Source organism: Pseudophryne corroboree, chromosome 8 (genome assembly GCF_028390025.1).
Source record: "Pseudophryne corroboree isolate aPseCor3 chromosome 8, aPseCor3.hap2, whole genome shotgun sequence".
NCBI lineage: Eukaryota > Metazoa > Chordata > Amphibia > Anura > Myobatrachidae > Pseudophryne > Pseudophryne corroboree.
Genome location: NC_086451.1, coordinates 451,104,546 through 451,392,903, shown reverse-complemented (window position 1 = coordinate 451,392,903; position 288,358 = coordinate 451,104,546). Strand labels below are relative to the sequence as shown.

Sequence of the window (288,358 nt, the reverse complement as noted above, 5' to 3'; positions counted from 1 at the left end):
GGTTAGGAAGTCTTTGTTATATTGTAGTGTATCATTTGTACTGTTATCCCCTTTTACAAGTATATTAGATATAATACAGTTAATAGGCCTTGGAACCTAAACCAGCATCTGTGTATTTTCTATAGTGATAAGTGTTCATTTGAGCGTCGGTGACGCTCAAGCAGCTTTGTAGATAGTCAGGTTACACAAGGTTGCACTTACACCCTGTACTCACATTAAGGTATTCAGTGTATTTCATTGGTATAAGGTTTTAACATAAAGGTATAGCGTTGTGAGCGTCTGCGCCGCTGGTGACCTCCTCGTGGTCTCGAGCGTATGCTACGCCATAGCGAATCATTCCCCTAGACATAGCCAATAACGTGTCCTGTGATCACTGGGCCGTGAGCGAACGTGACGCTTGAGCGTCTCGCCTACGGCTGAGCGATCGCTACGCCAATAGCGTACCATTACGGTACTTCTTGAGCAAACAGCGTACAGTGTTCTTAGCTTCATAAAGGGTTGTTTATACGACAAAGGAATTTAGCATTGTCAGAAGTGCAGGAATCGACCCCCCTGGAATTCCTCTGTAGGGCCTTCCCGGCCACACACCAAGCAACCTATTTTCGCCATATACAGTGAAAAAGTCTTGCTGTCACGTCTTTCCTAGCCTTTATTAGCGTAGGAATAACTGCATCCGGAACGCCCTTTTCCTCTAGGATCCGGCGTTCAACCGCCATGCCGTCCAACGCAGCCGCGGTAAGTCTTGGATCAGACAGGGTCCCTGTTGCAACATGTCCTGACTGAGAAGGCAGAGGCCATGGGTCCTCTGAGAGCATTTCTTGCAGTTCCGGGTACCGAGTCCTTCTTGGCCAATCCGGAGCAAAGAATATTGTTCACACTCCTCCGTTTATTACAATTCTCAGCCCTTGGGTCTGAGAGGAAGAGGAGGGAATATATAGACCGACTGGAACACCCACGGTGTTACTAGTGCGACCACAGCTATCGCCTGAGAGTCCCTTGACCCAGCGTAAAACCTTTTTTTTTTTTTTTAAACATTAAATTTTTATTAAAGGGTTTACACACAAAAATGGGGAACAGAAAAAAGAGAGGTAGGGGGAACACAGGGGAAGTCCAGAATGGTTACCATATACAGATTATAAACAGTTCACAGTCGGATGAATATACAATTGGCTACATTAGGCTTTCAAATACATGAGGAGGAGAAAGCATTGAGAAAAAACAAGGACTAAAATATATTAAACTTAGAAAATACCTGCTAGTACAACCTTCTTGTAGAGGTCAATCTAGGATGGGTGAAGCACAGACACATCAATTGGAGAGCTATAAACTGTCAGTCTACCCTCTCTACTCCTATAGTCGGACCATCCTATCCATTTCAGGTGGATAGAGTTAGCCGAGGAAGAGTATTTAGCCTCTGCTGTTTCGAAAATTAAATGTTTGTGGATTTTATTTTGAATAAACGCTAGGGTAGGAATATTCTCAGACTTCCACAATTGTGCTATAGCGGCTTTAGTGGCTATCAAGATATGTCCCAAGACGTAGCGATCACCTACAGAGAGGTGGTCAACGTATAAATGGAATAGCGCCAGAGCTGGGTCCATGGGGATGTTGAGCCCTAACACTATGCTAGCCATGTGTAAAACTTCTCTCCAAAGTGGTTGTATATGAGGGCATGCCCAGAAGATGTGATAGATATCCCCCGTAGATCCGCATTTTCTCCAACATAATTTGGATTGTGAAGGCCAGATCCTGTGTTGTTTTGCAGGGGTAAAGTAGGCCCTCTGTATAAGCTTGTAGAACATTTCAGAGTGGTTAACACATTTGGAGACTTTAAAACAAGATCTAAAAATACTGTCCCAATCTGCATCGACTAAGGACCTATTCAAATCTCTTTCCCATAAAGTCTGAGCTTTTAATTTTGGCTGTGGGCCATTAGTCAATTGAAATTGGTACCACCACGTAATCCCATATTTATGTGAAGACGATTCCAATCGGCTTATAATATAAGCCGCAAGAGAAGGTTTGTGGAGATGTGAGGGAGTAAATGAGTGTAACCAACTTCTCACCTGCAGGTATTTGAAGAAGTCTTGAGTCCGAATCCCAAATCTCTCTTGCAGTTGAGAAAAGGACATCAAGACGTCGCCTACAAATAAATCGCCCACAGTGGAGAGCCCCCTACGAATCCACTCCTCTAGGGAGACATTAGGAATCGTTGACATAAGAGCAGATAACGACAGGCAGGGGGCAGGTAAATTAATCTCTTCCGAAGAGAGCACTAGTTTATGCCATGAATCTAGGGTCGTTTTAATAGACTTGCAGGATCCGGCCCTACTCCGAGCAGCAGGCGGTGGTAACCAAAACAGGTCAGGAAGAGAAACAGCGTCTAAGCGTGAAGCTTCCAGGATAACCCAAGGTTTCGGATTCGTGGTGTCGAACCAGTCACTAGATTGACTCATCAGGCATGCAGCATGGTATTTTTCTATATCTGGGAAAGCTACCCCTCCAGATAATTTGGGCAAAATGAGAGTTTTTTTGGCAATTTTTGGTCTAGAGCCTCCCCACACATATCTGATCAGGACCTGGTTAAATTTATTATAAAAGAGTCTGGGGAGGGGCCTAGGTATGGCGCGAAACAGGTACATTAATTTCGGCAGTAGGACCATTTTGGCAGCAGCAATCCTACCCAACCAAGACACCTCTTGTAGCATCCACTCCCCAGTCAGCTCCGTAAACGCTTTTAATAACGGCGCGTAGTTACACTCAATCAAATTATCTTCTCTGGTTAAATTAATTCCTAGATATCTCAAAGAGTAGGACTTCCAGGCATATTTGTACGAATCCTTCAACCTAGAGACCACGGTCGGAGTTATATTGAGTGGGAGGGCTTCAGTCTTATTTGTATTTAATTTATAAAAGGAAACATCCGAATAACTTTGTAGGACGTCATGAAGAACTGGCAAGGAAGCCTCGGGGTCAGAAAGACATAGCAGAATATCATCCGCAAACAAGCAAATTTTGTGGGAAATGCCCCCTATGACCGGGCCTCTAATCGAGTCCCGGGATCTAATGCAGGTAGCCAAGGGTTCTATCGCCAATGCAAAAATAAGAGGAGATAGCGGACAACCCTGCCGCGTGCCATTAGAAATATTGAAGGGTGAAGAAAGGCATCCGTTAACAAAGACCCGCGCACTGGGTGTAGAGTAGAGAGCCAGGATAGAGTCTAAGATCCTTCCCGAGAAGCCAAATTTGTCCAGCGTTAATCTCATAAAGTCCCAGTTCAATCTATCGAACGCCTTTTCGGCATCCAGAGACAAAACTAGGAGGGGCTCTCCTCTACAGGCAGAGTGCTCAATAACATTAATCACCCTATGCGTATTATCCGGGGCTTGTCTGTTTAAAACGAAGCCCACTTGATCAGGGTTGATAAGGGATGGGAGAAGGGGACTGATACGGTTAGCAATTAATTTGGCATAGATTTTTAGATCCGTGTTTAATAAAGCAATTGGTCTAAAATTTTGGACTGAGGTAGGGCTTTTTCCCGGTTTGGGAATGGTGATGATTTGAGCTTCCAGCATCTCTTTGGGGAAGTGGCCAGACTCTGAGGCTTCATTAAACACTGTCAAGAGAACCGGGGCCAAGTTCTCCTTAAAGGATTTATAAAAACCAGAAGGGTAACCATCGGGTCCCGGGGCCTTGTCCGCTGGAAGGGAGTCAATAGCCTTTTCGACTTCGGCTAAAGTCCAAGGCTCACTGAGTGAGCTACATGACTCCAGCGACAGCGAGGGGAGAGGAAAGCTACTCAGAAAATTCTGAACATCTATGCCTGTAGGTTGGAAAGTAGAAGAATCCCCCCTTAAGTTGTATAATTTAGAGTAATAAGATGCAAAGACATTTGCAATTTCGTCGGGATCGTAGACTCTCTTACCCCTATCTATATGGACAATATGGATTTTTTCTTTTGCTCTCTTCCCCTTCAGCTTCCCCGCCAGTAATCTACCAGCTCTGTTGCCATAAACATAAATGTTTTGGTTCAGTCTATGTAGGTTGCGTTGGACCTCCGCTAGGTAGAAGACATTAACCGCCTCCCTTGCTTCTTTCAATGACTTGAGGAGGGCTTTATCGTGCAGATGTGCCTTGTGGGCACTCTCCAGGGAAGCGACTGTGAGCTCAGCTTGTTCAAATTTCTTACGATATGCCCTTTTAAGCTTGGCCGCAGTTTGAATCGCCGTCCCTCGTGTTACTGCTTTGAGGGCGCACCAGAATGTGAAGATAGATGTCTCCTGGGGAGAGTTCTCAGAGAGGTAATGATCCAAGGTGGTTTGGATCGCCTGCGTGGTCTCAGGCTGAAGAAGACTGAGTTTACCTAAGCGCCAGGGGGCCGGGGTAACCCTTCTACTATTTATGTCCCATTCGATGTATAGTGGGGAGTGATCCGACCAGGACATGGGAAGAATGGAGATTTTACGGATGGACTGTAGAGTCCACTTGTCTGCTAATGCTAAATCTATTCTAGAATAGGATTCGTGCACCGGGGAGAAAAATGTGTAATCTCTGTTTATTGGATGTTTAACGCGCCAGAGGTCTAGGAGATCATATTCCGCCAGTAGCTGGCTAAAGCCCTTTGCATTCCTATGGAGCTGACTGGAGAGCGAGGGCCGCTTGCTAGAGTTATCAACTAAGGGGTCCAGAGTCAAGTTAAAGTCCCCCATTAGGAGTAAAGCGCCTTTAGCCAATTGTTGCACCTTAGCGCAAAGTTTCCTGCAAAAAGCTAGTTGCTTGTTGTTGGGAGCGTAGCAAGAAACCAATGTCACCTCTTTATTTTCAAGAGTGCCAACCAATATTAGAATTCTCCCCTCAGGGTCGCAGTATTGCGAAGTGAGGGAAAAATTGCAGTGTTGAGATATCAAGATTGCCACCCCCGCCTTCTTTGCTGGCCTGTTGGCTAGATAGCAATGGGGAAATCTCCCGTTAGTAAACCTTGGTGGGGCTGATTTAATAAAGTGAGTCTCTTGGACGGCTATGATTTGAGCTTTAAGTTTATGGAAATAATTAAGTGCTAATCTCCTCTTGTGTGGGGAATTAAGACCCTTTGCATTTATAGAAACAATGTTAACCATACTGTAAATCTGTCGGGATTGCATAACTATCGACAACCAACTGGCGAGTGAAAAGTGTATGTAACGTTTCCGGACAAATAGAGAGGGAAAGGGAAAGAAAGGACAATAGAAATGAAGGTTAACAGTAAGAAGAAACAGAACAATAACCCCTCTCAGGGGCACATGTGGACGCCTAACCATGGCGACTCAGAGTTAAACTGTGGGGGGTAGTGGTCAATCTGCCCGCACCCGAACCAAAATTATACAAAGTGTAGTTCCTCGGCCCTCCATCTCTGCTCCCCAAACAGCCCCCGGGACCCAAGGAAACTCGAGTAGAGTTTCCAGCCGACAGATAAATGCGGGAGGCAGTCGGGGCAGCAGAGACAGGCAGCAAACAGTAAGGCGGCAGAGAGAAGGCGTCACCGATAATCATGCTAATAACACACCGCTATCACATAAACACCCTTAACGAGCAATTGCCAAGGAACTAGTGCAGCGTAGGAAATATGACATTACAAACTAATCAGAAAACATGGAATCTATGCAAGTGTAGTAAATCAAACAATACTCATAGTTCTGCAACCGAAGAGGCCCAGTCCCGCTGGAGGCCCCGCTGGGGTGAGGTGTGTGTAGAAGAACTTGCAGAGTTCCATGATGCTAGGATCTTTTTACCCTCCTCGACATTCGTTATAACAATAGAACCTTCTCGAGAAATAAGCAACTTGGTGGGATATCCCCATCTGTACAGAATGTTCTCTTTACGTAGCACTGATGTGATGGGGTAAAGAGAGCGCCGTTTCGCCAAAGTAGCAGGGGACAGGTCTCCGAATATCTGAAGTGAGCCCAAAGCCTCCGATGCAGTATCCGAGGGTCTAGCAGCTTTCAAGATTGCCTCCTTCACGTGGAAATAGTGTAGCCTCATGATCACATCGCGGGGGACACCGTCAGGAACGTTCCTGGCTTTAGGAAGCCTATGGATACGGTCAAGTAGAAAGTCCACTGAGCGGAATGAAGGAAGGAGTTTGCTGAAGAGGTCAACTGCAAAGTCTTTTAAGGCGCTATTAGCGACAGCTTCCGGCACACCGCGTAGCTTAATGTTGTTGCGTCTCGCTCTGTCCTCCATATCCGAGAGTTTGTCCCTGAGCGCCGTAACCTCATTTTGGAGCAGATCATGAGAAGATATCAGGTCGTTGTGTGACGTCACCATCTCATCCATTTTCGTTTCTAGGTGATCGGTACGGCCACCTATCTCGTCAATAGAACTCTGACATTCCTTCATAGTAGCTCTGAATTCTGCCGCGACTTCATCCTTAAATTGTGTTAGGAGATGTTTCATAGCACCCACTGTAAGCGAGTCACCATCATTGATGGGGCTGGGGTGTGCTGTGGCAGGGGCGGGCATATCTCTAGATGGCGAGGGCACCGGGACAGCATGTTTAAGGGCACCACTTCGTGCCTACTTTGCCTTAGCGGCCTGAGAAGGTTTAAAGAACGCAACCTGGGAGACAGTTTTAGCGGCCTTATATTTCTTGGAAGGCATGGCTGCGCTGAATGATAAAAGTAGAGGAACGGGAGGCACAGGGCTTCTGGGGTATCAATCGAGGAGGGATCCACGCAAAAATCAAGTTGTCATATCATGCCATAGGAGCCTTCGGGTGTAGGCAGAGTTATCTCAGAGTGATCACTTCATGATATCTTAGTTATTCAACCATGAGGGCATCACGGCCGATCGGCTCAGAGGGTGCCGGGATATCTGCGGTCCTATGTTTCTGCAGTGAAATATGTATTTTATATCCAGCACACTGTATGGGAGATGCATGCTATTACATCCAGAGGCCACTAGATGGGGTAATTGCTGTAGAAAATATTAGTGCCAGGTATAAGGCTATTTCTCCCCACACAGGAGTGTACACAGATCCCTCAACAGGGGCCCCAGGGCAAGAGCAGGAGGAGAACTATGCTAGAGGGCCACCAATCCTGGTGTAGCCCTAATCCAGAGACCCCAGCAGGTACACAGGCACACTGATACCTCGTTTTCTGCTCCTCCAGTGTAATCAAAGATGGCCGCCGCTTCTCCCTGGGCCTCAGAGCCGCCGCTCTCTCCCGCTGCCTGGCGTCTCCCCGACCCGCTGCCTCAGGGGGTATCCACCCTGGGGGTCAGGGGAGGCTTCTAGATGGTCCGGCGCTCCTGTGCGGGGTCCGCGCCGCTTCCCGGCGCCGCGTCTCCGCCGTGGAGCTCGAATCGCGGGCGCCGGGAGTACGCGAGTCCCCGGCTTCCAGCAGCGTATAGGCCGCAACCTGCGAGAGCAGTGAAAACTGCTCCCCGGCTCTGCGGCTGTCACTGTAGGGCTTAGGAGACTTGTAGGGAGGGAAGGGGAGCCCCCGGAGAGGGTACACAGAGGAAAGGCTTACTAAATAGGGGGATATAAAGCACTGGAGAGAGGAGGCCAGCAGCTGCACGTCTGCTCTCTTCTCCAGTCAAGCCACGCCCCCCCGTAAAACCTTTTTTATCTTTTTATTGAGGTGGGATGCCATGTAGTCCACCTGAGGCAGTTTCCATCAATTTGCAAAACTGCGTGAAGACTTCCTGATGAAGTCACCACTTTCCCGGGTAGAGGTCGTGTCCACTCCCGGAACGAACACTGCTGACAGTGCGCTTACTTGATTCTCCGCCCAGCGAAGAATTCTGGTGGCTTCTACCCTTGCCACCCTGCTCCTTGTGCCGCCCTGGCGGTTTACATGAGCCCCTGCGGTCTGACTGGATCAGAACCGGTTGGTCGCGAAGCAGGAACTCCGCTTGACTTAGGGCGTTGTATATGGCCCTTAGTTCCAGGATATTGATGTGAAGGCAAGTCTGTTGGCTTGACCACAAACCTTGGAATTTTCTTCCCTGTGTAACTGCCCCCCACCCTCGGAGGCTTGCATCCGTGGTCACCAGGACCCAGTCCTGAATGCCGAATCTGCGGCCCTCGAGAAGGTGAGCACTCCGCAGCCAAAACAGGAGAGACACCCTGGCCCTGGGGGATAGGGTGATTAACCGATGCATCTGAAGATGTGATCCGGGCCACTTGTCCAGTAAGTTCCATTGTCCTTGCATGGAACCAGCCGAAGGGGATGGCCTCGTATGACGCCATCATCCTTCCCAGGACTCGAGTGCAGTGATGCACTGACACCTGTTTTGGTTTTCAATGGATTCCTGACCAGTGTCATGAGCTCCTGAGCTCTCTCTATCGGGAGATAAACCCTCTTCTGGTCTGTGTCTAGGATCATGCCTAGGCGAGGCAGATGAGCTGTAGGAACCAACTGCGACTTCGGAATATATAGAATCCAGTCGTGTTGCCGTTTCACTTCCAGAGAAGGTGATACGCTGTCCAGCAACTGCTCTCTTGATCTCGATTTTATGAGGAGATCATCCAAGTATGTGATAATAGTGACACCTTGCTTCCGCAGGAGCACCATCATATCCGCCATTACCTTGGTGAAATTGGTAATGACAATCCCGTACCGCAATTCTGAGGTACGCCTGATGAGGTGGATAAATGGGGACACGAAGGTATGCATCCCTTATGTCCCGATTCATTTCAGGCTTGCAATGACCGCTCTTAGTGATTCCATCTTGAACCTGAACCTTTTCAGGTATATGTTCAGGGATTTTAATACAATATGGGTCTAACCGAACCGTCTGGTTTCGGGATTATAACATGGTCGAATAATAACACCCTCTTGTTGAAGGAGGGGACCCTTGACCACCACCTGTTGAAGATACAATTTACAAATTGCAGTTAACACTGGCTCCCTCTCTTGGGGGGAAGCCCGCCGGGTCCTCGGTGAGGGGGCATCTTCTCACAGTCCCGCCTGTATCCCTGCGATACAATTTCTGTTGCCCAGGGATCTAACAGGGAGTGAACCCACTTGTGGCTGAACTTACGAAGGCGTGTCCCCACCGGGCCTAGCTCCGCCTGTGGAGCCCCAGCGACATGCGGTGGATTTTTGTAGAGGCCGGGGAGGATTCTGTTCCTGGGGACTAGCTGTGTTGTACAGCTTCTTTCCTCTGCCCCCGACTCTGACAAGAAACGACGCACCTCAGACTTTCTTGTTTCTTTATTCGAAAAGCTGCATTTAATAATGTCGTGCTTTCCTAGGCTGTGCAGGAATATAAGGCAAAATATCAGAATCACCAGCTATAGCTGTGGAGACCAGGCCCGAGAACCTTTCTCCACACAATCCTCAGCCTTCCATATGCCTCTTAAGTCGGCATCATCTGTCCAATGTATATTCTACAGGACACGTCAAGCAGAAATCAACATAGCTTTTGTCTCTAGGACCCAGTATACTCATGTCCCTTTGGGCATGCTTTATAATTATATATCTATCACTTAAGACAGCATCTTAAAATATTTATATGCATACTAGGGTCTCAATCTCTGCTGATAAGGTACCTGTCCATGCTGCCACAGCGCTATAAACCTATGCCGACACAATCGCCGGTCTGGGTAGTATACTAGAATGTGCACACTATCTGCAGGATCCCTGAGAATAGCTAGTGCAAACAGGACACCCAAGGGGAAGATTCTCAACACATCCAGGCCCTAGTGGGGAAAGGATACAGCCTGAGAATTCTCTTGTGGGAAGCTGCCGTCTCTTGTCTGGAGATTCACGCTCTTTTTCCTCATGAGAGGAGGGAAATTTACCTCAGCATTCTTCCCCTTAACATGTGTACTCTCGTGTCAGGGACAGATGAGTCATCAGTGATATGCAAATCATCTTTTATTCCAATAATCATATATTGAATATCTTTTAGCCCTCTTGGCTGTAACTTTGCATTACCGTAGTCGACAGTGGAGTTAAACTCCGTGTCGATACTTTGTTATTTTGGATAGTGAACATAGAGAGACTCTGAAGGACTCTGTGACATAGGGACAGACCAGGGTAGATTTCCTTTCTGTTCCCTAACCTTTTGTGCAATAATTTTACCTCAGCACTTACACATATCCAAACAGGTGTCGGCGTTGTCGACTGAGACACCCTCCCACACACATATCCGCTCTATCACCTCCTTAGAGGAGCCTTTTACCTCAGACATGTCGACACATGCGTACCGACACACCACACACACAGGGGATGCTCTATTTGAAGACAGTTCCCCCACCAGGCCCTTTGGAGAGACAGAGAGAGAGTATGCCAGCACACACCACAGCGCTATATAATACAGGGATGTACACTATACTGAGTGATTTTTTCCCCTATAGCAGCTTATATACACAGTTTTGCGCCTAAATTTATGTGCCCCCCCTCTCTTTTTTACCCTTTGTGTACCAGGATACTGCAGGGGAGAGCCTGGGGAGCTTCCTTCCAGCTGAGCTGTGAAGAGAAAATGGCGCCGGTGTGCTGAGGAAGAAGGCCCGGCCCCCTCAGCGGTGGGCTTCTGTCCTTTTATGTACTGTAATGGCGGGGGTTAATGCACATATACAGTTTATCAGACTGTATTATGTGCTTTTCGCCAAGTAAGGTAATCTAATTGCTGCCCAGGGCGCCCCCCCCCCAGCGCCCTGCACCCATCAGTGACCGGAGTGTGTGGTGTGCTAAGGGAGCAATGGCGCACAGCTGCGGTGCTGTGCGCTACCTTAATGAAGACCGGAGTCTTCAGCCGCCGATTTTCAACTTCTCTTCGTTCTTCTGGCTCTGCAAGGGGGACGGCGGCGCGGCTCCGGGACCGGACGACCGAGGACTGGGCCTGTGTTCGATCCCTCTGGAGCTAATGGTGTCCAGTAGCCTTAGAAGCCCAAGCTAGCTGCAAGCAGGTAGGTTCGCTTCTCTCCCCTCAGTCCCACGTAGCAGTGAGTCTGTTGCCAGCAGATCTCACTGAAAATAAAAAACCTAACAAATACTTTCTTTTCTAGGAAGCTCAGGAGAGCCCCTAGGGTGCATCCAGCTCTGGCCGGGCACAGATACTAACTGAGGTCTGGAGGAGGGGCATAGAGGGAGGAGCCAGTGCACACCAGATATAGTACCTAATCTTTCTTTTAAGAGTGCCCAGTCTCCTGCGGAGCCCGTCTATACCCCATGGTCCTTACGGAGTACCCAGCATCCACTAGGACGTCAGAGAAATAGTAAATTAAGAAAAGAAAAATGACAGGTTTGGCATTCACCAACAGGCTGACACACCATCATGCATATCCGTGTCTGTGCACAGTCTCCCTTCACCAGTATTCTCATTCTTCACCCTTTGTGCATGACCAGGCACACTGCATAAATACTGGTGTCCTTATGCTGGTGAGATATACTGGATTTGGGCAGAGCTCTGAAAGACTGAGAAGGCATGTGGCGTCTGAACTGTAATCCTGTCGGTGAACGCAAGAGATGAAGAGGAAACTTTGAAGACAAATCACATAGAGTTTAGTAACAGATAAGTTTGTAGAGGCAAAGAAGATTTTACAAAATGTGACATCTGGATTGGGCACTACGGGGGAATGATTCTCTACTCGGTCTGCTCCCCTAAAAAAAATTCTGTGTGTGTGTGGCCGGAGAGACCCCCAGCCCACGTGGACAATAGCCGCCGCGGCACTGAAGGGGTTAACCCCTAGTGCCCGGCGCCATTATAAGGACAATGGGCGCTTGGCGCCAGGTTTAAAATATTGTGGGCGCTAGGCGCCGTGTGTAGAGAGTGATTTAAAAATGTATTTTTAAATTGTGTGCCGCGGTCCCGGACCTCTCCGGCGACCGCGGCAGTGAGGGAGCTCCCCGGCGCGCTGTTCTGTGTGTGCGCGCCGGGGGAGAGGAGAGGCACTGTGTGTGCCCTGAGGTCCGGGAGCTACGCTCCCGTCACCTCAGCGATACGAAGGGAGAGCCGCTGCAGGCGGGAGAGCCGCTCCCGCTGCAGTGCTCGCTGTGGGTGCCGCCGCTGGGGGCCGGGAGCTCTGCCTCAGCCCATCGGAGGTGGCCAGCCGCGGCAGCTGGGACGAACGTCCCGGGCTGCTGGGCGGCAAGGGGGGTGCGCCGCAGCCCGGCTCCCCGCCAGACGCTGCGGCGAGGGCACCGGATTCAGCACCGCACACAGGGGACCAGGCTAGCCGGCTCCCTGCGCGGCGAGGCCACCAGAGTGCGCCGCTCATGGGGGACCGGGCTAGCCGGCTCTCTAGCGGCGGGGGGATGATTAGGCTAGTGAGTGCTGGGGTCCGGGAGCTACGCTCCCGGCACCTAAGCGCTGCAAAGGACACAGAGCCACGGCGGCCGGGACAAGTGTCCCGGGCCGCCGGGCTTCAGATCAGGGGGGTGCGCCGCACTGAGCGGCGAGGCCACCAAGTTAGTGCCGCACTGGGGGGACCGGGACAGCCAGCTCCCTGGACCCCAGTGGCAGGCATTATAGGCAGGCTGGAGGATGGGGGAGCCAAATCCAGGCTGCAGGCAGTGGGCTAGGTCCCGGGCAGGTTTCTGGAAGTCAGTTTAGGCGGGAAAACTTCCCCCAGCCTAGACTGAACGGCACCGGGGCGTATCCTGATCCTCCAGGATGGGACAGGCAAAGGAGAACGACCACTCCCCACTGTCCATAGGGAACAATGTTAGCTGTGCATGTGACCAAGGCATGCACAGCCCATGGGTAAACATTGATTGGTTGTACACCACAGGGCGGGCTCACCCCCTGTGGTAATGTGTATTGGAGTAGGATAAAAGGAGGGCTGCTGCCCCATAGTATTGTATTGTACCATCGTTATTCTGCTGGAACATCTTGTTGTATGCTGTTGCCCCTAGCAATAGGGATGAGTCTTTTTTAAGGCTATATTTGAGCAAATAAACATCTGCCTCAAGAAGATTGCTTCATCTTGTGACCTACAGGGTTATGCCAACCATAGCCCCGTCCTCCGGCTGTCCAGGAAAGCACCTAGCGTCTCCAAGTTCCGCCTTCCGCCAGCTACCGGTAGAGGCCTAGCAAGTGGCTAGTGGGGATTCGTCAACACCACACAGGTGTGGTAAGACAAGGCGTCGGCACATACAGAGCAGAACCGTGGTTCCAAACACCACGGCAGGTTAGGAGTTTGGTGGTGGCAGCATAAACCCGCCCACAACGCAGTGGGTGGAGTCAGTAACAGGCAGTTACTGACGGTAAGCGGGAATCCCCTATGTGGTCAGGCCTCGTGTGACCTAACCCTCCATTCTGTGCGCAGGAGACGGGACGCGAAAGCGGCGAGTGCTTTCGTACGGGACCGTCCTGTCACAGTGTGTTATATCTCTACTGGGACTATCCCAGCCATCAATCCAGTGTCCTGTCCATTCTAAGTTCATAGGGAACCCGGTATCTTTGAGATAATTTCCTCTACCTGTGATGGACATGCATCTAAAACAGTGAAATGCAACATTAGTCTTCGTGGGTATCCAACATACTTCGGACTTTCTGGACGGGCGCACGCTATATGTATACCATCTCTAACAAAACTTCTGTTAAGTTAATTAGAGGTCACTTCTGCTAGAGAAAGATGCAAAAGTTTAGAGACCTCTTCTCAACCCCAGTAAATTTTGTTCAAAGGGTAAAGTTGCATTTATTCCGTTCTTCCCATTAACCGAATCTGTGTTTTCTATATGGCTTGTGATTCCTTACTATATGTCCCTTGATCCCGTCTATGTGTTTAATAACGTGGCTTGTTTTCTCTGTCTAGGGGTCTATATTGGCTATGTGCTCTACTACTCTTACAATGTCTAGCAAAATGTCCTTTATTTTTACAAGTGTAACATATTATTGGCCTTTTCTTACCACCAGGGTTTTGCGGTTTAGGCTGATGAGACTTTGGTGTAAGAGCCTGTATACTTTCAATCCTCAGCCTCTCCCCCTGTTGTTTTATACGCCTAACAATATTCTTGTGGTGTTCAATTGCGCACTCTCTAAGACAAGCTACTGTGACCCCTCTCCAATTAAGCAAAGATGTTTGTACCCTGTCCCTTACTGTCTTATTGAGTCCGTCCATTAGCACAGAGACAGCCACCTCCCTGTAATTCGCATCGTTCCCTGTATCTGATACCCCAATGTATTTATCCATTATTTGCAGGGCCCGATGGAAATATTCAGATGTCATTTCATTTTCCCTTTGTTTTATGGAGAAAATTCTTCTCCACTTAACAGTTGTGGGGAAATAGAACTCTAGTTGCATGTTAATTTGCTCTAAGTTCTCCTGATTGTGTGTGTCAGTCATACGACTATCCGACTCTAATTTACAATCAGTGATACATTTTTGGGTGTCAATATTAGGGGGTAGGCACGCTTTCAAAAAATAAGAATTTACTTACCGATAATTCTATTTCTCGGAGTCCGTAGTGGATGCTGGGGTTCCTGAAAGGACCATGGGGAATAGCGGCTCCGCAGGAGACAGGGCACAAAAGGTAAAGCTTTAGGATCAGGTGGTGTGCACTGGCTCCTCCCCCTATGACCCTCCTCCAAGCCTCAGTTAGGATACTGTGCCCGGACGAGCGTACACAATAAGGAAGGATTTTGAATCCCGGGTAAGACTCATACCAGCCACACCAATCACACTGTACAACCTGTGATCTGAACCCAGTTAACAGTATGATAACAGCGGAGCCTCTGAAAAGATGGCTCACAACAATAATAACCCGATTTTTGTAACTATGTACAAGTATTGCAGATAATCCGCACTTGGGATGGGCGCCCAGCATCCACTACGGACTACGAGAAATAGAATTATCGGTAAGTAAATTCTTATTTTCTCTATCGTCCTAGTGGATGCTGGGGTTCCTGAAAGGACCATGGGGATAATACCAAAGCTCCCAAACGGGCGGGAGAGTGCGGATGACTCTGCAGCACCGAATGAGAGAACTCCAGGTCCTCCTTAGCCAGGGTATCAAATTTGTAGGATTTTACCAACGTGTTTGCCCCTGACTAAATAGCCGCTCGGCAAAGTTGTAAAGCCGAGACCCCTCGGGCAGCCGCCCAAGATAAGCCCACCTTCCTTGTGGAATGGGCATTTACATATTTTGGCTGTGGCAGGCCTGCCACAGAATGTGCAAGCTGAATTGTATTACACATCCAACTAGCAATAGTCTGCTTAGAAGCAAGAGCACCCAGTTTGTTGGGTGCATACAGGATAACAGCAAGTCAGTTTTCCTGACTCCAGCCGTCCTGGAACCTATATTTACAGGGCCCTGACAACATCTAGCAACCTGGAGTCCTCCAAGTCCCTAGTAGGCGCAAGGCACCAAAATAAGCTGGTTCAGGTGAAACACTGACACCACCTTAGGGAGAGAACTGGGGACGAGTCCGCAGCTCTGCCCTGTCCAAATGGACAACCAGATATGGGCTTTTTTGAGAAAAAAACCACCAATTTGACACTCGCCTGGTCCAGGCCAGGGCCAAGAGCATGGTCACTTTTCATGTGAGATGCTTCAAATCCACAGATTTGACTGGTTTTAAACCAATGTGATTTGAGGAATCCCAGAACTACGTTGAGATCCCACAGTGCCACTGGAGGCACAAAAGGGGGTTGTATATGCAATACTCCCTTGACAAACTTCTGGACTTCAGGAACTGAAGCCACTTCTTTCTGGAAGAAAATCGACAGGGCCGAAATTTGAACCTTAATGGACCCCAATTTGAGGCCCATAGACACTCCTGTTTGCAGGAAATGCAGGAATCGACCGAGTTGAAATTTCTTCGTGGGGCCTTTCTGGCCTCACACCACGCAACATATTTTTGCCACATGTGGTGATAATGTTGTGCGGTCACCTCCTTTCTGGCTTTGACCAGGGTAGGAATGACCTCTTCCGGAATGCCTTTTTCCCTTAGGATCCGGCGTTCCACCGCCATGCCGTCAAACGCAGCTGCGGTAAGTCTTGGAACAGACATGGTACTTGCTGAAACAAGTCCCTTCTTGGCGGCAGAGGCCATAAGTCCTCTGTGAGCATCTCTTGAAGTTCCGGGTACCAAGTCCTTCTTGGCCAATCCGGAGCCATGAGTATAGTTCTTACTCCTCTACTTCTTATAAGTCTCAGTACCTTAGGTATGAGAAGCAGAGGATGGAACACATACACCGACTGGTACATCCATGGTGTTACCAGAACGTCCACAGCTATTGCCTGAGGGTCTCTTAACCTGGCGCAATACCTGTCCCGTTTTTTGTTCAGACGGGACGCCATCATGTCCACCTTTGGTATTTCCCAACGGTTTACAATCATGTGGAAAACTTCCCGATGAAGTTTCCACTCTGCCGGGTGGAGGTCGTGCCTGCTGAGGAAGTCTGCTTCCCAGTTTCCATTCCCGGAATGAAACACTGCTGACAGTGCTATCACATGATTTTCCGCCCAGCGAAAAGTCCTTGCAGTTTTTGCCATTGCCCTCCTGCTTCTTGTGCCGCCCTGTCTATTTACGTGGGCGACTGCCGTGATGTTTTTCCCACTGGATCAATACCGGCTGACCTTGAAGCAGAGGTCTTGCTAAGCTTAGAGTATTATAAATTTACCCTTAGCTCCAGTATATTTATGTGGAGAAAAGTCTCCAGACTTGATCACACTCCCTGGAAATTTTTTCCTTGTGTGACTGCTCCCCAGCCTCTCGGGCTGGCCTCCGTGGTCACCAGCATCCAATCCTGAATGCCGAATCTGCGGCCCTCTAGAAGATGAGCACTCTGTAACCACCACAGGAGAGACACCCTTGTCCTTGGATATAGGGTTATCCGCTGATGCATCTGAAGATGCGATCCGGACCATTTGTCCAGCAGATCCCACTGAAAAATTCTTGCGTGAAATCTGCCGAATGGAATTGCTTCGTAGGAAGTCACCATCTTTACCAGGACCCTTGTGCAATGATGCACTGATTTTAGGAGGTTCCTGACTAGCTCGGATAACTCCCTGGCTTTCTCTTCCGGGAGAAACACCTTTTTCTGGACTGTGTCCAGAATCATCCCTAGGCACAGCAGACTTGTCGTCGGGATCAGCTGCGATTTTGGAATATTTAGAATCCACCCGTGCTGTTGTAGCAGTATCCGAGATAGTGCTACTCCGACCTCCAACTGTTCCCTGGACTTTGCCCTTATCAGGAGATCGTCCAAGTAAGGGATAATTAAGACGCCTTTTCTTCGAAGAAGAATCATCATTTCGGCCATTACCTTGGTAAAGACCCGGGGTGCCGTGGACAATCCAAACGGCAGCGTCTGAAACTGATAGTGACAGTTCTGTACCACGAACCTGAGGTACCCTTAGTGAGAAGGGCAAATTTTGGACATGGAGGTAAGCATCCCTGATGTCTCGGGACACTATATAGTCCCCTTCTTCCTGGTTCGTTATCACTGCTCTGAGTGACTCCATCTTGATTTGAACCTTTGTAAGTGTTCAAATTTTTTTAGATTTAGAATAGGTCTCACCTAGCCTTCTGGCTTCAGTACCACAATATAATGTGGAATAATACCCCTTTTCTTGTTGTAGGAGGGGTAATTTGATTATCACCTGCTGGGAATACAGCTTGTGAATTGTTTCCCATACTGCCTCCTTGTCGGAGGGAGACCTTGGTAAACCAGACTTCAGGAGCCTGCGAAGGGGAAACGTCTCGACATTCCAATCTGTACCCCTGGGATACTACATGTAGGATCCAGGGGTCCTGTACGGTCCCAGCGTCATGCTGAGAGCTTGGCAGAAGCGGTGGAACGCTTCTGTTCCTGGGAATGGGCTGCCTGCTGCAGTCTTCTTCCCTTTCCTCTATCCCTGGGCAGATATGACTCTTATAGGGACGAAAGGACTGAGGCTGAAAAGACGGTGTCTTTTTCTGCAGAGATGTGACTTAGGGTAAAAACGGTGGATTTTCCAGCAGTTGCCGTGGCCACCAGGTCCGATGGACCGACCCCAAATAACTCCTCTTCCTTTATACGGCAATACACCTTTGTGCCGTTTGGAATCTGCATCACCTGACCACTGTCGTGTCCATAAACATCTTCTGGCAGATATGGACATCGCACTTACTCTTGATGCCAGAGTGCAAATATCCCTCTGTGCATCTCGCATATATAGAAAATGCATCCTTTAAATGCTCTATAGTCAATAAAATACTGTCCCTGTCAAGGGTATCAATATTTTTAGTCAGGGAATCCAACCAAGCCACCCCAGCTCTGCACATCCAGGCTGAGGCGATCGCTGGTCGCAGTGTAACACCAGTATGTGTGTATATACTTTTTATGATATTTTCCAGCCTCCTGTCAGCTGGCTCCTTGAGGACGGCCCTATCTATAGACGGTACCGCCACTTGTTTTGATAAGCGTGTGAGCGCCTTATCCACCCTAAGGGGTGTTTCCCAACGCGCCCTAACTTCTGGCGGGAAAGGGTATACCGCCCATAATTTTCTATCGGGGGGAACCCACGCATCATCACACACTTCATTTAATTTATCTGATTCAGGAAAAACTACGGTAGTTTTTTCACATCCCACATAATACCCTCTTTTGTGGTACTTGTAGTATCAGAAATATGTAACACCTCCTTCATTGCCCTTAACGTGTGGCCCTAATAAGGAATACGTTTGTTTATTCACCGTCGACACTGGATTCAGTGTCCGTGTCTGTGTCGACCGACTAAAGTAAACGGGCGTTTTAAAACCCCTGACGGTGTTTCTGAGACGTCTGGACCGGTACTAATTGTTTGTCGGCCGTCTCATGTCGTCAACCGACCTTGCAGCGTGTTGACATTATCACGTAATTCCCTAAATAAGCCATCCATTCCGGTGTCGACTCCCTAGAGAGTGACATCACCATTACAGGCAATTGCTCCGCCTCCTCACCAACATCGTCCTCATACATGTCGACACACACGTACCGACACACAGCACACACACAGGGAATGCTCCGATAGAGGACAGGACCCACTAGCCCTTTGGAGAGACAGAGGGAGAGTTTGCCAGCACACACCAAAAACGCTATAATTATATAGGGACAACCTTATATAAGTGTTTTCCCTTATAGCATCTTTTATATATTTCTAACGCCAAATTAGTGCCCCCCCTCTCTGTTTTAACCCTGTTTCTGTAGTGCAGTGCAGGGGAGAGCCTGGGAGCCTTCCCTCCAGCCTTTCTGTGAGGGAAAATGGCGCTGTGTGCTGAGGAGATAGGCCCCGCCCCTTTTTCGGCGGGCTCGTCTCCCGCTCTTTAATGGATTCTGGCAGGGGTTAAATATCTCCATATAGCCCCCGGAGGCTATATGTGAGGTATTTTTAGCCAAAAAAGGTTTTCATTTGCCTCCCAGGGCGCCCCCCTCCCAGCGCCCTGCACCCTCAGTGACTGCCGTGTGAAGTGTGCTGAGAGGAAATGGCGCACAGCTGCAGTGCTGTGCGCTACCTTAAGAAGACTGAGGAGTCTTCTGCCGCCGATTCTGGACCTCTTCTCGTTTCAGCATCTGCAAGGGGGCCGGCGGCGAGGCTCCGGTGACCATCCAGGCTGTACCTGTGATCGTCCCTCTGGAGCTAATGTCCAGTAGCCAAAGAAGCCAATCCATCCTGCACGCAGGTGAGTTCACTTCTTCTCCCCTAAGTCCCTCGTTGCAGTGATCCTGTTGCCAGCAGGACTCACTGTAAAATAAAAAACCTAAGCTAAACTTTTCTAAGCAGCTCTTTAGGAGAGCCACCTAGATTGCACCCTTCTCGGCCGGGCACAAAAATCTAACTGAGGCTTGGAGGAGGGTCATAGGGGGAGGAGCCAGTGCACACCACCTGATCCTAAAGCTTTACTTTTTGTGCCCTGTCTCCTGCGGAGCCGCTATTCCCCATGGTCCTTTCAGGAACCCCAGCATCCACTAGGACGATAGAGAAATATCCGCCAGTGTTTGTTTGTCGGTTCATACGCATTACCCAGATCTCTGATAAACTTCTGACATCTGGCTAAATGCTTCCGAGGGTCGGGGAATTCTGAAATGATTGACCGCAGCTCATCTCTGGGCCACGGGCAATACATTGCATTATTCCTGGTGAGGATTACTCCCTGACTATCAGTTCCCCCATTGGGAGTTACTATTTCCAAGACAGGGTGTAATTCTACCATTCCGTTCCTAATCTGTTTACTGTGAGGTGTTGTTGTCTCTGTGCAATGAACTGTCTCACACTTACCGGTAGCTGTGACCTCACTAGTTCTTTCATTGGGGAATATTGTTACTGCTCTACCTGGTTGGACAGGCCCCACCTGAGTTTCCTGCAAGGTGACTGCTTGGAGGAGAGCTGTGATTTGGCTGGATCCTTCATCTTCCTGTGACCTATAACCTTGAAAAGACTTCAAAACAGGATACATCTTGCAAAAATTAGGGTTAATACATTGTTTTTGCACACTATCATTTACAGATGTACCATTGATTGCAGCCATCTTTTTTTCTTCGACCGGTGTCGGTAATGGTGTGTTTGTGTCTCCATTCCTGCTAAGTTTGGAACCTGCTTTACGAGTTTGTTCCCTTTGCATCTCCCCCTCTTGCTGCCATAAATTTAAACAATAATTATGTCTAATCCTTTGTTTTCTGGATTTAAGAAGACATATTTTACTGCTTACATTCTGCAGTACCTCTGGTTCAAAGCTGCCCACCCTAGGGAATGGTTCCCTATCTTTGTCAGTCATACGTTCCCATTCAGACAAAAAGTCTTCAGCGTGTGGACCATATTTCCCACACATAATACTTTTTCCTTTAAACTTCGCTGACCCCCTGGGCCGCGGCTCTTCAACCTGAACCCTGGTTAAACGTCCCTTACTTGAGCAACTGGCTCCCATAATTGTGGGCCTTTTCCCACAAACACCAAAATACTCAATATAAGGTGACGGTGAAAGTTCTCAGAGCGCTCTTCACCCGCTCACGCCCACGTTGGCCGGTACTACCATACACTGTCGATAGCGAAGGCAATGTATACAACTTAGGGACCCTATTGACCTATATTTACTGGAAGTTTTTAGGAATAACTTACCCTTTCCAGTAAAGTATCTGTCGTTGGAGACTTTCCTGAGAGAGACCAGCGAAAACTCCCTATGTGCTTTATTATACACAAATCACGCTTGCGTATGCTCTATACAGCGCTAATGATACCGCGATTTTACGCAAAAGCTCGTAAAAAGGATATCACGTTGCGCTATATATCGCACCCACAAACGCGCGGTCCAATCCCACAGCATATAGGTACTTGTTACTTATCTGCCGTACGACCACTGAAATCGAATCACAAGTTGCGAAACCTCAGCCGAAGCGTATCAAAAACTATATGGATCACAACACAATTCACAATTCCCTACCATGCTCCTGTGTAAGTCTCCTCACGACTTACGTATTAAACCTTATACTAACGTGAGTCATCCGCCTCATGCCACCAAGCCTCCACTCACTCGGTATACCACACGACGGGATCCCGAATTCCCTGTGTTCGAATATCCACTCACTCCTATGTTCGCTCACTCAAATACACTTTGTTTTTCTGTACAGAAAATTTTAATTCATTAAGATAGGCAGCTTTACCCACAGAGGCAATACAGTTAAAAATGTTTTTTATACTAATCTGCTTTAGAAACTGGGCAGTTTTGTGCTATTGTAGCATGGCTACTGTCCCACCTTTTAGCTAAACGACACTATTGTGTAATTTGTACTTAGCGCCCGTATTCTTACATGCGACCGTGCGTGTCTCTTACGCTGCTTGCGCAGTCCTGTACTTTGTCCGAGACACGTGTACAAAACCGTACGTCCGTAATAAAACAAATCCCACAACTTCTATAAATGTGAGCAATACTAACTATAATCGCTCACTTAACACAACACACAGTTTTTTTCTGTATAAACCTTTACAACCAGGCCAGACTGCGTTTGTGCTTTACACTTACTTCCTTAAACATTTATTTTAGTTTTAACTATATAGCAACAAATGTATCCGGTTTCATACAGATCTAAATTAATCTAGCAATCTGAGTCTTATGGCAACAATGTGAGAGGGTATACAAAGTATGGGTGCCTTTTGTTGTGTACGCTTTTGGCGCCAAAAAAAATATCACAGGTTTTTAAATAGCTTTTTTCCTGTTTGTTTTACGGGTACTACCAGCATCTCTACAAGCCATACAGAGCAGACGTCATCTAATCAGCACACAAGTAGGGTTTTCAGTGTATCCATCGACCAAGAAAAGGTTACGTAGGATACTTTCTGTCCGCCCTTTTGCTGATAGATTAAGTCTGCTGTGACCTGTTAGGCTGTGAGTATGTGGAAAACCGGACGATGCCCCCAATTGAGAATGCTGATTTTCATACAGGACTAAAAGCAACACTTTAAAAAGACATTTCATACACTTTAAATGAAGCCGCTGCGGCCGCTATACTTAATACACAACCTACGTACTTATTACACCATTAGCGTACAGAGTACCGTGTACGGACTTTGCGTACAAACGCTGCGCTGGCTGTACAAAGTACACACAGCGCGTACACACCCAAAGTTACACAGCGAACCCTTAACAGCTATGCATGAGATAGTAATACACTTTAAACCTTAGCAGGGAAAGAATACACGACACCAGATTGTATTTAAACGGCTGGGTTCCGACACCACAGCCTATTATGACTGAAAGGGGGTTACAATCACAAAGCAATACAATACAATAGAATAATGGCTACAGTCAATGTTACATACTTTTGGTTTTGCCTGCGCTTCCCGGTCCGGTCCTCAGTCATCACTGGTGATGACCTTCAGAGTCTGTGATAGTGACCTGGCATGCAGCTGGCTCTTTATACAGTAGATCAAAACATAATACAATAGACACTGTGTGCTCTTCTTCCATTGGTTCGGGGGTGGGACATATCCTGTGCACCGGGGATCATTGGTGAGCTGAAGAAGTGGGCGATGTCTAAGACTTGAGATGTGCTTTCTGTTGTTTGCATCTGAGTTCCCACCCCATGACCAGTTAAACCCATCACATTAATCATACATAAATCCGTAATTATTAATAACTTAATGTGGTAATATATAATAATGTTCTTATTACCACCAGATTAATGTTTATGTGACTCTGGACAATGGGGGTAATTCTGAGTTGATCGCAGCAGCAAGTTTTTTTAGCAATTGGGCAAAACCATGTGCACTGCAGGGGGGCAGATGTAACATGTGCAGAGATAGATAGATTTGGGTGGGTTATTTTGTTTCTGTGCAGGGTAAATACTGGCTGCTTTATTTTTACACTGCAATTTAGATTGCAGATTGAACACACCACACCCAAATCTAACTCTCTCTGCACGTTATATGTGCCTCCCCTGCAGTGCACATGGTTTTGCCCAACTGCTAAAAAAATTCCTGCTGCGATCAACTTGGAATTACCCCCAATATGATCCCACACGATATGATTATCTATTTCCATCCTCAAGATATCCATGTATCCATATACTCATATATATATATATATATATATATATATATATATATATATATATATATACACATACATACATACATACACACACATACTCCTGCTATTACAATTTGTTAGGAATTTGTATATATATATATATATATATATATATATATATATATATATATATATATATATATATATATATATATACACAAGCACATACATCTCCAAGAGTTTAGACTATGAATGTTAATATCTTAGATTTCTAAATGTGTGGTTTGTGTTTTGGTTAGCTATTGTTAATTGAGTTTCTTGCAGCTTAGGTTCCTGGGTATTGTCTTTTAGTTTGTTTTGTCTTCAGGTGAGACAATGACAATCCAGTACTTATTGTTTCAATAGAAACTCGGCTACCCTAGTAAACAAAGGTGTTTGCCTTCTTCATAGAATTTCAAAGCTTAGTGTAAATAAGGCCATTGTATTTTAGTCTCTGGGAGTTTTAATTTATGTGTGACCGATCTTCATGCTATTTAGAAGAAGAAGCAGACAGTGTGGGATTTATGTAATATATAGATTAGATTTATGATATGTCTTTGTGGCTTTTCCATGCGAGTACAAACTCCACTGTAATTACTCATGCTACGCTCTAATGCGCAGGACCGCGGGAGCGACCATACGCAATTTGCGAATATGTGCACGCACAGCCGAATACGTACGCACACGGAGGCCATCTATGTGGTGTTTGTACGTAATGTGTGTGTTGTAATATTTTCTGACTTCGACAATGTATATATATATATATATATATATATATATATATATACTGCACAAAAAAATAAAGGGAACACTAAAATAACACAGCCTTGATTTGAATGAATTAAATATTCTTATTAATACTTTGTTCTTTACATAGTTGAATGTGCTGACAACAAAATCACACAAAAATTATCAATGGAAATCAAATTTATTAACCCATGGAGGTCTGGATTTGGAGTCACACTCAAAATGAAAGTGGAAAGACACACTACAGGCTGATCCAACTTTGATGTAATGTCCTTAAAACAAGTCAAAATGAGGCTCAGTAGTGTGTGTGGCCTCCACGTGCCTGTATGACCTCCCTACAACGCCTGGGCATGCTCCTGATGAGGTGGCGGATGGTCTCCTGAGGGATCTCCTCCCAGACCTGGACTAAAGCGTCCGCCAACTCCTGGACAGTCTGTGGTGCAACGTGGCGTTGGTGGATGGAGCGAGACATGATGTCCCAGATGTGCTCAATTGGATTCAGGTCTGGGGAACAGGCGGACCAGTCCATAGCATCAATGCCTTCGTCTTACAGGAACTGCAGACACACTCCAGCCACATGAGGTCTAGCACTGTCTTGCATTAGGAGGAATCCAGGGCCAACCGCACCAGCATATGGTCTCACAAGGGGTCTGATTATCTCATCTCGGTACCCCTTTCGTCAGGATATATATATAGTCATCTGGCACTCTGGATGAAGTATCCAATGCCGAGGTGCCCTCCTTGCTGGTATATACAGTAGAATGTAATCCTTGTCCTCCTCTCCCACGGTCCTCAACTAGCACGGCCTGGCAGCTGGCACCAGGCTCAAAGGCAGTGGCACAGACGTTATATGATGACGATCAGTTGCAGAACCTGGAGCAGTAGAGCTCAAAAGCACAGGGGGGGGGGCGTCCAGTGTCCCTTAAGGGACACTGGACGTAGTGGATGCTGGGAACTCCGTAAGGACCATGGGGAATAGACGGGCTCCGCAGGAGACTGGGCACTCTAAAAGAAAGATTAGGTACTATCTGGTGTGCACTGGCTCCTCCCACTATGACCCGCCTCCAGACCTCAGTTAGGATACTGTGCCCGGAAGAGCTGACACAATAAGGAAAGATTTTGAATCCCGGGTAAGACTCATACCAGCCACACCAATCACACCGTATAACTCGTGATACTACACCCAGTTAACAGTATGAAATATAACTGAGCCTCTCAACAGATGGCTCAACAATAACCCTTAGTTAGGCAATAACTACATACAAGTATTGCAGACAATCCGCACTTGGGATGGGCGCCCAGCATCCACTACGGACTACGAGAAATAGATTTACCGGTGAGTAAAATCTTATTTTCTCTGACGTCCTAGTGGATGCTGGGAACTCCGTAAGGACCATGGGGATTATACCAAAGCTCCCAAACGGGCGGGAGAGTGCGGATGACTCTGCAGCACCGAATGAGAGAACTCAAGGTCCTCCTCAGCCAGGGTATCAATTTTGTAGAATTTAGCAAACGTGTTTGCCCCTGACCAAGTTGCAGCTCGGCAAAATTGTAAAGCCGAGACCCCTCGGGCAGCCGCCCAAGATGAGCCCACTTTCCTCGTGGAATGGGCTTTTACTGATTTAGGATGCGGCAATCCAGCCGCAGAATGCTCCAGCTGAATTGTGCTACAAATTCAGCGAGCAATAGTCTGCTTAGAAGCAGGAGCACCTATTTTGTTGGGTGCCTACAGGATAAAAAGCGAGTCAGTTTTCCTGACTCCAGCCGTCCTGAAAATATAAATTTTTAAGGCCCTGACTATGTCCAGTAACTTGGAATCTTCCAAGTCCCTAGTAGCCGCAGGCACTACAATAGGTTGGTTCAAGTGAAAAGCTGATATCACCTTAGGGAGAAACTGGGGACGAGTCCTCAATTCTGCCCTATCCATATGGAAAATCAGATAAGGGCTTTTACATGACAAAGCCGCCAATTCGGACACACGCCTGGCCGAAGCCAAGGCCAATAACATGACCACTTTCCACGTGAGATATTTCAAATCCAGTTTTAAGTGGCTCAAACTAATGTGATTTTAAGAAACTCAACACCACGTTGAGATCCCAAGGTGCCACAGGAGGCACAAAAGGGGGCTGAATATGTAGCACTCCCTTTACAAATGTCTGAACTCCAGGCAGTGAAGCCAGTTCTTTCTGGAAGAAAATCGACAGAGCCGAAATCTGGACCTTCATGGAACCCAATTTTAGGCCCATAGTCACCCCTGACTGTAGGAAGTGCAGAAAACGACCCAGCTGAAATTCCTCTGTTGGGGCCTTCCTGGCCTCACACCACGCAACATATTTTCGCCAAATACAGTGAAAATGGTTTGCGGTTACTTCTTTCCTGGCTTTTATCAGCGTAGGAATGACTTCTTCCGGAATGCCCTTTACCTTTAGGATCCGGAATTCAACCGCCATGCCGTCAAACGCAGCCACGGTAAGTCTTGGAACAGACAGGGCCCCTGCTGTAGCAGATCCTGTCTGAGCGGTAGAGGCCATGGGTCCTCTGATATCATTTCTTGAAGTTCTGGGTACCAAGCTCTTCTTGGCCCATCCGGAACCACGAGTATCGTTCTTACTCCTTGTTTTCTTATTATTCTCAGTACCTTTGGTATGAGAGGCAGAGGAGGGAATAAATAAACCGACTGGTACACCCACGGTGTCACTAGAGCGTCCACAGCTATTGCCTGAGGGTCCCTTGACCTGGCGCAATATCTAGTTTTTTGTTTAGGCGGGACGCCATCATGTCCACCTGTGGCCTTTCCCAACGGTTTACCAACAGTTGGAAGACTTCTGGATGAAGTCCCCACTCTCCCGGGTGTAGGTCGTGTCTGCTGAGGAAGTCTGCTTCCCAGTTGTCCACTCCCGGAATGAACACTGCTGACAGTGCTAAGACGTGATTTTCCGCCCATCGGAGAATCCTTGTGGCTTCTGCCATCGCCATCTTGCTTCTTGTGCCGCCCTGTCGGTTTACATGGGCGACTGCCGTGATGTTGTCTGATTGGATCAGTACCGGCTGGTTTTGAAGCAGAGGCCTTGCCAGACTTAGGGCATTGTAAATGGCCCTCAGTTCCAGAATATTTATGTGTAGGGACGACTCCTGACTTGACCAAAGTCCTTGGAAATTTCTTCCCTGTGTGACTGCCCCCCAGCCTCGAAGGCTGGCATCCGTGGTTACCAGGACCCAGTCCTGTATGCCGAATCTGCGGCCCTCTTGAAGATGAGCACTCTGCAGCCACCACAGTAGAGATACCCTGGTCCTTGGAGACAGGGTTATCAGCCGATGCATCTGAAGATGCGATCCCGACCACTTGTCCAAGAGGTCCCACTGAAAGGTTCTTGCATGGAACCTGCCGAATGGAATTTTGCTTCGTAAGAAGCTACCATTTTTCCCAGGACTCGTGTGCAGTGATGCACCGATACCTGTTTTGGTTTCAGGAGGTCTCTGACTAGAGATGACAGCTCCTTGGCTTTCTCCTGCGGGAGAAACACTTTTTCTCTGTTCTGTGTCCAGAACCATCCCCAGGAACAGTAGGCGTGTGGTAGGAACCAGCTGTGACTTTGGAATGTATAGAATCCATCCGTGCTGTTGTAGCACTTCCCGAGATAGTGCTACTCCGACCAACAACTGCTCCTTGGATCTCGCCTTTATAAGGAGATCGTCCAAGTACGGGATAATTAAAACCCCCTTTTTTCGAAGGAGTATCATCATTTCTGCCATTACCTTGGTAAAGACCCTCGGTGCCGTGGACAGTCCAAACGGCAGTGTTTGGAATTGGTAATGGCAATCCTGTACCACAAATCTGAGGTACTCCTGGTGAGGATGGTAAATGGGGACATGTAGGTAAGCATCCTTGATGTCCAGGGATACCATGTAATCCCCCTCCTCCAGGCTTGCAATAACCGCCCTGAGCGATTCCATCTTGAACTTGAATTTTTTTATGTATGTGTTCAAGGATTTCAAATTTAAAATGGGTCTCACCGAACCGTCCGGTTTCGGTACCACAAACAGTGTGGAATAGTAACCCCGTCCTTGTTGAAGTAGGGGCACCTTGACTATCACCTGCTGGGAATACAGCTTGTGAATTGCCTCTAGCACAGCCTCCCTGCCTGAGGGAGTTGTCGGCAAGGCAGATTTGAGGAAACGGCGGGGGGGAGACGCCTCGAATTCCAGCTTGTACCCCTGAGATACTACTTGCAGGATCCAGGGATCCACCTGTGAGCGAGCCCACTGATTGCTGAAATTTTTGAGGCGGCCCCCCACCGTACCTGGCTACGCCTGTGGAGCCCCCGCGTCATGCGGTGGACTCAGAGGAAGCGGGGGAAGAATTTTGATTCTGGGAACTGGCTGACTGGTGCAGCTTTTTCCCTCTTCCCTCGTCTCTGTGCAGAAAGGAAGCGCCTTTGACCCGCTTGCTTTTCTGAAGCCGAAAGGACTGTACCTGATAATACAGTGCTTTCTTAGGCTGTGAGGAAACCTGAGGTAAAAAAATTTCTTCCCAGCTGTTGCTGTGGATACGAGGTCCCAGAGACCATCTCCAAACAATTCCTCACCCTTATAAGGCTCTATGTGCCTTTTAAAGTCAGCATCACCTGTCCAGTGTCGGGTCTCTAATACCCTCCTGACAGAATGGACATTGCATTAATTCTGGATGCCAGCCGGCAAAATATCCCTCTGTGCATCCCTCATATATAAGACGACGTCTTATGTTCGCAAAATAGTATCCCTGTTTGACAGGGTTACAGACCACGCTGCAGCAGCACTATCTGCAGGTCTCAGTCTAGTACCTGAGTGTGTAAATACAGACTTCAGGATAGCCTCCTGCTTTTTATCAGCAGGTACCTTCAAAGTGGCCGTATCCTAAGACGGCAGTGCCACCTTTTTTGACAAACGTGTGAGCGCCTTATCCACCCTAGGGGATATCTCCCAGCGTAACTTATCCTCTGACGGGAAAGGGTACGCCATCAGTAACTTTTTAGAAATTACCAGTTTCTTATCGGGGGAACCCACGCTTTTTCACACTTCATTCACTCATTTGATGGGGGAACAAAACACTGCCTGCTTTTTCTCCCCAAACATAAAACCCTTTTTTAGTGGTACTTGGGTTAATGTCAGAAATGTGTAACACATTTTTTATTGCCGGGATCATGTAACGGATGTTCCTAGTGGATTGTGTATATGTCTCAACCTCATCGACACTGGAGTCAGACTCCGTGTCGACATCTGTGTCTGCCATCTGAGGGAGCGGGCGTTTTTGAGCCCCTGATGGCCTTTGAGACGCCTGGGCAGGCGCGGGCTGAGAAGCCGGCTGTCCCATAGCTGTTACGTCATCCAGCCTTTTATGTAAGGAGTTGACACTGTCGGTTTATACCTTCCACCTATCCATCCACTCTGGTGTCGGCCCCACAGGGGGCGACATCACATTTATCGGCATCTGCTCTGCCATCACATAAGCCTCCTCATCAAACGTGTCGACACAGCCGTACCGACACACCGCACACACACACAGGGAATGCTCTGACTGAGGACAGGACCCCACACAGCCCTTTGGGGAGACAGAGAGAGAGTATGCCAGCACACACCAGAGCGCTATATAATTTTGGGATTAACACTATATTGAGTGAATTTTTCCCAATAGCTGCTTGTATATACAATATTGCGCCTAAATTTTGTGGGTCCCCCCCCCCTCTCTTTTTAACCCTTTGAGCCTGAAAACTACAGGGGAGAGCCTGGGGAGCTGTCTTCCAGCTGCACTGTGAAGAGAAAATGGCGCCAGTGTGCTGAGGGAGAAGCCCCGCCCCTTTTTCAACTGACTTTCTCCTGCTTTTTCTGGAATACTGGCAGGGGTAATTTTACATCTATATAGCCTCTAGGACTATATATGATGTAGATTTGCCAGCCAAGGTGTCATATATTGCCCTCAGGGCGCCCCCCCCCAGCGCCCTGCACCCTCAGTGACCGGAGTGTGAAGTGTGCATGAGGAGCAATGGCGCACAGCTGCAGTGCTGTGCGCTACCTTGGTGAAGACCGAAGTCTTCTGCCGCCGATTTTCCGGACCTCTTCTTGCTTCTGGCTCTGTAAGGGGGACGGCGGCGTGGCTCCGGGAACGAACACCAAGGCCAGTTCCATGCGGTCGATCCCTCTGGAGCTAATGGTGTCCAGTAGCCTAAGAAGCCCAAGCTAGCTGCAAGCAGGTAGGTTCACTTCTTCTCCCCTTAGTCCCTCGATGCAGTGAGCCTGTTGCCAGCAGGTCTCACTGTAAAATAAAAAACCTAAAATAAACTTTCTTTCTAGGAGCTCAGGAGAGCCCCTAGTGTGCATCCAGCTCGGCCGGGCACAGAAATCTAACTGAGGTCTGGAGGAGGGTCATAGTGGGAGGAGCCAGTGCACACCAGATAGTACCTAATCTTTCTTTTAGAGTGCCCAGTCTCCTGCGGAGCCCGTCTATTCCCCATGGTCCTTACGGAGTTCCCAGCATCCACTAGGACGTCAGAGAAATGGATTTTCCTGGTAAGTATAAAATAATAAGATTTTACTTACCGATAAATCTATTTCTCGTAGTCCGTAGTGGATGCTGGGGACTCCATCAGGACCATGGGGATTAGCGGCTCCGCAGGAGACAGGGCACAAAAATAAAGCTTTAGGATCAGGTGGTGTGCACTGGCTCCTCCCCCCATGACCCTCCTCCAAGCCTCAGTTAGGATACTGTGCCCGGACGAGCGTACACAATAAGGAAGGATTTTGAATCCCGGGTAAGACTCATACCAGCCACACCAATCACACCGTACAACTTGTGATCTGAACCCAGTTAACAGTATGACAACGTAGGAGCCTCTGAACAGACGGCTCACAACAAGAACAACCCGATTTTTTTGTAACAATAACTATGTACAAGTATTGCAGACAATCCGCACTTGGGATGGGCGCCCAGCATCCACTACGGACTACGAGAAATAGATTTATCGGTAAGTAAAATCTTATTTTCTCTAACGTCCTAGTGGATGCTGGGGACTCCGTCAGGACCATGGGGATTATACCAAAGCTCCCAAACGGGCGGGAGAGTGCGGATGACTCTGCAGCACCGAATGAGAGAACTCCAGGTCCTCTTTAGCCAGGGTATCAAATGTGTAGAATTTTACAAACGTGTTCTCCCCCGACCACGTAGCTGCTCGGCAGAGTTGTAATGCCGAGACCCCTCGGGCAGCCGCCCAGGATGAGCCCACCTTCCTTGTGGAATGGGCCTTGACAGATTTAGGCTGTGGCAGGCCTGCCACAGAATGTGCAAGTTGAATTGTGCTACAAATCCAACGAGCAATCGTCTGCTTAGAAGCAGGAGCACCCAGCTTGTTGGGTGCATACAGTATAAACAGCGAGTCAGATTTTCTGACTCCAGCCGTCCTTGAAATATATATTTTCAATGCCCTGACAACGTCCAGCAACTTGGAATCCTCCAAATCGCTAGTAGCCGCAGGCACCACAATAGGCTGGTTCAGGTGAAACGCTGACACCACCTTAGGCAGAAAATGAGGACGCGTCCGCAGTTCTGCCCTGTCCGAATGGAAAATCAGATATGGGCTTTTATACGATAAAGCCGCCAATTCTGACACTCTCCTGGCTGAAGCCAGGGCCAGTAGCATGGTTACTTTCCATGTAAGATATTTCAAATCCGCCGATTTGAGTGGCTCAAACCAATGGGATTTGAGAAAATCCAAAACTACATTAAGGTCCCACGGAGCCACTGGGGGCACAACCGGGGGCTGTATATGTAGTACTCCTTTTACAAAAGTCTGGACTTCAGGAACTGAAGCCAATTCTTTCTGGAAGAAAATCGACAGGGCCGAAATTTGAACCTTAATGGACCCCAACTTGAGGCCCATAGACAATCCTGTTTGCAGGAAATGTAGGAATCGACCCAATTGAAATTCCTCCGTGGGGGCCTTACTGGCCTCACACCACGCAACATATTTTCTCCAAATGCGGTGATAATGTTGTGCAGTCACCTCCTTCCTGGCTTTAACCAGTGTAGGAATGACCTCTTCTGGAATGCCTTTTTCCCTTAGAATTCGGCGTTCAACCGCCACGCCGTCAAACGTAGCCGCGGTAAGTCTTGGAATAGACACGGTCCCTGCTGAATCAGGTCCCGTCTTAGAGGTAGAGGCCACGGATTTTCCGTGAGCATCTCCTGAAGTTCCGGGTACCAAGTTCTTCTTGGCCAATCCGGAGCCACGAGTATCGTTCTTACTCCCCTTTGCCGTATAATTCTCAGTACTTTGGGTATGAGAGGCAGAGGAGGAAAACACATACACTGACTGGAACACCCACGGTGTTACCAGAGCGTCCACAGCTATTGCCTGAGGGTCTCTTGACCTGGCGCAATACCTGTCCAGTTTTTTGTTGAGGCGAGACGCCATCATATCCACCTTTGGTTTTTCCCAACGGTTCACAATCATGTGGAAGACTTCTGGATGAAGTCCCCACTCTCCCGGGTGTAGATCGTGTCTGCTGAGGAAGTCTGCTTCCCAGTTGTCCACTCCCGGAATGAACACTGCTGACAGTGCTATCACATGATCTTCCGCCCAGCGAAGAATCCTTGCAGCTTCTGCCATTGCTCTCCTGCTTCTTGTGCCGCCCTGTCTGTTTACGTGGGCGACTGCCGTGATGTTGTCCGACTGGATCAACACCGGCTGACCCTGAAGCAGGGGTTTTGCCAGGCTTAGAGCATTGTAAATCGCTCTTAGCTCCAGTATATTTATGTGAAGAGACATCTCCAGGCTTGACCATACTCCCTGGAAGTTTCTTCCCTGTGTGACCGCTCCCCAGCCTCTCAGACTGGCATCCGTGGTCACCAGGACCCAGTCCTGTATGCCGAATCTGCGGCCTTCTAACAGATGAGCACTCTGCAACCACCACAGAAGAGACACCCTTGTCCGTGGCAATAAGGTTATCCGCTGATGCATCTGCAGATGCGATCCGGACCATTTGTCCAGCAGATCCCACTGAAAAGTTCGTGCGTGGAATCTGCCGAATGGGATTGCTTCGTAAGAAGCCACCATCTTTCCCAGGACTCTTGTGCATTGATGCACAGACACTTTCCCTGGTTTTAGGAGGTTCCTGACAAGTTCGGATAACTCCTTGGCTTTCTCCTCCGGAAGAAACACCTTTTTCTGAACCGTGTCCAGAATCATTCCCAGGAACAGCAGACGTGTTGTCGGGGTCAACTGAGATTTTGGAAAATTCAAAATTCACCCGTGTTGTTGCAGCACTACTTGGGTTAGTGCTACTCCGTCCTCCAGCTGTTCTCTGGACCTTGCCCTTATCAGGAGATCGTCCAAGTAAGGGATAATTAATACGCCTCTTCTTCGCAGAAGAATCATCATTTCGGCCATTACCTTGGTAAAGACCCGAGGTGCCGTGGACAATCCAAACGGCAGCGTCTGAAACTGATAATGACAGTTTTGCACCACGAACCTGAGGTACCCTTGATGTGAAGGGCAAATTGGGACATGCAGGTAAGCATCTTTTATGTCCAGGGACACCATAAATTCCCCTTCTTCCAGATTCGCTAACACTGCTCTGAGTGATTCCATCTTGAACTTGAATTTTTGTATGTACAGGTTCAAAGATTTCAGATTTAGAATAGGTCTTACCGAGCCGTCCGGCTTCGGTACCACAAATAGCGTGGAGTAATAACCCTTTTCCTGTTGTAGGAGGGGTACCTTGACTATCACCTGCTGAGAAAACAGCTTGTGAATGGCTTCCAATACCGTCGCCCTGTCTGAGGGAGACGTTGGCAAAGCAGACTTTAGGAACCGGCGAGGGGGAGACTTCTCGAATTCCAACCTGTAACCCTGAGATACTACCTGCAGGATCCAGGGGTCCACCTGTGAGCAAGCCCACTGCGCGCTGAAATTCTTGAGTCGACCCCCCACCGTTCCTGAGTCCGCTTGTAAAGCCCCAGCGTCATGCTTAGGGCTTTGCAGAACCCGCGGAGGGCTTCTGTTCCTGGGAAGGAGCTGCTTGCTGCCCTCTCTTACCCTTTCCTCTGCCTCGGGGCAGATATGACTGTCCTTTTGCCCGCTTCTTATAGGACCGAAAGGACTGCGGCTGAAAAGACGGTGTCTTTTTCTGTTGGGAGGGGGTCTGAGGTAAAAAGGTGGATTTCCCGGCAGTTGCCGTGGCCACCAAATCCGATAGACCGACGCCAAATAATTCCTCCCCTTTATACGGCAATACTTCCATATGCCGTTTGGAATCCGCATCACCTGACCACTGTCGTGTCCATAAACTTCTTCTGGCAGATATGGACATCGCACTTACTCTCGATGCCAGAGTGCAAATATCCCTCTGAGCATCTCGCATATAAAGAAAAGCATCCTTTAATTGCTCTAAAGTCTGTAAAATACTGTCCCTATCCAGGGTATCAATATTTTCAGTCAGGGAATCCGACCAGACCACCCCAGCACTGCACATCCAGGCTGAGGCGATGGCTGGTCGCAGTATGACACCAGTATGTGTGTATATACTTTTTAGGGTAGTTTCCAGCCTCCTATCAGCTGGATCCTTGAGGGCGGCCGTATCAGGAGACGGTAACGCCACTTGTTTTGATAAGCGTGTGAGCGCCTTATCCACCTTAGGGGGTGTTTCCCAGCGCGCCCTAACCTCTGGCGGGAAAGGGTATAATGCCAATAACTTTTTTGAAATTAGCACTTTTCTATCTGGGTTAACCCACGCTTCATCACATACATCATTCAATTCCTCTGATTCAGGAAAAACTACAGGTAGTTTTTTCACCCCCCACATAATACCCCTTTTTGTGGTACTTGTAGTATCAGAGATATGCAAAGCCTCCTTCATTGCCGTGATCATATAACGTGTGGCCCTACTGGAAAATACGTTTGTTTCTTCACCGTCGACACTAGATTCAGTGTCCGTGTCTGGGTCTGTGTCGACCGACTGAGGTAAAGGGCGTTTTACAGCCCCTGACGGTGTCTGAGACGCCTGGGCAGGTACTAACTGGTTTTCCGGCCGTCTCATGTCGTCAACTGATTTTTGTAATGTGCTGACATTATCACGTAATTCCATAAACAAAACCATCCATTCCGGTGTCGACTCCCTGGGGGGTGACATCACCATTACCGGCAATTGCTCTGCCTCCACACCAACATCGTCCTCATACATGTCGACACACACGTACCGACACACAGCAGACACACAGGGAATGCTCTATTGAAGACAGGACCCCACTAGCCCTTTGGGGAGACAGAGGGAGAGTTTGCCAGCACACACCCAAGCGCTATAATATATATGGGAACAACCCTATATAAGTGTTGTATCCTTTATAGCAGCTTAAATATAGTAATATCGCCAAAAAAAGTGCCCCCCCCTCTCTGTTTTACCCTGTTTCTGTAGTGCAGTGCAGGGGAGAGTCCTGGGAGCCTTCCTCACAGCGGAGCTGAGCAGGAAAATGGCGCTGTGTGCTGAGGAGAATAAGCCCCGCCCCCTATTTCGGCGGGCTCTTCTCCGGAGTTTGTGAGATCTGGCAGGGGTTAAATACATCCATATAGCCTCAAGGGCTATATGTGATGTATTTTTTAGCCATAAAAAGGTATTATACATTGCTGCCCAGGGCGCCCCCCCAGCGCCCTGCACCCTCCGTGACCGCTGTGTGAAGTGTGCTGACAACAATGGCGCACAGCTGCAGTGCTGTGCGCTACCTCAGGAAGACTGAAAAGTCTTCTGCCGCCTGCTTCTGGACCTCTTCCATCTTCGGCATCTGCAAGGGGGGTCGGCGGCGCGGCTCCGGGACCGGACTCCATGGCTGGGCCTGTGTTCGATCCCTCTGGAGCTAATGGTGTCCAGTAGCCTAAGAAGCCAATCCATCCTGCACGCAGGTGAGTTGACTTCTCTCCCCTAAGTCCCTCGATGCAGTGAGCCTGTTGCCAGCAGGACTCACTGAAAATAAAAAACCTAAAAACTTTTTCTAAGCAGCTCTTTAGGAGAGCCACCTAGATTGCACCCTGCTCGGACGGGCACAAAAACCTAACTGAGGCTTGGAGGAGGGTCATGGGGGGAGGAGCCAGTGCACACCACCTGATCCTAGCTTTATTTTTGTGCCCTGTCTCCTGCGGAGCCGCTAATCCCCATGGTCCTGACGGAGTCCCCAGCATCCACTAGGACGTTAGAGAAATCCTGTTTTCTCTTTCATCCTGGGGGACACCGGAGTTAAACTGGGGATGTCCTAAAGCAGTCCTCACAGTAGGGAACACGCTGTGGTGGCATGAGGTGCCCTGCATCCAAATCTTGCCTCCTTGAATGCTGATGTGTCAAAACAGTAGAATTTGACAAAAGTATGTACACTAGACCTGGATGCAGCCCAACAGAGCTGAGCAGTGAGGCCCCATAATGCTCAGCCCTAGTAGCACCCACCGAACAAGCTAAATGAGCCAAAACTGTGTAAGCCTGTCAGATAACTGCTCAGATCCATTAAGATATTGTTTGCTTTGAAGCCGGCCAATCCCGCTTGTGGGAATCATAGATGACAAGTCACCAGTCTTATATAAGGCCAAAGCAGGGGAAACACAACCAGAGAATATGGACTACATCTAAAGAGTGCACACTAGAATCACTGCTGGGCAGAACCGGAACCACAATTAGCTGACTGATGTGGAATTTGCAGACAATCTTTAGCAAGAAGAAGGGTTTAGTATGGATCTCTGCTTGGTCATCATGAAATACCAGATAACAAGATAGCTCAGAAACTGTTCTAGCAGAGGCAATCGCGAGGCAGAGGAACATTTTCCTATCTATGCTAGCAAGCCTTTTGCTTTACCTATAGTGGCTTTGGAGATTACTGGACCTGCTACACACGTCCATACGGCTGTGCTCAGCGGCTCACTGCATTACAACAGCTGCCTCCATAACGTTATGAGAGCTTGGTAATACCGCTGGACTCTTCATCAGTTACAGTCTATGCTTCCAATGGCTTTCTGCAAAACTGTACTCGCAGTTCCTATACTAACGGACACCTACAGCGGCTGGATCCACTGCATGATACCAGCGATCGCCATTGGCGGCTTTCCACACAATCGTGTCCGCTGCATGCTCACCAAGCGGCTGGTTCCAGCGGCTGCCTTGCCACATCAGGACTATTACCCACCACCTATACATACTGTACATCTTTGGCGTTGAGACTGACTGAAGCAATACTGAGAGTCTCCGCCTGCTACAGGGACTGGTGGTAACTAAATGTATCTATTTTATACGCTTTGAATAAACATTTTTAACTCCAGGGACTCTCAACACTACATATGGATGTGATATATTGAATCATTATATAGATCAAAAGTATCAACTGATCATTATTACTTTTTTAACTGTGTGTTGTTTAAATGTTTTGTAAATGTGGAATAAAATGGTTTGTTTTTAATTGATTGTTCCTGTTGTCAAGCGCCTACCAGGTATATAGTCTACAATTTATAGTTTTTTGCTATTTAGAGGAGGCTGGCTACCTCCTCACCTAGTGGCAGCTGATATATGGGTTTTTATACATATATATTTATATATACCCGCCTGCACAGCGCCAACAAACCTTATATTGCTACCTTGCTACTAGATCCTGGAAGATCTCTGGATGAAAAGACCACTCGTTGGGGTGAAGATCCTGATGGCTGAGGTAATCTGCCTCCCAATTTTTGACCACTGGAATGAATACAGCTGCTATTGGCTGTTATATGACTTTTCGCCCACTTGAGAATGCGTACAGTCTCCTTCATGGATACGGGACTATTTGTACCCCCTTTGACAATTGCCTCAGAGGAGTAATTGTATCAAAGGTGTAATCAAAGTGACCATGTGTAACGAGAATGCAATTGGGAAGAACCTTTAAATGCCAGTACTCTGAGGCCGGGAGACGAGCCCTCAGGGGTGAGCAAATGGAATAAGTCAATTTTTGGAACACCAGCTCGGAGATGTAGATCGGATCCATATCCTGTTTTCAGAAGCAGATTCAAGAGATCGCCACCCCAAGTTTAATACACTGATGCCAATGTCAGCACAACTAAAGTTTTGGGCACAGTCATATGGTTCAACGTGCGCCATGAATTTGGATTCATAAACCGAAATGACACCAAGGAAGATGTTGTACATTATACTGCCATTAAGAACAACCCCAGAACGCACCTCCGCAGTGTAGCAGATGGAGACAGACCAGAGTATGTTGCAAACGGAGAGAAGGGTGCGCAGGTAGCAATGTTACAGCCTCAAATGTAAGTTCATCAATTCAGATGCTGAATAAGATGGCAGAGATGAATACAGTTATTTGCAAATCATTTTATTAAATAAAAATATTTTTTTGCATTTTTATGTAAATAAAATGGAAGTCAAATTTAATTTATTTGTAAATGAGGGTTATTTTCAACACCTGAAACTCGTTGTAGTGACATTATAGAGGGTTGTGTGTATATTAAAGTAAATGCATGATTATAAAGGAAGATATATAAATTATAATGTTAACAATTGGTTTGGAAGTGTGACTGACATTATAATAAGATTTTACTTACCGATAAATCTATTTCTCGTAGTCCGTAGTGGATGCTGGGACTCCGTCAGGACCATGGGGAATAGCGGCTCCGCAGGAGACAGGGCACAAAATTTAAAAGTTTGACCACTAGGTGGTGTGTACTGGCTCCTCCCCCTATGACCCTCCTCCAAGCCTCAGTTAGGATACTGTGCCCGGACGAGCGTACACAATAAGGAAGGATTTTGAATCCCGGGTAAGACTCATACCAGCCACACCAATCACACCGTACAACTTGTGATCTGAACCCAGTTAACAGTATGACAAACGTAGGAGCCTCTGAACAGACGGCTCACAACAATAACAACCCGATTTTTTTGTAACAATAACTATGTACAAGTATTGCAGACAATCCGCACTTGGGATGGGCGCCCAGCATCCACTACGGACTACGAGAAATAGATTTATCGGTAAGTAAAATCTTATTTTCTCTGACGTCCTAGTGGATGCTGGGACTCCGTCAGGACCATGGGGATTATACCAAAGCTCCCAAACGGGCGGGAGAGTGCGGATGACTCTGCAGCACCGAATGAGAGAACTCCAGGTCCTCCTTAGCCAGGGTATCAAATTTGTAGAATTTTACAAACGTGTTCTCCCCTGACCACGTAGCTGCTCGGCAGAGTTGTAATGCCGAGACCCCTCGGGCAGCCGCCCAAGATGAGCCCACCTTCCTTGTGGAATGGGCCTTGACAGATTTAGGCTGTGGCAGGCCTGCCACAGAATGTGCAAGTTGAATTGTGCTACAAATCCAACGAGCAATCGTCTGCTTAGAAGCAGGAGCACCCAGCTTGTTGGGTGCATACAGTATAAACAGCGAGTCAGATTTTCTGACTCCAGCCGTCCTTGAAATATATATTTTCAATGCTCTGACAACGTCCAGCAACTTGGAATCCTCCAAATCGCTAGTAGCCGCAGGCACCACAATAGGCTGGTTCAGGTGAAACGCTGAAACCACCTTAGGCAGAAAGTGAGGACGCGTCCGCAGTTCTGCCCTGTCCGAATGGAAAATCAGATATGGGCTTTTATACGATAAAGCCGCCAATTCTGACACTCTCCTGGCTGAAGCCAGGGCCAGTAGCATGGTTACTTTCCATGTAAGATATTTCAAATCCACCGATTTGAGTGGCTCAAACCAATGGGATTTGAGAAAATCCAAAACTACATTAAGATCCCACGGTGCCACTGGGGGCACAACCGGGGGCTGTATATGTAGTACTCCTTTTACAAAAGTCTGGACTTCAGGAACTGAAGCCAATTCTTTCTGGAAGAAAATCGACAGGGCCGAAATTTGAACCTTAATGGACCCTAATTTGAGGCCCATAGACAATCCTGTTTGCAGGAAATGTAGGAATCGACCCAGTTGAAATTCCTCCGTCGGGGCCTTCCTGGCCTCACACCACGCAACATATTTTCTCCAAATGCGGTGATAATGTTGTGCAGTCACCTCCTTCCTGGCTTTTACCAGGGTAGGGATGACCTCTTCCGGAATGCCTTTTTCCCTTAGGATTCGGCGTTCAACCGCCATGCCGTCAAACGCAGCCGCGGTAAGTCTTGGAATAGACACGGTCCCTGCTGAAGCAGGTCCCGTCTTAGAGGTAGAGGCCACGGATCTTCCGTGAGCATCTCCTGAAGTTCCGGGTACCAAGTTCTTCTTGGCCAATCCGGAGCCACGAGTATCGTTCTTACTCCCCTTTGCCGTATAATTCTCAGTACTTTTGGTATGAGAGGCAGAGGAGGAAACACATACACTGACTGGTACACCCATGGTGTTACCAGAGCGTCTACAGCTATTGCCTGAGGGTCTCTTGACCTGGCGCAATACCTGTCCAGTTTTTTGTTGAGGCGGGACGCCATCATGTCCACCATTGGTCTTTCCCAATGGACCACAATCATGTGGAAGACTTCTGGATGAAGTCCCCACTCTCCCGGGTGCAGATCGTGTCTGCTGAGGAAGTCTGCTTCCCAGTTGTCCACTTCCGGGATGAACACAGCTGACAGTGCTAACACATGATTTTCTGCCCAGCGGAGAATCCTTGCAGCTTCTGCCATTGCCCTCCTGCTTCTTGTGCCGCCCTGTCTGTTTACGTGGGCGACTGCCGTGATGTTGTCCGACTGAATCAACACCGGCTGACCCTGAAGCAGAGGTTTTGCCAGGCTTAGAGCATTGTAGATTGCTCTTAGCTCCAGTATATTTATGTGAAGAGACGTCTCCAGGCTTGACTTCTTGTGGACAATTTTATCCGCTGATGCATCTGCAGATGCGATCCGGACCATTTGTCCAGCAGATTCCACTGAAAAGTTCGTGCATGGAATCTGCCGAATGGAATCGCTTCGTAAGAAGCTACCATTTTTCCCAGGACTCTTGTGCATTGATGCACAGATACTTTTCCTGGTTTTAGGAGGTTCCTGACTAGATCGGATAACTCCCTGGCTTTCTCCTCCGGAAGAAATACCTTTTTCTGAACAGTGTCCAGAATCATCCCTAGGAACAACAGACGTGTCGTCGGGATCAGTTGGGATTTTGGAAAATTCAGAATCCACCCGTGTTGTTGGAGCACTACTTGGGTTAGTGCTACTCCGACCTCCAGCTGTTCTCTGGATCTTGCCCTTATCAGGAGATCGTCCAAGTAAGGGATAATTAAGACGCCTTCTCTTCGAAGAAGGATCATCATTTCGGCCATTACCTTGGTAAAGACCCGGGGTGCCGTGGACAATCCAAACGGCAGCGTCTGAAACTGATAATGACAGTTTTGGACCACGAACCTGAGGTACCCTTGGTGTGAAGGACAAATTGGAACATGAAGGTAAGCATCCTTGATGTCCAAGGACACCATAAAATCCCCTTCTTCCAGATTCGCTATCACTGCTCTGAGTGACTCCATCTTGAACTTGAATTTTTGTATGTACAGGTTCAGAGATTTTAGATTTAGAATCGGTCTTACCGAGCCGTCCGGCTTCGGTACCACAAATAGCGTGGAGTAATACCCCTGTCCCTGTTGTAGGAGGGGTACCTTGACTATCACCTGCTGAGAATACAGCTTGTGAATGGCATCCAATACCGTCGCCCTGTCGGAGGGAGACGTTGGCAAAGCAGACTTTAGGAAACGGCGAGGAGGGGACTTCTCGAATTCCAACCTGTAACCCTGAGATACTACCTGCAGGATCCAGGGGTCCACCTGCGAGTGAGCCCACTGTGCGCTGAAATGTTTGAGGCGACCCCCCACCGCCCCTGAGTCTGCTTGTAAGGTCCCAGCGTCATGCTGACGCCTTTGTAGAAGCCGGGGAGGGCTTCTGCTCCTGGGAAGGAGCTGCTTGTTGCAGTCTCTTACCCTTTCCTTTGCCTCGGGGCAAATAGGAATGTCCTTTTGCTCGTTTGTTCTTATAGGAACGAAAGGACTGCGGCTGAAAAGCCTGCGGCTTTTTCTGCTGGGAGGTGACCTGGGGTAAAAAGGTGGATTTTCCGGCCGTTGCCGTGGCCACCAGATCCGATAGACCGACCCCAAATAATTCGTCCCCCTTATACGGCAATACTTCCATATGTCGTTTGGAATCCGCATCACCTGACCACTGGCGCGTCCATAAACTTCTTCTGGCAGATATGGACATCGCACTTACTCTTGATGCCAGAGTGCAAATATCTCTCTGTGCATCTCGCATATAAAGAAATGCATCCTTTAACTGCTCTATAGTCAGTAAAATACTGTCCCTATCCAGGGTATCAATATTTTCAGACAGTGACTCCGACCAAGCCACGCCAGCACTGCACATCCAGGCTGAGGCGATTGCTGGTCTCAGTATAACACCCGTATGTGTGTATATACTTTTTAATGTATTCTCCAGCCTCCTATCAGCTGGATCCTTGAGGGCGGCCGTATCAGGAGACGGTAACGCCACTTGCTTTGATAAGCGTGTGAGCGCCTTATCCACCCTAGGAGGTGTTTCCCAGCGCGCCCTAACCTCTGGCGGGAAAGGGTATAATGCCAATAACTTCTTTGAAATTAGCAGTTTTCTATCTGGGGTAACCCACGCTTCATCACACACTTCATTCAGTTCCTCTGATTCAGGAAAAACTATCGGTAGTTTTTTCACACCCCACATAATACCCCTTTTTGTGGTACTTGCAGTATCAGAGATATGCAAAGCCTCCTTCATTGCCGTGATCATATAACGTGTGGCCCTACTGGAAAATACGTTTGTTTCTTCACCGTCGACACTGGATTCAGTGTCAGTGTCTGGGTCTGTGTCGACCGACTGAGGTAAAGGGCGTTTTACAGCCCCTGACGGTGTCTGAGACGCCTGGACAGGTACTAACTGGTTTGCCGGCTGTCTCATGTCGTCAACCGACTTTTGTAGCGTGCTGACACTATCCCGTAATTCCATAAACAAAGCCATCCATTCTGGTGTCGACTCCCTAGGGGGTGACATCACCATTACAGGCAATTGCTCCGCCTCCACGCCAACATCGTCCTCATACATGTCGACACACACGTACCGACACAGCAGACACACAGGGAATGCTCTGATAGAAGACAGGACCCCACTAGCCCTTTGGGGAGACAGAGGGAGAGTTTGCCAGCACACACCCAAGCGCTATAAATATATATATAGGGACAACCTTAATAAGTGTGTTCCCTTTATAGCAGCTCAAATATTATAAATATCGCCAATAAGTGCCCCCCCCTCTCTGTTTTTACCCTGTTTCTGTAGTGCAGTGCAGGGGAGAGTCCTGGGAGCCTTCCTCGCAGCGGAGCTGGGCAGGAAAATGGCGCTGTGTGCTGAGGAGAATAGGCCCCGCCCCCTTTTCGTCGGGCTTCTTCTCCCGGTTTTTTTGGAACCTGGCAGGGGTTAAATACATCCATATAGCCCCAGGGGCTATATGTGATATATTTTAGCCAGAATAGGTATATTACATTGCTGCCCAGGGCGCCCCCCCCAGCGCCCTGCACCCTCAGTGACCGCTGGTGTGAAGTGTGCGGAGAGCAATGGCGCACAGCTGCAGTGCTGTGCGCTACCTCATGAAGACTGAGACGTCTTCTGCCGCCGGTTTCTGGACCTCTTCTCTATTCGGCATCTGCAAGGGGGTCGGCGGCGCGGCTCCGGTGACCCATCCAGGCTGTACCTGTGATCGTCCCTCTGGAGCTAGTGTCCAGTAGCCTAAGAAGCAAATCCATCCTGCACGCAGGTGAGTTCACTTCTTCTCCCCTTAGTCCCTCGATGCAGTGAGCCTGTTGCCAGCAGGACTCACTGAAAATAAAAAACCTAACAAACTTTTTCTAAGCAGCTCTTTAGGAGAGCCACCTAGATTGCACCCTGCTCGGACGGGCACAAAAACCTAACTGAGGCTTGGAGGAGGGTCATAGGGGGAGGAGCCAGTACACACCACCTAGTGGTCAAACTTTTAAATTTTGTGCCCTGTCTCCTGCGGAGCCGCTATTCCCCATGGTCCTGACGGAGTCCCAGCATCCACTAGGACGTCAGAGAAAATATGTTATATAACAGTGCACTGCTTATAATGTAAGCTATGTCTCAACAGCAGCTGTAAACTGTGCTAGAAGAGATGGATTACCATATATCTTATTGGAATAATGTGGCTTGCAGCCAGAGCTGGCACTACCCGCTCAGCAGCTCCTGCAAAGCAGGGAGGTGCCAGGCTGAAGTAACGGTCTCCCCACTCCTGCTGTTGCTGCCACTGCATCTGTCACACTGTATGACAGGCAGCAGCGTCGACAGCATGAAGTATAGCTACAGTGCAGGTCTCTCCGTCTCCCTCCTAGCTGCACCTTTGGCAGCGGCGCCGGTAGCACTCTCTCGCTGATCTGTGTGCAGTAAAGGGCCGTGTTCACGGCCCGATTTGGGGAGAGATGTGCTGAGCACTCATTTCACCCAGCGCCCCCCCCCCCCCAGCAGGTGAAATGAGCGACCTGCTAGATTGAGCCAGCATGCAGGCCAATCTAGCATCAGCGATAACGATGCACGGGGCCATGCATCGCTATCGCTGTGGGGGTACACACGGAGCGATCGCTGCTTAAAATCTAAGCAATCTAGTCAGATTGCTTAGATTTTAAGCAGCGATCGCTCCGTGAGTGCCCCCCTTAAGTACTGCACTCCCCCCTCCTATTGTGGGTGTTTTGTGTGGCACTACTACTGTGTGCATTATGTGTGGCACTACTACTACTGTGGGCACTATGTGTAAGGGGCACTACTACAGTACGCGTTATGTGTATAAGAGATACTACTGTGGGTATTGTGTATAAGGGGCACTACTGTGTGTCGTTAAGTGAATACGGTACACTATTATGTGGTGCAATATGAATCAGGGGCACTATGCCAGTGTAATGTGAATAAGATTGCGATACTGTGCAGCATAATTTGAATTGGGGGTACTATTGTGCAGCCACACCCCCTTCCTTGTGAGACCACACCCCTTTTGTGGCACACACGCTGTCCCTTTATTACGAATGGGAGGGAGGGTGCAAATCTATATTTTGCAAGGGGGCGCTGGACATCCTAGCAACAACCCAGCCCGCAGCTGACCTGGGGTAACATAATAAGGTAATATCACTACACAACGAAGCCACTATCACCGGCCCAGTATTAAAAAAAATAAAATAAGATTTTACTTACCGATAAATCTATTTCTCGTAGTCCGTAGTGGATGCTGGGGACTCCGTCAGGACCATGGGGATCAGCGGCTCCGCAGGAGACAGGGCACAAAAATAAAGCTTTAGGATCAGGTGGTGTGCACTGGCTCCTCCCCCTATGACCCTCCTCCAAGCCTCAGTTAGGATACTGTGCCCGGACGAGCGTACACAATAAGGAAGGATTTTGAATCCCGGGTAAGACTCATACCAGCCACACCAATCACACCGTACAACTTGTGATCTGAACCCAGTTAACAGTATGATAAACGTAGGAGCCTCTGAACAGACGGCTCACAACAATAACAACCCGATTTCTTTGTAACAATAACTATGTACAAGTATTGCAGACAATCCGCACTTGGGATGGGCGCCCAGCATCCACTACGGACTACGAGAAATAGATTTATCGGTAAGTAAAATCTTATTTTCTCTAACGTCCTAGTGGATGCTGGGGACTCCGTCAGGACCATGGGGATTATACCAAAGCTCCCAAACGGGCGGGAGAGTGCGGATGACTCTGCAGCACCGAATGAGAGAACTCCAGGTCCTCTTTAGCCAGGGTATCAAATTTGTAGAATTTTACAAACGTGTTCTCCCCCGACCACGTAGCTGCTCGGCAGAGTTGTAATGCCGAGACCCCTCGGGCAGCCGCCCAGGATGAGCCCACCTTCCTTGTGGAATGGGCCTTGACAGATTTAGGCTGTGGCAGGCCTGCCACAGAATGTGCAAGTTGAATTGTGCTACAAATCCAACGAGCAATCGTCTGCTTAGAAGCAGGAGCACCCAGCTTGTTGGGTGCATACAGTATAAACAGCGAGTCAGATTTTCTGACTCCAGCCGTCCTTGAAATATATATTTTCAATGCCCTGACAACGTCCAGCAACTTGGAATCCTCCAAATCGCTAGTAGCCGCAGGCACCACAATAGGCTGGTTCAGGTGAAACGCTGACACCACCTTAGGCAGAAAATGAGGACGCGTCCGCAGTTCTGCCCTGTCCGAATGGAAAATCAGATATGGGCTTTTATACGATAAAGCCGCCAATTCTGACACTCTCCTGGCTGAAGCCAGGGCCAGTAGCATGGTTACTTTCCATGTAAGATATTTCAAATCCGCCGATTTGAGTGGCTCAAACCAATGGGATTTGAGAAAATCCAAAACTACATTAAGGTCCCACGGAGCCACTGGGGGCACAACCGGGGGCTGTATATGTAGTACTCCTTTTACAAAAGTCTGGACTTCAGGAACTGAAGCCAATTCTTTCTGGAAGAAAATCGACAGGGCCGAAATTTGAACCTTAATGGACCCCAACTTGAGGCCCATAGGACAATCCTGTTTGCAGGAAATGTAGGAATCGACCCAATTGAAATTCCTCCGTGGGGGCCTTCCTGGCCTCACACCACGCAACATATTTTCTCCAAATGCGGTGATAATGTTGTGCAGTCACCTCCTTCCTGGCTTTTACCAGTGTAGGAATGACCTCTTCCGGAATGCCTTTTTCCCTTAGAATTCGGCGTTCAACCGCCATGCCGTCAAACGCAGCCGCGGTAAGTCTTGGAATAGACACGGTCCCTGCTGAAGCAGGTCCCGTCTTAGAGGTAGAGGCCACGGATCTTCCGTGAGCATCTCCTGAAGTTCCGGGTACCAAGTTCTTCTTGGCCAATCCGGAGCCACGAGTATCGTTCTTACTCCCCTTTGCCGTATAATTCTCAGTACTTTTGGTATGAGAGGCAGAGGAGGAAACACATACACTGACTGGAACACCCACGGCGTTACCAGAGCGTCCACAGCTATTGCCTGAGGGTCTCTTGACCTGGCGCAATACCTGTCCAGTTTTTTGTTGAGGCGAGACGCCATCATGTCCACCTTTGGTTTTTCCCAACGGTTCACAATCATGTGGAAGACTTCTGGATGAAGTCCCCACTCTCCCGGGTGTAGATCGTGTCTGCTGAGGAAGTCTGCTTCCCAGTTGTCCACTCCCGGAATGAACACTGCTGACAGTGCTATCACATGATCTTCCGCCCAGCGAAGAATCCTTGCAGCTTCTGCCATTGCTCTCCTGCTTCTTGTGCCGCCCTGTCTGTTTACGTGGGCGACTGCCGTGATGTTGTCCGACTGGATCAACACCGGCTGACCCTGAAGCAGGGGTTTTGCCAGGCTTAGAGCATTGTAAATCGCTCTTAGCTCCAGTATATTTATGTGAAGAGACATCTCCAGGTTTGACCATACTCCCTGGAAGTTTCTTCCCTGTGTGACCGCTCCCCAGCCTCTCAGACTGGCATCCGTGGTCACCAGGACCCAGTCCTGTATGCCGAATCTGCGGCCCTCTAACAGATGAGCACTCTGCAACCACCACAGAAGAGACACCCTTGTCCGTGGCGACAAGGTTATCCGCTGATGCATCTGCAGATGCAATCCGGACCATTTATCCAGCAGATCCCACTGAAAAGTTCGTGCGTGGAATCTGCCGAATGGAATCGCTTCGAAGAAGCCACCATCTTTCCCAGGACTCTTGTGCATTGATGCACAGACACTTTCCCTGGTTTTAGGAGGTTCCTGACAAGTTCGGATAACTCCTTGGCTTTCTCCTCCGGAAGAAACACCTTTTTCTGAACCGTGTCCAGAATCATTCCCAGGAACAGCAGACGTGTCGTCGGGGTCAATTGAGATTTTGGAAAATTCAGAATCCACCCGTGCTGTTGCAGCACTATTTGGGTTAGTGCTACTACGTCCCCCAGCTGTTCCCTGGACCTTGCCCTTATCAGGAGATCGTCCAAGTAAGGGATAATTAATACGCCTTTTCTTCGTAGAATAAACATCATTTCGGCCATTACCTTGGTAAAGACCCGAGGTGCCGTGGACAATCCAAACGGCAGCGTCTGAAACTGATAATGACAGTTTTGCACCACGAACCTGAGGTACCCTTGATGTGAAGGGCAAATTGGGACATGCAGGTAAGCATCCTTGATGTCCAGGGACACCATAAAGTCCCCTTCTTCCAGATTCGCTATCACTGCTCTGAGTGACTCCATCTTGAACTTGAATTTTTGTATGTACAGGTTCAAAGATTTCAGATTTAAAATAGGTCTTACCGAGCCGTCCGGCTTCGGTACCACAAATAGTGTGGAATAATACCCCTTTCCCTGTTGTAGGAGGGGTACCTTGACTATCACCTGCTGAGAATACAGCTTGTGAATGGCTTCCAATACCGTCGCCCTGTCTGAGGGAGACGTTGGCAGAGCAGACTTTAGGAACCGGCGAGGGGGAGACTTCTCGAATTCCAACCTGTAACCCTGAGATATTATCTGCAGGATCCAGGGGTCCACCTGGGAGTGAGCCCACTGTGCGCTGAAATTCTTGAGTCGACCCCCCACCGCCCCTGAGTCCGCTTGTAAAGCCCCAACGTCATGCTGAGGGCTTTGCAGAAGCCGGGGGGGGGGCTTCTGCTCCTGGGAAGAAGCTGCTTGGTGCACTCTCTTACCCTTTCCTTTGCCTCGGGGCAAATATGACTGTCCTTTCGCCCGCTTGTTCCTATAGGAACGAAAGGACTGCAGCTGAAAAGACGGTGTCTTTTTCTGTTGGGAGGGGACCTGAGGTAAAAAGGTGGATTTCCCGGCTGTTGCCGTGGCCACCAAATCCGATAGACCGACCCCAAACAATTCCTCCCCCTTATACGGCAATACTTCCATATGCCGTTTGGAATCCGCATCACCTGACCATTGTCGCGTCCATAAACTTCTTCTGGCAGATATGGACATCGCACTTACTCTCGATGCCAGAGTGCAAATATCCCTCTGTGCATCTCGCATATATAGAAATGCATCCTTTAAATGCTCTATAGTCAGTAAAATACTGTCCCTATCCAGGGTATCAATATTTTCAGTCAGGGAATCCGACCAAACCACCCCAGCACTGCACATCCATGCAGAGGCGATGGCTGGTCGCAGTATAACACCAGTATGAGTGTATATACTTTTCAGGGTAGTTTCCAGCCTCCTATCTGCTGGATCCTTGAGGGCGGCCGTTTCAGGAGACGGTAACGCCACTTGTTTTGATAAGCGTGTGAGCGCCTTATCCACCCTAGGGGGTGTTTCCCAGCGCGCCCTAACCTCTGGCGGGAAAGGATATAATGCCAATAACTTCTTTGAAATTAGCAGTTTTCTATCGGGGTTAACCCACGCTTCATCACACACTTCATTCAATTCGTCTGATTCAGGAAAAACTACAGGTAGTTTTTTCAGACCCCACATAATAACCCCTTTTTGTGGTACATGCAGTATCAGAGATATGTAAAGCCTCCTTCATTGCCGTGATCATATAACGTGTGGCCCTACTGGAAAATACGTTTGTTTCTTCACCGTCGACACTAGATTCGGTGTCCGTGTCTGGGTCGACCGACTGAGGTAAAGGGCGTTTTACAGCCCCTGACGGTGTCTGAGACGCCTGTACAGGTACTAACTGGTTTTCCGGCCGTCTCATGTCGTCAACTGATTTTTGTAATGTGCGGACATTATCACGTAATTCCATAAATAAAGCCATCCATTCCGGTGTCGACTCCCTAGGGGGTGACATCACCATTACCGGCAATTGCTCCGCCTCCACACCAACATCGTCCTCATACATGTCGACACACACGTACCGACACACAGGGAATGCTCTTATCGAAGACAGGACCCCACTAGCCCTTTGGGGAGACAGAGGGAGAGTTTGCCAGCACACACCCAAGCGCTATAAATATATAGGAACAACCCTATAGAAGTGTTGTCTCCCTTATAGCAGCTTAATATATATCAAAAACGCCAAAAAAAGTGCTCCCCCCTCTCTTTTTTACCCTGTTTCTGTAGTGCAGTGCAGGGGAGAGTCCTGGGAGCCTTCCTCGCAGCGGAGCTGAGCAGGAAAATGGCGCTGTGTGCTGAGGAGATAGGCCCCGCCCCCTATTTCGGCGGGCTCTTCTCCGGAGTTTGTGAGACCTGGCAGGGGTTAAATACATCCATATAGCCCCAAGGGCTATATGTGATGTATTTTTTAGCCAGAACAAGGTATTCTCATTGCTGCCCAGGGCGCCCCCTGCAGCGCCCTGCACCCTCCGTGACCGCTGGTGTGAAGTGTGTGACAACAATGGCGCACAGCTGCAGTGCTGTGCGCTACCTCATGAAGACTGAAAAGTCTTCTGCCGCCGGTTTCTGGACCTCTTCGCTTTTCGGCATCTGTAAGGGGGTCGGCGGCGCGGCTCCGGGACCGGACTCCATGGCTGGGCCTGTGTTCGATCCCTCTGGAGCTAATGGTGTCCAGTAGCCTAAGAAGCCAATCCATCCTGCACGCAGGTGAGTTCACTTCTTCTCCCCTAAGTCCCTCGTTGCAGTGAGCCTGTTGCCAGCAGGACTCACTGAAAATAAAAAACCTAAAAACTTTTTCTAAGCAGCTCTTTAGGAGAGCCACCTAGATTGCACCCTGCTCGGACGGGCACAAAAACCTAACTGAGGCTTGGAGGAGGGTCATAGGGGGAGGAGCCAGTGCACACCACCTGATCCTAAAGCTTTATTTTTGTGCCCTGTCTCCTGCGGAGCCGCTGATCCCCATGGTCCTGACGGAGTCCCCAGCATCCACTAGGACGTTAGAGAAAAAAAAAAAAATAAGAATTTACTTACCGATAATTCTATTTCTCGGAGTCCGTAGTGGATGCTGGGGTTCCTGAAAGGACCATGGGGAATAGCGGCTCCGCAGGAGACAGGGCACAAAAGTAAAGCTTTTACAGGTCAGGTGGTGTGTACTGGCTCCTCCCCCCATGACCCTCCTCCAGACTCCAGTTAGGTACTGTGCCCGGACGAGCGTACACAATAAGGGAGGATTTTGAATCCCGGGTAAGACTCATACCAGCCACACCAATCACACCGTACAACTTGTGATCTAAACCCAGTTAACAGTATGATAACAGAGGAGCCTCTGAAAGATGGCTTCCTAAACAATAACCCGAATTAGTTAACAATAACTATGTACAAGTATTGCAGATAATCCGCACTTGGGATGGGCGCCCAGCATCCACTACGGACTCCGAGAAATAGAATTATCGGTAAGTAAATTCTTATTTTCTCTATCGTCCTAAGTGGATGCTGGGGTTCCTGAAAGGACCATGGGGATTATACCAAAGCTCCCAAACGGGCGGGAGAGTGCGGATGACTCTGCAGCACCGAATGAGAGAACTCCAGGTCCTCCTTTGCCAGGGTATCAAATTTGTAAAAATTTACAAACGTGTTCTCCCCTGACCACGTAGCTGCTCGGCAGAGTTGTAATGCCGAGACCCCTCGGGCAGCCGCCCAAGATGAGCCCACCTTCCTTGCGGAATGGGCCTTAACAGATTTAGGCTGTGGCAGGCCTGCCACAGAATGTACAAGTTGAATTTTGTTACAAAACCAACGAGCAATCGACTGCTTAGAAGCAGGTGCACCCAACTTGTTGGGTGCATACAGTATAAACAGCGAGTCAGATTTTCTGACTCCAGCCGTCCTTTAAATGTATATTTTTAAGGCTCTGACAACGTTCAACAACTTGGAGTCCTTCAAGTCGTCTGTAGCCGCAGGCACTACAATAGGCTGGTTCAGGTGAAACGCTGATACCACCTTAGGGAGAAAATGCGGACGCGTCCGCAGCTCTGCCCTATGTCGAATGGAAAATTATATAAGGGCTTTTATAAGACAAAGCCGCCAGTTCAGATACTCTCCCGGCCGAAGCCAGGGCCAGTAACATAGTCACTTTCCATGTGAGATATTTCAAATCCACATTCTTTAGTGGTTCAAACCAATTGGATTTGAGGAAATCTAAAACTACATTTAGATCCCACGGTGCCACCTTAGGCACCACAGGAGGCTGTATATGCAGTACTCCTTTGATAAAAATCTGGACCTCAGGGACTGAGGCCAATTCTTTGTGGAAGAATATTGATAGGGCCGAAATTTGAACCTTAATAGATCCCAATTTGAGACCCATAGACAATCCTGATTGCAGGAAATGTAGGAAAACGACCCAGTTGAAATTCCTCCATCGGAGCACTCCGCTGCTCGCACCACGCAACATATTTTCGCCAAATACGGCGATAATGCTTCGCGGTGACTTCCTTCCTTGCCTTTATCAAGGTAGGAATGACTTCTTCTGGAATGCCTTTTCCTTTTAGGATCTGGCATTCAACGCCATGCCGTCAAATGCAGCCGCGGTAAGTCTTGAAAAAGACAAGGACCCTGCTGAAGCAGGTCCCTTCTCAGAAGTAGAGGCCACGGATCGTCCGTGACCATCTCTTGAAGTTCCGGGTACCAAGTCCTTCTTGGCCAATCCGGAGCCACTAGTCTTACTCCTCTTTGCCGTATAATCCTCAATACCTTTGGTATGAGAGGCAGAGGAGGAAACACATATACCGACTGGTACACCCAAGGTGTTACCAGCGCGTCCACAGCTATTGCCTGCGGATCTCTTGACCTGGCGCAATACCTGTCCAGTGTTTTGTTGAGGCGAGACGCCATCATGTCCACCATTGGTTTTACCCAACGGTTTAATAGCATGTGGAAAACTTCTGGATGAAGTCCCCACTCTCCCGGGTGAAGGTCGTGTCTGCTGAGGAAGTCTGCTTCCCAGTTGTCCACGCCCGGGATGAATACTGCTGACAGTGCTATCACGTGATTCTCCGCCCAGCGAAGGATCCTGGCAGCTTCTGCCATTGCCCTCCTGCTTCTTGTGCCGCCCTGTCTGTTTACATGGGCGACTGCCGTGATGTTGTCCGACTGGATCAACACCGGTCTTCCTTGAAGCAGAGGTTCCGCCTGGCTTAGAGCATTGTAGATTGCTCTTAGTTCCAGAATGCTTATGTGAAGAGACTTTTTCAGGCTCGACCACACTCCCTGGAAATTTCTTCCCTGTGTGACTGCTCCCCAGCCTCTCAGGCTGGCATCCGTGGTCACCAGGATCCAATCCTGCATGCCGAATCTGCGGCCCTCCAATAGATGAGCCTCGTGCAACCACCACAGAAGGGATACCCTTGTCCTCGGCGACAGGGTTATCCGCAGGTGCATCTGAAGATGCGACCCTGACCATTTGTCCAACAGATCCCTTTGCATGGAATCTGCCGAAAGGGATTGCTTCGTAAGAAGCTACCATTTTTTCCCAGGACTCTTGTGCATTGATGTACAGACACCTTTCCTGGTTTTAGGAGGTTCCTGACCAGGTCAGATAACTCCTTGGCTTTTTCTTCGGGAAGAAAAACCTTTTTCTGAACTGTGTCCAGAATCATCCCCAGGAACAGCAGACGAGTTGTCGGCATTAATTGGGATTTTGGAATATTCAGAATCCATCCGTGCTGCTTTAGCACCTCTTGAGATAGTGCTAAACCCATCTCTAGCTGTTCTCTGGACCTTGCCCTTATTAGGAGATCGTCCAAGTATGGGATAATTAATACGCCTTTTCTTCGAAGAAGAAATATTATCTCGGCCATTACCTTTGTAAAGACCCGAGGTGCCGTGGACAAACCAAACGGCAGCGTCTGAAACTGATAGTGACAGTTTTGTACAACGAACCTGAGGTACCCCTGGTGTGAGGGGTAATTGGAACGTGGAGATACGCATCCTTGATGTCCAAGGATACCATAAAGTCCCCTTCTTCCAGGTTCGCTATCACTGCTCTGAGTGACTCCATCTTGAACTTGAACTTCTTTATGTATAGGTTCAAGGACTTCAGATTTAGAATAGGCCTTACCGAGCCATCCGGCTTCGGTACCACAAATAGAGTGGAATAATACCCCTTCCCTTGTTGTAGAAGAGGTACCTTGACTATCACCTGCTGAGAATACAGCTTGTGAATGGCTTCCAAAACCGTCTCCCTTTCTGAGGGGGATGTTGGTAAAGCAGACTTCAGGAAACGGCGAGGTGGCTCTGTCTCTAATTTCAACCTGTACCCCTGAGATATTATCTGCAGGATCCAGGGATTTACCTGCGAGTGAGCCCACTGCGCGCTGTAATTTTTGAGACGACCGCCTACCGCCCCCGAGTCCGCTTGCGAAGCCCCAGCGTCATGCTGAGGCTTTTGTAGAAGCCGGGGAGGGCTTCTGTTCCTGGGAAGGAGCTGCCTGTTGCTGTCTCTTCCCTCGTCCTCTGCCTCGTGGCAGATATGAATAGCCCTTTGCTCTCTTATTTTTAAAGGAACGAAAGGGCTGCGGTTGAAAGGTCGGTGCCTTTTTCTGTTGGGGAGTGACTTGAGGTAGAAAGGTGGATTTCCCGGCCGTAGCCGTGGCCACCAAATCCGATAGACCGACCTCAAATAACTCCTCTACGCATCGCCTGTCCACTGTCGTGTCCATAAAGCTCTTCTGGCCGAAATGGACATAGCACTTACCCGTGATGCCAGTGTGCAGATATCTCTCTGTGCATCACGCATATAAAGAAATGCATCCTTTATTTGTTCTAACGACAGTAAAATATTGTCCCTGTCCAGGGTATCAATATTTTCGATCAGGGACTCTGACCAAACTACCCCAGCACTGCACATCCAGGCAGTCGCAATAGCTGGTCGTAGTATAACACCTGCATGTGTGTATATACCTTTTTGGATATTTTCCATCCTCCTATCTGATGGATCTTTAAGTGCGTCCGTCTCAGGAGAGGGTAACGCCACTTGTTTTGATAAGCGTGTTAGCGCTTTGTCCACCCTAGGAGGTGTTTCCCAGCGCTCCCTAACCTCTGGCGGGAAAGGGTATAAAGCCAATAACTTCTTTGAAATTAGCAGTTTTTTATCGGGGCACCCCACGCTTCATCACACACGTCATTTAATTCTTCTGATTCGGTAAAAACTACTGGTAGTTTTTTCACACCCCACATAATACCCTGTTTAGTGGTACCTGTAGTATCAGCTAAATGTAACATCTCCTTTATTGCCAAAATCATATAACGTGTGGCCCTACTGGAAAATACGGTTGATTCGTCACCTTCACCACCGGAATCAGTGCCTGTGTCTGGGTCTGTGTCGACCGACTGAGGCAAGGGACGTTTTACAGCCCCTGACGGTGTTTGAGGCGCCTGGACAGACACTAATTGAGTGTCCGGCCGCCTCATGTCGGCAAACGACTGCTTAAGCGAGTTGACGCTATCCCGTAATTCCACAAATAAAGGCATCCATTCTGGTGTCGACCCCCTAGGAGGTGACATCCTCATATTTGGCAATTGCTCCGCCTCCACACCAATAACGTCCTCATACATGTCGACACACACGTACCGACACACAGCAGACACACAGGGAATGCTCTATACGAAGACAGGACCCACTAGCCCTTTGGGGAGACAGAGGGAGAGTCTGCCAGCACACACCAAAAAGCGCTATATATGACAGGGATAGCCTTATGATTAAGTGCTCCCTTATAGCTGCTTTTATATTAATATATTGCCATTTATTCTGCCCCCCCTCTCTGTTATACCCTGTTTCTGTAGTGCAGTGCAGGGGAGAGACCTGGGAGCCTTCCTGACCAGCGGAGCTGTGACAGAAAATGGCGCCGTGTGCTGAGGAGATAGGCCCCGCCCCTTTTCCGGCGGGCTCGTCTCCCGCTATTTAGTACATTTAGGCAGGGGTAAATATCTCCATATAGCCTCTGGGGCTATATGTGAGGTATTTTTAGCCTTTTTAAAGGTTTTCATTTGCCTCCCAGGGCGCCCCCCCCCAGCGCCCTGCACCCTCAGTGACTGCCGTGTGAAGTGTGCTGAGAGGAAAATGGCGCACAGCTGCAGTGCTGTGCGCTACCTTAAGAAGACTGCAGGAGTCTTCAGCCGCCGATTCTGGACCTCTTCTTGCTTCAGCATCTGTGAGGGGGCCGGCGGCGTGGCTCCGGTGACCATCCAGGCTGTACCTGTGATCGTCCCTCTGGAGCTTCATGTCCAGTAGCCAAGAAGCCAATCCATCCTGCACGCAGGTGAGTTCACTTCTTCTCCCCTCTGTCCCTCGTTGCAGTGATCCTGTTGCCAGCAGGAATCACTGTAAAATAAAAAACCTAAGCTAAACTCTCTAAGCAGCTCTTTATGAGAGCCACCTAGAATTGCACCCTTCTCGGCCGGGCACAAAAATCTAACTGGAGTCTGGAGGAGGGTCATGGGGGGAGGAGCCAGTACACACCACCTGACCTGTAAAAGCTTTACTTTTGTGCCCTGTCTCCTGCGGAGCCGCTATTCCCCATGGTCCTTTCAGGAACCCCAGCATCCACTTAGGACGATAGAGAAATATATATATATATATATCATACTTGCCTACCTTACCCTCTCCATGAGGGAGAAAATGCTCTGTTCCTGGACTCTCCTGGATTGTATTTGACTTTCCTGGTAATGTATGATTGCCATCACCTGTGGTGAGCTAGTTAATTGATAAGAAAGGTGTTTCACCACGGGTGATGGCAATCATACATTACCAGGAGAGTCCAGGAACAGAGCATTTTCTCCCTCATGCCATGGAGAGGGTCAGGTAGGCAAGTATGATATATATATATATATATATATATATATATATATATATATATATATATATATAGAAAGCTGAGCGGGGATCATTATATATATATAATGGTAGGCAAGTATGATTGATATATATATATATATATATATCTATCATACTTGCCTACCATTATATATATATATATAATGATCCCCGCTCAGCTTTCTCCGCCTCCTGTCACTCACTAAGTTGTTTCCCGCCTGATTGGTGTGGGCGGGGCCTGGCTGTACCCGCGCGGTTGCCAGCGCGCGGTAGGGAGAGCTGATTGGATGGTTATGAGCAGCATCTGTTGGTGGGCGGGGGCGCCCGGCTCAGCGAGCGCCGATTGGCCGCTTCCAGGCAGTGGGCGCGGCTCTGCCGGCCGCCTGTAGCTCTCACGGCTCCGTACTAGTCTGCGCCGAGTCGCGCTCTCGCCGCTTTGTCCGGAAGTGACGTGTGACCGGAAGAAGGCACGTTTCCTGTTTTTCTCGCTGTTCTTCACCGAGCAGTACCGGGGGGTTCACGTGACCGGGAACGGGGGTGGGTAGCGCCTTGTGCACGCGCGGGTGACGCAGGTGAGAACGGTCTCCATGGTAACCGGACAGGCTGTTCTGTTGTTTCCCTCTGCTTGTGTGTGTGTTGGCTGTACATAAGGCTGATGTGTGCTGGTGTGGGACTACAAGTCACAGCTAGCGCAGGAGGGTGTGCTCGGACTTGTAGTTCCACATGTGGAAGCCCCTGAGGCTGGCAAGGAGTGCTGGGACCTGTAGTTGAACGTGGAGAATAATAGTATGCCCTAATGTTGGCTTGGATTGCTGGGACTTGTAGTTCTACAAGTGTAGAATAACAGGGTTGCGTAGTGCTGGGCCATGTAGTTCAGCATGTTGAGAAGCACAGGGCTCCCTAATGGTAGTCTCAGGATGCAGGGAATGTTGGTACTTGTAGTTCTACATGGAGAGACTCATGTGGTTCTAGTGCTTGTCTAATGTTATCGGTGAATCAGCTGGGATTTGTAGTTCCACATATGGAGAATCACTTGGGGCCTGCCGCCCTAAAGCTTGTATCGGGGAATGCTGGGACTTGTAGTTCCAAGTGTGGAGAAGCGCTGAGTGCCCTAATGCTGGTCTCAGGCTGGCAGGGAATGCTGAGAGTTGTAGTTGTACATGCAGAGAATTACAGGGTGCCCTGATGGCTGCAGGAATTGCTGGGATTTATAGTTCCACGTGTGGAGAAGCGCAGGGTGCCCCAATGCGGGTCTCATGCTGTCAGGCAATGCTGGGACTTGTAGTACTGAATGTGGAGGATCACAGGATGCCCAAATGCTGACACACAGTTTGCCCTATTTTCTATGCTCAAGAACGTGCCTGAGTACTAGCGAGAGAGGTGTTTTTGATGGCATAGTGCAGCACAACGGACATTGGGGTCTATTTACTAAGCCTTGGCTGGAGATAAAGTACCAGCCAACCAGCTCCTAACTGTCATTTTTCAAACACAGCCTGTGACATGGCAGTTAGGAGCTGATTGGCTGGTACTTTATCTCCATCTGCTTTATCTCTCTCCAAGGCTTAGTAAATAGACGCCATTGTCTGTTGCAATGGCTGCACTGACTCTCATGTGGTAATCTTGTAACTTTACAGGTAGCAAAAAGTGGAGATAAATACACATTGTATTCTCTAAAGATACCTCCGCTCTTTATAATCAGAGGACCGGTCTCTAGTGAAAGCCACTCTACCTTCAAACCTTTTGTATTTTACTCTAAACACTTATTTTTTTTCTGCTGGCTATTAAGGTATTGTTCTGTATGGGTACCCTGTGACCCTTATTGACTTCTACCCGCCCCTCCCCATGCTGTTTTATGGTTTATTAAGTCCGTGCTGATATCATTCCCATATAACAAGCAGCTTGTTCTGTTATTGTCACTGACTCCACAGCCTGTTCTGTCATTGACATAATGCTTGCAGTGAATTGCCAAGGGCTGGAATACTGGGCCTAATTCTGAGTTGATCGCAGCAGCGAAATTGTTAGTAGTTGGGCAAAACCATGTGCACTGCAGGGTGGGGGGGGGATATAACATGTGCAGAGAGAGTTAGATTTGGGTGGGGTGTATTCAAACTGAAATCTAAATTGCAGTGTAAAAATAAAGCAGCCGGTATTTACCCTGCACAGAAACGAAATAACCCACCCAAATCTAACTCTCTCTGCACATGTTATATCTGCCCCCCCCCTGCAGTGCACATGGTTTTGCCCAATTGCTAACAAACTTGCTGCTGCGATCAACTCAGAATTACCCCCACTGTTCTTTGTGCCTGCATAAATGCTGATGGTGACATTGACGTCATCACCTTTGTGTATCTACCAGCACTGTGTGTGTGCGCGCAGAGAAAATATCTTCTTTCCAACAATTTACTGTGTAATACAGTATGAAGATGCATTGGATTCCACAGAGGTCCACATTTTACCGCCATGGTGGTTATCTAAAAATGAAGGGGTCCTTCAAGTAAAAGCAACATTTGCTCTTCATTCAGACCAGTCGGCTTTTTTTCATATGTATCTAAACTCAAGACAATTGCAGTAAAAATTGGTTGAATATTCAGTGGTTCCGTTCAGACCGTTGCATTCCAAACAAGTTTTATAATGCAGCATTGTCACTTTGTAATTTATTAACCTTCACTAACAGAATAACATGCTGACTGGTAGAAACGCAGTGTATAAAGGTATTGTAATTGTAAAGCGCAACGGAATATGCTGCGCTATATAAGAAACTGCTAATAATAATAAAGGGAGTCATTCCGAGTTGATCGCTCGCTAGCAACTTTTTGCAGCTCTGCAATCAGGTTAAAATTCGGCAAAACAGCGCATGCACCGCAATGCGCAGGCGCGTTGTACGGGTACAAAGAGGATCGGTGCTGGGCGATGGATTTAACAAAGAATCCATTTACACAGCCGATCGCAAGGTAATTGACAGAGTACGTTTGTGGATGTCAACTGACCGTTTTCTGGGAGTGTTTGGAAAAACGCAGGCGTGTCCAAGCGCTTGCAGGGCGGGTGTCTGACGTCAATTCCAGGACCAAAAAGACTGAAGTGATCGCAGCGGCTGAGTAAGTTCAGAGCTGCTCAGAAACTGCACAAACTGTTTTTGTACCGCTCGCTTGCAAAGGCATTTGCACACTTGCAAAGCAAAAATACACTCCCCCATAGGCGGCGACTATCTGATCGCAGCGCTGCAAAAAGTTGCTAGTGAGCAATCAACTCGGAATGACCCCCAAAGAGTATTCATACGGAGACACACTTCGTTGCCAAGTTAAAAAGAAAAATAAATGCTGAATCTGAATAACTATGTCCTTGTACATGTTCAGATTTGTAACGACATAAGTGTTGAAACATTTAATAAGTGGCTTGTGAATTGTGTGTGGAAATGGTTTAATATGAGGGTCTTCCTATAAGATATTCTCTTTCCTCCCTTCATAGACCTGCAACAGTATGGCAACTCCAGTGAGCGCGCAGTGCTCCAGTAAGACGTGGGAGCTCAGTCTCTACGAGCTACACCGCACCCCGCAGGTACCTCCGTTGTGGATAAAGGTGGCACGTCTCTGTTTGGGAATCTGCTCTGTGTAATCTCTTCTGTTGTCTCCGTAGGAAGCGATCATGGATGGCACTGAGATAGCCGTGTCCCCACGCAGTCTGCACAGTGAGCTCATGTGTCCCATCTGTCTGGACATGCTGAAGAACACAATGACCACCAAAGAGTGTCTACACCGCTTCTGCTCAGACTGCATTGTCACAGCGCTGCGCAGCGGGTCAGTATCGCTGTACACATTCCCCAGGCGCTGTCGCGCAGTAACGCTATAAAGCTGCTTATGTATTGCATTTAATATCACAACGCATATCCTGGAAATTATGGTAGTTATTTTTGTGCTGTTTTGACAGGAGGTTACCACATGGGCACGGGATCCGGTCTCTAGGTCAACCACTATTGGTCGACGTGGTTTCTAGGTCAACAGGGACTCTAGGTCGACATGAGTTTTTCACATTTTATTAAAATTTTTTGACCTTTTTCATACTTTACGATCCATGTGGGCTACAGCTGGGAATGGTAACCGCGAGGCACTTTGCCCGAAACATGGCGAGCGGACACGGTGCATTAATTGGGGTGGCCGGCTACTCTACGAAGAAACAATGCCATTAAAAAACAAAAAAAACACCTTATGTCGACATGTTTTTCATGTCGACTAAGAAACCACGTCGAACTACTTACTGTCGACCAATAGTGGTCGACCTAGACACTGTCGACCTAAGTCTAACATACCACACCCTGCTGCACAGCCCCTGGATTTGCTGTATACAGTTGTCCTATGTGGCAGATAAATGGAGTGTTTCCATTTGGTATTGAAATGTGTCGAGTTCAGGGTTTGAGAACAAACAATAGTTTAAAAACAAAACAAAAAAAAACTGTTGTTTGAACCAGTTTTTGGGGTTTTATTGCATTAATGTTTTAATGAAAAACTAAATTAAATCCTGCTTATGCTGTGAAACATTGCTATGTAATAGAAACCTTGATCAGCCATGTTTTAATGCTTTCTAACTTTAATAGTACAACATTATTAGGCTTTGATATGATTTATTTGACATCTTTCAGTAAAACTATTTTTTTACTGCTCATTACATCTAAGTATGTGTAGACGGACTAAACATTAAAACATACAAAATACGCTCAGAGACATCTCAATAGCTCTGAAGGTTTTGAATTGAAATAAACATGAAGGAGATTAAACCATGAGATGTTTCTCTGCTATATAAGAAACTGCAAATAAATAAATAATTTTTATATGTTAGAGTTGTTTACCCTTTAAGATTGAGACTGTTAGTTATGGTTTTCTCCTGTCCTATAGGATTGTTAGGGGAGGAGTTTGTGAAGGCTTAGCTGATGCTAGTCAGATTTGGTAACTGTCTGATCTGGTTCACCCACCATATTTCTCTGTTATGTGTGTGCACTTACTGCATTGGTTCAGTGCACTCATATGAAGACCACAAGCAACAAGAATGTGGAATAATAGCAGAGGCATTCCCTTATAATAGGCTTTTTAAAAGAAGTCACAACATAATAAAAACAAAAAAAATTGTGGTTTTAACAAAACAAAAATCTTTTAGTTTTAACCATGGTTTAAGCTAGCCAGACCCGTTTGGTGTTCAAGATATCAAAGACCCCTTTACTTCCAGTACAGTATGATCTTGTACAAATAGCGACTCTCCTGTTTTGGGCAACTCCCAGGATGATTTTTCAGCTGCTGCTGGATGCACACTGTAACATATTATACTGGTATTATGTTACATTATATAATGGAGACAATTTTTTTTAGGGCTATAAATGCAAATGGTACATAAATTAGAAGCAGTCGTCTGAATCAAAGGTACTAAAAGCAGATACCAACAGATTGGATATACACGGACATATTTCGACTTCCAGAGACATTTGTCCCCTCCCCCTTTTTCAACGATACGCCTACCACTATTGCAGCATCTGCGGCCAGTTTTAATATTACAAAACAACAGTTTTTACATTCTGTGTACTTGGCAACTATAATTTATGATGCTACCAGACTTGTTGGGCCAACAGAATTGAGATTTTGGAACATTTTGCAGCTATTTACAAAGTGTCCCTTTCCTTTAGGAACAAGGAGTGTCCCACATGCAGGAAGAAACTGGTCTCTAAACGGTCTCTCCGGCCAGACCCAAATTTCGATGCTCTAATTTCCAAGATCTACCCCAGCAGAGATGAGTACGAGGCACATCAGGATCGGGTTTTGGCAAAGCTGAGCCGGCTCCATAACCAGCAGGCTCTGAGCAGCAGCATCGAGGAGGGGCTTAAAATGCAGGCCATGAACAGGTACAGAATAACGGCAAGAATTCATATGAGGGGAGATGGATCAAGTCTCCTCCCTTTACAGCGTAGATCATGGTACATCATTGTGACTCTTGTTTATCTGTTCCGTTCCTCCGCAAAGGGCTCAGCGGGTACGGAAACACCAGCACGAGTCCGACAATACCACATTCAGCGGCGGAGAGGACAATTGTGACAGCCGCTCGCACGTTAGCAATCCGTCTGTGCACAGCAACCAGGAGGCAGGGCCGAGCCGCAAGATGTCCCGGGTCTCGGAAGACTCTGGGGCAGAACCAGATCTGTCACACGAGGGTGGGGTGAGAAGTCCGGATCTGCAAGGAACAGGAGAGGCCGGCAGTGAGATTGAGCTGGTGTTTAGGGCCCATCCACTGCTGGTGGAGAAAGATGGTTACAGTCAAACTAGGTGAGAGGTTTCAGCTTGGATGCATGCTAAAGTTGAAAAAGAGGGGTATGGGTCCTTGGGTCGACCCAACTTAGGTCGACACTCATTAGGTCGACCACTGAAGGTTGACATTGCTGTTAGGTCGCAATGCCCGTTTTGTTGACATGTACTAAGTTAAAAGGTCGACATGAGGTTTTTGACTGTTTTTGGTTTCGTTGTCTCCGTAAAGTAACGTGGAACCCAAATTAGTGCTCCGTGTCCTCTCGCATGGCTCGCGGCAAGGTGCCTCACTCTGCTGCCGCTGCGCTCGGCACAGATTACCGTTCCAATCGTAGTCCACGTGGATCGTTAAGTATGAAAAAAAATCCAAAAAATTAAGAAGAAAAAAAAGTGAAAAGCTCATGTCGACCTCTAGGGGACCTAATGAGTGTCGACCGAAGTTGGGTCCCATATAAGAGGCACGTTCTTTAGAGATGTCATTCATACTGTTAACCTGGTTCTGCTGAGTTGTCACGCCATGATATCTGGAAAACGAGTAAAATCAGATGGACAGTCTGAAAGTTACGTATACCCCTTTCACACAGAAGATGAAATTAGCGGGTGAAGCAGTTACACCCGGTAATTTCATGAAACACGCGGGTCCTTTTTCTGTGTGAAAGGGTCAACCCGTGTTGAAATTCCCGGGACTTCGACCCAGGAATTTACCAGGGTCGGAAGCATCAGGAATTATGACACGGGTTGACCCTTTCACACAGACCTAATACCCGTGTTGATGTGCAAATGTGTGAAAGGGGTGTCAGGCAGGTCCCGTCAAAACGACCCGGCACTGAAATGCTGGGTAATTGCCGGGACTTTCAGACTTTTTTGTCTGAAAAGGGTATAACATAAAAGACACGCCTGCAGTAACTCCGGTAATGACTGGAGGACAAACATGAACTGTAGTTGCCAAAGTGTTCGTAGCAGGTCCAAACTTATCCATTTCTTATTCTAGGTTTGTAAAGACCACAGCAAATGCTACAGTTGATCATCTCTCCAAATATCTGGCTCTCCGCATTGCCCTGGAAGAGGAGGCCCAGAGGGGAGGGGCAGAGGGTGTGACGCTGGGGGAAGTCAGCGAGAAGCAGTACACCATTTATATCTGTGCTGGGGCTGCAGGCGGACAGTATACTGTGAGTACCTCCACTAATCCAATTGTAATGCGCAACAGAATATGCTGCGCTATATACGAAACTGTTAATAATTACTGTGTAATACAGCTCTTTGTAAATCTCTTGTGACTTTATTTTACCTGCTTACCCATTTAAAAAAATTTTTTATTCATTACTTAATACATTGATTGTACATAACGTAGGATCTCTTATACCCCTTTTCCACTGAAAAGTTAAATCCTGGATTATTGCACGTGAACGCGCATCAACCTGGGACTTTGCTCAGTGGAAAAGGGTTAACCCGAGAGCTGTGAGCAGGGTATGCATTTTTGGTAGCTAGCAGGACCTGGTAAGGACCTGGGTGAGCTGCAGTGGAAAAAAACTGGTAACCTGGGTTGTCCGATGCAGGACCCGTTCACAACATGGAGAGAACCGCTTTCCAGACGCAAGGAAATGTCCTCTCCAAGCACCAGTACTGCACCCTCATGCAGTGTGATGGTGCCGATCCAGGTATAAACCACATCGGTGCCGCGGTGTGAAAATGAATCTTGGGAAAGGCATGTGAAAATGAATCTTGGCATAGACCCTTTGTTCTGCTGTAGATGTGACAAGTTCTTATTGACCTGTAAAAATCCATTTCTCTATCGTCCTAGTGGATGCTGGGGTTCCTGAAAGGACCATGGGGAATAGCGGCTCCGCAGGAGACAGGGCACAAAAAGTAAAGCTTTCCGATCAGGTGGTGTGCACTGGCTCCTCCCCCTATGACCCTCCTCCAAGCCTCAGTTAGATTTTTGTGCCCGGCCGAGAAGGGTGCAATCTAGGTGGCTCTCCTAAAGAGCTGCTTAGAGAAAGTTTAGCTTAGGTTTTTTATTTTACAGTGAGTCCTGCTGGCAACAGGATCACTGCAACGAGGGACTTAGGGGAGAAGAAGTGAACTCACCTGCGTGCAGGATGGATTGGCTTCTTGGCTACTGGACATCAGCTCCAGAGGGACGATCACAGGTACAGCCTGGATGGTCACCGGAGCCTCGCCGCCGGCCCCCTTGCAGATGCTGAAACATGAAGAGGTCCAGAATCGGCGGCAGAAGACTCCTCAGTCTTCTAAAGGTAGCGCACAGCACTGCAGCTGTGCGCCATTTTCCTCTCAGCACACTTCACACGGCAGTCACTGAGGGTGCAGGGCGCTGGGAGGGGAGCGCCCTGGGAGGCAAATGAAAACCTATTTGGCAAAAAAATACCTCACATATAGCCTCCGGGGGCTATATGGAGATATTTAACCCCTGCCAGAATACACTAAAGAGCGGGAGACGAGCCCGCCGGAAAAGGGGCGGGGCCTATCTCCTCAGCACACAGCGCCATTTTCCTTACACAGCTCCGCTGGTCAGGACGGCTCCCAGGTCTCTCCCCTGCACTGCACTGCACTACAGAAACAGGGTAAAACAAGAGAGGGGGGGCAAAATAGTGGCAAAAATTATATTATAAAAGCAGCTATACAGGGAGCACTTATTATAAGGCTATCCCTGTCATATATAGTGCTTTTGGTGTGTGCTGGCAAACTCTCCCTCTGTCTCCCCAAAGGGCTAGTGGGGTCCTGTCTTCGTTAAGAGCATTCCCTGTGTGTCTGCTGTGTGTCGGTACGTGTGTGTCGACATGTATGAGGACGATATTGGTGTGGAGGCGGAGCAATTGCCAAATATGGGGATGTCACCTAGGGCGTTGACACCAGAATGGATGCCTTTATTTATGGAATTACGGGATAGTGTCAACACGCTAAAGCAGTCGTTTGACGACATGAGACGGCCGGACAATCAGTTAGTGCCTGTCCAGGCGCCTCAAACACCGTCAGGGGCTGTAAAACGCCCTTTGCCTCAGTCGGTCGACACAGACCCAGACACAGGCACTGATTCCAGTGGCGACGGTGACGAATCAACCGTATTTTCCAGTAGGGCCACACGTTATATGATTTTGGCAATGAAGGAGGCGTTACATTTAGCTGATACTACAGGTACCACTAAACAGGGTATTATGTGGGGTGTGAAAAAACTACCTATAGTTTTTCCTGAATCAGAAGAACTAAATGATGTATGTGATGAAGCGTGGGTTGCCCCCGATAAAAAGATGCTAATTTCAAAGAAGTTATTAGCTTTATACCCTTTCCCGTCAGAGGTTAGGGCGCGCTGGGAAACACCTCCTAGGGTGGACAAGGCGCTCACACGCTTATCTAAACAAGTGGCGTTACCCTCTCCTGAGACGGCCGCACTTAAAGATCCAGCAGATAGGAGGATGGAAAATATCCAAAAAAGTATATACACACATACAGGTGTTATACTACGACCAGCTATAGCGACAGCCTGGATGTGCAGTGCTGGAGTAGCTTGGTCAGAGTCCCTGATTGAAAATATTGATACCCTGGATAGGGACAATATTTTACTGTCTTTAGAGCAAATAAAGGATGCATTTCTTTATATGCGTGATGCACAGAGGGATATCTGCACACTGGCATCACGGGTAAGTGCTATGTCCATTTCGGCCAGAAGAAGTTTATGGACGCGACAGTGGTCAGGCGATGCGGACTCAAAACGGCATATGGAAGTTTTGCCGTATAAAGGGGAGGAGTTATTTGGAGTCGGTCTATCAGATTTGGTGGCCACGGCTACAGCCGGGAAATCCACCTTTTTACCTCAAGCTACTCCCCAACAGAAAAAGACACCGACTTTTCAACCGCAGCCCTTTCGTTCCTTTAAAAACAAGAGAGCAAAGGGATATTCATATCTGCCAAGAGGCAGAGGAAGGGGGAAGAGACACCAACAGGCAGCTCCTTCCCAGGAACAGAAGCCCTCCCCCGCTTCTACAAAAGCCTCAGCATGACGCTGGGGCTTCTCAAGCGGACTCGGGGGCGGTGGGCGGTCGTCTCAAGAATTTCAGCGCGCAGTGGGCTCACTCGCAGGTAGATCCCTGGATCCTGCAGATAATATCTCAGGGGTACAGGTTGGAACTAGAGACAGATCCGCCTCGCCGTTTCCTGAAGTCTGCTTTACCAACGTCCCCCTCCGAAAGGGAGACGGTTTTGGAAGCCATTCACAAGCTGTACTCTCAGCAGGTGATAGTCAAGGTACCTCTTCTACAACAGGGAAAGGGGTATTATTCCACTCTATTTGTGGTACCGAAGCCGGACGGCTCGGTAAGACCTATTCTAAATCTGAAGTCCTTGAACCTGTACATAAAGAAGTTCAAGTTCAAAATGGAGTTACTCAGAGCAGTGATAGCGAACCTGGAAGAAGGGGACTTTATGGTGTCCTTGGACATCAAGGATGCGTACCTCCACGTTCCAATTTACCCCTCACACCAGGGGTACCTCAGGTTCGTTGTACAAAACTGTCACTATCAGTTTCAGACGCTGCCGTTCGGATTGTCCACGGCACCTCGGGTCTTTACAAAGGTAATGGCCGAGATGATGATTCTTCTTCGAAGAAAAGGCGTATTAATTATCCCATACTTGGACGATCTCCTAATAAGGGCAAGGTCCAGAGAACAGCTAGAGAGGGGATTAGCACTGTCTCAAGAAGTGCTAAAACAGCACGGCTGGATTCTGAATATTCCAAAATCCCAGTTAATGCCGACAACTCGTCTGCTGTTCCTAGGGATGATTCTGGACACGGTTCAGAAAAAGGTTTTTCTCCCGGAGGAAAAAGCCAAGGAGTTATCCGAGCTTGTCAGGAACCTCCTAAAACCAGGAAAGGTGTCTGTACATCAATGCACAAGAGTCCTGGGAAAAATGGTGGCTTCTTACGAAGCAATTCCATTCGGCAGATTCCATGCACGAATTTTCCAGAGGGATCTGTTGGACAAATGGTCAGGGTCGCATCTTCAGATGCACCAGCGGATAACCCTGTCTCCAAGGACAAGGGTATCTCTTCTGTGGTGGTTGCAGAGTGCTCATCTATTGGAGGGCCGCAGATTCGGCATACAGGATTGGATCCTGGTGACCACGGACGCCAGCCTGAGAGGCTGGGGAGCAGTCGCACAAGGAAGAAACTTCCAGGGAGTGTGGACGAGCCTGGAAACGTCTCTTCACATAAACATTCTGGAACTAAGAGCAATCTACAATGCTCTAGGCCAGGCAGAACCTCTGCTTCAAGGAAAACCGGTGTTGATCCAGTCGGACAACATCACGGCAGTCGCCCATGTAAACAGACAGGGCGGCACAAGAAGCAGGAGTGCAATGGCAGAAGCTGCAAGGATTCTTCGCTGGGCAGAGAATCATGTGATAGCACTGTCAGCAGTGTTCATCCCGGGAGTGGACAACTGGGAAGCAGACTTCCTCAGCAGACACGACCTTCACCCGGGAGAGTGGGGACTTCATCCGGAAGTCTTCCACATGCTGGTAACCCGTTGGGAAAGACCAATGGTGGACATGATGGCGTCTTGCCTCAACAAAAAACTGGACAGGTATTGCGCCAGGACAAGAGATCCGCAGGCAATAGCTGTGGACGCGCTGGTAACGCCTTGGGTGTACCAGTCGGTGTATGTGTTTCCTCCTCTGCCTCTCATACCAAAAGTATTGAGCATTATACGGCAAAGAGGCGTAAGAACGATACTAGTGGTTCCGGATTGGCCAAGAAGGACTTGGTACCCGGAACTTCAAGAGATGATCACGGAAGATCCGTGGCCTCTACCTCTAAGGAGGGACTTGCTTCAGCAGGGTCCCTGTCTGTTTCAAGACTTACCGCGGCTGCGTTTGACGGCATGGCGGTTGAACGCCGGATCCTAAAGGAAAAAGGCATGCCGGAAGAAGTCATTCCTACTTTGATTAAAGCAAGGAAGGAAGTAACCGTGCAACACTATCACCGCATTTGGCGAAGATATGTTGCGTGGTGCGAGGATCGGAGTGCTCCAACGGAGGAATTTCAACTGGGTCGATTCCTACATTTCCTGCAATCAGGATTGTCTATGGGTCTCAAATTGGGATCTATTAAGGTTCAAATTTCGGCCCTGTCGATTTTCTTTCAAAAAGAATTGGCTTCAGTTCCTGAAGTCCAGACTTTTGTTAAGGGAGTGCTGCATATACAGCCTCCTGTGGTGCCTCCAGTGGCACCGTGGGATCTCAATGTGGTTTTGGAATTTCTAAAATCTCATTGGTTTGAACCACTAAAAAAGGTGGATTTAAAATATCTCACATGGTAAGTGACCATGTTACTAGCCCTGGCTTCGGCCAGGAGAGTGTCAGAACTGGCAGCTTTATCTTACAAAAGCCCATATCTGATTTTCCATTCGGACAGGGCAGAACTGCGGACTCGTCCGCATTTTCTCCCTAAGGTGGTGTCAGCATTTCATCTGAACCAGCCTATTGTAGTGCCTGCGGCTACAAGTGACTTGGAGGACTCCAAGTTACTGGACGTTGTCAGAGCATTAAAAATATATATTGCAAGGACAGCTGGAGTCAGAAAATCTGACTCGTTGTTTATATTGTATGCACCCAACAAGATGGGTGCTCCTGCGTCTAAGCAGACGATTGCTCGTTGGATCTGTAGCACAATCCAACTTGCACATTCTGTGGCAGGCCTGCCACAGCCTAAATCTGTAAAGGCCCACTCCACAAGGAAGGTGGGCTCATCTTGGGCGGCTGCCCGAGGGGTCTCGGCATTACAACTTTGCCGAGCAGCTACGTGGTCAGGGGAGAACACGTTTGTAAAATTTTACAAATTTGATACTCTGGCTAAGGAGGACCTGGAGTTCTCTCATTCGGTGCTGCAGAGTCATCCGCACTCTCCCGCCCGTTTGGGAGCTTTGGTATAATCCCCATGGTCCTTTCAGGAACCCCAGCATCCACTAGGACGATAGAGAAAATAAGAATTTACTTACCGATAATTCTATTTCTCGGAGTCCGTAGTGGATGCTGGGCGCCCATCCCAAGTGCGGATTATCTGCAATAATTGTACATAGTTAATAACTAATTCGGGTTATTGTTTAGGAAGCCATCTTTCAGAGGCTCCTCTGTTATCATACTGTTAACTGGGTTTGATCACAAGTTGTACGGTGTGATTGGTGTGGCTGGTATGAGTCTTACCCGGGATTCAAAATTCCTCCCTTATTGTGTACGCTCGTCCGGGCACAGTACCTAACTGAGGCTTGGAGGAGGGTCATAGGGGGAGGAGCCAGTGCACACCACCTGATCGGAAAGCTTTACTTTTTGTGCCCTGTCTCCTGCGGAGCCGCTATTCCCCATGGTCCTTTCAGGAACCCCAGCATCCACTACGGACTCCGAGAAATAGAATTATCGGTAAGTAAATTCTTATTTTAACATAATCTGCACTTAAAATGTAAATGTTACTCTGATTTTACTGTTACGGCAAACCAGTGATTCCTGCATCTTGGCTACTTTTTCATTTTTTTTTTTTTTTTTTTCATTATGTCTACGTTTAGTTATTAACCTTCTTTTTTTTTTTTTTGTTTGTTTCTCTCTTGCCTCCCATGCTCAGACTCTGAACGGTTCGTTAACGCTTGAGCTTGTTAACGAGAAGTATTGGAAGGTGAGCAAACCCCTGGAGCTGTATTACGCTCCCACGAAGGAGCAGAAATAGGAGGCGAACTCTCCGGCCGTTTCAGGAGACGGACTCGAAATTTAGAGATCTCTTGTAAAGTTATGGAGTGAAGAAAAATTTCTGCCAAGTGGGAGAACACCCCCGAAGACTTGTGGGGGCTCTGCTAGACCTGTGCAACAAACGCTAGTCACCAGAATAGACCTGCGGCAAAGTCGAGGCCTATGTATTTTCCCCAGCACAATGCCTTCGTATGGACTGTTACAGCCAGTGAGGCTGTGTGTCGCTGAAACTGTACGTCATTGCACCTGACCCACATTAAGGAGCACAATTCGGTGGAAGCACAGCAATACGATGGTCCCACTCATTCTTCATTACACCATCAAGTATCTGAGTCTACCGTACACATCAGCTCTGCTCTTTGTCTCTGCGTCATATTTAAACAGCATACCCATGCTGAAGGCCTTTGCAGTATGTTCAGTTAGAGCAGCGTTACATCTGTCATAAACTTGTATCCCCTCCTCCCCCCCCCCCCCCCTCTCTGCGTCATCCAGCTGGTTCCTTCGCTTTGTGTGGGATTCATTTAATTTATACAACATATGCTGTGTTCAGCTGGTATTTTCCTAAGATTGTAAAAGGTTTTTATACTAGAATATTTAATTTTATGGTTTTTATTTTTCCTCTTTTTATGTGTTTAGGAAAAAAAAAAAATTATCGTAGCAGCAATATATAATTTCGCAATATAATCTGGATATTTGTTTATCTCGTTCTGGCCAGAATTTGAATCCTTACTTAATCGGAAAGTGGATTTCTGCTTCTGTGGACTCTGCTGGGTTCATCGTACTCCAGCAAAGCTCCGTTTACTTTTTACTTTTCTCTATCGTCCTAGTGGATGCTGGGGTTCCTGAAAGGACCATGGGGAATAGCGGCTCCGCAGGAGACAGGGCACAAAAAGTAAAGCTTTCCGATCAGGTGGTGTGCACTGGCTCCTCCCCCTATGACCCTCCTCCAGACTCCAGTTAGATTTTTGTGCCCGGCCGAGAAGGGTGCAATCTAGGTGGCTCTCCTAAAGAGCTGCTTAGAGAAAGTTTAGCTAGGTTTTTTATGTTACAGTGATTCCTGCTGGCAACAGGATCACTGCAGCGAGGGACTGAGGGGAGAAGGAGTCAACTCACCTGCGTGCAGGATGGATTGGCTTCTTGGCTACTGGACATCAAGCTCCAGAGGGACGATCACAGGTACAGCCTGGATGGTCACCGGAGCCGCGCCGCCGGCCCCCTTGCAGATGCTGAAGACAGAAGAGGTCCAGAATCGGCGGCTGAAGACTCCTGCAGTCTTCTAAAGGTAGCGCACAGCACTGCAGCTGTGCGCCATTTTCCTCTCAGCACACTTCACACGGCAGTCACTGAGGGTGCAGGGCGCTGGGAGGGGGGCGCCCTGGGAGGCAAAATGAGTACCTATAAAGGCTAAAAATACCTCACATATAGCCCTAGAGGCTATATGGAGATATTTAACCCCTGCCTGATTTCTCAAAATAGCGGGAGACGAGCCCGCCGGAAAAGGGGCGGGGCCTATCTCCTCAGCACACGGCGCCATTTCCTCTCACAGCTCCGCTGGTCAGGACGGCTCCCAGGTCTCTCCCCTGCACTGCACTACAGAAACAGGGTAAAACAGAGAGGGGGGGCAAATTTATGGCGATATTTTTATATAACAAAGCAGCTATAGGGGAGCACTTATTATAAGGCTATCCCTGATATATATATATAGCGCTTTTGGTGTGTGCTGGCAAACTCTCCCTCTGTCTCCCCAAAGGGCTAGTGGGTCCTGTCTTCATTAGGAGCATTCCCTGTGTGTCTGCTGTGTGTCGGTACGTGTGTGTCGACATGTATGAGGACGATATTGGTGTGGAGGCGGAGCAATTGCCAAATATGGGGATGTCACCTCCTAGGGGGTCGACACCAGAATGGATGCCTTTATTTATGGAACTACGGGATAGTGTCAACACGCTAAAGCAGTCGTTTGACGACATGAGACGGCCGGACAATCAATTAGTGCCTGTCCAGGCGACTCAAACACCGTCAGGGGCTGTGAAACGCCCTTTGCCTCAGTCATGACGGTGACGAATCAACCGTATTTTCCAGTAGGGCCACACGTTATATGATTTTGGCAATGAAGGAGGCGTTACATTTAGCTGATACTACAGGTACCACTAAACAGGGTATTATGTGGGGTATGAAAAAACTACCTATAGTTTTTCCTGAATCAGAAGAACTAAATGACGTGTGTAATGAAGCGTGGGTTGCCCCTGATAAAAAGCTGATAATTTCAAAGAAATTATTGGCATTATACCCTTTCCCGCCAGAGGTTAGGGAGCGCTGGGAAACACCTCCTAGGGTGGACAAGGCGCTAACACGCTTATCTAAACAAGTGGCGTTACCCTCTCCTGAGACGGCCGCACTTAAAGATCCATCAGATAGGAGGATGGAAAATATCCAAAAAAGTATATACACACATGCAGGTGTTATACTACGACCAGCTGTAGCAACTGCCTGGATGGGCAGTGCGGGGGTAGTTTGGTCAGAATCCCTGATTGAAAATATTGATACCCTGGACAGGGACAATATTCTACTGTCGTTAGAACAAATAAAGGATGCATTTCTTTATATGCGTGATGCACAGAGGGATATATGCACACTGGCATCACGGGTAAGTGCTATGTCCATTTCGGCCAGAAGAGCTTTATGGACGCGACAGTGGACAGGCGATGCGGATTCAAAACGGCATATGGAAATTTTGCCGTATAAGGGGGAGGAGTTATTTGGAGTCGGTCTATCAGATTTGGTGGCCACGGCTACAGCCGGGAAATCCACCTTTCTACCTCAAGTCACTCCCCAACAGAAAAAGGCACCGACTTTTCAACCGCAGCCCTTTCGTTCCTTTAAAAATAAGAGAGCAAAGGGCTATTCATATTTGCCACGAGGCAAAGGTCGAGGGAAGAGACAGCAACACGCAGCTCCTTCCCAGGATCAGAAGCCCTCCCCGGCTTCTACAAAAGCCTCAGCATGACGCTGGGGCTTCTCAAGCGGACTCGGGGACGGTGGGCGGTCGTCTCAAAAATTACAGCGCGCAGTGGGCTCACTCGCAAGTAGATCCCTGGATCCTGCAGATAATATCTCAGGGATACAGGTTGGAATTAGAGACAGATCCACCTCGCCTTTTCCTGAGGTCTGCTTTACCAACGTCCCCCTCCGAAAGGGAGACGGTGTTGGAAGCCGTTCACAAGCTGTACTCTCAGCAGGTGATAGTCAAGGTACCTCTTCTGCAACAAGGGAAGGGGTATTATTCCACTCTTTTTGTGGTACCGAAGCCGGATGGCTCGGTAAGGCCTATTCTAAATCTGAAGTCCTTGAACCTGTACATAAAGAAGTTCAAGTTCAAAATGGAGTCACTCAGAGCAGTGATAGCGAACCTGGAAGAGGGGAACTTTATGGTATCCTTGGACATCAAGGATGCGTATCTCCACGTTCCAATTTACCCCTCACACCAGGGGTACCTCAGGTTCGTTGTACAAAACTGTCACTATCAGTTTCAGACGCTGCCGTTCGGATTGTCCACGGCACCTCGGATCTTTACAAGGGTAATGGCCGAGATGATGATTCTTCTTCGAAGAAAAGGCGTATTAATTATCCCATACTTGGACGATCTCCTAATAAGGGCGAGGTCCAGAGAACAGCTAGAGATGGGATTAGCACTGTCTCAAGAAGTGCTAAAACAGCACGGGTGGATTCTGAATATTCCAAAATCCCAGTTAATGCCGACAACTCGTCTGCTGTTCCTAGGGATGATTCTGGACACGGTTCAGAAAAAGGTTTTTCTCCCGGAGGAAAAAGCCAAGGAGTTATCCGAGCTTGTCAGGAACCTCCTAAAACCAGGAAAGGTGTCTGTACATCAATGCACAAGAGTCCTGGGAAAAATGGTGGCTTCTTACGAAGCGATTCCATTCGGCAGATTCCACGCAAGAATTTTCCAAAGGGATCTGTTGGACAAATGGTCAGGGTCGCATCTTCAGATGCACCTACGGATAACCCTGTCTCCAAGGACAAGGGTGTCTCTTCTGTGGTGGTTGCAGAGTGCTCATCTATTGGAGGGCCGCAGATTCGGCATACAGGATTGGATCCTGGTGACCACGGACGCCAGCCTGAGAGGCTGGGGAGCAGTCACACAAGGAAGAAACTTCCAGGGAGTATGGACGAGCCTGGAAACGTCTCTTCACATAAACATTCTGGAACTAAGAGCAATATACAATGCTCTAAACCAGGCAGAACCTCTGCTTCAGGGAAAACCGGTATTGATCCAGTCGGACAACATCACGGCAGTCGCCCATGTGAACAGACAGGGCGGCACAAGAAGCAGGAGGGCAATGGCAGAAGCTGCAAGGATTCTTCGCTGGGCAGAGAATCATGTGATAGCACTGTCAGCAGTGTTCATCCCGGGAGTGGACAACTGGGAAGCAGACTTCCTCAGCAGACACGATCTTCACCCGGGAGAGTGGGGACTTCATCCAGAAGTCTTCCACATGCTGGTAACCCGTTGGGAAAGACCAATGGTGGACATGATGGCGTCTCGCCTCAACAAAAAACTGGACAGGTATTGCGCCAGGTCAAGAGATCCGCAGGCAATAGCTGTGGACGCGCTGGTAACGCCTTGGGTGTACCAGTCGGTGTATGTGTTTCCTCCTCTGCCTCTCATACCAAAAGTATTGAAAATTATACGGCAAAGAGGCGTAAGAACGATACTAGTGGTTCCGGATTGGCCAAGGAGGACTTGGTACCCGGAACTTCAAGAGATGATCACGGAAGATCCGTGGCCTCTACCTCTAAGGAGGGACTTGCTTCAGCAGGGTCCCTGTCTGTTTCAAGACTTACCGCGGCTGCGTTTGACGGCATGGCGGTTGAACGCCGGATCCTAAAGGAAAGAGGCATGCCGGAAGAAGTCATTCCTACTTTGATTAAAGCAAGGAAGGAAGTAACCGTGCAACATTATCACCGAATTTGGCGAAAATATGTTGCGTGGTGCGAAGATCGGAGTGCTCCGACGGAGGAATTTCAACTGGGTCGATTCCTACATTTCCTGCAATCAGGATTGTCAATGGGTCTCAAATTGGGATCTATTAAGGTTCAAATTTCGGCCCTGTCGATTTTCTTTCAAAAAGAATTGGCTTCAGTCCCTGAAGTCCAGACCTTTGTTAAGGGAGTGCTGCATATACAGCCTCCTGTGGTGCCTCCAGTGGCACCGTGGGATCTAAATGTGGTTTTGGACTTCCTAAAATCTCATTGGTTTGAACCACTAAAAAAGGTGGATTTGAAATATCTCACATGGAAAGTGACCATGCTTCTAGCCCTGGCTTCTGCCAGGAGAGTGTCAGAATTGGCAGCTTTATCTTACAAAAGCCCATATCTGATTTTCCATTTGGACAGGGCAGAACTGCGAACTCGTCCGCATTTTCTCCCTAAGGTGGTGTCAGCATTTCATCTGAACCAGCCTATTGTAGTGCCTGCGGCTACAAGTGACTTGGAGGACTCCAAGTTACTGGACGTTGTCAGAGCATTAAAAATATATATTGCAAGGACAGCTGGAGTCAGAAAATCTGACTCGTTGTTTATATTGTATGCACCCAACAAGATGGGTGCTCCTGCGTCTAAGCAGACGATTGCTCGTTGGATCTGTAGCACAATCCAACTTGCACATTCTGTGGCAGGCTTGCCACAGCCTAAATCTGTAAAGGCCCACTCCACAAGGAAGGTGGGCTCATCTTGGGCGGCTGCCCGAGGGGTCTCGGCATTACAACTTTGCCGAGCAGCTACGTGGTCAGGGGAGAACACGTTTGTAAAATTTTACAAATTTGATACTCTGGCTAAGGAGGACCTGGAGTTCTCTCATTCGGTGCTGCAGAGTCATCCGCACTCTCCCGCCCGTTTGGGAGCTTTGGTATAATCCCCATGGTCCTTTCAGGAACCCCAGCATCCACTAGGACGATAGAGAAAATAAGATTTTACTTACCGATAAATCTATTTCTCGGAGTCCGTAGTGGATGCTGGGCGCCCATCCCAAGTGCGGATTATCTGCATAAGTTGTACATAGTTTTTGTTAACTAATTCGGGTTATTGTTAAAGGAAGCCATCTTTCAGAGGCTCCGCTGTTATCATACTGTTAACTGGGTTTAGATCACAAGTTGTACGGTGTGATTGGTGTGGCTGGTATGAGTCTTACCCGGGATTCAAAATCCTCCCTTATTGTGTACGCTCGTCCGGGCACAGTACCTAACTGGAGTCTGGAGGAGGGTCATAGGGGGAGGAGCCAGTGCACACCACCTGATCGGAAAGCTTTACTTTTTGTGCCCTGTCTCCTGCGGAGCCGCTATTCCCCATGGTCCTTTCAGGAACCCCAGCATCCACTACGGACTCCGAGAAATAGATTTATCGGTAAGTAAAATCTTATTTTTCCACCTTGTCTAACTATAGCTCTATGATCAGAAGAATAAGTGGACGCACCAGTGGTGGGGGATCCTGAAACGTGGACCTTGGTCCTTATTCATCCTGCCTGGAAGAGTGGGGTCGATGATGACTTCAGGGGATAAGCTGCCTATACCCCCGTCAGGCGTAAAAGTGGCAGTATTCTAAGCTATGTTCTGGCAGTGGAGAATTCCAGCTGTTGCTCGATCAGTGACAGGGAGCCGGTAGGCAGTATGGCGCTGGCTTCATGCCTCTTGCACTTAAAGTTTAGGGGGTTAGTGATAGAGGGGTATGTGAGTCTTTGTACCTATTTGCTCCCTGTATGGAGCAATTTTTTTTATTTTGTAACATTTTAGTAAAGGTGGCTTTTAATTGTGGTGTCATTGGTATTTATCTAAAAGACATGTCTGGTTTATTGGGGATGGTGTCGTGAGTCTGATCACTTGAAAACCTGTGGGTATATTTTGAGGATCATTTTCACAACGAGGACTTTGCAGCAAGTACATGAGCTGGAACTAGTGGGGCGTATAATTGTTTCACACACAAAAGATTGTTTGAAAAACCACTTCAATTTATAGATGTAATTTTTTTTTTGTTATTTTTGATCAAAAGCCTTATACTTCAATTAGTTATTTACCATTTTATAGGACAGTATTAATAAAAGGGTGTACTATGGTATGCTGGTGGCCGGGCTCCTGGCGACCAGCATACTGGCGTCTGAATCCTGACCGCCGGCATACCGACAGCGTGGCGAGCACAAATGAGCTCCTGGCGGGCACGGTTATTCTTCCTCCGGGGGGTTGTGGACCCCCAAGAGGGAGATAAAGTGTCGGTATACTGTGCTCCGGGATCCCGGCAGCCGGTATACTGTGCTCCGGGATCCCGACAGCCGGTATACTGTGCTCCGGGATCCCGGCAGCCGGTATACTGTGCTCCGGGATCCCGACAGCCGGCAAACTGAAGACCACCCTTAATAAAACCTTAGCTGCAAAATGTTAAATCTGCACTACCCGCTCCTTGCTACCCTGCGCTAATTATGTGGTGTCTCCGGCTGGACCGCCTCTGGTAGCGTTTGCAATTCAGCAGTGTGGATTCTCAAAGTCCCATGGGATCCTGCATCTGCGGAACTGAGGGATCTCGTTCCACAGTAAGCTGAGCTTTATTGTTAACCGTTTGTCTGTGATCTGAGGGAGGAAAACAGAGACCGTTTACCTGAGTCCTCCAGTCCTGATTCCTGCCTGGGTGTAGTACTAGTTGCACCCCTGCAATGAACATTGGGCACCACCTTGTAAGCAGGTCTGTGTACGATTGCTAGATTCTTCTGGAGGAGGAAAGCAGAGAAGTGCACCTGCCTGCTTCTTCCATTCCTGTGACATGCCCTCTTGTGTTTAGTGCCATGCCTGCTTGCATTGGACGTTGGGTTCGGCAGCTGTCAGCAGCAATAGCCAGACCAGACCCAGCGAATACACGAGAGAGTTTTCTTTAACTAAAAGTTTGAAGGGGGAGGAACCAGCTGTGCATAATTTTTTTTATAACAACATTGTGTCACCTCCGGTCTGCAATCTTCGCACCCCAGCTGTCTAACTCCAGTGTCCCCTAGTGGATGATTGAGAAACAAAAATAATCCTCAAGATGGCGCTACTACACTGTTAGCCAGCAGCTGCGAGAAGAGGTGTTAAGACCTCCTATTGGTCTCAAAGATACATGTTTAAAAATGCTGTATCCATACCGATTCTGGGGAAATGATACTTTACAAGGGCAGTCTGTGCTGTTCTATTAGGATGAACTGCCAGGTGCACAGTAATATCATTATCCTCTGTCTGTCTTGCATATGGATTCAGTATGATATAGCATGATATGTGATATAGCAGCTGTGTAAATCCCAATGGCGTAGGTAAGACTGCCAACTCCTCTCCCCTAACCCTTCCCTTTCTGCAGCCTAACCCTAACCTTCCCCCCGTAGTGCCTATCCCCCATCCCACACACACACACACACACACACACACTTTAAAATTATTATTATCCATTATATGGCACCACAAGGGATCCGCAGCGCCCATTACACAGTGCATAATAAAATGAGCACACAAGAAAACAGCACTTACAGTACAAGACAATATAGGACAGGTATAGAAATCCCGGGGTTAGGTGCCACCAAGGGAGTATGGAGTATAAGATAGTGTAAGTAAGAAAAGGAAAGGCACATGAGGAAAGAAGTCCCTGCTCTTGCGAGCTTACAATCTAAAAGGTGAGGGGCTAACAGACCAGAGTGACACAGAAGGGGTAGACAGTGAGCATAGACAAAAGGGTTAGGAGGAGAGTTGACTGGGTTTGGTGAAGAAGTGGGTCTAGAGAGCCCGTTTGAAGTTTTGTAGAGAGGTGGAGAGTCGGATGGGGAGAGGTAGAGCATTCCAAAGATAGGGAGCAGCACGTGCAAAATCTTGTAGGTAGGAGTGGGAGGAGGTAATCAGTTGGCAGGAGAGACGGCGTGCATTAGCAGAGCGAAGAGGATGGGTGGGAATGTAAAGAGAGATAAGGTCAGAGATGTAAGAGGGAGAAGAGTGGGTGAGGGCTTTGTAGGGGAGTGGGAGAAGCTTGAATTGGATTCTGAATGGGAAGGTTAGCCAGTGAAGGTCCTGCAAGAGAGGGGATGTGGATGTAGTACGTTTGGTGAGGAAGATGAGACCGGCAGCAGCATTGAGGATAGATTGAAGTGGAGAGAGGCATTTTTGAGGGAGGCCAGATAGGAGGAGATTGCAGTAGTCTAATCTGGAGATGACCAGTGAGTGGATGAGGGTCTTAGTAGCATCCTGGGTGAGAAAGGGTCTGATCCTGGAGATGTTTTTGAGATGGAAATGGCAGGTTTTTGAGAGGTACTGAATGTGTGGTTTGAAGGAGAGGGCGGAGTCAAGGATTACTCCAAGATATCGCACTTGGGGGCTAGAGGAGATAGTTGTGCCGTCAATGGATAATGAAATTGTAGGAGGTGAAGTTATGAGGGAGGGAGGGAAGATGATCAGCTCAGTCTTAGACATGTTAAGTTTAAGAAAGCGCTGGGACATCCAGGAGGAGATAGCAGAGCGACAGTTGGAGATACGAGTGAGGAGAGCAGGGGAGAGGTCAGAGGAGGAAAAGTAGATTTGAGTATCATCAGCGTAGAGATATTTTAAGTCAAAAGAGCTAATGAGCTCACCTAATGAGGATGTGTAGAGAGAGAAAAGGAGAGGCCCAAGAACAGAACCTTGGGGGACACCTACTGGTAGAGGAAGTGGGGGGGAGGTTGAGTCATGAGAGGAGACAGAAAAGGAACGGTCAGAAAGGTAGGAGGACAGCCAGGAGAGAGCAGTATCACGCAAACCAAGGGAGTAAAGGATTTGCAGGAGGAGAGGGTGGTCTACAATGTCAAAAGCAGCAGAGAGGTCAAGGAGAATAAGCAGAGAGTAGTAGTGCCTGGATTTCGCAGCAAGGAGGTCATTGCAGACTTTTGTGAGGGCAGTTTCAGTGGAGTGCTGAGGACGGAAACCAGACTGGAAAGGGTCAAGCAGTGAGTGGGAAGAAAGAAAGAAAGACAGTGAGCCGGTTGTAGACAATACACTCAAGGAGTTTGGAGGCAAAAGGGAGAAGAGAGATGGGTCGGTAGTTGGAGATATTGGTTGGATCAAGGGTAGGTTTTTTTTTTTTCAACATTAAGTTTTTATTTAAGGTATAGAGTCAAAACAAGAATACAGAAAAGACAAAAGAAAACAGGGTAACAGTGGGATAAAAACAATATCATAGGGCAGGCCTTGGCAACATGTGGCTCTCCAGCTGTTGTAAAACTACAAGTCCCATCATGATTTGCCACAGTTTTTCTATTAGGGAATGCTAAAACTCTGGCAGGGCATGCTGGGATGTGTAGTTTCACAACATCTGGAGAGCCACCGGTTGGCCAGGCCTGTCATAGGGGGAGAGACAGGACATCCAGAAGCGTTACATAAAACACAACATTCAGGAACATGGGTTTCCTTCAGATAGAGGGCTGCCTAAGTCACAGGGAGGACTCTGTATGGGGAGGGACGGTGGAGAGATCACCTTATTCTTGGAGATATATGTATACCATGGGAGCCACTTCATGATGGGGGAAGAGGGGGATGTAGAGTATGCAGCTTCCCTAGTTTCCAACTCAAAATGGAAGTGGGTCTTAGAGATAACCTTAGCAAAGGGAGGGGGGAAGGGAGACTTCCAGTCTTGGGCAATTGTAGCTCTGGCCGCAATTACGACGTGACCAAGGACGTAACGAGTCGATTTGGGGACAGTGGGTACCAATGCAGCAACGCTAATGAAGGGTCTTGAGTCACGTCAAGGTCAGTGATCGAATGAATGAGGTCATATACTTTATCCCAAAAGGAGCGCAGGGCATTCCCAGAAGACATGTATTAGTGTACCTTCGTGGTGGCAAAGGCGACAACAGAAATTAGAATTGGTTGGCCAGATCCTGTGTAGTATAGATGGGGTGAGGTATAGTCTATGTAACAGCTTAATGTGCATTTCTCTAACGTCCTAGTGGATGCTGGGAACTCCGTAAGGACCATGGGGAATAGCGGGCTCCGAAGGAGGCTGGGCACTCTAGAAAGATCTTAGACTACCTGGTGTGCACTGGCTCCTCCCACTATGACCCTCCTCCAAGCCTCAGTTAGGTACTGTGCCCGGACGAGCGTACACAATAAGGAAGGATTTTGAATCCCGGGTAAGACTCATACCAGCCACACCAATCACACCGTACAACTCGTGATATGAAACACAGTTAACAGTATGAAACAATAGAGCCTCTCAACAGATGGCTCAACAATAACCCGATTTAGTTAACAATAACTATGTACAAGTATTGCAGATAAACCGCACTTGGGATGGGCGCCCAGCATCCACTACGGACTACGAGAAATAGAATTACCGGTGAGTAAATTCTTATTTTCTCTAACGTCCTAGTGGATGCTGGGAACTCCGTAAGGACCATGGGGATTATACCAAAGCTCCCAAACGGGCGGGAGAGTGCGGATGACTCTGCAGCACTGAATGAGAGAACTCCAGGTCCTCCTCAGCCAGGGTATCAAATTTGTAGAATTTTGCAAACGTGTTTGCCCCTGACCAAGTAGCTGCTCGGCAAAGTTGTAAAGCCGAGACCCCTCGGGCAGCCGCCCAAGATGAGCCCACCTTCCTTGTGGAATGGGCATTGACAGATTTTGGCTGTGGCAGGCCTGCCACAGTATGTGCAAGCTGAATTGTACTACAAATCCAACGAGCAATGGTCTGCTTAGAAGCAGGAGCACCCAGCTTGTTAGGTGCATATAGGATAAACAGCGAGTCAGATTTTCTGACTCTAGCCGTTCTGGAAACATATATTTTCAGTGCCCTGACAACGTCTAGCAACTTGGAGTCCTCCAAGTCCCTAGTAGCCTAGGCACCACAATAGGCTGGTTCAGGTGAAACGCTGACACCACCTTTGGGAGAAACTGGGGACGAGTCCTCAATTCTGCCCTATCCATATGGAAAATCAAATAAGGGCTTTTACAAGACAAAGCCGCCAACTTTGATACTCGCCTGGCAGAAGCCAAGGCCAATAACATAACCACCTTCCACGTGAGATATTTCAGATCCACGGTTTTTAGTGGTTCAAACCAATGTGATTTTAAGAAACTCAACACCACGTTGAGATCCCAAGGTGCCACAGGAGGCACAAACGGGGGCTGACTCTGCAGCACTCCTTTTATAAATGTCTGAACTTCAGGTACTGAAGCTAGTTCTTTTTGAAAGAAAATCGACAGAGCCGAGATCTGTACCTTAATGGAACCCAATTTAAGGCCCATAGTCACTCCTGCTTGCAGGAAATGCAGAAATCGACCTAGTTGAAATTCCTCTGTTGGGGCCCTTTCGGCCTCACACCATGCAACATATGACCCTCCTCCAAGCCTCAGTTAGATTTCGTGCCCGGCCGAGGTTGGATGCACACTAGGGGCTCTCCTGAGCTCTTAGAAAGTTATAGTCTTAGAATTTGTTATTTTCAGTGAGACCTGCTGGCAACAGGCTCACTGCAGCGAGGGACTAAGGGGAGAAGAAGCGAACTCGCCTGCTTGCAGCCGGATTGGGCTTCTTAGGCTACTGGACACCATTAGCTCCAGAGGGATCGAGCGCAGGCCCAGCCTTGATGTTCGGTCCCGGAGCCGCGCCGCCGTCCCCCTTACAGAGCCAGAAGCAAGAAGATGGTCCGGAAAATCGGCGGCATGAAGACTCTGTCTTCACCAAGGTAGCGCACAGCACTGCAGCTGTGCGCCATTGCTCCTCTCACACACTTCACACTCCGGTCACTGAGGGTGCAGGGCGCTGGGGGGGGCGCCCTGAGGCAGCAATAAAAACACCTTGGCTGGCTAAAATACCTCAATATATGGCCCCAGGGGCTATATATGAGGTAAATACCCCTGCCAGAATTCCATAAAAAACGGGAGAATAGGCCGCGAAAAAGGGGCGGAGCCTATCTCCTCAGCACACTGGCGCCATTTTTCCCTCACAGCTCGGCTGGAAGGAAGCTCCCTGGCTCTTCCCTGCAATTCTACAGTACAGTAAGAGGGAAAAGAGAGGGGGGGCATTAAAATTGGCACTGTATACAGTATATTATATAAAAAGCAGCTATTAGGGACATAACTCAGTTAGTCCCTGTATATATATAGCGCTCTGGTGTGTGCTGGCATACTCTTACTCTGTCCCCCCAAAGGGCTTTTGTGGGTCCTGTCCTCGTTTAGAGCATTCCCTGTGTGTCTGCGGTGTGTCGGTACGGCTGTGTCGACATGTTGAATGAGGAGGCTTATATGGTGACAGAACAGAGGCCGATATATGTGATGTCGCCCCCTGTGGGGCCGACACCAGAGTGGATGGATAGGTGAAAGGTATTAACCGACAGTGTCAACTCCTTACATAAAAGGGTGGATGACGTAACAGCTGTGGGACAGCCGGCTTCGCAGCCCGCGCCTGCCCAGGCGTCTCAAAGGCCATCAGGGGCTCAAAAACGCCCGCTCTCTCAGATGGCAGACACAGATGTCGACGCGGAGTCTGACTCCAGTGTCGACAAGGTGGAGACATATACACAATCCACTAGGAACATCCGTGACGTGATCCCGGCAATAAAAAATGTGTTATACATTTCTGACTTTAACCCAAGCACCTCTAAAAATGGGTTTTAGGTTTGGGGAGAAAAAACAGGCAGTGTTTTGTTCCCCCATCAGATGAATAAATGAAGTGTGTGAAAGCGTGGGTTCCCCCGTCAAGAAACTGGTAATTTATAAAAAGTTACTGATGGCGTACCCTTTCCCGCCAGGTGGATAAGTTACGCTGGGAGATATCCCCTAGGGTGGATAAGGCGCTCACACGTTTGTCAAAAAAGGTGGCACTGCCGTCTTAGGATACGGCCACTTTAATAGGTACCTGTTGATAAAAAACAGGAGGCTATCCTGAAGTCTGTATTTACACACTCAGGTACTAGACTGAGACCTGCAGATAGTGCTGCTGCAGCGTGGTCGGTGACCCTGTCAAACAGGGATACTAGTTGGCAAACATAAAAACATATTAAAGACGTCGTCTTATATATGGGGGATGCACAGAGGGATATTTTGCCGGCTGGCATCCAAAATAAATGTAATGTCCATTCTGTCAGGAGGGTATTAGAGACCTGTCACTGGACAGGTGATGCTGACTTAAAAAGCGCATAGAGAGCCTTATAAGGGTGAGGAATTATTTGGGGATGGTCTCTGGGACCTCGTATCCACAGCAACTGCTGGGAAGAAATCATTTTACCTCAGGTTTCCTCACAGACAAAGGTACAGTCCTTTCGGCTTCAGAAACAAATGGCGCTTCCTTTCTGTACAGAGACAAGGGTAGAGGGAAAAAAGCTGCACCAGTCAGCCTGTTCCCAGAATCAAGATTCTTCCCCCGCCTCCTGTGAGGCCACACCATGACGCGGGTGCTCCACAGGTGTAGCCAGGTACGGTGGGGGGGCGTCTCAAAAATTTCAGCAATTAGTGGGCTCGCTCACAGGTGGATCCCTGTTTCTTTCAAGTAGTATTTCAGGGGTACAAGCTGGAATTCGAGATGTCTCCCCCCAGCCGTTTCCTAAAATATGCCTTGCTGACAACTCCCTCAGGCAGGGAGGCTGTGCTAGAGGCAATTAATAAGCGGTATTCCCAGCAGGTAATACTCAAGGTGCCCCTACTTCAACAAGGACGGGGTTACTATTCCACACGGGTTGGGGTACCGAAACCGCATGGTTCGGTGTGACCCATTTTATATTTAAAATCCTTGAACACAAAAATTCAAGTTCAAGATGGAATCGCTCAGGGCGGTTATTCCAAGCCTGGACGAGGGGGATTACATGGTATCCTGGGACATCAAGGATGCTTACCTGCATGTCCCCATTTACCATCCTCGCCAGGAGTACCTCAGATTTGTGGTACAGGATTACCATTACCAAGTCCAGACACTGCCGTTTGGACTGTACATGGCACCGAGGGTGTTTTATCAAGGTAATGGCCGAAATGTTGATACTCCTTCAAAAAAAGGGAGTTGTAATTATCCCGTACTTGGACAATCTCGTTATAAGGGCGAGGTCCAAGGAGCAGTTGGTAGTCGGGGTAGCACTATTTTGGAAAGTGCTACAACAGCATGGTTGGATTCTAAACAGTCCAAAGTCACAGCTGGTTCCTATGACACGTCTACTGTTCCTGGGGATGGTTCTGGACATAAACCAGAAATAGTGTTTCTCCCGGAGGAGAAAGCCAAGGAGTTGTCATCTCTAGTCAGAGACCTCCTGAAGCCAAAATAGGTAGCGGTGCATCATTGCACGCGAGTCCTGGGAAAAATGGTAGCTTCCTACGAAGCAATCCCATTAGGCAGGTTCCATACAAGAACTTTTCAGAGGGACCTGTTGGACAAGTGGTCCGGATCGCATCTTCCGATGCATAGGCTGATAACCCTGTCTCCAAGGACCAGGGTATCTCTACTGTGGTGGCTGCAGAGTGCCCATCTTCAAGAGGGCCGCAGGTTCGGCATACAGGACTAGGTCCTAGTGACCATGGATTCCAGCCTTTGAGGCTGGGAGGCAGTCACACAGGGAAGAAATTTCCAGGGACTTTGGTCAAGTCAGGTTATTTCCCTACACATAAATATTCTGGACCTGAGGGCCATTTACAATGCCCTGAGGCCGGCAAGGCCTCTGCTTCAAAACCAGCCGGTACTGATCCAATCAGACAACATCACGGCAGTCGCCCATGTAAACCAACAGGGCGGCACAAGAAGCAGGATGGCGATGGCAGAAGCCACAAGGATTCTCCGATAGGCGGAAAATCATGTGTTAGCACTGTCAGCAGTGTTCATTCCCGGAGTGGACAACTGGGAAGCAGATCTTCTCAACAGACACGACCTCCACCCGGGAGAATGGGGACTTCCTCCAGAAGTCTTCCAATAGGATTGTACACCATTGGGAAAGGCCACAGGTGGACATGATGGCGTCCCGCCTCAACAAAAAGCTATAAAAGATATTGCACCGGGTCAAGGGACCCTCAGGCGATAGCTATGGACGCTCTGGTAACACCGTGGGTGTACCAGTCGGTTTATGTGTTCTCCCCTCTGCCTCTCATACCAAAGGTACTGAGAATAATAAGAAGGCGAGGAGTAAGAACGATACTCGTGGATGGCCAAGAAGAGCTTGGTACCCAGAACTTCAAGAATTTATATCAGAGGACCCATGGCCTCTGCCACTCAGACAGGACCTGCGGCAGCAGGGGCCCTGTCTGTTCCAAGACTTACCGCGGCTGCGTTTGTCGGCATGGCGGTTGAACGCCGGATCCTGAAGGAAAAGGGCATTCCGGAGGAAGTCATTCCTACGCTTACTAAAGCCAGGAAAGAGGTTACAGCAACTCATTATCACCGCATATGGCGAAAATATGTTGCATGGTGTGAGGCCGAAAGGGCCCCAACAGAGGAATTTCAACTAGGTCGATTTCTGCATTTCCTGCAAGCAGGAGTGACTATGGGCCTTAAATTGGGTTCCATTAAGGTACAGATCTCGGCTCTGTCGATTTTCTTTCAAAAAGAACTAGCTTCAGTACCTGAAGTTCAGACATTTATAAAAGGAGTGCTGCAGAGTCAGCCCCCGTTTGTGCCTCCTGTGGCACCTTGGGATCTCAACGTGGTGTTGAGTTTCTTAAAATCACATTGGTTTGAACCACTAAAAACCGTGGATCTGAAATATCTCACGTGGAAGGTGGTTATGTTATTGGCCTTGGCTTCTGCCAGGCGAGTATCAAAGTTGGCGGCTTTGTCTTGTAAAAGCCCTTATTTGATTTTCCATATGGATAGGGCAGAATTGAGGACTCGTCCCCAGTTTCTCCCAAAGGTGGTGTCAGCGTTTCACCTGAACCAGCCTATTGTGGTGCCTAGGCTACTAGGGACTTGGAGGACTCCAAGTTGCTAGACGTTGTCAGGGCACTGAAAATATATGTTTCCAGAACGGCTAGAGTCAGAAAATCTGACTCGCTGTTTATCCTATATGCACCTAACAAGCTGGGTGCTCCTGCTTCTAAGCAGACCATTGCTCGTTGGATTTGTAGTACAATTCAGCTTGCACATACTGTGGCAGGCCTGCCACAGCCAAAATCTGTCAATGCCCATTCCACAAGGAAGGTGGGCTCATCTTGGGCGGCTGCCCGAGGGGTCTCGGCTTTACAACTTTGCCGAGCAGCTACTTGGTCAGGGGCAAACACGTTTGCAAAATTCTACAAATTTGATACCCTGGCTGAGGAGGACCTGGAGTTCTCTCATTCAGTGCTGCAGAGTCATCCGCACTCTCCCGCCCGTTTGGGAGCTTTGGTATAATCCCCATGGTCCTTACGGAGTTCCCAGCATCCACTAGGACGTTAGAGAAAATAAGAATTTACTCACCGGTAATTCTATTTCTCGTAGTCCGTAGTGGATGCTGGGCGCCCATCCCAAGTGCGGTTTATCTGCAATACTTGTACATAGTTATTGTTAACTAAATCGGGTTATTGTTGAGCCATCTGTTGAGAGGCTCTATTGTTTCATACTGTTAACTGTGTTTCATATCACGAGTTGTACGGTGTGATTGGTGTGGCTGGTATGAGTCTTACCCGGGATTCAAAATCCTTCCTTATTGTGTACGCTCGTCCGGGCACAGTACCTAACTGAGGCTTGGAGGAGGGTCATAGTGGGAGGAGCCAGTGCACACCAGGTAGTCTAAGATCTTTCTAGAGTGCCCAGCCTCCTTCGGAGCCCGCTATTCCCCATGGTCCTTACGGAGTTCCCAGCATCCACTACGGACTACGAGAAATAGAATTACCGGTGAGTAAATTCTTATTTTCAGTGTGGTTAGTACATTTGGAAAGGGAGAAGGAAGAAAGGTGAATAGATTCCCACTGCTTAAGAGTGAAAGTACGATGGAGATCAGTTTCCCACTTAAGTTGTGCGGCAGATAAAGTCGTGGCGATCGGAGGTGACAACAGATCATACCAGTCAGAAATGGCTCCACGGGACAAAAGTTTAGTCAGTTTAGTCAGGACACTGTTGGCGGGGAGTTGGAAGACGTTAGGGCTAATGGTCATACCGTCTATCCAATGCTTAAGTTGGTCAAGGGTAGGTTTTTTTTAAGAATAGGGGAGACAAGTGCATACTTGAAGGCAGAAGGGACAGTGCCTTATGAGAGTGAGAGATTGAGTAGATGGGCAAGATGGGAACAGGCAGAAGACGAGAGGAAGCGGAGAAGGCGGGAGGGAATAGGGTCAAGTGGAGAGGTGAAGAGGGGATGAGGACCATGACTTCTCCAGATACAGGGAAGAAAGATGTCAGAGATGGTAGGAGGGAAGGAGACGGGGGACTTTGTGCCTAACCCTAACAACCCCCTCCCTGCAGCCTAACCCTAACTAGCAACCCTCCCCGATGCCTGACCCCAACCAGCCCGCTATACTTCTGGTCGGATGCTGGGATTACAGTGTGTGTCTCCTGTCCCTGTCGGGATCCCGGGGTCATCTGAGCTTAAGTATGGGTATCCTAAAAACCTGGCCTATTTGGGTGCCTTGAGGACTGTATTTAGGAAACACTGGTGTAGTGGATATATAAGAATACCTAACAGTGATTGTTCCTGGCCATGGGTGCAGAGGCTTACACTGACCAGGTACCAAGCTCATCCATACCTATGTGCTGGAAGATACCTGGCTAAATAGTGTTGCTGCAGCTGACGAGACGTCTAGGAGGAAGGTGGTCAAGCCGCAGCCTCCTCACGCCATCAATGCCGTCCTGTGGAAATTTTGCTATGGAGCTCCCCTAGGTTTAGCTACGGCCCTGGCATGAGGTTCTCGTCTTTGAGGCACCTGGCAGGCTGATGCTGTATTTTTATGCTACATGTGACATGATAGATATATTTCTGCTGCGGGGTACACTGGGCTCCACAAGGATAGATATAGGGGTGTAGAGTAGGATCTTGATCCGAGGCACCAACAGGCTGAAAAGCTTTGACTGTTCCCAGAATGCATAGCTCCGCCTCCTCTATAACCCCACCTCCCTGCACAGGAGCTCAGTTTTGTAGTTGGTGCCGCAGATAGCAGGCACAAAACAGAAGGGCTGCTCCAGGCAGCCCTAAGAAGAGCTTTTTTTGAAGAAAAAGTGAAGACTACAAGGGCAGCAGCGGTGTGTAAATGTCAGGAGACATTCCCTGCTGCAGCTCCATCTCTCCCCAGCGGCGCTATACACTCCCGAGCCCTGGTTGCCGGGTAACTACAGCAGGAGGCTCCGGTTTTCTTCATGGTCAGGCACACACGACGGGGGCTCTCCGGGATCGCGTGGCCGCGCTTCGGGAGGTGGTGAGTGGGTCCCGCATGCGGGACCCGTGCTTTATCGCGATCCAGCGCGGTCAGTGGGAGGGGCCGCGCGTGCTGGCGGTGGACACTGTGGCAGTACAGGCGATCCCACTAGATCACTAGGGCATGGGTGCAGGTCAAGTTTTCTCTCTAAACCATTTTAAAGTAGCCCACAGTACCCGGTGGTTTTGCCAGCAGGGGGATAAGGCTTAGACCTGAAGCCCCTCCCCCAGCCCCAGGGTGCCATTTTCCGCAAATGTTCTCGCCCTGGAGCTGCATATCTGTCTCTCCCTCACTCCCTGTCAGTGTCTGGGCGCCATTTCTCTCAGCTTCACTGTTCCTGGGACTGCTTGGGCAAATCCTCCTGTGTAAAGCCACCTGGTTGTCAGTGCTGTGACTTTACATGACACTTAAGTATTCTACCTGCCTTTTAGACAGTGTTAGTTAAGTCAGGGTTTTCTAGTACAATTACCCTGTGATATACATCCAGTTCTTACTGTGCAGTGTTATATCTATTGACTACATAGCTATGTATAAGCTAGTCCAGTGCAGTATTATTGTTAGTAATAACCTCTGCATTGTACAAACTGTGACTATCTGTGTGTGCATTAGCTAGCTGAGTGGTGTCCATTTCGTGTCTTTCACTCAGCTTGCTATCCCTATATTCTATAACCTGAGGGGGCTTGGTGCGTCAGGTTTTATATTTATATAGGATTTTCACAAAGATATACTTTAATACGTATTTCTCTTATGTCCTAGTGGATGCTGGGTACTCCGTAAGGACCATGGGGAATAGACGGGCTCCGCAGGAGACTGGGCACTCTAAAAGAAAGATTAGGTACTATCTGGTGTGCACTGGCTCCTCCCTCTATGCCCCTCCTCCAGACCTCAGTTAGAATCTGTGCCCGGCCCAAGCTGGTTGCACACTAGGGGCTCTCCTGAGCTTCTAGAAAAGAAAGTATTTGTTAGGTTTTTTATTTTCAGTGAGATCTGCTGGCAACAGACTCACTGCTACGAGGGACTAAGGGGAGAGAAGCGAACCTACCTGCTTGCAGCTAGCTTGGGCTTCTTAGGCTACTGGACACCATTAGCTCCAGAGGGATCGAACACAGGCCCAGGCTCGGTCGTCTGGTCCCGGAGCCGCGCCGCCGTCCCCCTTGCAGAGCCAGAAGCAAGAAGAACATCCTGAAAATCGGCGGCTGAAGATTCCGGTCTTCATTAAGGTAGCGCACAGCACTGCAGCTGTGCGCCATTGCTCCCTATGCACACCACATACTCCGGTCACTGATGGGTGCAGGGCGCTGGGGGGGGGGGCGCCCTGGGCTGCAATTAGAGTACCCTACATTGGCAAACAGCACATAATATAGTCTAAAAAACTATATATGTGCAAAAATCCCCTGCCATAATATAAATATAAGAGCGGGAGAAGTCCGCCGAGAAAGGGGCGGGGCTATCTCCCTCAGCACACTGGCGCCATTTCCTCTTCACAGCTCTGCTGGAAGACAGCTCCCCAGGCTCTCCCCTGCAGTTTCCAGGCTCAAAGGGTAACAAAGAGAGGGGGGGCACTAAATTTAGGCGCAAAACTGTATATGTAAAGCAGCTATAGGAAAAAATCACATTGTGTTAGTGAAAATCCCTGATTAAATAGCGCTGTGGTGTGTGCTGGCATACTCTCTCTCTGTCTCCCCAAAGGACTTTGTGGGGTCCTGTCCTCAGTCAGAGCATTCCCTGTGTGTGTGCGGTGTGTCGGCACGGCTGTGTCGACATGTTTGATGAGGAGGCTTATGTGGAGGCGGAGCAGGTGCCGATAAGTGTGATGTCACCCCCTGCGGGGCCGACACCGTAGTGGGTGGATATGTGGAAGGTATTAACCGACAGTGTCAACTCCTTACATAAAAGGCTGGATGACGTAACAGCCGTGGGACAGCCGGCTTCTCAGCCCGTGCCTGCCCAGGCGTCTCAAAGACCATCAGGGGCTCACAAACGCCCGCTACCTCAGATGGCAGACACAGATGTCGACACAGAGTCTGACTCCAGTGTCGACGAGGATGAGACATATACACAATCCACAAGGGGCATCCGTTGCATGATTACGGCAATGAAAAATGTGTTACACATTTCTGACATTAACCCAGGTACCACTAAAAAGGGTATTGCTGTTTGGGGAGAAAAAGCAGCCAGTGTTTTTTCCCCCATCAGATGAGTTGAATGAAGTGTGTGAAGAAGCGTGGGGTTCCCCCGATAAGAAACTGGTAATTTCTAAAAAGTTACTGATGGCGTACCCTTTCCCGCCAGAGGATAGGTCACGTTGGGAGATATCTCCTAGGGTGGATAAGGCGCTCACACGCTTGTCAAAAAAGGTGGCACTGCCGTCTCAGGATACGGCCGCCTTGAAGGAGCCTGCTGATAGAAAGCAGGAGGCTATCCTGAAATCTGTATATACACACTCAGGTACTATACTGAGACCTGCAATTGCTTCAGCATGGATGTGTAGTGCTGCTGCAGCGTGGTCTGATACCCTGTCAGATAATATTGATACCCTCGACAGGGATACTATTTTGCTAACCATAGAGCATATTAAAGACGTCGTCTTATATATGAGGGATGCACAGAGGGATATTTGCCGGCTGGCATCTAGAATTAATGCAATGTCCATTTCTGCCAGGAGGGTATTATGGACCCGGCAGTGGACAGGTGATGCTGATTCTAAAAGGCACATGGAGGTTTTGCCTTATACGGGTGAGGAATTGTTTGGGGATGGTCTCTCGGACCTCGTATCCACAGCAACAGCTGGGAAATCGACATTTTTACCTCAGGCTCCCTCACAACCTAAGAAAGCACCGTACTATCAGGTACAGTCCTTTCGGCCTCAGAAAGGCAAGCGGATCAAAGGTGCTTCCTTTCTGCTCAGAGGCAGGGGGGAGAGGGAAAAAGCTGCACCAGACAGCCAGTTCCCAGGAACAAAAATCCTCCCCTGCTTCTACTAAGTCCACCGCATGACGCTGGGGCTCCACAGACGGAGCCAGGTGCGGTGGGGGCGCGTCTCCGGAACTTCAGCGACCAGTGGGTTTGCTCACAGGTGGATCTCTGGGTTCTACAAGTGGTATCTCAGGGATACAAGCTGGAATTCGAGGCGTCTCCCCCTCGCCGTTACCTCAAATCAGCCTTGCCAGCTACTCCCCAGGACAGGGAGGTAGTACTGGGGCAATTCACAAGCTGTACCTCCAGCAGGTGATAATAAAAGTTCCCCTCCTTCAACAGGGACGGGGTTACTATTCCACAATGTTTGTGGTACCGAAACCAGACGGTTCGGTGAGACCCATTCTAAATTTGAAATCCTTGAACACTTATATAAGGAAGTTCAAGTTCAAAATGGAATCGCTCAGGGCGGTTATTGCAAGCCTGGAAGAGGGGGATTACATGGTATCACTGGACATCATGGATGCTTACCTACATGTCCCCATTTACCCACCTCACCAGGAGTACCTCAAGGTTGTGGTACAGAACTGCCATTACCAATTCCAGACGTTGCCGTTTGGTCTGTCCACGGCACCGAGGGTGTGTTCCAAGGTAATGGCCAAAATGATGATACTCCTTCAAAAGAAGGGAGTTATAATTATCCCGTACTTGGACGATCTCCTTATAAAGGCGAGGTCCAAGGAGCAGTCGTTGATCGGAATAGCACTATCTCAGGAAGTGCTACAACAGCACGGCTGGATTCTGAATATCCCAAAGTCGCAGCTGGTTCCTACGACGCGTCTGCTGATATTGGGCATGTTTCTGGACACAGAACAGAAGAAGGTGTTTTCTCCCAGAGGAGAAGGCCAAGGAGTTGTCATCTCTGGTCAGAGACCTCCTGAAACCAAAACAGGTGTCGGTGCATCATTGCACGCGAGTCCTGGAAAAGATGGTAGCTTCTTACGAAGCAATTCCCTTCGGCAGGTTCCATGCAAGGAACTTTCAGTGGGACCTGTTAGACAAGTGAGGATCGCATCTTCAGATGCATCGGCTTATCACCCTGTCCCCGAGGGCCAGGGTGTCTCTGCTGTGGTGGCTGCAGAGTGCTCATCTTCTCGAGGGCCGTAGATTCGGCATTCAGGACTGGGTCCTGGTGACCACGGATGTAAGCTTCCGAGGTTGGGGAGCAGTCACTCAGGGAAGAAATTTCCAAGGACAATGGTCGAGTCAGGAGACTTCCCTACACATAAATATTCTGGACCTAAGGGCCATTTACAATGCCCTAAGGCAAGCAGAACCCCTGCTTCAAAACCAGCCGGTGCTGATTCAGTCAGACAACATCACAGCTGTCGCCCATGTAAACCGACAAGGCGGCACAAGAAGCAGGATGGCGTTGGCAGAAGCCACAAGGATTCTCCGATGGGCGGAGTATCACGTGCTAACACTGTCAGCAGTGTTCATTCCGGGTGTGGAAAACTAGGAAGCAGACTTCCTCAGCAGGCACGACCTCCACCCGGGAGAGTGGGGACTTCATCCAGAAGTCTTCACGCAGATTGTGAACCGTTGGGAACGGCCACAGGTGGACATGATGGCGTCCCGCCTCAACAAAAAGCTAAAAAAGTATTGCGCCAGGTCAAGAGACCCTCTGGCGATAGCTGTGGACGCACTAGTGACACCGTGGGTGTACCAGTCGGTTGATGTGTTCCCTCCTCTTCCTCTCATACCCAAGGTACTGAGGATAGTAAGTAAAAGAGGAGCAAGAACTATACTCGTAGTTCCGTATTGGCCAAGAAGAACTTGGTACCCAGAACTACAAGAAATGATCTTGGAGGACCCATGGCCTCTGTCAATCAGACAGGACCTGTTACTACAGGGGCCCTGTTTGTTCCAAGACTTACCGCGGCTGCGTTTGAAGGCTTGGCGGTTGAACGCCGGATCCTATCGGAAAAGGGCGTTCCAGATGAAGTGATTCCTACGCTGTTAAAGGCTAGGAAAGACGCTGCCTGAAGTTTAGACGTTGTTAAGGGAGTGCTGCATATTCAGCCCCCTTTTGTGCCTCCAGTGGCACCTTGGGATCTCAACGTAGTGTTGGATTTCCTAAAATCACATTGTTTTGAGCCACTTCAGAACGTGGAGTTGAAGTATCTCACGTGGAAAGTGGTCATATATATATATATTTGGCCTTGGCTTCGGCTAGGTGTGTGTCAGAATTGGCGGCTTTGTCATGTGAAAGCCCTTATCTGATCTTCCATAGGGACAGGGCAGAATTGAGGATTCGTCCCCAATTTCTCCCTAAGGTGGTATCAGCGTTTCATTTGAACCAACCTATTGTGGTGCCTGCGGCTACTCGGGACTTGGAGGCCTCCAAGTTGCTGGATGTAGTCCGGGCCCTGAAAATCTATGTTTCCAGGACGGCTAGAGTCAGAAATACTGACTCGCTGTTATCCTGCATGCACCCAACAAGCTGGGTGCTCCTGCTTCTAAGCAGACTATTGCTCGCTGGATCTGTAGCACGATTCAACTTGCACATTCTGCGGCTGGACTGCCGCATCCTAAATCAGTAAAAGCCCATTCCACGAGGAAGGGGGCTCTTCTTGGGCGGCTGCCCAAGGGGTCTCGGCATTACAACTTTGCCGAGCTGCTACCTGGTCGGGGTCAAACACGTTTGCAAAATTCTACAAGTTTGATACCCTGGCTGGGGAGGACCTTGAGTTTGCTCATGCGGTGCTGCAGAGTCATCCGCACTCTCCCGCCCGTTTGGGAGCTTTGGTATAATCCCCATGGTCCTTACGGAGTATCCAGCATCCACTAGGACGTCAGAGAAAATAAGAATTTACTCACCGGTAATTCTATTTCTCGTAGTCCGTAGTGGATGCTGGGAGCCCATCCCAAGTGCGGACTCTCTGCAATACGTGTATATAGTTATTGCTTAACTAAAGGGTTTTGTTATGAGCCATCTGTTAATGAGGCTCATTTGTTGTTCATACTGTTAACTGGGTATAGTTATCACAAGTTGTACGGTGTAATTGGTGTGGCTGGTATGAGTCTTACCCTGGATTCCAAATCCTTTCCTTGTAGTGTCAGCTCTTCCGGGCACAGTTTCCCTAACTGAGGTCTGGAGGAGGGGCATAGAGGGAGGAGCCAGTGCACACCAGATATAGTACCTAATCTTTCTTTTAGAGTGCCCAGTCTCCTGCGGAGCCCGTCTATACCCCATGGTCCTTACGGAGTACCCAGCATCCACTACAGACTACGAGAAATAGAATTACCGGTGAGTAAATTCTTATTTTTTTTCTTTTTTTTGATTTTTTTCATACTTAACGATCCACGTGGACTACGATTGGAACGGTAAAGTGTGCCGAGCGAAGCGGTAGCGGAGCGAAGGCACCATACCCGAAGCATGGCGAGCGAAGCGAGTGCACTAATTTGGGATCCCGGTCACTCTACGAAGAAAACGACACAAAAAAAAAATCCTCATGTCGACCTTTAGACCTAGCACATGTCGACCTAGAAACCCTGTCGACCTTCCATCCATGTCGACCTAGTGACTGTCGACCTATAGTGGTCGACCTAAACATTGTCGACCTAGACACTGTCGATCTTCAGACCGGATCCCGTGACACCCTATGCCGGTACAACCGTATGTGGTCCCTGCAGCTAACCTGCCGTGGGCGGATGATTTATCTGCTCAATTGAAGAGGTTGAACCAGTCCCTGACTACTAAAAAGTCTGACCCTCTCTGACGATAGGCCTTGCAGGTCTGAGAACCAGTGCCGTCTGGGCCACGCTGGAGCTATGAGAAGCAGATTTCCTTTTTCTTGCTTGAACTTCCGAATTACCCTGGGCAGGAGTGACACCAGAGGGAACACGTACGGCAGCCGAAACCTCCACGGCACCGCCAGCGCATCCACGAATGCTGCTTGAGGATCCCTTGTCCTTGCTCTGAAGACCGGAACCTTGTGATTGTGTCGAGACGCCATCAGATCTACGTCTGGAAGGCCCCATTTTTCCACTAGGAGTTGAAACACTTCTGGATGGAGGCCCCACTCGCTGGCATGTACGTTTTGACGACTGAGAAAGTCCGCTTCCCAATTCAGGACTCCCGGAATGAATATTGCCGATATGGCCGGTAGATGGCGTTCCGCCCAATGTAGAATCCGTGAGACTTCCTTCATTGCCAAACGGCTTCGAGTGCCGCCTTGATGATTTATGTAAGCCACTGTGGTGGCGTCCGACTGTACTTGAACAGGACGGTTCTGAATTAAATGCTGGGCTTAGAATGGTGATTGCACATGCTTATGTGAGAGCTGGCCTCTCGGCTCCTGCTCACATTACGGCCCATTCTACTCGGTCTGTGGGACCTTCTTGGGCGGCCCGCCGTGGTGCGACCCTTGAACAATTGTGCAAGGCGGCTACGTGGTCATCTGTGAACACGTTCATAAGGTTCTATGCCTTCAATACTGCCGCTTCCCAGGATGCTTCCTTTGGACGCAGGGTTCTTGTGCCCGCTACAGTGCGTCCCCTCCCATAAGGAACTGCTTTAGGACATCCCCATTGTCCATTCCTTGTGGAGCCCAGTGTACCCCGCAGCAGAAAACGAGTTTTATGGTAAGAACTCACCTTTGTTAAAACTCTTTCTGCAAGGTACACTGGGCTCCACAAGGCGCCCACCATGACGCACTTAGCTTCTTTGGGTTGGTATGCATTAGCCGCTGACACTTCTCCTGTCGTGAGATTGTGGTGTATGTGGCTACTAACTGTTGTCGTCTCTTTTCCTGCTACTGCATTGGGCTGGTTAACTAAAAACTGAGCTCCTGTGCAGGGAGGCGGGGTTATAGAGGAGGCGGCGCTATGCATTCTGGGAACAGTCAAAGCTTTTCAGCCTGTCGGTGCCTCGGATCAAGATCCTACTCTACACCCCTATGTCTATCCTTGTGGAGCCCAGTGTACCTCGCAGAAAGAGTTTTAACAAAGGTAAGTTCTTACCATAAAACTTGTTATTATACACTTATGGGCTAATGAACTCTGTTCTACATTGTCAAAAATGAACTTAGAGATACGCCTGTCTGGAAAACACAACGGGCAGATTGTGAGATGTTTGCTGCTAAAACCGCTTTAGCGTCTTTTGCCGTAGTCACGACTGACGCTTCATACTAATGCTAGGAAAAGCCCTTTCCCTGGTGGACAAGTGTGACTGATTGTGCAAGCATGGGGACGCTGCTTTGTGTGTCTTTAGATGCAGGCTAGGTGCAGAAACTCCATCAGAGTACGGCCGTGAATGAGTGACTGTGTCTGAGTGAGCAGGCAGTTCTGCTACATGCATGTGATACTCCAACTATAACACAGACAGTGCATCTCCGTGAGAGTCCATAGCCACCGGATGGGGTGTATTTATGAACAGCCGCCATTCCCCGGTGAGCTGGTGAAAATTCCAAATTGTATTAACATTCAGTAAAAGCTCAGCGCGCTTTACGCTGCGAGTGTGGTTTTACAGTTTTCACCGCCAGCAAGCGGAGGCTTTTTCATAAATAAAGCCTCATGCGTCTATATCGCTATAATGCATGCACATTTTCTCTAACGTCCTAAGTGGATGCTGGGACTCCGTAAGGACCATGGGGATTAGCGGCTCCGCAGGAGACTGGGCACAAAAGTAAAAGCTTGAACTAGCTGGTGTGCACTGGCTCCTCCCCCTATGACCCTCCTCCAAGCCTCAGTTAGATTTTTGTGCCCGAACGAGAAGGGTGCATGCTAGGTGGCTCTCCTGAGCTGCTTAGAGTAAAAGTTTATTTTAGGTTTTTTATTTTCAGTGAGTCCTGCTGGCAACAGGCTCACTGCATCGTGGGACTAAGGGGAGAAGAAACGAACTCACCTGCGTGCAGAGTGGATTGGGTTTCTTAGGCTACTGGACATTAGCTCCAGAGGGACGATCACAGGTTCAGCCTGGATGGGTCCCGGAGCCGCGCCGCCGGCCCCCTTACAGAGCCAGAAGAACGAAGAGGTCCGGTGAAATCGGCGGCAGGAGACGTTCCTGTCTTCAACTAAGGTAGCGCACAGCACTGCAGCTGTGCGCCATTGCTCTCAGCACACTTCACACTCCGGTCACTGAGGGTGCAGGGCGCTGGGGGGGAGCGCCCTGAGACGCAATAAAAACAAAAATACCTTAGGATGGCAAAAGAAATACATCACATATAGCTCCTGGGCTATATGGATGTATTTAACCCCTGCCAGTTTTCCAGAAAAAAAGCGGAAGATAAGGCCGTCGTGAAGGGGCGGAGCCTATCTCCTCAGCACACAAGCGCCATTTTCCCTCACAGTTCCGCTGGAAGGACGGCTCCCTGACTCTCCCCTGCAGTCCCTACAGAATCAGGGTAAAAACGAGAGAGGGGGGGCACTATTGGCAGCTAAATTATAAACAGCAGCTATAAAAGGGAGTAACACTTATATAAGGTTATCCCTATATATATATATATATATATATATATATATATATATATATATATATATATATAGCGCTCTGGTGTGTGCTGGCAAACTCTCCCTCTGTCTCCCCAAAGGGCTAGTGGGGTCCTGTCCTCTATCAGAGCATTCCCTGTGTGTGTGCTGGGTGTCGGTACGATTGTGTCGACATGTATGAGGAGGAAAATGATGTGGAAGCAGAGCAATTGCCTGTATTAGTGATGTCACCCCCTAGGGAGTCGACACCTGACTGGATGGTTGTATTTAAAGAACTACGTGACAATGTCAGCACTTTACAAAAAACTGTTGACGACATGAGACAGCCGACAAATCAATTAGTGCCTGTCCAGGCGTCTCAGACACCGTCAGGGGCGATAAAACGCCCGTTACCTCAGTGGGTCGACACAGACCCAGACACGGATACGGAGTCCAGTGTCGACGGTGAGGAGACAAACGTAATGTCCAGTAGGGCCACACGTTACATGATCACGGCAATGAAGGAGGCATTGAACATTTCTGACACTACAAGTACCACAAAGAAGGGTATTATGTGGGGAGTGAAAAAACTACCAGTAGCTTTTCCTGAGTCAGATGAATTAAATGAGGTGTGTGATAAAGCGTGGGTTTCCCCCGATAAAAAAGTGCTAATTTCTAATAAATTATTGGCACTATACCCTTTCCCGCCAGAGGTTAGGGCGCGTTGGGAAACACCCCCTAAAGTAGATAAAGCGCTCACACGTTTATCTAAACAAGTAGCGTTACCGTCTCCTGATACGGCCGCCCTCAAAGAACCAGCGAATAGAAGACTGGAAAATATCCTGAAGGGTATATACACACATACTGGTGTTATACTGCGACCAGCAATCGCATCAGCCTGGATGTGCAGTGCTGGAGTGGCGTGGTCGGATTCCCTGACTGAAAATATTGATACCCTGGATAGGGACAGTATATTACTGACTATAGAGCATTTGAAGGATGCATTACTATATATGCGTGATGCACAGAGGGATATTTGCACCCTGGCATCAAGAGTGAGTGCTATGTTCATTTCGGCCAGAAGAGCGTTATGGACGCGACAGTGGTCAGGGGATGCGGATTCCAAACGACATATGGAAGTATTGCCGTTTAAAGGAGAGGAGTTATTTGGGGCCGGTCTATCGGACCTGGTGGCCACGGCAACGGCCGGAAAGTCCACCTTTTTACCCCAGGTCACCTCTCAGCAGAAAAAGACACCGTCTTTTCAAACTCAGTCCTTTTGTTCCCATAAGTACAGGCGGGCAAAAGGCCACTCATTTCTGCCCCGGGGCAGAGGAAGAGGAAAAAGACTGCACCAGGCAGCCTCTTCCCAGGAGCAGAAGCCCTCCTCTGCTTCTGCCAAGTCTTCAGCATGACGCTGGGGCTTTACAAGCGGACTCGGACACGGTGGGGGCCCGTCTCAAAAATTTCAACGCGCAGTGGGCTTACTCGCAAGTGGACCCCTGGATTCTGCAGGTAGTATCACAGGGGTACAAACTGGAATTCGAGACGTCTCCCCCTCGCCGGTTCCTGAAGTCTGCTCTACCAAAGTCTCCCTCCGACAGGGAGGCAGTTTTGGAAGCCATTCACAAGCTGTATTCCCAGCAGGTGATAATCAAGGTACCTCTCCTACAACAGGGATAGGGGTATTATTCCACGCTGTTTGTGATACCGAAGCCGGACGGCTCGGTGAGACCAATTTTAAATCTAAAATCCTTGAACACTTACATAAAGAGGTTCAAATTCAAGATGGAGTCACTCAGAGCAGTGATAGCAAACCTGGAAGAAGGGGACTATATGGTGTCTCTGGACATCAAAGATGCTTATCTCCACGTCCCAATTTACCCTTCTCACCAAGGGTACCTCAGGTTTGTAGTACAAAACTGTCATTATCAGTTTCAGACGCTGCCGTTTGGGTTGTCCACGGCACCTCGGGTCTTTACCAAGGTAATGGCCGAAATGATGATTCTTCTTCGAAGAAAAGGCGTTTTAATTATCCCTTACTTGGACGATCTCCTGATAAGGGCTAGGTCCAGGGAACAGTTAGAAGTCGGAGTAGCACTATCTCAGTTAGTGTTACGTCAGCACGGGTGGATCCTAAATATTCCAAAATCGCAGCTGATTCCAACGACACGTCTCCTGTTCCTAGGAATGATTCTGGACACAGTCCAGAAAAAGGTGTTTCTCCCAGAGGAGAAGGCCAGGGAGTTATCCGAGCTAGTCAGGAATCTCCTAAAACCAGGCCAGGTGTCAGTGCATCAGTGCACGAGGGTCCTGGGAAAAATGGTGGCTTCTTACGAAGCGATTCCATTTGGAAGATTCCATGCAAGAACGTTTCAGTGGGATCTTCTGGACAAATGGTCCGGATCGCATCTTCAGATGCATCAGCGGATAACCCTGTCGCCAAGGACAAGGGTGTCTCTTCTGTGGTGGCTGCAGAGTGCTCATCTACTAGAGGGCCGCAGATTCGGCATTCAGGATTGGATCCTGGTGACCACAGATGCCAGCCTGAGAGGCTGGGGAGCAGTCACACAGGGAAAAAATTTCCAAGGCTTGTGGTCAAGCATGGAAACATCTCTTCATATAAACATTCTGGAACTAAGGGCCATTTACAATGCCCTAAGTCAAGCAAAACCCCTGCTTCAGGGTCAGGCGGTATTGATCCAATCGGACAACATCACGTCAGTCGCCCACGTAAACAGACAGGGCGGCACGAGAAGCAGGAGGGCGATGGCAGAAGCTGCAAGGATTCTTCGCTGGGCGGAGAACCATGTGATAGCACTGTCAGCAGTGTTCATTCCGGGAGTGGACAACTGGGAAGCGGACTTCCTCAGCAGACACGACCTTCACCCGGGGGAGTGGGGACTTCATCCAGAAGTCTTCCAAGAGATGGTAAACCGTTGGGAAAAACCAAAGGTGGACATGATGGCGTCCCGTCTCAACAAAAAACTAGACAGATATTGCGCCAGGTCAAGGGACCCTCAGGCAATAGCGGTGGACGCTCTGGTAACACCATGGGTGTACCAGTCAGTGTATGTGTTCCCTCCTCTGCCTCTCATACCAAAAGTACTGAGAATCATAAAAAGGAGAGGAGTAAGAACTATACTCGTGGTTCCGGATTGGCCAAGAAGGACTTGGTACCCGGAACTTCAAGAGATGCTCACGGAGGAACCGTGGCCTCTACCTCTAAGAAAGGACCTGCTCCAGCAGGGACCTTGTCTGTTCCAAGACTTACCGCGGCTGCGTTTGACGGCATGGCGGTTGAACGCCGGATCCTGAAGGAAAAAGGCATTCCAGAAGAAGTCATCCCTACCCTGATAAAGGCCAGGAAAGATGTAACCGCAAAACATTATCACCGCATTTGGCGAAAATATGTTGCGTGGTGTGAGGCCAAAGAGGCCCCTACAGAGGAATTTCAACTGGGTCGCTTCCTACATTTCCTGCAAACAGGACTGTCTATGGGCCTAAAATTAGGGTCCATTAAGGTTCAAATTTCGGCCCTGTCGATTTTCTTCCAAAAAGAACTGGCTTCAGTGCCTGAAGTCCAGACGTTTGTCAAAGGGGTACTGCATATACAGCCTCCTTTTGTGCCCCCGGTGGCACCTTGGGATCTCAATGTGGTTTTGGGGTTCCTAAAATCACATTGGTTTGAACCACTCACCACTGTGGAATTAAAATATCTCACATGGAAGGTGGTAATGCTGTTAGCCCTGGCTTCAGCCAGGCGTGTCTCAGAATTGGCGGCTTTATCTTATAAAAGCCCTTACCTGATTTTTCACACGGATAGGGCAGAATTGAGGACTCGTCCTCAATTTCTCCCAAAGGTGGTTTCAGCGTTTCACGTGAACCAGCCTATTGTGGTGCCTGCGGCTACTAGGGACTTGGAGGACTCCAAGTTACTGGACGTAGTCAGGGCCCTCAAAATATATATTTCCAGGACGGCTGGAGTCAGGAAATCTGACTCGCTGTTTATCCTGTATGCACCCAACAAGCTGGGTGCTCCTGCTTCTAAGCAGACGATTGCTCATTGGATTTGTAGTACAATTCAGCTTGCGCATTCTGTGGCAGGCCTGCCACAGCCAAAATCTGTAAAAGCCCATTCCACAAGGAAGGTGGGCTCATCTTGGGCGGCTGCCCGAGGGGTCTCGGCTTTACAACTTTGCCGAGCAGCTACTTGGTCAGGGGCAAACACGTTTGCTAAATTCTACAAATTTGATACCCTGGCTGAGGAGGACCTGGAGTTCTCTCATTCGGTGCTGCAGAGTCATCCGCACTCTCCCGCCCGTTTGGGAGCTTTGGTATAATCCCCATGGTCCTTACGGAGTCCCAGCATCCACTTAGGACGTTAGAGAAAATAAGAATTTACTTACCGATAATTCTATTTCTCATAGTCCGTAGTGGATGCTGGGCGCCCATCCCAAGTGCGGATTGTCTGCAATACTTGTATATAGTTATTGTTACAAAATTCGGGTTATTATTGTTGTGAGCCATCTTTTCAGAGGCTCCTTCGTTTATCATACTGTTAACTGGGTTCAGATCACAGGTTGTACGGTGTGATTGGTGTGGCTGGTATGAGTCTTACCCGGGATTCAATATCCTTTCTTATTATGTACGCTCGTCCGGGCACAGTATCCTAACTGAGGCTTGGAGGAGGGTCATAGGGGGAGGAGCCAGTGCACACCAGCTAGTTCAAGCTTTTACTTTTGTGCCCAGTCTCCTGCGGAGCCGCTAATCCCCATGGTCCTTACGGAGTCCCAGCATCCACTACGGACTAATTAGTAAATTCTTATTTTTTTTTAATGGATTTTCACACAGTAGCAAAACTGTATTGATGAACTCCTTGAACGTCGGCATTATGTGTAACTGAATCGTGCCATAAGTGTGTCCCATTATTAGTGTAAGTCCCTCTTTATAGCGAGGAATGTCGCTAATATTAGATCCCTTCCAGCTGAAATTACATTAATCTCATTCCACATAGTGATTTTTCTTCCTCTATTAGAGGGCACAGGGATAACTCTGGGTATAGCCTGGAGAAGAGAGTCTGGGCACCACATAGTTAATGATTTTTCCCAGCAGTCCAGGACTCCCTCCCCTCTGTACTCCAGCCCCAGGCAGGCCAGTTTAAGTTTGGCGCCGGCAGGGGCGTGCACCATTTTTAAGTGGTCCCCCTTGCTTTTTCTTTCATTTAATATCTTTTGTTATCACTTTTGTTTTACTGAGCGGCAGTAAAAGGTGTCCTATGGGATGCCCACACTTCTGCTCCAACGGCCCCAGTGTCAGTAGCACCGGCAACTGGGTTGGTGACTGCACACACATTTCCCAGAGCAGCCAGCAGCTTTGGGAACAGATATGTGCAGCTCCCTGCTGCTTTAGTGTTTGGGGACACCTTTGGATTGCATTTACAATGTTTTCCAAGAACAAAGCTCCCAATGAGTGCTCTTGTACCGCGCACTTGTAGAGCCTGCGTTTGTGTCCGTTGCTTCACGGTTACACTGCAGGGGACTCCTTCAGCCGTGGCATCCAGTCATTAACTGGCTTGGGCTTCAACATTGACACAATTAGTTAACCAGCTTGCAGCTTCCCCTGCTAGTTTATCTGCAGGTACACTCCCAGTTACCAACATTTTGCCTGCTCAATCTGCCCAGCTGTCTACCGTAGAGCCACCATGGATGCAGTCGTTTACACCGTCCGGGCAGGGGTTGGCGCAGGGACAGTACATCCAAGCACAGGCCTTCCAGAAGAGAGAGCTCTACATTCCCTGGTGGCGATTCAGACTGAGTTTTCCTCGGAGCACATGGCTAGCGTCTCAGTCACCTCTGCAGTGGAGACTTCCTCAGTGCCAGAAGATTCTGTGTCACAGATTGCTGTTGAGGCGCTGATCAGGGCATTTAGATCAGTATTCCAGGTTGAGGTTTCCAAACAGACTCCTAAGTCAAGTGTCAGAAGAAGGTGATGACTTCCCTTCTTCGTGGCAGTTGGAGGACCTCCTTGTGGAGGCATGGGCTCACCCCAATAAGCGCTTCCAGTTGTCTACGTGCATTGCGTCATTCTACCCGCTACCAGCTGCAGAAAAAGGCCAAGGGGGGAGTCCCCTCCTCCAGTTGATGCCCACATCGCTCGACTTGTTAGATCTTCTATCCTTAATATTCTGAATGCATCTTCTCTTAGGGATCCCACGGATAGGAAGCTAGAGAACTTCCTTAAGACAGCCTTTATCAATGTAGGTGCTATTTCACGCCTAGCCTTGGCTAAGGCCATCGGCTGCTTCGTAGAGGAACCAGAGGGCGGTCTCTGCTCCGGTATTAGCAGAAAGGAGTTATTGTCTCTAGTTGGGAACATTAAGGAGGCGTGCTCCTACCTGGGTGAGGTGTCCATGGAGACAGGGGTCTTAACCTCTAAGGTGATGGGGGCCAGGAGAGACATCTGGCTCCGTTCCTGGCGCGCTGACAGATTCTAAGAAAGCGTTAGAGGCGCTCCCATATTCAGAGGACGGGGCAGGCCTCCACCTGGGGAACCCCAGTGTGGAAAGCCAGCTTCTGTTTATCTAATCTATTTGAATGAGGCCCACGACTGACACCTGGGTCAGAGACGTAGTCTCTCAGGGATACGCAACGTTTCAGCAGCGTCCTCCGGCGCAGTTCTTTTCCACCGGATTTCCAGCACATCTAAGAAAAGATGACCATTTACACATCCCCATCTGAGTCAGCCACCAGCGCTTCCTCAGATTTGCGGTTCAGTCCGATCACTACCAATTTCAGGCATTACCATTTGCACTGTCCACGTCTCCTTGTGTTTTCACGAAAGTCATGGCGGGCATGGATGTGCACCTATGTCGCAGGGACGTCCGTATCTTGCCATATCGGGACAACCTCCTCCTAGCCCAGTCTCTGGCTGTCCTGAGGAACCGTATTCGTCTGACAGTCGATCTTCTACAATCGCACGGGTGGTTGGTCAATTGGCGAAAATCTATGTTGGAGGTGTCAATGGCATTGAACCGGATGAAAGTATGGGCAGAGGACCACGTGGCAGCCTTACAAAGCTGCTTTGCAGAGGTGCCACGTCGAGCTGCCTCAGCTGTACCCTCTGACTGGGTGGAATGAACACACTCACCGCTGCTGCAGGAGTTTGGATCCCGACGCCTGAGAAGACAGCGCTTTGGAAGGTAATTACTGACTAAGCAATTGGAAGTTTCCAATTAGTTTAATTAATCGGTCCTCAGGTAGGATGGGGTGCCACAAGGGTAGCTGTTTAAGTCCCAGTGATTTTTCCTAAAACTCTGTGCTGCAATGTTTTTGTTTTTTTTTTATGTCCTGCCCTCAACTGAATTACCCATAAGTAAGAATTACGGTTGCAAAGCTTCAGTCACTAACAGTATTGTATAACCTAGATCCAAAGAATAACCATGATAGTGTGTGTTATCTTACTTTAATAGAGAATAAGGGGCTACTTTGCTTTATTAAATTAATTTACAAACAAGACAAAACATTTAGCACAAGCCCTGATCTCCGGCGTGACAGTAGGACAGGGCGACATGTGACAACGTCGGTGGTGGCGACACATTTGGGTCACACCACAGATTCTGTGATACAGTATTTATGTAACGTGGATGTTTTAGAAAAACACATCTAGCGCAGGTGAAACTGCTGTCTCCCCTCAGAAGTTGGGTTTGTGCTTCTTCAGCTCTACCATCAAGTGATGAAGATTAATTAACTCTGAACAAACCGGCAGATTCCGGAGAGGCGGCTGGGACAGAATCTTATGGAAACGGTGATAGTACTGGATTAGCTGTGTAAGCGCCCCCTGTGGTAAAAGCAGAATTAGTACAACCGTTAATGGATAGATTTGTGACGGCGCTGCTAATTTGTGTCCGATTATGATCAATCACTGGTGACTTCACTAAGGAACGAGGTACACCACGATTCAGTGGTGAGTACACTTTAATTAAACAGTTGTCTGACACAGATCAATAGTTTAACTATTTAGTGCCCACTCCTCCAGCCTTCACTAATCCCACAGTTTTGGCAGCGTGCTCCAGGTAGGACGAAAGAGGAATAATAATTTCTCTATCGTCCTAGTGGATGCTGGGGTTCCTGAAAGGACCATGGGGAATAGCGGCTCCGCAGGAGACAGGGCACAAAAAGTAAAGCTTTTCCAGATCAGGTGGTGTGCACTGGCTCCTCCCCCTATGACCCTCCTCCAGACTCCAGTTAGAGTTAGATTTTTGTGCCCGGCCGAGAAGGGTGCAATCTAGGTGGCTCTCCTAAAGAGCTGCTTAGAAAAAGTTTAGCTTAGGTTTTTTATTTTACAGTGAGTCCTGCTGGCAACAGGATCACTGCAACGAGGGACTGAGGGGAGAAGAAGTGAACTCACCTGCGTGCAGGATGGATTGGCTTCTTGGCTACTGGACATCAGCTCCAGAGGGACGATCACAGGTACAGCCTGGATGGTCACCGGAGCCGCGCCGCCGGCCCCCTTGCAGATGCTGAAGTCAGAAGAGGTCCAGAATCGGCGGCTGAAGACTCCTGCAGTCTTCTAAAGGTAGCGCACAGCACTGCAGCTGTGCGCCATTTTCCTCTCAGCACACTTCACACGCAGTCACTGAGGGTGCAGGGCGCTGGGGGGGGGCGCCCTGGGAGGCAAAATGTAACCTATATAAAGGCTAAAAATACCTCACATATAGCCCCCAGAGGCTATATGGAGATATTTAACCCCTGCCTGGATTCACTAAATAGCGGGAGACGAGCCCGCCGGAAAAGGGGCGGGGCCTATCTCCTCAGCACACGGCGCCATTTCCTCTCACAGCTCCGCTGGTCAGGACGGCTCCCAGGTCTCTCCCCTGCACTGCACTACAGAAACAGGGTAAAACAGAGAGGGGGGGCAAATTTATGGCGATATTTTGATATATATAAAGCAGCTATAAGGGAGCACTTATTATAAGGCTATCCCTGTTATATATAGCGCTTTTGGTGTGTGCTGGCAAACTCTCCCTCTGTCTCCCCAAAGGGCTAGTGGGTCCTGTCTTCGTTAGGAGCATTCCCTGTGTGTCTGCTGTGTGTCGGTACGTGTGTGTCGACATGTATGAGGACGATATTGGTGTGGAGGCGGAGCAATTGCCAAATATGAGGATGTCACCCCCTAGGGAGTCGACACCAGAATGGATGCCTTTATTTATGGAACTACGGGATAGTGTCAACACGCTAAAGCAGTCGTTTGACGACATGAGACGGCCGGACAATCAATTAGTGCCTGTCCAGGCGACTCAAACACCGTCAGGGGCTGTGAAACGCCCTTTGCCTCAGTCGGTCGACACAGACCCAGACACAGGCACTGACTCCAGTGGTGACGGTGACGAATCAACCGTATTTTCCAGTAGGGCCACACGTTATATGATTTTGGCAATGAAGGAGGCGTTACATTTAGCTGATACTACAGGTACCACTAAACAGGGTATTATGTGGGGTGTGAAAAAACTACCTATAGTTTTTCCTGAATCAGAAGAATTAAATGACGTGTGTAATGAAGCGTGGGTTGCCCCTGATAAAAAGCTGATAATTTCAAAGAAATTATTGGCATTATACCCTTTCCCGCCAGAGGTTAGGGAGCGCTGGGAAACACCTCCTAGGGTGGACAAGGCGCTAACACGCTTATCTAAACAAGTGGCGTTACCCTCTCCTGAGACGGCCGCACTTAAAGATCCATCAGATAGGAGGATGGAAAATATCCAAAAAAGTATATACACACATGCAGGTGTTATACTACGACCAGCTATAGCGACTGCCTGGATGTGCAGTGCTGGGGTAGTTTGGTCAGAGTCCCTGATTGAAAATATTGATACCCTGGACAGGGACAATATTTTACTGTCGTTAGAACAAATAAAGGATGCATTTCTTTATATGCGTGATGCACAGAGGGATATCTGCACACTGGCATCACGGGTAAGTGCTATGTCCATTTCGGCCAGAAGAGCTTTATGGACGCGACAGTGGACAGGCGATGCGGATTCAAAACGACATATGGAAGTTTTGCCGTATAAAGGGGAGGAGTTATTTGGAGTCGGTCTATCAGATTTGGTGGCCACGGCTACAGCCGGGAAATCCACCTTTCTACCTCAAGTCACTCCCCAACAGAAAAAGGCACCGACTTTTCAACCGCAGCCCTTTCGTTCCTTTAAAAATAAGAGAGCAAAGGGCTATTCATATCTGCCACGAGGCAGAGGTCGAGGGAAGAGACAGCAACAGGCAGCTCCTTCCCAGGAACAGAAGCCTTCCCCGGCTTCTACAAAAGCCTCAGCATGACGCTGGGGCTTCTCAAGCGGACTCGGGGACGGTGGGTGGTCGTCTCAAAAATTACAGCGCGCAGTGGGCTCACTCGCAGGTAGATCCCTGGATCCTGCAGATAATATCTCAGGGGTACAGGTTGGAATTAGAGACAGATCCACCTCGCCGTTTCCTGAAGTCTGCTTTACCAACGTCCCCCTCCGAAAGGGAGACGGTTTTGGAAGCCATTCACAAGCTGTACTCTCAGCAGGTGATAGTCAAGGTACCTCTTCTACAACAAGGGAAGGGGTATTATTCCACTCTTTTTGTGGTACCGAAGCCGGATGGCTCGGTAAGGCCTATTCTAAATCTGAAGTCCTTGAACCTGTACATAAAGAAGTTCAAGTTCAAGATGGAGTCACTCAGAGCAGTGATAGCGAACCTGGAAGAGGGGGACTTTATGGTATCCTTGGACATCAAGGATGCGCATCTCCACGTTCCAATTTACCCCTCACACCAGGGGTACCTCAGGTTCGTTGTACAAAACTGTCACTATCAGTTTCAGACGCTGCCGTTCGGATTGTCCACGGCACCTCGGGTCTTTACAAAGGTAATGGCCGAGATGATGATTCTTCTTCGAAGAAAAGGCATATTAATTATCCCATACTTGGACGATCTCCTAATAAGGGCAAGGTCCAGAGAACAGCTAGAGATGGGATTAGCACTGTCTCAAGAAGTGCTAAAACAGCACGGGTGGATTCTGAATATTCCAAAATCCCAGTTAATGCCGACAACTCGTCTGCTGTTCCTAGGGATGATTCTGGACACGGTTCAGAAAAAGGTTTTTCTCCCGGAGGAAAAAGCCAAGGAGTTATCCGAGCTTGTCAGGAACCTCCTAAAACCAGGAAAGGTGTCTGTACATCAATGCACAAGAGTCCTGGGAAAAATGGTGGCTTCTTACGAAGCAATTCCATTCGGCAGATTCCACGCAAGAATTTTCCAAAGGGATCTGTTGGACAAATGGTCAGGGTCGCATCTTCAGATGCACCTGCGGATAACCCTGTCTCCAAGGACAAGGGTGTCTCTTCTGTGGTGGTTGCAGAGTGCTCATCTATTGGAGGGCCGCAGATTCGGCATACAGGATTGGATCCTGGTGACCACGGACGCCAGCCTGAGAGGCTGGGGAGCAGTCACACAAGGAAGAAACTTCCAGGGAGTATGGACGAGCCTGGAAACGTCTCTTCACATAAACATTCTGGAACTAAGAGCAATATACAATGCTCTAAGCCAGGCAGAACCTCTGCTTCAGGGAAAACCGGTGTTGATCCAGTCGGACAACATCACGGCAGTCGCCCATGTGAACAGACAGGGCGGCACAAGAAGCAGGAGTGCAATGGCAGAAGCTGCAAGGATTCTTCGCTGGGCAGAGAATCATGTGATAGCACTGTCAGCAGTGTTCATCCCGGGAGTGGACAACTGGGAAGCAGACTTCCTCAGCAGACACGATCTTCACCCGGGAGAGTGGGGACTTCATCCAGAAGTCTTCCACTTGCTGGTAACCCGTTGGGAAAGACCAATGGTGGACATGATGGCGTCTCGCCTCAACAAAAAACTGGACAGGTATTGCGCCAGGTCAAGAGATCCGCAGGCAATAGCTGTGGACGCGCTGGTAACGCCTTGGGTGTACCAGTCGGTGTATGTGTTTCCTCCTCTGCCTCTCATACCAAAAGTATTGAGAATTATACGGCAAAGAGGCGTAAGGACGATACTAGTGGTTCCGGATTGGCCAAGAAGGACTTGGTACCCGGAACTTCAAGAGATGATCACGGAAGATCCGTGGCCTCTACCTCTAAGGAGGGACTTGCTTCAGCAGGGTCCCTGTCTGTTTCAAGACTTACCGCGGCTGCGTTTGACGGCATGGCGGTTGAACGCCGGATCCTAAAGGAAAAAGGCATGCCGGAAGAAGTCATTCCTACTTTGATTAAAGCAAGGAAGGAAGTAACCGTGCAACATTATCACCGAATTTGGCGAAAATATGTTGCGTGGTGCGAAGATCGGAGTGCCCCGACGGAGGAATTTCAACTGGGTCGATTCCTACATTTCCTGCAATCAGGATTGTCTATGGGTCTCAAATTGGGATCTATTAAGGTTCAAATTTCGGCCCTGTCGATTTTCTTTCAAAAAGAATTGGCTTCAGTCCCTGAAGTCCAGACCTTTGTTAAGGGAGTGCTACATATACAGCCTCCTGTGGTGCCTCCAGTGGCACCGTGGGATCTCAATGTGGTTTTGGACTTTCTAAAATCTCATTGGTTTGAACCACTAAAGAAGGTGGATTTGAAATATCTCACATGGAAAGTGACCATGCTTCTAGCCCTGGCTTCGGCCAGGAGAGTGTCAGAACTGGCAGCTTTATCTTACAAAAGCCCATATCTGATTTTCCATTCGGACAGGGCAGAACTGCGGACTCGTCCGCATTTTCTCCCTAAGGTGGTGTCAGCATTTCATCTGAACCAGCCTATTGTAGTGCCTGCGGCTACAAGTGACTTGGAGGACTCCAAGTTACTGGACGTTGTCAGAGCATTAAAAATATATATTGCAAGGACAGCTGGAGTCAGAAAATCTGACTCGTTTATATTGTATGCACCCAACAAGATGGGTGCTCCTGCGTCTAAGCAGACGATTGCTCGTTGGATCTGTAGCACAATCCAACTTGCACATTCTGTGGCAGGCCTGCCACAGCCTAAATCTGTAAAGGCCCACTCCACAAGGAAGGTGGGCTCATCTTGGGCGGCTGCCCGAGGGGTCTCGGCATTACAACTTTGCCGAGCAGCTACGTGGTCAGGGGAGAACACGTTTGTAAAATTTTACAAATTTGATACTCTGGCTAAGGAGGACCTGGAGTTCTCTCATTCGGTGCTGCAGAGTCATCCGCACTCTCCCGCCCGTTTGGGAGCTTTGGTATAATCCCCATGGTCCTTTCAGGAACCCCAGCATCCACTAGGACGATAGAGAAAATAAGATTTTACTTACCGATAAATCTATTTCTCGGAGTCCGTAGTGGATGCTGGGCGCCCATCCCAAGTGCGGATTATCTGCAATAATTGTACATAGTTATTGTTAACTAATTCGGGTTATTGTTGAAGGAAGCCATCTTTCAGAGGCTCCGCTGTTATCATACTGTTAACTGGGTTTAGATCACAAGTTGTACGGTGTGATTGGTGTGGCTGGTATGAGTCTTACCCGGGATTCAAAATCCTCCCTTATTGTGTACGCTCGTCCGGGCACAGTACCTAACTGGAGTCTGGAGGAGGGTCATAGGGGGAGGAGCCAGTGCACACCACCTGATCTGGAAAAGCTTTACTTTTTGTGCCCTGTCTCCTGCGGAGCCGCTATTCCCCATGGTCCTTTCAGGAACCCCAGCATCCACTACGGACTCCGAGAAATAGATTTATCGGTAAGTAAAATCTTATTTTTACTGGCTTACATATTGTTTCTATGGAACAATGAAATGTAACAAAGCCATTAGGACATGCGGCTCAGCTCCAGGTTACACGTGTGTACTGGAAGGGTATAACATGGGTGGGTTATGGTATCTAGACCCTGCAATTTCTCGTCATATAGTAACAGATCCAAACACTTTCAAACATATTTACTGGAAGTTCTGCATTTGTGAACTTGTACGAACTTCACAGCAGACTGAATTCATTTTTAGTCTTAAATGTTACATCCACCTTAGCAATGAGGAGCAGTTCCCAAATCTACCTCTGAAGAGCAGCGTTCATGGTCACACTTCAGAAGGGATGCTGAATAACAGTACAGCAAATGATTGGACGCTGGCTGGACCAATCCAGTGTGGGTTCCAACAATCCAAAAACAGAGAGTCCTTCCCCCACTCAAACAGTTTATTAGTCTGCTATTTGGGAACATACCTGTATTATACTGGTGCCGTTCTTGAAGTTTGTGAACGACCTCATGACATCCTGGCTCAGCGTCTCTACTGCCTGTTTCCAGGTGGAAGAGAAGCCTCGCACCAGCTGAGACACGCGTGCTGGATGGAAGGAAACGAGTCAGTCAGTCATACAGCCGCACAGGGAGGCACAGACAGAGGCGGGAGGGGCGGCGCTCACCTTCCTCACTCCGGAGCCGATCCTGCTGACCTTTCTCAATAAGAGACTCGGATTCTTTCACAAAGGAGATCATACCTCCGAAGGACGGGGACAGAATCTCTTCTATAAACTCCTAAGTGACAAAGGTTAGAGACGGATGATGCAGGAGGAAGTCTACACAAGATATGAGAGATGATCACTTAATTTAAACAGAGGGAAAATTGACTGAAATTATCGTAAAGGACACAAGGTTGATGTTATAGCACCTACGTACGTTGGTATCATTGGTATTTTCCACCCGCACCTCCCAGAACAGTTACCATTGGATGTGAAATTTAGTTCAAGGGTTTATTCCCTGTACAATGTAATGGCACAGAGTAATACCGGGAAGGCGCTGTAGTCACTGACCTGTGTCCGCGCGTTCAGCAGCTGCTGGAAACTCTCCACCTCCTTACTGTCCGAAGACGCCCGTTCCTTAAGATGAACAATGATCACAGCATTGAGGATGGAGACACGCTACATAGAAACATTTAATACTGGCCAGGCTGGTACTCACCATGAGGACCCCAAGCAACATATCATAGTTATTAATCAAGAAAATTAGTTGCTCCTTCCTGGAGGAGAACTCGGCGGCCATTCTCAGGACAAAATTCTCCACTTCCACCTGCGAAAGAAGCAGAACAGACGTCTTAGTGTACTGGTTTATAATGGAAGGGATAGGCGTAGTTTCTGATTAGTTACATTCCCTGGGTGTATCCCTTAGTCCTCATAAGAACTGTTGTGTCCTCACTTATTGGCGTTTGTCTGTGGTGGGATCACCCCACCTTCCAGATTACCTAATACTGGGACATCACTCCTGGCTGTGGTGGGATCACGCTACCTACTACACCGCCTAATACTGGGACATCACTGCTGGCTGTGGTGGGATCATCCTACCTACCAGACCACCTAATACTGGGACATCACTACTGGCTGTGGTGGGATCACACCACCTACCAGACCACCTAATATTGGGACATCACTACTGGCTGTGGTGGGATCACACCACCTACTAGACCACCTAATATTGGGACATCACTCATGGCTGTGGTGGGATCACCCCACCTACCAGATCACCTAATACTGGGACATCACTCCTGGCTGTGGTGGGATAACCGCACCTACCAGACCACCTATTCTTGGGACATCATTCCTGGCTGTGGTGGGATCACTCCACCTACCAGATCACCTAATACTGGGACATCACTCCTGGTAGTGTTGGGATCACTCCACCTACCAGTCCACCTAATACTGGGACATCTCTCCTTGCTTTCTCATATTCGGGAAGCACTGTCAGACAACTGATCCCTATTAAGCAGCTATATAAAAAGATTCATGATTCCACTCTGAAGTGGTCCACGGCTTTTTTGTGGCCCCTAGTCTTTCTTAAAACCATTATAATAATAATAATAATAATAATTTTATTTATATAGCGCTCTTTCTCCAATAGGACCCAAGGCGCTTAACAGATACATAGCATAATATAGTACAGAAAATAATGAAGTACATTTTCATAAAATACAGAAGCATGAAGATACTAAAAGGGACATTATGGAAATGCTGAGTAAACAGAAAAGTCTTGAGTCTACTTTTGAAGGATTCTATAGTTGGGGCCTCTCGCACTGTGCGGGGAAGTGAGTTCCATATAGTCGGAGCCGCATGACTAAAAGCTCGACCCCCAGATGAATTACGGTAGATTCTAGGTACTGCTAAAAGTCCTTCATCTACAGATCGCAGTAATCGAGTGGGGTAGTATGGGGTCAGAAGCTGTTTCAGGTACCTTGGGCCTTGGTCATGTAATGCTTTGAAACTCAGTAAGCCAATCTTGAAGATGATTCGCCATCGTACAGGCAGCCAGTGAAGGGAGTAGAGGATGGGTGTTATGTGGCTAGAACGGGGCTGGTTGGTTAACAGCCTGGCAGCTGTGTTTTGCACCAGCTGTAAGCGGTGAAATTCTTTTGCTGGGAGACCAAGGTAGAGGGCATTACAGTAGTTTAATTGAGATTATACAAATGCATGGATGACTTTTGGCATATCATCTGAGGGAATTAAGTGCTTGATTCTGGCTATGTTCCTCAGGTGAAAGAATGAGGATTTGATTGTGGCTGATATCTGATGTTTAAGTGTCAAGCCACCATCCAGGATAACGCCAAGATTCCGCACACGATCACTGGTCTGTACTTCTGAATCCCCGAGTGTAAGTCCAGTTGGTTGGCTATGCTGCAGTCTTGTCCTTTGATGTTGCGGTCGTATCATAAGGACCTCATTATGGGCTCTATTATGTTACAACGTTAAAAAGATGATACAATTGCGGGCAATATCTGCAATGTACCATTACAATGACGTGGAAATGCCAGCAAAGGCACATCATATCACCCCTTTTACACCCCGATTCCACCCCCCACCCGAAATCACAGCTTATTGTGTGCAGCCTTATCGGGCGATCTCAGGGCTACCGCAATTGTGGCATATGCATACATTTACAGATTGCGTCTTCGCTCCAAACAGAACTGGCCCCTGAGCTTGTAGCCACATCTCACATAACATCACATCATACATTAAGCCCACTTCGAGGAACGCATGGCCAGCACTGCCCTATCTGCCCTTACCTGCAGCTGTCCCAGGAGGACATTGGTCTTCTCGTTCGGAAACGTCTGGTTTATACTAACGATGGCCGATGAAAACTCTGCGTAGCGTCGGGTTATCTAGGAAAGTACACACAGAGAATGTATGTGATGGATGTAGATGCATGTAGTTATAGCTAGACACGAGTGGAATAAGTCATTACGTAGTGTGGTCTGGTGTCCAGCGTTCCCAGCCTCTGAGGGTCCGTGTTGCGGATGCTCTGAATGTTCAGCTCCAAGATATACTGGAAGCGGGGCCACAACATGTCAAGTAGAGTGTCCCAGTATCTGTTATACACAGGACAGATAACAGACATCCGCTCAGTCTCAGCACTTACAGTACAGCATCATAATACAGGGCTGGTCAATATCACAACGTCAGTCCGCTGTCAGCAACCTGCAGTAGTCCAGTGATAGGCAGCTGGCTGCCCAGTGAGACCTGCCTGTGTCTCGCAGTTCAGATCTAAGGGGGTCATTCTGACCTGATCGTTGCCTCAGGCAGAGGCGGTCGCTGGGCGGGAGGGGGCGACACGGCAGCATTTAGCCGCCGTTTTAGAGGCGCGGTCCGGCCAACGCAGGCATGGCCGGACCGTGCGCGTGGCGGGCCGCAGCGGCTGCGTGACTTGACACGCAGTCGCTACGAACCGGGCAGCGACGAGTAGCTCCTGGCCAGCACACAAAAGCTGCGCTGGCCAGGAGCTACTCCTGAGGTGCAAAAGCATCGCCGCTGGGCGATGCTTTTGCACTTCAGCGACGGGGCAGGGACTGAGATGCGGGGCGGACTAGCCCTGTGCTGGGCGTCCCCCCGCATGTCTGTGTTCCTGATCGTAGCTGTGCTAAATTTAGCACAGCTACGATCAAGTCGGAATCACCCCCTAAATTGTTTGCTACTTTCTTACAGAGCAGAGAATAAGACTGAAGCCTGAATCACCGTACACTGTATGTCACGCAGCTCATCTAATAAGGACTAAAGTGTATTATGCACTTTACATAGACCTAATTCAAAGTTGGATGCAATTTGCATGCAAGTGTAAACTCAACAAGTGCCTGGGAAAGAAGTTGCATTTTGCTTCCTATGCAGAGTTGGCTGCAAACGTTCTATGTATCTAACCCTGTATAGGTACCAGATGTGATTCCCTCCCAATGCTAATATACGCCAGGAATCCATTAGGAGGTGAGGCTTCACCAAGCACAAAATAATGGTCCATAACACAGTACACAACCCTACACATTACAGTAATGGCCAGAGAGTGGAGACAATAAGCACCCAAGTCGCACGGAGCATGTAAAACGCAAACCGAACAAGACGCAAATGTATTTTATTTTAGTTTGTAAAATCCATATTTCAGCAGCCTTCCCCATCCTGTGCACAGTAGGAAACTTGGTTGATTGTTGAAAAATTAGTGCGCTGCAATAAAGAGCTAGCTGTGGGGGGGAAAAGAATTGCAACTTGGCTTTATAAAACAGAAAATAATTATGCCCTTGCTCGGTTTTACCCATATTGTACATGGTACTAGCTGCCTGCCAATATTAATGTCATATATGTATACAAAACAGAAAGACTTTTGCTACCGGCGCTAACAATAATACACAGCAAATCTGTGTGTATGTAGCAAATACAATAGAGGGGTTTTGTAATATTGTGATCAAAACATTTAAGCTTGCAGCCCATGTCAAGGGACCCCAAGTGTCTGCATGTCCTTACACTGGCCTATACGCTCAGCACACCAACACATTGCAGGTAAATGTACATTTTGTATACATATATGGCATCAATATTGCCACACAGCTGGTTCCACTTACAATAAGGGTAAAACCGAGCGTGGGCATATTTCTTTTCAATTTAAACATATTTTGCCTGGTGCTATCATGGCGCTTACAATTAAGGCTTTATAAGGCCTAGTTGGGTGTGGCTCATAAGTCAGCCTTGTACAGATGTTCCCCTCTGGGACGTGAGTACATTTACCTGCAATGCAATGCTGTGCGGGCATACAGGCTAGTGTAGGGACTTGCAGAAAATTGGGGTCCCTTGACGTGGTCTGCAAGCTTAAATGTGTTGGTCAAAATATGACAAAACACCCTTTGTTTTATTTGCTACACACAGACTTGAAATATATTATTGTTAGCGCCGATAGCAAACGTCTTTCTGTGTTGCAATTTGGGTTTATGTCAAACTATGAATGTGCTTTTCCTGGCATAAGGTATTAGTGTTTGTGGGGGGGGGGGGGGGCATTTTGTGGCCTATTGAGTCATTTTGGAACATGTAAGTGGAACGTGGGGGCATTTTGGTATGAGACTGTTTTTCTTTTTCTATTTAAAAAGTATAACGTGGATCCCTTTAGCTAGAAGGTTGGAGGGCCACATCCGTAGCCCTTATAGCATGACAGGTTGCCCATTACTGCACTAAACACAGAGTATACATTACTGCTGAACACACAGCAGACAGACACCAAACTAAGCATCTGCCGGCAGGCCATGACACCTCCTCAGATATATGTAACCATCTCCAATAACGATGTCTCACTTGTCTATAGCAGGAATGTCTCTCCGCTGAGCGATGCCTTTAAACCGCAGCACGATGTGTATGCACAGGAAAATGGCGATGCTGTCATAACAATCCGACACATAGGAGTCAATGTGTTTCTGTTAGGGGGAAGAGGATTGCTTTATTATGCGGTAGAATTACCCTTATGGTAAGGGGCATGCATGCACATACACCGTCATATTCACAGGCACACAACACAGGTTATCTAGGGATAGATCAGGCTGTCGCCACTCACTCTGGGACATGGTACTGTGAACGCACACTCACCAGGAACATGGATAGGCTCCGGCCCATCACCGAGTTAAACAGATCCTGAGCCGCCATTCCGCTCACCAGGAAGAAGTCAGACAAGAAGAGGAATTCCCGGCAGCTGTTATCAAGGAGGGCATAGTGCTGGCTGCGGAACAGGGACTCAAACGGGTACTGCGGGGAAAACAGGGAAATGGGAAGAAAAAGGAAACATTAACCACAGCCACCACTTTATAACGAGACCTATCCCCCCCCTCCCCCCTCCAGCCTCTCACTTACAGGCAAAGCCCTCCCTCCCGGGATCACATGCTGTACCACCATTTTGCACCTCAACTACACCAAATTTACACGGTACAGACCACTTCAAAGCTTGCTGCACCCCATCTACCTGAAAGCTGAACTTATTGTGCCTGGGTCATTTTTATTTTTTAACTTTATTAACGCTGAAACTTTTATTCCTCTTGGACTTTCTCTAACGTCCTAGTGGATGCTGGGGACTCCGTCAGGACCATGGGGAATAGCGGCTCCGCAGGAGACAGGGCACAAAAAGTAAGCTTTTAGGATCACATGGTGTGTACTGGCTCCTCCCCCTATGACCCTCCTCCAAGCCTCAGTTAGGTTTTTGTGCCCGTCCGAGCAGGGTGCAATCTAGGTGGCTCTCTTAAAGAGTTGCTTGGAAAAAGTTTTTAGGTTCTTTATTTTCAGTGAGTCCTGCTGGCAACAGGCTCACTGCTACGAGGGACTTAGGGGAGAGAAGTGAACTCACCTGCGTGCAGGATGGATTGGCTTCTTAGGCTACTGGACACCATTAGCTCCAGAGGGAGTCGGAACACAGGTCTCGCCCTGGGGTTCGTCCCGGAGCCGCGCCGCCGACCCCCCTTGCAGATGCTGAAAATTGAAGAGGTCCGGAACCAGGCACTGCAGCTGTGCGCCATTGTTGTCAGCACACTTCACACAGCGGTCACGGAGGGTGCAGGGCGCGGGGGGGGGGGCGCCCTGGGCAGCAATGTATAATACCTGTATGGCGAAAAATACATCACATATAGCCCTTGAGGCTATATGGATGTATTTAACCCCTGCCAGACATCACAAACTCCGGAGAAGAAGCCCGCCGAAAAGGGGGCGGGGCCTATTCTCCTCAGCACACAGCGCCATTTTCCCTCACAGAAATGCTGGTGGGAAGGCTCCCATGCTCTCCCCTGCACTGCACTACAGAAACAGGGTTAAAAACAGAGAGGGGGGGCACTGATTTGGCGATATGAATATATATTAAATGCTATAAGGGAGGAACACTTATATAAAGGTTGTCCCTGTATAATTATAGCGTTTTGGTGTGTGCTGGCAAACTCTCCCTCTGTCTCCCCAAAGGGCTAGTGGGTCCTGTCCTCTATCAGAGCATTCCCTATGTGTGTGCTGTATGTCGGTACGTGTGTGTCGACATGTATGAGGAAAATGTTGGTGAGGAGGCGGAGCAAATTGCCTGTAATGGTGATGTCACTCTCTAGGGTGTCGACACCGGAATGGATGGCTTATTTATGGAATTACGTGATAATGTCAACACGCTGCAAGCCGGTTGACGACATGAGACGGCCGGCGATCAAATTAGTACCTGTCCAGGCGTCTCAAACACCGTCAGGGGCTGTAAAACGCCCATTTACCTCAGTCGGTCGACACAGACCCAGACACGGACACTGATTTCAGTGTCGACGGTGAAAAAACAAACGTATTTTCCTTTAGGGCCACACGTTAAGGGCAATGAAGGAGGTGTTACATATTTCTGATACTACAAGTACCACAAAAAAGGGTATTATGTGGGATGTGAAAAAACTACCTGTAGTTTTTCCTGAATCAGATAAATTAAATGAAGTGTGTGATGATGCGTGGGTTTCCCCCGATAGAAAATTATTGGCGGTATACCCTTTCCCGCCAGAAGTTAGGGCGCGTTGGGAAACACCCCTTAGGGTGGATAAGGCGCTCACATGCTTATCAGAACAAGTGGCGGTACCATCTACAGATAGGGCCGTACTTAAGGAGCCAGCTGATAGGAGGCTGGAAAATATCCTAAAAAGTATACACACACATGCTGGTGTTATACTGCGACCAGCGATCGCCTCAGCCTGGATGTGCAGAGCTGAGGTGGCTTGGTCGGATTCCCTGACTAAAAATATTGATACCCTTGACAGGGACAGTATTTTATTGACTATAGAGCATTTAAAGGATGCATTTCTATATATGCGAGATGCGCAGAGGGATATTTGCACTCTGGCATCAAGAGTAAATGCGATGTCCATATCTGCAAGAAGATGTTTATGGACACGACAGTGGTCAGGTGATGCAGATTCCAAACGGCACAAAGATGTATTGCCGTATAAAGGGGAGGAGTTATTTGGGGTCGGTCCATGGGACCTGGTAGCCACGGCAACTGCTGGAAAATCCACCGTTTTTTACCCTAAGTCACATCTCTGCAGAAAAAGACACAGTCTTTTCAGCCTCAGTCCTTTCGTCCCTATAAGAGTCATATCTGCCCAGGGATAGAGGAAAGGGAAGAAGACTGCAGCAGGCAGCCCATTCCCAGGAACAGAAGCCCTCCACCGCTTCTACCAAGTTCTCAGCATGACGCTAGGACCGTACAGGACCCCTGGATCCTACAAGTAGTATCCAAGGGGTACAGATTGGAATGTCGAGACGTTTCCCCCTCGCAGGTTCCTGTAGTCTGCTGTACCAATGTCTCCCTCCGACAGGGAGGCAGTATTGAAAACAATTCACAAGCTGTATTCCCAGCAGGTGATAATAAAATTACCCCTCCTACAACAGGGAAAGGGGTATTATTCCACACTATATTGTGGTACTGAAGCCAGAAGGCTAGGTGAGACCTATTCTAAATCTGAAATATTTGAACACTTACAAAGGTTCAAATCCAGATGGAGTCACTCAGAGCAGTGATAGCGAACCGGGAAGAAGGGGACTATATGGTGTCCCGGGACATCAGGGATGCTTACCTCCATGTCCCAAAATTTGCCTTTCTCACCAAGGGTATCTCAGGTTCGTGGTACAGAACTGTCACTATCAGTTTCAGACGATGCCGTTGGATTGTCCAAGGCACCCCGGGTCCTTACCAAGGTAATGACCGAAATGAGGATTCGTCTTCAAAGAAAATGGACGACCTCCTGATAAGAACAAGGTCCAGAGAACAGTTAGAGGTCGGAGTAGCACTATCTCAAGTAGTTCTACGACAACACGGGTGGATTCTAAATATTCCAAAACCGCAGTTGTTCCGACGACACGTCTGCTGGTCCTAGGGATGATTCTGGACACAGTCCAGAAAAAGGTGTTTCTCCCAGAGGAGAAAGCCAGGGAGTTATCCGAGCTAATCGGGATTCTCCTAAAACCAGGAAAAGTGTCAGTGCATCATTGCACAAGAGTCCTGGTAAAAATGGTGGCTTATTACGAAGCGATTCCATTCGGCAGATTTCACGCAAGAACTCTTCAGTGGGATCTGCTGGACAAATGGTCCGGATCGCATCTTCAGATGCATCAGCGGATAACCCTATATCCAAGGACAAGGGTGTCTCTCCTGTGGTGATTACAGAGTGCTCATCTTCTAGAGGGCCGTAGATTCGGCATTCAGGATTGGATGCTGGTGACCACGGAGGCCAGCCTGAGAGGCTGGGGAGCAGTCACACAGGGAAAAAATTTCCAGGGAGTGGGATCAAGTCTGGAGAATTCTCTCCACATAAATATACTGGAGCTAAGAGCAAATTTATAATGCTCTAAACTTAGCAAGACCTCTGCTTCAAGGTCAGCCGGTATTGATCCAGTGGGATAACATCACGGCAGTCGCCCACGTAAACAGAAAGGGCGGCACAAGAAGCAGGAGGGCAGTGGCAAAACTGCAAGGATTTTTCGCTAGGCGGAAAATCATGTGATAGCACTGTCAGCAGTGTTCATTCCGGGAGTGGACGACTGGGAAGCAGACTTCCTCAGCAGGCACGACCTCCACCCGGGAGAGTGGGAACTTCATAGGGAAGTTTTCCGCATGATTGTGAACCGTTGGGAAAGACCAAAGGTGGACATGATGGCGTCCCGCCCGAACAAAAAACGGGACAGGTATTGCGCCAGGTCACGAGACCTTCAGGCGATAGCTGTGGATGTCCTGGTAACACCGTGGGTGTAACAGTCGGTGTATGTGTTCCCTCCTCTGCTTCTCATAACCAAGGTATTGAAAATTATAAGACGTAGAGGAGTAAGAACTATACTCGTGGCTCCGGATTGGCCAAGAGGGACTTGGTACCCGGAACTTCAAGAGATGCTCATAGAGGACTAATGGCCTCAGGAGCTAAGAAGGGACTTGCTTCAGCAAGTACCATGTCTGTTCCAAGACTTACCGCGGCTGCGTTTGACGGCATGGCGGTTGAACGCCGGATTCTAAGGGAAAAGGCATTCCGGAAGAGGTCATACCTACCCTGGTCAAAGCCAGGAAGGAGGTGACCGCACAACGTTATCACCACATGTGGTGAAAATATGTTGCGTGGGTGAGGCCAGGAAGGCCCCACGAAGAAATTTCAACTAGGTCGATTTCTGCACTTCCTGAAAACAGGAGTGTCTATGAGCCTCAAATTGGGGTCCATTAAGGTTCAAGTTTCGGCCCTGTAGATTTTCTTCCAGAAAGAATTGGCTTCAGTTCCTGAAGTCCAGACATTTGTCAAGGGAGTATTGCATATACAGCCCCTTTTGTGCCTCCAGTGGCACCGTGGGATCTCAAAGTAGTGTTGGGATTCCTCAAATCATATTGGTTTGAACCGCTCAAATCTGTGGATTTGAAATATCTCACATGGAAAGTGACCATGCTGTTGGCCCTGGCCTCGGCCAGGCGATTGTCAGAATTGGCGGCTTTGTCTTACAAAAGCCCATATTTGATTTTCCATTCGGACGGGGCAGAACTGGGACTCGTCCCCAGTTTCTTCCTAAGGTGGTGTCAGCGTTTCACCTGAAACAACCTATTGTGGTGCCTGCGGCTACTAGGGACTTGGAGGACTCCAAGTTGCTAGACGTTGTCAGGGCCCTGAAAATATATATATATATATATATATATATATATATATATATATATATAATTCCAGGACGGCTGGAGTCAGAAAGTCTGACTTGCTGTTTATATTGTATGCACCCAAAAAGCTGGGTGCTCCTGCTTCTAAGCAGACTATTGCTCGTTGGATTTGTAGTACAATTCAACTTGCACATTCTGTGGCAGGCCTGCCACAGCCAAAATCTGTAAATGCCCATTCCACAAGGAAGGTGGGCTCATCTTGGGCGGCTGCCCGAGGGGTCTCGGCTTTACAACTTTGCCGAGCAGCTACGTGGTCAGGCGGGAACACGTTTGTAAAATTCTACAAATTTGATACCCTGGCTGAGGAGGACCTGGAGTTCTCTCATTCGGTGCTGCAGAGTCATCCGCACTCTCCCGCCCGTTTGGGAGCTTTGGTATAATCCCCATGGTCCTGACGGAGTCCCCAGCATCCACTAGGACGTTAGAGAAAATAAGATTTTACTTACCGATAAATCTATTTCTCATAGTCCGTAGTGGATGCTGGGCGCCCATCCCAAGTGCGGATTGTCTGCATTACTTGTACATAATTATTGTTACAAAAATCGGGTTATTATTGTTGTGGGCCATCTTTTCAGAGGCTCCTTCGTTGTTATCATACTGTTAACTGGGTTCAAATCACAGGTTGTACGGTGTGATTGGTGTGGCTGGTATGAGTCTTACCCGGGATTCAAGATCCTTCCTTATTGTGTACGCTCGTCCGGGCACAGTACCTAACTGAGGCTTGGAGGAGGGTCATAGGGGGAGGAGCCAGTACACACCATGTGATCCTAAAAGCTTACTTTTTGTGCCCTGTCTCCTGCGGAGCCGCTATTCCCCATGGTCCTGACGGAGTCCCCAGCATCCACTACGGACTATGAGAAATAGATTTATCGGTAAGTAAAATCTTATTTTTAAGCTCCTAAGGAAATGCCCTGGCTTTATCACCTAACTCTAGCGACGGCACTCACCCTGACGTCGCTCCTCTGGGCTGTGTGCGGCACTATGATCGGACCCTCCAGCTCAGTCGGACTGATGATGGCGGCTCTGTTACCCACTGTAAACACCGTGTTCTTGCTCCGTAATGCCGGCTTTGAGAAGAAGCGTGATGGGGTTAAGGAGAAGTAGTCCGACTCTCTGACTTACGCCAGCAATGCAGGTCTACTCATGGAAATTTCACAACCCGCCAGTGCATGGAGGAGAGGTTATAAAGGAGTGAAGCTATGCATCCTGGGACAGCTAAAGCTTTAACTGTTTGGTGCCCGGATGCCTCATCCACCACTACATCCCGATGTTTCCCTGTGGAAACCCTATGTACCCTGCTGCAGAAAGGTACGTTACCTTCCAATACTGCCGGGGTATTCAGCCACTCTGATACATATAGATGTGTCCTCATACATCTAGCCTTGAGATGCCTGGCGGGACTGAACAAAACACACATAGGGCCCGATTTAGAAATGAACGCTTTTGCAGCAGCGACTGCATCTTATTGTGCAGTGCGACTGCATCTTTATGCCGATGCTGCAGCCAATGGGCTTCCTGATGCGATTTCCACCGGCTGCAGTGCTAATACACCGTTGTGCATACAAAGATACACCATCGTATATTGCGCCAACCCCTATGGAGGCGCAGAATGTCTGTCGGAACATTGTCGCCGTCACCAGCGCATCTGGCTAACCACCCCTGACACTTCCAAGGAATGCCCACTAAAATTGCCTCTCTCTACAACCAAATTCCTTCTTCGTCCCACGATGGTAACCATTGGGACGCATGTGCAGTGTGACATATGTGCAGACTTAAAACATTGTCCGGTTGCGTCCGACATCAACACTACATGCACCTCTGAAGCAGGCCCCTACTGAGCTATACCCACCCCTTGGTGAACCTATCTAACTGCATACAGTTAAAATCTATATGTATTTCCCTGCATAATGCGTCCGGTCTTTGCTTTCCATATGCAGTCTGTGGAACACCTGCATTACTTGCACCCATATAAGAGATGAGCATTAAAAACTTCTATACCCAAACAGGTCACATTAGACCAGTGATCTCCAACCCGTAGCTCGCCTTAGTATTTTTGGTAGCTCACAGAGCGCAAGTGCTTGGGCAGTCACTGGCACTCCTCCTCTCTTCATTTTTAATATGGTGCCTGCCATCAGCCAACCAGAGCTCGTGGACCGGCAGTGGCGGCACCTGATTGGCTGCCAGCCCGCGAGTTTTGATTGGCTCACTTACCGGCACCATATTTTAAATGCCCGCCGCTGCCGGAGACTCTGTCACCCTCACCGCAGCCGCTCTGTGGACTTCACAGGAGAGGCGTGCGCTGCGCTCTCCTCCCCTTCCGTCCCTCATACAGGAGGAGCAATACCGGCGGCAGTAGAAGCCAGCAAGGGTTAGCACTGTGTGGGGCACTGTATTGGACACTGCGGGGTGCATTTTATCTGGCGCTACGGGGGGGGGGGGGGGGCATTTTAAATGGCACTGGTGGGGGGCATTATTTGTATATCTGGCACTGCTGAGGGGCATTATTTGTGTATCTGGCACTACGCGGGGGGCATTACTTGTAGTTGTGAGGCCACACCCACTTTTGCAGGAACGCACGAGCATTGGGGGGAGGGGGGGAGCTCCTTCAAAGGTTTTATTTTCCGAAAGTAGCTCACACCCCAATTAAGGTTGGAGACCACTGCATTAGACAATCATTCCTTAATAAATAAAGTTGCACAAGGCACGGAGATGACCGATAACTGGATGTAACATCACATAAGGATATCTTTCTTCGCTGTGTCTTCAATCCCCATCAGGTCGTCTTTCTCTGCGACTTCCTCGTACTGAAATAAGGTCAGAGAGAAGATAAGGGGGAAGAATAGAGAGAGATGGGCACAGAAGCAGCCGTCTGGGTCAGATGGAAGCAGATAAATAGCTTTATAGTGCTTTACTTTGTATAATGGAAGAAAACAAATTGTCAAAAGTAAATAGGGGGGAGAATTATAAAGGAGGGATCAGGCCACCCCCAGTTACCAATGTTACATATAGGAGACTGCAGCCATATGGAGAAGGCAGCAGGTTATATAATCTCCTTCATTCCACAGACTCCCTTATCACATTCTACTTACCTACCCCCCTCCCCACCATGTCTCACCTGAACCTTCATGAGTCGGTTGGTATACGACTTAAAGTAGGACAGGTACACCTTGCTCATGGTCTCCACATACTCGTCCTGGATTTCCTGAGCTACTGACCTCTCATTCCCCAGGAGGAACTGATAGAAGAACCTGCAGAACCGCACATTTCCTAGTAGATCAGGTGCAATCTTTAACCACATCAGACGTACAATAACAGTTAGTTGGACGGATGTCTATCTGAGCAGTTAGCTCTTTAGAAAAAAGCGTAAGAGCAGTGCATGCTGGGGTATGTGATGGAGTGATCTGTACAGAGCAGTGCACGCTGGGGTATGTGATGGAGTGATCTGTACAGAGCAGTGCATGCTGGGGTATGTGATGGTGTGAGTGGCACGGAGCAGTGCATGCTGGGGTATGTGATGGTGTGAGTGGTACGGAGCAGTGCATGCTGGGGTATGTGATGAAGTGAGCAGTACGGAGCAATGCATGCTGGGGTATGTGATGGAGTGAGTTGTACGGAGCAGTGCATGCTGGGGTATGTGATGGTGTGAGTGGTACGGAGCAGTGCATGCTGGGGTATGTGATGGAGTGATCTGTACAGAGCAGTGCATGCTGGGGTATGTGATGGAATGAGTGTTAAGGAGCAGTGCATGCAGGGGTATGCGATGGTGTGAGTGGTACGGAGCAGTGCATGCTGGGGTATGTGATGGTGTGAGTGGTACGGAGCAGTGCATGCTGGGGTATGTGATGGTGTGAGTGGTACGGAGCAGTGCATGCTGGGGTATGTGATGGCGTGAGTGGTACGGAGCAGTGCATGCTGGGGTATGTGATGGTGTGAGTGGTACGGAGCAGTGCATGCTGGGGTATGTGATGGTGTGAGTGATACGGAGCAGTGCATGCTGCAGTATGTGATGGTGTGAGTTGTACGGAGCAGTGCATGCTGGGGTGTGTTGATGGTGTGAGTGGCATGGAGCAGTGCATGCAGGGGTATGCGATGGTGTGAGTGGTACGGAGCAGTGCATGCTGGGGTATGTGATGGAATGAGTGTTAAGGAGCAGTGCATGCTGGGGTATGTGATGGAGTGACCTGTACAGAGGGTATGTGATGGAGTGATCTGTACAGAGCAGTGCATGCTGTGGTATGTGATGGAATAAGCGTTAAGGAGCAGTGCATGCTGGGGTATGTGATGGAATGAGTGTTAAGGAGCAGTGCAAGCAGGGGTATGCGATGGTGTGAGTGGTACGGAGCAGTGCATGCTGGGGTATGTGATGGTGTGAGTGCTACGGAGCAGTGCATGCTGGGGTATGTGATGGAGTGAGCTGTACGGAGCAGTGCATGCTGGGGTTTGTGATGGAGTGAGCAGCACGGAGCAGTGCATGCTGGGGTATGTGATGGAGTGACCTGTACAGAGGGTATGTGATGGAGTAATCTGTACAGAGCAGTGCATGCTGGGGTATGTGATGGAATGAGTGTTAAGGAGCAGTGCATGCAGGGGTATGCGATGGTGTGAGTGGTACGGAGCAGTGCATGCTGAGGTATGTGATGGTGTGAGTGGTACGGAGCAGTGCATGCTGGGGTATGTGATGGTGTGAGTGGTACGGAGCAGTGCATGCTGGGGTATGTGATGGAGTGAGCAGTACGGAGCAATGCATGCTGGGGTATGTAATGGAGTGAGCTGTACGGAGCAGTGCATGCTGGGGTTTGTGATGGAGTGAGCAGCACGGAGCAGTGCATGCTGGGATATGGGATGGAGTGAGCAGCACAGAGCAGTGCATGCTGGGGTAATGAGTATTGCATTCTGACAGAGAGAGACATTTATGAACACAGCATTGTGTGAGCTGGGTATACCGACCTGTACTTAAGCAGTGCATTCTGGGGGATCTGATAATTAGTCATGGGTTTACGGAAGGAGTAGATCTTCTGCAGAACAAACTCGCGCACTTTAGCAACAGCCTAAAATCAAGAACGGCAGCGTTAGAAACGTGACTGGAAAAGTTATAAACACCAATCAGCCGATTAATTACCCAGGCCTACATAATGTTACGGCTGCTGCTCTGTGGGATGAACCATGAATAAGGAATATACAATGCATCAATAGAAAAGGACCTGGTGACGGGACATACGCTTTAATGAACCATACATAATATACTAAATAATGAAGTTTCAGTCTCCATGACATCACTAATTCTCATGAATTCCAGATCACCCACAAGATGGCTGCTGCCGCAGGCTGTAGGGACTTTAACAATATGGCTGCAATAACACTACCTAACAGTTACCCAACAGCAACTACTCGGTGTTAATTAATCTAATGCAAGTCAGGTTAGCATAAAACCAAAAGTCTGCCTGATTCCCTATTACATTTAGAATAAATACGTCTGCCTGGTGCACAGACAGCCTGGGATTGTTACACACCTTGATCTTGAGTTTGTGTAGCGTATCTTGTACATCTGCGCAGGCCTGCGTGTCCCTGAAGGCCTGCTCCTTTACATAGTTTATCTTATTGTTCAGTTCCTGCAGCTGCTCCACAAACTGCTGTTCGGTGACGGGGACTTCCAGGATCGCACTACGGAGAGATGGAAAGTCTGAGGTAGTCCCGAGCAGGTAGGAAGGTCGCAGGGCTGTAATACACGTCTTGGCGGTGCCATTACCTGATCATCGTGTTGGGAATGATCAATTCATCGACCAGCTCGCTCAGCTCACTTCTGACCGTCTGTCGGTTCTTCAGCTTTATGTTCATGGCGAGAGACATCTCCTGCAACGTGTGAATCTCCGAGCTGATGGAGCTGAGGTCTGACTGGAACCCTCCCAGCATTAGGCCCATCCTCTGTGAAATCAACAGCGGCGATCATTTACCAGCGCGGGAAGGAGCCGCATCGCAAAAAACGTCCGGTACAGTAAAAGTGCCTGAGCTCCTGTCACCGTCCTCCATACCCCAGGGTATCCAGTGTCCCCCAAGGGATTTTGTTACATTAAGCACCTAAGTGTGTGCATAGGCCCCAATTTTCATGCACAGGTTAACATCAATTGAGTTGGGAAATATTTCTTACTGGTGCCCTTATTTATCAATGAGTGATACATTTCACTGTGAGTGATAAAATGCACCAGCCAATCAGCTACTAGATTCCATGTTACAGACTGTTTGAAAAATGACAGTTTGGAGCGGATTGGCTGGTGCAATTTATCACTCACAGTGAAATGTATCACTCATTGATAAATAAGGGCATAAATATGATGGGAGAAACTGGCCAGACACAGGCAGATCGGAGCATTTTATGGAGGATGAAGGCCAGCAGCAATAATGCTCCTGATTCTACGCACAAATACATAAATAACATTTAACTTTTTGGGAGAAGCTACGATCATGAAGTTCATGGGGTATGGAAGCTTGACAGGGCTATCAGGAGTCCACAGAGCACCTTTACTCTCACAGATCACCCCTGTGGAGAATGCAGCAACAGGACCTTGGTCAACCCTGTCAATGAGAGTACCAGGTAGATGCATCTCAAAGTGGCATTTCTGCACATAAAAAAGGAAGAAGAAAAAAATGGGACATGCAACAAGGGAGCATTATGGTAGAGATGTAGCAGTAACCACAGGGAAAACGTTATGGGACGGGAGCCAGAGACACAAAAGCAGATGGACAACTGTAGAAGTATGGACAGAAGAGATAATTTCACCTCCAGGATGGCGTCACAGGCAATGATCTGGTTATGAAGAGAGGCGATGTTCTGACTCTGCTCAATATCTGGTAGATGCTGAGGAAAACAGATATCTCTAAGAGGCAAGAACAACAAAATGCATGGAATAGGCATACAATCAACACTTTGGTTTAGTCCTGAAGACCCCTGAGAGGAAGGATCCCTGCCGTGTGACACAAGTAGGGACTTCTGTAGGAGAGTGACTCTGGGTCAGGTCACCATATGGTTTTGGAAGGATACAGTCTTTGATGGACACATGTTCTATCTGCTGTAGTTCCATCTCCACTTGTTTGGAGTATTGTCGGAGGTCAACGCCCTGAGAGCAAAAACAAAGTTGGATCAAGATGGATTTGGAGATGTAGGGGCATGGTTGCTGTCTCTCATCCTAAGGTCTTCGCTACGTTATACATTTCAACCTCAAATGTTACTAGCTATGTACTATTCCCCATGTTCCTCTATGTGTATTGCTACCACACTCACCGTCTTCAAGGCTTCCTGCACAAGAGCATCCTCCAGGTTCTCCTGAATGTGGACTGAGCAGAGAGAGTGAGAGAGAGGTGGTGAGTGAGGGGGCTGGGGAGCGGTCACATGGGGGTAAGAAGCGGGACACATGGACAGGATGGCCAAAGAAACAGGGTTAGAATTTAGAGAGGAGAAATAAAGTGAAGGAGTAATGGGATGAGATGGTCGGACCATCAGAGGCCAGACACTCACTGCTCACTGTGTCCAACGTGAGATCATCCGAGGTCAGATCAAGATCCCCAAGGTTCAGGGTTATATCATCCATCTAGAAAGTAAATGAGACATATGACGTACACCACACAACTTACACAGGGGGCGAGTATCCGTTACTGATGAGGCTGGTCATGCTGAGGTTCTAGTAAACGTACCACTTCTGTCATGACTAGAAGATGCTGAGTGACACTAGGCTGAGCGCGGCCACTTACAGGCTTTCCCAGGTTCCTGATACACTCCCTTCGCTCAGTCCTGAATAAGCCCATTGGCTACAGATGGATACCCCTGTTTCCTGCCTCAGTGTGTACTGCAAGGCTTCCATTGCGGCTACACAAAGCTTATGTGAGCGATCTGACAGAGAACCCTCTGAGGCAGGTAGTGGCCCAGACCCCATGCACCCAGCCTGACACAAACATATGTACCACCTCTACACAACTATGGAGGTCATTCCGAGTTGTTCGCTCGCAAGCGGATTTTAGCAGATTTGCTCATGCTAAGCCGCCGCCTACTGGGAGTGAATCTTAGCATCTTAAAATTGCGAACGATGTATTCGCAATATTGCGATTACACACCTCGTAGCAGTTTCTGAGTAGCTCCAGACTTACTCGGCATCTGCGATCAGTTCAGTGCTTGTCGTTCCTGGTTTGACGTCACAAACACACCCAGCGTTCGCCCAGACACTCCTCCGTTTCTCCGGCCACTCCTGCGTTTTTTCCGGAAACGGTAGCGTTTTTTCCCACACGCCCATAAAACGGCCTGTTTCCGCCCAGTAACACCCATTTCCTGTCAATCACATTACGATCGCCAGACCGATGAAAAAGCCGTGAGTAAAATTACTAAGTGCATAGCAAATTTACTTGGCGCAGTCGCAGTGCGAACATTGCGCATGCGCATTAAGCGGAAAATCGCTGCGATGCGAAGATTTTTACCGAGCGAACAACTCGGAATGAGGGCCTATATACAATAGAATGCTATGTGCAGCATACTGTATACTTGAGGGATTGTATAAAATAAAGCCACAATAGACTATATATATATATATATATATATATACACACACACACACGTACACACGTTTCATGTTGTGACTGCAGAGCAATGGCTGCAGCAGCACATACAGCAGGCCACCATGCATGCAGAGCAGGCTACATCTGGAGGGTAGAACACCCCGGAATTCCTCACCTCAGCCATCTCTCTGCACTGTCTCCAGCACAGGTCTATTGCCCAGGGGGTCCGGCTCTACTTCCGGGTTCCCCGAACTACAGTTCCCAGCGCCCCTCGGGGCAAGCCTACTACACTGCCGGAAGTGATGTCATGGGGGCTGGCTCTGTATAAGAGCGAGGTGCGTCACTTCCTTTCTCTCTCTCTTTCCCTGACGCCGGCGCCATGGTGAGTGTTGCTGTGGGAAAGAGAGCGCTGGTGCCGGCAATCCGATGCCATCCGGGCTGGGGGCGGCTCCGGGAGGCGTAGTGGGTGCGGTGCTGGTTTTATGGGGTATCCATGAGTGGCTGGGCCGGGATATTGCCGGGGACCCCCCTTCTCCTGGCAGGAGGACATGTTCCCTCTCTGCGCACAGGGATGTGTACATACATGTACTGTAGGGTGTGCTGTAGTGTCTAGCATGTGGTTGCTGTGTGACAGACTACATGTATGTGTAATGTGTTGTCTGACATAGCTGCTGTGTGATAGGCCTGTATATACATGTAGGGTGCAGTGTAGTGACTCCCATAGCTGCTGTGTGATAGGTTGGTATATACATGTAGGGTGCACTGTAGTGACTCCCATAGCTGCTGTGAGATAGGCCAGTATATACATGTAGGGTGCACTGTAGTGACTCCCATAGCTGCTGTGAGATAGGCCAGTATATACATGTAGGGTGCACTGTGGTGACTTCCATAGCTGCTGTGTGATAGGTTGGTATATACATGTAGGGTTCACTGTAGTGACTCCCATAGCTGCTGTGAGATAGGCCAGTATATACATGTAGGGTTCACTGTAGTGACTCCCATAGCTGCTGTGTGATAGGTTGGTATATACATGTAGGGTGCACTGTAGTGACTCCCATAGCTGCTGTGAGATAGGCCAGTATATACATGTAGGGTTCACTGTAGTGACTCCCATAGCTGCTGTGTGATAGGTTGGTATATACATGTAGGGTGCACTGTAGTGACTCCCATAGCTGCTGTGTAATAGGACATAATATACATGAAGGGTGCACTGTAGTGTCATAATTGCTGTAATAGCCCAGTATATACTGTACATGTAGGGTGCACTGTAGTTATTCCCATAGATGCTGTGTTGTAGCTACTATATACATGTAGGGTGCACTGTAGTGTCTTGCATATACTGGTAGTTGGTGTGTTAGTTTACTACATGTACAGTTGTCACATAAGTGGTGTATGTACATTTATAGCATCACTGAACGCAGTGTAGTTCTCTCATATCTGATATGTAACAGGCCAGTATAGGCACATTTCTCTATCGTCCTAAGTGGATGCTGGGGTTCCTGAAAGGACCATGGGGAATAGCGGCTCCGCAGGAGACAGGGCACAAAAGTAAAGCTTTTACAGGTCAGGTGGTGTGTACTGGCTCCTCCCCCCATGACCCTCCTCCAGACTCCAGTTAGATTTTTGTGCCCGGCCGAGAAGGGTGCAATTCTAGGTGGCTCTCATAAAGAGCTGCTTAGAGAGTTTAGCTTAGGTTTTTTATTTTACAGTGATTCCTGCTGGCAACAGGATCACTGCAACGAGGGACAGAGGGGAGAAGAAGTGAACTCACCTGCGTGCAGGATGGATTGGCTTCTTGGCTACTGGACATGAAGCTCCAGAGGGACGATCACAGGTACAGCCTGGATGGTCACCGGAGCCACGCCGCCGGCCCCCTCACAGATGCTGAAGCAAGAAGAGGTCCAGAATCGGCGGCTGAAGACTCCTGCAGTCTTCTTAAGGTAGCGCACAGCACTGCAGCTGTGCGCCATTTTCCTCTCAGCACACTTCACACGGCAGTCACTGAGGGTGCAGGGCGCTGGGGGGGGGCGCCCTGGGAGGCAAATGAAAACCTTTAAAAAGGCTAAAAATACCTCACATATAGCCCCAGAGGCTATATGGAGATATTTACCCCTGCCTAAATGTACTAAATAGCGGGAGACGAGCCCGCCGGAAAAGGGGCGGGGCCTATCTCCTCAGCACACGGCGCCATTTTCTGTCACAGCTCCGCTGGTCAGGAAGGCTCCCAGGTCTCTCCCCTGCACTGCACTACAGAAACAGGGTATAACAGAGAGGGGGGGCAGAATAAATGGCAATATATTAATATAAAAGCAGCTATAAGGGAGCACTTAATCATAAGGCTATCCCTGTCATATATAGCGCTTTTTGGTGTGTGCTGGCAGACTCTCCCTCTGTCTCCCCAAAGGGCTAGTGGGTCCTGTCTTCGTATAGAGCATTCCCTGTGTGTCTGCTGTGTGTCGGTACGTGTGTGTCGACATGTATGAGGACGTTATTGGTGTGGAGGCGGAGCAATTGCCAAATATGAGGATGTCACCTCCTAGGGGGTCGACACCAGAATGGATGCCTTTATTTGTGGAATTACGGGATAGCGTCAACTCGCTTAAGCAGTCGTTTGCCGACATGAGGCGGCCGGACACTCAATTAGTGCCTGTCCAGGCGCCTCAAACACCGTCAGGGGCTGTAAAACGCCCCTTGCCTCAGTCGGTCGACACAGACCCAGACACAGGCACTGATTCCGGTGGTGAAGGTGACGAATCAACCGTATTTTCCAGTAGGGCCACACGTTATATGATTTTGGCAATAAAGGAGATGTTACATTTAGCTGATACTACAGGTACCACTAAACAGGGTATTATGTGGGGTGTGAAAAAACTACCAGTAGTTTTTACCGAATCAGAAGAATTAAATGACGTGTGTGATGAAGCGTGGGGTGCCCCGATAAAAAACTGCTAATTTCAAAGAAGTTATTGGCTTTATACCCTTTCCCGCCAGAGGTTAGGGAGCGCTGGGAAACACCTCCTAGGGTGGACAAAGCGCTAACACGCTTATCAAAACAAGTGGCGTTACCCTCTCCTGAGACGGCCGCACTTAAAGATCCATCAGATAGGAGGATGGAAAATATCCAAAAAGGTATATACACACATGCAGGTGTTATACTACGACCAGCTATTGCGACTGCCTGGATGTGCAGTGCTGGGGTAGTTTGGTCAGAGTCCCTGATCGAAAATATTGATACCCTGGACAGGGACAATATTTTACTGTCGTTAGAACAAATAAAGGATGCATTTCTTTATATGCGTGATGCACAGAGAGATATCTGCACACTGGCATCACGGGTAAGTGCTATGTCCATTTCGGCCAGAAGAGCTTTATGGACACGACAGTGGACAGGCGATGCGTAGAGGAGTTATTTGGGGTCGGTCTATCGGATTTGGTGGCCACGGCTACGGCCGGGAAATCCACCTTTCTACCTCAAGTCACTCCCCAACAGAAAAAGGCACCGACCTTTCAACCGCAGCCCTTTCGTTCCTTTAAAAATAAGAGAGCAAAGGGCTATTCATATCTGCCACGAGGCAGAGGACGAGGGAAGAGACAGCAACAGGCAGCTCCTTCCCAGGAACAGAAGCCCTCCCCGGCTTCTACAAAAGCCTCAGCATGACGCTGGGGCTTCGCAAGCGGACTCGGGGGCGATAGGCGGTCGTCTCAAGAATTACAGCGCGCAGTGGGCTCACTCGCAGGTAAATCCCTGGATCCTGCAGATAATATCTCAGGGGTACAGGTTGAAATTAGAGACAGAGCCACCTCGCCGTTTCCTGAAGTCTGCTTTACCAACGTCCCCCTCAGAAAGGGAGACGGTTTTGGAAGACATTCACAAGCTGTATTCTCAGCAGGTGATAGTCAAGGTACCTCTTCTACAACAAGGGAAGGGGTATTATTCCACTCTTTTTGTGGTACCGAAGCCGGATGGCTCGGTAAGGCCTATTCTAAATCTGAAGTCCTTGAACCTGTACATAAAGAAGTTCAAGTTCAAGATGGAGTCACTCAGAGCAGTGATAGCGAACCTGGAAGAAGGGGACTTTATGGTATCCTTGGACATCAAGGATGCGTATCTCCACGTTCCAATTACCCCTCACACCAGGGGTACCTCAGGTTCGTTGTACAAAACTGTCACTATCAGTTTCAGACGCTGCCGTTTGGTTTGTCCACGGCACCTCGGGTCTTTACAAAGGTAATGGCCGAGATAATATTTCTTCTTCGAAGAAAAGGCGTATTAATTATCCCATACTTGGACGATCTCCTAATAAGGGCAAGGTCCAGAGAACAGCTAGAGATGGGTTTAGCACTATCTCAAGAGGTGCTAAAGCAGCACGGATGGATTCTGAATATTCCAAAATCCCAATTAATGCCGACAACTCGTCTGCTGTTCCTGGGGATGATTCTGGACACAGTTCAGAAAAAGGTTTTTCTTCCCGAAGAAAAAGCCAAGGAGTTATCTGACCTGGTCAGGAACCTCCTAAAACCAGGAAAGGTGTCTGTACATCAATGCACAAGAGTCCTGGGAAAAAATGGTAGCTTCTTACGAAGCAATCCCTTTCGGCAGATTCCATGCAAAGGGATCTGTTGGACAAATGGTCAGGGTCGCATCTTCAGATGCACCTGCGGATAACCCTGTCGCCGAGGACAAGGGTATCCCGTCTGTGGTGGTTGCAGGAGGCTCATCTATTGGAGGGCCGCAGATTCGGCATTGGTGACCACGGATGCCAGCCTGAGAGGCTGGGGAGCAGTCACACAGGGAAGAAATTTCCAGGGAGTGTGGTCGAGCCTGAAAAAGTCTCTTCACATAAGCATTCTGGAACTAAGAGCAATCTACAATGCTCTAAGCCAGGCGGAACCTCTGCTTCAAGGAAGACCGGTGTTGATCCAGTCGGACAACATCACGGCAATCGCCCATGTAAACAGACAGGGCGGCACAAGAAGCAGGAGGGCAATGGCAGAAGCTGCCAGGATCCTTCGCTGGGCGGCGAATCACGTGATAGCACTGTCAGCAGTATTCATCCCGGGCGTGGACAACTGGGAAGCAGAATTCCTCAGCAGACACGACCTTCGCCCGGGAGAGTGGGGACCTCATCCAGAAGTTTTCCACATGCTATTAAACCGTTGGGTAAAACCAATGGTGGACATGATGGCGTCTCGCCTCAACAAAACACTGGACAGGTATTGCGCCAGGTCAAGAGATCCGCAGGCAATAGCTGTGGACGCGCTGGTAACACCTTGGGTGTACCAGTCGGTATATGTTTTTCCTCCTCTGCCTCTCATACCAAAGGTATTGAGGATTATACGGCAAAGAGGAGTAAGACTAGTGGCTCCGGATTGGCCAAGAAGGACTTGGTACCCGGAACTTCAAGAGATGGTCACGGACGATCCGTGGCCTCTACTTCTGAGAAGGGACCTGCTTCAGCAGGGTCCTTGTCTTTTTCAAGACTTACCGCGGCTGCGTTTGACGGCATGGCGTTTGAATGCCAGATCCTAAAAGGAAAAGGCATTCCAGAAGAAGTCATTCCTACCTTGATAAAGGCAAGGAAGGAAGTCACCGCGAAGCATTATCGCCGTATTTGGCGAAAATATGTTGCGTGGTGCGAGCAGCGGAGTGCTCCGATGGAGGAATTTCAACTGGGTCGTTTTCCTACATTTCCTGCAATCAGGATTGTCTGTGGGTCTCAAATTGGGATCTATTAAGGTTCAAATTTCGGCCCTATCAATATTCTTCCAAAAAGAATTGGCCTCAGTCCCTGAGGTCCAGATTTTTATCAAAGGAGTACTGCATATACAGCCTCCTGTGGTGCCTAAGGTGGCACCGTGGGATCTAAATGTAGTTTTAGATTTCCTCAAATCCAATTGGTTTGAACCACTAAAGAATGTGGATTTGAAATATCTCACATGGAAAGTGACTATGTTACTGGCCCTGGCTTCGGCCGGGAGAGTATCTGAACTGGCGGCTTTGTTTTATAAAAGCCCTTATTTAATTTTCCATTCGACATAGGGCAGAGCTGCGGACGCGTCCGCATTTTCTCCCTAAGGTGGTATCAGCGTTTCACCTGAACCAGCCTATTGTAGTGCCTGCGGCTACAGACGACTTGAAGGACTCCAAGTTGTTGGACGTTGTCAGAGCCTTAAAAATATACATTTAAAGGACGGCTGGAGTCAGAAAATCTGACTCGCTGTTTATACTGTATGCACCCAACAAGTTGGGTGCACCTGCTTCTAAGCAGTAGATTGCTCGTTGGATTTGTAACAAAATTCAACTTGTACATTCTGTGGCAGGCCTGCCACAGCCTAAATCTGTTAAGGCCCATTCCGCAAGGAAGGTGGGCTCATCTTGGGCGGCTGCCCGAGGGGTCTCGGCATTACAACTCTGCCGAGCAGCTACGTGGTCAGGGGAGAACACGTTTGTAAATTTTTACAAATTTGATACCCTGGCAAAGGAGGACCTGGAGTTCTCTCATTCGGTGCTGCAGAGTCATCCGCACTCTCCCGCCCGTTTGGGAGCTTTGGTATAATCCCCATGGTCCTTTCAGGAACCCCAGCATCCACTTAGGACGATAGAGAAAATAAGAATTTACTTACCGATAATTCTATTTCTCGGAGTCCGTAGTGGATGCTGGGCGCCCATCCCAAGTGCGGATTATCTGCAATACTTGTACATAGTTATTGTTAACTAATTCGGGTTATTGTTTAGGAAGCCATCTTTCAGAGGCTCCTCTGTTATCATACTGTTAACTGGGTTTAGATCACAAGTTGTACGGTGTGATTGGTGTGGCTGGTATGAGTCTTACCCGGGATTCAAAATCCTCCCTTATTGTGTACGCTCGTCCGGGCACAGTACCTAACTGGAGTCTGGAGGAGGGTCATGGGGGGAGGAGCCAGTACACACCACCTGACCTGTAAAAGCTTTACTTTTGTGCCCTGTCTCCTGCGGAGCCGCTATTCCCCATGGTCCTTTCAGGAACCCCAGCATCCACTACGGACTCCGAGAAATAGAATTATCGGTAAGTAAATTCTTATTATAGAATCATAAACTATGTAATGTTATGTTCCTCCTATTTATTCTTTGTTAGTCGCTCGTGATCCCTGAGAAGTTCCAGCACATCTTGCGTGTTCTGAACACGAACATTGATGGGCGCAGGAAGATCGCCTTTGCCATCACCGCAATTAAGGTCAGTATCTCATTTGGTGCTAAACGTATGTCACAATGGTTTGATAAGTGCTGGTGTGTCAGGTCCGGTACCTGCAGTCCTTCCTGTAGTTACATATCATTGCCCTGTACAGGGGTTGTCATGCCGTCTCTGCCCCACTGGATGGAACGTTATCATACAAGCGCACACTTGCATATTAGAATCCAATTAACCTATCAGCATGTTCTTGTAGTTCTGTGAGGAAACATGTAAACTTAAAACACGCAAACCACACACAACTGGGAATTTAACTTGTCGCCTCATTGCTGTGAGCTAGTAATGCTAACCACTATGCCACCCATGTCTTCAGTTGCTCGTTGTACAAGCTGTTATGGAGTCTTTATTACACTACTGCGTAAGGTCTATTAATGAAATGTTCTGTTCATTATGGTTAATGTTCCATAATAGAAGAAATAAAATATCCTGGTGTTGTAGACTGAGTGTGGCTGGGTGTTCTATACCTTGTGCAGAGACGTTGCTTCTAAGATCTGTAACATTGTTTTATATTTTAAAGGGTGTTGGACGCCGTTACGCTCATGTTGTCCTGCGCAAAGCTGATATTGACCTAACCAAGCGAGCGGGGGAGCTGACTGAGGATGAGGTGAGCCTAGCTCTGTGTATTACTCCTCCATGCATTTAGCTAGGCCTTTAGTAATGGGTTCGTATTTCCCCATGGCTCTCCTGACAGGTGGAACGTGTGGTCACCATTATGCAGAATCCTCGTCAGTACAAGATCCCAGATTGGTTCCTGAACAGACAAAAAGACATTAAGGATGGAAAATACAGCCAGGTACGTCCTCTGTCGGGAAAGTGGGGATGCTGGTATGGGGGGAAATCCTGGGTGGTTCTCTGATCATCTGACTGTCCTGCCTTCCGATCAGGTTCTGGCTAACGGTCTAGACAACAAACTCCGTGAAGATCTGGAGAGGCTGAAGAAGATTAAGGCTCACAGAGGACTGCGTCACTTCTGGGGGTGAGTTTCAGAGTATTCCCAGGCTGAAGGGGTTCCTGGTTAATAGACTGGGAGGGTAAATTGTGTGCGTTGAGACTGGATGTGTTTCGGGTGTAGGAGTCCTTGACTTACTGGAAAGAAATTCTGGTGAACAGTGTTTTGACTTGCTGTCCTTTTAATGGAACTAAAGTTCTCCTTTGGGTCTTTATACCTTGCAGAAGTGTGGCACTGCCTTGCTTGGTGTATGTTTGTTTACGGATGGTAATTGGTTGCTTCTGTCTTAATGAAGTCCTCACCATTGCACTGTATACTGCAAGAGGTTGCTTGGCCTTGATGGCAGGGAGTGTGTAATCTTGGTAACACTACGGTTCTACCAGGTGTTTTGCAATGCAGTCATGTTAGATCAGATCATTATTGTAAATGTGGCGCTAGATCTCAGCCTTATGCGCCTCTTGTATTTCAATATCTGCTCCGCTCGTGTCTTTCCTGTGTGTTCAGCTGTGGGTGTTGAGTGATGGAAAGATTCTTTAAGCAGTGTAAAATTGTTCATGTACTTCTAAACCAGTGGCTCCCAAACTGAGGTCAAAGAGCACTAACGGTTCATGTTCTGTCACAGGTTCTCCAACTTGGTCCTCGGGACCTCGCACAGTGCATGTTTTGCAGGTCTCACAGAATCACAAGTGACCTAATTATATTCACCTGTGGGACATTTAAATTGTCAGTGAGTAATAAACCTGCAGGGTTCCTTGCAAAGCATGTGCTGTGTGGTCCTGAGGACAGTCTGAGAACCTCTGCTCTAGGTTGCCTGGCAGGTGCACTGTATCAGTGTTGCATTTAAAAAATCCACAGGTGACCTGGAAAACGTGTACTATCCGTGCTCCTTGAGGACTAGGTTTTGAAAGCACTGATCTGGATGAATGTATTGAAGAGAATTATTCTGTTTCCTAAGTACTAAATATATCTAGCGTGGTATGTTTGTGTACTGTGGTCTCTTGGTCGCACACTCATACAGAACATTTTAATTGCGCTGCACAGTTTATGGATTCCATAGTTAATAAGGGAGCTGTAGCACCAGAAGGAATGGAGACTGCCTCCTGTGTTCTGACAGCTGAGAATCCTTCCAATGGCTGAGCACTGGCTGTAGACCCCTGGCCAGGATTGATGGCTATTGAGAACATCCATGTTTCATGTATTCGAGTGTCTGGTTACAGTCTATTAGACGTGGAGTGATTAGACTTGCTGTTATAATATTGTGGCCCCCATTCAAAATTTCTAGATACAGTAGGCCTCCAGGAATGCTCATGCACTTGATGTCCCAGTCAATTCACATCTACCCCAACTTGTGCTCGGCCAGGGGTCCCACGTGCCCAGCTTTGTACCTATGGGATTTCCCATCAATCCTCTTACTGTCCTGTAATTTAGGCCTGTTCCATTTGAATGCTTGCATGGTTACATGTTACACAGGAAGCAGAAGCTCGTCAGGCCGAGGGCTGCATTTCTCTATAGGCTGCCAGCGCACAGTGTGATATTGAAGCCTGGTTATTCTGACATGTGACGGTTTAAAGGGCTGTAATACATGTATTGTAGCTGCTGTGTGCCTGTGCAGCCTCCTGTTCCTGATTATTTTAGGTCCCTTGCCTGTTAGACTGTAATACGCCAAGTGCATGCTGTATGCTTTGTATTGACTGAGGGATGAAGCACCATGCATCCTACAGTCCCCAAGACCTGGACACAGCTGTATAAATGTGCAGGATGTGATCGCTGCTCGGGCCTATAAATCATATATGTATAGCTGTACATTGACCAACTATAACATTTTTGGTATGAATATATAGCCCATGAGTCTGTGTCCTCATGAAGCGAGGAGATGACTCTTGTGTGCCACTTGCGTAACTCTAAATGTAACGTAACTTAAAGATTGAAACCATACGAGTACTTCTGTAGGGACTAAGGGGCAGATGTATTCACCTGGAGACGGCATAAGGAAGCGATTAACTGTGATAAGTGCAAGGTGATAAACGTACCAGTCAACCGGCTCCTAACTGTTAATTTACATTTTGGAGCTGATTGGCTGGTGTGTTTATCACCTTGCACTTATCACCGGTTTATCACTTCCTTATGCCTTCTCCAGGGTAATACATCTGCCCCACTGGCAGTGGTTTCCAAACTCTGGGGCAGATGTATTACACCTGGAGAAGTGATAATGCAGTGATAAGTGGAAGGTGATAATGCACCACCCAATGGGCTCCTGCCAATGTACATATTGGAGCTGATTGGCTGGTGTGATCACCTTGCACTTATCACTGCTGTATCACTGCTCCAGGCTTAATACATCTGCCTCTGTCCTCAAGGCACTCTAAAGGGGGGTACTCGTGGAGTGATCGCTGCTTAAAATCTAAGCAATCTGACAAGATTGCTTGGATTTTAAGCAGTGATCACTCAGTGTGTACCCCGATAGCGATGCGGAGCTCCATGCATCGCTAGATTGAGCCTATCAATCTAGCAGGTCGCTCATTTCACCTGCTGGGTGAAATGGGCGTCTCCCCCCCCCTTCTTGCACGCTCGGCACACCACACTGTAATGAGCGGTTTGCTCGGCACACACCTCTCCCCAAATCGGGTTGTGAATGGCCCTTAGCAGTCCAAACTTTTTAGATCCCCATGCTGAAGCACAGGTGACTTAATTAGTACCTCAGTCAGTTTGATTATACCAACTGTGTACATACAAGCACGGATATCCTTAGAACCAGGACTTATGGTCCCTTGAGGACAGTTTGGGAAATCCTGGACTAAAATAGAATGATTGAACTGCTATTAGAATGTAGCACAACTTGTGACACTAAGATCTATGTAATAGTATAGCGATGTGTAGCCCAGCATCCTTTGCGATAACGTGTTGCCTTTAGTACTAAACACCCACCCAAGAAATATTCAGACTCTTTCTTGTGGGAATGTACAAAGCCTGCTCATATGTCCATAGAGGATAAAGGACACATACAGATAATACATCTGAATTATGAACTCTATTAACTGCAACGCAGCAGAAGTTATATGCTGTTACTCGCGGTTGGGATTTTGCGTGGGCATAACAGGACATTACAACAAAGGGTCCTGGAACAACACGTGGGGCTAGGTGGAAATGCTACCTCAAGTACCAGTAAAGTTAGCATTCCCTGTGCAAGTGTTTCACAGTTACTATATACTGAAGCGCCAAGTCAGGGGATAGCAGTATGTCATGGTAGGTGGCACCACTGTACCGCTGCATTTCTGAAATGCCTAGATCTGGATCAGTTGTAGTCTGACATCTCGTGAGTCAGTCTGATCACTAGCTAGGCTGCTGATGGTGAGGGCGATTGTGATGGGACATTCCATTTCCAAAAGTTGTGTAGGCATTCAACATCTACAATGTTACGTGTGTATTGGGAATACCTCAAGGTAGGCATTACCCACACCGTGCAGTCTGGTGCTTCCATAATGGCATGGGATGGATCCACTGGTCCGCCCCTACATGGCATTGACCAGCAATGGTTGCGGTGCTTGGTGACCATTTGTACACATACACTAATGGAATATTGCAGAAGGTTAATGTGCCACGTCATTGGGGCCCAAGTTGTCCAGAACTAGTTTGAGGAGCATTCTGGAGAGAACAAACAAATGATGTGGCCACCATGTTTTCCTGACATGGACACAATCGTGCATTTTATGAGATGTAGGGAGGTCCATTCACAGCCAAGATCCTGCATCTACAAATATCAGCGAGCTGTGGGAAGCTATCCAGAGGTCTTCACCCACTTACGTAATCCGTGCCACGTCGTTTCTTCACTTTGCTGGGTTAGCGGGGATCCTACACTACAGCAGCCACCTACCCCATGACTCGTGGCACTGCAGTGTGTAATGTAGTCTAAGAAATCCCAGAAGGTAAAACTAGGCTCTGGCTTTGTACTTGGACTGGATGCTACGATGTACAGTAGGTTGTAGAATGGTGCACATGGACATTGTCTAGATCTCGTAATCTAAGATATGGAATGGGAGTCATTTCTTTGGATTACTGTAATTCCTACTAGTAGGTAACTGTCCAGTTCCTGCTGATGGCATTGTGCAAATGAATGGACAGAGTAGATGCAGCTGCAGTTCCTGACATGCTCAGGCAGAGTTTATCCGCTGTGTTCTGCTGCTCGGTTTGCCGCTAGTCACTTGGACAGTAATTCTGCTTTCTCTTACCATAGAAGATGTATCCGTTCTGTACGATGCAGGTTTATTAAATTTTGTGTTGGAACGTTGTACCGTTTCCAAATGTCTTATGTTTAGCGTTGGACTGTGCCCCACATCAGAGGTAAAACTCTGCACTCGTTAGTATGTGTATTGTCAGTAACTGACCTCTAATGTGACATTTATATGCGCTGAAATCTAACAACTTACTCTCTCCCTGCAGTCTGCGTGTTAGAGGACAGCACACAAAGACCACCGGCCGTCGCGGGCGCACAGTGGGTGTGTCCAAGAAGAAGTAACATGTTTGGCTGTGTTTGTCAATAAAGTTCTTTATAAAACCAAATCGGTCTAGAGGTTTTTAATGTTAGCCAAGTGGATAATGCCAACAATGGTTTTTACATTTAGGTCTACAAAATACCCTGTAGTTAAACTGGAATTACACCTAGGTGGGTCTTGCACCCCATGTCCATAGGCCCCTATTGTAGCTTTACCTTGAACCCCCCCCCCCCCCCCCCCGAGCAAACAGACCATTATGGAGCATTACTCCCTCCCTGCTCTAACAGAGTATCCTGACAGTGATAAGGGATGAACAGAAGTTCCCCTCTTTGCAGTGTCGCTTGTATGATGGTGTGCAAACTGTCATGTGATGGCGGTCAGACTCTATAGGAGGAAATTCCATTCTTCACCTGCAAAAAGGAACGATCTCTAAATGAGGGGTTAGATGGTGTCCGGGGAAGTCCAGCGGCCTGTGACACCATGTTAGTTAATGGTAAAAAAAGACAATGATCTGATGTGAAAGTTGCTCCATAAAATGTATTCAGTACAATAATATGCACATGTGATACAGGAACATTTTATAAAGTAGTTCTGATTGTAACAGTTTAACCACTTGCCTGGGCCCATCAGATGCGATCACACCAGCAAGTGCTGTATCTGACCTGATTACACCGGATGTGACCAGGGAAGAGAGACTTCCCTCCGCTGCTGCCTTCAGTGTTGGTGTTCTGCCGATCACTGCTGACCTGTGTAACTGGGAGCTGTCTGGGGTGTAAAGTAATGTCACGATGTTACCAAACTTCCTGACCGATGTTTTTGAGAAATTTAAAAAATAAAAAATTTTTGGGTAAGGTTTAAATTCATGTTCACCTTACCTTATTCACTCATTAAAAAAACTAACAATTTCTGAGAATTCTCCACACGCACACACGCACACGTACACACACACGTACACGTAGTTAAAACCACAATGGTACAGTATATGATAACTGGGGTGTATAAATGTAGAGCCATGTACATCATATGGTCACTCCGCAGCAGCTTTCCGGGTAAAATGGTTTAATACCAAATCTAGTGCTACACAACTGTCCTTCCTGTGTTCCTGACACGCTGCTTCCTATTGGCTTGGTGGTCTGCAGGCTCGCTGCTAGTAACAGGCTGTCTAGAACATGCACCTAGGCTTCTGCGGCAGGTTGGGTACCAATGGCAGCACACAGGGAAGGTGGAGATGTGTGTGCCTGATTACTGCTTCCATTCAGGGATAATTGTCCATGAGTATTACACACTATTATCTAGTGTTTACCCAACATAATGAAGATGACCATCATGAAGAGTAGTAACAGGAGGAGGTAGAGATAACAGACAAGCGATAAGGACAGGTACAGGTGTAAGAGGGGAGCAGAAACGGTGAGGAAGGAGGGCCCTGCTCGTGAGAACATCCTATAATACAGGTAGGGAGTGGTGAGGCAAGAGGAGGTTACATGGAGTTAGAATGTGGGTATGGGAAGTTGTGGCTGGGATAAGGGTGAAGGCTGCTAGGCTTTTAAAGAGCACATTGGAGGGTTCAGCCATGTAACTGATTTTATTTATTTTCTCCTCACATAATAGGCCCCAGCCCCCGTGTGGAGTACTCCATTATAACCTTACATCCATAGTGTCATTATCCCTCCCACACCCACCCCTAGTGATATTGCATTCCCAGGTACATCACTTGCCTCACCAGAGTATCCATAGTCCCGGCTGAGGTAGCATGGAGTGAGATGAGGTAGTGTTAGTCCAGGTGAGAGAGAGTAGATAAGCGACTTGGTAGCGGGTGAGGAAGGGTATAATCCTGGTGATGCTTTAGAGGTGGCAGTGACTGGTTTGGGAGAGTGGGTGAGGGAGGGCAGAGCTGTGTATGGTACCCACGCAGCGGCTGTCGGTTTCTATGCAGTTTCCCATGTAGCGCAACGGTTGACATGCAGTATGCCAACATGATAAACAATTGACAGCTTGTGGCAGCTGCAGCAATGTCTTCAGGTGCCGGTGATCACGTGGGAAGCTGCTCCGGCGTCTGGCCAGCAGTGTTTCATTTAGTATTCTCCCCTTCCCTATCCCTGACCCTCCTGCTGGAGCACAACCCTAAAGTTGAGATCACACTAATGATATTGTGTGCAGTGGGGGCATACACACACTGCGCCCTGGCTGAGGATGGCGCTGGTGATACAGGGGAGCGGCATTGTCAGCGACATAGCGAGTACACACTAGATGTACCCGATGTGTCGGTCTGATCCGCTGGATCGGAATACATATCGTCTAGTTTAGTGTCTACCCAGCTTAACAGTTGGCATTCTGAGAGTGTTGACATTTCACGTCGACATTGTTGTGTGAGTGGATCCTATTTGTGGGACCCACAGTAAAATGTTTGGTTTTTGGGGTGGGGGAGAGGCTGCGGTGGCCTCATAGTCCTACAGTGGGATGTAATGGAGTATGAAATCGCTGGAGGTGCGGGATGCTAGACGGTCTTGGATGCTATTTTGTTTAAAGGGGCAATCACTTACAAGGCAAAACCATGCATTGTAAGTGATTGCCACTTTAAGAAAATGTACGGCACCCGCACCTCTGGCGATCTCTAACTCACATCTCATCTTATTGCTTAGGATGGGATGTCCTCTCCCACCATAAGCAATGCGTAGAGGGGGGAAGTTTCTCTAATGCGGAGTCTGTAAAATATGGTTCCACTGGGGCTCGAACCCAGGACCTTCTGCGTGTAAAGCAGACGTGATAACCACTACACTATGGAACCAGCTGTGCACTGTCCTGAGTTACACGTGACACGTTTCCTCTGCTCCGTGCACGCTCTGTACTCTCCCTTACTCAGGGACAGCGGGATCTTATGCGGTCACTCACATGACGAACTATAACATCAACTACAACCTAACAGCCTATAACTAACATAGTGCCAGCATCACATGCTCTATGTGAGCCAATCCTCTTGGCCCGCCCATACTAATGATGCCGCTGACTTGACGCTGCCCTTACTTGATTATTTTTTTTTCCGTATTGAAATACTTTATTAAAATACATATGCACGAGGGGCATCTCAACACCCGCCCTGTGTAGGGGCCTTACATCCCCAGTGGCATTATCCCTCCCACCCCTAGTGGTATTGCATTCCCAGGTATATGACTACCCTTACCAGAGTATCCGGGTGTGGTATTGAAGGTCGACCTCACTGAGGTCGACAGTGTCTAGGACAACCGCTATTGGTCGACAGTAACTAGGCCGACAGGGTCTCTAGGTTGATGTGGTCTAGGTCGACAGGTCAAAAGGTCGACAGGTTTTTTTAATCTCTTTTGGTGTCGTTTTCACTGTACAGTGACTGTGAACCACAATTTGTGTACCGTGTCTCCTCGCATGGCTCGCCATGCTTCGGGAAGGTTACCGGACCCAATCGTAGTCTACGTGGATCGTAAAGTACGAAAAGAAAAAATGTGAAAAACTCATGTTGACCTGTCAACCTAGAACATGTCTACCTAAAAACCCTGTCGACCTAGTTACTGTCAACCAATAATGGTCGCCCTAGACACTGTCGAACTAAGTCTTGTCGCTCTAGAGACCGGATACCGAGTATCCATAGTCCCGGCTGAGGTGGGAGGTAGCGCGGAGCGAGATGAGGTAGCGTTACTCCAGGTGAGAGAGAGTAGACAAGCGATTTGGTGGTGAGTGAAGGGTCTGATCCTGCCGATGCCTCAGAGGTGGAAGCGACCGGTTTAGGAGAGAGTCTGGGTGTGGGAGGGCAGAGCTGTGCATGGTACCCGGGCAGCGGGTGTCATTCTCATGTCATTATTTTCTGCACCATTTGACACGACGGTCGACATTACGGGCAAGTTCCCTAGCACACAGATACACACTGACATTGCCCTGCCAGTGCTTGGTCTGTGAGAGGGGAACAAGGACATACAGTGTGCCCCTGGGAAGGGGGATGTTTGGTTGACCATTATGTCTACTTGCATAAGGGCAACATGGTTAAACGGTCAACATGCAGTGTGCCGACATAATTTAAAAAAAAAATACGTCCCTGGTGGTCTAGAGGTGTCTTACCGTCTCCCGGTGGCTGCAGTGATGTCTGCCGGCGATGACGTGAGTAGCTGCTCCTGCAGCAGTGTATCATATATACGCCTTTCACAATGCTGCATCCCACCCGGGAACTGAAAACGGGTCCTTCCCGGGTGGGATCCGGCATTGGAGACTATCTTCCGACTTCCCGACCCGTCAAATTGCCAGGTCGGTTGCCATAGCGGCGTGGGCGGAGGTGGCGCTGGGAGATGAGCTCATCTCCGCGCCGCCTCTCCCTATACTGTGAATGGGTACCGGGTCCCATCGACGGCAACCCATCCACACTGCGCCTGACATGGTATTCAACCCGGGAATAACCCTTATTATTACCCAGGTTGACTTACCGGGTCAGGCGACCCGGGAATTCGGACATTGGGGGTAATTCCAAGTTGATCGCAGCAGGAAATTTTTTAGCAGTTGGGCAAAACCATGTGCAGTGCAGGGGGGGCAGATATAACACGTGCAGAGAGAGATATATTTGGGTGTGGTGTGTTTAATCTGCAATCTAATTTGCAGTGTAAAAATAAAGCAGCCAGTATTGACCCTGCACAGAAACTAAATAACCCACCCAAATCTAACGCTCTCTGCACATGTTACATCTATCACACCTGCAGTGCACATGGTTTTGCCCAACTGCTAACTAAAATCCTGCTGCGATCAACTTGGAATTACCCCCATGGCCCTTTCACACCGCACAGCGACCCGTGTCTTCCTGGCAATATGCCGGGTGGATACCGGGTTATTTGTGCGGTGTGAAAGGGGTATTACTATTCTATCCCTGACCCTCCCGTTTAAGCCCAACCCTGAAGCTGGGCACACACTTCACAATGCGTGTACCCAGCGATATTGCAGGCGACCGATGTCTTGCAGGGCCGACAGAAGAAGCGCTGATGACGTGCGGGAGCGTGCATCGTCTGCAACTCATGCTAGATGCTGTCCCCGATTTGTTGGTCCGATCTGACAGTGTGTACCCAGCTTGACAGTCGGCATTCTGAGACTGCTGACTTTGTTGTGTGAGTGGATCCTATTTGTGCGACCCATAGTAAAATGTTTATGTTGGGAAGGGCACCATTGTCCCAGTCTCATTGCTCAGGGTGGGAGAGGACCATGGGGGGGCTCCCATACGCATTGCACAGTTATGCTGAGCCCTGATCTGAGTGTGTAAAATATGGTTCCACTGGGGCTCGAACCCAGGACCTTCTGCGTGTAAAGCAGACGTGATAACCACTACACTATGGAACCAGCTGTGCACTGTCCTGAGGTACACGTGACACGTTTCCTCTGCTCCGCGCATGCTCTGTACTCTGTCCCTTACTCAGGGACAGCGGGATCTGGGGGGTCATTCCGAGTCGGTCGCTCGGTATTTTTCTTCGCATCGCAGCGTTTTTCTGCTAGTACGCATGCGCAATGTTCGCACTGCGACTGCGCCAAGTATTTTTGCTATGAAGATAGTCTTTTTACTCACGGCTTTTTCTTCGCTCCGGCGATCGTAATGTGATTGACAGGAAATGGGTGATACTGGGCGGAAACACTGCGTTTTATGGGCGTGTGGATAAAAACGCTACCGTTTCCGGAAAAAATGCGGGAGTGGCTGGAGAAACGGGGGAGTGTCTGGGCGAACGCTGGGTGTGTTTGTGACGTCAAACCAGGAACGACAAGCACTGAACTGATCGCAGATGCCGAGTAAGTCTGAAGCTACTCTGAAACTGCTAAGTAGTTTGTAATCGCAATATTGCGAATACATCGTTCGCAATTTTAAGAAGCTAAGATTCACTCCCAGTAGGCGGAGGCTTAGCGTGTGTAACTCTGCTAAAATCGCCTTGCGAGCGAACAACTCGGAATGACCCCCCTTATGCGGTCACTCACATGACGAACTATAACATCAACTACAACCTATAACATAGTGTCAGCATCATGTGCTCTATGTGAGCCAATCCTCTTGGCCCGCCCATACTAATGATGCTGCTGACTCATCGCTACCCTTACTTGATTTTTTTTTTTTCTCTTTGGTCATTACAGCAAAAACTTTAAAAAAATGTATTGAAATACTTTATTAAACTACATCTGATTCGGCCCTGGCATCTGTGAATGCGCGTGTCACGGGGGGAAGGGGGCGCCGCACGACGTATGGGGCGTGGACTCACGGCACACCACCGTTACCATGGAAACAGTTGCTGGGGGCGGGGCGCGACGCAAGTCCGTGGGGTGTGGACTCGCGGAATGCCCCCATTTCCATGGAGACCAGAGAGCCGGAGGCTGCGCTGCGCACGGCCTTCCCGGCTCTCTGAGTGACCAATCCGGCCCACCTGCCCATCGGCCCTTCTGGCATGTGCCAGATGGCCAGTCTGGCCATGCCAGTGGCATTATTCCTCCCACACCCACCCCTAGTGGTATTGCATTCCCAGGTATAGGACTACCTTCACCAGGGTATCCATAGTCCCAGCTGAGGCAGGAGGTAGCGCGGAGTGAGATGAGGTAGCTGTTTTGTTCATATGTTTGTAAATCCAGTCATCAGGACACAGAGACATGTGAGTTCACTGCTGTGCTGTTTATGCCATCCCCAACTCCAGGCACACTGCACACTGTACCACCCACTTCCCAGCATCCCCCTGGTCCTAGGGACCATCACTGGAGATTCAGGCTTACACATGTTAGTAAGGGAGTGTCTACAAATATTAAGCATTCTATCTAATACACTAACATCACATCCTCTTTTCTTTAAAGATAAGCCCTATACGCTTCAATGCAACAATTAACAACGTCATATTAAGAACATCATCTAACAAATTTCAATGAGTCTCTCAGGTCTGCGTATTTCCCTTTTGGGTCTTTCATACACAGTCTGTGTTTCATCGACCATGTTGGACCTTTCTAGAATCGTGGTTTGTTCACCATTATCAGGATCATCATACATGTCAGATGAAGGGTATTCTTCAGTCATGTTGTCTTCATTATGGTTAGGTTGAGATCTTAAATCCACCCGATTTTCTTCTTCCTTTCGTTCCACGCTCTGTATGTATAGTATAAGATCTTGGTGCTACTTGTGCTTGCACAATACCTTTCTGCCCCCAAATACCTTTCACGTGATCTCTGAGACGGACTTGGTCACCCGATATTAGATCAGATAAGCTTTTTGCTCGCCTGTCATGGAACAGTTTCTGTTTCGCCTGTTGACGTTCCTTACTCAGTCTGACCAACGCTGAGTTATGTGTATTAAGCAGTTCATCATGTATCGGGAGATTTGCTCTAATCCTCCTTCCCATCAGCATTTGTGCAGGAGAAAGTCCATTCTGTAAAGGTGTACTGCGGTAGATTAAAAGACTTTTGTAGAAATTTTCTTTACCTTCTTGAGCTTTTTTCATGAGACTCTTTACAGTTTTTACTGAACTTTCCACCAACCCATTTGAGCGTGGATAGTGGGGACTTGACGTAGTATGGACAAATTCCCACTCATCAGCAAATTGTCTAAATTCAGCACTGGAAAACTGAGGACCATTGTCAGGGGCGGATCCAGAAAAAAAATACAGGGGGGGCACCATAAGGGGCGTGGCTTCATTGGAATGGGCGTGGTATTGCAGGAAAAGACTACCTTATACCCCAGTTTTGCAACCTGCACGCCCAGACGTTGGCCACCACAGGAAAGAAAAATAATCCTGATTCATGCCCCTTACATTATTTGTCATTTTTCCTCCTTATAGTAATGCCCAGTATACATTATGCCACATACTGCAATGGCCCTTAGACATTATGCCACACACAATAATGCACATGACACAGTATGCACACACCGTAATGCCCCCGACACATTATGCCACACACCGTAATGCCCCCGACACATTATGCCACACACTATAATGCCTGTGACACATTATGACAGGAATTGCAATGCCCGTTATACATTATGCTACACACTGCACTGCCCCTGATACATTATAGCACATACAATGTCTGTGACACATTATGACACACACTGCAATGTCCGTGATACATTATACCACACACTGCAATGCCCGATACATTATAGCACATACAATGCCTGTGACACATTATGCCACACACTGCAATGACCTTGAGACATTATACCACAATGCCCGTGATATAGTATACCATACACTGTAATGCCTGTGACACATACCGCAATGCCCGTTATACCCTATGCCACACACCGCAATGCCCGTTATATATTATGCCACACTGCAATGACCCTGAGACATTATACCACATAGCACAATGCCCGTGATATAGTATACCACACACCGTAATGCCTGACACATTATGACACACACCGCAATGTCCGTGATACATTATGCCACACACTGCAATGACCCTGAGACATTATACCACATATCACAATGCCAGCGATATAGTATACCATACACCGTAATGCCTGTGACACATTATGACACACACCGCAATGTCCGTGATACATTATGCCACACACCGTAATGCCCATTACACATTAAGTCCTACAGTAAGGCTTCTAATTACTTTTCAAATACCTGCTCGTTGTCAGGGGTTTCATGCACTGGGTATCCTGCTCGTTGCCAGGGGTTTCATGCTCTTGGTTCCATGCACGGTGCCAGGGGTTTTCATGCTTAGGGTGTCATGCTCGTTGCCAGGGGGGGTTTCATGCACTGGGTGTCATGCTCGTTGCCAGGGGTTTCATGCACTGGGTGTCATGCTCGTTGCCAGGGGTTTCATGCACTGGGTGTCATGCTCGTTGCTAGGAGGTAGTCCTTGTTGCTAGGGCTGTGCTCCCAGTGCCACATATGTCCCCAGTGCCAGATATTCCCCCACGGTGCCAGGTACTCACATGCCCCCAGTGCCAAATATAGCCCCCCCCCATGTGCCAGGTACACATATACCCCCCCAGTGCCACATATGCCCCCAGTGCCAGATATTCCCCGACAGTGCCACATATGCCCCCAGTGCCAGATATCCCCCCCCAGTGCTATATATGCCCCAGTGCCAGATATTCCCCCCCAGTGCCACATATGCCCCAGTGCCAGATATTCCCCCCCCCCCAGTGCCACATATGCCCCCAGTGCCAGATATCCCCCCCCAGTGCCATATATGTCCTCAGTGCCAGATATTCTCCCCCCCCCCTCCCTGCCAAATATGCCCCCAGTGCCAGATATTCCCCCCCAGTGCCAGATATGCCCCCTCAGTGCGTCCCCCCCCCCGCTTCCTCCGCCGCCGCCGCTCCCCCCGCTCCCCTGCTGTTAGGAGGGACACGGAGGGCACAGTGCACGCCTCCCTGTGTCCCTCCTGTGTCTCCGGCGGCCGCGGGTCACTCTAATAAAGGAAGTGCTCACGAACGGCACTTCCTTTATGAGACCCGCGGCCGCCGGAGACCCAGGAGGGACACAGGGAGGCGTGCACTGTGCCCTCCGTGTCCCTCCTAACAGCAGGGGAGGAAACGAGACCGCAGACTGACATGCGGACGCTCGTCCGCATGTCAGTCTGCACTAAATCAGTGGCGCCCCCGCAGCAATACAAAAATCAACTAAAAATGACAGGGGGGGCACGTGCCTTGGTGCCCCCCCCCTAAATCCGCCACTGACCATTGTCAGTGAACACTTCCATAGGAACACCATGCCTTGCAAAGATTGACTTCATGCAATTGATTACGGCTTTACTAGTAGTTGTATGTAGTGTCTTCACCTCAAGGTAGTTAGAGTAATAATCAGTCACGACAATGTACGTTTTCCCATTACAATCAAACAAATCTGCGCCAACTTTCTGGTACGGTCTCTCTGGCACTGCGTGAGGACTCAGTGGCTCGACTTGTTGTTTCGGTCTATACGTAAGACATAATTCACATGTAGCTGTAGTCTGTGCTATGTCTTGGTTCATTCTTGGCCAATACAGAACTCCTAAGTGGCCTTCATGTATCTTGCACAGCATAGTTTTTCTTAGTCGTGCAGGTATGACAAACCTATTGCCTTTGTAAATAATACCATCGACAACTGTAAGGTCACTGCGGTACATCCAATAATCATGGATAGACAGTGGGCACACGTTTTTCTGCTGGCCAACCTTTCAGAATGATATCTTTCAACACTTTCATTGTGTCATCTGTCTCAGTTTCTTTCCTAATCTGTTCTTGCAAGAGACACTGGCAGAGAAGCTACGATCAAATTAACATAGGCTTCTATCTCTTCATCCATCAGACTTTTGGAACCTTCACTTTTGTCCACAGCACGAGAAAGTGTATCAGCAATGTACATGTATTTGCCGGGACAGTACAGTAAGTGTACATCATATTTCTGTAGTCTGATAAGCATTTGTTGAATTCTCATGGGACAGTCATGTAATGATTTAGTCATGATAGCTACCAATGGCTTGTGGTCAGTTTCCACTGTAAATGTTTGACCATACACAAACTGATGAAATCGCTCACATGCATATGTGATCGATAGAAGTTCTTTTTCTATCTGAGCATACCTTGTTTCAGCACTTGTCAGTGCTCTTGATGCATAGATTACTGGTTGCCATGTATCCTCATGTTCTTGTAACAGCACTGAGCCTAGGCCAAATTGCATAGCATCTGCTGAAATTCTTATTCTTTTCGCAGGATCAAAGAATTTTAGCACTGGTTGCTCTGTAATGATCTGTTTCAAGTTTTGCCAACTTTCTTCTTGTTCATGTGACCACATCCACTCGTTATCTTTGTCCAACAACCATCTAAGAGAGGCTGTTCATTCAGAGAGTTGAGAAATAAACTTTCCTAAGTAAGTAATCATTCCTAGGAATTTTCTGACGTTGTCTTTGTTGTTAGGACGTTCCATGTTCACTATGGCTGATATTTTCCTTGGGTCTGGTTTTACACCTTGATCCGAGACCACGTCGCCCATAAAGGTAAGTGTATTCACGCCAAATTCACATTTGTCCTTGTTTAGCTTTAGATTCACTTTCTTGACAAGTTCCATTTCTTGTCTCAATCTAGAATCATGTTCTTCCTTTGTCGATCCCCAGACAATAATATCATCCATCATTGTTTCAACACCTGGAATATGTTCAAAAATCATGTGTATCTTTTTGTGATATACTTCTGAAGCAGACAATATTCCATATGGTAGTCGAAGAAATCTGTATCGACCTTCTGGTGTATTAAATGTACAAAGCTTTGAGCTGGCCTCATCTAGCTTAATTTGCCAGAATCCTGAAGATGCGTCCAATTTACTGAACCATTTTGCTCCCGCAAATTGCGACATGATTTCATCTCTGGTTGGTAGTTTGAAATGTTCTCATTTAATAGCTTTGTTTAAATCTCTGGGGTCTAGACATATTCTGAGTTGTCCATTTTTCTTTTCAGCAATTACTAAGGAGCTTACCCATTCAGTAGGCTCATCAACTTTCTGTATCACAGCCCAGGCTTCCATGCGATTTAACTCTTGTTTCAGTTTTTCTCTCAGCGCAAACGGCACTTTTCTACAGGGGTGTATCACTGAAGAAACTTGCGTGTCTATATTTATTTTATGCTCTCCAGGCAAACAACCTAGACCTTCAAACAAGTCTCTGTATTCTGTAAACATTGATTTGCAGTCATCTTCTACTTGTGATGTCACCATAAAAACTTTCTTTAGCAAGCTTAGTTTCTCGCAGGAACTTAATCCTAGAATCGGTTGCACATTTTTATCCACAATCAGTAGAGATGTTTTAAACTGTTGTCCCTTATATTTCAGTATCACTAAGCATGTACCTTTCACAGGAATTTCCTCCCCAGTGTACCCTGTAACTTTCACTTTGGCTGGATGAATTTTAGGTTTTACTCTAAAAGTCTTATAGTCTTGAAACGATATTAAATTCACCTGCGCGCCAGTATCAAGCTTAAAGGGAATGACAATCTCGTTCACAGTTAAAGGGACAATCCATTATTTCTTATCTGCACTGCAAAGTTCAATGCAATCCACAAAGAATTCCTCTGTTTGCTTAATAGCATGCACATTGGTTTCACTTTTCATTTTACAGCATTTGGCAAAGTGATTAAGTCTACCACATTTCATGCAGGTTTTACCATAAGTAGGGCACATTTTAGGATTGTGAGCATTTTCACATCTACTACACACTTCCTTGTTAGACTGTGGCTTAGACTGATTCATTTTTGAGAATGGAGGTTTGCGTGGCTCTGTTTTCTGCACTACATGGACAGCACCAGCTTCCTTGTGTAATGTTTTGGCTTGAAATCTAGTTATTTCTGCAGATCTACACATAGTCACTGCCTTTTCTAGTGTTAGGTCCTGCTCTCTCAGCAATCTCTCTCTGAGTCCATTATCAGGTATTCCACAGACAATACGATCTCTAATCAGTGAATCCTTTAAATCACCAAACTCGCAGGTTTTACTGAGTGATTGCAGCTCTGTAACATACTGATCAAATCCATCTACAGACTTCTGATCACATGTGAAAAACTTATACCTTTCATATGTCACATTTTTCCTTGGCACAAAGTAATCTTCAAACTTTTGCATTATAGAAGATAGCACCATATTCTGCCCCTCATCAAACTGAAAACTATTATAAATGTCCAGCACATCCTCTCCTATCACATGGAGGAAAATGGATGCCTTCATTTTGTCAGGCTCTGAATCAGCTCCACATGCAGCAAGATATATATTAAACCTTTGCTTAAATCTTTTCCAGTTTTCAGGCAAGTTACCAGACATCAGCATGCCGGTTGGAGGAGCTAGTTTATCCATGGTTACTTACTGTTTGAAGATAGGAGCACACGGCAGGTTTTGCAGACACTGAGTATCACAGCCTTACAGACTGCTGCAGGATTCTTTCACACTCTGAGAGCACTAGCAGTCCAAGTAAAAATTCTTCTGACACCATGTTTTGTTCATATGTTTGTAAATCCAGTCATCAGGACACAGAGACATGTGAGTTCACTGCTGTGCTGTTTATTCCATCACCAACTACAGGCACACTGGACCACCCACTTCCCAGCATCCCCCTGGTCCCAGGGACCATCACTGAAGATTCAGGCTTACACATGTTAGTAAGGGAGTGTCTACAAATATTAAGCATTCTAATACACTAACATCACAGTAGCGTTACTCCAGGTGAGAGAGAGTAGATAAGAGACTTGGTAGCAGGTGAGGAAGGGTCTGATCCTGCCGATGCCTCAGAGGTGGAAGCGACCGGTTTAGGAGAGAGTCTGGGTGTGGGAGGGCAGAGCTGTGCATGGTACCCGGGCAGCGGGTGTCATTCTCATGTCATTATTTTCTGCACCATTCGACACGACGGTCGACATTACGGGCAAGTTCCCTAGCACACAGATACACACTGACATTGCCCTGCCAGTGCTTGGTCTGTGAGAGGGGAACAAGGACATACAGTGTGCCCCTGGGAAGGGGGGGATGTTTGGTTGACCATTATGTCTACTTGCATAAGGGCAACATGGTTAAACGGTCAACATGCAGTGTGCCGACATAATTTAAAAAAAATACGTCCCTGGTGGTCTAGAGGTGTCTTACAGTCTCCCGGTGGCTGTTGCGATGTCTGCCGGCGATGACGTGAGTAGCTGCTCCTGCAGCAGTGTATCATATATACGCCTTTCACAATGCTGCATCCCACCCGGGAACTGGAAACGGGTCCTACCCGGGTGGGATCCGGCATTGGAGACTATCTTCCGACTTCCCGACCCGCCAAATTGCCAGGTCGGTTGCCATAGCGGGGGGAGGAGGTGGCGCTGGGAGATGAGCTCATCTTCGCTCTGCCTCTCCCTATACTGTGAATGGGTACCGGGTCCCATCGACGACAACCCATCCACACTGCGCCTGACCCGGTATTCATGGCCCTGTCACACCGCACAGCGACCCGTGTCTTCCTGGCAATATGCCGGGTGGATGCCGGGTTATTTGTGCGGTGTGAAAGGGGTATTACTATTCTATCTCTGACCTTCCCGTTTGAGCCCAACCCTGAAGCTGGGTACACACTTCACAATGCGTGTACCCAGCGATATTGCAGGCAACCGATGTCTTGCAGGGCCGACAGAAGAAGCGCTGATGACGTGCGGGAGCGTGCATCGTCTGCAACTCGTGCTAGATGCTGTCCCTGATTTGTTGGTCCGATCTGACAGTGTGTACCCAGCTTAACAGTCGGCATTTTGAGACTGCTGACATTGTTGTGTGAGTGGATCCTATTTGTGGGACCCATTGTAAAATGTTTATGTTGAGTAGGGCACCATTGTCCCAGTCTCATTGCTCAGGGTGGGAGAGGAACATGGGGGTGGTGCTCCCATAAGCATTGCTCAGTTATAATTAGTCTGTAAAATGTGGTTCCACTGGGGCTCGAACCCAGGACCTTCTGCGTGTAAAGCAGACGTGATAACCGCTACACTATGGAACCAGCTGTATGGGCTGCCCTAAGTTACACGTGACACATTCCTCTGCTCCGCGCATGCTCTGTCTCTCGCTGGGGGCTGGGACTGCGGGAGGTCACATGATGAACTATAACAGCTTCTGCGGCAAAGGAAAATAACCTATAAAGAATTAGATAGGCGAGTCCAGGCGTCACTTGCTGTGCGTGAGCCAATCGTCATAGCTCGCCAATACTAAAGATGCCGCTGACTCGTCGCTGCCCTAGCTTTTTTTTTTTTTTTTTTTTTTTTTTAAACCGGTTAAACTTTATTGTTATCTGATGTCCTGTACCGCCGTGGTTCTTGCTATAACTTTATTGTCCGCGATCACACGTTGGGCGGTGACATGCTGCTGGTTGGGTCCTGTTGTTGTAACTTTATTGTTAATTTCCGGTGGACATGAAAGCATCCAGCATGGAGCCAGCCGGGCGGCAGAAACGGGTGAGACTGGCCTGGAGACCTTGTAGTCACCGCCCTTACCCTGATACAGAGCCCATGGGTGCAGAGCTGGGGTGTACCTACAAGTCCTAGCGTGCTAACAGCTGGTATGGCCTGCTGGGACTTGTAGTTCTACAACTGCTATAGTGGGTGGGCGGGTGTGTTTATATATATATATATATATATATATATATATTAGTGGCAGCCATAGGGAGCTGTAAGTGTTGTGGTGGAGAGCTGTGTAGACCTATATACAGGTCAGTATACACTGGTATAGTATAATTCTATATCCATGTCACATATAGATCACTGTCCGCGTCCTTACGTCTTATATTTATAGTGCCAGCACCGTCTACGTACTGGATTTGGGCTCTGTATCAGACCCGGCCGCCTAGTGCTAGATGTCGTATAATGCCATGTGTTATATAACGTAATAAATCTGCAGCCACCGCTGTGACATTAGTGCCCCCCCCCCCCCCCCCCCCACCCAGGCGTGTCATAAGGTGTGACGCTGAGAGGCACACACCGCCTTGTTACCGTTCAGTTTTGCGCTACGTTCATCCAGACTTCATGAATATAGTAATAATACTGTTCGGAATGGCTTCCATGTAGATTTATGATCACAATTGCAGATAGAATCTCCAGAAAGTAGGGCGTATTCCTTATATGGTTGCTTTGACATTGGATAGCGTCACAGTTAATGGAAGTGTGAAGCACAGGAGAAGAGCGGAACACCGGGATTTTATTTTGTTTCCAGAAGGTGGAGTCCTGTCGCTGCCCTCTTCACCCTGACGCAGAGCTCTGGTTCTTTATGCAGCCGCTGCCCCTCGGATGGGTTACACAAGCCGGGATACTGTTGTAGTTCTTGAGTTCTTTTCCTGGTCAACATCATATTGGTTAAGAAATGACAGTAATGCAACACGATCTACACACCCCAATATCCTCGGCACATTAAAGCAAACATTCTTGTGAAAAAAGAAAAAAAAAGTAGCTTGAAAGAGCCGATCTCTGCAGTACAATCCTCCAGATTGGTATCTATCTCCCATGCACCATCTGTGTTACCGTTATTAGGAATTATTACTAAAGTGCCGCGATGTGTCCGCACTGCTGTACAGAAATATAATAGAAGATAAGAGAGAATAATAACAGTAATGAGTATGATACAACAGAAGCCATAGTCTAAGCATTACTATAACACCGCAGTCTGGGTAGTACAAGAATGGGCGAGTCAGTGCAGGGCTCAATGAGCATGTACTTATCGTATGGGCAAGCAAACCGGAGGGGGGAGTAGGAGACAAGGACATGGAGAACTGGTGACATGGATAGTGCCAGGGGGGAGAGGGCCCTGCCCGCGAGAGCTTACATCCTAATGCACTGTACTGTCATATAACAATAATAACACTAGCACGGCATGCACACCCAGTGAGCCTCCGGAACTGATTGAACAATGGGGGTAATTCTGAGTTGATCGCAGCAGCAAGTTTGTTAGCAATTGGGCAAAACCATGTGCACTGCAGGAGGGGCAGATATAACATGTGCAGAGAGAGTTAGATTTGGGTGGGGTGTATTCAATCTGCAATCTAAATTGCAGTGTAAAAATAAAGCAGCCAGTATTTACCCTGCACAGAAACAAAATAACCCACCCAAATCTAACTCTCTCTGCACATGTTATATCTGCCCCCCCTGCAGTGCACATGGTTTTGCCCAACTGCTAAAAAATTTCCTGCTGCGATCAACTTGGAATTACCCCCAATGTTACCATCTCCTCATTTTTGTCTCAGTGACCCCCTCCCACAACTCCGTAAAGCATTGGTGGAGATTTATCGCGGCTTGGAGAGATATAAAGTGGAGAGAGAGAAAGTATCAGCCAATCAGCTCCAAACTGCCATGTTATAGGCTGTGTTTGAATAATGATAGTTGATTGGTTGTTACTCTCTCCAAACTTTGATAAATCCCCCCCCCCATTGTCTCTTGGGGTTATTGGAAGGAATGATGAACGCATGTATCTGTCTTAATATAGAAGTCTGTTCTAGCATCTGTTAATACAAAATAGTTTAGGAAACTACTAGTCTACAGCTGCTTTGATAGTACAATGATCACTTGTACCGGACGTAGGTATCCTGCTTCAGTTGTTGGGGAACTAAAAGTCCCAGCTGTCAGGGTCGTGTAAATCATAAGCATGTCTACTTAATATTTCATCTGCACCAAGCGGATATCAGCTGGTTTGGGGGTTTCTGTTACACTTACGGGGGGCCACTGACATAAGGGTATCCCTCACTCCCACAGAAAGCAAAGAGGTACTATGAGGAGGAGGAGGCGGAGGTGACGCAGACGCCGGCTGCATCAGCGAATAAACAGAGAAAGGCGAAAGAGATCACCGAGCACCGACCTTGGGGAGAGAGCGTAAAACAGAGCAAAGAACTCATCTCTGGGGTAAGACCAGTAAATCTATGTTTTCTTTTTGTTATTTGTTATAGCTCCCATTCGCCGAACCTACATAAGCAGGAGTTTGTATCACTGCCCCTCTAAACTGAGATCTTTGTATAATCATTTCCCTCCCTAATATATGTGGTGTGTAGTTGGTTAGTGTACCTTTAGGATTTCCAAAAGCACCGAGATCCTATGGAAACATTGACCTGTACGCCTCTGCCCGTTCCTGATTAAATATTTTATTCTGTCACTGACTTGTCTGACTTCTGTCCCAGGCAGAGGATCCCTTCCCCGGCTCAGCGCCCGTGCCGAAAAAACAACTCTCAAAATACGAGCGAACACGGAAAGCCAACTCTGTGAGTAAGACCCATTGGATGATGCAATGCATTGTATAGAGGGCTTTTGGTTCATGTTTGGGCCAGTGCACAGTTCCATAGTTGCCTCATGTGTCCATTGTACAAATCGGTAACCGAGATTGGGCAAATGGCGGTAAGGACGGTGTGTTTGGTCGCTGTGGAGACACATGGTGAGGTTATCATAAACGTGCCGGTTTTACAGTATGGTGTATAAGAGACCTTGGGAAGCAAAACACGGCACAGACACTACGTTCTTCCTTGGGTATTCTAGCTGCATACGGGTATCACTACTTGTCTCCCCTGGGATCTCGTATTGTTTTCAGCACCGTTCATCCACTGTATGTAACCAGCACAGGGCCAGGATGCAGGAACCTGTGGGTCTGGCTGAGGATTTCTCAGGCTGTGAAACACGGGTTTCATGTCTAGATATAGATCTAGTTCTGCTGACACTCAGAGATTAACCTGTCCTCTCATTTTCAGACCAAGGATTGTGTTCTAAATGCCAGAAGGCGTTTAAAGTCTGAGGAGAACAAGGTGCAGGCGGCAGTGACCCAGGCAGCGAGACACGACCTGCTATTGCCGGAGGAGGAAGGGTAAGAGCCCCTGGGGAAGTGGGGATACATCCTATAAACCCAGCTGTGTTGTGAGATCTGCACCTAAACGTCCTTATTCATAGGGCTCAATCTAATTAACTCTGTAAAGCTGCCCCGGGCATGTTGCGAAAATCAGCTGCATTCAAAGACACCCAGCCGCTCACATCGGCGGGCCCACACAGGTGGAGGAACTGCACCGGGCATAGGGCTGGTGCGACAGTGGTGCGCTGACTCTTCGTCGAGATCCGCACATTGACGGACACGCATTGGCATAAGATGCTGCAAATGGGCATCTCGGTTGGACTCAGGCCTACAGTTAAATCCTTGTCTAGTGTTCATTATCACAACCCATGCAGTTCCTCTTTCCTGACTGGGATGTTGCTCTCTGCTCTGGTGCTTCTAGCACACTCTGATCTGTTTCCCAGCACTTTGACACAGACCAGAGTGCGCTAGAAGCACCAAAGCAGAGAGCGACATCCCAGGCAGGAAAGATGAAATGCGCAGGTTGTGACTCGTGCAGATTGCTAGAATGAACACTGTTGTCTTGGGGAGCTCACAATTTTATTTTTGGTTTTTTTTTTTGCTTTCTTTACTGCATCCGTTACTCCCTTTTGTAATGCCACCTCTACTGCTCTCTCTCCCCGCAGGTTTCTAGAAGGAGACGAGGGTGAGGACACCTACACCATTACTCAGGAGGACATAACCGAGGCTGTGGACATTACAAGCGCCTCAAAGGTCTAGATGTGAACCCAAGAGCCTCAGTCTACTTTTATGTCTCTCTTGTGTAACCCTCTCAGGTTATCATGGGTTTTTTGTTCTTGTTTTATTCTTGTAGCATTTCAACCTCGTCCTCAATCAGTTTGGTCCGTACAGAATGAACTACTCACGGACTGGAAGGTGAGTGGGCCTAGATTGTGGGTATCTGATTTCCCTGTTTCTGGTTCCCATCTTCTTATCACTCCGTTCACTCTCTATGTGCTCTCCGACTGTCAGGTGCCTCCTCCTGGGCGGTCAGCGCGGTCACATCGCCTCGTTTGATTGGCAGACCAAGAAGCTCCACTGTGAGATGAATGTGATGGAATCAGTCAATGATGTGAAGTAAGTTTCTTGCGCTTGTTGAACCACCGTCTGAATCACGAGTCTGTATATTGAGTGTGATGGGCCCTACAGGACGTAAGGCTGTGGAATGAGTTTATCTGTCATGCCTGTTACATTTGTCGCTATATGTTTGCGGTGTCACGCGTGTCTGTGGGTGGATTCGTGCATCTGTACCCTGGCATTCTGGAACAGTTTTGGTTCTAACAGCACAGACTCCGGTACACAGCCGTTCTGCGTTACATAGCCGCAGGTGCCTTTTGCAATAGCCAGAAGCAATGAAATAACTGGATAATTCACCCATTTGGAATAAGACTTGATAAGTTACTTCCACTTGCTGGAAGAACATATAGATAGGAAACCTGACTCCAGTCCCCAATGCCATTTCTCTAACGTCCTAGTGGATGCTGGGGACTCCGTAAGGACCATGGGGAATAGCGGCTCCGCAGGAGACTGGGCACAGCTAAGAAAGAATTAGGATTACCTGGTGTGCACTGGCTCCTCCCACTATGACCCTCCTCCAGACTTCAGTTAGAATCCTGTGCCCGGCCGAGCTGGATGCACACTAGGGGCTCTCCTGAGCTCCTAGAAAGAAAGTATATGTTAGGTTTTTTATTTTACAGTGAGATCTGCTGGCAACAGACTCACTGCAGCGAGGGACTAAGGGGAGAAGAAGCGAACCTACCTAACTGGTGGTAGCTTGGGCTTCTTAGGCTACTGGACACCATTAGCTCCAGAGGGATCGACCGCATGGAACCGGCCATTGGTGTTCGGTCCCGGAGCCGCGCCGCCGGCCCCCTTACAGAGCCAGAAGCAAGAAGAAATCTGGAAAATCGGCGGCAGAAGACATCAGTCTTCACCAAGGTAGCGCACAGCACTGCAGCTGTGCGCCATTGCTCCTCATACACACTTCACACTCCGGTCACTGAGGGTGCAGGGCGCTGGGGGGGGGCGCCCTGAGAAGCAATAAATACACCTTGGCTGGCAAATATATCACAATATATAGCCCCAGAGGCTATATATGTGATAAATACCCCTGCCAGAATCCATAAAAAAGCTGGAGAAAAGTCCGCGAAAAAGGGGCGGAGCTATCTCCCTCAACACCCTGACGCCATTTTCTCTTCACAGTGTAGCTGGAAGACAGCTCCCCAGGCTCTCCCCTGTAGTTTTCAGGCTCAAAGGGTTAAAAAGAGAGGGGGGGCACTAAATTTAGGTGCAATATTGTTTATACAAGCAGCTATTGGGGGAAAAATCACTCAGTTATAGTGTTATTCCCTGCATTATATATCGCTCTGGTGTGTGCTGGCATACTCTCTCTCTGTCTCCCCAAAGGACTTTGTGGGGTCCTGTCCTCAGTCAGAGCATTCCCTGTGTGTGTGCTGTGTGTCGGTACGGCTGTGTCGACATGTGGGATGAGGAAGGTTACGTGGAGGTGGAGCAGAGGCCGATAAATGGGATGTCGTCCCCTGTGGGTCCGACACCAGAGCGGATGGATAGGTGGAAGGTATTAAACGACAATATCAACTCCTTACAAGGCTGGATGACGTAAAACAGCTGTGGGACAGCCGGCTTCTCAGCCCGCGCCTGCCCAGGCGTCTCAAAGGCCATCAGGGGCTCAAAAAAGCACCCGTTACCTCAGATGGCAGACACAGATGTCGACACGGAGTCTGACTCCAGTGTCGACGAGATTGAGACATATACACAATCCACTAGGAACATCCGTTACATGATCTCAGCAATAAAAAATGTGTTACGCATTTCTGACATGAACCCAAGTACCACATAAAAGGGGTTTTATTTTTGGGGAGAAAAAGCAGCCAGTGTTTTGTTCCCCCATCAGATGAATGAATGAAGTGTGTAAAGTAGCGTGGGTTCCCCCAATAAGAAACTGGTAATTTCTAAAAAGTTACTGATGGCGTACCCTTTCCCGCCAGAGGATAGGTCACGTTGGGAGATATCCCTTAGGGTGGATAAGGCGCTCACACGTTTGTCAAAAAAGGTGGCACTGCCGTCTTAGGGTACGGCCACCTTGAAGGAGCCTGCTGATAAAAAGCAGGAGACTATCCTGAAGTCTGTATATACACACTCAGGTTATATACTGAGACCTGCAATCGCCTCAGCATAAATAGTGCTGCTGCAGCGTGGTCTGATACCCTGTCAGATAATATTAATACTCTAAGACAGGGAAAATAGTTTGCTAACATAGAGCATATTAAAGACGTTGTCTTATATATAAAGGAGGCACAAAGGGATATTTGCCGGCTGGCATCCAGAATTAATGCAATGTCCATTCTGCCAGGAGGGTATTAGAAACCCGGCAGTGGACAGGTGATGCTGCCTATAAAAGGCACATGGAGACAGGTGCGGTAGGGGCGCGTCTCGGGAACTTCAGGGACCAGTGGGTTTGCCCACAGGTGGATCCCTAGGTTCTGCAAATAGTATCACAGGGATACAGGCTGGAGTTCGAGGCGACTCCCCCTCGCCGTTACCTCACCTCAGCCTTGCCTGCTGCCCTCGGAGAAAGGTAGTACTGGCGGCAATTCACAAGCTGCACTTCCAGCAGGTGAAATCTAGGTACCCCTCCTTCAACAAGGCCGGGGTTACTATTCCAAAATGTTGTGGTACCGAAACCAGACGGTTCGGTGAGACCCATTCTAAAATTGAAAGCCTTGAACACTTATATACGAAGGTTCAAGTTCAAAATGGAATCGCTCAGGGCGATTATTGCAAGCCTGGAGGGTATCACTGGACATCAAGGATGCTTACCTGCATGTCCCTATTTACCCTTTTCACCAGGAGTACCTCAAAATTGTGGTACAGGATTGTCATTACCAATTCCAGACGTTGCCGTTGGTCTGTCCCCGGCACCGAGGTATTTACCAAGGTAATGGCCGAAATAATTATCCCGTACTTGGACGATCTCCTTATAAAGGCGAGGTCCAGGGAGCAGTTGTTTGGCGGAGTAGCACTATCTCGGGAAGTGCTACAACAGCACGGCGGAATTCTGAATATTCCAAAGTCGCAGCTGGTTCCTACGACGCGTCTACTGTTCCTGAGTATGGTTCTGGACACAGAACAGGATAAAAAGGTTTTCTCCCGGAGGAGAAGTCCAAGGAGTTGTCGTCTCTAGACAGAGACCTCCTAATACGTATACAGGTGTCGGTGCATCAATGCACGCGAGCCCTGGGAAGGATGGTAGCTTCTTACGAAGAAATTCCATTCGCCAGGTCCCATTCAAGGATTTTCCAGTGGGATCTGTTGGACATGTGGTCCGGGTCGCATCTTCAGATGCATCGGCGGATAACCCTGTCTCCAAGGGCCAGGGTGTCGTTGTTGTGGTGGCTGCAGAGTGCTCATCTTCTAGGGGGCCGCAGATTCGGCATACAGTACTGGGTCCTGGTGACCACGGATGCCAGCCTTCGAGGCTGGGGGGCAGTCACACAGGGAAGAAACTTCCAAGGCTATGAAAAAGTCAGGAGACTTCCCTACATATAAATATTCTGGAACTACGGGCCATTTACAATGTCCTAAGTCAGGCTAGACCCCTGCTTCAACACCGGCCGGTGCTGATCCAGTCAGACAACATCACGGCGGTCGCTCATGTACACGACAGGGCGGCACAAGAAGCAGGATGGCGATGGCAGAAGCCACAAGGATTCTCCGATGGGCGGAAAATCATGTGTTAGCACTGTCAGCAGTGTTCATTCCCGGAGTGGACAACTGAGAAGCAGACTTTCTCAGAAGACACGACCTCCACCCGGGAGAGTGGGGACTTCATCCAGAAGTCTTCCAAATGATTGTACACCGTTGGGAAAGGCCACAGGTGGACATGATGGCGTCCCGCCTCAACTAAAAGTTACAAAGATATTGCGCCAGGTCAAGGACCCTCAGGCGATAGCTGTGGACGCTCTGGTAACACCGTGGGTGTACCAGTCGGTGTATGTGTTCCCTTCTCTGCCTCTCTTACCCAGGGTAATGAGAATAATAAGAAGGAGAGGAGTAAGAACTATACTCATTGTTCCGGGTTGGCCAAGAAGAGCTTGGTAACCAGAACTCCAAGAAATGATCTCAGAGGACCTATGGCCTCTGCCGCTCAGACAGGACCTGCTGCAGCAGGGGGCCTGTCTGTTTCAAGACGTACCGCGGCTGCGTTGACGGCATGGCGGTTGAACGCCGGATCCTGAAGGAAAAGGGAATTCCGGAGGAAGTTATCCCTACGCTATTTAAAGCTAGGAAAGAAGTGAACGCTAACCATTATCACCGCATATGGCGGAAATATGTTGCGTACTGTGAGGCCAGGAAGGCCCCAAAGGAGAAATTTCAGCTAGGTCGATTTCTGCACTTCCTACAGTCAGAGGTGACTATGGGCCTACAATTGGGTTCCATTAAAGTCCAGATTTCGGCTCTATCGATTTTCTTCCATAATGGAACTGGCTTCACTGCCTGAAGTTCAGACATTTGTCAAGGGAGTGCTGCATATTCAGCCTCCTTTTGTACCTCCAGTGGCACCGTGGGACCTCAACGTGGTGTTGGGTTTCCTAAAGTCACATTGGTTTGAGCCACTCAAAACCGTGAATTTAAAATATCTCACGTGGAAAGTGGTCATGCTTTTGGCCTTGGCTTCGGCAAGGCGGGTGGCAAAATTGGCGGCTTTGTCATGCAAAAGCCCCTATTGGATTTTCAATATGGATAGGGCAGAATTGAGGACTAGTCCCCAGTTTCTTCCTAAGGTGGTATCAGCTTTTCACTTGAACCAACCTATCGTGGTGCCTGCGGCTACTAGGGACTTGGAGGACTCCAAGTTACTGGACGTAGTCAGGGCCTTGAAAATTTATGTTTCCAGGACGGCAGGAGTCAGGAAGACTGACTCGCTGTTTATCCTGTATGCACCGAACAAGATGGGTGCTCCTGCTTCAAAGCAGACTATTGCTCGCTGGATTTGTAGCACAATTCAGCTTGCGCATTCTGTGGCTGGCCTGCCGCAGCCTAAATCTGTAAAAGCCCATTCCACGAGGAAAGTGGGCTCTTCTTGGGCGGCTGCCCGAGGGGTCTCGGCTTTACAACTTTGCCGAGCTGCTACTTGGTCAGGGGCAAACACGTTTGCAAAATTCTACAAAATTGATACCCTGGCTGAGGAGGACCTTGAGTTCTCTCATTCGGTGCTGCAGAGTCATCCGCACTCTCCCGCCCGTTTGGGAGCTTTGGTATAATCCCCATGGTCCTTACGGAGTCCCCAGCATCCACTAGGACGTTAGAGAAAATAAGATTTTACTCACCGGTAAATCTATTTCTCGTAGTCCGTAGTGGATGCTGGGCGCCCGTCCCAAGTGCGGACTGTCTGCAATACTTGTATATAGTTATTGTTAACTAAAAGGGTTATGGTTGAGGCATCTGTTGAGAGGCTCTGTTATGTTCATACTGTTAACTGGGTATAATATCACGAGTTATACGGTGTGATTGGTGTGGCTGGTATGAGTCTTACCCGGGATTCAAAATCCTTTCCTTATTGTGTCAGCTCTTCCGGGCACAGTATCCTTACTGAAGTCTGGAGGAGGGTCATAGTGGGAGGAGCCAGTGCACACCAGGTAGTCCTAATTCTTTCTTAGCTGTGCCCAGTCTCCTGCGGAGCCGCTATTCCCCATGGTCCTTACGGAGTCCCCAGCATCCACTACGGACTACGAGAAATAGATTTACCGGTGAGTAAAATCTTATTTTTTTTGTTTGTTTGTTCTGTTTTTCTTTGAAACTCCCCTTCGGGCTGTGGGACACGTTTTTACACTCATCTCGCTCCCGTTCTGAGTAATTGATGTTTCACAAATACATTGTACGCCGCAGCAGCTGATTTGAGGTATCACACATTCCCCCTCTCTCTCTCTCCATGAAGGTGGCTGCACACGCACACGATGTTTGCCGTGGCCCAGCGGAAGTGGCTGCACATCTATGATGCGCTCGGGGTGGAGCTGCATTGCATTAAGAAGTTCAATGATGTTTTGCGCATGGAGTTCCTGCCGTACCACTTCCTGCTGGCGACGTGTGTAAGTGTTACGTCTGCCCGGCGCATCTTCTGCGTCCCCCCCTGTTCCCCTGTTCTCGGAGTCTGTCTAATCACTTTGCTGTCTCTAGTCTGTCTAATCACTTTGCTGTCTCTCTCCCTCCAGAGTGCAACCGGCTTCCTGCAGTATTTAGATGTCTCCATTGGAAAGGAAATAGCAGCTACCTGCGTCAAAGCCGGGAGGCTGAACGTCATGTGTCAGAACCCAAGTAATGCAGTCATCCATCTAGGACACCACAACGGTATTTAAACCATCTTGCAGTTTACTGTCCACCAATAGCTATCACTGTCCCACCCTTCGTCATCCTCAGGCTGTCAGATACCTTCCTCTTCCCCGACCTGTCTTTCCCAACTGTACAGCGATGCACAGCGCCTGGAGCGTCTGTTACTTTAGATCATTCCTAACATCCGCTCCAGCAGACGTGACAGCACACAGGCATTGATCTGCAGATATCGGACCGCTCTGCGTTATCTGCGGGTCACGTTATGCTGGTTTTCTTTCCCCAGGCACGGTCTCTCTCTGGAGTCCTTCTATGAAAGAGCCGCTAGTGAAGATGTTGTGTCATCGAGGAGGAATCAGGGCTCTGAGCGTTGATAAGACGGGAATGTAGGTGTTAAATAGCCTCGCACCCATCCCGTGGCTCACAGGTACTGTCCCACATTCTCTCCTGACACGCTTCCCTCCTCCCCCCCGTAGGTACATGGCCTCTTCCGGAGTGGACAGGAAGCTGACCATCTTTGACCTTAGAAATTACCGTCCTCTGACTTCATGTGTTCTACCCCTGGGAGCGGGAGCTCTGTGCTACAGTCAGAAGGGGCTACTGGCTGCGGGAACTGGCAACGTAGTGCAGGTAAGGAGGGTCTCCACTACCGGTGACATCCCATGCTGCCTGACGTAGAGGAACAGGAGTTAGAATGGAGATATATGGGAGAGAGCGTGGCGTCAGTGAAGTCATTATAGATCTGTGCAATCTTCCCCTAGGTGTATAAGGACACTCACCTGACCGCACCTCGCTCCCCATACATGTGCATGTCCGTCAAGGCGCCGATCCATGGGCTGCAGTTCTGCCCCTACGAGGATGTCCTGGGTATTGGCCATGGCGGTGGATTCACCAGTATGATCGTACCAGGTCTGTGCCACCACCACCTTCCTCACCTATCTGTGTCCTCATCACTACCAAAACCATTCTGATCATACTCTTCCATCTTCCAACAGGCGCCGGGGAGGCAAACTTTGATGGTCTGGAGTGTAATCCGTATGAGACCAGGAAGCAGCGTCAGGAATGGGAGGTCAAGGCTTTACTGGAGAAGGTAATGTCTAAGCACTGTGAGAGGAGCACTTCCCAGGACTATAGGTCACTGCGGCCAGATGTATTGGGAACGATGTATGCCTGGGCTTTCAGGCATAGCTAGCCACTCACTGATGCCCTGTCCTTGTGTTGCTCTTCCTTCAGATTCAGCCGGAGCTAATCACTCTGGACCCCACTCAGCTCGGAGAGGTTGACGCCATCACGATGGAGCAGAGGCACAAGGAAAAAGTGGAGCGGATGGTGAGTAGAACAGTTATAGTTTTATCTTGCTGTCTTTTCTTTTAGTCTTTGTTATTTTACACTATCCTTCAAGATCGGCTCTTGCGCTTCCATCATGTGTTTTTAACATTGTCTTTGGTTGTCCAACATTTTTTCTCTAACGTCCTAGTGGATGCTGGGACTCCGTCAGGACCATGGGGAATAGCGGGCTCCGCAGGAGACAGGGCACATCTAAATAAAGCTTTTAGGATCACATGGTGCGTACTGGCTCCTCCCCCTATGACCCTCCTCCAAGCCTCAGTTAGGTTTTTGTGCCCGTCCGAGAAGGGTGCAATCTAGGTGGCTCTCCTAAAGAGCTGCTTAGAAAAAGTTTTTTTTAGGTTTAAATCTCAGTGAATCCTGCTGGCAACAGGATCACTGCATCGAGGGACTTAGGGGAGAGATTTCCAACTCACCTGCGTGCAGGATGGATTGGAGTCTTAGGCTACTGGACACTTAGCTCCAGAGGGAGTCGGAACACAGGTCCTCCTGGGGTTCGTCCCGGAGCCGCGCCGCCGATCCCCCTTACAGACGCTGAAGACGGAGGTCCGGAAAGCAGGCGGCAGAAGACTCCTCAGTCTTCATGAAGGTAGCGCACAGCACTGCAGCTGTGCGCCATTGTTGCTACACGTCTCACTGATTCAGTCACGGAGGGTGCAGGGCGCTGCTGGGGGCGCCCTGGGCAGCAATATTAAATACCTTTAGTGGCAAAATAAATACATCACATATAGCCATTAAGGCTATATGTATGTATTTAACCCAGGCCAGTTTTCTTAAAACCCGGGAGAAAAGCCCGCCGAAAAAGGGGCGGAGCTTATTCTCCTCAGCACTCAGCGCCATTTTCCTGCTCAGCTCCGCTGGTGAGGAAGGCTCCCAGGACTCTCCCCTGCACTGCACTACAGAAACAGGGTAACAAAGAGAAGGGGGGCATAATTTGGCGATATTGATATATTAAAAGCGCTTATATCAAAAACAACACCTTCTAGGGTTGTTTATATACATTTATAGCGCTTTTGGTGTGTGCTGGCAAACTCTCCCTCTGTCTCCCCAAAGGGCTAAGAGGGTCCTGTCTTCGATTAGAGCATTCCCTGTGTGGCTGCTGTGTGTCGGTACGTGTGTGTCGACATGTATGAGGACGATGTTGGTGTGGAGGCAGAGCAATTGCCGGTAATGGTGATGTCACCCCCTAGGGAGTCGACACCGGAATGGATGGCTTTAGTTATGGAATTACGTGATAATGTTAGCACATTACAAAAGTCAGTTGACGAAATGAGACGGCCGGAAAACCAGTTAGTACCGGCTCAGGCGTCTCAGACACCGTCAGGGGCTGTAAAACGTCCCTTACCTCAGTCAGTCGACACGGGTACCGACACAGATGAATCTAGTGTCGACGGTGAAGAAACAAACGTATTTTCCAATAGGGCCACACGTTATATGATCACGGCAATGAAGGAGGCTTTGCAGATCTCTGATACTGCTGGTACCTCAAAAAGGGGTATTATGTGGGGGGTGAAAAAACTACCTGTAGCTTTTCCAGAATCAGAGGAATTGAATGACGTGTGTGACGAAGCGTGGGTTAACCCAGATAGAAAACTGCTAATTTCCAAGAAGTTATTGGCATTATACCCTTTCCCACCAGAGGTTAGGGCGCGCTGGGAAACACCCCCTAGGGTGGATAAGGCGCTCACACGTTTATCAAAGCAAGTGGCGTTGCCGTCTCCTGATACGGCCGCCCTCAAGGATCCAGCAGATAGGAGGCTGGAAACTACACTGAAGAGTATATACACACATACTGGTGTTATACTGCGACCGGCAGTAGCCTCAGCCTGGATGTGCAGTGCTGGGGTAGTGTGGTTGGATTCTCTGACTGAAAATATTGATACCCTGGATAGGGACAGTATTTTATTGACTCTAGAGCAATTAAAGGATGCTTTTCTTTATATGCGAGATGCTCAGAGGGATATTTGTACTCTAGCATCAAGAGTAAGCGCGATGTCCATATCTGCCAGAAGAAGTTTATGGACGCGACAGTGGTCAGGTGATGCGGATTCCAAAAGGCATATGGAAGTATTGCCATATAAAGGAGAGGAATTATTTGGGGTCGGTCTTTCGGACCTGGTGGCCACGGCAACTGCCGGCAAATCCACTTTTTTACCTCAGACCCCCTCCCAACAGAAAAAGACACCGTCTTTTCAGCCGCAGTCCTTTCGCTCCTATAAAAACAAGCGACCAAAAGGACAGTCTTATCTGCCGCGAGGCAGAGGAAAGGGTAAGAGAGGGCAGCAAGCAGCCCCTGCCCAGGACCAGAAGCCCGCCCCGGGTTCTACAAAGCCATCAGCATGACGCTGGGGCTTTACAAGCGGACTCAGGAGCGGTGGGGGGTCGACTCAAGATTTTCAGCAATCAGTGGGCTCGCTCACAAGTGGACCCATGGATCCTGCAGATAATATCTCAGGGTTACATGTTGGAGTTCGAAAGGTCTCCCCCTCGCCGGTTCCTAAAGTCTGCTTTACCAACGTCTCCCTCAGAAAGGACGTCGGTTTTGGAAGCCATTCACAAGCTGTATTCTCAGCAGGTGATAGTCAAGGTACCCCTCCTACAACAGGGAAAGGGGTATTATTCCACACTATTTGTGGTACCGAAGCCGGACGGTTCGGTAAGACCTATTCTAAACCTGAAATCCTTGAACCTGTACATACAGAAATTCAAGTTCAAGATGGAGTCACTCAGAGCAGTGATAGCGAATCTGGAAGAAGGGGACTTCATGGTGTCCCTGGACATAAAAGATGCTTATCTGCATGTCCCAATTTACCCCTCACACCAAGGGTATCTCAGGTTCGTGATACAAGACTGTCATTATCAGTTTCAAACGCTGCCGTTTGGTTTGTCCACGGCCCCTCTGGTCTTTACCAAGGTAATGACCGAAATGATGGTTCTTCTACGAAGAAAAGGCGTATTAATTATCCCTTACTTGGACGATCTCCTGATAAGGGCAAAGTCCAGAGAACAGCTGGAAGTCGGTGTAGCACTAACCCAGGTAGTGCTTCAGCAACACGGGTGGATTCTGAATCCTCCAAAATCTCAATTGACCCCGACAACTCGTCTGCTGTTCCTGGGAATGATTCTGGACACGGTTCAGAAAAAGGTGTTTCTCCCGGAGGAGAAAACAAGGGAGTTATCCGAACTTGTCAGGAACCTCCTAAGACCAGGAACTGTGTCAGTACATCAATGCACAAGAGTCCTGGGAAAGATGGTGGCTTCTTACGAAGCGATTCCATTCGGCAGATTCCATGCACGGACATTTCAGTGGGATCTGCTGGACAAATGGTCCGGATCGCATCTGCACATGCATCAGCGGATAACACTGTCACCAAGAACAAGGTTGTCTCTCCTGTGGTGGTTGCAGAGTGCCCATCTGTTAGAGGGCCGCAGATTCGGCATACAGGACTGGGTCCTGGTGACTACGGATGCCAGCCTACGAGGCTGGGGAGCAGTCACACAGGGAAGAAACTTCCAGGGCGTGTGGTCAAACCTGGAGACGTCCCTTCACATAAATATACTGGAGCTAAGAGCGATCTACAATGCTCTAAGCCTGGCAAAATCGCTGCTTCAGGGTCAGCCGGTGTTGATCCAGTCGGACAACATCACGGCAGTCGCCCACGTAAACCGACAAGGCGGCACGAGAAGCAGAAGAGCAATGACAGAAGCTGCAAGGATTCTGCGCTGGGCGGAGAATCATGTCATAGCACTGTCAGCAGTGTTCATCCCGGGAGTGGACAACTGGGAAGCAGACTTCTTCAGCAGACACGACCTTCACCCGGGAGAGTGGGGACTTCATCCAGAAGTCTTCCACATGATTGTGAACCGTTGGGAAAGACCAAAGGTGGACATGATGGCGTCTCGCCTCAACAAAAAATTGGACAGATATTGCGCCAGGTCAAGAGACCCTCAGGCAATAGCTGTGGACGCTCTGGTAACACCGTGGGTGTACCAGTCAGTGTATGTGTTCCCTCCTCTGCCTCTCATACCAAAGGTACTGAGAATTATACGGAAAAGAGGAGTAAGAACAATACTGGTGGCTCCGGACTGGCCAAGAAGAACTTGGTATCCGGAACTTCAAGAGATGCTCACGGAGGATCCGTGGCCTCTACCTCTAAGAAGGGATCTGCTTCAGCAGGGACCTTGTATGTTCCAAGACTTACCGCGTCTGCGTTTGACGGCATGGCGGTTGAGCGCCGGATTCTAAAAGAAAAGGGCATTCCAGAGGAAGTTATTCCTACCTTGATTAAGGCTAGAAAGGAAGTGACTGTACAACATTATCACCGCATTTGGCGAAAATATGTTGCGTGGTGTGAGGCCAAGAAGGCTCCAACGGAAGAATTTCAATTGGGTCGATTCTTACATTTCCTGCAAGCAGGATTGTCTATGGGCCTAAAATTGGGGTCCATTAAAGTTCAAATTTCGGCCTTATCAATCTTCTTCCAGAAGGAATTGGCATCAGTGCCTGAAGTACAAACTTTTGTCAAAGGTGTACTACATATACAACCCCCAATAGTGCCTCCAGTGGCACCGTGGGATTTGAACGTAGTTTTGAATTTTCTCAAATCTCATTGGTTTGAGCCTCTAAAATCGGTAGATTTAAAATACCTTACATGGAAGGTAACCATGCTATTGGCCCTGGCTTCAGCCAGGAGAGTTTCAGAGTTGGCGGCTTTATCATACAAAAGCCCATATCTGATTTTCCATTCGGACAGGGCAGAACTGCGGACACGTCCTCATTTTCTCCCTAAGGTGGTTTCGGCTTTTCACTTGAACCAGCCTATTGTGGTGCCTGCGGCTACTAGCGACTTGGAGGACTCCAAGTTACTGGACGTTGTCAGAGCATTAAAAATATATATTTCAAGGACAGCTGGAGTCAGAAAATCTGACTCGTTGTTTATATTGTATGCACCCAACAAGATGGGTGCTCCTGCGTCTAAACAGACGATTGCACGTTGGATCTGTAGCACAATCCAACTTGCACATTCTGTGGCAGGCCTGCCACAGCCTAAATCTGTAAAGGCCCACTCCACAAGGAAAGTGGGCTCATCTTGGGCGGCTGCCCGAGGGGTCTCGGCATTACAACTTTGCCGAGCAGCTACGTGGTCAGGGGAGAACACGTTTGTAAAATTTTACAAATTTGATACTCTGGCTAAGGAGGACCTGGAGTTCTCTCATTCGGTGCTGCAGAGTCATCCGCACTCTCCCGCCCGTTTGGGAGCTTTGGTATAATCCCCATGGTCCTGACGGAGTCCCAGCATCCACTAGGACGTTAGAGAAAATAAGAATTTACTTACCGATAATTCTATTTCTCATAGTCCGTAGTGGATGCTGGGCGCCCATCCCAAGTGCGGATTGTCTGCAATACTTGTACATAGTTATTGTTACAAAGATCGGGTTATTACTATTGTTGTGAGCCATCTTTTCAGAGGCTACTTCGTTTTTTGTTATCATACTGTTAACTGGGTTCAGATCACAAGTTGTACGGTGTGATTGGTGTGGCTGGTATGAGTCTTACCCGGGATTCAAGATCCTTCCTTATTGTGTACGCTCGTCCGGGCACAGTACCTAACTGAGGCTTGGAGGAGGGTCATAGGGGGAGGAGCCAGTACGCACCATGTGATCCTAAAAGCTTTATTTAGATGTGCCCTGTCTCCTGCGGAGCCCGCTATTCCCCATGGTCCTGACGGAGTCCCAGCATCCACTACGGACTATGAGAAATCGAATTATCGGTAAGTAAATTCTTATTTTTTTTTCCTGTCAATCTCATTTTTAAAGCATTTTTCCATTCATACCCTGTGGCCCCAACACTCTAGTTTTTTTTCTGGCTGTCTCATTTTCTTTGGGAATGAGGCCATATTTAATTGTGGCCAAGGCCGGGGGAGGAGGGAATTGGGCGTGGGAGTTCGACCCAAAGTGTTTGTATTTTTTTGTTTACTCTATGATGAAGGAACCATCCTGAAGTTCTGTCACTCTTCCCTCTCAGGGTTATGATCCACACGAGAAGACTCGCTTTGTGCCGCGACACAAGTTGAAAGGACGAAGTTCGACCGGTAACCTGCTGAAACGCAGGAAGAAGGTGGCTCACGAGGAGAAGAGGGTGAGTTCCTTGGGGAAGGGGGTGCTGGTGTATGGCAGAGGACTAATGTAATGGAGATGAACTCAGTGTTTGATGTATGAGGGGCTCCAAGATAGCTCCTGAGTGGGGGAAACACAGAAATGGCCGTGCTAAAGGCATGCTTTATTACCCAAGTAAGGGTGTAGTATATTATGCCGGGATACTGACCGCCGGCATGCAGGCAGCGAGTTGAGCGCAAAAGAGCTCGCCACGCTGCGGGCACGGTGGCGCACGCTATTTTTTTCTCCCCCCAGGGGTGTCGTGAACGCCCTAAGAGGGAGAATAGTTGTCGGTATACCGTCTGTCGGGATTCCGGCGTTGGTATGGTGAGCGCCGGGATCCCGACAGCCGCCATATCGAATGCCTCCCCCTAAGTAACACAACCTAAAGATTAAGGTCCAATAATGGACTTCATGGATGCAACAACTCATTTTCTGGGGCCCTTTAGTTGTACATCCAGTCTTGTCAGGAGATAAGGAGGCAACAAAACACAAATGACTTCTGTTGTCGTCTGCCCCCTCTCTACAGTTTTGCCTCAGTCAGGGATGTGTGGTGGATATTTCCCATAGATATGGCAGCTAGTAGACAGCAACTCTCTTTTTATGGGCATTTTTTTTAATCCATAATCCCACTTCTCCCTCTGCTCCTGCCCACTTATTTCCTGGTATCAGGTCCAAACGCTTTAGTCACCAATGGACAAGACCCTATATAGTGTCTTTGAGGGAACCTGACGTATAGCACCAGGCACTGGCTCTTAGGACTCTCCCCCCATTAAGTTGACCGTTTTGGCTTTCCTTTAGATTTCCCTGTTTATTACTTGTGTAGCTATGGAATAGTTGGTATACGTTTGCGAACGGCACCTTTTTATTTTTATCCTTTTTAGGTTGCTATTTTTTAATAAGCAATCTACCTCCTGTTGAGTTGTATTGGTAAATAAATATGTCCACCTGCAGATCTATGAAAAGAAAGTGATTAGGGTACTTGTAGGAGATTAAGCTGGTCTTGTGTTTGGGTTACTTTCTTATGGTTTTAGCGACGTACATAATATTACGCTCTGTCCCTCACACCCGCTATAGTGCTGAATGTTGATGCTACGTCGCCTCTAACGGTCCTATCACTGTGTTCTCAGGTGGAGATCAAGAAGAGTGTGCTGGCCCGGGCGCAGGCAGAGAAGAGCTTCGCAGCCAAGGTCCAGGAGGGTCAGAGGTCAACACTGGACAGGTTTAAGAAGTGACCCGCGCAAGGCGTGCTTCCTTACACCCCAAATTTTGTATATATATTTCTTAAGAAATATCCTTCGGCGGACAAAGACTCAGAGGACAAATAAAACATAGAAATCTTTATTGTCAAGCAGAACAATAAACATCGCTTCCGATATCTCTACCGAAGACTGCTCATTAAATAAACAATGTAAGGACACCACAATGTGTGAAAACCACCATCTGGAGTAGCTTTTTATATCACCCCTGCGTGGAGCTGCGGCAGCTACTCCAGCCACCGGAATGAGTTTAAATACATATCGTTACAAGGTGCATGGAAATGAATCAGGATGACAGTATGCATGCATTATCAAATTGCCAGAAAGCTGAACATTTTATAGAATAACAGGAAGATCATTAAATGGTAAATCACATCTTGCGGATGCCGGACATCTGTCCAGCTCCGTGTTACAGTAATTGCTGTATACCTTATGGAGAGAGTACTCCACGTAATGTATTTACACGTCCGTGCGTTCTCTTGGGTGGATTCTTTAGGGGTATAATGTGCAGGGACAGGTACTCTGTGTTTTTTTTAGTCCGAGTAGTATTTACATCTATCTTGTATCAGTTCCCTCTGCTGCACAGGTTCTCAAACTCGGTCCTCAGGACCCCACACAGTGCATGTTTTGCAGGTCTCCTCACAGAATCGCAAGTGAAATAATTAGCTCCACCTGTGGACCTTTTAATATGTGTCAGTGAGTAGTTAATACACCTGTGCACCTGCTGGGTTACCTGCAAAACATGCACTGTGTGGGGTCCTGAGGACTGAGTTTGAGAACCTATGCTCTACTGTCATTCCTCATTTTTACCTGCCTATGTGAATCCCCCCCATACATTTAAGCTGCCAGGTGTAGTATCGTACTACAGCACTGGACTGATTAAATCCTGCTCTGCAATAACCTGTACCATGATACAGCTCCAGGCTACAGGTAACGGGGGAGAAGAAGAAAGCAGGGAGTGAGCGCCTCCACCCACCCGTATTTACACAAAAAGGGAAGCGTGGCTGGCGGAGGCTATATGAGGGGGTCGGAAGTTTTGTTCATCTTAGACAGGACGATTACGTTCATACATCATATTCTGAGGTGTCTATTCCTCATGTCATGTAATAATTATTCTCCCCACTAGGTGGCATTGCATTCCAAACAGCAGCAATGAGGAGCGAGTTGGGGTTGGACTTTAACAACACAAACCCTGTGAAAGCTATACTATATATAAATGTATTATGGGAAATAAAAATCATCCATTATTGTATGTTTTTTTCCGAATCACATCCCTTGGCAATGACAACAGCCTGCTCTGTTTTAGAGGGTATGTACAGTGAACTCACCCTTAGTTATGCCATGGTGTGGGGGCTTTTCACTTGACCATACCCTGGCGGCTGGACTGCGATCAGATTTGGCTACACACATACATGGAATAGTGCATTGGAGGATATCAGGATGCGGTCATTGTCTGGTGATAGTTCGCTGGTCTGTTTACCCATTTCCTGTCTGTTAGGTCACAAACGGTAACAGGCCATCCGAATTGTCATATATATACTCGACACCTTTACACACAACGGTGAATAGAACTTGCTGCCTTTTAATGTTCCTGAGACTGCAGCCAATCAGTTCATTAGAGTGAGGAGACCGGGTACTGTGACCGGTGAAGTGATTGGTTACAGTCCCCTGTAACTTGGCCTAGAGATCACAAAACAGCTGCTTCCGCTGTGTGTGCTTCAGCCAAGCAATGCTGAAATAAAACACTGTGTATAAGAATGGTTAGTGAAAAGTAAGTTGCTGGTTATGTGAGGTAGGTGTGATTATTACAATGTACAGAGGTATATAGAAATAAATTAGGACTCTGAAGCGTTAGGCTTCATCGTTGCTAGTCCCGAGGGGCTGTGATGGCAGCAGCTCCAGCCCTATTCAGTGAATCTGGGTAAAGTACTTCCACGTACTGGACTGGGTCTCCAGGATCTGGCTCCAAACCTCTTTGAGCCAAGAAATGGTTTGGCAGTAGCATTAGCCTCAGGTGACAAAACCCGGGAGGGAAGTCTGGACAGGGCGGCCTATGGCCTTGATTTTATAGACCAGTGTAAGTAGAACCTGTGACTGAGGAGGGCTCTATGGTTAATGACCCTCATAGATGAGACATGTTGGGTTACAGGGTCTGGTCTACTCACTCTCAGACCTGTGACAAAGCTGTACATTCTTGCGGCATGTGTGTATACATGTAATAGCTGTTGTAGAGAATATAGGCCATCATTCCAAGTTGATCGCTCGCTAGCTACTTTTAGCAGCCGTGCAAGCGCATAGTCACCGCTCACGGGGGAGTGTATTTTCACTTTGCAAGTGTGCGAACGCCCGTGCAGCCGAGCGATACAAAAACATTTTGTGCAGAACAAAACCAGCCCTGTAGTTACTTATCCTGTGCGATGAATCCAGCGACGGAGGTCCCAGAATTGACGTCAGACACCCGCCCTCCCGCGTTTTCCCGAACACTCCCAGAAAACGGTCAGTTGACACCCATAAACGCCCTCTTCCTGTCACTCTCCTTGCGATCGCCCGTGCAAATGGAGTCTTCGCTAGATCCAGTGCACAGCAGCGATGCTCTTCGTGCCTGTACGACGCACGTGTGCATTGCGGTGCTTATGCATGCGCAGTTTAGCCATTTTTTTACCTGATCGCTGCGCTGCGAAAAACATCAGTGAGCGATCAACTCGGAATGACCCCCATAGTGCTTGCTCTGCCATCTATCCTGATCAGCTGTAAGCATACCAAACAGAGGGGCAGATGTATTAACCTGGAGAAGGCATAAGGAAGTGATAAACCAGTGATAAGTGCAAGGTGATAAACGCACCAGCCAATCAGATCCTAACTGTTAATTTACATATTGGAGCTGATTGGCTGGTGTATTTATCACCTTGCACTTATCACTGGTTTATCACTTCCTTATGCCTTCTCCAGGGTAATACATCTGCCCCAGAGTGTGAATGATGCTGGTGATTGCAGCTATTAGCCCCTACACTTAGGGACACAACATTGGTGATCAACTGGAGCTCACACCACAGCTAGTGAGTGGCTGGCTTGGCCAAGAGGCTACCATCTAAGTAGTCAGTGATGACTAGCTGCTGAGCCCCCGGAAAGCATGGTGCCCGTATCTCGTCACAGCTGCTGTCTCCTCTGTGAGGACCCTACTTTCTCATGGGTTGTGGGAGGCAAATGGGAATGTGTAAACTTCACCTATCTGATGAAGGGGCGCCACTCTAAGGATGCGGGATGGGTTAGACGGGGGCAGGGCTTTCCTGGCTAGCATGTTGGTGCATACTCCTGTGCCAGCCCCTAGTAAATACAGCGGTGTCCCCCAGATAGATTACAAGGAACAAGTTTTACATCAAGTACAAATATCCAGTTTCTTCGTCAGGGTTCAAGGGTCTACAGCTTCCGTTGCTATTGGAGAACCTTTAGTAGTTGTAACACGCTACGTACAAGTTGTATACTAACAATAATTCCGCTTTGACTTTGTAGATTCCAGTGCATGTACATTTTACCTGTGCGTGCCGACAGAAGGCAGTGCCGGAGAAGTATATCCTTCAGTCTAACGTATAAAAGGTGGAGAAAGTCACGGTGTCAGCCGCGGCTATGATGGCAAACATGAAATAGGGTTGTGTATGGACCGTGCCTTGTGCTGAATCTCCGTTATGGCTTCTTATGTGTCCAAAGCCATGTGGCAAATTCCTAATGAGTGTCTATGGCAGAGGATCCCAAACGTGGTCCTCAAGGCACCACAACAGTCCAGGATTTAGGTATATCAATGGCTCAGCACAGATTGTTAAATCAAATTGACTGAGGTGCTAATTAAGTCACCTGTGGCCAAGCATGGATACATTTAAAACCAGGACCGTTGGGGTGCTTTGAGGACAGCGTTTGGGAACCTCTGGTCTACGGATAGAAATTAGCAGCAGGCCACCAATCAGCTGCTTCATTCCCACGAACCTTTCACCGCGCCATTAAACCAGGTAATTGCTGAAATGTTACACAGGAGACATTGCTGGGCTGTATAGACGATCAGGGGACAAGCCCCTGCAGGGAATGAAATATACTGTAAATTATTACAACGAAACATCCAACCTAGACCTCATCTGCCGCCGCCTGCAGTCAATGGACAATTTCTCCCTTCACCCCCGCCCAAGCAATTTACAGAAGAGCATGGTAAATGGGGGACACCAGTGATTGTCCGCCTCCTTCAGCATGTTCCAGGCCTCCTGCATGCTGCGGGGAGAGAGTCCGTGGGTGCTGAACATGGTTTGGTAACAGCAGCTGTAATGTGGAATGGCCATTGAACCCGACAATCTAGCAGTGTGCCGTGGAGCAATCCCAGCTGCCCGAGCCAAGATGCCAACATAAACATCCTCAACTGTAGGCCAGGGGCCAATCCCGGCCTCTTGCAAGATGTGTCCAGCAGCTGCCTGAGACAACACGTAGGCGGTGCCACTGCAATAGGGTGGAAAATGGTCACCTGCGTATAGTTCCTGTGAGGTGTAATGACGGCTCTCTGGGTCCCGGTCGGGGCTAACATGCCAGTGAACTCGGCCCAGGTACAGGAGTCCGTTCTGTTCCCGCAGAAACTTTGACAAGGCCACCGCGTTGATGAAGACATCATCATCCGTCTTGAGCAAGTACTGAGCCTCTTGGCATTTCCCAAGTGCCCAAGACAACCCCGTCAGGGTTTTAAGCGTCAAGTTCTGGTAAGAGTCGGTGAAGTTGGCCTGGATGATGTCCCTGTGGGTCACTGCTTCGTGCACCAGTGCGGCTCTTTCTGCTGGCGACTTCGGAACCGCCAGGACGAACAGGGTGAGCGAAGCGGAGGAGGTGGAAGAAGAGAGACTCCCCCACGTCTGGCGGATCGCATCCCTCCTGTCTCTGTGGGAAGGCGCACTGGTAACTAAAATGAGGAGGAATGGGGGAGGCAAGCAAGCCTTGACAGGGGAGAGTAGTAATGGAGGGACAGGAACATTTAAAAGTCGAGATGAAGAAAGATCGGATGGAGTGGAGTAGAAAATGGGAAGTGTCTGAGACAATCGCTCTTCTAGATAGCCAGAGACGATGTAGATAATTAGCAAAGAGAGCGAGAAGAACAAGACAAGGACAGGCCAGCGCCGCCGGTGGAACGGAAACAAGCGCAGGCATACAGCAACAGCTGGGCGCATGATGGCCGTGGATGGAAATCTAGGTCCAGTTTTGCTTTTGATAAATCCGAACTGTTGAGATCATTATATACTTCCCAGGAAACAAGTTTATCAGACACTTCTTTATATTCCTGTCCCCATCTTGTGTCCTGTAGTGCGGTGATGGGAAGCCAGAACTTCTACCCTCCTGTCCAAACAAGGTGCCGGTATGAGTTCAGTGATGAGTAATCAGAGAGACACCTCAACCTGCAGCCGCCGATCTCAGCCTGGCGTTCAGAGACCTCTGTCAGACTGTAATAATTTAACACACGGGACCCATGTCACAGAAACGGTGCGACTTCTTCAGGACAGAGAGGCTCGTGTTGGGGATACGGTTATAACTGGAAGACAGGAAAGAACAGAATGAGAAACAATGATACTGACATATAAATAATAAACATCCAATCGCGTGACGCATCTATTATACAGCCGTACCACAGAATGTGATGGACATTTACGTTCTGTTAACCCCCAAAATATTATGGGAAAGGAAGGACCTGTCCAATTGGTGAGCGTTGGTTCAGCACACAAAATGGCTGCCTCCGCTGTGTCTAGTCTGCCTGTAAAAGGCACGCAAGCGCGTATTCTGTTCCCCCGCTACATTCTTCTTGCATTTGCGTTATCTCAAGGGTAACGTGCGCACCTTCCTATAATTATTACCTCATTATTTTTACAGTGGAACTAATAACACAAAGAATAAATAGCTCAGCAGTCATCTCTTTACTCTCTCTCTTTGTATACCATATATAAATAATAATTTGTTTCAAAAATGGCGCCATCTGGTCTAACCTAAGAGAATCTAATTACAACATCAGAATGTGCATAAAACACGTGTGGAGACCAGTAGCGTGGTGGAAAGTTCCAAATGCAGAGTTTACGTCTTACAAATAGTTTCCACTGTCATGTGGACTACCATGACCCTGTATATGCTGGAATGAACATGTAATCAGTTGCAAAAAGTAAGTGTTTGATTTATCACGTTAGCAGGGAAAAGGTCTGGAGTTGATTCCAAGTGTGGCATCTACATTAGGAAGTTGTTGCTGGGAAGCCACAACCAAGGCCATCTCAATGTAAAGGCACACTGGGCAGCTGGCTAGGGCCCTGCGAATCTAGGGGCCTTTGAGCAGAGGCAGTCTGGGCAAGGGGGGAGGGGGAATCTGCCCCCCGAGCTTGGTGATGGTGGTTGGTTTTGCCTTGTAAATGTTTGCTGCTTTAAAAAAAACATTTGCATTCGGCCGAAGCCTCGGAGCTTACATCCGGCCCCATGTTTGAAAAGGAAAAATGTGTGGGTCCATTCTTTGAGGTTTGGGAGAGTTATACTGCAACATTATAAGTTCCAATACGTAAGAGGATCCAAAACAGCTAGCATCTGACCTCTTGGTATGGGTTGAGGATATTGGATAATGAAACCCCCCCCCAAACTGGATTTTTATATCTTGTACTTTAGTAATGTCTTACAATATATCATTGAGCTTACTGTCACTGACTTGGAACTGACGAGAAGCGTCACACTGTATTGTGTATATTCAGCAATTCATTGTATCTAGATTATAATGTTTTTTCTTGTACATTGCACATATTTTCATGCTTCAATAATTAAAAAAAAAAAAAAAAAAAATTTAAATCTCCCCCCCCCCCCCCCCCCTAAGATAACTGGTGAAGGTCTGCTGCAAGATGCTCCTACACTTTCATCCTGGCTGCTAGATTTTAGAAAAAATTGTCAGGCCCCAGGCCCTGCATGTTGACCATTTGGGGTCGGCCTAGACACTGTCGCACGGTTGGTATCTGGTCTATAGGTTGACTACGTCTAAGTCGACGGTAACTAGGTCCATAGGGTTTCTAGGTCGACAGGGGCTCTAGGTCAAAATGTCGACATGAGTTTTTCACAATTTTTTTTCTTTTTATGAACTTTTTCATACTTAACGATCCACGTGGACTACGATTGGGAATAGTAACCTGTGCCTAGCGTAGTGAGGTACCTTGCCCGAAGCACGGCGAGCCATGCAAGGGGACACAGTGCACTAATTGGGGTTCCTGGTCACTGTATGGAGAAAACGACACATTTTTATTTATTTTTTAAGCCTCATGTTGACCTTTTGACCTGTCGACCTAGTTACTGTCAACCTATGTATGGATGATCTTCCATACCACACCCCGCCTGTTATACTGTAACCCTCTAGGATAGTGAAATTCATTGCTCCAGTATGTGATTATGATGAGGACACCAGGCCGGATGAGCAACTTATTCATACAAGTTTCTACCTGCATTTGGTTCTACCCAAGTCAGATATAATCGTATATTTCTTGTGTCAATGAAATCCAGTTGTGGAACAGCCAGGTCACCGTTATAAGCAAGGCAGAATAATGTAAACAGTCAGATCCGCTCACCATTAGTGGCACTACCCAGCTGTGGACTTGTGAGAGTGGTTGGCCCAGGTGCAAAAATATACACTGCCCCCCCCCCGTTTCCGACCCACCCCAAGTTCATAATAAGCCACAAGCCAGTGGGTGACAGGGAGAGGCAGAGGATGACGGGGAGAAGCAGTGGGTGGCAGAGAGTGACAGGAGTACAATTACACAGTCTCCTGTGATGTGTGACGACCAGTGGGGGTGCACCTTGGTGATGGTGGGTGTTGAAGGAAGAGTGTTCTACTGCACAGACTCTAGTCTTCCTATCCTCCAGGGAGACCTCATGGCCTATTCCAAGATGGCCACCTAGATCACTATTGAGAAGGTGCAGGAGCCATCTTTGTTTCTTTACTGTATAAGACTATGGGCCTAATTCAGACCTGATCATAGCAGTAAATGTATTAGCAGATGGGCAAAACCATGTTCACTGCAGGGGAGGCAGATGTAACATGTGCAGAGAGAGTTAGATTTGGGTGGGTTATTTAGTTTCTGTGCAGGGTAAATACTGGCTGCTTTATTTTTACACTGCAATTTAGATTTCAGTTTGAACACACCCCACCCAAATCTTATTCTCTCTGCACATGTTACATCTACCCCACCTGCAGTGCACATGGTTTTGCCCAACTGCTAACAAATTTACTGCTACAGTCAGGTCTGAATTAGGCCCTATGTAATGATATGGTGTGAGACAGAAGTGAGAGACCTGGTTAACACCTGCTGTCTGGCGAACTGTACAAAAACCCTATAATCCTCTGCGGCTCTGCTCCATCACCAGTGTACGTGTAACAGTGAGTACGGCTGTAGCTATCAATAAGCCAACACCACTGGTTAAGTAACTGGGCTGTTCATAGTTTGAGTCATCCAGTGGTGTGTGCCTATATAACTCTGCAATATTAGCACCCGCATCATTTCCAGCAGGGAACACGCGCCCATTGCCCTGTCTGTGAGAGGGGGCACCATCCCATGTGGCTTCCTCAGTTTGGCACTTGGTCAAGAGGCAGTACGCACCTGTGAGCATCAGCGCTAACAAGCAGCAGAACTCCCCTGTCACTCCGGCTCAGATGGCAAACACACACAGGGTTATACCAGCCTCCCTGAGGTAAGGGGCAGGTACCTCAGGCAGTGGGGCCCACTCTGCTTCCGTCCCTGACTTCGCTCAAAATGGTTGTGCGGTGGCCCAGAGGGAAACTCATTGCTGCACTGGGTGGCAGTGGGCCCCTTAGTCCCCAATGGACTAAAGTGCAACAACGGTAGGCAGTTCTACCTCTGGCACTACTGTTCCTTTCCAGCTGCAGATGGGATCCGGACGCCACTTGCTGTGCACCAGGCAAAGACAGCAATCTCCTCCTGAGTCCACTCATATGCACGGCAGTTCAAGCGCTCTCGCCGCAGGATCGGTTGTCCGTGGAGACGGTCACAGATATCTCCTCAGCACGTATTCAGCGGCATGAATCGTAAGTCCACAGCTACTAACGCGTTTCCCCGTGCAGCATACGGGTTTGTCAGAGAAACGCCGCTGATGAACCCGTAGGCTACATGGGGAAACGCGTTAGAATACATGACATCACAAATCCCTCCTCCCTCTAGGTATTTTTCTGTGTATAAAAATGGTTGCAATTTCTAAACGTTTCGTACAGTATTTTTGTTCAACCCCTTAAACGAAAGGTGAAAGTCTGCACATCAATTGCCTCTCGTTTCATTGTAATCCATTGTGGAGACTAATTAGGAAAACTGCGTCAGTGTCCAAATAAGGGGCCTGATCCAGGTTTGTAAGCAAAGCAAAAAAGCCACCCATGCTGCACTGCAGGTGGGGCAGATGTAACATGTGCACCTGGATGCTGCGCTGCAGGTGGGGCAGATGTAACATGTGCGCCTGGTAAAACCATGCTGCGCTGCAGGTGGGGCAGATGTAACATGTGCACCTGGTAAAACCATGCTGCGCTACAGGTGGGGCAGATGTAACATGTGCACCTGGTAAAACCATGCTGTGCTGCAGGTGGGGCAGATGTAACATGTGCACCTGGTCAAACCATGCTGTGCTGCAGGTGGGGCAGATGTAACATGTGCACCTGGTCAAACCATGCGCGCTGCAGGTGGGGCAGATGTAACATGTGCACCTGGTAAAACCATGCTGCGCTGCAGGTGGGGCAGATGTAACATGTGCGCCTGGTAAAACCATGCTGCGCTGCAGGTGGGGCAGATGTAACATGTGCGCCTGGTAAAACCATGCTGCGCTGCAGGTGGGGCAGATGTAACATGTGCGCCTGGTAAAACCATGCTGCGCTGCAGGTGGGGCAGATGTAACATGTGCGCCTGGTAAAACCATGCTGCGCTGCAGGTGGGGCAGATGTAACATGTGCGCCTGGTAAAACCATGCTGCGCTGCAGGTGGGACAGATGTAACATGTGCGCCTGGTAAAACCATGCTGCGCTGCAGGTGGGGCAGATGTAACGTACAGAGAGAGTTATTCGTTTGGGGTGTGTCCAAACGGACACCTAACTTGTGCTGCTTTCAGATCGCAAATGTCGAATCCTACCCGGTAAGAGAAACGTGTCCTTACCGGGTGGGATCCGGCATTTGCTCTCCTTGCTGGCTTTCCGACCCGGCAATATACCATGTCGGTTGCTATAGCAGCTGGGGGCGCAGCAGCAGCAGCAGGGGCGGGGGTGGAGGCGGCGCTGGGAGATGAGCTCATCTCCTGCGCTGCCTCTCCCTATGCTGTGAATGGGAGCCGTGTCGCATCGGAACGGCTCCCATTCACACTGCACCTGACCCGGTAATAACCCTTCTTTTTTACCGGGTTGAATTACCGGGTCAGGTGACCCGCTAATTCGGGAAAGGCGCTTTCACATCGCACACTGACCCGTTTCGACACGGCAATATACCGTGTCGATACCGGGGTATTTGTGCGATGTGAAAGGGGCATAACAGTGTAAAATATTTTTTGCTTTACTTACAAACCTGAAGCAGGCCCATAGAACTACCTGTATAGCTTTAGACTGCCCTGGGGCAGGTACTCGGCAGATCATTAGTGAGGAGTACTCTACAGTACAATCAGCCAGAATATATTAACTTCATAGTGGAACCCAAGCCAACAGAAGCTTCCCTACTACACTTCCGCATTCACTGGGGAAAAGAAATAAAATAATGCGGCGGATGTAATGGAGTCTGAGATCGCAAAACCGCGCCTTGTAAGTGATTGTGCCTTTATCTCAGGCTCCATTACATCCCGTAGAGCACAGGTTCTCAAACTCGGTCCTCAGGACCCCACACGGTGCATGTTTTGCAGGTCTCCTCACAGAATCACAAGTGACATAATTAGCTCCACCTGTGGACCTTTTAAAATGTGTCAGTGAGTAATTAATACACCTGTGCACCTGCTGGGTTACCTGCAAAACATGTGCACAGTGTGGGGTCCTGAGGACAGAGTTTGAGAACCACTGCCGTAGAGTATACCAGATAGTAATGGGGGGGGGGGGGGGGAGGTTGAGAGTAATTAGTACATGGGGGCATCATTGTAATGATCAGGATATGGGGATGGCATTGTCATGAGACATGATATCTGAGGTGGTGTATGATATCTCGGGGATACATGCTATTAGGTAGGGCAGAGGTTCTCAAACTCGGTCCTCAGGACCCCACACAGTGCATGTTTTGCAGGTAACCCAGCAGGTGCACAGGTGTATTAATTACTCACTGACACATTTTAAAAGGTCCACAGGTGGAGCTAATTATTTCACTTGCGATTCTGTGAGGAGACCTGCAAAACATGCACCGTGTGGGGTCCTGAGGACCGAGTTTGAGAACCTATGAGGTAGGGGAGGGTGGATATCATTAGGGGGGCACATGATATTATGGGGAGGGTATATATCATTAGGAGGTACATAATATTAGGGGAGGGTATATATTATTAGGGGGTACATGATATTAAGAGAGGATATATGATGTTAGGGGAGTACATGGTATTAGGGCAGGATATATATCAATGGGGGGGATATTTGATATTATGGGGATATATGTTATTTGGTGGATACATGGTATCAGGGGGCACATGATAATTGGGGGGATATTTGATATTAGGGGGATATATGTTATTTGGTGGATACATGGTATTAGGGGGGCACATGATAATAGGGGAGGGTATGTGATATTAGAGGAGGGTATATATCATTAGGGTTGGTACATGATAATAGAGGGGAAAATTAGGAGAGGGCATATATCATTAGGTGGTACATAATATTAAGGGAGGACATATATTATTAGGGAGTAGATAATATTAGGGGATTATATGATATTAGGGGAGGGCATATATCATCAGGGGGTACAAGATATTAGGGGAAGGTATATATATTATGAGGCGGATACATGGTTTTAGGGGGATACATGATATTGGGGGGGTAAAATAAGATTTTACTCACCGGTAAATCTATTTCTCGTAGTCCGTAGTGGATGCTGGGACTCCGTAAGGACCATGGGGATTAGCGGCTCCGCAGGAGACTGGGCACAACTAAAGAAAACTTTAGGACTACCTGGTGTGCACTGGCTCCTCCCACTATGACCCTCCTCCAGACCTCAGTTAGGATACTGTGCCCGGAAGAGCTGACACAATAAGGAAGGATTTTTAATCCCGGGTAAGACTCATACCAGCCACACCAATCACACCGTATAACTCGTGATACTATACCCAGTTAACAGTATGATAACAACTGAGCCTCTCAACAGATGGCTCAACAATAACCCTTTAGTTAGGCAATAACTATATACAAGTATTGCAGACAATCCGCACTTGGGATGGGCGCCCAGCATCCACTACGGACTACGAGAAATAGATATACCGGTGAGTAAAATCTTATTTTCTCTAACGTCCTAAGTGGATGCTGGGACTCCGTAAGGACCATGGGGATTATACCAAAGCTCCCAAACGGGCGGGAGAGTGCGGATGACTCTGCAGCACCGAATGAGCAAACTCTAGGTCCTCCTCAGCCAGGGTATCAAACTTGTAGACTCTTGCAAGAGTGTTTTAACCCGACCAAGTAACAGCTCGGCAAATTTGTAAAGCCGAGACCCCTCGGGCAGCCGCCCAAGAAGAGCCCACTTTCCTCGTGGAATTGGCTTTCACAGATTTAGAGTGCGGCATTCCAGCCGCAGAATGTGCAAGTTGAATCGTGCTACAGATCCAGCGAGCAATAGTCTGCTTAGAAGCAGGAGCACCCAGCTTGTTGGGTGCATACAGGATAAATAGCGAGTCAGTTTTCCTGACTCCAGTCGTCCTGGAAACATATACTTTTCAGGGCCCTGACTACGTCCAGAAAACTTGGAATCCTCCAAGTCCCAAGTAGCCGCAGGCACCACAATAGGTTGGTTCACATGAAAAACTGATACCACCTTAGGAAGGAATTGGGAACGAGTCCTCAATTCCGCCTTATCCATATAGAATACGGATAAGGGCATTTGTATGACAAAGCCGCCAATTCTGATACACGCCTGGCCGACGCCACGGCCCACAGCATGACCACTTTCCACGTGAGGTATTGTAGCTCCACGGATTTAAGTGGCTCCACTCAATGCGACTTCAGGAAATCCAACACTACGTTGAGATCCCACGGTGCCACTGGAGGCACAAACGGGGGTTGACTATGCAGCACTCCCTTAACAAAAGTCTGAACTTCAGGCAGTGAAGCCAGTTCTATTTTGGAAGAAAATCGATAGAGCCGAAATCTGGACCTTAATGGAACCCAATTTTAGGCCCATAGTCACCTCTGACTTGTAGGAAGTGCAGAAAACGACCTAGCTGAAATTCCTCCTTTGGGGCCTTACTGGCCTCACAGCACGCAACATATTTCCGCCATATGCGGTGATAATGGTTTGCGTTCACTTCTTTCCTAGCTTTAAATAGCGTAGGGATAACTTCCTCCGGAATGCCCTTTTCCTTCAGGATCCGGCGTTCAACCGCCATGCCGTCAAACGCAGCCGCGGTACGTCTTGGAACAGACAGGCCCCCTGCTGCAGCAGGTCCTGTCTGAGCGGCAGAGGCCATGGGTCCTCTGAGATCATTTCTTGGAGTTCTGGGTACCAAGCTCTTCTTGGCCACCCGGAACAATGAGTATAGTTCTTACTCCTCTCCTTCTTATTATTCTCATTACCCTGGGTATGAGAGGCAGAGAAGGGAACACATACACCGACTGGTACACCCACGGCGTTACCAGAGCGTCCACAGCTATCGCCTGAGGGTCCCTTGACCTGGCGCAATATCTTTGTAGCTTTTTGTTGAGGCGGGACGCCATCCTGTCCACCTGTGGCCTTTCCCCACGGTGTACAATCATTTGGAAGACTTCTGGATGAAGTCCCCACTCTCTCGGGTGGAGGTCGTGTCTGCTGAGAAAGTCTGCTTCTCAGTTGTCCACAACGGGAATGAACACTGCTGACCGTGCTAACACATGATTTTCCACCCATCGGAGAATCCTTGTGGCTTCTGCCATCGCCATCCTGCTTCTTGTGCCGCCCTGTCGGTTTACATGAGCGACCGCCGTGATGTTGTCTGACTGGATCAGCACCGGCCGGTGTTGAAGCAGGGGTCTAGCCTGACCTAGGGCATTGTAAATGGCCCAAAGTTCCAGAACATTTATGTGTAATGAAGTCTCCTGACTTTTCCATAGGCCTTGGAAGTTTCTTCCCTGTGTGACTGCCCCCCAGCCTTGAAGGCTGGCATCCGTGGTCACCAGGACCCAGTCCTGTATGCCGAATCTGCGGCCCCCTAGTCACCACCACAGCGACACCCTGGCCCTTGGAGACAGGGTTATCCGCCGATGCATCTGAGAATGCGACCCGGACCACTTGTCCAACAGATCCCACTGGAAGATCCTTGCATGGGACTTGGCGAATGGAAATTCTTTGTAAGAAGCTACCAGCTTTCCCAAGGCTCGCGTGCATAGATGCACCGATACCTGTATTTGTATTAGGAGGTCTCCGTCTAGAGACGCCAACTCCTTGGACTTCTCCTCCGGGAGAAACCCTTTTTATCCTGTTCTGTCCAGAACCATACCCAGGAACAGTAGACGCGTCGTAGGAACCAGCTGTGACTTTGGAATATTCAGAATCCAGCCGTGCTGTCGTAGCACTTCCCGAGATAGTGCTACTCCGACGAACAACTGCTCCCTGGACCTCGCCTTTATAAGGAGATCGTCCAAGTACGGGATAAGTACTTCGGCCATTACCTTGGTAAATACCCTCGGTGCCGGGGACAGACCAACGGCAACGTCTGGAATTGGTAATGACAATCCTGTACCACAATTCTGAGGTACACCTGGTGACGAGGGTAAATAGGGACATGCAGGTAAGTATCCTTGATGTCCAGTGATACCCTGAAATTTTCCAGGCTTGCAATAATCGCCCTGAGCGATTCCATTTTGAACTTGAACCTTCGTATATAAGTGTTCAAGGATTTCAATTTTAGAATGGGTCTCACCGAACCGTCTGGTTTCGGTACCACAACATTTTGGAATAGTAACCCCGGCCTTGTTGAAAGAGGGGTACCTTGATTTCACCTGCTGGAAGTACAGCTTGTGAATTGCCGCCAGTACTACCTTTCTCCGAGGGCAGCAGGCAAGGCTGATGTGAGGCAACGGCGAGGGGGAGTCGTCTCGAACTCCAGCCTGTATCCCTGTGATACTACTTGCAGAACCTAGGGATCCACCTGTGGGCAAGCCCACTGATCCCTGCAGTTCCCGAGACGCGCCCCCACCGCACCTGTCTCCACCTGTGGAGCCCCAGCGTCATGCGGTGGACTCAGAGGAAGCGAGGGAAGATATTTGATCCTGGAACTGGCTGACTGGTGCAGCTTTTTCCTTCTTCCCTTGTCTATGTGCAGAAAGGAAGCGCCTTTGACCCGCTTGCTTTTCTGAAGCCGAAAGGACTGTACCTGAATATACGGTGCTTTCTTTAGGCTTTTGTGAGGAAACCCGAGGTAAAAAATTTTCTTCCCAGCTGTTGCTGTGGATACGAGGTCCCAGAGACCATCCCCAAACAATTCCTCACCCTTATAAGGCAGAATCTCCATGTGCCTTTTAAATGCAACATCACCTGTCCACTGCCGGGTTTCTACTACCCTCCTGGCAGAATGGACATTGCATTGATTCTGGATGCCAGCCGGCAAATATCCCTCTGTGCATCCTTTATATATAAGACAACGTCTTAAATATGCTCAATGTTAGCAAATATTATTATCCCTGTCTTAGCGTATTAATATTATCTGACAGGGTATCAGACCACGCTGCAGCAGCACTATTTATGCTGAGGCAATTGCAGGTTTCAGTATATAACCTGAGTGTGTAAATACAGACTGCAGGATCGCCTCCTGCTTTTTATCAGCAGGTTCCTTCAAGGTGGCCGTATCCTAAGACGGCAGTGCCACCTTTTGACAAACGTGTGAGCGCCTTATCCACCCTAAGGGATATCTCCCAACGTGACCTATCCTCTGGCGGGAAAGGGTACGCCATCAGTAACTTTTTAGAAATAACCAGTTTCTTATCGGGGAAAACCACGCTTCTTTACACACTTCATTCATTCATCTGATGGGGGAACAAAACAGTGGCTGTTTTTTCTCCCCAAAAATAAAACCCCTTTTATGTGGTACTTGGGTTTAAGTCAGAAAATGCGTAACACATTTTTCATTGCCGAGATCGTGTAACGGATGTTCCTAGTGGATTGTGTATATGTCTCAACCTCGTCGACACTGGAGTCAGACTCCGTGTCGACATCTGTGTCAGCCATCTGAGGTAACGGGCGTTGTTTTGAGCCCCTGATGGCCTTTGAGACGCCTGGGCAGACGCGGGCTGAGAAGCCGGCTGTCCCACAGCTGTTACGTCATCCAGCCTTTTATGTAAGGAGTTGACACTGTCGGTAATACCTTCCACCTATCCATCCACTCTGGTGTCGGCCCCACAGGGGGCGACATCCCATTTATCGGCCTCTGCTCCGCCTCCACGTAACCTTCCTCATCCAACATGTCGACACAGCCGTACCGACACACCGCACACACACAGGGAATGCTCTGACTGAGGACAGGACCCCACAAAGTCCTTTGGGGAGACCGAGAGAGAGTATGCCAGCACACACCAGAGCGCTATATAATGCAGGGATTAACACTATAACTGAGTGATTTTTCCCCAAATAGCTGCTTGTATACATATATTGCGCCTAAATTTAGTGCCCCCCCTCTCTTTTTAACCCTTTGAGCCTGAAAACTACAGGGGAGAGCCTGGGGAGCTGTCTTCCAGCTGCACTGTGAAGAGAAAATGGCGCCAGTGTGCTGAGGGAGAAGCCCCGCCCCCTTTTCGGCGGACTTTCTCACGCTTTTTCTGTGATACTGGCAGGGGTAATTTTACATCTATATAGCCTCTGGGACTATATATGATGTATATTTTGCCAGCCAAGGTGTTATTTATTGCCCTCAGGGCGCCCCCCCCCCAGCGCCCTGCACCCATCAGTGACCGAAGTGTGAGGTGTACATGAGGAGCAATGGCGCACAGCTGCAGTGCTGTGCGCTACCTTGGTGAAGACCGAAGTCTTATGCCGCCGATTTTCCGGACCTTCTTCGTGCTTCTGGCTCTGTAAGGGGGACGGCGGCGCGGCTCCGGGAACGAACACCAAGGTCGGGTCCTGCGGTCGATCCCTCTGGAGCTAATGGTGTCCAGTAGCCTAAGAAGCCCAAACTACCACCTGTTAGGTAGGTTCGCTTCTTCTCCCCTTAGTCCCTCGCTGCAGTGAGCCTGTTGCCAGCAGATCTCACTGTAAAATAAAAAAATAAGAATTTACTTACCGATAATTCTATTTCTCGGAGTCCGTAGTGGATGCTGGGGTTCCTGAAAGGACCATGGGGAATAGCGGCTCCGCAGGAGACAGGGCACAAAAAGTAAAGCTTTAGGATCAGGTGGTGTGCACTGGCTCCTCCCCCTATGACCCTCCTCCAAGCCTCAGTTAGGTACTGTGCCCGGACGAGCGTACACAATAAGGAAGGATTTATGAATCCCGGGTAAGACTCATACCAGCCACACCAATCACACTGTACAACCTGTGATCTGAACCCAGTTAACAGTATGATACCAGCGGAGCCTCTGAAAAGATGGCTCACAACAATAATAACCCGATTTTTGTAACTATGTACAAGTAATGCAGATAATCCGCACTTGGGATGGGCGCCCAGCATCCACTACGGACTCCGAGAAATAGAATTATCGGTAAGTAAATTCTTATTTTCTCTATCGTCCTAGTGGATGCTGGGGTTCCTGAAAGGACCATGGGGATTATACCAAAGCTCCCAAACGGGCGGGAGAGTGCGGATGACTCTGCAGCACCGAATGAGAGAACTCCAGGTCCTCCTTAGCCAGGGTATCAAATTTGTAGGATTTTACAAACGTGTTTGCCTCTGACTAAATAGCCGCTCGGCAAAGTTGTAAAGCCGAGACCCCTCGGGCAGCCGCCCAAGATGAGCCCACCTTCCTTGTGGAATGGGCATTTACATATTTTGGCTGTGGCAGGCCTGCCACAGAATGTGCAAGCTGAATTGTATTACACATCCAACTAGCAAAAGTCTGCTTAAAAGCAAGAGCACCCAGTTTGTTGGGTGCATACAGGATAACAGCAAGTCAGTTTTCCTGACCCCAGCCGTCCTGGAACCTATATTTTCAGGGCCCTGACCACATCTAGCAACTTGGAGTCCTCCAAGTCCCTAGTAGGCGCAAGACACCACAATAAGCTGGTTCAGGTGAAACACTGACACCACCTTAGGGAGAGAACTGGGGACGAGTCCGCAGCTCTGCCCTGTCCGAATGGACAAACAGATATGGGCTTTTTTGAGAAAAAAACCCACCAATTTGACACTCGCCTGGTCCAGGCCAGGTCCAAGAGCATGTTCACTTTTCATGTGAGATGCTTCAAATCCACAGATTTGACTGGTTTTAAACCAATGTGTTTTGAGGAATCCCAGAACTACGTTGAGATCCCACAGTGCCACTGGAGGCACAAAAGGGGGTTGTATATGCAATACTCCCTTGACAAACTTCTGGACTTCAGGAACTGAAGCCAATTCTTTCTGGAAGAAAAATCGACAGGGCCGAAATTTGAACCTTAATGGACCCCAATTTGAGGCCCATAGACACTCCTGTTTGCAAGAAATGCAGGAATCGACCGAGTTGAAATTTCTTCGTGGGGCCTTCCTGGCCTCACACCACGCAACATATTTTCGCCACATGTGGTGATAATGTTGTGCGGTCACCTCCTTTCTGGCTTTGACCAGGGTAGGAATGACCTCTTCCTGAATGCCTTTTCCCTTAGGATCCGGCGTTCCACCGCCATGCCGTCAAACGCAGCTGCGGTAAGTCTTGGAACAGACATGGTACTTGCTGAAACAAGTCCCTTCTTAGCGGCAGAGGCCATAAGTCCTCTGTGAGCATCTCTTGAAGTTCCGGGTACCAAGTCCTTCTTGGCCAATCCGGAGCCATGAGTATAGTTCTTACTCCTCTACGTCTTATAATTCTCAGTACCTTAGGTATGAAAAGCAGAGGATGGAACACATACACCGACTGGTACACCCACGGTGTTACCAGAACGTCCACAGCTATTGCCTGAGGGTCTCTTAACCTGGCGCAATACCTGTCCCGTTTTTTGTTCAGACGGGACGCCATCATGTCCACCTTTGGTAATTCCCAACGGTTTACAATTATGTGGAAAACTTCCCCATGAAGTTCCCACTCTGCCGGGTGGATGTCGTGCCTACTGAGGAAGTCTGCTTCCCAGTTTCCATTCCCGGAATGAAACACTGCTGACAGTGCTATCACATGATTTTCCGCCCAGCGAAAAGTCCTTGCAGTTTTTGCCACTGCCCTCCTGCTTCTTGTGCCGCCCTGTCTGTTTACGTGGGCGACTGCCGTGATGTTTTATCCCACTGGATCAATACCGGCTGACCTTGAAGCAGAGGTCTTGCTAAGCTTAGAGCATTATAAATTTACCCTTAGCTATATTTATGTGGAGAAAAATCTCCAGACTTGATCACACTCCCTGGAAATTTTTTCCTTGTGTGACTGCTCCCCAGCCTCTCGGGCTGGCCTCCGTGGTCACCAACATCCAAAACTGAATGCCGAATCTGCGGCCCTCTAGAAGATGAGCACTCTGTAACCACCACAGGAGAGACACCCTTGTCCTTGGATATAGGGTTATCCGCTGATGCATCTGAAGATGCGATCCGGACCATTTGTCCAGCAGATCCCACTGAAAAGTTCTTGCATGAAATCTGCCGACTGGAATTGCTTCGAAGGAAGTCACCATTTTTTTTACCATGGCCCTTGTGCAATGATGCACTGATTTTAGGAGGTTCCTGACTAGCTCGGATAACTCCCTGGCTTTCTCTTCCGGGAGAAACACCTTTTTCTGGACTGTGTCCAGAATCATCCCTAAGCACAGGAGACTTGTTGTCGGGATCAGCTGCGATTTTGGAATATTTAGAATCCACCCCTGCTGTTGTAACAGTATCCGAGATAGTGCTACTCCGACCTCCAACTGTTCCCTGGACTTTGCCCTTATCAGGAGATCGTCCAAGTAAGGGATAATTAAGACGCCTTTTCTTCGAAGAAGAACCATCATTTCGGCCATTACCTTGGTAAAGACCCGGGGTGCCGTAGACAATCCAAACGGCAGCGTCTGAAACTGATAGTGACAGTTCTGTACCACGAACCTGAGGTACCCTTAGTGATAAGGGCAAATTTGGGACATGGAGGTAAGCATCCCTGATGTCTCGGGACACCAGATAGTCCCCTTCTTCCCGGTTCGTTATCACTGCTCTGAGTGACTCCATCTTGATTTGAACCTTTGTGAGTGTTCAAATTTTTTTAGATTTAGAATAGGTCTCACCTAGCCTTCTGGCTTCAGTACCACAATATAGTGTGGAATAATACCCCCTTTTCTTGTTGTAGTAGGGGTAATTTAATTATCACCTGCTGGGAATACAGCTCGTGAATTTTTTCCCATACTGCCTCCTTGTCGGAGGGAGACCTTGGTAAAGCAGACTTCAGGAGCCTGCGCAGGGGAAACGTCTCGACATTCCAAACTGTACCCCTGGGATACTACTTGTAGGATCCAGGGGTCCTGTACGGTCTCAGCGTCATGCTGAGAGCTTGTCAGAAGCGGTGGAACGCTTCTGTTCCTGGGAATGGGCTGCCTGCTGCAGTCTTCTTCCCTTTCCTCTATCCCTGGGCAGATATGACTCTTATAGGGACGAAAGGACTGAAGCTGAAAAGACGGTGTCTTTTTCTGCAGAGATGTGACTTAGGGTAAAAACGGTGGATTTCCCAGCAGTTGCCGTGGCCACCAGGTCCGATGGACCGACCCCAAATAACTCCTCTTCCTTTATACGGCAATACACCTTTGTGCCGTTTGGAATCTGCATCACCTGACCACTGTCGTGTCCATAAACATCTTCTGGCAGATATGGACATCGCACTTACTCTTGATGCCAGAGTGCAAATATCCCTCTGTGCATCTCGCATATATAGAAATACATCCTTTAAATGCTCTATAGTCAATAAAATACTGTCCCTGTCAAGGGTATCAATATTTTTAGTCAGGGAATCCGATCAAGCCACCCCAGCTCTGCACATCCAGGCTGAGGCGATCGCTGGTCGCAGTATAACACCAGTATGTGTGTATATACTTTTTATGATATTTTTCCAGCCTCCTGTCAGCTGGCTCCTTGAGGACGGCCCTATCTATAGACGGTACCGCCACTTGTTCTGATAAGCGTGTGAGCGCCTTATCCACCCTAAGGGGTGTTTCCCAACGCGCCCTAACTTCTGGCGGGAAAGGGTATACCGCCCATATTTTCTATCGGGGGGAACCCACGCATCATCACACACTTCATTTAATTTATCTGATTCAGGAAAAACTACGGTAGTTTTTCACATCCCACATAATACCCTCTTTTGTGGTACTTGTAGTATCAGAAATATGTAACACCTCCTTCATTGCCCTTAACGTGTGGCCCTAATAAGGAATACATTTGTTTATTCACCGTCGACACTGGATTCAGTGTCCCTGTCTGTGTCTGTGTCGACCGACTAAAGTAAACGGGCGTTTTAAAACCCCTGACGGTGTTTTTGAGACGTCTGGACCGGTACTAATTGTTTGTCGGCCGTCTCATGTCGTCAACCGACCTTGGCGCGTGTTGACATTATCACGTAATTCCCTAAATAAGCCATCCATTCCGGTGTCGACTCCCTAGAGAGTGACATCACCATTACAGGCAATTGCTCCGCCTCCTCACCAACATCGTCCTCATACATGTCGACACACACGTACCGACACACAGCACACACACAGGGAATGCTCTGATAGAGGACAGGACCTACTAGCCCTTTGGAGAGACAGAGGGAGAGTTTGCCAGCACACACCAAAAACGCTATAATTATATAGGGACAACCTTATATAAGTGTTTTCCCTTATAGCATCTTTTTTATATATTTCTAACGCCAAATTAGTGCCCCCCCTCTCTGTTTTAACCCTGTTTCTGTAGTGCAGTGCAGGGGAGAGCCTGGGAGCCTTCCCTCCAGCCTTTCTGTGAGGGAAAATGGCGCTGTGTGCTGAGGAGATAGGCCCCGCCCCTTTTTCGGCGGCCTCGTCTCCCGCTCTTAACGGATTCTGGCAGGGGTTAAATATCTCCATATAGCCCCCGGAGGATATATGTGAGGTATTTTTAGCCAAAAAAGGTTTTCATTTGCCTCCCAGGGCGCCCCCCTCCCAGCGCCCTGCACCCTCAGTGACTGCCGTGTGAAGTGTGCTGAGAGGAAAATGGCGCACAGCTGCAGTGCTGTGCGCTACCTTAAGAAGACTGAGGAGTCTTCTGCCGCCGATTCTGGACCTCTTCTCGTTTCAGCATCTGCAAGGGGGCCGGCGGCGAGGCTCCGGTGACCATCCAGGCTGTACCTGTGATCGTCCCTCTGGAGCTAATGTCCAGTAGCCAAGAAGCCAATCCATCCTGCACGCAGGTGAGTTCACTTCTTCTCCCCTAAGTCCCTCGTTGCAGTGATCCTGTTGCCAGCAGGACTCACTGTAAAATAAAAAACCTAAGCTAAACTTTTCTAAGCAGCTCTTTAGGAGAGCCACCTAGATTGCACCCTTCTCGGCCGGGCACAAAAATCTAACTGAGGCTTGGAGGAGGGTCATAGGGGGAGGAGCCAGTGCACACCACCTGATCCTAAAGCTTTACTTTTTGTGCCCTGTCTCCTGCGGAGCCGCTATTCCCCATGGTCCTTTCAGGAACCCCAGCATCCACTAGGACGATAGAGAAACCTAAATATACTTTCTTTCTAGGTGCTCAGGAGAGCCCCTAGTGTGCATCCAGCTCAGCCGGGCACATATGTTTAACTGAGGTCTGGAGGAGGGTCTTAGTGGGAGGAGCCAGTGCACACTAGGTAGTCCTAAAGCTTTCTTTAGTTGTGCCCAGTCTCCTGCGGAGCCGCTAATCCCCATGGTCCTTACGGAGTCCCAGCATCCACTTAGGACGTTAGAGAAATATAATATCAGGGGGATACATGGTATGAGGGGAGGGTATACATATATGTGATCAGGGAGATACACGGTATGAGGGGAGGGTATACATATATGTGATCATGGAGATACACGGTATGAGGGGAGGGTATACATATATGTGATCAGGGGGATACACGGTATGAGGGGAGGGTATACATATATGTGATCAGGGGGATACACGGTATGAGGGGAGGGTATACATATATGTGATCAGGGGGATACATGGTATGAGGGGAGGGTATACATATATGTGGTCGGGGGATACATGGTATGAGGGGAGGGTATACATATATGTGGTTAGGGGGGATACATATATGTGATCAGGGAAATACATATGTGATCGGGGGATACATGCTATTAGGGGAGGGTATACATATATATGATCAGGGGTATACATGGTATTAGGGAAGGGTATATATATGATCAGGGGTATACATGGTAGGGAAGGGTATATATATGATATGGGGTATATATGGTATTAGGGAAGGGAATATATATGATCAGGGGTATACATGGTATTAGGGAAGGGTATATATATGATCAGGGGTATACATGGTATTAGGGAAGGGTATATATATATATGATCGGGGGTATACATGGTATTAGGGAAGGGTATATATATGATCAGGGGTATACATGGTATTAGGGAAGGGTATATATATGATCAGGGGTATACATGGTATTAGGGAAGGGTATATATATGATACTATCATATATATACCCTTCCCTAATACCATGTATATCCCTGATCATATATATACCCTAACCCTAATGGTAGAGGCTAGATCCAAGTGGCCTAAGGGACCTATTCCGTCAGGGGGAGGAGCCACGACACAAGGGGGAGGAACTACGCCAGCGGGACAGTTCTCTAGTATCCACACCACCAACTATTACCTTTAGTAATTAGGTGGCGAGCGAAGCGAGCCCGCGAGGGTACTTTTCGGGTACCTTGTTCGCCCGCAGCTCCTCCCCCTGGTGACGGGTCTCCTCCCCTAGGTACGTCAGAAGGTCCCTTCTCCCACTCCAATCGCTCGCCACCTAATTACTAAAGGTAATAGTTGGTGGTGTGGATACTAGAGAACTGTCCCGCTGGCGTAGCTCCTCCCCCTTGTGTCGTGGCTCCTCCCCCTGACGGAATAGGTCCCTTAGGCCACTTGGATCTAGCCTCTACCATTAGGGTTAGGGTATATATATGATCAGGGATATACATGGTATTAGGGAAGGATATATATCTATATATATATCTATATATATATCTATATATATATATAAAATCAGGGGGATACATGCTATTAGGGAAGGGTATGTATATATGCAGGGGTATATATGGTGTTAGGGAAGGGTGTATATATATATATATATATATATATATATATATATAATCAGGGGTATACATGGTATTAGGGAGGGGTATATATGTATATATATAATCAGGGGGATACATGCTATCAGGGGTATATGACAGGTGTGGGCCCGGCTCTCACCTCTGTAACACCGCGGATGATATACTCCTGCCCTGCGCCTCCTGTCGGCGCTCTCTGTCGCCATGTGTCATCTCAATAAAGTTGCGCAAAACGGAGAGTAACAGCAGGGTGGGGACGGGATCCCTGTCTCCATCGCGACGGGCTGGGCGGGGTCGTCAGGCTTGTCTCCATGGTAACGGCTGAGGGCGGAAGAGGGGTTTCGCTTCCGGGTGAGAGCTGTACGGACTGCGGTGTGCACGTTTCCTGTGACAGAGAGACGGTAACGAGGGTGCAGTGAGGGGGTTAATACCCACCGCCGGCTGCTGGGGGGACTACAGGTCGCAGCATACCCCACAGGCGGCAACCTGTGGCTGTTGTGAAACCGTACGGAGGCTTGGGTGGCATGCTGGTACTTGTAGTTCCACAAGAGCTGTGTGTGTGTGTGTGTATATATATATATATTTTGTATACTGTGTGTGTGTGATAGATATAGATATATATATATATATATAAAATCCTGTGGCTGCCTGTTACTGACCCCTCACGCGCTACTGACCCCTCACTGCCTCGTATAACACCCCTTCCCTGTGTAGCCAGTGCTGGCCTAATCTCGGTAAAATCAAACTGAGTTACTAAGCCACCTGTGCCTGAGCAAGGGTATCCTTAAATCCTGGTCTGTTGGGGTGCCTTGAGTACCGCGTTTGGGAACCCCTGCATTAAGCTGTTCTGTGCGGTGATAGAGCAGCGAGCAAGAGCCAGTCAGACCTGTTATCAGGCGACAGAGGGATAATTACTTACCAGCATGGCGCAGTTATATTTGGAGGGGGCTTCCAGCGAGGACAACACCTTTTACAGCAGATGGCTAATGGCCAGGGGATCACTAACACCAGAGAACTGAGAAAACATGGCTTGGTCTGATGAGTCCAGGTTCCAGTTATTCCCTGATGAGTAGACCAGGATGTAATAAAACCGCATCAGTGCATGGATACATTATGCCTGCAGTTTCTCCCAGTCACCAGATCTCAGTTCAGTCCCATCGGTGACATTAAATGCGCTGCCAGGGGTTAACCTTAGATCCAATACTGCCACAATCTAATTGCAGCCCCCAGCATGTGCAGAGATGAACGCAGATCTGGCTGCATTTACCCCTTTGTGTATTGTGCAACTTACTGTAGTCCTGAGCTACGTAAGTGGTGTTAGCATAGCATCTGTCAGTGTTCATAATATAAACTCATATTAGTGTTTTTATGTTTGATATGTATAGATGGCAGCACAATTGCAGGAGAAGCTGCAGGCTGAGGTCACCAAATACCAGCAAGTCCAGAAAGGTAAGATACCGGAGTATACACAGACGTTAACAATGGCGATAAGGTATCTTATCATATAAATGTACACGTAACTATTACCTTTATTTCTCTGACGTCCTAGTGGATGCTGGGACTCCGTCAGGACCATGGGGAATAGCGGCTCCGCAGGAGACAGGGCACAAAATTTAAAAGTTTGACCACTAGGTGGTGTGCACTGGCTCCTCCCCCCATGACCCTCCTCCAAGCCTCAGTTAGGTTTTTGTGCCCGGCCGAGAAGGGTGCAATCTAGGTGGCTCTCCTAAAGAGCTGCTTAGAAAAAGTTTGTTAGGTTTTTTATTTTCAGTGAGTCCTGCTGGCAACAGGCTCACTGCAACGAGGGACTTAGGGGAGAAGAAGTGAACTCACCTGCGTGCAGGATGGATTTGCTTCTTAGGCTACTGGACACTAGCTCCAGAGGGACGATCACAGGTACAGCCTGGATGGGTCACCGGAGCCGCGCCGCCGACCCCCTTGCAGATGCCGAATAGAGAAGAGGTCCAGAAACCGGCGGCAGAAGACGTCTCAGTCTTCATGAGGTAGCGCACAGCACTGCAGCTGTGCGCCATTGCTCTCCGCACACTTCACACCAGCGGTCACTGAGGGTGCAGGGTGCTGGGGGGGGGCGCCCTGGGCAGCAATGTAATATACCTATTCTGGCTAAAATATATCACATATAGCCCCTGGGGCTATATGGATGTATTTAACCCCTGCCAGGTTCCAATAAAACCGGGAGAAGAAGCCCGGCGAAAAGGGGGCGGGGCCTATTCTCCTCGGCACACAGCGCCATTTTCCTGCCCAGCTCCGCTGCGAGGAAGGCTCCCAGGACTCTCCCCTGCACTGCACTACAGAAACAGGGTAAAAACAGAGAGGGGGGGCACTTATTGGCGATATTTATAATATTTGAGCTGCTATAAAGGGAACACACTTATTAAGGTTGTCCCTATATATATTTATAGCGCTTGGGTGTGTGCTGGCAAACTCTCCCTCTGTCTCCCCAAAGGGCTAGTGGGGTCCTGTCTTCTATCAGAGCATTCCCTGTGTGTCTGCTGTGTGTCGGTACGTGTGTGTCGACATGTATGAGGACGATGTTGGCGTGGAGGCGGAGCAATTGCCTGTAATGGTGATGTCACCCCCTAGGGAGTCTACACCAGAATGGATGGCTTTGTTTATGGAATTACGGGATAGTGTCAGCACGCTACAAAAGTCGGTTGACGACATGAGACAGCCGGCAAACCAGTTAGTACCTGTCCAGGCGTCTCAGACACCGTCAGGGGCTGTAAAACGCCCTTTACCTCAGTCGGTCGACACAGACCCAGACACTGAATCCAGTGTCGACGGTGAAGAAACAAACGTATTTTCCAGTAGGGCCACACGTTATATGATCACGGCAATGAAGGAGGCTTTGCATATCTCTGATACTGCAAGTACCACAAAAAGGGGTATTATGTGGGGTGTGAAAAAACTACCGATAGTTTTTCCTGAATCAGAGGAACTGAATGAAGTGTGTGATGAAGCGTGGGTTACCCCAGATAGAAAACTGCTAATTTCAAAGAAGTTATTGGCATTATACCCTTTCCCGCCAGAGGTTAGGGCGCGCTGGGAAACACCTCCTAGGGTGGATAAGGCGCTCACACGCTTATCAAAGCAAGTGGCGTTACCGTCTCCTGATACGGCCGCCCTCAAAGATCCAGCTGATAGGAGGCTGGAGAATACATTAAAAAGTATATACACACATACGGGTGTTATACTGAGACCAGCAATCGCCTCAGCCTGGATGTGCAGTGCTGGCGTGGCTTGGTCGGAGTCACTGTCTGAAAATATTGATACCCTGGATAGGGACAGTATTTTACTGACTATAGAGCAGTTAAAGGATGCATTTCTTTATATGCGAGATGCACAGAGAGATATTTGCACTCTGGCATCAAGAGTAAGTGCGATGTCCATATCTGCCAGAAGAAGTTTATGGACGCGCCAGTGGTCAGGTGATGCGGATTCCAAACGACATATGGAAGTATTGCCGTATAAGGGGGAGGAATTATTTGGGGTCGGTCTATCGGATCTGGTGGCCACGGCAACGGCCGGAAAATCCACCTTTTTACCCCAGGTCACCTCCCAGCAGAAAAAGCCGCAGGCTTTTCAGCCGCAGTCCTTTCGTTCCTATAAGAACAAACGAGCAAAAGGACATTCCTATTTGCCCCGAGGCAAAGGAAAGGGTAAGAGACTGCAACAAGCAGCTCCTTCCCAGGAGCAGAAGCCCTCCCCGGCTTCTACAAAGGCGTCAGCATGACGCTGGGACCTTACAAGCAGACTCAGGGGCGGTGGGGGGTCGCCTCAAACATTTCAGCGCACAGTGGGCTCACTCGCAGGTGGACCCCTGGATCCTGCAGGTAGTATCTCAGGGTTACAGGTTGGAATTCGAGAAGTCCCCTCCTCGCCGTTTCCTAAAGTCTGCTTTGCCAACGTCTCCCTCCGACAGGGCGACGGTATTGGAGGCCATTCACAAGCTGTATTCTCAGCAGGTGATAGTCAAGGTACCCCTCCTACAACAGGGACAGGGGTATTACTCCACGCTATTTGTGGTACCGAAGCCGGACGGCTCGGTAAGACCGATTCTAAATCTAAAATCTCTGAACCTGTACATACAGAAATTCAAGTTCAAGATGGAGTCACTCAGAGCAGTGATAGCGAATCTGGAAGAAGGGGATTTTATGGTGTCCTTGGACATCAAGGATGCTTACCTTCATGTTCCAATTTGTCCTTCACACCAAGGGTACCTCAGGTTCGTGGTCCAAAACTGTCATTATCAGTTTCAGACGCTGCCGTTTGGATTGTCACCGGCACCCCGGGTCTTTACCAAGGTAATGGCCGAAATGATGATCCTTCTTCGAAGAGAAGGCGTCTTAATTATCCCTTACTTGGACGATCTCCTGATAAGGGCAAGATCCAGAGAACAGCTGGAGGTCGGAGTAGCATTAACCCAAGTAGTGCTCCAACAACACGGGTGGATTCTGAATTTTCCAAAATCCCAACTGATCCCGACGACACGTCTGTTGTTCCTAGGGATGATTCTGGACACTGTTCAGAAAAAGGTATTTCTTCCGGAGGAGAAAGCCAGGGAGTTATCCGATCTAGTCAGGAACCTCCTAAAACCAGGAAAAGTATCTGTGCATCAATGCACAAGAGTCCTGGGAAAAATGGTAGCTTCTTACGAAGCGATTCCATTCGGCAGATTCCATGCACGAAGATTCGGCATACAGAACTGGGTCCTAGTGACCACGGATGCCAGCCTGAGAGGCTGGGGAGCGGTCACACAGGGAAGAAACTTCCAGGGCGTGTGGTCAAGCCTGGAGACGTCTCTTCACATAAATATACTGGAGCTAAGAGCAATCTACAATGCTCTAAGCCTGGCAAAACCTCTGCTTCAGGGTCAGCCGGTGTTGATTCAGTCGGACAACATCACGGCAGTCGCCCACGTAAACAGACAGGGCGGCACAAGAATCAGGAGGGCAATGGCAGAAGCTGCAAGGATTCTCCGCTGGGCAGAAAATCATGTGTTAGCACTGTCAGCTGTGTTCATCCCGGGAGTGGACAACTGGGAAGCAGACTTCCTCAGCAGACACGATCTGCACCCGGGAGAGTGGGGACTTCATCCAGAAGTCTTCCACATGATTGTGGTCCATTGGGAAAGACCAATGGTGGACATGATGGCGTCCCGCCTCAACAAAAAACTGGACAGGTATTGCGCCAGGTCAAGAGACCCTCAGGCAATAGCTGTAGACGCTCTGGTAACACCATGGGTGTACCAGTCAGTGTATGTGTTTCCTTCTCTGCCTCTCATACCAAAAGTACTGAGAATTATACGGCAAAGGGGAGTAAGAACGATACTCGTGGCTCCGGATTGGCCAAGAAGAACTTGGTACCCGGAACTTCAGGAGATGCTCACGGAAGATCCGTGGCCTCTACCTCTAAGACGGGACCTGCTTCAGCAGGGACCGTGTCTATTCCAAGACTTACCGCGGCTGCGTTTGACGGCATGGCGGTTGAACGCCGAATCCTAAGGGAAAAAGGCATTCCGGAAGAGGTCATCCCTACCCTGGTAAAAGCCAGGAAGGAGGTGACTGCACAACATTATCACCGCATTTGGAGAAAATATGTTGCGTGGTGTGAGGCCAGGAAGGCCCCGACGGAGGAATTTCAACTGGGTCGATTCCTACATTTCCTGCAAACAGGATTATCTATGGGCCTCAAATTAGGGTCCATTAAGGTTCAAATTTCGGCCCTGTCGATTTTCTTCCAGAAAGAATTGGCTTCAGTTCCTGAAGTCCAGACTTTTGTAAAAGGAGTACTACATATACAGCCCCCGGTTGTGCCCCCAGTGGCACCGTGGGATCTTAATGTAGTTTTGGATTTTCTCAAATCCCATTGGTTTGAGCCACTCAAATCGGTGGATTTGAAATATCTTACATGGAAAGTAACCATGCTACTGGCCCTGGCTTCAGCCAGGAGAGTGTCAGAATTGGCGGCTTTATCGTATAAAAGCCCATATCTGATTTTCCATTCGGACAGGGCAGAACTGCGGACGCGTCCTCACTTTCTGCCTAAGGTGGTTTCAGCGTTTCACCTGAACCAGCCTATTGTGGTGCCTGCGGCTACTAGCGATTTGGAGGATTCCAAGTTGCTGGACGTTGTCAGAGCATTGAAAATATATATTTCAAGGACGGCTGGAGTCAGAAAATCTGACTCGCTGTTTATACTGTATGCACCCAACAAGCTGGGTGCTCCTGCTTCTAAGCAGACGATTGCTCGTTGGATTTGTAGCACAATTCAACTTGCACATTCTGTGGCAGGCCTGCCACAGCCTAAATCTGTCAAGGCCCATTCCACAAGGAAGGTGGGCTCATCTTGGGCGGCTGCCCGAGGGGTCTCGGCATTACAACTCTGCCGAGCAGCTACGTGGTCAGGGGAGAACACGTTTGTAAAATTCTACAAATTTGATACCCTGGCTAAAGGAGGACCTGGAGTTCTCTCATTCGGTGCTGCAGAGTCATCCGCACTCTCCCGCCCGTTTGGGAGCTTTGGTATAATCCCCATGGTCCTGACGGAGTCCCAGCATCCACTAGGACGTCGGAGAAAATAAGATTTTACTTACCGATAAATCTATTTCTCGTAGTCCGTAGTGGATGCTGGGCGCCCATCCCAAGTGCGGATTGTCTGCAATACTTGTACATAGTTATTGTTACAAAAAAATCGGGTTGTTATTGTTGTGAGCCGTCTGTTCAGAGGCTCCTACGTTTGTCATACTGTTAACTGGGTTCAGATCACAAGTTGTACGGTGTGATTGGTGTGGCTGGTATGAGTCTTACCCGGGATTCAAAATCCTTCCTTATTGTGTACGCTCGTCCGGGCACAGTATCCTAACTGAGGCTTGGAGGAGGGTCATAGGGGGAGGAGCCAGTACACACCACCTAGTGGTCAAACTTTTAAATTTTGTGCCCTGTCTCCTGCGGAGCCGCTATTCCCCATGGTCCTGACGGAGTCCCAGCATCCACTACGGACTACGAGAAATAGATTTATCAGTAAGTAAATTCTTATTTATTCTGTTTAGCCTAATATAAATGTATATGTGTGCGGGGCTGATATTGTCTGAAAAACACTGTCTAAAAAGACTGTTTTATCCACTTTAGTCCCTGCACCAAAGGAGCTAATGCTGGGTACACACTAGGCAATATATCGGCCTTTTGAGCAAACGGACTATATATCACAAGCCTGTTGGTGGGTTTGTACCCCAATATGTCTGTGGATGACGACTTCACAGACATATCGCGTCTGATGTGCAGTAAAGCCGATATATCAGCACATCTGGCTGTGTACATTTGCTACAGGGGCCGACATCACAGCTGGGCGGGAGGATCGACAAATCGAGCGGCTGATCGGTAAGTGTGTATACTTACCTGGATCTGTCAGCACGATGGCGGATCCACTGAGATCTCTGTCTGGTGTGTTTGCTTAAGACCCATACACACTGGGCGATTTTGAGCTGAAAGCAGGTCACTATTGGTGTGTTGCGCTGCTTTCAGCTCAAAGCCGCCCAGTGTGTATGCACAAGTGGTGAACGCTGATGCGCGCTCCCGCTTCATCGCTGGCATCCGCCGTTCATCTGCTGGTATTACCGGTAGATGAACGGCAGGGTGAGCGGCTTTCCATAGCATCCTGCTATGGAAAGCTGCTGACATCGCTGGGGAGGGGGGGAAATAGCTCAGTGTATATGCACTGAGCGCTTTTCAGCCCAGCGATGTCAGCGATCATCGCTGTTCATACACGCTGGACAATAACGCCAAGTGTGTATGGACCTTTAGTCTAAATTTGTGTTGGTGTAAATACCCCAGCACTGCGAGGCATCAATGAAACCTTCATACAGACCATTCCTTTTATATAGGAAAAACTTTATTTGGTTTCTGTAACCAGGCAATAGAGGGGAATGTAATTCTCATTTCCCATAATAAATGGGCAGTATAACTAGGTGGTTATCAGTGATACTCTTGGGTCTCACCACCTATTTTCTGGCCACTGTCTTAGTCCACACCTCCGGGTCTCCTGCCGGCTCCGTTTAACTATGAACATCTTTCTTCCACAGATATCAGCAACAGTATGTCTGCCAGACAGAAGCTAGAAGCTCAGCTCACAGAGAACAACATTGTGAAAGAGGTGAGTCTGTGACTGTAGTTACTACAGTGTGTTTGCCCACAGAATTTAAATCTGCATTAATATCACATGCAAAACAGCCCTGATCACATATTAGTAAATACAGTATATGGACAAAAGTATTCGGACGCCTGACTATTACACCAGCAGGGACTGTAATGACATTGTATTCAAATACATATACCTTAATATGGAGTTGGTCCCACTTTTGCAGCTGTAACAGCTTCCACTATATTTGGACGTGTACATTTTCAGATTATTTCTAAATAAACATGTCAAATATCAGCGTTAATATATGCTGCAGACACACGGCGCATCTTATTACCATATACGATAAAAGTTCGCTGTACGTCGCAAACACTACATCCCTTAAGAGAAAACAAGCAATCGCACACATTGTCGGCTGAGGTCCAACTCTCAGAGATGTATATGTTTGATATTAAAAGGGTATGTATACAATATAACACATGTACAGTATGTATGTGTGTGTGTATATATATATATATATATATATATATATATATATATATATATTTCTATTTCTCTGGCTGGGTCCACAGGATTATCCACAGGATAACATTGGGATATTGTCGAGCGACAGCGAAAATGGCACCAACACGGTCACGAGCTTTCTGGCCTCCCAGGATGTATTGGGGCCTCCACTATATAGTCCCGCCCACTGACTCAGTCAGATCAGTTTTTTGCTTGGTGCGGCAGGAAGCCGCATGGTCACAGGGCTGCTGTGAAAGCAGCCTCAAGTTTTCATTACTTTATTTTTATAGACTTACTGTTTTTGTTTGAGCGACTTCTCTTAACAGCGTCTTAAACGTGTATTAGAAAGAGTCGCTCCAACAACTCCCCACCGGGTCGCAACAACGCTTACCTTCGCGGTACAGTGCTGTCTCGACGGGCGTCTATGTCGGATGTTCTAGCAGGTCCAGCAGACGTTACCAGGCTGTGGCCGGAGCATGGGGAGACAGTGAGTATATGGACTTCCTCTTACTAGAGGGGTCAGGACACAGCTACGCTGATTTGGTGGAGACTACAAACAGCGTGTTGATGCGCCGAACATCTCGAGTGTGGCAGCGCTACGCTCCGGGGATCATAGGCGCCAGGACTAGGTGAGGCCGCGATCCTGGGAGTTTAAGTCAACAGGGGGTTTCAGACGCTCTCCTGGCCGTCCCTCCTCCGAGTTCATGGCCAGTTCCCGCGGGTCTCTCGTTTCATGAACTGAATGACCTCACTTCCGGCTCAGACGCTACCACGAGGGTACTCGGTCGCAGCTTAGACGCTGCGGTTGTGTACACTGGATATAAACCCGCCCAGACCGAGTCGCAGGCCTTTAGTGTCTGCATGCACGTGGAGTCGCTCAGTGTCCGTTGGTGAGCGTCCGTGTCCGTTATCAGTTACCAAGAGCGGCAGTGTACACCAGTAGCGTCTGAATCCACTCAGCGTCTTTCGAGCGTCTTTGCTTGGATATGGAAGTGTGGTGAGTCTCCCTGTATCCCGCTCCCTGGAGGCAGGGTATACAGTACTAAAAATTCCTTCTACTTCTTAGTGTGCACTGTTAATTTTTAGTACCTATTGCATATGAGACCTGTATATTACTGTGTTTTCTGCATGTTATGTTGAAAAAGAACCAGTTAAACAGAAGTACAAATTTCCTACTTATGTATAAGTTATTATGGAGGTTGTATTCTCATATGACAATGTCTAATGCTTTAACATGTGACTGACTGCTAGTATGTGTGCTGACTTTTCTGTGTAATGTCAGTCCTGTTCTGACCCTCAAATCAGGTGCACTGTGGTCAGATTGATTTCACCTCTATATACTGATTATAGGGTGTGGTTCAGTCACAAAATTGTGTAGTCAATATCAGAAAAAATGTCTGTGAGCGGCAAAAGTGATGAGGAGAATTTGTCAAGCACTCCTACAGCCCTAACATGCTTATCTTGTAAGTCAGGGGTAATTGATATGATTCAATTGGTCACTTATGAGGGTTTGTGTGCAAACTGTTTCGCTTTTCAGCGAAGTAAAAAACAGGAGTTAGTTCAACCTCCAGTAGAGCCACCATGGAATATGTTCGCAAAGACTCTGTCTTCAATAGCGGACAGGTTAGCTCCAGTAGCACCACCTCAGGGGTTAGGTTACACTATGAACCCATACATGCAGCTCCCTTCCTATGGTTTGGTTCCAGTAGCCTCTACAAGCAACCAAGGGGTAGGTAAGACTAAGACAGATACGTCTGTATGGCAGACTACACAAGAGGATACATCGGATGATGATGCGGAAACAATAGATTCAACTCCGTATGATGATCAGTCGCAGAGCTTTAGTTCAGATGATGTAGCTGAACTCATTAATGCAGTAAAGGCTGTGCTTTCTCTGGAAGAACCAGCCAAGACAGCGTTAAAAGCAAAAGCACCTGGGGGGCGGAGCTTGTGTCCTAACTGGGAAGACGTGTCCCTGGGGAGCTCCTGCTGAAACACACTAATAAAACCCCTTTCCACAGCCCTAAACCTGCCTATCTCTCCCTAACAGTTTCCCACAGCAGCCCCTACTGTTCTGTATATCTGGGGAGTGAGCTGCGGAGCCGGAGCACGGGCCTGGCCTGTGCTTGCGGGTTGCGGCCTTCCCCCAGTGGTGAAGCCGGGGCCTCAATTTCACATTACCCCCATCCGAAATCGGACGAAACTCAGGAGCCGCCCACCGCTGCACGGACAGATCCGCGGCACACCCCTCACCTGCAGTGACCCGGCCGGGGTGCAGAGAAACTTGCAGGTGCCCCTGGAGCTGCAGGACCGAGCTGAGGTGCGGAGACCCGGTGGCGGCGGCCATATTGGTTGTGGCGTCCGGCAGTAAGCAGACACTGCACCGCTGGGAGAAGCCCACTGTCCGCGGCAAAACATCAAGGGGGGCTGGCGGAGGGCGCTGGGGGGACAAGAAGACCTCGGGACCCCCGATTAAACAGCCGAGAGGGCCCGTAGAAGAACACTCTGAGCTCGGTGGACGGCGGCCATCCTGGAGGAGGCAGGACAGGTTCCTCTCCTCTGCTCAGTGCTGCCCCTGCTGGACTTGTGGGGGAACGAACACCCCACATCAGCAGTGATTTAAACCAGAACCTCAACACTGCAGCTGCTGCTATTAACTACTTACTATCTACACTCTGTGCCACACTTCATTTATTTACGGATCGGTGTGTTATGCACCGCCCCTTCTTTACACTACTTCTCATATATTCACGGAAAGGTGTGTGGCATTTTAGGATGCTCTCCTGTGGACCCCTCTCACTGTTTTAATAGATAATTAGGACCTATGTCCTTTAAATGATGTAAAAACACAGATGCCTGACTTCCCCCTCACCCGGATCAACTGTTGAACACGTAACATCTCGGTGGATCATTCTTGTTACCACTCCTTAAACGGACGTTTTAATCTCACCAGATATTATGAGCAGAGCAAACACCAGAGCAAAAAAATCAGGAGCCTCACAAGATATTTTACACCACTTCTCACGCCGGGAAAAACCGACTGAAACTTCATCTCCATCCTCACCGATGTCCTCTCCCATCATGGATCATACAGATGCACCCTCCACTAAGGCGGACATTAAATCCCTTCAGAATATGATATCAGACCTTAAGAGCTCCTTCACGACAGCTCTTCAGTCAGCGATCGGGGAATTAAAATCTGATATGGCGGCTCTGGACACCCGCACAACCGCGCTGGAATCACGGGAGGACCACCAACAAAATTTCCACAAGCAAGTGGGCGAGGACATGAGCTACCTATCCAGCGAGTTGGAACTCCTCAAGGATAAAATTGAGGATGGCGAAAATCGCGAGAGACGGAACAACTTACGCATCCGCAATGTCCCTGAATCTGTCTCAGCCTCCGAACTGGAACCATACCTCCGACGCTTGTTTCTGCACTTGGTCCCGTCACTCTCGGACTCTGCCATCGCGATAGAGAGAGCTCACCGCGCCCTGAGACCTAAACCGAAGGACTCGGAACCTCCCCGCGATGTCATTCTCCGGTTTCTGTCATTCAAGATTAAAAATAGTATCACACTGGCGTGCAGAAACTCAACCTCAATTTTATTCGAAGACTCCCGGATTCAGATCTACCAAGACTTGTCACCGGTGACCATTGCTAAACGACGCGACCTAAGATCAGTTACCTCTACACTACGTGACAATGGTTACAAATATCGCTGGGGTTTTCCTTTTCGCCTCATTGTGGAGATTGACGGCAAGGTTCACACCATCCGCTCGCCTGAAGAAGGAGACAAGCTGCTCCGAAAGTTGCAGCTGCCCCGGCTGTTACGTCATAGATATGAAGCTCCATGCGTTTAAATTCTGAGTTTTTGTAACGTTTAGTTTACTTGACTTTGCTCTCAATCTTGCTCAACTGCTATATAATCCTTGTTATAGATACCGTTTTATACACTAATGACCCATTTACTTGTTTCTCAAATTGTTCTTATTGGCGGACCTTTTTATACCTTACGTATTGCTATGTTATTATTTCGCTGTCCTGGTCGACGGCTCGGAGTCATGGCCCTATGGATGGAGTACTGGATTGATTCCTTTGCTGTTGCAACGGGGCCTGTCTCTGGCCGTCGATCTGTCCTGCGAATGTACTATTTACTTTAGTGTTATTACTTTATTGATACTAGCTGTTATATAATTATTTTTTCTTCAGTGTTCAGTATCTAGGAATGCCCCACCCTTGTGATAGGTCTTAATTCGCTACGCGAAGGTCCATCCTATTGGCTTATTATTGATCTCGGGTGGGGGGCGTCAGTGCCCTGTCTTGATACTTCCTCCCCCGAACATTAGGGATTAAAGTTATTTTCAAATATAGTGGGTCATTACCCTCCTTTGTTATATTGCATTTATATCCCGCCAGCGAGCTCTTTCTACTTTTGTAGAGCTCAATCTTGGCAGCCGAGTATCCTGCCTATTGGATACAACGTCTGCCTTTTTCTTTTTCTTTTTTGTCTCACTTTCTCTTACTCCCCTCCTCTCTTTGACCCCTGTTACAATACAACTGCCAGTTGACATCTCTGTATTCACAGACAGATAGATTCATTTATTTAATATTGTTTGTATTCAGTAATATATATTTCTATTTTTCTCTTTTTATTCTTTCTTTCTGTTTCTCATATCCATTCAAGCAGAGTTCGGGAACCCTGAGATCTCCAGCGAACTACTCCCTCTTTCGCTTCAACCATGCCGTTAACATGCTTGTCCATTAATGTCAAGGGGTTGAATACTCCCCAGAAGCGCTCTCATCTCCACAGTTCTCTTAAAACATTAAAAGGTGACGTGATTTTCTTACAGGAAACCCACCTGAAATCAGACTCCCATCCCTCCCTGACATCTAAACAATTTCCCACGGCCTGGTACTCCAATCACACAGCAAAAAAACATGGGGTGGCCATACTAGTAAGAGGGTCCGTCCCCTTCCAATTCTTAGACTGTAAACGCGACAATGAAGGTCGTTATATAATGGTGAGAGGAAAAATTGGACACGAGGAGGTTACCTTGGCTAATCTATATTCTCCAAACACTGCCCAATCCAAATTCTTCCGCAAATTTTTTCACGACCTTTACTCGTATAGAAGAGGTAAGACGCTTGTCGGGGGTGACTTCAATATGGCTCTTACAGGCATGGACAGATCCGGCCCCTTGCGAAGTAGTCAAACCCTAAACTCCTCAGTATTACACAGGAGTATGGCCGAGGCTGGTTTGTTCGATGTATGGCGTTTTCTCAATCCAACCACCAGGGACTATACTTTTTATTCCACTCCGCACGATGTGTACTCTCGCATTGACATGTTTTTGAGTTGTGCACCTCTCTCCCGGACCGCTCGCTCTTCCTCGATAATTCCGCTTACATGGACTGACCACGCAGCATTAGCTGCGACATTTGAAATTTTTGACATTCCTGACGGTAGACCGACATGGAGACTTAACGAGACGTTATTGAAGATCCCTAAGTTTCAGGACTTAATTAAAACAGAGCTTCGAGAATATTTTGAGGTTAATGTAGAAGGCGACTGCAGTGTAGCCACCATATGGGAAGCCCATAAGGCGGTCATCAGGGGATCTATTATCCAATTTGCATCCCGCCGTAAGAGAAACCGAGAAACCCAAATTGCTCTGTTAACAGATAACATCGCAACATTGGATCAGGAGCATAAACGCACACGCACTAAAAAAACTCTAGCCGAACTTTCTAAGGCACGGGATGACCTACAATCTCTTTTGGCGGAGGATATCGAACGCTCACTTCGATGGGCTAACCAATCGTTTTACGATAAAAGTAACAAAGCACACACTCTGTTGGCTAACCGCTTACGTGCCAAAAAGGCTAACCAATGCATCCATACTATTAGACTACCCTCAGGTAACATCACTTACGACCCCAAAAAAATTAATAGTATCTTTTTTGACTATTATAAGACACTCTACAACCTTGACCCCCCGTCCGACCCTTTAGCACAAACCAGACAGACACAAGAATACCTAGATTCGTGTGCCCTCCCTCGTTTAGACGAGGAAACCAACTCTGCTCTCAATGCGGATATTTCTGCTGAGGAAATTGAAGCTGCACTAAAAACCCAGAAACCTTCTAAAGCACCTGGCCCGGATGGCTATCCGATGGTGTACTACAAAACCTTTGCCCCTCAACTCATTCCTCATATGGTCTCTTTGTTTAACAAGATATTACAGGGTACGCCTTTTCACACTGACTCCACAACGTCCCGCATTATAGTAATCCCGAAACCCGGAAAGGATCCCTCGTACTGCTCAAATTATAGACCCATATCCCTGATAAACACTGATCTCAAACTTTTTGCCAAAATATTGGCATCTCGCCTGAACGCTGTGTTGCCATCATTAATAGACCCTGATCAAGTGGGATTTGTTCCTGGCCGTCAGGCCTCGGACAACACCAGACGTATTGTTAATTTGATTCATCAAATAAACTCATTGAAAACACCAGCGATTGCTTTGGCACTAGACGCCGAAAAGGCATGTGACCGCATCTCTTGGCCCTTTTTGTTTTCCACCCTATCTTCATTTGGCTTCCATGGTCAATTCATCACCGCAATAGCAGCTCTCTATTCCGACCCCTCATCTACGGTCCTGACCAATGGATTGAGCTCACCTCGAATTAGGCTGAAAAATGGTACTCGGCAGGGCTGCCCTCTTTCACCCCTACTTTTTGCTTTATGCATTGAACCTCTAGCGGCCCGAGTCAGACTTAATACTGACATAGGAGGTGTTACAGTGGGACAGAACTCGTACAAAATATCTTTATTTGCGGACGACGTGTTCTTGACTCTCACTAACCCCCTGATTTCTCTCCCTAATCTACAGAAAGAATTACTCCTATATGGTTCCCTCTCTGGCTACAAAATAAACCACACCAAATCTGAGGCCCTTACATTTAATGTTACATCCCATACTCATTTGATTTTAACCTCCTCTTTCCCCTTTCTTTGGAGACCCTCAGCTATCAAATACCTCGGCATATTCATTACTAAATCCTACACCACCCTATATCAGGCTAATTATGTTCCTATGATTAAAACTATCACCCAAGACCTAGATAAATGGGACCGTTTATTCATTTCGTGGATTGGACGGATCAACGCCCTAAAAATGAATCTCCTCCCCCGTATTCTTTACCTATTTCAGACCATTCCGATAGTGGTACCCCGAGCGACTTTGGCTTCACTGCAATCGCTGTGCAACAAATTTATTTGGGCTTACCGTAACTCGTTTAAGACGAACACTGTTGACTAAGAGAGCTACCTCAGGAGGTTTGGGTTACCCTGATCTTCAGGCATACTTTAACGCCTGTCACCTTAACCACATAGTGTCCTGGCATTCCCCCCAAGGGAACAGAAAATGGGTTGATATTGAGAATTCAATATATCAAGGTATCCCCCTTGACTCTCTTCTATGGCTCCCCAAGTCCTGCAGACCAGCCTCGGCCTATTTAGTCCCCACGATTAAATTCACCCTAGGATTGTGGGACAAAATCCGCAGCACCCACAATCTATCCTCATACCCCTCACCTCTAACACCTATTTGGGGTCACCCTGCCTTCCCCCCAGGCTGCAAACGAAGAATAGCGGCCCCATGGCAATCGCAAGGTGTCACGAGATTTATCCATGTTAAAGGCCACTCAGCACCGACCTCTTTTGGAGATTTTCATGAGCGCCTAGGTATCCCATCCTCGTGTCATTACCATTACATCCAAATTCTTAGCTTTCTCAAATCTCAGCTCAAAACTACCCCTTTGAAATCACCCACCTCCTTTGAACATATGTGTCTACGTTCAATTGGCAAAAAGGGGAATATCTCAGCAATATACAACTCTATTCTGATTCCAGATCCCCCTGCCCGTGAACCCCACGAATTAGCTTGGGAATCAGATCTTTCCCACCCGCTGGAAGACGACCAATGGGAGGAAATTAGATCACGCATCGCTAAAGCTTCGATTAATGTGGCACTTAGGGAAACATGTTATAAGGTCTATACCAGATGGTATCTGGTCCCCTCCAGACTTCATTCCATTTTCCCCACGACATCAAACCTGTGTTGGAGACTCTGTGGAGAGGAGGGCACCTTTTTTCACATATGGTGGACATGCCCCTCTATTCGCCCCTTTTGGAACACGGTTGGAGCACTCGTTGCTCAAACCTGTGGACATAACTTGGATCTCTCCCCTGAAATAGCTTTGCTTCACGCCCCCATACCGTCGTTACCCAAAACCCAAGACAAGCTTGCCATGCAATTTTGCATGGCGGCTAAATCTCTGATCGCTAAATCCTGGAAAGATCATAAACCACCCTCCAAGGCTTTACTGATGACCAAGATTAACTATATAGCCAGTATGGAATATATCACAAGCCTGAGGAATAACAATGTAGCCCAGTTCCATAACATCTGGTCTCCATGGTACCTCGCACGCTCTTTATTAATGCCCGGACTCTGCTAATACCTCTAATACCTTAGTTGTCTCCCCCTCTGTTTTCAACACAGTGGTCTGTTCCCCAACCTCTTGCTCTATTATAGGTAACCTTCCTACCGTTCCCCCTCTATTAACATAAGTTTGCTTGCTTCTTCTCCCCTTTCCTCCTCTTTCTCTTTCCTGCCTCTACTCTTTATAAGATTATACTCTGTTTTGGTATAGATTCTATACGATAACTGAAAAATAAAATGAGAATGATCGAGTATACGTCTGAAGGTACACAAGGAGCTTACTACTAATATAAGTCAGCCTATATTAACACAAAATTGTCTCTATTAGCCTGTTATGGTATGTAAAATTCTTGCCCTCGTGCTCAATACCCTAACCTGTACAACTTCGTTATTGTTACTGTTTTGACTACTGATCACTCTCAATAAAAATTCTAACTTTAAAAAAAAAAAGCAAAAGCACCTGTATTCAAACGAACAAAGTCAGTGAAAGCTGAATTTCCAGCGTCAGAGGAGTTGACGGAAATGATGGATGAGTCTTGGGCAGCGCCCGGTAAAAAGTATAAGATTCCTAGGAGATGGGATTCTTATTATCCATTTCCTGCTGGAGATTGTTCGAAGAGAGAAGTTCCTCCAAAAGTAGATGCACATGTTCTGCGACTCGTGCACAAATCTGCTTTGCCACTGTCATCTACCTCTTTGAATGATGTCACAGACAGGAGGGTAGAGAGCCTATTGAAAAATATTTTTTCTCTTGTGGGTGCAGTGGTAAGACCTGCTATGGCTTCGGCCTGGGTAGCAAAGGCAATGGGCGAATGGATAGAGGAACTAGAGAATGACATCCCCTCTCCTACTAGGGAGCAAGAGGATCGTCTTTACCGTTTAAGACAATCTGCCCAGTATTTAGAAGAAGCAGCCATTGATGTAGGCACTGTTGCTTCTAAAGCTTCAGCCCTGGCAGTAGTCGCTCGCAGAGCAGTCTGGCTACGGACCTGGAAGGCAGATGCGGAGTCCAAGAAGGAATTGGAAGCATTGCCTTTCATGGGTAATATATTATTTGGAAAACCTTTATCGGATATCCTAAGAGTCAGAGGCTGAATCGAAGAAGGTCAGATTTCCGGCTACCTACAACCTTAAGTCCAAGGGTTTAAAATTTCGCTCATTTCGCTGGCAAAGCAAAGCGAAAGGTAAAGAGGAGCCTAAACAACCCCAGTTTTAATCCAGGGGTAAGAAGCAGTGGGCTAGCAAAAAGCCAGCTTCCAAACCTGAACAAAAGCCCTCAGCCTGAAGAGACGGGCCTCCGCCTGGAGGATTCCAGGGTTGGGGGCCGACTCCTGCAATTTGCACACACATGGCAACAGTCAACAACAGATGCCTGGGTGCAGAAGGTAGTATCTCAGGGGTATGGGTTCCCATTCAGGAGGCAGCCTCCTCAAAGATTTTTTTGCACCAGCCCGTCTCGTATAGAGTCGAAGGCCAATGCCCTGCAAGAAGCAGTCCAAAAATTACTGCAGTCAGGTGTGATTGTCCCAGTACCTCCATCACAAAAGGGACAGGAGTATTACTCCAATCTGTTTCTAATCCAGAAACCAAATGGGTCATATCGACCAATTCTAAATCTGAAGATGTTGAACAATTACATATGGATCCCGAAGTTCCACATGGAGACGTTACGCTCCATAATGTTGGCTATGGAACCGGGAGACTATATGGTATCTCTGGATGTGCGGGATGCTTACCTACATGTGCCTATAGCACTATCACATCAGTGTTACCTCAGGTTTGCCATCCTCAAGGAACACTTCCAGTTCCAAGCTCTGCCCTTCGGGCTAGCTACAGCACCCAGGGTGTTTACCAAGATCATGGTGGTTATGGCAGCTTGTCTGCTCAAACAAGGGATAAGGATATTCCCATACCTAGACGACCTATTAATCTTAGCACAGTCGCAAGATTTACTGTTGAGCCATCTCCAACAGACGATAGTTTGTTTACAGAGACACGGGTGGCTTATAAATTGGGAGAAGTCGTCCCTGAATCCATCACAGCGGATGGTTCATTTGGGAGCCATATTGGATTCAGACCTACAGAGAGTTCTCTTACCAGAGAAGAAAATAGTCAAGGTGCAGGTCATGGCTCAGGAAGCGTTGCAAGCCCAGACCATGTCAGTCCATGCAGCAATGCGACTGTTGGGTCTGATGGTATCAACGTTCGACATGGTGGAATATGCGCAATTCCACTCCAGACCATTGCAGCATCTCATTTTGACAAAATGGAACGGAAATCATCAAACAATAAAGAAGCAGATGATAAAGATTCCAGTAAATGTAAAAAGGTCTCTAGCATGGTGGCTACAGACAGACCATTTAAACAAGGGGAGACCCTTTTGGATAAAAGAGTGGCAAGTCCTGACGACAGATGCCAGCCTGCAAGGTTGGGGGGCGGTACTCGGAAGCCTATGGTTCCAGGGAAAATGGACCGCAAGGGAAAGTCGCCTGCCGATAAATCTGTTAGAAATAAGAGCCATTTACTTGGCCCTAGTTCAGGCAAAGGACAATCTACAAGGAAGACCAGTCCAGATCTGCTCAGACAATGCGAGGGCAGTAGCATACCTAAATCATCAAGGAGGGACTCACAGCAAGAGTCTGATGGAGGAAGTAACTCCCATTCTAAAGTGGGCAGAATTCCATCTCCCAGCATTGTCAGCAGTATTTGTCCCGGGTGTACTAAATTGGGAAGCGGATTTTCACAGTCGGCACACCATTCAGGAAACCGAATGGGCACTACACCCAGAAGTGTTTCAGACACTGGTGAACAGATGGGGTCTACCGGAGATAGACCTTATGGCGTCTCGTCTAAACAACAAAGTTCCGAGGTACGGATCAAGAACAAGGGACCCAGGAGCAGTCCTGGTAGACGCACTGTCAGTAGAATGGAGGTTTCAGCTGGCATATCTGTTCCCTCCAATATCTCTGTTACCCAGAGTAGTGAGAAAGATAAAACAGGCAAAAGGAGCAATCATTCTAATAGCTCCAGCTTGGCCAAGAAGGCATTGGTACACAGATCTGTGGAGAATGTCAGTGGAAGCACCGATACTGCTCCCTCAACGTCCAGATCTGTTAATGCAGGGTCCTTGTTGTCACAGTCATCTGGATCGCCTGTCTTTGACGGCGTGGCAGTTGAAACCTCTATCTTAGAGGCTAAAGGATTTTCAAAGCAAGTAATCCAAACCATGCTTAGAGCAAGAAAGCCTTCTTCGGCCCGTGTATATCATAGAATATGGCAAGCCTATATTCATTGGTGTTCTGGAAAAAATTACAATCCCAAGAGCCTTTAAAGTAGCTAGAATTTTGGATTTTCTGCAGGCAGGATTGGATAAGGTTTGAAGGTTGCTTCCTTGAGGGTGCAAGTCTCAGCGTTGACTGTATGGTTTCAGCAGAAGATTGCTGACCTACAGGATGTACGTACGTTTTTCCAAGGAGTAGTACATATTCAACCTCCATTTGTTCCTCCTGCAGCTCCCTGGGATTTGAATTTAGTTCTTAAATTTCTCCAGGGTCCTTTGTTTGAACCACTTGAGAGAGCAGATCTTAAGTGGTTAACAATTAAAGTTCTTTTTTTTTACTGGCGTCCCCACCACTAAAATGGCTTTGGGAATCCCAATGTTATCCTGTGGATAATCCTGTGGACCCAGCCAGAGAAATAAACGTTATGGTAAGAACTTACCGTTGATAACGTGATTTCTCTTATGTCCACAGGGATCCCACCCTGACTCATCTGATTTGAGGATCTAGACAAACACTAAAAACCTCTTCCTTCTTGTATGGAAGGGTGTGCATGTGTGTTCTTATCGCCTGTACAGGTCTCTACCTAATGTTCCTGCCTATAATCGCTGTGGAAAGAACTGATCTGACTGAGTCAGTGGGCGGGACTATATAGTGGAGGCCCCAATGCATCCTGGGAGGCCAGAAAGCTTGTGACCGTGTTGGTGCCATTTTCGCTGTCGCTCGACAATATCCCAATGTTATCCTGTGGATACCTGTGGACATAAGAGAAATCGCGTTATCAACGGTAAGTTCTTACCATAACGTGTGTGTGTGTGTGTATATATATATATATATATATATATATATATATATATATATATATATATATATATATATATATAATTAATTAGTATGATCCCTTAGTGCGCTCTTATTGTACACTACTGAAATGTTTAATTACTATATGTCAGTTAGTGTCTGAATTTGCTAACATAAATACTATTATATTTCCAAATGGGAAAGCAAGCTTCAACACAGAGAAGATCATTTGTCGATAAGGATCAAAAGTAGATAATAAAGAAAAAATATATCTCTGTGGAGCGCTCTTATTCTATAAACTGATATAATTAGATAATTATTGGCGGATGTTGTATAAAGAGAGGATGACCTTACACATTTAGACACCCATATTAGAATCGCATATATCTCTTTATTAAAAGATTTAAATTTTAAAATGAATTAATCATAAAAATTTCTTTTACATTGAAGATACAGTTGTATATTTCAGCATTATTCGTATAAGAAATATATATAAAACAATACAATGAGCTTTCATCCAACGCGTTTAGTCTATATCGACTTCTTCAGGGGTGTTCTTCAGGGTGCAATCAAAAAACAAAAATATATAAAACATGTATGAATAAAAAGGAACATTGATAAAGAGAAGAATATGCATATCACAATATGGTCATATTATCCATATTTGAACAAACTGATATTGTATGTAACAGCAATGATTTTATGAATTATACTGGAAACTACTCACATACTTTCTTGTACATTATTAAAATTTCACTTTTTTTAACCATCAAAACGCATATTATTATAATAATGGTTGTCTGCTGAATCACTCCGTAATCAGTAGGCCAAACAATTGACCCATCTGTATAATAGTACTCCCTTCTAAATAACAGCTCTCTGTTTAAATTGGAATAACTGTAGCATTCATAAAAGGTATGGAGTTCTAATTGGACCAAAGTTATACCTAAGTTGAAAAAGGGGAGACCAAATCTTAATATAACCCATTTTCATTATATATTAGCTAAATTATAGAGTACAAGTACATTTACAGAGGAGAAGGTCCTAACAGAACTCTCAAAGCTGAAAGTGGACAAACCTATGGGGCCAGATGGGATACATCCAAGGATACTAAAAGAACTTAAAGAGGTGCTGGTAGCACCATTGACAGAATTATTCAACCAGTCATTAGCTACATGAGTAATTCCAGAGGACTGGAAAAGAGCAAATGTAGTCCCACTGCACAAAAGTGGAAGCAAGGAAGAGGCAAACAACTACAGACCAGTGAGTCTTACATCAGTAGTAGGGAAATTGATGGAAACACTCTTAAAAGAAAGAGTTGTAGATTATCTCAAATCCGGCAATTTACTGGATCCCAAACAGCATGGATTCACTGGGGGGGAGATCATGTCAAACAAATCTTATTGACTTTTTTGATTGTGTGACTAAAGTGATGGATAAAGGTGGAGCCATGGATATAGTTTATCTAGACTTTAGTAAGGCTTTTGACACCGTTCCACATCGCAGACTGCTAAATAAACTTGAAAGTTTGGGATTGGATATTAGGATTATTGAATGGATAAGATCTTGGTTGAAGGATAGAAAACAGAGAGTTGTGGTAAATGGAGTGCATTCACAGGAGGGAAATGTTACCAGTGGAGTACCTCAGGGATCTGTACTTGGACCAGTGCTTTTTAATATCTTTATTGGTGACATTGCAAATGGCATTAAAGGGAAAGTATGCCTTTTTGCAGATGACACAAAGGTATGCAACAGGGTAGACACACCAGGTGGGGTAAAACAAATGATTGAGGATCTAGGTAGATTAGAGGAATGGTCAAGAGTCTGGCAATTACAGTTTAATGCCAAAAAATGCAAAATCATGCACTTGGGTCTCAAAAATCCTAAAGCTAAATACTGTATTAATGGCACTATACTGGAAACTACTGAGGAGGAAAGGGATCTAGGAGTCACTATTTCAGGTGACTTAAAGGCAGGTAAGCAATGTAACAAGGCAATGAGGAAGGCTAGTCAGATGCTTGGCTGCATTGGGAGAGGAATCAGCAGCAGAAAGAAAGAAGTAATAATGCCACTGTATAGGTCATTGGTACGGCCTCATCTAGAATACTGTATTCAGTTCTGGAGGCCATATCTTCAAAAGGATATTAATACATTAGAAACTGTACAAAGGAGGGCAACTAAAATGGTGCATGGCCTACATCACAAAACGTACCCAGAAAGACTAAGAAATCTCAATATGTATAGTTTGGAGCAGAGAAGGGAAAGGGGGGACATGATAGAAACTTTCAGATATATCAAGGGTTTTAACAAAGTCCAGGAGGGAAACATTCTCCAAATGAAGAGAAGCAATGGGACACGAGGACATGCACTGAGACTGGAGGGGGGGAGGTTCAGGGGAAATTTGCGGAAAAATTACTTCACAGACAGGGTAGTGGACAAGTGGAATAGCCTCCCATCAGAGGTGGTAGAGGCTAAGACAGTAGAGCAATTTAAACATGCATGGGATAGACATAAGGATATCCTTACAAAGAAATAAGGATCAAATAAGGTTAGAGATAAAAATAATATTTAAGAAAAAAAAAAAAAAAAGGGGGCAGACTAGATGGGCCAAGTGGTTCTTATCTGCCGACAAATTCTATGCAGTTATAGATACAGAATAGGGCATGCATATAGCTCTGTGACATACAGGGATAGATACAATGACACTCTGCGGTTACAGCACCTGTGCAATTACAACAGACCCAATATAACGGGGGCAGCAGAATGCACAGAGCAGCATGCCATGGAGGTGTGAGTGGTAATGACAGCATCATTGGTACAATGGTAAACAGTAATAATTCTCAGTAATAATGACCAATTATCACTTTCCACCTGTAACTGGTGCAGCCGGGCCAGCCCTCCCCTGCAGGAGATGTCAGCCAGGAAACAGAGGGTCGCGGGACATCTATCAGATTCGTCGTCCTCCTCCTCTTCTCCCCTCCCCCCCCTCCTTCCCCTTCTTCCACCACCTCACCTCTCAGCGACGGTGGGGGCTGGCGGCAGGTAGAAGCTCAGGGAGCGTGACCACGATGCCAGCGTCACGCTCCCTGAGCTTCTGCCTGCCACCAGGCAGGAGGGACAGGAGGCTAGGAGCTGATGAAGTAACGCCGCCGAGCACCACAGAGGGACTTGCTCGGCGGCGCCGGCAAAATGTGCAGGCAGTGGCGGCGGGCGATCAGGCGGCTGTGGGTGCGTGGGCGGGAGCGATGTCCTGGACGGCGGCGCGGGCGCCCCCCTTGGCTGTGCCCCCCACGGCGCCCAGGGCACGTGCCCTGCTCGCCCTACCCAAGTTACGCCTCTGGTGGAATAGCCTCCCATCAGAGGTGGTAGAGGCTAAAACGGTAGAGCAATGTAAACATGCTTGGGATTGGCATATGAATATCCTTACAAAGAATTAAGGTTAAAAAAGGGTTGAGATTACCTAAAGGATAAAAAAGGGGCAGACTAGATGGGCCAAGTGGTTCTTATCTGCTGTCAAATTCTATGTTTCTATATATATTTATTTTGATATACTTACTGAAAAATATTTAAAACTAAGTTGAAAAACTTGAAGAAGAAGAAGATTATTCCCAGAGTATGATAGCATTTAATGGGGTTCCTTATTGTAGGCCACCTAATGAATTATATTCTTCTCCAGCATGTAGATATATAATTCATTTCTTTATTCTCCCTATTTATGCTCCTCAGCCTGTGATGTAACAGGCTGAGGAGCATAAATAGGGAGAATGTGAGCCCAGTCTTCATTCCAATATTGGATCCCTTTACAGGCAGACCTATAGGACAACAGCTGGTAAGCAAATATTGCCACTCTTTACTCTATTGCAGTCTGGTTGGAAATAAGATGTTAAGTAATACTCTGTCTTTATTAGGAAAATTAAAGGGATATTTCTCTGACGTCCTAGTGGATGCTGGGAACTCCGTAAGGACCATGGGGAATAGACGGGCTCCGCAGGAGACTGGGCACTCTAAAGAAAGATTAGGTACTATATCTGGTGTGCACTGGCTCCTCCCTCTATGCCCCTCCTCCAGACCTCAGTTAGAATCTGTGCCCGGCCAGAGCTGGGTGCTCCTAGTGGGCTCTCCTGAGCTTACTAGTAAAGAAAGTATTTATTAGGTTTTTTATTTTCAGTGAGCTACTGCTGGCAACAGACTCACTGCTACGTGGGACTAAGGGGAGAGAAGCAAACCTACCTGCTTGCAGCTAGCTTGTGCTTCTTAGGCTACTGGACACCATTAGCTCCAGAGGGTTCGAACACAGGCACCTGTCCTCGATCGTCCGTTCCCGGAGCCGCGCCGCCGTCCCCCTCGCAGAGCCAGAAGAACAGAAGCTTGAAGACTACGAAATCGGCGGCAGAAGACTCCTGTCTTCATTTAAGGTAGCGCACAGCACCGCAGCTGTGCGCCATTGCTCCCAGCACACTTACACACTCCGGTCACTGTAGGGTGCAGGACGCTGGGGGGAGGAGCGCCCTGGGCAGCAATTGAAGTACCTTTTGGCAATAAAAATACATATATACAGTCTGGCACTGTATATATGTAAAAACCCCCGCCATTTTTTTGCACATAAAGCGGGACAGAAGCCCGCCACTGAAGGGGCGGGGCCTTCTTCCTCAGCACACCAGCGCCATTTTCTCTTCACAGCTCCGCTGGAAGCAGCTCCCCAGGCTCTCCCCTGCAGTATCCAGGTACAAGAAGGGTAAAAAAGAGAGAGGATGGGCACATAAATTTAGGCGCAAATAAAACATATAAGGCAGCTATTGGGTAATCACTTATTATAAGTGAAAATCCCTGGGTTATAAAGCGCTGTGGTGTATGCTGGCATACTCTCTCTCTGTCTCCCCAAAGGACTTTGTGGGGTCCTGTCCTCAGTCTGAGCATTCCCTGTGTGTGTGCGGTGTGTCGGTACGGCTGTGTCGACATGTTTGATGAGGAGGGTTACGTGGAGGCGGAGCAAGGGCAGATAAGTGTGGGGTCGCCCCCGTCGGGGCCGACACCTGATTGGATGGATATGTGGAAGGTCTTAAACGACAATGTAAGCTCCTTACATAAAAGGTTTGATGACGCTGCAGCCTTGGGACAGCCGGGGTCTCAGCCCGCGCCTACCCAGGCGACTCGGAAATCGTCAGGGGCTCATAAACGCCCTGTATCTCAGATGGTTGACACAGATGTCGACACGGAGTCCGACTCCAGTGTCGACGATGATGAGGCACATTTACAGTCTAAAATGACCAAGGCCATCCGATACATGATTATTGCAATGAAAGATGTATTACACATTTCTGAGATTAACCCTGTTAATACCAAGAGGGTTTATATGTTTGGGGAGAAAAAGCCGCCAGTGACTTTTCCCCCATCTGATGAATTAAATGAATTGTGTGAAGAAGCGTGGAGTTTGCCTGATAAGAAACTAGTGATTTCTAAGAGGTTACTGATGGCGTACCCTTTCCCGCCAACGGACAGGTTACGTTGGGAAACATCCCCTAGGGTGGACAAGGCGCTGACACGCTTATCTAAAAAGGTGGCCCTGCCGTCTCAGGATACGGCCGCCCTAAAGGAGCCTGCGGATAGAAAGCAGGAAGCTATCCTGAAGTCAGTGTATACACACTCTGGTACTCTACTGAGACCTGCCTTTGCTTCAGCCTGGATGTGTAGTGCTGTAGCAGCATGGACTGATACTCTGTCAGACGACATAGATTCCCTCGACAGGGATACTGTTTTGCTAACCCTGGGCCATATAAAAGACGTCGTCTTATATATGCGGGATGCTCAGAGGGACATTTGCCTGCTGGGCTCTAGAATTATTGCTATGTCCATTTCTGCCAGGAGGGTCTTATGGACTCTGCAATGGACAGGAGATGCTGATTCTAAAAAACACATGGAGGTTTTGCCTTATAAGGGTGAGGAATTGTTTGGGGGCGGTCTATCGGACCTCGTGTCCACAGCGACAGCTGGAAAGTCGACTTTCTTGCCTCAGGTTTCCTCACAGCTTAAGAAAGCACCGTATTATCAAATGCAGTCCTTTCGTTCTCAGAAAGGCAAGAGGGTCAGAGGCGCATCCTTTCTTGCCAGAGGCAGGGGTAGAGGTAAGAAGCTGCACCATGCAGCCAGTTCCCAGGAACAAAAGTCCTCCCCTGCTTCCACTAAGTCCACCGCATGACGTTGGGGCTCCACAGGCGGAGCCAGGTGCGGTGGGGGCGCGTCTACGAAACTTCAGCAACCAGTGGGTTCGCTTACAGGTGGATCTCTGGGCTGTACAAATTGTATCTCAGGGATACAAGCTGGAATTCGATACAACTCCACTTCCCGCCGTTACCTCAAATCAGCCTTGCCAGCTTCCCCCATGGAAAGGGAGGTAGTACTGGCGGCAATTCACAAGCTGTACCTCCAGCAAGTGATTATCAGGGTCCCCCTCCTTCAACAGGGAAGGGGTTACTATTCCACAATGTTTGTGGTACCGGACGGTTCGGTGAGACCCATTCTGAATTTAAAATCCTTGAACACTTTTATATAAAGAAATTCAAGTTCAAAATGGAATCGCTCAGAGCGGTTATTGCAAGCCTGGAAGAGGGGGATTTTATGGTGTCGCTGGACATCAAGGATGCTTACTTGCATGTCCCCATTTACCCACTTCACCAGGAGTACCTCAGGTTTGTGGTACAGGACTGTCATTACCAGTTCCAGACGTTGCCGTTTGGCCTGTCCACGGCACCGAGGATATTTACCAAGGTAATGGCCGAAATGATGATACTCCTTCGGAAGAAGGGAGTTATAGTTATCCCGTATTTGGACGATCTCCTCATAAAGGTGAGGTCCAGAGAGCAGTTGTTGATCAGCGTAGCACTCTCTCAGGAAGTGTTGCAACAGCACGGCTGGATTCTGAATGTTCCAAAGTCGCAGCTGATTCCTACGACGCGTCTGCTTTTCTTGGGCATGATTCTGGACACAGAACAGAAGAAGGTGTTTCTCCCTGTGGAGAAGGCCCAGGAATTAGCATCTCTGGTCAGGGGCCTCCTGAAACCAAAACAGGTATCGGTGCATCACTGCACGCGAGTCCTGGGAAAGATGGTGGCTTCATACGAAGCCATTCCCTTCGGCAGGTTCCATGCGAGGATCTTTCAGTGGGATCTGTTGGACAAGTGGTCCGGATCGCATCTTCAGATGCATCGGCTGATCACCCTGTCCCCGAGGGCCAGGGTGTCTCTTCTGTGGTGGCTGCAGAGTGCTCACCTTCTCGAGGGCCGCAGGTTCGGCATACAGGACTGGGTCCTGGTGACCACGGATGCAATCCTCCGAGGATGGGGGGCAGTCACTCAGGGAAGAAACTTCCAAGGGCTGTGGTCAAGTCTGGAGACTTCTCTACACATAAATATACTGGAACTAAGGGCCATTTACAACGCCCTGAGTCAAGCAGAGCCCCTGCTTCGAAACCGGCCAGTGCTGATTCAGTCAGACAACATCACGGCGGTCACCTATGTAAACCGCCAGGGCGGCACAAGAAGCAGGATGGCAATGGCAGAAGCCACAAAGATTCTTCGGTGGGCGGAGAATCACGTGCAAGCACTGTCAGCAGTGTTCATTCCGGGAGTGGACAACTGGGAAGCAGACTTCCTCAGCAGACACGACCTCCACCCGGGAGAGTGGAGACTTCATCAAGAAGTCTTCACACAGATTGCAAAGCGATGGGAACTGCCACAGGTGGACATGATGGCGTCCCGCCTCAACAAAAAGCTAACAAGATATTGCGCCAGGTCAAGGGACCCTCAGGCGATAGCTGTGGACGCCCTAGTGACACCGTGGGTGTACCAGTCGGTATATGTGTTTCCTCCTCTTCCTCTCATACCCAAGGTACTGAGAATAGTAAGAAAGAGAGAGGAATAAGAACAATACTCATTGTTCCGGATTGGCCAAGAAGGACTTGGTACCCGGAACTGCAAGAAATGCGCACAGAGGACCCATGGCCTCTGCCTCTCAGACAGGACCTGCTGCAACAAGGGCCCTGTCTGTTCCAAGACTTAACGCGGCTGCGTTTGACGGCATGGCGGTTGAACGCCGGATCCTAGCGGAAAAAGGCATTCCGGATGAAGTTATTCCTACGCTGATAAAGGCTAGGAAGGACGTGACAGCAAAGCATTATCACCGTATATGGCGAAAATATGTTGCTTGGTGTGGGGCCAGGACGGCCCCTACAGATGAATTCCAGCTGGGTCGATTCCTGCACTTCCTACAGTCAGGGGTGACTATGGGCCTAAAATTGGGGTCCATAAAGGTCCAGATTTCGGCCCTATCCATTTTCTTTCAAAAAGAACTGGCTTCACTGCCTGAGGTTCAGACGTGTGTTAAGGGAGTGCTGCATATTCAGCCCCCTTTTGTGCCACCAGTGGCACCCTGGGATCTTAACGTTGTGTTGGATTTCCTGAAATCCCACTGGTTTGAGCCACTTAAGACCGTGGAACTAAAGTATCTCACGTGGAAAGTGGTCATGCTGTTGGCCTTAGCATCGGCTAGGCGTGTATCGGAATTGGCGGCTTTGTCATGTAAAAGCCCATATCTGATCTTCCATATGGACAGGGCAGAATTGAGGACTCGTCCCCAATTTCTCCCAAAGGTGTATCATCGTTTCATTTGAACCAACCTATTGTGGTGCCTGCGGCTACTCGGGACTTGGAGGACTCCAAGTTGCTGGATGTAGTCAGGGCTTTGAAAATATGTTTCCAGAACGGCTGGAGTCAGGAAGACTGACTCGCTGTTTATCCTGCATGCACCCAACAAGCTGGGTGCTCCTGCTTCAAAGCAAACTATTGCTCGCTGGATCTGTAGCACGATTCAGCTGGCTCATTCTGCGGCTGGATTGCCGCATCCAAAATCAGTAAAAGCCCATTCCACAAGGAAGATGGGCTCTTCTTGGGCGGCTGCCCGAGGGGGTCTCGGCTTTACAGCTTTGCCGAGCAGCTACTTAGTCGGGTTCAAACACCTTTGCAAAGTTCTACAAGTTTGATACCCTGGCTGAGGAGGACCTTGTGTTTGCTCATTCGGTGCTGCAGAGTCATCCGCACTCTCCCGCCCGTTTGGGAGCTTTGGTATAATCCCCATGGTCCTTACGGAGTTCCCAGCATCCACTAGGACGTCAGAGAAAATAAGAATTTACTCACCGGTAATTCTATTTCTCGTAGTCCGTAGTGGATGCTGGGCGCCCGTCCCAAGTGCGGACTTTCTGCAATACGTGTATATAGTTATTGCTTAAATAAGGGTTATTGTTATGAGCCATCCGTTGAGTGAGGCTCAGTTGTTGTTCATACTGTTAACTGGGTAAGGTTATCACAAGTTGTACAGTGTGATTGGTGTGGTTGGTATGAGTCTTACCCTGTATTCCAAAAATCCTTTCCTTGTAATGTCAGCTCTTCCGGGCACAGTTTCCCTAACTGAGGTCTGGAGGAGGGGCATAGAGGGAGGAGCCAGTGCACACCAGATAGTACCTAATCTTTTCTTTAGAGTGCCCAGTCTCCTGCGGAGCCCGTCCATTCCCCATGGTCCTTACGGAGTTCCCAGCATCCACTACGGACTACGAGAAATAGAATTACCGGTGAGTAAATTCTTATTTTTTATCCCAAGTTTACAAGTGGATCCCTTCTTTTGGACTTCACTGATACTTTGAAAAACTGCGGGTAAGCTATGCTTTATAAATTAAAAATAATTATAAATAAATTATAAATAGTTATAAATTCCAGCTTTTATGAATTGAGTATCGTAGGAGATAATTGATTATCGTTCTGTTCTCGTTAGAAATGTCAACCTAATGAGTCAAGATAAAGAAATGAATTATATATCTACATGCTGGAGAAGAATATAATTCATTAGGTGGCCTACAATAAGGAACCCCATTAAATGCTATCATACTCTGGGAATAATCTTCTTCTTCAAGTTTTTCAACTTAGTTTTAAATATTTTTCAGTAAGTATATCAAAATAAATACATATAATTTAGCTAATATATAATGAAAATGGGTTATATTAAGATTTGGTCTCCCCTTTTTCAACTTAGGTACAACTTTGGTCCAATTAGAACTCCATACCTTTTATGAATGCTACAGTTATTCCAATTTAAACAGAGAGCTGTTATTTAGAAGCGAGTACTATTACAGGTTGAGTCTCCCTTATCCAAAATGCTTGGGACCAGAGGTATTTTGGATATGGGATTTTTCCGTATTTTGGAATAATTGCATACCATAATGAGATATCATGGCGATGGGGCCTAAATCTAAGCACAGAATGCATTTATGTTACATATACACCTTATACACACAGCCTGAAGGTAATTTTAGCCAATATTTTTTATAACTTTGTGCATTAAACAAAGTGTGTGTACATTCACACAATTCATTTATGTTTCATATACACCTTATACACACAGCCTGGAGGTCATTTAATACAATATTTTTAATAACTTTGTGTATTAAACAAAGTTTGTGTACATTGAGCCATCAAAAAACAAAAGTTTCACAATCTCACTCTCGCTCAAAAAAGTCCGTATTTCGGAATATTTGGATATGGGATACTCAACCTGTATACAGATGGGTCAATTGTTTGGCCTACTGATTACGGAGTGATTCAGCAGACAACCATTATTATAATTAATATGCGTTTTGATGGTTAAAAAAAGTTAAATTTTAATAATGTACAAGAAAGTATGTGAGTAGTTTCCAGTATAATTCATAAAATCATTGCTGTTACATACAATATCAGTTTGTTCAAATATGGATAATATGACCATATTGTGATATGCATATTCTTCTCTTTATCAATGTTCCTTTTTATTCATACATGTTTTATATATTTTTGTTTTTTTATTGCACCCTGAAGAAGTCGATATAGACGAAACGCGTTGGTTGAAAGCTCATTATATCGTTTTATATATATTTCTTATACGAATAATGCTGAAATATACAACTGTATCTTCAATGTAAAAGAAATTTTTATGATTAATTCATTTTAAATGTAAATCTTTTAATAAAGAGATATATATGTGATTCTAATATGGGTGTCTAAATGTGTAAGGTCATCCTCTCTTTATACAACATCCGCCAATAATTATCTAATTATATCAGTTTATAGAATAAGAGCGCTCCACAGAGATATATTTTGTTATTTATATATATATATATATATATATATATGTATATGTGTGTATGTATATATATATATGTATATGTGTGTATGTGTATATATATATATATATATATATATATATATATATATATATATTTACAGTGTTACAATTAACAAGAAGCAGTTGTAGTTACATAAGGATCAATTACAGCCAGCATACTTCACCGTGTCCCTCAATGCACAGTCCGCTTCATCTTTGCACCAACAGCAACGAAAAACAAAACAGAAACAGAACTTCTTGGGTGAGGGGAAAATACCTATATACTGTGTATTGGGGGAAGTACATGTCTGGGGCTGAGTCTTCTGTTATTGGTCCAGGGGAGGGAAATCTCTCATTCATGATTTGTTATTGGTCAGTTCATATGCAAGCAGCCTTGAAGAGGGGTTAGCCACTGGTTTTTCAGGATGTTCTTTGTTCACTTAAGAATTGTAGCTTCATATTCATACATTTAATCATAACTAATCGTTGCAATGTGCTACAATCTTACCACTGCTATCAAACTAACACACTCATTCCCCTGATCATTTTGACACCAAGCATGACATGTTTATCTTGTTCCATTCCAATAATACATATATATATCTGATGTTATAATAAAAGACATTATAATGTCTGGTGCTTGACATGTTTCATTTATGTGTTGTATGAAATATGTGTTGCATATATCTTTTGTGGCTTGTCTGTGTGAATGTGTATGCTACCATATATCGCTGTGCACGCTGCATGTATGCAAATGCACAGCGACCCATCTGTTTGGAGTTTGTATTTGGTGTGTGTGTGTAATATTTTTGACTTCGACAGGCGGCTTTCCACAGGATTTTGCAGTGTTTCTGTGGGCATGTGTGCCCTGTAGAGCATTAATGAGGTCAGGAACTGATGTTAGACGAGAAGGCCTGGCTCTCAGTCTCCGTTCCCATTCATCCCAAAGGTGCTCAATGAGGTTGTGGTCAGGGCTCTCTGTGGGCCAGCCACACCAAACTCATCAATACACGTCTTTATAGTCCTTGCTTTGTGGACTGCGTCACAGTCATGTTGGAATAGAAAAGGGCCTTCCCCAAACTGCTGACACAAAGTTGGAAGCATAGCATTGTCTTGGTTTGCCGAAACATTAAGATTGTCCTTCAGTGGAGAAAAGGGGCCTAGCCCAAACCCTGAAAAGCAGCCCCATACCATGATCCCTCCTCCACCAAACTTCACAGTTGGCACAATGCAGTCAGACAGGTAACATCCTGGTATCCGCCAAACCCAGACTCACCCATCCGACTGCCCAACAAAGAAGCGTGATTCGTCACTCCACAGAAGACGTTTCCACTGCTCCACAGTCCAGTATCTAAGTGCTTTACACTACTCCATCTGATGCTTGGCGCATTGGTGAGGTGAGGCTTGCATGCCGCTGCTCGGCCATGGAAAGCCATTCCATTAAGCTCCCGCCTCACAGCTTTTGTGCTTAAATTAAGGCCAGTGGAAGTTCGTAACTCTTCAGCTATGGAATCAGCAGAACGTTGGTGACTTTTACACAGCTTGAGCCTTAACAGTTGTTGATCCCGCTCTGTGATTTTATGTGGTCTTCCGATGACTGAGTTGCTGCTGTTTCTAAACGCTTCCACTTTCTAAAAATATCACTTACAGGTGACCGTGGAATATCCAGCAGGTATGAAACTTCACAAAGCGTCTTATTGATGAGGTGGTATCCTATCATGGTACCATGCATGAAGTCACTGAGCTCTTCAGAACGACCCATTTTGTATTACAAGTATTTGCAAATGGAGACTGCATGACTAGGTGCTTGATGTTATACACCTGTGGCAACGGGTCTGACTGAATTACCTGAATTCAATAATTAACTGGTGTGACCAAATACTTTTGCCCATATAGTGTATTTTTTTATCATCCACTAGGGGTCACTGGAGTACTCTTGGGATATGGACGGGCTTCCGTAGGAACAGCACTGAATATTTAAATTTAGAACACTCCACCCCTCCATATCCCCGAGTACCTCTCAGTGTTTTTTCTGTGCTCAACGTAGCAACAGCTAGGTGACTCAAGTCACGATTACTATTGAAGAATTTTCTTTTTATTTGATTTTTATTTTTTCTATTTTACACATCCCTTTCCCCCTTCCAAAAGGCAGGGTCAGGGATAGTGCAGCTGCTGATAGCAGCAGGGGCGTGTCGGGCCTCTCTGAAAGAGCTCCCTCACAGCCACACACACACACAGGCTGGCCGGCGCTTACTAAGAAGCCCCGTCGGAGCCTCTTCACAGACGGTTCTACATAACAGGTATGTGAGGGGAGAGAACGGGGCGGTCAGCTTCCGCTGCCGCCCCGAGGTGTGGGGAAGTGTCTGCCGCCCGCCGCAGTTGCTCCGGCCACCGGGTAACATAGCCCCGCTTCCGCCCGCCGCTTGAGTCTACAGTGCTCCCGCGTCTCTGAAGTCGGCTTCTCCGCTGCTCCGGCGCGTCTTACAGGGGGAAGAAGGATACCCGTGTCTCTCAACGGGTCCGCCCGCCGCTTCTCCTGCACTTCCGCCCACCGCTTGACCGCTGCTGCCCGGGTCTCATAGCGCTAACACGCGCTCCCAGGTCCCGGGGTGCCCGCTACCCGCACTGCACGCTATGGAGCAGATGCGAGGGGGGGGGGGAGAAAGAACAGCAGCAACAGGCTGTTGGTAGTATAGCATATAACTATATAATAATGTTTATACTGCCAGGGAGGAGGTTTTATCATGATTACACATGCTGTTTATAATATCAGCATGAAACTGCACTGTGATTATATGTATAAGCATGGGGGCCATTTTAACCATGCTTCCTGTGTCTTCCTCTGTGATTCTAGAACGTTCCTGTCCTACATCTCTACTCCACCGGAGGCGCAGGGGTGTTACTGGGAATTTGGGATCACATTTCATAGTACTGGCCACGTGTACTGCACTTGGCCAGATATATATACAGAGACACCTTACTGCTATTTTACTGAGTCGTGCAGGTGTCTGTTTTTTGTGTATTGTATTGTCTGTCGCCATAATGAGTAAGGCACCAGCAAAAACTATAAAAAGCATAATTGCAAAGTCTGTTACAGTGTATTACCGGATGGATCTACCACATGTACAGTATGTTTTGTGAATTCGGTTCAGAATACCATTTCTGCTCCTGTTTTACAACCAATGTCCTCACCGGACCCTCCGTGGGGTATGTTAGTAAATGTACTAGATAGGTTACAATCAGAATTGACCGCCGCTCGTCAAGAGTGGGAAACGGCAAGATCTGAGTCTAGGGTGAGACCGCCAGAACTACCGGAGGCGTCTCAGCCTTGCGTAAGGTCTAAATCCATTTTGGGTAAACGGGATAAATTTCATATGTCTTATGATTTTCCAGTGTCTGCTATGTTGCATTCTGACGATTCCATGCCAGACCTCACGGAACAAGATGAGGGTGAGGAGGGCGAAGTGGAGTCAGATGGCGAGGATTTTAACAGTTCCGGCATTGATGATCTCATCAGAGCGGTACGTCAGTCTCTGAAGTTTACTGAAACTGAGGAGCCTCTCACAAATGATCAGGTCGTATTTACTAAACGACAAAAAACTCCAATAAGTTTTCCTGTGTCGGAATCTCTTAATCAGATAAACGGTTTTCTATACCTCGCAGATTTAAGTCTAGTTACCCGTTTCCAGACTCTGTAACATGTACATGGGAGAATCCACCAATAGTTGATTCTTCAGTGTCAAAGCTTACCAAGAAATTAACCATACCAGTGCCAGCAGCTACTACGCTTAAAGATCCTTCAGATCGCAAGATAGAAACTATGCTAAAATCCATGTATGTAGCAGCAGGTGTGATGCTGAGACCTGGATTGGTTGGCATTTGGGTCATTAAGGCGCTCATAATATGGCTTACAGAACTCAAATCTGCTTTACATGACGAAAACCTGATAATTCTTGTAAATCAAATGATTGAGGCTGTAGAGTATCTCTGTACAGCGTCTACTGACGTCTGTCAGCTCACTTCTCGTATTTCATCGTCGCTAGTTACGGCACGAAGAGCACTCTGGCTGCGTGCTTATGCGGAGGCAGAGGTCAAACGAGGTATAGAGGCGTTGCCTTACGATGGCAAGAAGTTGTTTGGTCCTGAATTGGACGCATGGATTGCTGAGGCTACGGGAGGTAAGTCTGTTTTCTTACCATTGCCTCCACCGGTATCAAGAAGAAGGTACGCTGGACCTTCGTTCAAATCCTTTAGACCTCAGCCCTTTCGAGGACGTGGCAGAGGATCAGCCACGCCTGCTAGACGTGGTCGCGGACGTGGTTTCCAACAAACCAACACAACTCGCCAGGACGCTAAGGTTACCGACAAGCCAGTGGCATGACGGGCTACCAGCCCATCTCGGTTCTCCGATTGTGGGAGCACGCCTTCGGACGTTCCATTTGGCGTGGTTCCACACATCCGCGGATGGGTGGATCCGCAATTTAGTGTTAAAAGGTTACAAAATAGAGTTCGACTGTCTTCCGCCGCTGCGGTTTTTCAAGACAGGATTGCCTCTGTCGGACGACAAGAGGACGGTTCTGCAAATTGCCATTCAGTCCCTACTGGATTCGGCAGTTTTGATTCCGGTCCCTGTACACCAACAGGGTCAGGGTTATTATTCAAGTCTGTTTGTGGTACCGAAGCCGGATGGCTCAGTCAGACCAATATTGAACTTAAAGGGGCTCAATCAGTACGTAACTTACTACAGATTCAAGATGGAGTCTCTGCGTTCGGTGATTGCGGGTTTAGAGCCAAAGGAATTTATGATTGCGCTAGACCTCAAGGATGCGTACTTACACATTCCAATTTGGCAGCCTCATCAGAAATTCTTACGGTTTGCAATACGCCAGAACCATTACCAGTTTCAGGCTCTACCGTTTGGCCTGTCATCAGCGCCTCGGGTATTCACCAAAGTGATGTCTGTGATGATAGCTCATCTCAGATCCCTGGGAGTGACAATAGTTCCATATTTAGACGATCTGCTCATCAAAGCTCCGTCTCAACAGATACTTCTCCAACATGCGCTGCTAACATACGATGTACTGGTTCACCACGGTTGGATTGTCAATTTCAAGAAATCACATCTAATTCCGTCTCAACGCCTTCAGTTCCTAGGTATGATTCTCGATACGGTCAATCAAAGAATTTACCTACCACAGCAGAAAGTACAAATTCTACGCCATCTCGTACAATTAGTGCTCAAGCCACGCACAGTGTCGGTACACTTGTGCATTCGCCTCTTAGGCACAATGGTGGCAGCTTTCGAGGCGCTTCAGTTCGGAAGATTTCACTCTCGTCCATTTCAACTGAATGTGCTTGCCCAGTGGTCGGGCTCGCATCTGCAGATTCACCACAGGGTGAGGTTGTCGCCAAGAGCATCTCTGCTCTGGTGGCTCAAGGAACACAATTTAACCGCAGGAAGACGGTTCGGAGGCTGGAATTGGATAATTCTAACTACGGACGCCAGTCTCAGAGGTTGGGGAGCGGTAATTCAAAATTGTCAGCTCCAGGGTCTCTGGGCGGATCACGAAAAATTGCTGTCTATAAATGTCCTGGAACTCCGCGCAATTTACAATGCGCTACGACAAGCAGTGCACATGCTTCGCTCTCAGCCTGTCCAAGTGCAGTCAGACAATGCGACGGCGGTCGCATACATCAACAAACAAGGAGGAACAAGAAGCCGCATGGCAATGCGGGAAGTAGCTCGAATCCTCAATTGGGCGGAATGCCACCAGGTGATATTGTCGGCCGTGTTCATTCCGGGAGTGGACAACTGGGAAGCGGATTATCTCAGTCGTCGGGATTTTCATCCAGGCGAATGGGCATTAAATCCAGAAGTGTTTCACATGTTGGTTCAGCGATGGGGTTATCCTCAGGTGGACCTGATGGCGTCTCGACACAATCACCAAACGTTCCAGTATGTGTCCAGAACAAGAGATCCAAAGGCAGTGGCGGTGGATGCTCTCACTGTCGCGTGGCCGTACAGTCTTGTGTATCTGTTTCCACCGTTTCCGTTGCTCCCTCTTGTGCTAAAACGGATCAAAAGAGAGTCGGTCACAGTCATACTAGTGGCGCCTCATTGGCCTCGGAGAGCTTGGTTCTCGGATCTCCAAGGACTACTTGCAGACGATCCTTGGCCGCTCCCACTACGTCCAGACCTGTTACAACAAGGTCCGTTCCTTTACCCCGATTTAGCGCGGCTGCGTTTGACGGGGTGGCTGTTGAGACCGCCCTCTTAAGAAGAGAGGGCATTCCAGATTCGGTTATACCAACCATGTTACGAGCTAGGAAGCCGGTTACGGCAGCTCATTATTACAGAATATGGCGTGCCTATATAGGTTGGTGTGAAACTCGGAAGTTTCCGACAGCATCTTTCAAGTTATGCCGCCTTTTGTTGTGTCTACAAACAGGGTTAGATGGAGGCCTGCGTTTATCTACACTGAAGGTGCAGGTATCTGCGTTGTCAATTTACTTTCAAAGACGATTGGCTCTATTGCCGTCTATACGCACTTTTCTCCAAGGTGTCCTCGGAGTACAGCCTCAATTCCTTCCACCTACAGCGCCATGGGACTTGAATCTGGTTTTAGAGTTCTTACAGTCTTCATATTTTGAACCCTTACAGCAAGTGGATATAAAGTTTCTCACTTGGAAAACAATTTTTCTCCTAGCCTTCGCTTCGGCAAGGCGTGTTTCGGATTTGGGTGCCTTGTCATGCAAGGCACCGTATTTGGTGTTTCATGATAACAGAGCGGAACTTCGGACGAATCCCGCCTTCTTACCAAAGGTAGTGTCATCTTTTCACATCAATCAACCAATAGTAGTTCCTGTGTTGACAGCACATTCTGGAACTCTGGATGTGGTACGCGCTTTACGCGTTTATGTATCCCGAACGTCTTCAGTTCGTAAGACGGATACGTTGTTTGTTCTCTATGATGCTGCCAAGATAGGTTGGCCAGCGTCTAAACAAACCTTATCCAGATGGATAAAACTGACCATACGTCAGGCTTACCTTCATGCTAGGTTTACAACCGCCTACGTCAGTAACCGCTCATTCCACACGTTCTGTGGGAACTTCATGGGCAGCGGGTCGTGGGGCTTCTACGACGCAGCTTTGCCGTGCGGCTACATGGTCTTCAGTGCACACGTTTGTGCGCTTTTACAAGTTTGATACGTTTGCGGCATCAGCATCTAGCTTTGGCCGCCTAGTGTTACAAGTGCCAAACAGCTCTCCCGCCCACAAGGGAAGCTTTGGTACGTCCCAAGAGTACTCCAGTGACCCCTAGTGGATGATAAAGAAAATAGGATTTTGGTACTTACCAGGTAAATCCTTTTCTTTGAATCCATAGGGGGCACTGGACGCCCACCCAGAGCAGTTTTACCTAGTTGTGGTGAGTTCTGAGGATCTTATGGTAACACACTTTCACCGACTGGTTCAAATTACAAGTGCTGGTTAGGGTGTCAACTGTTTAGTTGTCAGTAACGTTATGTGTCAACTTCGTTATTGTCCGTTATGTTATATGTAATACTCCATTGTCAACCTCTCTATAGTTCCTGTTTCGGCTCAGTAAAAAACACTGAGAGGTACTCGGGGATATGGAGGGGTGGAGTGTTCTAAATTTAAATATTCAGTGCTGTTCCTACGGAAGCCCGTCCATATCCCAAGAGTACTCCAGTGCCCCCTATGGATTCAAAGAAAAGGATTTACCTGGTAAGTACCAAAATCCTATTATCCCTATGTGTTCCTTTTGGCCGGGGCTTTCCTTCCCGTCATGCGTGCACCTCCGCAGGTAGCTCTGCGCTATAGTATGTGTTGGTGTATGTTAATGAACATATCGCAGGGAATGATAATTGGTAATATGTAAAAAAAATAAGCCTTGGACCTATTTTCCTGGGGATGTATCCTGCTTAGACTTTGGGTCTCTAACGCTCAGGAGAAGACCCCTCTGCCAGCTGGAACATAGCAGGAACCTGTGATTGCTACGGATAAGCATTGGTTTAGAGCAGGGGTGGGGAACCTTTTTTCTAGCAAGGGCCATTTGGATATTTATAAAATCCTTCGGGGGCCATACAAAAATTATCAACTTAAAAATGAGCCTGCTCCCAGTAGATATACCCCTACCCCTAGTCAGTTCAGTTGTTATGCCCCATTAGATATGCCCCCTAGTAGCGACGCTTACACACACACACACACACACACACACACACACACACACACACACACACACACACACACACACACATTAAAAGAAAGAAAAAAACACAATACTCGCCAGCCCCGCTCCTGCTTCCGAACTGTTGCCCTCCGCCTGGCCGCCCGCCCCTCAGAACTATATGAGAGACGTCATGACATCTCTCCCATAGCACCGCACAGGCACTCACGCACACTGCCAGAGCCGGAGCTCAGGAGTGAGCTCCTGCCTCCGACTGCTGCTGAGGGTAAGAAGCCGGGCGCCTGCTAGTAACAAAATCTCAGCGGGTGCCCGGCCAGGTGAGCCTGGCCGGATCAAATGGCTCTGCGGGCCTTACACGGCCCTCGGGCCTGAGGTTCCCCACCCCTGCTTTAGAGTGTCATGTGACTTCGTATTGTGCTCGGAGAATGAGTCGCTTGTGTTGTAGTTGACATTTTGCTTTATTTGTGCTCATGTTTCCTTTTATAATGCTGCCCAGAAGCAGCCAATTTAACTGGGTCATTGAAATCCAGTCAGTTGTAATTGATCCGGTACAATTGGAAAGCAGTGGAAATTAGCCTACTATATAATGTCCACTCAGATTAGTTCCTCTCCAAGATATCTTGACCCCTAGGTGGAGGTCCGGTGGGGGCCTCTTATATTACAGTCGCTGCTCGTAGGGAATGAGGGGCCGACACAGGTACAGGAGGGAGGTGGAGCTGAATGGTCATGAGAGGAGCAGTGACTGGGAAACTTCAACAGCAACCAGCCAGTCGCCACTTTTAGTGCTCACTCCCCTATTAATGACTTTCACCTGTTCAGCACCTTTCGGAGGCCGGGGAGAACCTTCTGCTTCAGTGCAAGTAGTGAAACTGCTCACCTGAGTGCCGATGGTGTCGGTCAGCCCTAGCTTCAATTCATTTGTATTGCTTAAAGTGGGGCTACAATAGTTGGGTAAGTTGTAGACTTTTGCATCATGATGCAAAATAAACAGAATATTGTATATATAATCGGGGACACTGCACCTAGGGCCTAATTCAGACCTGATAGCAGCAAATTTGTTAAAAAATGGGCAAAAGCATGTGCACTGCTGGTGGGGCAGATGTAACATGTGCAGAGAGAGTTAGATTTGGGTGAGGTGTGTTCAAACTGAAATCTAAATTGCAGTGTAGAAATAAAGCAGCCAGTATTTACCCTGCACAGAAACAATATAACCCACTTACATCTAATTCTCTCTGCACATGTTACAACTAGGGAGGCCAATCCCGGGCCGTTTTTCCAATCCCGGGGATCGGGATTGAAAAATGCTCAATCCCGGGATTCCCAGGATCCCGGGATTGTACTGTGTATGTATAAAATATATATAAATGTTCATTAAGCTTTGGCCGGATGCCAGTTGTCCATCTATGTGTCGGTTCCCATGTGTATGAACATAGCACATAGTTTTCTTGTGTATCATTTGTTTCTATGGTGATGGGCACTTGCCGATTACGTCACCACATAGCGCCGACGAGCCTGGCGGGTGCCTGAGCTCCGGAAGCGCGTGGTGAGCGACGCACACGCTGGGTATTTAGGTGAGTACACTTTGTTTGTTGTATATGACCTGATGAAAAAGCTATATTAAACTGCTTTGAAACGTTGTCTACACCGAGGACCCTTTTGCCTATTTGTGACAGTCGCTGTATTATGGTACATACAGCCTGGCACTCTGCTTCAGGGAATACAGTGATGGAAGCAATGGGATAACTGAATGCTGCAGCACTCTGAGTCGTTTAAACATCACAGGTGTACTGAAAAAATCATGATGTGATTTTTCCAATACACCTTTGATGTTTAAAAGACTCCGAGTGCTGCAGCATTAATTAATTCTATATATATATATATATATATATATATATATATATATATATATATACTCTCACTATGGAGTAGAGGGGTCACTGAGGTCCAGAGGCAGGCAGCAGAGCAGCGTAGCGTGAGTATCACTCACAGTCCACCTGCTTTAGAGTCCTCTTTACTTTCAAATTGTGGCGGGCAGGAGGGCTGGCTGGCTGGCTGGCAGGCAGGCGCATTGGAGGGCAGAAGGAGCGTCCATGGCTGAAGGGGCTGTGCAGCGTGACCTCGCTGACGTCACGCCGCACACAGCAGGGCAGCTGGTGCCGGGCAGCGTCTGAGGCTGAGCCGAGCGCTAGTGCTCAGCGGCGCTGCCCGGTCAAGAATCAGTAGTGCGCATGTGCACGTGAATCCCGGGATTGAAGGCTCCAATCCCGGGATTCAAATCCCGGCATTTTTGGCCCCAAATCCCGGGATCCCGCCAATCCTGATCACGGGATTGGCCACCCTGGTTACAACTGCCACACCTGCAGTGCATCATGGTTTTGCCCAACTGCTAACAAATTTGCTGTTGCAGTTAGGTCTGAATTAGGCCCCTAGTACTTAGGGGTATATTTACTAAGGTGTGAGGTTTTTTTTTTAAAGTGGAGCTGTTACCCATAGCAACCAATCAGATCCCAGATAAAATTGATCTAGCTGCTTCTAGAAGATCATAGCTATAATCTGATTGGATGCCATAGGCGACAGCTCCACTTCTAAAAAAAAAACCTCACACCTTAGTAAATATAGGGAGCAATTCAATTGTTTTCACCCCCGATCTCCCATCTAAAGTGCCGGAAAAGATTGCAGGGGGCGATATTCAATTGATCTCCCCTTTCATGCTGATTGCGCCCATTAGTGTTGGGTTTGGCCAACTAAACTATAAGGGCGCAATCGGGAGAAGTGCTGTTTGACGCCCAGACAACTTCTCACACATTTCAGCTCTCCACCCCCGGCGGGTGCAAGCTGAAATGTCAGCGCCAGCAGCCAATGGTGCCTGAACGGAGCTACATTTGAATAGCTCCATTGGGCGCCATCTAGTGGCTGCCAGCCACATATACATTTGAATTTGGCCCTATTGTTCCCTTTGTACGCAGTATGGTATATCCATTTCTGTATAACACGGAGTTCTTTTATGAAGGTGTGATGTAACGGTTCCTAGTTGCTTATTAAAAATTTTTTGTGCAATTAATAAAGGAAAAAAACAAAAGCCTCCCCAAGACTGAACCCATAATCCCGGCGCAGGATTGTAAATCCTGAGGCATTTAAAAGGAAATGCAACCCTTATAATAGAGACCATTTAGCATTCACAAGTGTGTGTGTTTGTGTTTCCATACAGTACCTTACCAGAACTGAAAGAACATGGGGACACCGTTTGTGTATTCTCCAGATATAGTCACTCATTGTGTACTTGTTGCTCCATTCATGATGTTTGTCTGTCTGCCCTTCTCAATGCTAGTGACTAGGAGGTGGGACGAGGTAGGGAGGTTGTGGATTTAAGAAATAAATTGCAAACTGGACGCCAGCGCAAGTGGATGGGGGTGTCTGTCACATGTCCTAGATCTAACAAATGGGGTAATTCACGGCGCACAGGTACAAAAGCATTGCACGGCGGCAATGCTTTTGTACCTGACAAGTAGCTCCGCCGGGTCCCCTCCAACGGTCCGGACACGCCTCCGATGTCCGGACCGCGTCCCAAAACGCCGTTGGCAAGCCTCCTCCCACGACCGCCTGTGCCTGTCAATCAGGCAGATGCGATCGCACCAGTGAGATGCTGATAGCGTCTCACTGGCTGCGCAGTGCGCCTTGCACATAGTAATTCAGACTGCGATCGCTGCCGCTGGAGTGATCCAGTCGGTATTACCCCCAAAGCAGGGAAACGTAGTAGAACATCATCGGAGGTGCAGATCTGACAAATAGACAGAATGATTAGTTTTACTGTACTCACATTGCCAGTTACTGGGGTGGGGCACATCCCAGGTCTGTCGGAGAGTGAAGGTTCGGGCAGCCATTACAATGGTAATAGGCTCCCAGCAAACAAGAAAAGAGCTTCTCATTAGGAAGACCCGCTTGAAGGCGATTTGAAAGAGAGGTGGCCGCGTTGTAACTGTGAATGTGTGAAGGGACGGCCGCATATCTGCCTGACACTTCTGCTGGGGTCGTATTGAGGAACAGTCCAGATGCAGGAATTGCTCGTATCCGGTGCTGATGTGATTGCCTCCATGTGTCCGAGCTGCCGCACATCTGCGCAAGATCATTGCCAGGGAGGTGCCCTCCCGGTAAATTTTGCAGACTATACCCCATAGGCAATAATGGTTACTAGCGGAGCTTGGTCAAGTCAACGTTTTAAGAGCCCCCCCTAGAAACCTATGGGGGCTGTTTTTGCGTAAAAACAAAACAAGAAACAGAAATATCAGCAGCGGTCCCCTGTACATACATCCCGGGGATGCTTAATATACTGGGGGGGGAGCCCACAAATATTTTTTGATAAATATGCCCCCAAATGTTGTTGTGTATGGGGTTAATATTTGCTGGTGATTTCACCACAGAAATGTAATAAGCGATTATTTTCTTATAAATGTGTCTGACTGACGGGGATATATCTGTGTAAGCTGGCCCAGCACCCAGAAGGGCCGCCTTGTGACCAGTGGAAGAGAAACCTCAATTCTTCCTGTTTGAGAGGAAACTATGATGTCTGACTTGGTACAAAGGTGCCTGTAGCCCAGCCGGTGTCACAGACACTTCCTCAGGCGCTGGGGTTATTCTCCTGACGTCACGCTTGGACTATCTGCAGTCCCCTATTACAGCTGGCACACACCGTCCTCTTTGATCTATTGTGCATTGTGCTGCTTCCTGTCTTTATCTTGGCATACACTAATAGCCCGCTCTCTGTGCACTGATTGTGTGACACATAATTACCACTTGGCGGATGCAGGCGGCTCTCTCGTTATACCCTATTTCCGTGTCTCAGTTTCCTGTTTTGGTGACTGTATTCTCATGTGGAAATTATTTTTGTGGTATCTGAAGTATGAAGGTAAAATCAATTGTTGTACACTGTTACCCTGACCTTCCACGGCAGCTCTACAGAGAATTACCACCCAGATAAAACTCCAGCCGTAGCTGTAGGACCGTGTTCAGGTGGCGATCCTACGGCCATATTATTGGTATGACATCGCTTCCCCCACCCATGTTTTATGACCTGACCAAAGCACACAGTATATCCCTCCAAGACAAGAAGACCTATGTCGGCCTCTCTTGGCGTTCTCTGCTGAAAAAGTAATTCCCTCCGAACACTGCAGCTAGCTACGTGTTCAGTATAAACCTTTCATTTTAGAGTATGTACATTACTTAGCGCTGTAATGCATTCTGCTGTACATTAATGTCAAATAGTAATTTTACTTGCACTTAAATCTGGTTTAATAAACATGGTTGTTAGTGGTGAACTACAGTGCCTAAAATGCAGGGTTGGGTTTGTTATGCCGTTGGTCAGAATACTGACCGCGGTATCCTGACAGTGAGAATCCTGACGGGGGAAGGTAAGTATACTTACCATCCCCTAATGGCCCCATAACCCTAACCCCCGCAGCCTAAACCTATCCCTCCCACCGCCACCCCTGCATCTTGACCCTAACCCCCACTCCCGCACCTTAAACCTCACCCTCCACAGGGTGCCTAACCCTCCCCCAACCCCCACAGCTAAACCCAACCCTCTCCCCCCCCCACACACACACACACACACACCTACAGCTAAACCTAACCCCCCCCCCCACACACACACACACACACACACACACACAGCTAAACCTAACCAACCCCACACACACTCCCGCAGCTAAACCTAACCGCCCCACACACACTCACTCCCGCAGCTAAACCTAACCCCCCCCCACACACACACACACTCCCGCAGCTAAACCCCCCACACACACACACACTCCCGCAGCTAAACCTAACCCCCCCCACACACACACACACACACACACACACACACACACACACACACACACACACACACACACACTCCCGTAGCTGAACCTAACCCTCCCTCTCACGCAGCCTAAACCTAATTGATGAATGGAATATTGTGTGTGTACTCTGCAGGAGCTGGCTCTGCTGGATGTCAGTAACACCGTGTATAAGCTCATCGGCCCAGTGCTGGTGAAACAGGATTTAGACGAAGCAAAATCCACGGTTGCCAAGAGACTGCAGTATATAAACGGAGAGATGTGAGTAGCGGCCTTATATCCTGGTGACTGTTATGGGGTTTTCCAGTCTATCTTGTGATGTAATACACAGAGAATCTTCCGCCTCTTATGTGGATAATGTCTTGGTGTCCAGTCATTTTACTTGTGGTCCTTTAATTTAATGATCTACTATTTACTTAATTTAAATAAATAGATATCTATCTATCATTTCTCATTCCATCTGTGACTATGTAATTATTTCCCCATACTCTGTTTCCATGGTCACCTTTAAGAAAGATCTAGCAATCATGGAATAACTGCTGTAGTAACAGTGTGTTTCTGAGTCCTCAACAGGCCCTTGCGGACAATTTAAATTTCAAGTGTCTGGAAATTCTGGCTACAAACATAGGGACTAATTCAGCATGAGTTGTATTTTTGCGAAAATTCACAAAACTAGACCTCCTACTAGCATGCGAGGGGCCGCCCAGCACAGAAAAGGCGACCCCGCAGGCCGGATCCTTCTCTCCCCCCTCCCAACCCCCCCCCCCCCTAAGATGTGAGCACACCGGTAAACATAGGGTAGCCCCCTGCCTTCGCAGCCTAGCTGACATCACGCAGACGCCGCAGGTCGGCCGACAAACAGTCAGGACATGTTATGCAGCCGCCGCAGGCCGACCAACGGTCATGACACTCCTCCGTTCTCCAGACCGTCAAATAGTGATTTCCGCACTCCAGCGTATGAACTGAATCAGGGCCATAATTATGTTGCTTAGTTGTGTTAGAATGGAAGATGCAGCATTTCCTGCAAATAACTAATCTCATCTTTAAACATACTGCCTTTCAGCAGGATTTACTATAAAAATACTAATTGAATTTCTGAGTAGTGGCAGACCATCATTGGCGTGTGAATACTTTAGCAAGGCCCTGCCCGTGTAATGACGTGGATGTTGCTTGTGTAAGCTGTATGTACATACACCTCTATTACTTGCTGCTCATCCTTCTCTCGTTTGTGTTTGGCCTTAGCAAGCGATATGAAACCCTGCTGAAGGACATGGAGCAGCTCTCAGAACAGCAGCGCACTTCCCTCACGAAGCTCCAGCAGGAATACCAGCGAGCGCAGGGCAAGGGGCCGGTGAAGGCCTGAGAAGGGGAACCTTATGTGCCACTATTTATGTACTCGTGGGGGGAGGACACTGCCCCAGTATGAACCAAACATTTCCATAACATCTATTGGGCTCCTGGTTCTATAGGATATCAAACTCTGGGGCAGATGTATTAACCTGGGGAAGACATAAGGAAGTGATAAACCAGTGATAAGTGCAAGGTGATAAGCGAACCAGTTCCAATATGTAAATTAACAGTTAGAGCTGACTGGCTGGTACATTTATCACCTTGCACTTATCACTGGTTTATCACTTCCTTATGCCTTCTCCAGGTTAATATATCTGCCCCACTGTGTTCTCACTCTTGCTGATTGTATTATACATATATGCTATTAAACATGCTAATTACACGCTTGTGTTTCTGTGTAAATGAACCGACTACATAGGACATGTTGACTGTGTGTACATGCAAGCTCTGTAGCCCTCGGTCAGCTGAGTTCACAGGGCCCAAACGTTTCCTACTTGCTCACTACAGTCAGCTGCTTGCACAGAGTACAGATGACTTTTTTTAATATAATCACATGGATAAGATGTAGCATATAGAAATACATACAGTTCCAACATAACAATGCATAATAGTGTTTTAACAATAGTGTAAGAGTTGAGCAGCATTTTTATAACTTGCAGTGTGATGTCATGTCTTGTAGAGGAGTATGGGGACATTTTCGCTTCATTGCATCACTTCCTGCCGGGTGAGAGCTTAGTGTCACTTCTTGTCAGCCAGGTCATGTTACAACTGGTGAAGTAATGTTCAACGTCACTGGAAGACTACGGAAAATCACATATCCTGAATAAGGGTTTCATGGTCCCTGTGTGATCGCCATACAATGTCTGGAGTCCAGCACCCAGCATGACCACCTGGTGCGTTCGTCCTAGGAATGGCTACTAGAAGAGGGACTTTGCAAAATCCCCAGCTTTGGCCTTGACCTTGGGGTAGGTGGCATTGATGTGTGCCTTGAGATGATGTCTGGTTTCAGGTAAAAGTGCTGTATTGGTGAGGTGTTGCGGGCGGACCAGGAAATCCAGGCTGGAGGAGCTCATGGCATAGAATACGTTGGCTGTTCCGGGAATGACCAGCTCTGTGGGGTTATAGGTCATTAGAAGGAAGCCTTTGTCGCCTCATCAGATAATAGATTGCATAAGGCTAGGTATAGCTTAAGTGGCGTCAGATAAAGGAGAGCAGCTTAAGGAAGAAGTAGAATGCTCCCCGGTGTCTCTTTGCCACTGTCGACTCCCTCCTCTACCCTCCCATACCTCAACTCCCCACCTCAATCTCTGCCCTTGACTTTGCCACCCACTTCACATCCAAAATTAACTCCATACGTCAGTACATCACATCCCACCAGCCCTTTCCTTTCTCTGACCAACCCTCCCCATCCTTCCCCTAGAGAGAGAAAGTCATAGCCCTCATCCAATCCCTTCCCTCTCCTCTTCACCTCACCTCTGTACTTGATCCTATCCCCTCCCACCTCTTCTGCTACCTCTCTCCTGCCTATTCCCATCTTGCCCACCTCCTCAATCTGTCCCTCTTGCCTTCAAGCATGTCTGTCTCATCAAGTCTTTAAAAATCTACACTGGATCCTAACGCTCCAAATGAGCGATCCATCGCTCTCCTCCATTATGCCCCCAAACTACTTGAGCGTTTTGTCTACAATCGCCTTACTGCCTTTTACTTTCCTCCCACTCCCTGCTAGCCCCATTTCAGTCTAGCTTCCGTCCACTCCACTGCAACTGCCCTCACGAATGTCGGCAACCCTTGCTGCTAAATCCAAGGGCTACTACATTTTGCTTAATCTCCTTGACCTCTCTGCTGCTTTTGACACTCTGATCTACCCTCTCCTCCTGCTAATCTTTCACTCCTTTGGTCTGTGTAATACTGACCTCTCCCGACTGTCCTACTTCTCGGTCTCTTCTCATGACCACACACACACACACTTCTACTAATAGTAGGGGTCCCCTAGGTTGTTTTCTTGGAACTATCCTTTTCTCTATCTATACGTCCTATTTAGGTGTGCTCATTAGCTCTTTTGACTTCCAGTATCATATCTATGCTGATGATACTCAAATCTACCTTTCCTACCCTGACCTCTCCTCACTCGTATCTCCAAACTGTCTCTTCTTGGATGTCCCAGTGCTTTCTAAAGGTGTGTGTACACACGGGGCGGGATGTATTAAGATACATCGCCGCCACTTATCGCAGCAAGGTTGATCGCATATGTACTAACATATGCGGTCAATATCGCAATGTGGTGACTGAGGCCCGCCACGATACCTGTGAGGTGGTCTGCAGGGATTCTCAGTCACCTCCCAGGAGTCTCCACACCGGGAAGCAGTAGCCTGCTGCCCCCGGCGCCGCCTCCTTCCCCCCTGCAGCCGGCAGAACCTCCGGCTGCGTTGCTAGGGGGAGGAGGAGATTACCTTCCGGTAGCAGGGCTGCCTGGAGGAAGGTATGCTGGGGGGAAGGGGGGTCTGCGGCGGAGGCGGCAGGTTGCGGCAGTCGGCGATAAGCCCATAGGCTTGTATAGGGTGATACTCTGGACGTCGAAAAACTGGCGGTAGGGTCTTAGTACATTTGAAAATGTGGTAAAATCCCCGTTTTCGGGGGTTATACCGCATTTTTCCTTTAGTACCTCCCGCCCATGATGAGATAAATCTGTAAGATTTTGACTATATAGTCAAAATCTAAGCAAAAGTTAGTGCATATCTCAAGGTGTTAGGCAACTTGCGATACCGATTTGATCCTGATGCACGCTCCCGTGGGGTCTGTAGCGCAAGGCTAGATAGACTGTACAGGCAAGTTAATCTTGACTATCTAATGTACTATCTAGTACAAAGTATAGTCAAAATCGTACATAGACAAAATTGAAAGTACAGATAGTCAAAATCTGGGCTCTGGGGGAGTTCAAGGGAAATCGCATAGTCAAAATCGGGCATAGTAAGGATCTCAGTGTGTACACACTTTAAGGCTGAGCTGATCATCTTCCCACCCTACCCCATAATCTCACCTCCAACAATTTCATTATCTGTTGATGGCACAACTATCTTCTCTAGCCCCAAGTGCACTGTCTTGAAGTTATCTTATCCTTGACTGCTCACTTTCCTTCAAACCACACATTCAGTACCTCTCGCAGTCCTGCTTTTTTTTAATCTCAAAAATATTTGTAGGATCAGACCCTCTCTCACCCAGGATGCTACTAAGAACCTTATCTACTCACTGGTCATCTCCAGACTGGACTACTATAATCTCCTTCTATCTGGCCTCCCTGACTACCACCTCTCACCACTATCCTCAATGCTGCTGCCCGGCTCATCTTCCTCTCCAAACATATTACGTCTGCCTCCCCTCTTTTATAAGCCCTACACTGGATGCCCTTCACCTTCAGAATCCAGTTCAAGCTTCTCACACTCTTACAAAGCCCTCAGCCACTCCTCTCCCACTTACACATCTCTGACCTTATCTGCCTTTACATTCTCACCCGTCCTCTAAGCTCCACACATGCACGCCGCCTCTGCTACCAACTAATTACTTGGTCCCACTCCTGCCTCCAAGATTTTGTCCGTGCTGCTCCCCATCTCTGGAATTCTCTCCCCCCCCCTCAGACTCTCCTCAGAACTTAAAAAAAGACTCAAGACCCACTTCTTCATCAAACCCAGCTCCTAACCCTCTGCTCCATGCTCGCTGTCTACCCCATGTCTGTCTGCCCCTCCCCTTTAGAATGTAAGATCTCACAGGCCGTGCCCTCTTCCCTCATGTACCTTTCCTTCTCTTACTTAAGACTATATTCTACTTCGTACAACGGCACCTAACCGTCTGTATCTGCCGCCCTGATGCTTATTTTGGTGTCATGTCCGCCATATAAATAAAGCATAATAATAAAAATAGTCACTGACAGGAAACATTGCAATATCTGACCTTTATTCCCGGGCAATAGCTGAACCAGTTCTTGCGGCCCCTTTGGAAGCATATGGTGTTTCCTGACGATCCGGTCAATCACCGTCGGGACTTTTTCTTGACTGCTGATCTGCGATACAGAAAAAGAATTGCTATGAGGAGGCCATGTAATAAGAGGGGTGGTGTCCTATAAGCATATGTACTAACCCGCACGCTCTTGTACACGCTGTTTTCCTCCGCAGGCTCCACGCGTGCACGGATGATGCGATTATCTGCAGTGGGGTCAGGTAGTTTGCCGGGCTCCGTAAGGCTCTCGGCAGACGAGCTGTGCAGCACGGGGGGATTTATAGGGGTACCACAAGAGGCGGAACGTCTGTGCCCGCGGCCAGTAACCGGGGAAAGGAACCCTTTGGGAGGTGGCTTTGGGGAGCTCTGTAGGTCCAGCGCTGGGACAGACGGGCTCTTCTGTTGCTGTTAGTGGGGAAAATTGCAGAAAAAGTGAGTAACACACAGATAAGAGTAACGCCCATTGCGACATTAGTAGGAAAAAGGAATAGAAGTGCTTGTGACCCTCAGCCTTCTATGGCACCAGAAGTGGGAGTGAGGAATGGAGGGAGAGAGGAGAGGAGGGGAGGGGAAAACAGGAGGAAAAGTACATAGGTCCTGATTCAGAGTTGCACATGTCCGCCACATTGCATGGCCGGAAATAAATGGATCTCGCCGGTACTCAGACGTCAGCATCACCCAAAGCCATCACCGATTCATGCGTTTGTTTCGGCCCTAATGCTGTGCAAGAGATCAGTCTGAAAGCTGGGATCTGTGTAGGCTTAGCCCTGTATTGCCCATGTTTCTGCCTACATGCGAGTGGCCTGTTACACCCCACTCTGCCACAAGAGGACGATATGCCCACAGTTGCTCATGTGCCGTGTGAGGAGTCGCAGGAGCCATGTGCAACACTGAGTCAGCACCACAGTCCACGTGTGTCCCTACCGCAGTCAGTCCAGGCGTCATCAGCCGATCACAGGGCATGTCCCAAGACACCAGGTGCAGGCCGGGTCCAAATGGTGCCGCGATGGAAGCCAGTAGACTGCAGGGATAGAAGCAGAATTGGTTATAGTCTCGCATGACACAGCTGTGGTGAGAAGCTGGATCGACGCTAATGGCGCAGTAATGCGGAACGTGGCATCCAGTTGGCTGTGCGCTCATTGTGGCCAAACTGAATACTAACCATCTGACACTTCGGCCACGTAGCGGGATCAGCCTGTAGGTGTTATAGGCCGGTCACTTTTAGGGGTACATTTACGAATAGTCAATTTCAGATCGATCTAAGCTGATGTGTTCCAGGGGCTAAACCGTACCCTTACTTACAGACTGACTTAGTATATTGATTTTAAAATAAATGTAAACCTGCGATTTATCCCCTGAAACACAACATCAATTAAAATCGACCTTTAGTAAATTTACCCTTAAGCTTGGTACACACTGGACGACTTTTTGAACGATATGCCTGATTACGATGTTTCTGAACGACATATCGTTCAAATTGTTCACTGTATACCCACTATATCATCCGTGGGTCGTTTGTGACATTGCCCATTGGCCGTACATGCAGCTCAATCTGACGATGTCGCAAGTGATGCCATGCTGCCGAACGCTCCTCCCAGCTCCTCCCCCCGCCACCGCATCCGAAAGTGGCAAGTGTGTATTCATTTGACAATGTCGGTGACCTGCCGCAGCAGATATCGCCGGGTACATACATCATCTAGTGTGCACCCAGCACTAGACTCCTGAATTCTAGCAGGTTTTCAAGTAGTCTGAGGTATAGGTGGTACAGACACAGCGGCCCACCCTGACCCTGCTCCGTCCTCATAACAGAGCATGGGTGCAGTCACAGAGTTCCCATAGTGGAACCACGAGTGACGGGCCACCTCAGCATGGGTGCAATGCAGCCACAGGGTTCCCTTAGTGGAGCCACGAGTGACGGGCCACCTCAGCATAGGTGCAGTGCAGCCACAGAGTTCCCTTAGTGGAGCCACGAGTGACGGGCCACCTCAGCATAGGTGCAGTGCAGCCACAGAGTTCCCTTAGTGGAGCCACGAGTGACAGGCCACCTCAGCATAGGTGCAGTGCAGCCACAGAGTTCCCTTAGTGGAGCCACTCTGTGCAATGTGTGATGATCACTGTATGTACTCACTCTGTGCAGTGTGTGATGATCACTGTATGTACTCACTCTGTGCAGTGTGTGATGATCACTGTATGTACTCACTCTGTGCAGTGTGTGATGATCACTGTATGTACTCACTCTGTGCAGTGTGTGATGATCACTGTCGGTACTCACTCTGTGCAGTGTGTGATGATCACTGTCGGTACTCACTCTGTGCAGTGTGTGATGATCACTGTCGGTACTCACTCTGTGCAGTGTGTGATGATCACTGTAGGTTTCACCGGTGCTACTGGCACTGCGTCCTGTGTTGGTTCAATATCGCACGACAGTCGATAACTGCAAAATGTGACCACCACAAACATGTAATTTATGCAACATGAACCTCAGCAGTTTCCAATAATCCTAGTAATCCAGCACTACAAGGTATTTCCCTACACGTATTCCTTTTCTGTACTGTGTCGATACTGAGGACCTACCCAAATACCTCACGTCACTGCTATATTTAGACCAGAGCGGCAAGTTTTTCAAGGGATGAAATAATGCTCGTTGCCAACTTTCTATAAAGATAAAATCCCTATGCACATACGGAGCGGCGCCATATTATTGTGCTCCTTGCACAATATTAAGTCCCCACAGTAATACTCCTGACACAGTATTATGCCCCCACACAGTAATTATGCAGTACCTGCTCGTTGTCAGTGGAAATTGCCTCCCCCCCCTCCCCGCCGCCACTGCGGACTGCACCGTCTGCTTCCAGTAAAAAACTATTGAAAATGTCCCTCCCAAAATGGCCACTGCCTCAGAAGAGAGTTAGTTATTCAAGATACTAGAGCCTCCTCTAGTATCTTTAATAACTGTCTCCTCTGTGGCGGCAGACATTTTGAAAGGGATATTTTCAATAGAGCCTGCAGGCAGACAAGGGCAGTGCTGGCGGATAGGCGGTGGCATGAGCGGCCCCGGGCCCTCCCCTCTCTGTTAGAAAAGAGGCCGGGCCTGGGACAGCTGTGCCCGCAGTACCCTCCTGATGGTGGGCCTGATACCATCTGTGCATAAGCAGGGATATCCCTAAGATCTGGACTGTTGGGGTGCCTTGAGGATCGTATTTGGGAAACACTGGTACATCAGATCATTAGGTGCTGTGATTGGATGCACAGTCAATATTAGGTCAGCCACAAATGTGTATTTATTAGGCCGTAGACTCACCTCTCATCTTCGCTGATGGAGCCCAGTCTGAGGAACCAGCTGACAAAGTGCGGATCAGAACGGAACCGATATCCCAGGCAGACCGTCTGCAGAATACGTATCTGAGACAGGGACTCAAACTCCTAAATCATTGCAATAGGGGTGTCAGGGGGGGGTAATAAATACAATACAATACAACAGCCCGGTATGAACATTTACTTCAGGTTATGCAGATGTTGCTCTTGGAGGCAGATTTACTAACCAGCAGGTTTAACCAATGGATTTAAAGCGGGAATATAATTAAATGCTAAAATCGCCGCTTTGAATCCACTGTCAAAACCGCCGGTCATCGGCCTCTTAGTTTCTCCATATTTGAAGAAAAGTGGATTTATTTGGAAACTTTATCTGCCTCTGTGACCTGTCCGCACCGTCTCGTACGTTACTCCGGCACATAAAGCGTTGGGGGTGGCAGTACATTCCGTATAATATGGCAGACATGGCATTAGTTTTGTTTTGCACCTTTATACGTTGTTCCCACCCCTTGCCACCTTACTAATGAGATGGTGCCCGCACCCAGTCATGTAATGCCCAGTAACAGTGGGCTGTTATAATGCTGATGGGTCCTGGCCTTTTGGCATCAAAATGACTGGGAAAAGGGTTCTAAGGGAAAATAGTGCCTGCACCTGTACAAATCCCGGTCATATATAAATGTACCAGAGTCGGGATTAGGTAAAAATCGTAACAGTCCAGACCCCGGAAACGCCGAACCGGGCAGTCTATTTGCCTCAAACTCTGCAATTCTGGACCTTGTAGTGATCATCCCCGTCGGGGGATGCCTGTGACAAGAGCACCCCCCTGGACGGGACACCGGCATGACCTGGATGAGCACTACAAGCTCCAGAATGGCAGAGTTTGTTGCAGGGAGCTGGTCCACTTTGGCGTTCCGGGGTCTGGACCATTCCAGTCTGTACCCAATCCCGAGTCTGCCCCAGGTCAGTAAGAGGAGCATCCAGAGCGCATTTCGCAGTATAAATGTTACACTCACCTTTCTGCGCTTCTCAAAGTTGAGATATCCGTTCTGAAAGCAGAAAAACATTTGTGGAATCATATCATGTAACCCCACACAATCCATGGTTACCCTCAGTACAGGTTAAGGAGCCTGCCCCCGGACATGTTACTCTAGTAATAATACGGCTGCCCCGGATCTGTCACCCCGGTATTAATCTGCCTGCCCCAGACCTTTCACCCCGGGAACAACCTGCCCGACCCATCCCCGTCACCCCCAGGAATAACATGCCTGCCCCGGACCGGTCACCCTGGTATTAATCTGCCTACCCTGGACCCATCACCCTGGGAATAACCAGCCCACCCCAGACCCGTCACCACGGGAATAACCTGCCCGCCCTGGACCCGTCACCACGGGAATAACCTGCCCGCCCTGGACCCGTCACCACGGGAATAACCTGCCTGCCCGCCCCGGACCTGTCACCACGGGAATAACCTGCCCGCCCCAGACCCGTCACCTTGGTATTAATCTGTCTACCCTGGACACATCACCCTGGGAATAACCTGCCTGCCCCGGACCCGTCACCACGGTAATAACCAGCCCGCCCCAGACCAGTCATTATATATATATCATTTTTTGTTTTGTTTTCTTCTCTTCATTCACATGGGGCCGCCTATCCCTTCTTGCTGCCCTTATAGGGTTTCCAGTTTCTACCGACCTCCAGCTGTTGCAGAGCTATATGTTCCAGTGTGTGACAGGACATGCTGGTACATGTAGTTCGTCAACAGGCAGCCTAACTCTGGACTATACAAACCTGAAAAGAAAAAGTGCCCTGAAGCCTATGAACTGTATATATTTGGTGTCAGCAACAACAGGCCACAGCAAACTGGGGTAACTATTACCCTAAGTGCCTGCATAATAATATACGTCATTTATAGAGACATCTGGGGGTAAATTTACTAATATGGGAGTTCTATTTTAGATGGGATGTTGCCAATAGCAACCAATCAGATTCCAGGTATTATCTTCTAGAAGGTGCTAGATAAATGAGAAGTAGAATCTGATTGGTTGCTATGGGCAACATCTCATCTTAAATAGAACTCCCATCTTAGTAAATTTACCCCCTAGTATACACTTCCGATCACTGGCCAGTCTATAAATACCCAGTACTGTTCCCTTTACTATGCGGATATTATTTCTCACACATAAGAGCCAAATGTCTCACCTCCAGTTGATCTCGGATGGCAGAATCCAGCATGACCAGGTCGGTGAGTAAGACGCCGAGGTACGGAATTACCCCCTGGGTGATGGAGACAGTGGGGAAAGAGTGAGGTTGTGCTTGATATACAGACTGGCGGAGAGAAGACAAGTGTCTGCCTGGTACACAGAGCAAGTGATCAATCATTAGATGACCAGAATAGCAGGAGACTGTAGAGGACGTTAGCTAATTGGCTGGTGCAATAAGAATGAGCTGGGTATCGCGGGGTTAAACCTCTCAGAACCCAAATCTGTGTAGTACAGCAGGCAGCCAGCCACTTACCGTGGCCCGTGGGTCTTTGGCCCGAGGTAGGTGTCTTTTCGCGGTAACATCAGGTGTGTCTTGGGACTAGACAAGACAAAGATGGCGGAAGAGAGTCAGTTGCTGCATGGGTGATAGTGACAGGAACATGAGTTCAGGACGGCCGGGCCCTCACCTGGAAGAGCTGCTCTCTCATGCGGGCGTAATTGTCTTGCTCAGAGAAAACCTCGCTCATTTCCTGGTAGCTGCGCTGGATTTCCCTGTGTGACATCATAGGAACGCCATGAGACATCTGCTGCACCAGCATACAGAGATACGGACACAATGACAGGTCTTTGAGCTAAGGGGGATTCTACACAGTGATGTCTGAACACAACATGGGCACCTGGGCCATTAAGTCTCATGTGTTTCATGTTCTCTTCCCCTATGTCCATCTCATCTACTAACTGTGCCCAGCCCCTGAGATCAGACCTACTCGACACACCGGGAAGGAGATCAGTCGCCTTCTCACCTAGACGTCTCAGCCCACACTCTCTTCAGGCGGTGGACAGCCGTGCTTTGTAAGGCAGAGAGAATAGCGTAGACCGACGAGAAGTTCCTCAGGTTCCAGCACTCCTAACAGGACAGGAAACTGCGTCAGTGTCAGAAGTACAAAGCACAGTTACTGGGGAAATTAGGATAAGGCCTTAGCACCAGGAAATGGGTCCAGAATTTCGTATTAGAAATCTGCACAAGAGGGTAATTTAACAATCAGGCGCAATGTGCTGTTACCATAACAACCAACATGAGGTTAAATTCATTTTTTCCAGTGATGATGGAAAGGTACAAGCTCTCGTCTACTTGGTTGCCAACGGTTACACCACATTTGTGCACAATCCACCTGTTGATAATTTGGTGTCAGATTAGGGCTTCTCTGGATCTTAACATCTCCTAGAAATCTTTCTTTGAATAACATTTGAATTGAAATTAAGTTAATACAATTATTTCTTTCCCAGACAAGTAATACATTCCCATTGGATTAATACAGTGTGCGTATCCGGTGGTCAGGCTGGGCCTTAACTGTTTGGTGCCCGGTCCTAACCACCACCTACACCCCACTGTCTCCCCTGTGGAGCACTATGGACCCTGAATAAGAAAACACCATTTCCACTCATAGCGTGACCCAGTGAAAACACCATTAGCGTGACCCAGTGAAAACACCATTTCCACTCATAGCGTGACCTAGTGAAAACACCATTAGCGTGACCCAGTGAAAACACCTTTTCCACTCATAGCGTGACCTAGTGAAAACACCATTAGCGTGACCCAGTGAAAACACCTTTTCCACTCATAGCGTGACCTAGTGAAAACACCATTAGCGTGACCCAGTGAAAACACCATTTCCACTCATAGCGTGACCTACAATGATGGTTCCTTTTCTATCCCGGGGAGCCGCTGTAAAGTTCTCTTACCTCTGCTACTCTCACCCACTTCTCAATCACCCGGGCTCTCTGTTGTGGCTTCAGTTGGGGGTCTCGAACACAAGATGCTGTCACGGCCCCTGACAAGCGGTTAAAGTGGCGGACCGTCTCTCTGACGGTGTGACATCGTTCACAGTGGTCTCCTCCCCTGTCTCTCCGAGACCAGACTGATCCCAAGCACTCATATGGGACCACTCTTAAGAACAAAGACTGTGTGAGACAGAGAAAGAGAGAGATGTGAGCGCCCCGGGGATAATTACCTGTAAAGAAGGTGGATAGAAAACTGTAGATGAGAGTTTTATAGAAACAATCAGCGAGATATGGGTGTAAGAGAATTGAAAACTGTATAATGTATATGATTTAAATAAAAAAGGAAAAAGAGTCAACAATAAAGGATAATAAAGAGATTTTTTTATCCTCACAGCCTCCAAACAGGTCAGTTGTTCCGCCACATCGCTAGCTTGAAATGTCAGGATATCTAAAGGGTCGGAGTGCTCCGTCTCATTTCCCGCCATGGGGGGGCGCTCTGCACCATCCTTCTCTTCCCCACCAAGTTCCTGAAGTTTTGTTACCAAGTTCGTTTTCTGCAGTCTCAAAAAGCAGAGAGACAGTCGCTCTCTCATGCTGGGGTCAAGTGATACAAAGTCCTTGGGGTACTGAGACATCCAGCCACAGAAGAGACTGCTGATGCTGGAGGAGACCGAGCAGCAGAGAAATGGAAGAGAAGGCGATGAGTAGTGGAATGTAATAAATGAGGTGCATAGATGACGTGAGTTAGGAGACATTACATATGGCAAAATGGTTTTTTATTATTATTATTATTATTATAGGCAATGATAGTATTTATTATAAAATGACAATACTCACTCATCTTCCTTCCCTCCATGTGAGTTATCGGAGGTCGGTGTGTGACCATGACTCTGTAACCTGTAAACAGCAGACACAATTGCTCAGGTACAAGGGATAGAGTAGGTTGTGGGGAGGCAGGGAGAAGGGAAGGTGGTGGGGAGATAGGCAGAGGAGAGGGATGGGGAAGTGGTGTTGAGACAAGGAGAGGAGAGGGTAGGTGGTGGAGAGACAAGGAGAGGAGAGGCGATGTGGTGGAGAGACAAGGAGAGGAGAGGCGAGGTGGTGGAGAGACAAGGAGAGGAGAGGCGAGGTGGTGGAGAGACAAGGAGAGGAGAGGCGAGGTGGTGGAGAGATACTAGGAAGAGGTGAGGTGGAGGTGGTGGGGAGAAAGGGAGAGGAGAGGGGAGGTGGTGGGGAGAATCGGAGAAGAGAGAGGAGGTGGTGGGGAGACAGGGAGAGGAGAAGGGGAAGTGGTGGAGAGACAGGCAGAAGAGAGGGATGGGGAGGTGGTGTTGAGACAAGGAGAGGAGAGGGTAGGTGATGGAGAGATGAGGAGAGGGATGGGGAGGTGGTGTTGAGACAAAGAGAGGAGAGGGTAGGTGGTGGAGAGACAAGGAGAGGGGAGGTGGTGGGTAGATAGATACTAGGAAGAGGTGAGGTGGAGGTGGTGGGGAGAAAGGGAGAGGAGAGGGGAGGTGGTGGGGAGAAAGGGAGAGGAACAGGACAGGAAAACACAGTACCAGTATTTCAACCTAGAACATCAAACACTTGCACTGTACTACTAGTTTCCCATAGAGTTAGGGACATCTTGGAACCCAAACATTTTCCACAACATTTTTTTTTTTTAAATAGCAATATCAGCGAATAAATCTCTACCACTTGTGACCCCAAGGTGGCGACATAGAGCTTTCATATTAATCATGTGTTATAGTTTATAGGCTATATATAAGGGAAGGATTCACATTTGCTGAACTAATATGATAATTATAGATTAATCGTGATGTGGTGAACACTAAGGGGGGTGGCATTATATGGTTCCTCTAATGAGAGTGCTCAGTCTATTAAACCTTTTACATTGGAATGTTGGGATTTAAAAATGTTCCATTTCCTACAGATAATTATTAAACTTTCACCAGAAAATAAATCTTAGTTTTAATATTGTAATAATGATCATCCTTCATAAATATTAGTTTCTATATATTGATAAGTCTTGGGCCAAGCAGATGGGTACCGGTAGATTTTCTTCATGGGAGCCAATAGGGGAAGCAGTGACGGGGCCCCTGGAGCCACATACCTGTCTAGAAAACACTGGAAACCCCCCAATAATGGCAGAAATAAAAAACCAAAAGACATAAATAAGGTTTAATAGCTGACGGGGCCTCACCTGTCCAGCAGGATCCGCAGCACTTCAGTAGTGCTGCTAAAGGTACGATACGTTGCAAGGAAGACTGGGGTGAATGACGTGTCCCCCAGAATCCGGGCTTCTAGAAGATGGCGGACCAGTCTGGGAAGAGTACCAGCTCGCAGGGCTAACACTTTAGCTGGAGGCTGAGGGAAGTGACACATAGCGATTATATAATAACTGGCAGCAGATATCATGGCGAATCCATATATAGCTGTGACTCACTAACATGTCCTGACAGTGCAAAAGGAGACACCAAAATAATACGATGCAGCTCCATCTGCAAAGCTGGATATAACTCATTGCAACAACTCCTTTACTGCACCCATGGCCTTCCCAGTAGGTCTGTATTTGGTATACGCATCCCCCCAACCTCTATGAAACGGCGCAGCGGTCATTCTTTACTTCCGTCATTTTCTTTCCAATTTGTAGGTTTTTATTATTATTATTATTTATTAACAGTTTCTTATATAGCGCAGCAAATTCCATTGCACTTTACAGCCGGACACAATGATAAGACAAAACTGGGTAATAACAAACAGTCACAGAGGTAGGAGAGCCCTTCTCGCAAGCTTACAATCTGTGTTATTAGAATAAGAGCATCTATTGTAATCATCCGTCATCTGTGCATCTGGGTGCAGCTAATGTGAAAGGGTTTGTGGTGGAAGGGGTGTAGCGACAAGAACAACGGTAATCAATTTAAACATTCACTGTAGCACAGAGTATTTCAGGAGTTAAGGCTCATACACACTAGCCGATTTTGAGCTCAAAGTAGCTCACTTTTGGCGTTTTAAGCTACTTTGAGCTAAAACTCGGCCAGTGTGTATGGCTGATGCGCGCTCCTGCTTCATCGCTTGCCACCGCCATCCGTCAGGCTGTTTTACCAGCCGAGTGAACCACTGTCCACAGTCTCCTACTGTGGAAAGTGGTCTCCCCCCCCCCCCCCCCCCCCCTCCCCGTGAACATCGCTGGGCACAGTGAAAATCGCCCAGTGTGTATGCACCTCTACAGTAGCTGATCTTGTAGGAGTCAGAGAACTGTCCAATAGTTTGTGTTACTCGAGACAAGTTGCATGTGACAGGGGCAGTGACATGATGTGAGGAGGGGAATGGAGGCAGCAGGAAGCCACAGGCTGAGAGTTATATAGTGGGAGGAGCAGGGTCCCCAGCAGCACAGAGTATATCAGGAGATGAGTGATGTGTCAGTGAGGGCAGGGCTGCATGTGACAGGGGCAGTGACATGATGTGAGGAGGGGAATGGAGGCAGCAGGAAGCCACAGACTGAGAGTTATATAGTGGGAGGAGCAGGGTCCCCAGCAGCACAGAGTATATCAGGAGATGAGTGATGTGTCAGTGAGGACAGGGCTGCATGTGACAGGGGCAGTGACATGATGTGAGGAGGGGAATGGAGGCAGCAGGAAGCCACAGACTGAGAGTTATGTAGTGTGATGAGCAGGGTCCCCAGCAGCACAGAGTATGTCAGGAGATGAGTGATGTGTCAGTGAGGACAGGGCTGCATGTAGCAGGGGCAGTGACATGATGTGAGGAGGGGAATGGAGGCAGCATTAAGCCACAGACAGAGTTATATAGTGGGAGGAGCAGGGTCCCCCAGCAGCACAGAGTATATCAGGAGATGAGTGATGTGTCAGTGAGGACAGGGCTGCATGTGACAGGGGCAGTGACATGATGTGAGGAGGGGAATGGAGGCAGCAGGAAGCCACAGACTGAGAGTTATATAGTGGGAGGAGCAGGGTCCCTAGCAGCACAGAGTATATCAGGAGATGAGTGATGTGTCAGTGAGGACAGGGCTGCATGTGACAGGGGCAGTGACATGATGTGAGGAGGGGAATGGAGGCAGCAGGAAGCCACAGACTGAGAGTTATGTAGTGTGATGAGCAGGGTCCCCAGCAGCACAGAGTATGTCAGGAGATGAGTGATGTGTCAGTGAGGACAGGGCTGTATGTGACAGGGGCAGTGACGTGATGTGAGGAGGGGAATGGAGGCAGCAGGAGCCACAGGCTGAGAGTTATATAGTGGAAGGAGCAGGGTCCCAGCACACAGAGTATACCAGGAGATGAATGATGTGTCAGTGAGGACCAGGGACGTGCGGTGAGCTAAATGACTCAGAAGGCACTGGCTAGCACCAGAACCAGATTTACATGCAATATATGAGCCAAAGGGTACATCTGGGCATTATACACAGATGCAGCAGTATAAACTCCTGGAAATTTGGTCAGAGAGGAGCGTAAAAGCAGTGACTCACCTGCCATAGACTTTTTACTCCAGAGTTTTGGCTATAAAAATTATTAGAATAATGCAAATAACATATTTCAAACAAATATATTCTTTGTATTTTTCATATACTTTTTTACTGCCAAAACTCTGGCACAAACGTTAGTATGACAGGAAAGGCTCTGCCTCACCCCACCGCACGTCACCGGTGAGGACAGGGCTGCATGTGACAGTGGCAGTGACATGATGTGTGTGGGGGGAATGGAAGCATCAGGAAGCCACAGACTGAGAGTTATGTAGTGGGAGCAGGGTCTCCCATCAGCACAGAGTATATCAGGAGATGAGTGATGTGTTCGTGAGGGCAGGGCTGCATGTGAGTCCAGGGCCGTCTTTTCATATGGGCTCAATGGGCACTTGCCCAAGGGCCCCAGGAGTCTAAGGGCCCCAGGATGATAGCTGAGCGTCCCCTCTTTCTAGGGGTATCAGATTTTTGAAAATCGGCTCTGGGAAACCGGAAATATCTGACTTCGAAGCAGTGGACCCCATCCAAGACTGTTAATTGCTCTTCCCAGCCAGATATCTCGGGTTCTGTCTGACTTATAGGCCCTACACACTGGCCGATTTTTTGAAAGATATGAACGATCTCGTTCATAAATGAACGAGAACTCGTTCATATCTTTCAGTGTGGAGGCTCCAGCGATGAACGATGCGCGTCCCCGCGCTCGTTCATCGCTGGTCCCCCGTCGGCTGTGCATGCAGGCCAATATGGACGATCTCGTCCATATTTGCCTGCACTTCAATGGAGCCGGGTGAGGGGGGGGAGTGAAGAAACTTCACTCCCCCCGTCACCGGGTCGCTCGTCGGCCGTATCCGCCGTCGGGCAGCTCGGCTGGCGGATCGTCATGTATGTAGGGCCCATTAGAGTTTTTCTGCTGGTATTCTCCAAAAGCTGTGACTCTCCCCTTTCAGTGGACACTGGCAGCTTGTCTCTACTATGCCCAGAACCAGAGATATCAGCCTTCCAGCAGCTGGTCCGTGCTCCAGCTCCACACATCTGATTTGCAGTTTTATATTTTCGCCAGTGGATTGCTCTGGCTCCTGAACTCTGATCCTCAAGTCCTCAGTACCTCCTGAAAGGTGGGACTCTCTAGTTTGTAATCACATTCAAAGCTAAGAAATCTATTTCCAGGAACTGGAGATATCTGCAGTCAAGCAAGCTGCCCTCCCATTGGAAAATGATGAATATTAAGCCCTCTCCACTATCCACCCCTCCCCTGCGTATTACACCCCCCCTACCACCCTGGAAGTCATCTACCGGGCCCCTTCATTCTTCCCATTGCCTCTTCTACAGTTTAGTGTTCTCCCTCCTTCCAGGTCCTACATGCTGAGCGGAAGATAGAACACCCCCTACCGCCCGCGGGACATCAAAACTGCTGCTGATAGCACCCCCCACCCCTACCGCTGGAGGATGGGTAGGGGGCCCAGTGCATTGCTGTGCCCAGGGGCCTACACTGCTGTTAAGACGGCCCTGCATGTGACAGGGGCAGTGACAGTGAATGGGGGCCAAAGGAAGCCACAGTTATATAGTTGAAGGAACAGAGTCCCCCAGCAGCGCAGGGTGGTAAAATGGACACAAGTACATTGTGTGGTCAATGCTACTCTATCTGAAAAGAAGGGGGATGTAGTTAGGTCGACAGTGACGCAATCGTCAGCAGAATGCCGGCACCAGTATCCCGACACTTACAGCATTTTGTACCATGTGGACAATAGAACTTTAAACATGGTGGCTTTCCATGCAAGTTATAATGCCAACACTGTACAAATCCTGCAAGTAGCATTATTACCACGCTGGGATACCGACGTCACCATTCTGATGATTGCGTCGCTTTCAACAAAGTAGCCATGGATCTAAGATATACAGTATATCATACATATGCTATAGAAAATAAACAGGAACTAGATCGTAGGGGTTTTTTTCTGAGAAAATCCACCCAGAGTGCAACCACCATGCACCCAGTAATATTCTACATTTGTTCTGTAACATAAAGTCACATAAGTGTCTGAATGGCATGACACAAGCTGTCACAATGGGTGATCATCAACAAAACCTTCATGAACTCAAGAAATGACAGAAGCAGCTGAAAATAGGCTCTTCATTACAGATGTGCAAAACTATTGGTATACTTAGAAGTAGAGGTTGCGGTACCTGTTGTGTAATTGTGTTCCGTAGATACACACTGTATATGACACCGTCCTGCTCTTCCTCTCCTTCATATTTCAAAGCCTGTAAAAGAAACAGGATATTAAGGCTGGAACACCCTGCACACCAGTACAGACATTCACCATAAAACCCCCTCATACAGTACAGTGGCGTATTCCTCACCTTGCCCGGCAGAAAGTACCATTTCGTTTTGGGGGTGACACAGGGAGTACCCCATGACAGGCAGAAATTGAGGGCCACACTCATAGAAGGGGGCCCTGATGTAGAAAGAGGATGGAGGGCCAATAGGACAGGGGTGTTATGGAGGAGAGAGTGGGAAGAGGCTAGATAGAGGGAGGGCAGGACACACGTGAGGTAAGGAACATGTAGAGGTTACATGTATGACAGGAAAGCTGGAGGGACACAGGCAGAAAGTCGCATGGCTGAAATGCAATCAAGCAAAGGGTTATAAGAGGTAAGCCGGGGCTAGGCAGGCAGCTAACACCTCCGTCCAGGGAGTCTGGGCTTCTCCGTTCCGGAAACACACACATGCTCACACGCGCGCACATAATGTATGAACAGACACGCACCCTGTAAAACCGGTTCCTGCTATTCATATATCTGCACATCATTAATGCAGGTACAGTACACGGCCAGGTAGACTAAACGGCGCACTGCAGCCAGTCACGGAGTCTCATCTCTGCCATTTCCTGTATTATTTCTCCAAGTAAAACAAATATTGCACAGTATTCAGTTTCCAACAACAGGAGCCATACACACCATACACAGTTATTCCAGGTCTTGTGCAGAATGGAAAAAAACAAACAAACATCTGTTTGATTCCTCGTCTTTAGGGCGGTGAATAGAATGTCATAATATGGACACACAGCTGGTAAGTAAAAGGTACCATTTAAGAGGCAAATATAATATAGAAATATATAGAAATATTATATATACACATCTATTACATGTGTAAATTATACACTTTTAAAAAAAATTTTTTATTACAGAGTAGGAGTCTCCACCTTTTTCCCCAGAACAGGCTGAAGTCTCCGTAGGACTGATTCAAGGCGCTGGTAACGCGTTGCCGGGGATCCCAGTGGTCAGCATAACGACAGCGGAATCACGTCAGCAAAATGCAGGCGGGGGTGTGTGTTGGGGGGCGAGCACAACAGAGCCCCTTGCGGACAACCACGAGTGGGAATAGACCCTGTGTATCGGCATTCCGTCGGGCGACACTGTGATCATTCGGGAATCCGGCGTTGGCATGGTGACCGTCGGGATCCCGAGTGCCGGTCACATGACCGCTTCCTGATACAGGGTGCTGGAAACATTCTGGCCCTTACTGACATCATATAACGCAGCTGCTGCCAATCTGTCGGCTGCACATTCATGCTGCAAATCTCCAGTTCACACACATCCTAAAGGTGTTCTATTGCAGTGCTTCTCATACTCAGTCCAGGTTTTCAGGATATCCACGCTTAACCACAGGTGAATTAATTAGTACCTCATTCATTTTGATTTTACTATCTGTGCTCAAGCATGGATAACCTTAAAAATCAGGTCTGTAAGTGTGACTTGAGGACTGTGTTTGAGAAGCATTGCTCTTTTACATGGAGAGCTGGTGACTGTGGAATACAATGGACCCATTGTTATGTTCCCGGGACCAGCCCAAGATGACAAGAACTGTGTGACATGATGCATTATCCTGCTGGAAGTTGCCATTAGCAGATGTGCAGACTCTGAATGTACGGCTTACCTTTACAGTTGGGGGAGGGGGGCGGGATACATTAGCCTGCGATCTCTCTCCCGAAAAAGTCTACACAGAGTGTAATCCATAGGTTACAATGGGCTAATGCCATCTAAAGATAGCGTTAGTTGCAAGGGTAAAGGGCCCTACACACTTAAAGATGATCTGTCCAATCTGTCTGATTGGAAAGAAAATCTGGCAATGTCTGGGAGCAAATGACAATCAACCATTTGCTCCCAAAATCCAGAAAATGGACAGAAACGGTTGTTAAGATCAATTGTTTTAACGAAACAAACTTAACCAATTTGTTTGAAAGTCCATTTTTGTCTGTTGTCCAGGGTTTGAGAGCAAATGGTCAATTGTCATTTGCTCCCATACATTACCAGATTTTTGTTCCAACCAGAAAGATTGGACAGATAATCTTTAAGTGTGTAGGGCACTTAAATCTTACAGTTTTGCAGCCCCTGTAGAAACATATGGCAGCTGCTGACGGTGATGAAGGGGGGGGGGGGGGGGGGGGGGTAGCAGCCAAAATAGAGATTCACCAGACCAGGCAACATTTTCCAATCTGTAACTGCCCAGTGTGGGCGGTCCTGTGCCCGCTGTGGCCTCAGTGTCCTGGCAGAAGTGGAGCTCAGTGTGGTCTCCCGCTGCTGCTGGAGCCCATCCACTTCAAGGGTTGCCATGCTGTGCAGTCAGAGGTGCTCTCCTGCATGCCACTACGTCTCCGCTGGAGCCAGTCTGACCATTCTCCTCTGACCTCTCTCACTAACGAGGAGCTTTCACCCTCAGAACAGCCGCTCACTGGGTGTTTTTGTTTTGCAGCATTCTCTGTAAGCTCTAGAGACCTCTGTGCAGGCAAATCCCAGCAGATCAGCTTGTTCTGAGATGCTCATAATGCTATGCCTGTCAATAACAATCATTCCACAGTCAAGGTCTGTTAGAGCCCATTCCTTGCCCAGTCTGGTGTTTGGCAGGGCAGCCACCAGGGGGAGACTCTGGGGACTGGTGTCCCAGGCCCTTAAAGAGAGGGGGGCCCACCCCTGGCTCCTACCACCAATACCGGTAGAGCTGCACCAGTCTGTGAATCAACAGCAGTCTGATGTACAAGGAGGACTTCTTAAAACAAGTCTTATTTGCGCATCAGCTCGCTGTAAACCGTTCCTGTAGGTCCGCAACATTCCCCCTATAGGTAACGTCACAATGTATGACATCACATAGGGGTGGAGCAGAGCGGCAGTGCGGTGGGAAAAGGAGGGTAGCAATTGCACTGATCAATTTATCCTCCTGGCTGAGCGTCACAATGGCGCCCTCCGGTGGAGCATGCAGCGTCAAGAAGCAAAGCCGCAAATATTATTTTGCTACTTTTTTTTGTAACATGTGTGGCCACACCTCCTTACATTAGGCCACACCCATTACTCAGGCCATTTTTTTTACGGCCATGTTCACACTCATACTACCATACAGCATAATCTCTTCTCACTGGGCACACAAATCCTCACCCATCACCTCACTCCCTATTACACCAATGTATCAATTCATTGCCTACACACAATGGATGTTGCCTTTGTGTTACTGAAATTCCAGACAAATTAAATATCATTGGGGAGATTTATAAAATCTTGGAGATAAATAAAATGAACTTGCATATAACAACCAATCAGCTTTAAACTGTCATTTTGCAAGTGGTGCTAGATAAAGGACAGAAGTTAATTGGTTGAGCAATTTATTCACTGCATCTCTCTCCAAGATTTGATATATCTCTCCCTTAATATTGAAATCTGTAACTGCCATCTACCGTCACATAACTGAATGTCTGGTGTTAGTTGCACCGTTCCGCTTATGCATGGAGGTTGGCTTAATTTCAAATAATTTGTGTAAACATTATTTTTTTTTAAAGAAATTTCATTACTGTAAGAAACCGTGATCATCACGGCACAAAGTTTTCAAAGCAAATTTCATGCAGCCGTCCATACGAGACCGCACTTTTGTGTCATATAGAGGATGGGAACAAGTCTGTGTGCGGCGCTTACACATGAAGAAATTAAGTAACTACTTTTGTAATGCCATAGAATGTGTAGTTGCTTGCTGATCTTAAGTATGGAACTTTCTCATCGTTTAGACATTCCCACCGCTTCTTCTTTCCCACACCACAGCAGAGAGGCAGGTGGTCCCCAAACCCCAACACAGTAATTACAAAATTAATAAAATAATGCTTTTCATTAAGATAGAACTCTTTGGGGGGTAATTCCAAGTTGATCGCAGCAGGAAATTTTTTAGCAGTTGGGCAAAACCATGTGCACTGCAGGGGAGGCAGATATAACATGTGCAGAAAGAGTTAGATTTGAGTGGGTTATTTTGTTTCTGTGCAGGGTAAATACTGGCTGCTTTATTGTTACACTGCAAATTAGATTGCAGATTGAATACACCACACCCAAATCTAACTCTCTCTGCACATGTTAAATCTGCCCCACATGCACTGCACATGGTTTTGCCCAACTGCTAAAAAATTTCCTGCTGCGATCAACTTGGAATTACCCCCTTTGTCAATTTCTAGCTCTCCTTAAGCAAAAGTTAGCGATAATTAAACACAGTTTGCCACTATTGAATATACTTATGCAATATATAACACAGTAACAATACTTGGGACTTGTTATCTCCAGTTAACAAGTTTATTAATGTTGTCACCATTAAACAATGGTGAAACTAGCAATTTCCATGGTAATGCAACAATGTTACCTATTACGAACATTAAAATATTCTATTCTGAACTAAGGGTAGGTAACTGGAGGTAACTTTAACTTTCAAGTATACATTTCTGACAATACTACTAAAAACAGATACCCTATTCCCACAGTCTATTCCCGTTAGTCTTCACTGGCCAGGCTTTCAGTGGTGCACTTATGAAGATTATGGGGTATATTCAATTAGCAGTGATAACGGACTTTTCACGTGAAAAGTCCAGTTTTCAGGTGAAAAAACTGACTTTTCACGTGAAACGCAATTACAGGCTATTCAATTATACTGGAAAATTTATCGGTGATCATTTTTTCACTAATTTCACTTCACCTTCTCTGAAGCAGGTGAAAAGTTGGGAAAAGTCACTATTTTTAGTTAAAAATGTTTGGATATGGTACAGAACTCCTGGGACACCCCCCTTAATGACTAATTAGGCACGTTGAAGTTTTTAATTATTTTTAATTGGCCAATAATAACATGTCATTTTTGGGGTGAAAAAGTAAAAAGTGATGGAAATTGGGGTTCAAGGTATGGGACAGGTATATTGGGGTGCTTTATGAGTGGGACAGGTGTTTTTTAGGCTTGCAGATGGGAGTAATCGGTCTGTTTCCACTTTTTTTTAAAGTACCCAAAAAATGACCCAAATATATACTTATACCCATTTTTATGTACCCCAAATTTAATGAGAGCATTTATTTTGCTAAAAAAAAAACTTGCTTTCTATAATTTTTTTGCATTAAAAAAAAAATGCATATAACCGCCATTTCACACAATTTAAGTCCCCAAAAACTCTCTAATGTGATCTCGAACACACTTCTCTTCTGTTTTCCTGTTAGTTTAGCATTTTTTGGGGTACAGGCTGATTTCCCCATTTTCACCTGCACTTTTCACTGCAAGAATTTTCACGTGAAACCCGGTCGGAATTGAATAGGTCAAAAAATGGAGCGTTTTCGCTGCAATTTTCGGCCGATTGGCGCGAAAAATTTTCGGACGAAAAATTGCAGCGAATTTGCGGAAAATTGAAAAACGGAGCGTTTTCGCTGCAATTTTCGGCCGGTTGGCGAGAAATTTTTTCGGGCGAAAAATTGCCGCGAATTTGCGGATAATTGAATACCCTAGTAAACCTGTTAGTTGATTATAGATTTAGGGCTAGAGGGCACTCAGAGCTTTTCCGCTAAAAGCTGAAATTTGATTTTCTAATATTGTCACAATGCTAGCCAACACTGACATTAAATTGTTCCTGAGAAGTCTGAATATTGAAAACTATTTGTACTGATGGATTAAATATTTTAGCTCAAAAGGGGGTAAACGGCTTTCATCAAACCCTTGTCAGGGTTAAAGTGGCTAGCACGATGGCAGTCCCGCACTAGCTATTCCAATAGAGTGATTATTGTCTAAGTTCTACTTCTATGCTGAAGTAGATAGCCTCTGCTTACACATAGTGCTCACTAGGTTCACGAGCTTGTAAGCAGCTAAGGAGTTTATCACAGTGTATCAAGCAATCTTTTTTTGTATAGAGATAATGGGGCAGATGTATTAACCTGGAGAAGGGATAAGGAAGTGATAAAGCAGTTATAAGTGCAAGGTGATAAATGCACCAGCCAATCATTCCGAATTTGAAAAATGACAGAAGCTGATTGGCTGGTGCGTTTTCACCTTGCACTTATCACTGGTTTATCACCTCTTTATCCCTTCTGCAGGCTTAATAACTTTATCACTTCTTTATCCCTTCTCCAGGTTTAATAACTTTATCACTTCTTAATCCCTTCTCCAGGTTTAATAACGTTATCACTTCTTAATCCCTTCTGCAGGTTTAATAACTTTATCACTTCTTTATCCCTTCTCCAGGTTTAATAACGTTATCACTTCTTAATCCCTTCTGCAGGTTTAATAACTTTATCACTTCTTTATCCCTTCTCCAGGTTTAATAACGTTATCACTTCTTAATCCCTTCTCCAGGTTTAATAACTTTACCACTTCTTAATCCCTGCTGCAGGCTTAATAACTTTATCACTTCTTTATCCCTTCTCCAGGTTTAATAACTTTATCACTTCTTTATCCCTTCTCCAGGTTTAATAACTTTATCACTTCTTAATCCCTTCTCCAGGTTTAATAACGTTATCACTTCTTAATCCCTTCTCCAGGTTTAATAACTTTATCACTTCTTAATCCCTTCTCCAGGTTTAATAACTTTATCACTTCTTAATCCCTTTTGCAGGCTTAATAACTTTATCACTTCTTTATCCCTTCTCAGGGCCCCAGTGGGCCTTACTCAGGTTCAGTAGCAGATTCTGTTAAATAGCAGAATATGTTGCTGCTATCACTTGTGTGCTGGGGGCCGCCTAGCTTGCTAATGGACACCAAAACAAGGGTAGCCCCCAGCGTGCGCAACCTAGCTGCAAAGGCTGGCTCACCACCGCCATGTTTTGCTTTGTAGTGGCCACGGGATGTCCGCCCCGAAAACAGCCCGGACCTGCCCGTGCTCCTGACCGCCTCGCGAATGTTTCTGCCTGTTAATCAGGCAGAGGCATTTGCATCAATGCAATGCGATAGCATTCGCTGGCCCTCGCACACGCAGAACGGGCACTGCGCGTGCGCATTGGGCCAAAGTATGGCACTATGCAATCGCAAAGGCCCAATGTCTGTAATCACTCTAACACTGACGGATGTGGTATAGACGATCTACACTGTCTAGACATTGCAATGGTCGACGTGCATTAGGTCAACAGGGTCAAAAGGTTGACACGGTCAAAATGTGAACATGCCAATGGACTAAACAAGATTATTTTTTATGTTCTCTGGGTGTCATTTTGTATGTTTACCCATATAAAAGCACAATCAGTGGAAAAGCGTACCCTTGTGCAGCAGCGGCCTCTGTGTGGCGGTTTGGAGGAGGGTTGCACTTGCACTGATCACCAGGGCTGCCAAGAGAAATCCTGGGCCCCGGTACAACAACTTCCTGGGTCCCCCTGCCCCCACTGGCGGGGGTGTGACCACAGCATGCTGTGGGCATGGCCACACCTCTTTGGGGGCGTGTCTAGCACATCAGAAGCACCCACTCACAGGAGCATGGCTTGCCTCTCAGCCAGGGCAGTAGAGAGCTTGGCTGGGCCCAGGTACTTTTCAGGGGGCATAGCCTAATCAAAGGAGGCCCCTCTATGAGACCTGGGCCCAGGTAATTTGTACCCTCTCCCCACCTCTCTTAGCGCCACTGCTGATCACGCCCCCGTCCTGGTCGTCTCCTGGCTGCTGGGGTGCACAGTGGCGCCTTCTATATAGGGTTCACGGTGCCATAAATATTATTTTAAATAATATTTTTGTAAGGAGTGTCCACGCCCCCTTACATTAGGCCACGCCCCTCCCATTACCTGGACCCTGCCACGCTGTCTACAGCCATGGTTACGGGCAAGATGACTTGCTGTACTCACCACAGGTTACTATTCCCAGTCATAGTCATAGTCATAGCCATAGTCAAGCAAAAAAGTTGGAAAAACACTAAAAACTTGTGTCGACCATTGTTATTTTGACCTAATGCATGTTGGCCGTATGGGGTTGACATATTGACTGTTGACCCATACATTGGAATCTACGGACAGTATTTCTGCCCTTTAATATTAGAAGTGCCTGTCTAAGGTGTGGAGAGATGTTCCAGGTGGGCCACTCCTCAGATGCTGCAAATGTCTCTCCCTCTGTTGACACCAACTTGCTGGACTCTGGTTTGGAAGAGTATCCCCCGCTGTACCAGCCCTCACTTCTGCCCGTCACTCAGCCACCTCCCCAAGTCTGCCTCCAGACCATCCGTTTTTCAGCTGCTGTCACTTACAGGGACGGTACCCAGCAGTCTCCTCCCAGTATTTTCTGTCTAGTACTGTAGGTTCCAGCACTCAGGGTCTGATTAGGGGATAACCTGTAGCTCTGTGCTCCACCTGCTCACGGACATCACCTCCTGGGAATGCCTGCTGGCTCTAGCGCCTCCCTTGGGTCTGCCTCTACCACAGTCTATCATCCAGGGGAGGCTGGAATGTTTCGGTGTCCGCCCCTGCAGGTGCTCCACCTCTCAGACACCAGTCACAGGACACACCGCCACAGATGTGGCTCATACAGTTTCCAACTAATGCATTCTGTTCAGTTGGCTTTTGCTTTGTATGATGTCCACCAATTTATGTAACAGCTGACTTTGTTTCTGTACCTTTCTCCAATTAAACACAAGTTGCTCCTGCTTAGGGCTTTTGGGTGCCGAATTCGAAGAAGTGACTGTAGTTTTGAATGTCATGATTTGCTGTTTGAGCGCCAGAAGACTGAAAGTAGTAGTATTTATATCTTCTGTCCAGTCTTTCTTCTTCCACCATGTACTTGGTGGGTAACGGGAAAGAGCATCCGCATTGCCATTTGACTTGCTACTGCGATATTTAATGGTGTCATTGAAATTAGCCAATCAGGACATTCATCAGATCAAACTGTTTGGAGGTGTACTAATGTATTATTGTCTATGACAAAGAGTGTAGTTGCTTGGTAGTTTTTGAACTTTTCCGTTATAGCCCCGATTAAAGTTCTAACTGCTGTAGTTTTCATTATTTATTTTGGTTTTATGTGGGACCATACTAAATTAGGCAATTCCTTTTTCACATCCGTCTTGCACCCGGAACAGAAGACCTCCCAGACCACAATGTCTGGTGTCGGTGTAAACGTGGAACGGCTTCTCATAATCAGAATACAACAAAAAAGGAGCTTCAATCAGCTTTAATTGCAGGAAGGACTCTGTGTTCTTGCAAGACAGTAGCTATCTTAGAAAAGTTAATCATAAACCTTCTGTAAAAGCTGACAAACCCCAGAAAACTTCTGATGTCTTTCACAGTCTTGGGTGTAGGCCAGTTCCTCACCATTCGGATTTTCTCAGGAACTGGTTTCATGCCCTCGACACTATGGGTCCTAAGTATTGTACTTTTGGTTTTAAAAGGTGGCATTTTGACAGTTCAGCTTGAGCCTGTAAATGCCGCAAATGTTCCTCATAGGTTTTTGAAAAGATGCTTAAATCACCCAGATAGAGCAGGACCATTTCATAATTGGCATAAACAGTGTTCTGAGACCCTTTGAAAGGTTACGGGTGCATTACACAGGGTGAAGTCCAAGTGGAGATATAGATAGCGGTTTTCAGTGCAGTAAGAGGCTCTTCAATACTTGCCAAAAGATATGCGTCTTTATGGGTTGCTAGATTTAGCTTTCATGTAATCGACACAAAACCGAAGGCTTCCATCTTTCTTTTTAACTATCACAAGCGGCACAGCACACAGGCACAAATCACTCCAGACTCATTTATTTAGTTAATCACGTTTTTGACTGGTTGGCACATGGCAGGAGGTATGGTCAGTGTCTTTCTTTTATAAGAGGAGTTGTCTCTGTCAGAATGTGGTGATGTACACCCTCTGCTCATCCAAAATCAGCAGCAGGACTCTGGTCACTCCTCCGTCACATTACCACTCTGATGACTCCTGCAGTGCACATCCTGCTCCCTCAGAGGCTACCTCAGCACACTCTGCCTAATGGACAGTGAACAAACTTAATCTCCTCTGCCTGGACGCGCTCTCTTTCCCACCTGTGTCACGAGCCAGAGCCACAACTTTCTCCCTCAGTTGACAATGGCTCCAACGCAGCTGCAGCAAGCCAGGGGAAGCAAGGTGGAAAGAAATGACATGTAAAAAGTAGTCTACTTCTAATAAAAAGCACTCCTCAAGGTTTTATTAACATGGGGCAGCACATATAAGTGCCTTTTAGATTGCACCTGTATGTCTGTATTAAGGGTCCTTTGGTGTTGTATCACAGGATCCTTTGGTGAGGTATCACACTGCTTCTCCCTGGTGTCACCCACTACCTCTCTCCGTCATTCACTTCCTGTCACCCTCTCCTTTTCTTCGTCACCCTCTCCATGCCTGTCACCCTCTCCTGGTCACCCACTGCCTCTCCTTACTGTCATCCACTGTCTTGCATCCTTTCCGTCACCCACTGCTTCTCCCTAGCATCACCCATTGCCTGTCACCCTCTCCCGGTCACATACTGCCTCTCACTGGCATCACCCACATTCTCTCTCCGTCACCCTCCCTGTCACCCACTGCTTCTTCCTAGTGTCACCCACTGCCTCTCTCAGTCACCAACTGCCTGACATCCTCTCCCTATCATCCACTGCCTCTGCCTAGCTGTACCCACTGCCTGTCACCCTCTACTTCTCTCAATCACCCTCTCCTGATAACCCACTGCCTCTTAATAGCATAACCCACTGCATCTCTATATCACCCTCTCCCGGTCACCCAGTGCATCTCCATTTCATCACCCAATGCCTCTCTCCCTGTCACCCACTACCTGCCACCCTCTAGTGGTCACCCAGTGCCTTTCCCTGGTATCACCCACTGCCTTTCTCTGGCACCCTCTCCTGGTCTCCCACTGCCTTGCCTTGGCATCACCCTCTCTCAGTCACCCACTGCCTCTCTTTGGTGTCACCCACTGCCTCTCCCCATCACCCTCTTCCCATCACTCACTGTCTGTCACCCTATCCCCGTCGCCCATTGCCTCTCCCTGTACCCCACTGTATACTTGCCAACTTTTTAACACTCTTTTCTGGGAGAAGCTCGTAGAGGAGACGTGCAGGGAATTTCTGCGGTCAGAGGTGGGCTATCTTTTCATTAGGCCCCCTTAGTATCAAACCGCAGTGAGTTGCTGGTCCAAATGGAAGGGGCAGGGCTAAAATGGTGCAATATCATGTAATTTAGCCCTGTCCCCTCAAAAAGGAGCAGCAAATCCCTGTATTATCTCCCCATCCTGTCCGCGTCATTAGGAAGTGAGTGGGATATGGGAGACCCGGACACTTCTGGGGGTGAGGAGAAAAAAAAATCACGAGTCTCCCGCAACTTCTGGGAGAGTATTCAAGTATGTCACCCTCTGTTAAGTGTCATATTATGAACTTTGAGTGGGGTGGAGGAAGGTGGCCCAAAGAATATCTTCGCAACCTGGGCCCACCACTCACGCCATTGCATACATGCATGACCTATGTGCTATTCTGGTAATACCATCTTACCTGCACATCAGATTCCTCTCTTCACCCATCCAGCAAAAAACAAAAAACAAAACCCCAGACCTGCTAAACCCTGCCTCTAACAGGAGTTGTACCAAGGTCTACCCTAAGCCTCTCTCTTGTGGTTGGCAAGGAGATTACTGCAGAATCGAGGCTGGTTATGGGACAAGATGACAACTGCGCACAGACTATTTCACATTCCTCTAGACTATTTGTCTTACACACACTGCAAAGATCAACACATTATGGTGCCCATACACTTGTGGGATGCCCCACAACGCGACATCGCAGGGCATCGCACCGGCAGTTCAGGTGTGATGTAATCGCACCTGAACTGCCAAAGTGATTACCATGCGATCATGCTATAGATTGCATGGTAATCACGCGATGGGCACGTCACCGCCGAGTGGGAGCGACCTCTGGCCGCTCCCGCCGGGTGCCCATCACACTGCGATATATAGCATGTGTTAAAAAAAACACATGCGATCGCACTGCGATGCGAGAAATATTATGTGCAGCACATACTTTCATGAGATGCGACATTCTAGCGGCGTGCCCGCGCATCGCGTCTCATGGTACCCTAAATTTGCATAAAATCCTTCCATTTCTATCACAGATGCGGGCAAAATCGAAAGATAGCACCTAATATCTCAGAAGTGTATGGGCACCATTACTCTACGTTCAACATTAGGAATGGGTCCAGATGTTTGTACCAGAACTGCATAGAAAACACTGGACATGTTCCCATCAATAATGGTACCAGCCTGTCCCCTCACACAACATACTGGCCCTGTAACTTTACCCATTAAACACATGTGCCCACTGACTACTGTACCAGCCTGTGTACTTATACACAATATACTAACCCCGGCGTTACATGTTATCTGTGCCCCCCCAATCGTTGTACCAACCTCTGTCGTCACAAAATACGTGCCACAGAGCTACATATTATACATCAGCCCTGTGCCCACAGGAAATTGTGATTTACGTTTACATTAACATGATAACCATTATCATTATACTCTGCCCCAGATTCTGTGTCTCCTGGCTTAGCTGGTCAGGCAGGTGGCAGAGGAGTTAGATTGTAGGTAGAATGTTCTCATCCTCTACCTCCAGTATAAATTATCTACTACAGTATACAAAAGTGAAAATGTGTCCTTTCTATACAAATCCACAGTTTGCAAGCGCAGATCGTGAAATGTTACATTCGAGCGTATTAAAACACGGCGGAGGCAACTAAAAAAAATTGAAATCCCTAGCACCCCTAGGGGGGCAAATAGCAGCACAAAGTATATCAGGAGTCAGTATAACTCCGGAATTGCTGGAGCAATGTACTCAGAAATTGGTACACATATGCCTTACAATCTGGGAACAAACACTGTGGGGGTCAGACACCCCTAGGGGTGGGACAGCAGCACAGAGTATGTCAGCAGATAGCATAAATGTGGAAGGCCTAGAGCAATTTACACCAAACTTGGTACATATCTGACTTACTCTGGGAACAAACTCTGTGGGGGTCAGACACCCCTAGCACCCCTAGGGGTGGGACAGCAGCACAGAGTATTTCAAGAGAAAGCATAACTACCGAATGCCTGGACCAATTTACAACAAGCTTGGTACACATATGACCTACAATCTGTGAACAAACACTGTGGGGGGAAATCACCCCTAGCACCCCTCAGGATGACGCAGCAGCACCGAGTATTTCAGCAGACAGCATAACTTTGGAATGCCTGCAGCAATTTACAACAATCTTGGTACACATATGACTTACAAGCTGGGAACAAACACTGTGGGGGTAAGACACCCCTAGCAACCCTAGGGATGATGCAGCAGCACAGAGTTTTTCAGCAGACAGCATAACTCTTTAATGCCTGGAGCAATTGACACCAAACTTGCTACACAAATGACTTACACTCTGGGAACAAACACTGTGGGGGTAACACACCACTAGCACCACTAGGGGGGGGGGGCAGCAGCACAGAGTATATCAGGAGATGAGTGATGTGTCAGTGATGACAGGGCTGCATGTGACAGGGGCAGTGACATGATGTGAGGAGGGGAATGCAGGTAGCACAAACCCACACACTGAGAGTTATATACAGGGTCGGTTCCAGTGCCGTTGGCGCCCCGAGCGGGAAGTAGGGGGCGTGGTTCTGTGCAGGGGGCGTGGTCAGTTATGCCCCCTGTTCAGAGTAGCGCTGCTGAAACGCTGTGCGGTGCGCGATGACGTCATCGCGCACCGCAAAGCAAAGGTCCTCTCCACGACGAGAAACTAGACGCGTAGCATCTAGTTCCCTTCGTGGAGAGGACCTTTGCTGGGCGGTACGCGTCTAGTTCCCTTCGGAGCGGGGAGCGTCGGGTCGGAGCGGGCAGTAGCGGAGTGCAGCAGCGGATCTTGCCCTGGTGCGGCGCCCTCCGGATGGCGCCAGCGCCCTCCGGAAGGCAGCGCCCCGGGCAAAAGTACTGCTTGCCCGTGGCAAGATCCGCTACTGGTTATATAGTGGAAGTAGCATGGACCGCCAGCAGCACAGAGTATATCAGAAGATACATAATGTGCTGTGCTATATAAGAAACTGTAAATAAATCGATGATTTCACAGGGGCACTGACATGATGTGAGGAGGGGAATGGAGGCAGCAGGAAGCCACAGACTGAGAGTTGTATAGTGGGAAGAGCAGGGTCCCCAGCAGCACAGAGTATATCAGGAGATGAGTGATGTGTCAGTGAGGACAGGGCTGCATGTGACAGGGGCAGTGACATGATGTGAGGAGGGGAATAGAGGCAGCAGGAAGCCACAGACTGAGAGTTATATAGTGGAAGTAGCACGGTCCCCCAGCAGCACATAGTATATCAGAAGATACATAATGTGCTGTGCTATATAAGAAACTGTAAATAAATCGATGATTTCACAGGCGCACTGACATGATGTGAGGAGGGGAATAGAGGCAGCAGGAAGCCACAGACTGAGAGTTGTATAGCGGGAAGAGCAGGGTCCCTTGGGGGACCAAAAAGGGGCCCGGCCACTACACAAAGTGCATCAGGAAAGCAAGATATGCCTATATACTAGATCTCCAACCAACGTAAATTAACGAACAACTATCATTCTAATTTATCATCCTCATCCCGTAGTGAAGTACGGGTATTCAGCCATCTACAATGTTATTTATACTGTGTGTTTAAGATTTACATTTATTTTTGTAAACAGACATTCTTAAAATCCCAGGCAACGCCGGATACTCCAGCTAGTTCTATAAAACATTCAAATACGCTTTCGACAAGCACGTTTGGAACTAACACTCTGGCTGTGCATCATCCACCCCACAGCCATTCACTACGGCAGTTTCCTCTCAGTAGTTTCTAGGGGCCTAATTCAGACCTGATCGCTGGGCTGCGATTTTTGCAGCCCTGCGAGAGATAGTCGCCGCCTACAGGGGGGGTGTATTTTAGCTGTGCAAACGTATGTGCAGCCAAGCTGCACAAACTGAATTTGTGCAGTCTCTGCGCAGCCCAGGACTTACTCAGCCGCTGCAATCACTTCAGCCTACCTGGGACCGGAAATTGACGTCAGGAACCCTCCCCTCAAACGCTTGAATATGCCTGCGTTTTTCCAGACACTCCCTGAAAACGGTCAGTTGCCACCCACAAACGCCCTCTTCCTGTCAGTCACCTTGCAATGGCTTTTCTCGCACCATCCCGTCGCTATGCACCGATCCCTGTTGCTGCGGTCCGTCACACCTGAGCATTGCGGTGCATAGCAGACTGCGAGAAAACGCAGCCTAGCGATCAGGTCTGAATTACCCATGTCTTTTCCCAGGGCTGACCACGACCTACCCTTCACTGCCGAGACCAGAACAGGCAGAAACAGAGCTACCGGTGGACGTGCTGTGTCAGCAGAAGGTCGGCCAGTAGCACTCAGCACTTTCCGTATGTGTCTTCTGCTTTCAGTCAGCCACAAGGAGTACTCTTTCTAAGCACCATCACGCATATAAAATGCTAACTCATGTAGTAACATAATGGTTCACATTACAGAGAAAAGGAATTCTAAAATAAAGAATTTAAAAAATGAAAAACTAAAAAATGTGAAGGCCTGAACATGTGAGGTATTCTTTCCCAGATGAAGCCATAAATCAGCGTAACCTCCCACACACGGAAAGTACTGTTCTGTATGAGGGGGTAATACAGAAAGTATGACTGACTGTGCGTCTTGGTTCTCTTACCTCGCCCTGATCGTATTTGGACTCTTGTTTCGCTCGGTGTCCAGTCCGTCTCTCCTCCTCCAGCGCAGTCCTTAGTGTGCGCAAGTTCATGTGTGTATGCAGAGGCTAAAGGCAACAAAAGCGACACACAGACTGTGTAACTCAGCAGTGTAACCGGAACCCACTACATAACACTCACATAATAGGCGAGGTCTGACTGCTACAGTATTCTGTGCATTTCACAAACAAGTGAGAAGTATGTGGCCTCAGGAATCACTTAGCCCCACTCAGTAAATGTGTGTGACTGTGTCATAGAGACACCACGTCGGCCCCTCACCGGGCTAGCTGGGGTCGCAGGGAGGCGCGAGGCATTAGGGTCACTGCTGCTGAACGGTCACTCAGTTTGGGGTGTCTCTCGCAGGCGAAGAGGTCTCATGAACGGAAAATCAAAAGTCAGCTGGCAGGAGTCTCTGGGATGTCTCTCTGTGGAAATTCGGTCTCGCATCCGAGTTATTCCGAAGCACTGGGGGATGTCTCTATATTGGGAATAGTAGGTGACGATAGGGGAACTCTTGCTGGGGAAATAGGTAATTCTGTGAAGTGCTCTCAACCTCACCTCGTCCTGAGACTTGTGTCACATCCTGGGCAGCAGGAAGAGACTCAGGAAACCTGCAAGAGACGGCTTCCTGCATCAAGAGAGCGCTCCGTACCCTTAGTTTACATCAGGTGGTGTCCCCTCATAGGGATAGAAGCATCCAAGTGATCCGTGTGGCCGCAGTATTATACACCAGTGACAGCCAAACTGGACAGAGCGTCTGCCAGGAACTCTATGAATAGGCTAGGCTTGGCTGTGCAAATATGAATAGTGCCGGAGGACTTCCTCTTTGTGACGGACGAGTAGTTTGTATATTGTTCACAATTTCTAAGTAAAGATTTTCAAACTTCTGCGTCACTTTCTTGAGCAATGTCCCGTAAACATCTTTCGTGTCTCTATTACCTGTTGTGAGTGGGACAGGACTGGGTTCCCCTATAATACAGGATTATGTGGTACTCCACCTGTAGTGGAAGCACAAATCCCAGCATGACCTGCCAATCTGAGCAAGGAATGCTCTAGAACAGGCATTCCCAACCACGGTCCTCAAGGCACACTAAAGGCCCGTATACACACCAGTCGATATATCGGGCGTTCTCTTGAACGGCCGATATATATCGCGGGACCGTCGGCCAGTGTGTACGGCTGATACGTCTGTGAACTCCGTCGTTCACAGACGTATCACGTCGGCCGCGCAGCACAGCCGACGGCCAATATATCTACAGATATATTGGCGCGTCGCTGTGTGTGTACGGGGCGGTCGGCCGATCGCCCATACACATGCTGCGGCGGCCGGTGGTGATTGACAGCTGAACTGGGCGGGCGACGGATCGGGCAGTGTGTATGCACAGCACACTGCCCGATCCATCCATAGATATATCTGCAGATCAATTGATCTGCAGATATATCTATTAGTGTGTACCCACCTTAACAGTGCAGGTTTTAGTGCTATCCATGCTTGAGCACAGGTGACTTAATTAGCACCTGTTATTTTGATTTAACCATCTGTGCTGAAGCCTGGATAATACTAAAACCTGCACTGTTAGTGTGCCTTGAGGACCGTGATTGGGAATGCCTGCTCCAGAACACAGGTTCTCAGACTCGGTCCTCAGGACCCCACACAGTGCATGTTTTGCAGGTCTCCTCACATAATCACAAGTGAAATAATTAGCGCCACCCGTGGACCTTTTAAAATGTGTCAGTGAGTAATTAATACACCTGTGCACTTACTGGGTTACCTGCAAAACATGCACTGTGTGGGGTCCTGAGGACCGAGTTTGAGAACCACTGCTCTAGAACATTTTCCAAGTGCTCTTGAGATATTGCATAGGTTCTCAAACTCGGTCCTCAGGACCCCACACAGTGCATGTTTTGCAGGTAAGCCAGCAGGTGCACAGGTGTATTAATTACTCACTGACACATTTTAAAAG

At 48.0% G+C, this 288,358-nt stretch overlaps 7 protein-coding genes and 3 non-coding genes across 20 annotated transcripts; 4 read left to right on the top strand and 6 right to left on the bottom strand.

Annotated features, from left to right (window-relative positions):
• The first annotated feature begins 56,911 nt into the window (after positions 1–56,911).
• RING1 (ring finger protein 1) lies at positions 56,912–71,562 on the top strand. Of its 3 annotated transcripts, none has more exons than XM_063938266.1 (7): positions 56,912–56,932; positions 60,410–60,499; positions 60,578–60,738; positions 62,610–62,825; positions 62,944–63,243; positions 64,214–64,391; positions 70,850–71,562. In XM_063938266.1, the coding sequence occupies exons 2-7, from the start codon at positions 60,422–60,424 to the stop codon at positions 70,949–70,951; spliced, it is 1,035 nt and encodes a 344-aa protein (XP_063794336.1). In that variant the 5' UTR covers positions 56,912–56,932; positions 60,410–60,421; the 3' UTR covers positions 70,952–71,562. The 3 variants fall into 3 exon arrangements, with proteins under 3 accessions (XP_063794336.1, XP_063794335.1, XP_063794334.1); XM_063938265.1 differs by lacking the exon at positions 56,912–56,932 and adding an exon at positions 57,284–57,411; XM_063938264.1 differs by lacking the exon at positions 56,912–56,932 and adding an exon at positions 57,285–57,516.
• Positions 71,563–107,149: 35,587 nt separating this feature from the next.
• On the bottom strand, positions 107,150–133,487 carry VPS52 (VPS52 subunit of GARP complex). 3 transcript variants are annotated; one of them, XM_063938260.1, is made up of 20 exons: positions 133,380–133,487; positions 132,177–132,249; positions 131,943–131,995; positions 131,703–131,778; positions 131,442–131,509; positions 130,413–130,588; positions 130,177–130,327; positions 129,614–129,714; positions 127,782–127,914; positions 127,413–127,470; positions 125,614–125,747; positions 119,578–119,733; positions 119,290–119,408; positions 116,930–117,053; positions 116,751–116,846; positions 114,659–114,766; positions 114,511–114,576; positions 114,124–114,235; positions 113,926–114,044; positions 107,150–107,540 (listed from the first exon to the last, which is right to left on the bottom strand). In XM_063938260.1, exons 1-20 carry the CDS (start codon positions 133,386–133,388, stop codon positions 107,394–107,396), a joined length of 2,079 nt encoding a protein of 692 aa, XP_063794330.1. In that variant the 5' UTR covers positions 133,389–133,487; the 3' UTR covers positions 107,150–107,393. The 3 variants fall into 3 exon arrangements, with proteins under 3 accessions (XP_063794330.1, XP_063794332.1, XP_063794331.1); XM_063938262.1 differs by lacking the exon at positions 133,380–133,487 and adding an exon at positions 133,316–133,334; XM_063938261.1 differs by lacking the exon at positions 133,380–133,487 and adding an exon at positions 133,272–133,292.
• A 6-nt stretch (positions 133,488–133,493) lies between these two features.
• Positions 133,494–145,939, top strand: RPS18 (ribosomal protein S18). The gene is made up of 6 exons (XM_063938263.1): positions 133,494–133,586; positions 140,320–140,418; positions 140,951–141,037; positions 141,125–141,226; positions 141,318–141,409; positions 145,820–145,939. Exons 1-6 carry the CDS (start codon positions 133,584–133,586, stop codon positions 145,893–145,895), a joined length of 459 nt encoding a protein of 152 aa, XP_063794333.1. The 5' UTR covers positions 133,494–133,583; the 3' UTR covers positions 145,896–145,939.
• Positions 145,940–148,584: 2,645 nt separating this feature from the next.
• Positions 148,585–148,657, bottom strand: TRNAV-UAC (transfer RNA valine (anticodon UAC)). The gene has a single exon. It is a non-coding gene; the product is annotated as a tRNA-Val (tRNA).
• Positions 148,658–151,139: 2,482 nt separating this feature from the next.
• TRNAV-UAC (transfer RNA valine (anticodon UAC)) lies at positions 151,140–151,212 on the bottom strand. The gene has a single exon. It is a non-coding gene; the product is annotated as a tRNA-Val (tRNA).
• A 9,041-nt stretch (positions 151,213–160,253) lies between these two features.
• On the bottom strand, positions 160,254–160,326 carry TRNAV-UAC (transfer RNA valine (anticodon UAC)). The gene has a single exon. It is a non-coding gene; the product is annotated as a tRNA-Val (tRNA).
• Positions 160,327–160,631: 305 nt separating this feature from the next.
• On the top strand, positions 160,632–181,535 carry WDR46 (WD repeat domain 46). The gene is made up of 16 exons (XM_063938259.1): positions 160,632–160,777; positions 163,061–163,207; positions 163,480–163,560; positions 164,041–164,153; positions 164,801–164,888; positions 164,989–165,050; positions 165,147–165,251; positions 171,133–171,283; positions 171,407–171,542; positions 171,808–171,907; positions 171,998–172,151; positions 172,283–172,430; positions 172,517–172,611; positions 172,755–172,850; positions 178,894–179,007; positions 180,155–181,535. The coding sequence occupies exons 1-16, from the start codon at positions 160,736–160,738 to the stop codon at positions 180,257–180,259; spliced, it is 1,737 nt and encodes a 578-aa protein (XP_063794329.1). The 5' UTR covers positions 160,632–160,735; the 3' UTR covers positions 180,260–181,535.
• Positions 181,536–183,205: 1,670 nt separating this feature from the next.
• B3GALT4 (beta-1,3-galactosyltransferase 4) lies at positions 183,206–205,068 on the bottom strand. The gene is made up of 2 exons (XM_063938253.1): positions 204,963–205,068; positions 183,206–185,834 (listed from the first exon to the last, which is right to left on the bottom strand). The coding sequence occupies exon 2, from the start codon at positions 185,473–185,475 to the stop codon at positions 184,444–184,446; it is 1,032 nt and encodes a 343-aa protein (XP_063794323.1). The 5' UTR covers positions 185,476–185,834; positions 204,963–205,068; the 3' UTR covers positions 183,206–184,443.
• Positions 205,069–205,093: 25 nt separating this feature from the next.
• On the top strand, positions 205,094–253,031 carry PFDN6 (prefoldin subunit 6). Of its 5 annotated transcripts, none has more exons than XM_063938254.1 (5): positions 205,094–205,221; positions 206,206–206,269; positions 212,922–212,992; positions 251,436–251,560; positions 252,542–253,031. In XM_063938254.1, exons 1-5 carry the CDS (start codon positions 205,132–205,134, stop codon positions 252,660–252,662), a joined length of 471 nt encoding a protein of 156 aa, XP_063794324.1. In that variant the 5' UTR covers positions 205,094–205,131; the 3' UTR covers positions 252,663–253,031. The 5 variants fall into 5 exon arrangements, with proteins under 5 accessions (XP_063794324.1, XP_063794327.1, XP_063794326.1 ...); XM_063938257.1 differs by having other exon boundaries at positions 205,105–205,171; XM_063938256.1 differs by having other exon boundaries at positions 205,153–205,243.
• Positions 253,032–253,174: 143 nt separating this feature from the next.
• Positions 253,175–287,145, bottom strand: RGL2 (ral guanine nucleotide dissociation stimulator like 2). Of its 3 annotated transcripts, none has more exons than XM_063938250.1 (18): positions 286,674–287,145; positions 286,358–286,462; positions 270,593–270,670; positions 266,138–266,301; positions 264,772–264,831; positions 264,327–264,594; positions 263,896–264,114; positions 262,956–263,059; positions 262,620–262,704; positions 262,466–262,531; positions 262,151–262,225; positions 260,965–260,997; positions 259,941–260,062; positions 258,984–259,073; positions 257,564–257,660; positions 256,781–257,044; positions 256,595–256,703; positions 253,175–253,760 (listed from the first exon to the last, which is right to left on the bottom strand). In XM_063938250.1, the coding sequence occupies exons 2-18, from the start codon at positions 286,445–286,447 to the stop codon at positions 253,567–253,569; spliced, it is 2,118 nt and encodes a 705-aa protein (XP_063794320.1). In that variant the 5' UTR covers positions 286,448–286,462; positions 286,674–287,145; the 3' UTR covers positions 253,175–253,566. The 3 variants fall into 3 exon arrangements, with proteins under 3 accessions (XP_063794320.1, XP_063794321.1, XP_063794322.1); XM_063938251.1 differs by having other exon boundaries at positions 286,953–287,145; XM_063938252.1 differs by lacking the exons at positions 286,358–286,462; positions 286,674–287,145 and adding an exon at positions 270,770–271,123.
• Positions 287,146–288,358: the final 1,213 nt, after the last annotated feature.

What these genes read in the sequence shown, in the direction of transcription:
- RING1 (XM_063938266.1), top strand. Translation starts at nt 60,422, where the DNA reads ATGGCAACTCCAGTGAGCGCGCAGTGCTCCAGTAAGACGTGGGAGCTC. An exon ending in GATGGTTACAGTCAAACTAG is followed by an intron (nt 63,244 to 64,213) that starts GTGAGAGGTTTC and finishes TTCTTATTCTAG; the next exon opens with GTTTGTAAAGACCACAGCAA. An exon ending in CTGCAGGCGGACAGTATACT is followed by an intron (nt 64,392 to 70,849) that starts GTGAGTACCTCC and finishes TCCCATGCTCAG; the next exon opens with ACTCTGAACGGTTCGTTAAC.
- RPS18 (XM_063938263.1), top strand. An exon ending in GGGAGCTGACTGAGGATGAG is followed by an intron (nt 141,038 to 141,124) that starts GTGAGCCTAGCT and finishes CTCTCCTGACAG; the next exon opens with GTGGAACGTGTGGTCACCAT. An exon ending in GGACTGCGTCACTTCTGGGG is followed by an intron (nt 141,410 to 145,819) that starts GTGAGTTTCAGA and finishes CTCTCCCTGCAG; the next exon opens with TCTGCGTGTTAGAGGACAGC.
- B3GALT4 (XM_063938253.1), bottom strand. Translation starts at nt 185,475, where the DNA reads ATGCGCCCAGCTGTTGCTGTATGCCTGCGCTTGTTTCCGTTCCACCGG.
- VPS52 (XM_063938260.1), bottom strand. An exon ending in TGGACACCAGACCACACTAC is followed by an intron (nt 116,847 to 116,929) that starts GTAATGACTTAT and finishes GTACTTTCCTAG; the next exon opens with ATAACCCGACGCTACGCAGA. An exon ending in TGCTGAACGCGCGGACACAG is followed by an intron (nt 114,236 to 114,510) that starts GTCAGTGACTAC and finishes TTTGTCACTTAG; the next exon opens with GAGTTTATAGAAGAGATTCT.
- WDR46 (XM_063938259.1), top strand. Translation starts at nt 160,736, where the DNA reads ATGAAAGCATCCAGCATGGAGCCAGCCGGGCGGCAGAAACGG. An exon ending in GAACTGGCAACGTAGTGCAG is followed by an intron (nt 172,152 to 172,282) that starts GTAAGGAGGGTC and finishes ATCTTCCCCTAG; the next exon opens with GTGTATAAGGACACTCACCT. An exon ending in CACCAGTATGATCGTACCAG is followed by an intron (nt 172,431 to 172,516) that starts GTCTGTGCCACC and finishes ATCTTCCAACAG; the next exon opens with GCGCCGGGGAGGCAAACTTT.
- PFDN6 (XM_063938254.1), top strand. Translation starts at nt 205,132, where the DNA reads ATGGTAACGGCTGAGGGCGGAAGAGGGGTTTCGCTTCCGGGTGAGAGC. An exon ending in TTTCCTGTGACAGAGAGACG is followed by an intron (nt 205,222 to 206,205) that starts GTAACGAGGGTG and finishes TGATATGTATAG; the next exon opens with ATGGCAGCACAATTGCAGGA. An exon ending in ATACCAGCAAGTCCAGAAAG is followed by an intron (nt 206,270 to 212,921) that starts GTAAGATACCGG and finishes TTTCTTCCACAG; the next exon opens with ATATCAGCAACAGTATGTCT.
- RGL2 (XM_063938250.1), bottom strand. Translation starts at nt 286,447, where the DNA reads ATGAACTTGCGCACACTAAGGACTGCGCTGGAGGAGGAGAGACGGACT. An exon ending in CTGCGGATCCTGCTGGACAG is followed by an intron (nt 264,832 to 266,137) that starts GTGAGGCCCCGT and finishes TGCTGTTTACAG; the next exon opens with GTTACAGAGTCATGGTCACA. An exon ending in TGACGCCTGGACTGACTGCG is followed by an intron (nt 257,045 to 257,563) that starts GTAGGGACACAC and finishes CCCCACTAACAG; the next exon opens with CAACAGAAGAGCCCGTCTGT.